General features: G+C 44.4%; 2 protein-coding genes across 6 annotated transcripts; one reads left to right on the top strand and one right to left on the bottom strand.

Moving 5' to 3' along the window:
• Positions 1-59,737: 59,737 nt before the first annotated feature.
• Positions 59,738-73,789, top strand: CHRNA9 (cholinergic receptor nicotinic alpha 9 subunit). Of its 2 annotated transcripts, none has more exons than XM_060246349.1 (5): positions 59,738-63,218; positions 63,677-63,822; positions 66,535-66,644; positions 69,040-69,572; positions 73,191-73,789. In XM_060246349.1, the coding sequence occupies exons 1-5, from the start codon at positions 63,086-63,088 to the stop codon at positions 73,757-73,759; spliced, it is 1,491 nt and encodes a 496-aa protein (XP_060102332.1). In that variant the 5' UTR covers positions 59,738-63,085; the 3' UTR covers positions 73,760-73,789. The 2 variants fall into 2 exon arrangements, with proteins under 2 accessions (XP_060102332.1, XP_060102330.1); XM_060246347.1 differs by having other exon boundaries at positions 66,490-66,644.
• Positions 73,790-127,368: 53,579 nt separating this feature from the next.
• Positions 127,369-241,531, bottom strand: RBM47 (RNA binding motif protein 47). Of its 4 annotated transcripts, XM_060246344.1 has the most exons (6): positions 241,260-241,531; positions 240,185-240,325; positions 139,892-141,045; positions 136,031-136,237; positions 132,665-132,861; positions 127,369-128,314 (listed from the first exon to the last, which is right to left on the bottom strand). In XM_060246344.1, the coding sequence occupies exons 2-6, from the start codon at positions 240,196-240,198 to the stop codon at positions 128,063-128,065; spliced, it is 1,824 nt and encodes a 607-aa protein (XP_060102327.1). In that variant the 5' UTR covers positions 240,199-240,325; positions 241,260-241,531; the 3' UTR covers positions 127,369-128,062. The 4 variants fall into 4 exon arrangements, with proteins under 4 accessions (XP_060102327.1, XP_060102326.1, XP_060102328.1 ...); XM_060246343.1 differs by lacking the exon at positions 241,260-241,531 and having other exon boundaries at positions 240,185-240,423; XM_060246345.1 differs by lacking the exons at positions 240,185-240,325; positions 241,260-241,531 and adding an exon at positions 180,829-180,915.
• Between the last annotated feature and the right edge of the window lie 24,239 nt (positions 241,532-265,770).

Genomic DNA, 265,770 nt, shown 5'->3' with positions numbered 1-265,770 from the left:
GTCAAGATGGTTAAAATGTGGATTGTTTTTTCCCCCCAATGTAGTTTGTTAATAAAATATGGATTCTGAGAGCCACAGTGCTATTGTGACACTACTAGCACTGGGAAGGCCCAAGTCCAAACCCACCTTTACTCTGAAATTTACTTGGTGACTCTGACCACTGTCTCAGCCAAGTCTACATCACAGGATTGTTGTGGTGACAATAAAATGAGGGGGAGAGAGAGAGAGACCAATGTCGTAAGCCACTCTGCGTACCTTGAGTAGAGAAGGGTATAAATAAATGAAAGAGGGGGAAGCACTGCCTTGAGCTTCCTGACAAGAGGTCAGGGTAAGAATACTCTAAATATGTATTCATTTTCTAGAGGAACACCAAGGACTAGAGTGTCGTTTTCCATGTCCAACGAACATGGCATCATCTGCAGCCATCTGAGTGGCTGAATTGGGTCTTTAGCAATACTTACCTGGTGGCTGGATTTTGCGGTTGGCTCTTGCAGAGCTTTCATGATGAAGAGTTTGTGATTTTTTTTAATGGCACCTTAATTCACTGGCCCAGCTCCTATTCCCTTCCCACTGGCTAGATGCAAAATTAGCAAGTGGTGAACCTTCTCCTATGCAGGTTGCCAGCAGCCCTGGAGAAATACCTCCTGTCCCTTAAACAGAGACTTAATGGGATGTTCGTGACCAGCAGATGCTGTTCACCTCCACGCCAGGAAAGCCTCATCACTGAACCAGAAACAGCATCCAGAATGATGTTACAGTCATGAATGGCACACTCCACAGTTTAAATCGTTCACACATATGTCCATTCTAGTGCAAAAGCAAACACCTGCCCCAAAAATTAACACGTTCACAACATTCCTTCTGCAAAATGAGCTGTAAAACAACTATACCAGGGGTTTCCAAACTTGCTTAACCCACAGAGAATAAACATCAAGTGGTTGAGAGCCACAAAACATGGACCTCAGATGTTCGGAGCCACGAGGGAGGTGGAAAGAAAACAACTTTAAATGCATCCTCCAAGCTGCCAACTGGCTTAGCTTGAAGAAGTGATTTAAAGAGATAAATACCTTCTCCAAGCCAGTTGACAGGGCAGTGGGGGCTTTGACAGCCACACAATATGTGTGGAAGAGCCCCATGTGGTTCCCGAGCCACAGTTTGGCCACCCCTGCTACAGCAGATGAACCCCTGACCGGGGTAGCCCACACTGCCCTGGAAGCTAAGCAGGGTCAGCTCTGGTATTTGGATGAGGCCCAGTCACTGTACAGGCACTCTGCGTGTCTCTTGCCTCTGAAAAACCCTGTGAGGTAGCCGGAAGTCAGCAGTGACTTAGCTGGGGGGAAACAAATAAATCAAAAAAGTGTGGACTGATATGGTAAACACTCTGATATTTAGTCTGAGGATTGCTGTGTTGGTCTGAAGTTGAAGAGCTAGGTTCGAGTCGAGTAGAACCTCAAAGACTCACCAGATTTTCAGGATATTCGCTTCCAAGAGTCAAGGCTCCATTTGTCAGACATCTGATGGAGTTTTGAGTATCAAAAGCATTAATCATAACTTAGGAGGATTTGCATTAGGTAAACAGTTGCCATCTCAATGCCTGGCTGTTAAACCAGCAATAATAGCACCTCTTGCCTTGTCATTTTTAATGTTCCAAGCAGTCTGTTGACCTGCACCATTGGCTGGGCATTCAACAGTCCACAAACCCTTTTTGATGAGTCTTCATTCTTGTGCATCAGAGGTCACCATCTTCATTCCTTTGGTTTCCCCTTCTTGTGCCTACAGCTTCTGGCAATCTTTCTACCTTTATTGTACTTAATCTGGGCTGCTATAACCCCTGTTGGCAATGTCATTAACACAGCAATGGTACACAATCTGATTCAAGAGCAGACAAAGGATTATTTAGGAACTAACATGATAAGAAAGAGGAGAGACAGGGATAGGTTTCTAAGTACATCTCTAGCTTGGAAAGAGAGGAGACTGAGTGAATGAGGAGGAAATTGTCCTAAGAGCAGCAATCTGGAGGCAAACAAGGAATTACACTTAGCAGGAGAGAGAAGGTGCTGTCGTCCTATCTAATTCCTGCTGCCCCCCTTCAGGGTTCTTTTCTTTGTACACTAGGCATTGCCTTTTCCAGCAAAATGAACAGATCTTAGGAGGTTCATTTTCTTTGCCTAACAGAAGTAAAACAGGTATAACTCATCTCCAACCAGGAGAGAAAGACGTTTGCCTCCTACATTTCTGCATATCAGGCTGCTGTGAAAGTGTAGGTACCCCAGTCAACCACTCTTTTGGGGTTGAGAATCTCCTTCTTTCCAGGTTTGGTTTGAGTTGACACCCAGAGGCATATTGCTAGGTATATATGTGATGCTATATCAGTAGGGGGGACTAGACAAAGGAGGGACGGTGGCTCAGTGGTAGAGCATCTGCTTGGGAAGCAGAAGGCCCCAGGTTCAATCCCCGGCATCTCCAAAAAACGGTCCAGGCAAATAGGTGTGAAAAACCTCAGCTTGAGACCCTGGAGAGCCGCTGCCAGTCTGAGAAGACAATACTGACTTTGATGGACTAAGGGTCTGATTCAGTAGAAGGCAGCTTCATATGTTCATATGTTCAAAGGACTCCCATTGAACTCCATTCTGAGTAAGAATGCCAAGATAGTTTCCTTTCACACACCCTGATGGGGCAGAACACTTAGCAGGATCTGGGAGTCCCTGGTCAAATCCGCACTCTGCCATGGAAGCTTGCTGGGTCACTTCTCATCAGTTACACACTTTCAGCCATAGCCTACCTCACAAGATTGTGAAGATAAAATGGAAAACTGGAGAGCAATGTAAGCCTCCTTTGGTCCCCATTCAAGAGAATAGGGGGGGTATCAATGACACACCCTTTTTTGCCAGCCAGTTGCAACTGACTTATGGTGACTGCATGGAGTTAGACCCAGGTGGGCAGCTGTGTTGGTCTGAAGCAACAGAACAATGTAGAAAGCTGCTACTGGATTTCTACTTCGCATGGAGTTTTCCAGGCAAGAGCTGTTCAGAGGTTCTCCATTGCCTGCTGCCTCTGTGTCATGGCCCTGGACTTCCTTGGTGGTCTCCCATCCGAGTATTAACCAGAGCTGACTGTGATCTGAGCTCAGAGCTTCTGAGATCTGATGAGTTGGGGCCAGGTCAGAGGTGATTAATAAATAGACATATGCAAAAAATATGGAAAGTAGAGTACATTTAAAACCAGAGTCCAGTGGCTTCTTAGAAACTAATATTCTCACATTGAGGGCCATCCCTCCACTGTATGCAGTCTGATTTTTATACCTGCTTCCCCAAGCAAGTGACTTCCATCTTTCTCTTTTCCAGCTGCTCTGTTAGTAAACCAACCATTTCAACCTGCCTTTTTTTGAACATATGTATTTTGAACTTACAGTATATCTGGCCAAATGGATTGTAGAGTATCTGCGATTTGCAACATTAACTGTCCAGAGACAGAGGGAAATGGAAGTCTGTTGTTGCTTCAGTGCGCTCTTCAAAAACATTTTGACAAACTTAAACCAACCCCCCACCCTAGTAGGAGACCAGTATTAGCAAAGAAACCCTGGGATTTGGAAATAGAAAGGTCTGTATCATTTTGACTCTAAGTGTCAGTTTAGAGTCCTTGCAATAAGGCATCTTAGAAGTGTGATCTAATCAGCACAAACAAATAGCTCTAAGTGGAATTACATTAAGGACATTCAGTTTAGTTGTCATCTCTCAATCTGCATGATAGTGATGCCCCTTAGGCTAGAAGGTGTAAACTCCATCAGCACTCCTGTTATCTTTTAATAGCTACATAATGTGTAATTACTGGATAGTGTGGAAAGAGTTAGGGGGTGGATTTCTGCATAATAGGCTTTCCAGAAAAATTACAGCAATTCTAGATAAGATTGCTGCACTTTCCACAAAAGCTTTGTGTCTTTAACTGCCCACATGAAGAGCCAGAGATCTATGGGTGGAGATGGGGGATGCTACCTGTTCTGTGGTTGGTTGAGCTTTTGTGGACCTAAGTAGCAAACTGAAATTTAGTAGAGGTATACTAACAAAATCTGTTTTCCAGAAGTTTAGAGTCCTGTGATGTGTGAATTAGCCCCAGTCAAGATGGCTAAAATGTGGATTAGTTTTTTCCCAGTGCAGTTTGTTAATCAAATGTGGATTCTAAGAGCCCTGTGCTATCATGAAGCTATAGTTACTCCCAAATAAATGTGTGTAGGATGCACACGGCCCTATGTGTACTTTGAAATGTCTCATAAACGTTGTGCAACTTCTGGAATAATCATAAGCAGGTCTAGTTGAAAGTAAGTCCCATTTTGTCCAAATGGTGCCAGTTTGGTGTAGTGGTTAAGTGCACGGACTCTTATCTGGGAGAACCGGGTTTGATTCCCCACTCCTCCATTTGCACCTGCTGAGATGGCCTTGGGTCAGCCATAGCTTTCATAGAAGCTGTCCTTTAAAAAGCAAAAGAACAATGGCAGCACAATATATAGAATACAAAAATATCAAAAATATTGTGCAAAACACACACTCTTGAATAGTTTATACAAAATTAAGTAAATTGTATTGTGCCATATAATTAACAGCCTACAAAAGTAGGCATACATTCATACAATCAGAAATTAAAGCCAAACAAGAGTCTCAAATACAGTATTTCAGGGAGGACCCCTCACAGTCTCTTAATTTTCCAAATAGAGTACTAAGACTCAATAATAAAGTTCCACAGGAGTCCCTCCGTTGCTTGTTGGCTTCTGAAGCCATCAATTAAGATACTGAAATGGGCGTTTGAGAACTTGGCTGGAATTTTCAGTTGGCTTACAAGGAAGCTGCAGGAGCAGCGGAACACAATCAAAGCCGGAGTTTGCGTGAAGGCAAGAATTTTTCCTTCAGAAGCCAACAAGCAACGGAGGGACTCCTGTGGAACTTTATTATTGAATCTTAGTACTCTATTTGGAAAATTAAGAGACTGTGAGGGGTCCTCCCTGAAATACTGTATTTGAGACTCTTGCTTGACTTTAATTTCTGATTGTATGAATGTATGTGTGCTTTGCACAATATTTTTGATATTTTTGTGTCCTTTAAAAAGCAGCTGCTGTAAAAGCAATCTCAGCCCCACCTACCACAGGAAGCTGCTATAAATTTGCTGTTTCATTCAGTTCTGACATTTACAGGCAGCAGTTAACATTGACACTTCACCCTACAGCACCTCCTGTATCATTACAGCTTCAAAACATTCTCCAAGTCAAAAACTTGTTATGACTCAACAAAGGGTGATTCAGAAGCCCCACTACATGAAACAGAAAGAATAACAGAGAAAGTAAGAGCTATGAACTTCAGACTGTAATGAAAATGTAGCCAATTCCATGGACTTGGAGCAAATCCCAATGCCTTCAATGGGTTTTACTATTACCCATTTGAAAGCCAGTAAGCGCTAGTGGTTAGAGCGCTAGGGTACGATTTTGGAAGACGCAGTTTCACATCCCTGCTCTGCCATGAGAGCTTGCTGGATGACCTTGAGAAAGACACACACTCAGCTTAACGTACTCAACTTTAAGGGCAAACCAGATTTTATCTCCACAGAATCTTTCATGGACTGAAGCAGCAGTCCCCAATATTTTTGGCACGGTGACCCATCCAAGCATTTTTGGTGCCCTAGGTAAATTAGGACCTTGGCACCCACCTAATTCAGCACTGCCTTTTCTACTCTGACTAAATAAGTGTTTTTGAGAAACCAACAAATATTGCTTAAATGATGCAGCTGCCCTAAAACCATGACTCCCAAGATGGGCTGTAGCTCAGTGGTAGAGCCTCTGCTTGGCATTCAGAAAGTTTCAGGATCAATTCCTGGTATTTCCAGTGAAAAAGGACCAGGCAGCTAAAACAACTCACTCTACTAACTATCTGGACCTAAGAACATAAGAGAAGCCATGTTGGATCAGGCAAATGGCCCATCCAGTCTCTTATGTGCTTATTCCAGCCTCTCATGCACTTATTCCTATATGTGGCATAAACATAAGACTAATATTTCACACCCAGTTACTTATTTGAGCTTGGACAGGACATTGGCTGTGGTCACACATACTAAATGATGCACGTTCATAAATAATAATACACAGTAAAATCCAGTTGGAAAGTGCACTGAGAATTGATTATTTCGTATGGGCAAAGTGGTAAGATAGGGTGTTCCTATGATGGGAAAAAAACGACCGTTTGCTAACTTTGCTCTGACTGACCTCTCCTTTGACTTCTGAGAGATCAATTTGTAAGAATCCCTCTTTTGCATAAAAGTTAATTAACTGCAGAGGTGGGGGAGAGGACTGGAATCTCCACGGACAATGCCCATGCAGGTGGGTCTCTTATCCGGTGCCCATCTACCCCCCGGGGCCACAAGCAGGATTTGCATGTCCATCAGAGGAGACAGGACCATCAAGGAGGCCATTCAGGTGCCACCCCCGCCCCCAAGGGCGCGCGGCTCCATTGGCCCACTGGGGCGCGAGCCTTCCATAAATGCCCCCCGCCCGTATCCCCTTCCAGGCGCTTCTTCTCTTGCACCCGCCGCGCTTTCGACCGGACCCGTCTTCGCTCTCTCTCTCGCCGCCGTCGAGGATGAACCGCACCAGCAGCAGCAGCGGCAGCAGCAACGAGGTGCCCAGGATGCCGCCGCCCCGGAACGACTCTCCCTTCTGGCTGCTGATGGCTCTGCTAGCCCGAGAGCCGGCCTTGGGGTGGCTGGGCTGGGTGCTTTGCCAGCGGGAAGCCGCCCCCGGACACGCCACGATGGCCGAAGCCGCCGCTTGGCCTGCTGAGGAGGAGGAGACGCCAGTGCGCAGCCGCAGCCGCCCTGAAGTTGGCGCCACTTTCCTCGAAGAGGAGCCAGCCGCCGAGGGGGTGGAAGAAGCAGCCAGCGCTGGAAGAGGACGCCGCTGCTGCCCCGAGGACTGTAAGTTTCGAGGTCCCGTTGGGGGGCGGGGGTGGGGTGCCTTGGCTGTGGTTGGGGACGGGAGCCCTTGACTCCCAAGAAGCGTTCAGACGCCCGGTGGAGGCTGCTGAGCACGCCCGGCAGAGAGCGGGGGTGTCTGTTCTTCCTCGACGGGGCTGCCTGCCGGGTGGCTTCTGCGGAGACAATCCCCGGGGGTGGGGGGTGCCTGCTTCGCAGCGGGATCGTCCTGTGCACGGTGCTTGCTGCGAGGCCGGCCGGGCGCCGCTCTCCCTCTGCCAGGGCTGCTGGCCCACGCGCTTCCCGGCGCTGCCTCCCTCCCTTGGCCCCCTTAGAGCCTCCGTGGCGCACGTGGCCCCGCGAACCTCTCTGGCCCCAGCAGAAAGAGGCTCGCTGAGCCCGAAGGGGTGGGGGGGGGGGAAAGGGATTTTTCTAACCGGACCCTGCAAGCCTTGGGTTTGGAGAATCCTTCCTAAAAAAACTCTTCAAATACAGTTCTGTGGACTTCTGGGAGGGGGCTGCCTTCGGTTTCCCCGCTGCCATCTTAGCCCTCTTCTGACTTTAAAAGGGAGGGGGGGGAATGGGTCAGAGTTCTACCTAGCAGTGTTCCCTCTAAGCTGAGTTAGTGTGAGCTAGCTCACAGATTTTTAGCCTTCAGCTCACCCATTTTTGTCTTAGCTCAGGAAGAATGACTCCAGAGCACAATAATTTAAACCGTAGCTCACAACTTTAATGCCAGTAGCTCACAAAGTAGAATTTTTGCTCACAAGACTCTGCAGCTTAGAGGGAACATTGCTGCTTAGCTTGGAGGCTGTAGCGAAGACCCGTGCCTGCTAGGCTTTGCGGCCACCCATACGAGCTTTTTTTGGCTGGATCGTTCTCTGCTTATTGGCCTCCAAAGAAAGCCTCATTCCCCACGCACACACACTGTTTAGCGCAGTTCTCTCCTGGTAATGTAATGTACTCATAAAAACCCCTGCTTTCACTCCTGTTTTATTATATTAGTATCTTTGCCAAAGGTTGACATTGTTTCTCTTGGGGGAAGGTTGTATTTTCTGTTAAATCTCTACCCATGTCCTGTGGTTCCAACTACTTCTTAGTTATTAAATTGCCTATGAGCTATTGCTAATCATTCATTAATTTCTCTCGTTCCAGATTGCCCAACTTGTAGAATGCAAGCCAGACAACATTTCGGCCCTCAGCCTTTGGAGGCACTGCGGCTCCTGGAGCATTCGGCCCACCCCAGGATGTGGGCCCTGTACAGGCGGGGCCTGAGTCGGTTTCTAGCATTCCGGCAGGAAGCAGGGTCACCGTCAGCCTGGCCTATACCCGTGGACCAGGTCAAAGGCTTCTTCGTCGCTCTGGATTCGCAGTACCTGTCTCCGCCCAAGATTCTCGGGTACTTATCGGGACTCTCCTATGTCTCCAGAATGTTTTCTTTCCCGGATCCTCTTCAGGACGCAGATGTCTCCCGCATGGCGATCGCCTTGGCCAGACGGAGAGACATTCTAAGGAGAGGATGGACTCCAGTCTCCATTGAAATGTTACGATGCCTGGTAGGAGTACTGGACAGCGTCTGTGTGAGTCTCTATGACCGGGTTCTGTTCAAGGCAGCTTTCATATTGTCCTGGTTTGCTGCCCTGAGGCCAGAGGAGATGGTGGCTGAAGACGGCAGTGCTCTGGGTCCAGCGCTGCTGCGTCTCAGCGACTTTCAGTTCACAGAGGACACTGTGGACATTCGGCTGCGCGTCCTCGGGGTTGGACCAGAGACAATTCCATTCCGTTTGGCTCGGATAGAGTCGCCGTGGCTGTGTCCAGTTGTCGCCCTTTCCAGTTATTTGCAAGCAAGGCCACGCAGAGAAGGACCTTTCTTCCTGAGTTGCAACGGGGAGCCCTTGACCAAGGCACAGTTCATGGCGGTCTTGGATCCTTCCTTGAGGTTGCTTGGTCTTTTCCCACAGAACTTTAGTCTGCATTCGTTTTGGCTGGGGGCTGTTCGAACTGCAGTGAGGCTGCGATTGCCTCAAGAACAGATTATGCGCCTGGCAAGGTGGACACAGCGTGACAATTTCCAGTTAATTCAGTGACTTTTGATTTATATGCATAACTTTTTTCATAAACTATCTTTCATCTCATCTGATAAACTCCTAATAAACTTGTTTTAATAATAGGAGCTTCTGTGGTTTCATTTCTACAGCACAAATTGTATTTTAATCCCACATCTTCCTTCTCCCTTAACACTGCGTTGAAGTTGGTTAGGCTGAGCAATTCTAAAGCAAGTAGCTAGCCCATATCCACCCTATGCCATGTTGCTGCTATACATTGCTAAAGTCTTGGGAGTTTGAAACTAGAACATCACTTACAAGATGTCACTGGGTGAGCAGTAAATACCAAAGGTAGCTCTCCCGTTGTTTCTAATTAACACTCTCTGCTTTATGCATAATAACCCCCCTCAAAGGATCATGGGAATGGTAGTTTAGAACAGTTCCCTATAACGCCCAGCCTAGAAACCTTACTAATATTAGAGAAGAAATGTCTTTAGCTATCTGAAAAGAGCCTTGATTCCACAAGCACCTCTTCCCTGGTTTGATTTCAGTAAAGTTTCACTGAATCAGAGGTTTCTAGCAGGAATTCATCCCTGAGGACTCCCTGAGTTCTAGTAGAGTACCTTCCTTGTGATAGGCCTTCCCCTTATCACTGTTTGGGTTTCTCAACAGCCAGCCCAGTGGAGGTGACCAAATCTCTTGGAAAGTGGAATCTCACTAAAATAAATAAAAGGAGCTTTACTATGAGAATTGTAGTGATGGGAGATAACACAGGACTGAGTAGAGACCCCTATCTTTGTAGGGATGCCAAGAGTTTGCAACATAGAACTGGGTGACATCAGATTCAGTGCTCAGTATTTGTAGATAATATACCTTCTCCAAGCGTATTTTGGGTTTGTTATATTGTGTTGCAAGGATTTTGATCAGCTCAATTGTCACAAAAGTTAGATTCATCATATATTCTAATTTTCAACCTGGAGCTCAAATAGCATTGTCAGGTCCTTCCTAGTCACCAGCAGGGGATGAGGAGGAGGGTTGTTACAAGATCTTGGGGAGATTTGGGCAGGACGAGGACCTCAGTGGGGCACAATGTCGCAGAGTCCACCCTCTAAAGCAGGAGTGGCCAAACCGTGGCCTGGGAGCCACCTGTGGCTCTTTCACACATATTGTGTGGCTCTTGATGCCCCCAGTAGGCCAGCTTGGAGAAGGCAATTCTCTCTTAAAGTCACTACTCCAGCCAGCAGCTGAGATAATGCATTTAAAGTTAAAACTTTCTTTCCACCTATCCCTCCCCTCCCATCTATTTGCCTCTCTCCCTCCTTTCCTCTGATGTTCATATCTTGCAGCTCTCAAATATTTGGCATTTATTCTATGTGGCTCTTATGTTAAACAGGTTTGGCCAACCTTGCTCTAAAGTATACATTTTCTCCAGGGGAACAGACCCCAGGAGGCTGGAGATGATCTGTAATTCCAGGGGAATCCCAGGTTGCACCTGGAGGACAGCTAATACATATAATAATCAAATATGCAAAACTACATTAAACAATTACAGAATTTCATAACAACAGATCTGAAGGACCACAACGGTTCGTTATATGTCTTCACCGTGCACACAAGCATTAACAAGTAATTTAACAAAGACAAAGTGCTGGTGCATTAGTTAAGTTCTCAATAATTCCAAATCATGTGTCTGTCTTGATGTTATACTCCACAGAGTGCCCAGCTTGCTTTGTCTTTGGTCCAAAAAAGTCTCTAATTTTCAACTGTTTGCTCTTTGGTGAAACGCCAAATTCATCGTCATCTCTAGGCCGCTTGCCTGCCATTTAATGGGCTGTTTAAGCTATTTAAGTTTCTTATCTTATGACTATCCACACTGAAGGAAAAAGACAACTATCCACACACAAGTATCTTCATAAGGTGTGGGGGAGGAAATGATTTTGCCTGCTGTAGACCAAGGCCATAAATCCTTCGCTACCACGCCACAGATAACAGCCGCAGTAAATAAGGCGAAAACAGCAGCTCCTAAGCTTTAGAGGCTCTTATTAGACCAAAGAGCAGGGAAACCATGTAACATTAAACAAGTCCACTTCCTGCCAGGACAGCCTTGAGGGAGTGTAGAAGAAAGAAAGACAAAAGGCAGAGTCTCACAGAGAGCAGAGATCAAGCAGCCGACTCCAGGATCCGCCGGCCATCTTCCCAAATCATGTGTAGATGACACTCTACGTGAATAGTTGACAGTAATTTTCACATTTCAATGGAGCCACATCTTCACTGAGGAGGGATTTTGGACCATCCACAAAAAGTTTCTATATATGACATGCCCACCAGCAGAATACATAATTTCATATAAATACTGCATCAAAAAAGTATAGTTTTCCATAAATAATTTATAACTCACCAGTAAATACAAATGTTTTACAGAGTGTCCAGCACACAGAAAAATTCTCACAATTTCTAACCAATTCTAAATTTAAATAACCATAGAACACCTTAATGAAGAATAGCTGTTACACATTTAAAGTGACAATACTGGAACCCACATAAAAATACTACCTGCTTGAAACAAAATTCACAAAAAACAGGAAAAATCTACATTATTATTTAAACCCCCAGGGGAGAGGGTGTTGGGTTTGAATATCCAATAAGACTCTTAGGAGACATTTCCGTAAACCTGCATGTGCGTCTCTGCTATTATGTTTATAGATGACTACAAATTTAATCTGATCAAAAGAATGTTGAGTCTCAGTGTAGCGAGACACAAGGGGTGTCTCTGGGACTTGATTGCGAACCCTTGCACAGTGTTCCAAGATCCTAACCTTAATGGGTCAGGTGGTACTTCCCACATACATCTTGGAACAATTTCCACATATAAGGACAAAGACCACGTTAGAACTGTTGCAGTTGCTGAAAAAGTTTCAGGGGACAGAAAAATCACATTCAGGAGGCTTAAACACTTTGGTCTCCAAAACTAGGTTGCAAATACTGCATCTCCCATAAGGGTGATGTCCACATATTGGTGATAAACCTGTAGTAATAGGTACAGCAACTTGAGTTCGAAGATCTGAATGAATAAAAAAATCTCCAATGTTTTTGTTCTATTAAGGCAAATAGAGGGAGCCAAATCACAACCGGGAACTTCTGACAATAAGTGCCAGTGCCTAAATAAGTGCCTAAAGTTGTTAGATAAAAATGTGTAGTCATACGCGAACTTTTAAATCACTTCTCCAAGCCAAGCCAGCTGCTGGCTGGAGAATGCATTTAAAGTTGCTTTCTTCCCACCTATACAATAATACAGTATACAACACTGTACAATGTTTCAAAGCATGCTTGGAAACAGGAAAGGTCCCCTGTGCAAGCACCAGTCGTTTCCGACTCTGGGGTGACGTTGCTTTCACAGCAGAATTTTTACGGGGCGGTTGTCCATTGCCTTCCCCAGTCATCTTCACTTCCCCCCCCCCCCCAGGCAAGCTGGGTACTCATTTTACCGACCTCGGAAGGATGGAAGGCTAAGTCAACCTCGAGCCGACTACCTGAAAACCCAGCTTCCACTGGGGATCGAACTCAGGTCATGAGTAGAGCTTAGGACTGCAGCTTTAACACTCTGCGCCACGGGGATGCTTATGGACAAATAAATTGTATTAAAATCAAAGAGTCCTGTGACAAGTATTTCAGGCAGGTTTTTTATGACATATTGCACAACCCACTCATAGGATAATACCACAGTCCAGTGGGATCCAATAATAAAGTTCCACAGGAGTCCCTCTGTTGCTTGTTGGCTTCTGAAGCCGTCAATTAAGATACTGAAATGGGCGTTTGAGAGAGAACTTGGCTGGAATTTTCAGTTGGCTTACGGGGAAGCTGCAGGAGCTTGACTATCAAAGAGTCCTGTGACAAGTATTTCAGGCAGGTTTTTTTATGACATATTGCACAACCCACTCATAGGATAATACCACAGTCCAGTGGGATTTACTTCCATCTAAGTATGGACAGTGCTAGACCCTTAATAGCAGAAACAAAGCATCCGATGCAATGTTAGAATTGCCAAACTTTAAACTGGTCCCTCTCTCTGTCCCTTTGATATCAGTTTGATGAGCCACACTGTCAGGTGATGCTGCTTATCTTCAGCTGGCCATTTCTGCATTTCAAATCTCTATTAAGTGGACAGAACACCTTTCCATTGCCCAGTTTGCAATCTTAGACCAAGATGGCCGATGATATAAAAGCAGTTTTGTCATGCCAAGCTGAAATAGCTGGAATTACCACTTATATAACGCCATTAAAGGACAGCAGCCCCATCAGCTCCTGCATCCAGTTGCCTTGTCAAATATTCTTCATGATCTCTCAGTGGTTCCAAGCCTTTCTGCAATGGTGACTCACAGGTCCAAGTTTACTTTTTTAAAAAGTGTGCACAAATCAACAAGCACAAAGTGTGCAACGGTCTGCAACCTACTTTCACAGACTGGGAAATACTGGTCTATATGCATTGCATATAAATTGCCATACCTGGGGCTTTTTAAAAAACAGGAACGCAGTTCCGGCTGGCTTGGGGTCAGGGGTGTGTGGCCCAGTATGCAAATGAGTTCCTGCTGGACTTTTTCTACAAAAAAGCTCTGAGGGAAACAATGAGGACATCATGGGATGTTATCTTGAGGAAATAGGCAAATGAGTTCCTGCTGGGCTTTTTCTACAAGTGATTGGCCCATGAACTATTACATCTGGGTGTCACCCATGATACAATAGAAGTCATGAGTACCCAAGAGCTGTCACAGCTCATTAGAGGACTGTGAGACTTTGAAGAAGAAAATATTGGGATTTATATCCCACCCTATACTCTGAATCTCAGAGCAGTCACAATCTCCTTTACCTTCCCTATAACAGACACCCTGTGAGGTAGGTGGGGCTGAGAGAGCTTACAGCAGCTGCCCTTTCAAGGACATCTCCTACGAGAGCTATGGCTGACCCAAGGCCATTCCAGTAGGTGCAAGTGGAGGAGTGGGGAATCAAACCCGGTTCTCCCAGATAAGAGTCCGCGCACATAACCACTACACCAAACTGACTATGAGAACATGTCTTTTAGAGCCCTAGAGTGTGTTCATCCTTTTCAACCCCTAGCAACAATGCCAAACTGTTTATCTGAGTCAATTCTTCCAGAATATAAAAGGGTGTTCACGCTAGTGTGTCTGAATGCCCTACCTTCAGCTGTGACGTCAGGAAGATTGACTGGGATCTCATACTCAGATTGACTCTGTAATTGCGGCAGCAGTAAAACTAACTCTGTGGATTATATTATGCTTGATTGCACCAGATTTTCAACTAAGAGATGAACTGATCTCCTCTTTATTTAATCAGAAGCAAAATCATTCTGGTTACTTAAATACTATTAATTTATTTCCCCCTTCCTCCAAGGATATATGAGTGGCATATATGAGTCTCCCCTCCCCCCATTCATGACCCTATGAGGCAGGTTAGGTTGAGAGAATGATTGGCCCCGTCACCTGGGAAGCAGGGATTTGAACTTGGGTATCCCCTGGCCTAGTCCCATGCTCTGACCACTAACCACAATAGGTTTTCTTGTGGGAGCCTACCACTGATGTAAACATATTTGGTTGCCTAGGCCGGGCACTAGAGATGCTTCAGGAGCATAATTTTGCACTCACATGTCAGTTCTATCACATCTAATCATGCCAAGGGCTGGGCCCCACACAGAGTAGAAAAATCTATACCATGGAACCAATCATCACCTTATAAATAATATCTGTACATGTATAGACACTACAAAAAGCAGGTACCTGAATTTTAGGCATTCTGTACTGCTCATCATGGAAGTAGCCACGACTTCCAGGAGACAAAGGTGACGGGGAAGGGGCACAGCATTGGGGTAGTGCGAGGGTAGGGAAAGTGGGAAATTAGAAGAAGATATTGGATTTATATCCCGCCCTCCACTCCGAAGAGTCTCAGAGCAGCTGACAATCTCCTTTCCCTTCCTCCCCCACAACAGACACCCCGTGAGGTGGGTGGGGCTGAGGGGACTCTCACAGCAGCTGCCCTTTCAAGGACAACCTTTGCCAGAGCTATGGCTGACCCAAGGCCATTCCAGCAGGTGCAAGTGGAGGAGTGGGGAATCAAAAACGGTTCTCCCAGATAAGAGTCCGCACACTTAACCACTACACCAAACTGGCTCTCCTGCAGAGGGGAGAACCTATACAACCTCTAGGTAGGGGCCAGCTTTCTCACAGAATTAAAGATGATATCAGTTCTCCTGATGAAGAACCTGGCAGCTTCTAGTTGAGCTCTTTCTCTAAATGTTCTCATCCACCCCCCCCCCAAAAACCCCTCCCTCATTCATTTCCAGGGTGCAGTTAGCAACTCTTAGGAAAGTGGAATTTGGCAGGGCTGCAGTTTCCCACCCCCTTGTGAGTCCTCATAGGTTCTCTTCTGAATTCCATATAAGTTTGAATGAGTGAGTATGGGGAGGCAGTGTTAACAAAGCGAAGCTAAAGGCCCAGCAGTGCAAGAGACCACATGGCATGCATCACATGACAGTACAGAACATAAAGGGATGCCATCCAGTTGCAGAATAATGAACCTTCAGATAGGCCCAGGAGTTCTCCCGAAATGACCGCAGTTCACCAGACTATAGTGATCAAATCTTGAGGAAATGGCAGGTTCAGAGGAAAGTCTATATAGCATCATATCCCTACTGAGCTCCATCCCCTCCTCTCTGCCCCCAAATTTCCTAAGCTAGTCTGCGCAAGCAAAAGCCATCATGTGACTGCAACCAAAGCAACACAATACACTGTGTGAGCTTTGGAGTTCTCCAGGTCTTTATCAGATTGGAAGCAGGTACATGATATAGAAATACTGAGAATTTAACCCGAAGGTACACAGTTTTATGTTGCAAATTCTTGACATCCCTATAAAGATCTTCTATATCTCCCATAACTACAGTTCCCATGGTTCTTTAGCCATTTTGGTAAAGCCCATTTTATTTATTCTTGTGGGATTTATACCTATTAATTTCTCAAAAGATTTGTTTGTCTTTGCAGGGCTGGCGATTGAGAAACCAAAAGAGAGACAGCAATATGTATATCCAAGCCATCTTTCATTGTAAGAAAGTGCTCTTCATGGTATAGAGAATTTTCAAGATTTATTAAGAAAAGAATCCATTTGGCCAGCCAAAGGAGAAAAGGAGGGGGGAACCACATACTGTGGTTAAATGGTCCTTTCCCTGTTTTTAGAATACAAGCTATGTACATTCCAGCCATTATAGAGTTAACTGTTTGTTTACCTGATAGAGGAAGTGATGTATTGTGACCTGAGCCCATTTGTGGGCTGGTTTTTGTTTTGCCCACAATAGATGTGATCACAACATTGGTCAGAAAGGATGTTAGGTGTGAAATGCTTTGATCTTGTATGCAAGCTGAATTGCTCTTCTTCCTGGCAAAATGCTTTTTGGGGAGAAGAACAGTCACGCAAAGGATTGTAGCCATGTAGCACTGATATAGTTAGACTAGCTGGTATGCTAAATTGTTTTTCTGTTTTATCCCAAGTACCCTATCTTGATGTTTTCTAGTAAACTTTATTTCTTTTGATAAGCTTAAGTCTCGACTCCAATTATTGCCATTCCAAGCCTCTGAATTTAACATGTATTTCCCAACACCTGTGCCCCAAATAGATTGTGCTCAGAAGCTTCAAGTGGAGAGCTACCTTTGGTATTTACTACTCACACCGTGACAACTTGTAAGAGATGTTCTAGTTTCAAACTCATAAGAACTTGAGCAATGTATAGCAGCAACATGGCATAGGGTGGATATGGGCTAGCTACTTGCTCTAGAATTGCTCAGCCCAACTAACTTCAAAGCAGTAATAAGGGGAAAAACCGTGTGGAAAGAATTGACTTGTGCTGCTGTGATGGAGATGTGGGATTAAAATACAATTTGTGCTGTAGAAATGAAACCACAGAAGCTTAGGTTACTTCAAATAAGTTTATTAGAAGTTTATCAGATGAGATGAAAGATAGTTTATGAAAAAAACTGTGCATATAAATAAAGCATACAAATGGGAAAACCCTGAAAGCAAACCGTATCCACCCCATAAATGCCTTAAAACTTTCAAATAGCAAAAGCCAGTAAAAATTAAACACTAGCACAAACCAAGTTTTTGTTGGGTTTTCTGTTGCAATTTCACTTCCTGTTGTCATGAGTTAACTAAATGAATGTATATGCATGCTGATGCTTAGCCAGTGAGAGGTAGAGCCAATGAGAATGTGTGCACGTATTTCCCGCTCAGGCTAGGTGTCAAAATGTAAAGTGACCATTGAAGCAATGCCCTAATTGGTTAATCCATATATTTGGGAGGTGGTCTGGGGAAAACCATTTGGTCAGTTTTACAGCCCTTTGTGTAAGTCCTCAGATCTCCTGGCAGTTAGAGTTTGGACATCTCAGTGTCGAGATGTAGCTTAGAGAGCTAGATAGGATATTGAGTCCTTCTTTGTTTTCTAGTAATCCCAGTAACCCTTTCCTCATAGTAAAAGTAAACTACTTTGTTCTTAAGCTAAACTGTGTGCCTGGCTGTTTATTATCGTGGTTCTTACCACACAACTCTGCTAAATTGTTTTTAAACCCCAACAGTTTTTGTGGCAAAGAATAAAAGGTTATCATCCAGCCAAACGCTTAGTGCCGTCTCTAGAATTCTTCACTGGGGACTGGCTCTGTTTGGCCACCTCGCCAGGCCCATAATCACTTCCTCTTGCAATCCATGCCTGACCGCAGTTGTTACAGCCCCCAGCCAAAAGGAGTGTATGCCGTACTGCTGGGGAAGAACACCAAGCAGCCTTAGGCAAGACTCCAACACTGCCATGAACAGTCCCTTGGTCAGGGGCTCCCCGTCGCAAAGAAGGAAGAATGGTCCGTCTCTGTGTGACCTAGCCGCCAAATAATTGGAAAGGGCCAAATGTGGACACAGCAACGGCTCCCTTGCCCGGAACAAACGGAATGGTAATCTCTGTGGGCCAACCCCCAGGACACGCAGCTGCAGGTCCACCGTGTCCTCTGAGAACTGAAAGTCACTGAGACGCAGCAGTGCTGGATCCAGAGCACTGCAGTCTTCAGTCACTATCTCCTCCGGTCTCAGAGCTGCAAACCAGGACAATATAAAAGCTGCCTTGAACAGAATGCGGTTATAAAAGGTGGTACAGACGCTGTCCAGGACTCCCACCAGGCATCGGAGCATCTCTATCGAGAGTGGGGTCCAGCCTCTTCTTTGGATGTCTCTTCGCCTGGCCGAGGCAACCGCCATGCGAGATACTACAAAGTCCTGGAGGGGATCCGGGAAACCAAACATCCTAGAGATGTAGGAGAGTCCAGATAAATATCCGAGGATCTTTGGTGAAGACAGGCGATGCAAGTCCAGATCCACCAAGAAGCCCCTGATCTGGTCTATGGGAATCGGCCAGGCTGACGGCAACCCTGCTTCATCCCGGAACAGAAGAAACCGACTCAGGCCCCGTCCGTACAAGGCCCAAATCTTGGGGTGGGCTGAATTCTCCAGCGACCACATTGCCTCCATAGGCCGAGGGCCGAAATGTTGGCTGGCTCGGAGTCTACAAACTGGGCAATCTGGAATGAGAAAAATTAATGAACGATTAGCAATATTATATAGGCAGCAATAATTAAAAAGTAGTTGGAATTGTTTTACAGAAAAGAGGGTAGGAATGACGTTGAAGAGTACGAATGAGGGATGAGAGTAGAAGTTAGAATACATCAGAGAACTTTTCCATGCAGCACAGAATCACAGAGTTGGATGGGACCTCCAGGGTCATCTAGCCCAACCCTTGCAAAATGCAGGAAATTTACAAATACACCCTCCACGTACATCCACAGTGACCCCTGCTCCATGCCCAGAAGATGGCAAAAACCCTCCAGGAACCCTGGACAAACTGGCCTGGAGAAAGCTTGCTGCCTAACCCCGGTATCTGAAGAGTGGTAAGCTTCCCAAACACTTAAAGGGAGAGGGGGCACAGGACATGGGTGGAGATTTAACAGAAAATACTACCCTCCCCAGGATAAGCAATATCAACTTTTGACAAAGGTACTAATATAATAATACAGCAGTGAAAACGTTAACTGATCAACAATAACTGTTAGGCTGGAATAAAGTTAAACATGTTTCAAATCAGAAGTTTAAAAATTCTTGGAATTACTCTGGGGGAGAGGGAAGCAAGAGCCTTGAGTGTATGACAGAGATGGTGGTGGAAATTGGAATAGATCAGAGAGCTTCCCCATGCAGCTATATTTGACCAGTAGCAGCACTGCCAGGCTATGCGAGGGAGTGTGGTCTAACAATCTAGAGCAGGGGTGGCCAAACTTGCTTAATGTTAAGAGTCATGTGGAATAAATGCTTGAGAGCCACAAAACATGAATGCAAGATGTCTGAGAGCCACAGGATGGAAGGGAGGAAGGTAAATAAATCAGGAAGGGATGGGTGGAAAGAAAGCAACTTAAATGTACTCTCCAAGCCGCCAGGCTAGCTTCCTTGGAGAAGTGATTTAAAAAGACAAATTCTTTCTCTGAGATGTCCAACAGAGCAGTGGGGGCTTTGAGAGCCGCACAATATGCGTGAAAGAGCCACATGTGGCTCCCAAGCAACCCCTGAGAGCCTAAAGCAGAACTTGGAGAACAGCACTAGGACATAGCGGGGCTACAATGAGGCTTTACGCAGCCGCGATTCAGCCCAAGAAAGCTTATTGAGGCGTCTGGGAGGCCTAGGGCGCACGGATCTTAAAGTCCAAGTGCAACAGCGGCGCCAGGCAGAGCTCTAAACCGGCCGTAAAACCCAAGACCGGGCTGGGGAGGGGAAGGACAGAAAGCGGCCTGCCCCATAGAAGTCCACAGAACAGAACTGCACTTGAAGAGCCGACGGCAAGCTGGGGGTTTCAGGAGCGATTCCCCAAACCCGAGGCTTGCACCATCCTACCTGGCCTCAGCCTCCCTCCACAAGGCTTTATTTCCACGCAATTTTTAAATAAAACTGCCGTGGCAGCTTGGAGAGTCGGGTTAGAAACCCTCCCCCGCCTCTTCCTGCCGGGGTCAGAGAAGTTCGCGGGGCCACGTGCGCCACAGCCAGCCCGGAGGATCTAACGGGGGCGAAGGAAGCAGCGCCGGGAAGCGCGTGGTCCGAGAGAGGGCCAGCAGCCCTTGCAGCGGGCGGGCCTTGCAGCAACCTCAAGCGGGGCGCTCCAGCGTTTAAACAGACGCACAGGAGGCTCCGCTGGGTTTGGCTGCGAGGCACCCCACCCCGGGGACTCTCACTCTCCGAGGCGCAGCGGAGGAAACTCCGCTCGTCCACACACCCCCTGGCACGTCTAAATGCTTCTTGGGAGTCAAGGGCTCCCTCTCCCAACAGGCAGCAGGGCACACCCCACCTCTCAAAGGGACCTCGCAACTTACGTCCTCCGACCGGTGATTCCTCCCGGGCGGCTGCCTCCTCTTCGAGGAAAGTGGCGCCAACCTCAGGGCAGCTGCGGCTGCGCACTGGCGTCTCCTCCTCAGCGGGCCAAGCGGCGGCTTCGGCCATCCCGGCCTGTCCGGCTTCCCGCTGGCAAAGCACCCAGCCCAGCCACCCCAAGGCCGGCTCTCGGGCTAGCAGAGCGATCAGCTGCCAGAACGGAGAGCCGCTCCAGGGCTGCGGCGGCGGTGACATCCTGGGGGCCTCGTTGTTGCCGCTGCTGCTGCTACTCATCCTCGACGGTGGCAAGAGAGAGAGGAAGGACAGGTCCGGTCCCAAGCGCGGCGGGTCCAAGAGAAGATGCGCCTGGGAAGAGGATGCCAGGCAGGGGCATTTATGGAAGACTTGCGCCCCAGTGGCCTATGGAGCTGCCCGCCCTTGGGGGTGGGGGTGGCACCTGATTGGCCCCCTGGATTGCCCTCCTTAATGGTCCTGTCTCCTCTGATGTCTCATTCAAATCCTGCTTGTGGCCCCGGGGGAGATGGGCACCGGATAAGAGACGCACCTGCATGGGCGTTGTCCAGTCTTCTATGGAGTCCAGTCATCTACCCCACCTCTGAGGCTCTTGAAGTAATTAACTTTTATGCAAAAGATGGATTCTTACAGATTGATCTCTCAGAATTCAAAGGAGAGGTCAGTCAAAGCAAAAAGGGTTTTTTTTGGGGGGGGGGGGGTCCATCATAGCAACACTCTTTCCTACCACATTGCCCATACTAAATAATCCACTCCCAGTGCTTTCCAACTGGATTATACTGTGTGAACTGGCAAAATTCAGTTGGAAAGTTCATTGGAAGTGGATTGAAAGTGCATCATTTAGTATGTGTGATCACAGCCAAAGTCCTATCCAAGCTCAAATAAGTAACTGGGTGTGAAATATTAGTCTTATGTCACATATAGGAATAAGCACATAAGAGGTACCTTGGTGGTTGAGACTGTTGTCCCAACTGCCCCAGGATCCTGTTGGTGGTCAACCAGTTATCCTAGAGAGCCAACAAACAGGGCATTCCCCTGATGTTGCCTCCTAGCTCTGATTTTCAGAGGTTTTCTGTCCCCATTCCTTTGCCTCAGATGAAGAATGCTCTGGTTCACTGTTTCCCAACCTGTGGGTCAGCACCCAAGAGTGGTTCATGGAGCTTTTGAAAGTGGGTTGCTGTCTTGCCCACCCCTAATAGCCTCCACTGCCTTTTCCATTGCTCTTTTGTACTTCGAAAACCCAGATCTCACCATGGAAACAGTTATCTTCCACCTCATACATTAGTTGTTGTTTTTCTTCACTGCACATACATGTTGATCAAGGAAAACATGTCCTGATAATTAGTAGAGTGAGTTTTTAAAGATTTTTTGGGGAGGTTAAAGGGAATAATGCAATTCCAATTGAAGACATGAAAGTGCTTCATACTGAATCAGACCCTTGACCTGTCAAAGTCAGTATTGTCTACCCATACTGGCAGCAGCTCTACAGGATCCCAGTCTTTCCCATCACCTACTGCCTGGTCCTTCACTGGAAATACCAGGGATTGAACCTCAGACCTTCTGCATGGCAAGCAGAGGCTCTACCAGCCCCGCTTAGGAGTCAATTTTATGGTAGGAGCATCCTTTGAGCAATATTTGTTGGTTTCTCAAGCATATCTGGTTAGTCAGTGTAAAAAAGGCAGTGCTGAATTAGGTGAGTGCCAAGCTCCTGGTTTGCCTAGGGTACCAAAAATGCTTGAGTGAGTCACCACCATACCAAAAATATTGGGAACTGCTGCTCCAGTTCACAAAAGCTTCTGCAGAGATACAGTCTGGTTTCCCTTAAGGTTGAGTACATTAGGCTGAGAGTGTGTGTCTGGCCCAAGGTTGCCCAGCAAGCTTCCATGGCAGAGCAGAGATTTGAAACTAGGTCTTCAAAATCATAGCCTAGCACTCTAACCACTAGCTCATATTGGCTTTCAAACAGGTAATAGTAATTTGCTATTTGAAAGCCAATATGAGCTAGTGGTTAGAGTACTAGGCTATAAGAACTGAGTGAAACAGCAAATTTGTAGTAGCTTCCATATAATCATAAACCATTGTGAAGTAGATGGGAAATATCCTGTTCTGAACTTAAGAACCCAGTCGTAAACATAACTAGGATGCAGAACTCAGGCTGCAATCTTAAGAAATCTTTCTTGAGCGTAAAGCACCATTTGGATAAAATGGGATTTAACTTTCAAGTTGATCTGCTTAGGATAATTCCTGAAGTTGCACAAAGTGCATGGGACTTTTTTCAAAGTACACATAGGGTTGTGTGCATCCTACACACATTTATTTGGGGGTAAGATTCTCTATAACAGACTTCTGTTAAATTAAGTGGAATATGAAAACTGCATGCTTGCTATAGGAAAAGATGGTTTCTTTCAGGCTGGTAATGTGTAATAGTTGTTTTACAGCTCATTTTGCAGGAGGAGGATTGTTGTGAACACACAAATTTTGGGGGGCAGGTGTTTGCTTTTACACTAGAAGATGGATGTATGATGTATGAAGACTTTAAAGTGTGGAGTGTGCCATTCATGACTGTAGCATCATTCTGGATACTGTTTCTGGTTCAGTGAGGAGGCTTTCCTGGCATGGAGGTGAACAGCATCTGCTGGTCGAGAACATCCCATTAAGTCTCTGTTTTAAGGGTACATTTCTCCAGGCTGTTGACAACCTACGTAGGAGAAGGCTAAATTTGCATCTAGCCAGTGGGAAGGGAATAGGAGCTGGGCCAGTAAATGAAGGTGCCATTTAAAAAAAAAATCACAAACCCTTCATCATGAAACTTCTATAAGATCCAACCCCAGAATCCAACTAGCAGGTAAGTATTGCTAAAGACCCAATTCAGCCACTCAGATAGCTGCCAGAGATGCCATGTTTGTTGCACATGGAAAACAACGCTCTAGTCTAGATCCAAGTGGGCAGCTAGTTGGTCTGAAGCAATAGAACAAAGCAGTAGACAAGTGCACCTTTAGGCTTACATTCTGAATAAAACGTAAAGGTGCCACTTGTCTACTGCTTTGTTCTAACACTCAGGCCTAGACCTTGGTGTTTATATAGAAAATGAATACATTTAGAGTATTCTTACCCTGCCCTCCTGTGAGAAATCTCAGTGCAGTGCTTCCCCCTCTTTCATTTCTTTATACCCTTCTCTTCTCAAGGAGTACCCAAAGTGGCTTAAAACATTGTTCTCTCTCTCTGCATTTAATTGTCACCACAACAATCCTGTGATGTAGACTAGGAGCTGAGACAGAGCGGCCAGGGTCACCAAGTAAGTTTCAGAGCAAAGGTGGGTTTGGACGTGGGCCTTCCCAGTCCTATTAGTGTCATGGTAGCACAGTGGCTCTTAGAATCCACATTTGATTAACAAACTGCACTGGAAAAAAACTAATCCACATTTTACCCATCTTGACTTGGAATGTAATTTTTGTGGGAGGGACTAATTCACACATCAGAGGACGCTAAGGTTTTGGAAAACAGATTTTGTTACTATACTTTTACTAAATTTCAGTTTGCTACTTAGGGAGGCATCATTAGGTCCACAAAAACTCAAGCAGCCGCAGAACAGGGAACATCCCCCATCTCCACCCATAGATTTCTGGCTCTTCATATGGGCAGTTAAAAACACAAAGCTTTTGTGAAAAGTGCAGCAATCTTATCTAGAATTGCTGTAATTTTTCTGGAACACCATGTATTCAGAAAGTCAGCTCCTAATTCTTTCCACACTATCCAGTGATTACACATTATGTAGCTATTAAAAGATAGCAGGAGTGCTGGCAGAATTTCCTCCTTCTAGCCCACTGGGCAGCATCACTGTCATGCAGATTGACACATAACAACTAAACTGAATGCAGCTGATGTTATCCCATTTAGAGCTATTTGTGCTGAGTAGATTACACTTCTAAGATGCCTTATTGCAAGGGTTCTAAACCGATAGAATAAGAATGATACAGATCTTTCAGTTTCCAAATCCCAGGGTTTCTTTGCTAATACTGGCCCTCTAATAGGGTGGGGGTTGGATTAAGTTTGTCACAATGTTTTTGAAGAGCGTGCCCCGAAGCAACAACAGACTTTCATATTCCTCTCTGGACAGTTAGTGTTTCAAATTGCAGATACTCTACAATCCATTTAGCCAGATATACTTGTGAATTCAAACTATTAAGTTCAAAGGAGAGTTGGAGTGGTTGGTTTACTAACAGTAGCACAGGCTGTTACAGAGTGCTCAGGAAAAGAGCCTTCAGCAATATGCTAGAAAAGGGAAAATGGAAGTCACTTAATTGGGGAAGCAGATATACATCAGACTTCATACAGGGAAGGGGTGGTCCTTTGCGTGAGAATATTTTTTTCCAAGATACCACAGGACTCTGATTTTAAATACACTCTATTTTCGCATATGTCTATTTATTAGTAACCTCTGACCTGGCCCTAGCTCATTAGATCTCAGAAGCTCTGAGCTCAGACCACAGTCAGCTCTGGTTATTATTTGGATGGGAGATCACCAAGGGAGTCCAGGGCCATGACACAGAGGCAGCAGGCGATGGAGAACCACCTCTGAACATCTCTTGCCTTGAAAACTCCATGCAGAGTAGAAATCCAGTAGCAGCTTTCTACTTTGTTCTATTGTTTCAGAGAGACCAACATGGCTGCCCACCTGGATCGAACTCTATGCAGTCACCATACGTCAGTTGCAACAGGAGGGCAAAAAAGTGCTTCATTGATATCCCCGTTCTTGACCAAATTGCTCTCCACTTTTCCATTTTATCCTCACAACAATCTTGTGAGGTAGGCTAGGGCTGAAAGTGTGTGACTGATGAAAGGTGACCCAGCAAGCTTCCATGGGAAAGTGGGGATTTGACAACAGACTCCGAGATCCTGCTTCAACTCTGTAACTGCTCTGCCACATCAGGGTTTGTGAAAAGAAACTATCTTGGCATTCTTACCCAGAATGTGCATCAGGTTCAATGGGAGTCCTTTCTAAGCCCCCCCCCCCCTCCTGATATAACATCACAGATATACTTCGCAATATACCTCTGGGTGTCAATTCAAACCAAACCTGGAAAGGAGATTCTCAAGCCCAAAAGAGTGGTCTGGGGTTCCTATATTTTCACAGCAGCCCGATATGCAGAAATGCAGGAGGCAAAGTCTTTGTCTCTTGGTTGGAGATCAGTTCTATTTTACTTCTGTCAGGCAAAGAAACTGAACCTCCTAAGATCTGTTCATTTTGCTGGAAAAGGCAATGTCTGGTGTAGAAAGAAAAGGATCCTGAAGAGGCCAGCAAGAATTAGATAGGACAGCACTTTCTCCTGTTAACTGTCATTCCTTATTTGTCTCCAGATTGCTACTTTTTGGGCAATTTCCTCCTCCACTCAGTCTCCTCTCTGTCCAAGCTAGAGATGTAGTTAGGAACTTATCTATGTCTCTCCTCATTCCTATTAAATATGTTAGTTCCTAAATAAACCTTTGTCTGCTCTTTAATCAGCGTGCACCATTGCCGTGTTAATTACATTGCCAACAGTTATAGTGACCCAGATTAAGTACATTAGAGGCAGAAAGATGGCCAGAGGATGTAGGCACAAGCAGGTGAGACCAAAGGAATAAAGATGGTGACCTCCACAGCATAGTCACTTGATAGAACTATCTGATTTGGGAAGAAAGAATGAAGACCCATCTTCGTGGGCTTTGTCCAGAGTCTTCTATGGAATGTTGAGATTCCAGTCCTCTTACCCCCACCTCTGTGGCTCTTGAATTAGTTAACTTTTATGCAAAAGATGGATTCTTAAAAATTGATCCTCTCTCAAAAATCAAAGGAGAGATCAGTCAAAGCAAGAGGGCTGGTTTTTTCCACCATAGGAACACTCCTCTTCATTTTGCCCATACAAAGTCTTGCCCTTCCCTCCTGTCAATACACTCAGGGCAGTGTTTTCCCCTCTTTCATTTACTTATACCCTGCTTCCCTTCCCAAGGGGTACCCAAAGCCGCTTACAATACGCTGAGACAGAGTGGCCAAGTTCACCCAGTACGTTTCAGAGCAAATGTGGGTTTGGACTTGGGCCTCCCCAGTCCTAGTAATGTCACGATAACACAGTGGCTCTTAGAAATCTACATTTTATTAAGAGGCAGCATTGAAAGAAACCAATCCACATTTTAACCATCTTGACTGGAATATAAATCATATGGGAAGGGCTAATTCAACACATCAACAAACTCTGCATTTTGGGGAAAGAGATCTTGTTAGTGTGCTTTTTCTGAGGTTCAGTTTACTACTTAGGGACACATAATTAGGTCCACAAAGGCTCCATCCTCAGCAGAACAGGGAGTATCCCCCATGCTCTCCATCATGCCCTTGTAAGTTTTACTCATGGATTTCTGTCTCTTCACATAGGCAGTTGTAAAGTGTGGCAATCTTACATAAAATTGCCTGGGAGGACTCTCATACAGAAATGCACCCCCATACTATCCAGTGATTCTACATTATGTAACTATTAAAAGATAACAGGAGTGCTGGCAGAATGCACTCCTTTTAGCCCAAGGGGCATTACTGTCATGCAGACTGGTAGATAACAACTCAGCTGAATGCAGTTAATGTCATCCCATTTAGAGCTATTGTTTTGCTGATTAAATCACATTTCAAAGATGCCTATCACCAAGGGTTCCAAACTGACATTTAGGGATAGATCCAGGTAGGCAACTGTATTGGTCTGAAGCAGTAGAACAAAGTTAGGAGTCAAGCAGTGCCTTTAAGACCAACAAATAAAACTGTGTTGGTCTCAAAGGTGCCACTTGAATCCTACTTAGTTCTGACATTTAGTGGGGAAATTATACCGATCTTTCCAAGGACCAGTGCTTCTTTGCTGATCCTGGCCCCCTAGCTTGGGGTGGTAGAAAAGAAAAGTTTCTTTTCTTTTTTTAATGTGTGCACTGAAGCGACAGCAGTTTGTCCATCTTTTGATAGTTAATGTTGTGAACTGCAGTTCCTCTACAATACATTTAGCCAGATATACTGTGAGATCAACATTCTTAAGTGGAAAGAAGAGGGTTGTGGTTGGTTTTTACTAATGAGCAGGGCAGGCTGTTACAGGGCAAATTCCTAATGAGTGCTCAGAATGATAGAGAGCCTTCAGCAATACGCAGGAAAAGAGAAAGCTAGAAGATGCTTGGGGAAGCAGGTACAAAAATCAGACTGCATATAGTGAAGGAATGGCCCTTCATGTGCAAATATTATTTCCAAGATACCACATGACTCTTGTTTCAGATACACTTTACTATGCATATTTGCATGTTTATTAATTGCCTCTAACCTGTATGGCTCAGGCTAACCCCAACTTATCAGCTCTTGAAGCTAAGCATAGTTGGCTATGCTAAGTACTTGGATGGGAGACCACCAAGGAAGTCCAGGGCCCTGACAGAGAGGCAGTAGGCAATGGAAAACCACCTCTGAACATCTCTTGCCTTGAAAACTCCATGCAGTCTCCCTAAGTCAGTTGTCACTGGGATTGGGGGGGGAGGGAGGGGAAGTGCTTCATTTGTAGAAGAATTGCAGATTTATACCCCGATCTTCTCTCTGAATCAGAGACTCACCGAGTGGCTTACAATTTCCTTTATCTTCTCCCCCCACAACAGACACCCTGTGAGGTGTGTGGGGCAGAGAGGGCTCTCACAGCAGCTGCCCTTTCAAGGACAACCTCTGTCAGAGCTATGGCTGACCCAAGGCCATCCCAGCAGGTGTAAGTGGAAGAGTGGGGAATCAAACCTGGTTCTCCCCGATAAGAGTCCACGCACTTAATCACTACATCAAACTGGCTCTCCTATGCTCCACTGATCTCTTGAATGGGGACCATAAGAGGCTTACATTGCTCTCTGCTTTTCCATTTTATCTGCACAACCATCTTGTGAGGTAGGCTACGGCTGAAAGTGTGCAACTCATGAAAGGTGACCCAGCAGGTTTGCATGGCAGAGTGGAGATTTGACCAAAGTCTCCCAGATCCTGCTTTAACTCTGTAACTGCTCTGCCAGGATACGTGAAATAAAATTATTACTCAGAATGTCCATCAAGTTCAGTGGGAGTCCTTTGTAAGGTCCACCCTCCTGATATGAACTCAGCTTGTTAGTTCTGTTTGCATCTGTTGAAACATTTCATTATACTGTATGCTTGTATGCTAATTTGCTGTTCAGCCTCTGCCTTGTATATATATGGACAGGCAAGTCTGATTCCATACTGATTGACAAAGGGTGCATGCACACGAAAGCTCACAGCCTGAATAAAACTCCGTTGTTCTTAAAGGTGCTATTGGACTCTTAATTTTGTCACACTGCTTCAGACCAACACAGCTACCCACTTGGATAACAGGCTCACATCGATGGTGTGTGGTGCTTTTGTAATGGCGACATGGAATGAATCGGCCTTGTGTGGAGTCTTTCCATGAACCATTGAGGTTGCAGACTGCTATCCCACCTTCTGGCTCTTGAAGTAAATTTTTATGCAAAAGATGGATTCTTACAGATTAAGCTTCTTTTAGAAGTGAGAGGTCAAACCAAATGAAACTGCTGGATTTTTTCTGTTATACAAACACCTTTTCTTCCATCTGCCTACACAAATCACTACCCAAGCTCATACAGGTAACAGGGTGTGAAATATTACTTGTATTCTTATACCACAAGGGAGAAATAAGCCCATAAGAGGTGCCCTAGTGGTTGAGACTGGTGGCCAAACTTGTCCAGGATCCTGTTAGTGGTCAACCAAGTTGCCCTGGAGGGCCAACAAACAGGTCCTTCCCCTGATGTTGCCTCCTCGCTCTGATTTTCAGACATTTGTTGCACCCACTTCATTGCTTAAGATGAAGAGTGCTCTGAGGCACTGCTTCCCAACCTGTGGGTCAGTACAAAAATGTGGCTCAGGAATCCTCTGAAAGTGGGTCATGGGCTAGCCCGCCCTAATAGCCACACTTGTCCTTTCCACTCCTTTCTCTCATATTTTGGCAATCTAGATCTGACTGTGGGAGCACTATCTTCCATGTCATACCTTACTTGGTATTTCTTCTTCATTGCATATATATGTTGATCAATAAACATGTCCTGATGTCCACTAGACTGAATTTCTTAGGATCTTAATGAAGGGAGTTGACAGAGAAGGAGAGAAGGGTATTGATGGAACTTTCTTTCTGGGGCAGTGATGCTCTGTTTTCTTGGTGCTTTGGGGGGGGGGGGGGCAACAGTGGGAGGGCTTCTAGTGTCCCGGCCCCACTGATGGACCTCCTGATGACACCTGGGTTTTTCTGGCCACTATGTGACAAAGAGTGTTGGACTGGATGGGCCATTGGCCTGATCCAACATGGCTTCTCTTATGTTCTTGTGTTCTTATGTTGAGAGAGTGGTGAAAGGCTGGAGTCTATGTCTGAAGTTTGTGTTTATCCAAATGCCATTTGCTCAGGATTCATCATGGCGGCAGCTACATCCTTTGTGTGGTATTTGTTGATTTCTCAAAAACACTTGGTTAGTCAGAGCAGAAAATGGAATGCAGAACTAGATGGGTGCCAAGGTCCTCATTTGCCTAGGGCACCAAAACCCTTGGTTTGTGCAGGGGTAAACTCCTGTTTGCCCTTAAGGTTAAGTACACTATACTGAGAATGTGTCTGGCCCAAGATCACACAGCAAGCTTCCATGACAGAGTGGGGATTCAGAACTGGGTCTCCCCAATTCTAGTCCAGCACTTTAACCCTAGCCCATACCACCTTTCACTTATGCAATAATAAAACCCATTGAAATAACTAGAATTTGCTCCAAGTGCATAGGAATGGCTACAGGAGAGCCAGTTTGGTGTAGTGGTTAAGTATGCGGACTCTTATCTGGGAGAACCGGGTTTGATTCCCCACTCCTCCATTTGCACCTGCTAACATGGCCTTGGGTCAGGCATAGCTCTGGCAGAGGTTGTCCTTGAAAGGGCAGCTGCTGTGAGAGCCCTCTCCAGCCCCACCCACCTCACAGGGTGTCTGTTGGGGAGGAAGGTAAAGGAGATTGTGAGCAGCTCTGAGACTCTTCGGAGTGGAGGGCAGGATATAAATCCAATATCTTCTTCAATACCTTCATCTTCTACATTCTTGTTTTATAGCTTGAAGTACTACTGGTTCATAAGTCTTACTTTCTCTAAGTTATTACTACTGTTTCACTTAGCAGGGTTTTAAAATCATCTGTCGTTACAAAGCTTTCAACTAGGAGAATGGTTGAAGCTATAATGATAGAGGAGCTATTGAAGGGTGAACTTTTTATTGTTTGGTGTTTAATTGTTGTTAGCCGCCCTGAGTCTGCTTCGGCGGGGTGGGCGGGATAGAAATGTGAAGAATAAATAAATAAATAACCTGTATATGTTCACTGCTGCCTGTAACCATCAGAACTGAAACAGCAAATTTATAGCAGCTTCCACATAATCATAAACCATCTTGAAGTCGATGGGAAACATCTTCTGAACTCAAGAGCCCAGTTCTAAATATAAGTATGCAGATCTAGGGCAGCAAACTTAAGAAATCTTTCTTGGGAATGAGTACCATTTGAACAATATGGGACTTACTTTCAAGTAGACCTGTTTAGGCTTATTCCCAAAGTTGCACGGAGTTCATGGGACTTGTTTCAACGTACATTGGGTTGTGGGCATCCTACATTTTTTTGGAGTAAGCCTCACTATAATGGAGACTTACTTCTGAGTAAATATGCATACAGTTAAGCAGTATATGAAACAAACTGCATGCCTGCTGTAGGAAAAGATGGTTTCCTCCAGGACTGTAATGAGTAATCAGTTAGGAGACACTGTTTGCAATAAAACGTGCAGTACTTTTTCAGCTCATTTTGCATGAGGATTATGGTGCACATTTTTGGGCAGGTGTTTCTGGTGCAGAAGGAAAAACAGCTGTGTGGTTAGGCTGTTTCCATTAGGGTATCTACAATCAAGTTCACCAGCCAGCGGCTTTTGTGCTAGAACCAGGCCAACCAAGTGCCATCTTCTCTGGACTGATTTCTGCGTCTCAGAAAGGCAGTAGCTGAACATCTCCTGGCATGGAAAGAATATAGGACTCAGGTTGCCAACAGTTCTGGAGAAAAAAATATGCTGTCCTTTTCATAGAAGTTTAATGTGGAAATGAGCAGCTGGAGGTTTTCATGATATGGAGAGAAGTAGCATCAGCTTGTCAATAACATACCATTAACCCCTTTTTTAAGGAATAGGACATATTTCTCCAGGCTGTTGGCAACCCCAGACAGGAGTTTTACCACTTGCTAAATCTGCATCTAACTAATGGGAAGAGAACAGGGCCAGTAACCTAAGGTGCTGTTTTAAACAAAAGACAAATAAAATATATCCTATTTATTTACACCCTGTTTCTCTCCCTAAGGAGAGCTTCCTGCATTTTATTGTCACAACAACAACCCTGTGATGCAGACCAGGCTGAGAGAGGGTGTCCAAGGTTCTCCATTAAGTTTCAGGGCAAGTGTAGATTTGGCCTTGGATATTCCCAGTCCTAGTAGCGTCATTATACCACAGCGCCTCTTAGAATTCATATTTTCTCAATAAATTGCATTGGAAAAAGCAAATTCGCATTTTAACTGTCTTGAGTGCGGAATGTAAGTCCTATGGGAAGGGATAATTCACTTATGAAAGTGAACCAGTCTACATTTCAGTTTGCTGCTTAGAGAGACATAATTAGGTCCACAAAGGCTCTAGCTGCAGTAGAACAATATAGCAGTCCTATTAAGAATTGCTGTATTTTTTCCCTGACAGGTCTCTTATGCAGAAATTCATCAGGTCCTCAACACCAGTGATGAGACACTGGCTTGATTGAGTGCTGACAGAATTTGCTGCTTCTAGCCCAAGAGGTCTTACTGTCATGCAGATTGGTAGATCTCTCTCTCTCTCTCTCTCTCGGCTTGGCTTCGCGAACGAAGATTTAAGAAGGGTGCAATAGTCCACGTTTGCTGCAGGCTCGCTGGTGGCTGACAAGACCAATGCGGGACAGGCAGGTCCGGCCACAGTGGCTGCAGGGAAAAGTCTGATTTGGGGTTGGTGCTGTAGCAGTGCGATTCTTCCTCAATCTCCTTTTGTCCTCAAGACCAGCTATGCGTGCGTTCTCAAAGGAAGAGACAGCCTGGTAGATAACTTGTGTTGAATGCAGTTAATATAATCCCACTTAGAGCTATTGTTTTGTGCTAATTAGATCACTCATCAAAGATGCCTTTTAGCAAGGGATCTAAACTGACATTTGAGGGGAGGGTAATGATACAGACCTTTCCTTTTCCAAGGACCAGGGCTTTGCTGATACTGGCCCCCAACTGGGGTGGGAGTGGGGGGGCGGGTTGGACTGAGTTTGTAAAAATGTTTTTGAAAAATGTGCACTGGAGCAACAATAGCCTTCCATCCCCCTCTCTGGATAGTTAATGCTGCAAATTGCAGTTACTCTAAAATATATATAGCCAGACACATTGAGATCAAAATCCTCATTTTTTTAAAAAAGGTGATTGGTTTATAGTATAGCAGGGCAAGCTGTTACAGAGCACATTCCTAAGGAGTGCCTGACAAGAAAGACGGGCCTTCAGCAAAATAGAGAAAAAGAGAATGATGGAATGGAAGTCATTTGTTTGGGGTAAGAAAAAAAGGTAGTCCCCTGTGCGAGCACCAGTCATTTCTGACTCTGGGGTGACATTGCTTTCACGTTTTCACGGCAGACTTTTTATGGGGTGGTTCGCCATTGCCTTCCCCAGTCATCCACACTTCCCCCCAACAAGCTGGGTACTCATTTTACCGACCTCGGAAGGATGGAAGGCTGAGCCAACCTCAAGCCAGCTACCTGAACCCAGCTTCCGCCGGGATTGAACTCAGGTCGTGAGCAGAGAGCTTGGACTGCAGTACTACAGCTTTACCATTCTGTGCCACGGGGCAGGTATAAATACCTGAATAAATACATGTCATAGTGGACAGACGGTTCTTAATATGAGAATACTCATTTCCAAGGTGCCACTGAACTCCTGTTAAATACATTCCACTATCCTTAATGGCATACATTTATTAATTAGCCTCACCTGGATGGCCCAGGCTAGCTAGATCTTGGAAAGTACACAAAGTAACCCTTGGTTAGTATTTGGATGGGAGACCACCAAGGAAGGTCAGGCCATTGCAGAGGCAGGTCACCTCTGAAGTCTTTTGCCCTGAAAACTCTATGGAGTTGTCATAAGTTGATTGCACACATGCAAATGCACAGATAATTTCCTTGTGATTCCTCACATGCTCTCCTCTAAATTCCATACAGTTAGGTCTGCATGTTGCAACCAAAACCAAAGAATCTTCTAGAACAAAGTTCGAGTATAGTGGCACCTTTAAGACCAACGGAGTTTAATTTTGGCCCTGGGAATAAGCTGTCATGTGCAGAATTAAACTTTGTTGGTCTTCAAAGGTGCTGCTGGACTCACTCTTTGATCCATTGCTTCAGACCAATACGACAACCCACCTGAATCTGTCTTCAGAGAATCTTATGGCACAGATGTGATGTTGTGCTGGCTTTTGTGGGCCAGAAATGGTTTGTATGTGTGAAAGGATCACCTTAGTGAGCAAATATTTATTTCCTGAGAATTGGGGGTGGAGCTTGTTAAAGTGAAGCTAAGCACCCAGCAGTGCAAGAGACCACAGTGCATTTATCATGTGGCAGTACAGAAGATAAAGGAATGTCATCCAGTTGCAGAATTATGAACCTCCAGATGGGTCTAGGAGGCCTTGTGGAATGACCGCTGGTCTCCAGACTATGGTGATCAATTGTCTGGAGGAAATGCCACCTTCAGAGGTAAGAGTCTGTATCAGGGGTGTCAAACGTGTGACCCAGGGGGCCACATCAGGCCCCTGAAGGGCTCCTATCAGCCCCGTAAGTAACTCACTGTTGTCTGCTTCCTTCTCCTCTTGCTTCCTTCTGCATCACAACTTGCTTTTCCAGGCTTGCTCAATTGCACCAGAACTACAGAACAAAGCTTCTCCCTTGGGGAGGAAGTGGGGGAAGGAGACCTAGCTTTGCTAGGCTCTTTCAATTGCACAGGAGAGGTACTGAGCGAAGCCTCTCTTCCTTCTTTTGGCTGAGGCTCAACAAGCCAGTGAGGTGGATTAGGCTGAGACCAATTTCGCACTAGACTTTTAATCCTGGTTTAGCCCTGTCCCCAAGGTGACATTCTACACTAAAATCATAGAGTGATTGGTCTCATGGAATTATAGCTCATCTCCTGACCACAGAGAGCAGTTCCCCTGGAGAAAATGGCAGCTAGCCATGGTTGACTCTGTGGCATTGTACCCCACTGTGGTCCCTGTCCTCCCCAGGCTCCGTTCTCAAATCTCTACAAGTTATCCAACCTGGATCTGCCAACTCTAACCCCCCATTCCCTGTTGTTGGCTGGGGGATTTGGCAATCCTAGCTTTTCCCCTTGGAATAACTCAACACAACCGCCATGGTCTTCTCTCCTTCTTGTCAGAGCAATATAAGACTGCATCCCCTATATATTTATAGTAGTTTTTTTGGGTAAAAAATGGAAGTACACAAATAACTAGTGTAATAATAACATAGCATTTAATTTCTGTGCTCCTCAGTTTTGTGTGCCCTAGTTAGAGCTCTGCCTCTTGTCTCTGTGGAGGATAAACAGTGCCAGCAGTGAGGTGATGCCACTGCACCCTGAGACTGCCTCTCCTTAAGAACATAAGAGAAGCCATGTTTGATCAGGCCAATGGCCCATCCAGTCCAACACTCTGGGTCACATAGTGGCCACAAAAAAAAACAACCCAAGTGCCATTAGGAGGTCCACAAGTGGGGCTAGAAGCCCTTCCACTGTAACCCCCCCCAAGCACCAAGAATACAGATCACTGCCCCAGACAGAGAGTTCCAACAATAAGCTGTGGCTAATAGTCACTGATGAACCTCTGCTGCATATGCTTATCCAATCCCCTCTTGAAGCTGGCTATGCTTGCAGCCGCCACCACCTCCTGTGGCAGTGAATTCCACATGTTAATCACCCTTTGGGTGAAGAAGTACTTAGTGGCAGCTCATGGCTCTGCTAGCCAAAGAACTGGACTTGAGGTAGCTGGGTTAGGTGAAAAAAAAACCAGCTAGAGAGCCACCCTTTAAGTGCAACTCTGTATATTTTTCACAGGGGGATTCATCCTCTCCCCTCCCCATTGACTAGCTCCTAAGCCTTTCCTGGGAACTCTGCCTTGGGTAGCAGGGGGAGGGGGAAGTCCACCTACCCTGTTCTTAAATAAGCTGTGTCCTACGCATGCTGGAATTTACAGCCAGCTAAATGAGCTTTGTTGGGTTTATTCCCAATAGAGTCTGCAGCCTGCTTTCAGCCTCCAAAGAAAGTCTTGCTTCAGATTTTTTTTGGGGGGGGAGAAGGTGGAGTGTATGCATGTAATGTGCCATGAAGTCACAACCGCTTTGCGGCAAACACTCATGGGGTTTTCAGTGATTCCAGTACTGAGGCTTTGTAGTAATGATGTCAGGGAAAGCCAGGCCACCCTTCAATGTAGGCCTACAGATAAGTGAAGGATGGGATCTAGGCCTTTTTGTATCTTCAGATTACGTGTGTAAGGCAGTGGTCCCCAACCTTTTTGGCACCAGGCACTGGTTTTGTAGAAGACAGTTTTTCCATGGACCAGTGGGGGGGGGGGGGGGGGGGGCGATGGTTTTGGGATGATACAGTTGTGCACTTTATTTTGGTGTGGTGGTTAAGTGCAGATTCTTATCTGGGAGAATCGGGTTTGATTCCCCACTCCTCCACTTGCAGCTGCTAGAATGGCCTTGGGTCAGCCATAGCTCTTGCAGAGCTGTCCTTGAAAGGGCAGCTTCTGGGAGAGCTCTCTCAACCCCACGCAGCTCACAGGTAGTCTGTTGTGTGGGGAAGATAAAGGAGATTGTGAGCTGTTCTGAGATTCAGAGTGGATGGCAGGACACAAATCCAATGTCGCCTTCTTCTAATTATTATTGCATTGTAATATATAATGAAATAACTATACAACTCATGACCCGGTTGCTAACAGGCCATGGACTGGGACCGGTCCACTGATTGGGGGTTGGGGACCCCTGGTGTAAGGTCTTTTTGCTATTGTTTAAGGCAGGAGGCATTCAGAGGTGGTTTGCCTCATTGCATTAGTTTGCATAGTGACCCTGGATTTCCTTTGTGGTCTCTCATCCAAATACTAACCAAGGCCAACCCTGATTAGCTTTCAAGATCTGACAAGATCAAGCTAGCCTGGGGCATACAGGCGAGGGCAATAACGGGATGGGGGCTGTGGCTCTTTTGGCCTTCTGTCTTGACTGTGTTTCTGATGCATCATTTTCAGTATGTGACAGAACATCCCATTTCTGTAAGAATTCCATGCCTAACAAGTAAATTATCCTTTGCTCTTTCCATGTAGAATGCATTTCCATTTTACTCAAATTATGTGCATTGATAACCATATTCCCTTAAAGCATCTACTTTCCAGAGTTTTCTGGGCCCCACAAGGTGAGGTGTCCAAGCCTTTCTACAGTCAGCCACAAAGCCAACCAACCGACAGGACCAATACTAATAGCACACTGCCAGCTTTTGTTCTGCAACACACTCCAGATTATTAAACCATGCTGTCTGTGCTACCAGTTCCTTGGCACTGGGGCGAGGGAGGGTTTGGTCCTTTTGTTTTAAATTAGTATACCTGCTTTACATTTGCTAGGCATTCAGTACACATTGTTTATTTGGGGGGAAATAGTATTTTCCATTAAACCTCTACCCCCAGCCTCTGCTCCTTTCTCTGAACACAGAACCTGCCGTTCTTCAAATACTGCTGCAAAAGAAGGTTATCTAATATATTTCAGTTTCCGCCACCATCCCTCATTCATACCCTTCAGGGTCATTCCTACCTCATAAAAAGAACACAATTCTAACTCTGGTAACTTGATTAACTGTATTTATTATTGCCTCAAAGTTACTGCTGATTGTTCAACTCTTCCTCTTGTTCCAGACTGTCATCTTTGCAGAAGCCAAGCCAGCCAACATTTCGGCCCTGGGCCTCTGAAAGCACTGCAGTTGCTGGAGAGTTCAGCCCAACCCAGGATTTGGACCATGTACACATGGGGCCTGAGTTGGTCTCTTGGGTTCCAAGAAGAAGCAGGGTTGCCATCAGCCTAGCCGATTCCAAGGGAGCAGATCAGAGACTTCTTGGTGGCTATGGATCCTGGGGTTCTTAGCAGGACTCTTGTACATCTCCCAGATGTTTCCTTTCCCAGCAGTTCATTGTCTCTCGCATGGGGATTGCCTTCTTCAGGCAGAGAGACATTCAAAGGAGAGACTGGACCCCACTTCTCCACAGAGATGCTACAATGCCTGGTGGGAACAGTGGACAACGTCTCTGTACAAGTTTCTATGACTGTGTCTCGTTCAGAGGGCACAACTGACATTCAGCCGCATGTACTAGAGGTTGGCTGGAGAGATTTGAGTTTCATGTAGTTTGGGGAAAAGAGTAGTCAACTTCAGGGCCATTCCTACCTCATATGACAAACACAATGTGCATGCTCTCCTCTTTCCTGTAAAAGAATTCCAGCTACTATTTATCACTGCCTATGAGCTATTGTTAATTGTTCATTAATTTCTCTCATTCCAGATCGCTGTGTTTGTAGCATCCGAGCCAGACAACATTTTGGCCCTCGGCCATTGGAGGCACTGCAGTTGCTGGAGAGTTCAGCCCACTCCATGATTTGGGCCCTGTACAGAAGGGGCCTGAGTTGGTTTGTCACGTTCCAGCAAGAAGCAGGGTTGCCGTCAGCCTGGCCGATTCCCATGGACCAGATCAGAGGCTTCTTGGTGGCTGTGGATTGTCGGTACGTATCTTCACCCAAGATCCTGGGGTATTTGGCAGGACTCTTGTACATCTCCCAGATGTTTCATTTCCCAGAACTTTATTGTATCTCACATGGCAGAGAGACATTCAAAGGAGAGACTGGACTCCACTTCTCCATAGAGCTGCTGCAATGCCTGATGGGAACAGTGGACCATGTCAGCACAAACTTCTATGACCGTGTCTCATTCAGAGCAGCGTTTATATTGACATTTTGGGCCGCACTGAATCTATAAGAGGCAACAGCTTAAGATGACATGTCTGGAGTTACTGCTGATCATTCTCTTGTTCCAGGTTCCCCTCTTTGTAGAAGCCAAGCCAGCCGCCATTTTGGTCCTTGGCCTCTGGAGGCACTGCAATTACTGGAGCGTTCAACCCATCCCAGGATTTGGAGAATATACAAAGCGGGCCTGAGTCAGTTTCTTGCTTTCTGAGAAGGGTGGCCCTCAGGCTGACCTATTCCAAGGGGCTTTCAGGTGGCTTTGAATTCCCAGTACCCGTCTTCACCCAAGATGTTTTATTTCCCGGACCCCTTTCAGGTCTTTGTTTTATCTCGCATGGCAGTCACCATGCATGGGCAGAAAGACATTCAAAGGAGTTAGTAGCTGAAGATGCACTTCTCTGGACCCAGCGCTGTTGCATGGGAGAAACTTTGAATGCTCAGAGGGCACTACTGACATTCAGCCACATGTACTAGGGGGTTGACTGGAGAGATTTGAGTTTCATGTGATTTGGGGAAAGGAGTAGTCAACTTCAGGGCCATCCCTACCTCATATAACACACACAAGGTACATGCTCTCTTTCCTGTAAAAGCATTCCAACAGCTTTTTATTAATTACTGCCTATGAGCTATTGCTACTCGTTCATTGATTTCTCTCATTCCAGATTACCGTATTTGTAGCATCCGAGCCAGACAACATTTTGGCCCTCGGTCTTTGGAGGCACTGCAGTTGCTGGAGAGTTCAGCCCACCCCAGGATTTGGGCCCTGTACAGAAGAGGCCTGAGTTGGTTTGTCACGTTCCAGCAAGAAGCAGGGTTGCCATCAGCCTGGCCGATTCCCACAGACCAGATCAGAGGATTCTTGGTGGCTCTGGATTCCTGGTACGTGTCTTCACCCAAGATCCTGGGGTACTTTGCAGGACTCCTGTACATCTCCCAGATGTTTCATTTCCCAGGACTTCATTGTATCTCGCATGGCGATTGCCTTCTTCAGACAGAGAGACATTCAAAGGAGAGACTGGACTCCACTTCTCCATAGAGCAATTCCTAGTGGGAACAGTGGACCATGTCAGCACAAATGTTTATGACCGTGTCTCATTCAGGGGAGTGTTCATATTGACATTTTGTGCAGCACTGATTCTAGATGAAACAACAGCTTAAGATGACATTTCTGGAGTTACTGCTGATCATTCTCTTGTTCCAGATTGCTCTCTTTTGTAGAAGCCAAGCCAGCCACTATTTTGGCACTTGACCTCTGGAGACACTGAAATTACTGGAACATTCAACCCATCGCAGATATTGGAGAATATACAAAGTGGACCTGAGTTGGTTTCTTGTTTTCCAAGAAGAAGCAGGGTGGCCATCAGGCTGGCCAATTCTAAGGGAGCTGATCAGAGGCTTCTTGGTGGCTATGGATTTCTGGTAACTGTCTTCACCCAAGATCCTGGGGGACTTGGCAGGACTCTCCTACATCTCCCGGATATTTCATTTCCCAGATCCCCTTCAGGTCTTTGTTGTATCTCGCATGGTGATCGCTTTGACCAGGTGGAGACACATTCAAAGGAGAGGGTGAGCCCCCCTCGCTGTGGAGATGCTATGATGCCTGGTGGGAGTCCTGGACAAGCGTGTGCACCACCTTTCACAACCATGTCTCATGCAGAGCAGTGTTTCTGTTGGCGTAGTTTGCAGCACTTAGGCTAGAGGACTTAGTAGCTGAAGATGGCACTTCTCTGGATCCAGTACTGCTGCATGTGAGTGACTTTGAGTTCTCAGAGAACAATACTGATATTCAACTGCATGTTGGCTGGAGATATTTGAGTTTCATTTAGTTTGAGGAAAGGAGCGGTTGATTGCATGTGCATCACTTTCTACAACCATGTTTTGTTCAGATCAGTGTTTATATTGTCATTTTGTGCAGCCTTGAGGCCAGAGGAGTTATTAGCTGTAGATGGCACTTCTCTGGATCCAGCGCTGCTGAATCTGAGTGACTTTCACTTCACAGAGGACACCGTGGACGTTCAGCTGCGTTTCCTAGGGGTTGGCCCAGAGAGATTTGCATTTTGTTTGAGTCGGGCAAAGGAGCCACGGCTGTGTCTGGTTCTGGTCCTTTCCAATTATTTAGCAGCGAGGCCACGCAGAGAAGTTTCATTTAGTTTGGGGAAAGGAGCAGTTGATTGCATGTGCACCACTTTCTACAACCATGTTTTGTTCAGATCAGTGTTTATATTGCCATTTTGTGCAGCCTTGAGGCCAGAGGAGTTAGTAGCTGTAGATGGCACTTCTCTGGATCCAGCGCTGCTGAATCTGAGTGACTTTCACTTCACAGAGGACACCGTGGACGTTCAGCTGCGTGTCCTAGGGGTTGGCCCGGAGAGATTTGCATTTCATTTGAGTCGGGCAAAGGAGCCACGGCTGTGTCTGGTTCTGGTCCTTTCCAATTATTTAGCAGCGAGGCCATGCAGAGAAGGACCTTTCTTCCTTCTTTGTGATGGGCAGCCCCTGACCAAGGGACTGTTCACAGCAGTATTGGATCCTTCCCTGAGGCTGCTTGGTTTTCTTCTGCAGCAGTTTGGCCTACATTCCTTTTGGTTGGGAGCTATAATAACTGCAGTAAGGCATCAATGGTCAGAGAAAATGATTATGGGCCTGGCAAGGTGACCAAACAGAGGCAGTCCACAGTGATGAATTTCAGAGACTTCTATATGAGTTTGCATGAATAATCCTGGAGCCCAGTCCTTGCACCAAAGGGCTCCCCGCCCCCCTTCTCTCCGTCCTATCCTTTCTCCATTTTCCCTGGGACTTCCTCTTCAGTACTGCATGTATAGTATATCCCTGCCTACATTTTGTGCTAATTTTTGGAGGGACCTTTTCAAGGATCCCAATTTTTTTTTTTAAAAAAAGAACAGTTTGCATGAATAATTTGTTTTTATTCTTTGCCACAAAAAGTTGTTTTGTTCTAGTGTCTTATTGAATTTTTACTCACTTTGCTTTTTTAAAGTTTTGAGTAAAGCATTTATAGGGGGTGGGAGAATACGTCTGCTTTCAAGGGTTTTCCCCATTGAGTTACATTTAAATGCTACATGCTGTACGGTATATGTAGCTTTATTAATCTGCTTGTTTACTGATTTATATGCACAGCTTTTTTTTGATAAACTGTATTTCATCTCATCAGCTCCTAATAACTTTAAAAAAATAATAGGAGCTTCTGTGGTTTCATTTCTACAGCACAGATTGTATTTTAATCCCACATCTTCCTCAGAGTAGCACGAGTCATTATTTCCATGCTACCCCCTCCCTTTTAAGACTGCTTTGAACTTGGTTAGGCTAAGTAATTCTAGAGCAAGTAGCTAAGCCCATACCCACCCTATGCCATGTTGCTATACATTGCTAAAGTCTTGGGAGTTTGAAACTAGAACATCACTTACAAGATGTCACTGGGTGAGCAATAAATACCAAAGGTGGCTCTCAGGTTGTTTGTTGCAATGGGGAGCCCTTGACCAAGAGTCAGTTTTTGGCAGTCTTTGATCCTATCCTGAGTTCAGCTCAGCCTACATTCTTTTTGTCTGGATGCTCTCATAACTGCACTGATGTGTCAATTATCAGAGGAACTGATTCTGTGTCTGGCAAGGTGGCCAAACAGAGACAATTCCCAAGGATATTTTCTAGAGACTTAAATGAGAGTTTGTTTTATTTGCTTTTGCTCTTTGCAAAAGAGGAACTCAGTAGCTGGAGATGGCATTTCTGTGGATCCAGCACTGCTGTATTTAATTAACCTTGAGTTCTTAGAGGGCACTATGGACATTCAGCTGCATGTTCTAGGGGTTGGTCCAGAGATTTGTATTACATTTGAATTTGGCAAAGGGGCCGTGACTTTGTCCTGTTCTGGCCCTTTTTATTATTATACTGGTATATTATACACAGAGAAGGACCGTCCTTCAGTGGGAGCCCTTGACCAAGGGACAATTCTTGGCAGTCTTTGATCCTATCCCGAGTTCAGTTTTCATTCTTTTTGGCTGGGTTCTCTCATAACTGCAGTGATGGACAAAATGGTGCCACCAAGAGACTAATGAGACCATTCAAGAAATGGCCTGCTCTATGCTAATATAATCTGGACTTTCTGATTTTTGCTGCATATTTATATAATGGCGTTCCTTCCAAAGTAACAGGCAAAACTCCGTTAAGAGATTTGGTATGACAAAAGGCAAGCCTTAAGACATTTAAGGCCTTTCTGTTCTAGAACATTTGCATTTATATCCAAGGAGAAGAGGGGAAAGCTGGATCCCTGAGCTGAACTTGCTATACTTGTAGGCTATGCTCTTGGAGGAAGATACAGAATAATGGATCTTAACACCCATACAGTTAAAGAAATGTGGTATATATAGACGGTGTGCTACAAGCTCCTAGACAAACTGAGTCCATAGTGCAAGCTGACCAGGACACTACAGAATATGTCTCTTTCAGTGACTGGCCATCTGGCCAGAGACCACCTGTGATCAGTCAGGTCTGCCTTCACAAGAAACTACTGAATCAGAAGTGGAAGCAAGAGACCCTAGGCCAAGGGAAGCAGAAACTGAGACAGCACCTACTGTGAGAAGGTCAGCAAGGAGAATTTTTTTGAATGGGTCAACAAACCTGGGAGATGGCTAGCCTACCGAATTAGAAAAGAGAAGGAGAAGAGGATGATACATGCATTAAAAGATGAAACGGGGCAAGAAAAATATTCAATGCAAGATATTAAACGAATCGTAGGTAACTTCTATAGACAGCTATATCAGAAAACAGAAATTAACAAAGATCAACAGAAAGATTATTTGAAAGCAAGAAACTGGCCTAAAATTAATGAACAAATGAAACTCTTGAATGGACCAATAAGAATTCAGGAAATCAATGAAGCGTTGGCATTTCAGAAGAAAGGGAAAACACCAGGCCCAGATGGTCTACTAATTGAATACTATGCAACTTTTGAAGAGTGCTTATTACTGCCATTTGAACAGTTAATGGAATATATCTGGACCAACGTGGAAATTCCAGAGTCGTGGAAAGAAGCTAAGATTGCATTGATTCCTAAAGAAAGCGGGAATCTCAAAAAAATAAAAAATTATACCTCAATTTCCTTGCTCAACATTGACTATAAAATCTTTGCTACAATTTTGTCAACAAGGCTGAAGAAGATTTTAGTTCAGATTATCCATCAAGATCAATATGGTTTACTACCAAAATGACAAATTAGAAATAATGTTAGAATAATACTCAACATACTTTAATATTATGAGGCCCACCCAGATAAACAATTGGTCCTAATTTTTTTTTTATGCTGAAAAAGCGTTTGATAATCTGAACTGGCAATTCTTAATAGAACAACTTAAAGCAATGACTTTTAGGGAAAACTTTACAAACATGATGCGAACAATCTATACTAAGCAAAAAGCAAAGATTATGGTAAATGGGGATACAACAGAAGAAATTGGAACTTTCAAAGGGGACAAGACAAGGCTGCCCTCTTTCACCACTATTCTTTATCATTGGAATCCTTAAATATACCAGTCAGAGACAATAAAAAAATGCAAGTCTTGAAAATAAAAGGGGAGGAGTTTAAGCTCCAAGAATTTGCGGACAATCTGGTTTTTATTCTGGAAGATCCAATTAACTCAATTGAAGCTCTGAAATTTTTTTAGAGGACTTTGGAAGAGTGACTGGAATGAAGGTTAAAAAAGGAAAAACTAAGATTTTAGTAAAAAAATATGATGCTTGATATGATTAGACAACTAGCGGATAAAGCGGGCTACCAAATTTTAAGAAAGTAAGATATTTAGGGCTTCAGCTTACAAACAGATGTGGTTCCCTTTTCAAAGACAGTTATTTAAATATGCTGAAGGAAATTGAAAAAGCAATAGATAATTGGAAAAATTTACACTTATCATTTATGGGCAGGATAGCGACAATAAAAATGACTATTCTGCCAAAACTACTCTTTCTGTTCCAAACGTTGCCTATAACACCAAGGAGAATGTTTTTTCAAACACTTAAAAGTAATCAGTAAATTTATATGGCAAGGTAAGAAACCGAGAGTAAAGTGAAAGGTACTACAACAAGTGAAGGATAAAGGAGGTTTGGCCTTGCCAGATTGGGAACTGTGTTACAAGGCATGTGCTTTAGTTTGGGGTCCAAGAATGGATAAAATTAGAGAATAAAAGATTGTTAACTCTAGAGGGCCATGATTTAAAGATAGGTTGACACGCTTTTGTGTGGTATGATGTTCAGGGCCATAGCTATTTCAAGAACCACTTGCTTAGAAAAGCATTAAAAACAATTTGGGATAGAATTAAAAAAGAGACCTATACATAGACCCCAAGATGGGTTGCCCCCATTGATGCTTCTACTCAGCCACATTTGCTAACGACCAATAAAATAATAAGATACTGGAACCTTTTATGGGATGATGATACTCTGAAGACAGATGCAGACTTGGCTAGACATACTGTTTTAGATTGGTGGCCACTTACTCAACTAAAATCTAGATTTAGTATAGATAAAATATTGGAGTTTTATTCTCAAAATTATTTGATAAGTTACTGTTGGAATCTGATAAGTTTATTTTAAAAATGTATAGTTATCTGCTGTAATTGAATACGAAGGATGAAATAGTAAAGGAGGTTATGATTAAATGGTCTCAAAACTTAGGTCGCAATATTGAATTAGAAAGGTGGCACCAGCTATGGAAATACTAAATCTATGTAATTCCATGTAACCATAACAAACATTCGCTTAGTGTTTTTCAAAAATTAAACTTTTAATTCTAATCAGTTTACAATGGCATTCTTTGTGGAAAGAGATTGATCGGATTCATACAAGCACTGAGGAGATAGAAACACTTGGTGACTATGTAATCTTATATACCTATGACAAACATCTACTTACTGACCTTCAAGGAAAATTTATTTAAAATGTTCCATCGTTGGTATATGACACTGAACAGATTCGTGAAAATATATCCGAATGTATCAAACGTTTGTTGGAAGTGTGAAAGTCAGAAGGTATTTTCTTCCATATTTGGTGGTTATGTAAACAGGCAAGAGCTTACTGGGCAAAGGTTCATGAAATGTTATAAAAAATTCTGTCAATTATGTTTCCTTTCAAACTAGAGTTATTTTTATTGAATCTTATGCATCAAATGATAAAGATAAACATGTGGCCATACATGTGATTATGTCAGTGGAGAGAGGGACCGCGAAGGCAAAGGGAACTGTGAAATAACGCTCACACTCAGCATAGAAAAAATGTTCAATATTATCCACAATTTGTTTCTTCCAAAAATTCTCAACAGTGTTACAGTCAATAAACCACCTACTGCACAACACAACTACTGTCCAGAAAAATCATATTATTAAAGTCCAATGCTATCATATGCTGCAGGATAAAGATTGGCAGTGGGATTCCAACAAGAGACCTCAGATGAGATGATTACTTGGAAAGTTGAGATATGAAAAATGGCACATCAACACCACTCAACCCATAAAAGTAAAAGACGGTTCCCTGAAGAAGGGTCTTTCAGAAACGAAATTGGACCAGTTCTTTCATGATTCGTTGGACTTTAATAATATATGATTTTTCTGGACAGTAGGTGTGTTACATAATAGATGGTTTATTGTCTGTAACACTGTTGAGAATTTTTGGAAGAAACAAATTGTGGATAATATTGAGCATTTTTTCTATGTCGAGTGTGAGTGTTGTTAATTCATACATGTGATTATCGCAGCAAGATACTGGAAGAAAAAAAAATACACTAGCTATGGAGGAGTTTTTGGAGAAAGTTATGGACAATGCAGAATTATACATATTAACGGCGCTACTGAAAGGAACATATAAGCAAGAAGCAAGCGATCGACAAATGGACTAAACTATATGATTTGGTACAGAAGAACTGTTCTATTTAGATGCTTATGCCAATGATGCGAATTAGGGTGGCTAAGGGAAACTTTTTTTTTTAGGTTTTAATAATAAGCATTTGTTGATGCTATTTCAAATGCTTTCTGCTTCCATATGAACTATATAATTTAAAATGTGTTATGAATTTTTTTGTTTTGTTTGTTTGGTTTTCTAATTAACAAATAATAAACTAAAAATATTATTGGCAAAAAAAGCCCCACATACAAAACAGCAAGTCTCTGTCAGAGGGGATATCCTAGAGATATTGTACTGAAGGCTAAGTCTAGAGCAGACCAAGTAAATAGACAGGAATTTGAAATAAAAGAACGAAAGGAAGAGAGCAGAATAAAATGGGGATTAGAATATACTGGGATGGCCACTGGAATTGCCAATATCATAAGAAAACATTGACATGTCATTAGCGACATACCAGGATGTGAACTATCTCCTATTATTGGAATGAGAAAAACAGTATAAAGGATAGAATAGTGAGATGTAGATTAGGGACAGATGGTCAATTGCAGGATGTAATGCAGGGACACTTTCCATGTAAAAGGTGTTTGGTGCGCTCTCAATCTTTAGCGATCCAACAATTCCAATTTGATGATGGGCATCCACCATTTATTTTAAAGCATGTGCCACAAAAAAGTAATATATTTAATTATCTGTGGGTGTGGCCTTTTCTGCGTGGGTAATATGACACGCTCCCTAAGGGTCTGTATCCTGGAACACCAGAGTCGAATTAAAAATAAGGTGACAGATGCGCTGCTCATGAATCACTTTCTAGAGAAAAAGCATGTGTCTGACTTCAGCTTTTTTGTATTGTATAAATATGCTCAGAAGAGAGGATGTACATAAGATTGTGTTATGTAAATAATGTTTTTGGGTCCACAAACTTAATAGTATAATTCCTAATGAATTGAATGCAGCGTTGGATTTATGTTATTATAAATGTATGGATGGAAATAAGCATTTGAAAAGCAGCTATGTAAAATATGGTCTAATATTATTCTCTCCGGTTATATGCTTATGAAGTTGTAAGGGGGAGAGAGCTTTAATTTAGCAACAGGTGTTACTTATTAGATGTTTAAATTGATGAGCGTGAGTTGGGCCGTTGCTGTAAGCCTGATGGAGCTTTTTTGCCGGCTATAGAATCATCGCAGAGACCTTTGGGTACCTTAGAAATGAAAGAGAATTGGGAGTTGTACGCATGCGCTGAAGAAAGCCGACAGCTGGCCCGTTCTCTCCTCAGCGTAATTTGCTAAAAGCTCAAATAAATTGAGATAAGTCCATCCTCAAGGCTAATAGTAAGAGAAAATTGCTATAGGCATTTTTGGTGACTGAAAGAAGTCTTATCTGAGTGTTCCAAGGGTAAGAAAACAACTATTTTTTACTCTTCTAAGGAGGCAACGCCCTGAGCGAATACAAGCTCTCATTAGGCCTAGTAAAGTGTGAAGAATGGCGAAGACAATTAGGGTGTTATCTGAGCAACTGTCTGCTTTTCAAAATATAGTAACAGCCTCACTGGGGCAGCTATCGGAAGAAATCAAAACAGTAAACAAAGCTGTTTCGAGTATTGCTGAAGAACTCAGAGATACAACTCAGACGGCCAATTTAGCCAAGGAACTTGCAAGTAAAAATAAACAAAAAATAGATCAGTTACCTAGCCAGCTGGCAATGATTTCAGACAGGAACAGGAGAGCCAACCTCATTTTTTCAGGAATTACTGAAGAGATAAATAATGCGCTTCTAGAGGGAACGCTGAGAGAATGGATTGAAGAAAAAGGAGTTAAGGTTCAGCCTCAAGAAATAGAAAGAGCCCATAGACTACAGAGGAGAAGAGAGGGAGGGGCTCCAAGGGATGTTATTACTAAATTTACAAGAGAGAAGCTACAGCAAGAAGTTTACAAAACTTTGAAAAAGAAGAAGGATTTGTCCTTCAGAGGCAATAAGGTCTGGGTGAGAGAAGTCTTCTGCCAAGAGACTATTAAGCAGAAAAACCTAATGAGAACTTATGGGAAAAAGCTATATGACAACAAAGTAAAATTTTCATGGGGGTACACATCTACAATAATAATACTTAAAGATGGGAAGAGGATGATAGCTAGAAACCCCAAGGAGGCAGAAGAACTTTTGAGACGATTGGGACTTGCCACAGACAACTTGGGTGTACACAGAGAAGAGGAAACTATGGAGACACTTGACGATCCAGGAGAAGGAGCATCAAGCAGGCTCGATAAAAGGTGAAGGACAGCATCTCTTGAGGATCTCATAAAGAGAAGTATACAAGAGTTTAATGAGCTAACTATATCTGGAATGATATGTAGGGGGAGAATTAGGGATGCATACACTCTGGAAGGTGGAAGACGGGATGATGTTTTTGTCCACATTTCTGTCTCAACCACAGGGTAGGGGGGGAAGGGAAGGCATTTCCTAACACCCACAGCCAGGGAGGCCAATGAGTAGAAAAAATAAAGAAAATGGCTGGATCATTAAGAATACTTTCACTGAATGTAAATGGGTTAACATCAAATCTTAAGAGATACAGGTTAACTAAATTTGCTAGAGAACAAAAGATAGATTTGATGTGTCTACAAGAGTCACATAAAAAAAAGATAGAACACCATTAATAAAAGATCCGTATTGGCAGGTCTTAGCAGAAGCTAGAGGGACTTCCAAGGCCATGGGGGTGGCAACCTTGATCCATAAGAACTTAACAGTAGAAGCTACTGAAACATTAACGGATAAGGAAGGTAGATACCTATTAGTCAAGTTTAAAATGTAAGGTAAAAGGGTTACCCTAGTGAATATTTATGCACCAAACAAGAAACAAAAGAATTTTCTAATTAAGGTCTTCAAGAAGATTCAACAATTCTCAGAGGGTGAATTAATAGTTGCAGGGGACTTTAACATGGACATAACAAAGAATAAAAATATTAAGTTGGGAGAATGGGGATTGAAAGAAGCACATGAGTTTACAAGTTTCTAGACCTAGACCCACACACATATCTAGTAGAGTACTAGATCGGGAACCCAAAATCTTCTCGCTATCCCTGGGCCAAAAGAAGCCCGCCTAAAATCTACTAGGAACAGGGCCTTCTCTGTTATGGCCCCTACATGGTGGAATCAGCTGCCAGAGGAGGTGAGGGCCCTGCGGGACCTTGTTCAGTTGCGCAGGGCCTGTAAGACAACCCTCTTCCGGCTAGCTTACACCTAACTGATATGAGAAACTAATGTAGCTTTACCAGACTCCTGTTATACATACTGTTGTAATGTTTAATGTTTTTAAGGTTTTAAATGTTTTAAATGCTTACATATTTAAATGCTAGTTTAATTTTATGTTTGACTATCTGTTGTGAGCCGCCCTGAGCCACTTCGTGGGAAGGGCGGGATATAAATCATAAATAAATAAATAGGCATAAAATGGTGTCATGCATAGATTATATAATCCTGGAAAAGAATAATAATATGTCTATAAAAAACATTATAACCTTCCCAATCTGGATATCTGACCATGCTCCTTTAAGTATTGAGTTGGAGTTAAATTTACCAATAACAAATAGACCCTGGAGATATAATAATTTAATAATGGCAAAAGAGGATAGAAACTTTATGAAAACACAAATAAATCTATATTTTAAGGAAAATAGAGGAACGGTTCCACTAATATATTATGGGATGCTGCCAAAGCAATAATAAGGGGACATTGTATAAAGAGCGAAAAGAGGATAAAAAGAGAATGGTACGAAAAAAGACAAGCCAAATTTCAGGAATTGGAGAAGTTACAAAAGGAACAAACGATTAAATATTGCCCTGCAAAACAGAACAAAATAAAAGAGATCCAAAAACAGCTGGAGGCACTAGACATAGCTACAATATGGAAAAAGGAAACTATGGTAAGGAATGATTTTCAGAGGAATAGTATTAATACGGCGAAAAGACTGGCGAATTATTTGAAGATTAAAAAAGCAAAACAGAAGTTTAGAAGTATAAAAATTAACAAAAACTCAACACAAAGCCCTAAGGAAATTAAGGCTTTTGAGAATTTTTATAAACATTTGTATAAGGAAAAGCCCATAAAGGTGTTCCAGGAGTCAATTAGTCTTTCTTTGGAGAAAGAGGATCGAAGCATTAGAAGGCGATATTTCAGTCCAGGAAATAAAGGATGTAATAAAAGGTTTAAAAAAAGGCAAATCACCAGGGCAAGATGGCTTTACAGGTGAATTCTATAAAGAAATTATTGAAATTATTGCATCTGAAATGCAAGCAGTTTTCAATGAAGTGTTGGGAGGAAAGAATGCCCCAGATATGTGGAGGGAATCAGAAATAATATTAATTCTAAAACCTCAAAAGGACCCGGAAGAGGTAGGTTCATATAGACCAATAAGCCTATTAAACCAAGACTATAAGATTTTTGCAAAAATATTAGCTAATAGACTTCAGAAGGTCATTTTGACAATCATTAAAGGGGACCAATATGGGTTTATTAAGGGTAGAAACTTCACACACCCCATTAGAAATATACTCAATGTCCTATATCATGGTCAGAAGGAAAAAATAGGGTTACTAAAACTGGACATTTATAAAGCTTTTGATACTCTATCTCACGAATTTTTATGGCAAATATTGAGGAAAATTGGGATAGGAAAAAGGTTCTTACAGGCATTTCAGGAGATCTATAAAGGAGAAAATGCGAAAGTACCTATACAAGGAGGAGTAAGACAGGGTTGTCCTCTATCTCTTCTCTTATTTATAATAGCAATGGAACAACTAGCAGAATGGATTAGAAATTCGGGTAGAATTGAGGGCTATAAGATCGGTAATGAAGAGATGAAGCTTAACCTTTTTGCAGATGTTATTATTGTAATTATGACTAACCCTAAAGAGGGTGTTAAAGAGATTAAGATTATCCTAGAAGACTTTGAAAAGCGTTCAGGGCTAGGGGTCAATTTGGCAAAATGAGAAATTATTTATTTTAATGTTAACAGAAAAGAAAGGCATGAGATAAATAGGTCTACGAAAATAGGATTGGGGGTTAAGAAATTTAAATATTTAGGTATAATTCTGCATAAAAATATTGATAAAATGATAAAGGAAAACTATGATAAACTATGGAAAAAAATTGAGACAGACATGAAAAGATGGAAAAATAAAGGTTGATAAAGACTGAGACAAAAAAAAAAACAGTGGAAATAGGAACGGAGGAGGGGAGCGTGAAGAAAGAATAGGGGAGGTTGAAAGAAAGGAGGGGGAAGTGGGAAAGGTGGATACGGTAAGAAGATGAAAAGAAGCGATTTGAAAGGTGAACTTTGAGAGTTGTGGAGAGTGGAGAACAGAGAGAGAGAGAGAGGGAAAGAGTTGGAGAGCTGGAGAACTGCGGAGGCAGGCTTGTAAGATGGCGGAGGTCGGCAGCGTGTGAAGAAGGGCGACAGAAGACGACGTGGGATAAAGGAGGCGGAGGTGGTTCTTAGCGGCTTTCCGCCGCGGCTGCCTCCCCCTTGAAGAGTGGGTGGTTGTTCTGTCTCATTTTGATACTTTTTGCCTTTTTGTTCCGGGCCCTCGTTCGGGAATTACTTTGACTCTGTGTGGCAATGTTGAAAGTTTAACTAGAACTTATTAAAGGCGCAGAGCCCTCTGGGAAGAAGAAGAAGGAAGAAGAGAGAGAAGAATTCTGGGACTTGTAGTTTGAGACTCTAAGCATGGGTGAAGTATTCATTTAGACTGAATTGATTCAATAATTTGCTTTTTCTGCTGTTTAATGCAATGTAATGAACTAATTTTTCTTTTTTTTTTCTATCCTGATATTTTGACTACTGTTATAATGAATTTTGCTATAACTTATTGAGTTATTTGGCTAAATGAGCGTTATAGTGATTTATATGTTGTAAAGATATAACTAAGTATTGAAGCTCTAGATTGATTACTGAACTTAAACTAGTATTGGCTAGCTATTTGAAGCTCAGCAAAACTTAGGGTGAAAGCACAGAAGGGGTATTTGATGATATCTGATGATATAAAGGGAGATAAGCCCAATATTTAGAAGGGGTAATATTAATAGTTGAAAATAAAAATACTGTCTGTTTCTGAGGAAGGGAGGAAGAGAAGAAAAGACCTCCTGCTTAAACTATAAAATGGACACCAAAGTTAAGAAGTCAGCCCAAGCCACCCCTCCTGGTCTGGGGAAATCTGCTACTTCAGTGCTGAATCAAGATGCTGTTGAAAAACTACACGCTACAATGTTGGCAGGTTTTAAACAGAACCAGGAGGCCTTGGAAGAGATCCAGGCAGGGCTAAAGGAAGATATTAGAAAAACAAATGAAAGGATGGATGAATTTCAAAGGCAAGTACTAGCAAATATACAGCAAGCACATAAGTTGACGGCTAAAGTTGAAGTGCTAGAGGAGCAGGGGAAAACTATGGCTGCTTCGATGAGAGAAGTTAAAAGTACTACATCAGATTTAGAGGATAGATTGGACAAAATGGAAATGGACCAAGCTATGTACAAACTGAGATTTCAAAACGTGCAAGAAGAAAAAGGCGAGGATTTACATAAAAAAATTGAAGAAATCTTGAACCTAGATGACGAACAGGAGATGAAGGACATAGGCTTTGAAATTGATTGGATAAAAAGAATAGCAACAGCATATAAAAAAAAAATGACCTTCCAAGGGAAATTCATGTGAGATTTATGAGAGTTTCCACATGCGAGAAGATTTTAAAAATCTCAAGAGGAAACGATCTAATGTGGAAAGGAAATAAGATTAAAATCATGAAAGATATTCCCTGGAGGGTAAGACAAAGAAGAGAAGGCTACAGGAAGTTAGTATCTTGGTTGGCTGAACAATCCATTTCTTTCAGATGGTTGATCCCAGAAGGAATTTTTTTCGTATATCAAGGTAGGAGATTTAACATAATATCCTTGGAAAAAGTTCAAGAGTTTTGGATGGAATATATTGACAATCAAGAGTCCGAAATGGAAGAAGGGCAAGAAGGAGAAGAAGCTTCAGGTAGTACTTACAGTCAAAATGCTAAGAAGAGGAAAAATGGAAAAATAATGACAAGATCGCAAGTGTTGAAAGAGAAAAGAGAGATACCGGATATTAATCCAATTAACTTTTCTTATGTTGTTTTAATAACATGCCTCGTCAATTAAATAATTTCTATAAATACAACTGTAATTACAACATAGTAATTTTGATCACAATAACCTATATAGGTCATTGGTTGCTCTTATAAACTACAGTATGCTGTCTGGCTCCTTGTCTGTGCACCTAGCCTCTGATTTTAAAGACAAAATCCCAATAGTTGATTGTTAGAGGAACTGATTTTGTGTCTGGCAAAGTAACCAAACAGAGACCATTCCCAAGGATAAATTCTTAGAGACTTAAATTAGAGCTTTGATTATTTGCTCTTGCTCTTTCCCAGGAAAAAAAATTGGGTGTTTTTTTTATGCAGGTGTTTCAGTTGCTACATCTTAAGAATGTGGACAAGGTGATCGGATGGGTTCGCGCAGCCACCATTCTTGTTCCTCCTGGCTTATAAAAGCCAGCGAAGGAGGGATAACTGTCTGGGCCAGAGAGGTTATCAATGTCTCTTTGTGAGAGGGAGTGGTCCCAGCCTGCCTTAAAGAGACAGTGGTGAGACCTTTTCTTAAGAAACTATCCCTTCATCTGGAAGATTTATCTAACTACAGGCCAGTAGAAAACATTCCTTTCCTAGGCAAGGATCTAGAGAGGGTGGTTGCCGATCAACTCCAGTCACTCTTGGATGAAACAGATTATCTGGATCCATTTCAGGCCTGGTTTTGGCATGGAAACGGCCCTGATCACCCTATAAGACGACCTATGCTGGGAGCAAGATGGAAAGTGTGACCCTGTTGACTCTGCTGGAACTCTTGGTGGGTTTTGATACCATCGACCAGGGTATCCTTCTGGAGCGGCTGGCAGAGATGGGAATAGGGAGCACTGCATTGCAGTAGTTCCACTTCTACTTGGAGGGCCACCTCCAGAAGGTAGTGCTTGGGGGATATCATTCAACCCCATGGACATGTTCCTCAAGGATATGTTCTGTCCTTGACTTCCGGTTCATGGCGTAGCGAAGCAGAGCGTTTTCACTGAGCTCCGGTGGGTGCTCTGATTATCTAGCTCTTGGGGGGGTTCTCTTCGTGAGGATACCCCCACAGAAGTGTCAGGGGACACTTCATAGACTGGGGAGCTGGTCTGGGAGACTTTAGGGGAGGCGGAGGCTTTCCCTGCAGATGCCTCACCTTTCTCCTGTCCGGAGCTAGCTAACGCCTCGGCGTCTTGCTAGGTCACCGGAGACGAGCTGTAGAGGGGGAAACTAACCCTCATTCCCGGAACTTTTGCAAACTTCCCAATTTACAGATTTATTAATTGGTGAGTAAGGGGCATGTAAATGGCAGCCTACCTTGCCCGACGAACGCGCTGTGGTTGAGAGAAGAGACGACAGAGGGGGAAAATGGAGACAGCGACGAGACCTTTAATGGCGCTCCTTTACCTGAGTTGAGACAAGCGGAGCGGAGTAAGGCATAGACCAGTGCCTAACTTCTTGGCGCCTGGCGGCTGAGAACCCCCCCAGAGTCGCGACTGGAGGAAGACGGACCCCCTTCCTTGAAAGAAGCGTGTGGTCGGCAGTGGACGACGCGGAGAGGCGAACGGGGTAAGACGGAAGATAGAAGAGAAGCCGAGACGCCTCCATTAAAGGACATTTAAAGACATAGTAAGTGACTGAACAGATTGAAGGATAGTGGCAAGTTGGTCGAGTTGGTAGCTGTAAGTAGAAGAAGGTTGGAGAAGAGAACTGAGGGATAGAACTGAGAGACACAACTAATAAAAGGCTAAAAGAAGGTGGCGAGTAAGTTGTAGGAAGGACATAGACTCTATAAAGAAAGTGAAGGAAAAACCGAGGGCTTAGCTAAGTGGAGAAGGTTATTTGTTGGTGCACGACGCCCTCTACTGCACAGAAACGTGTCGGGTCAGCTGTTCCACAATAAGAGAGAGAGGGAGAGAATCTGCTGAGCGAGCGACAAGAGGCACGGAGATCGCCAAAGAAGGAAGGGGTGGGTTCTTAGCAATTCTTTTGCGGCCCCCCCTCCCTTGAAGAGTGGCTTTTATTCTTACTTGGATGTATAATTACTTTCATTGAGAACAGAAGAATAGAAGAATAGAACAGAAGAAAGAAGATAGAAGACAGGAGCAAGTAGGCGAGAGGGCTACAAGACAGAAAGACAGAAAGATAGAAAGAGGACTATAGATCACAATACAATATAAAGTAATATAGTTGAAGCAATTAACTAATTGATTTAATTAACTTTGATTAACTCTCATTTAAAAAAAGAAGACTGCTGAGTCTGCAGATGAATTGAGGACTAATTGTGCAATTGATTAATTGACTAATTATTTGAGATTTATAAGTGATAATGAAATAACTGATTTAATTGATTGATGATTGATGAAATTACTAACTCAATTGATTGATGAATAGATGATTAACAATACAACTGATTAATTAATTATGCAAAACAAGTTATAATTGGTGTTGGGATCTGAGCTAGTAGACTGATCGTTAGTTGGTCAAAAATAATAGATTAATTGATAGTTGATGGATAACTGATAATAGATTGTTCAACGTGGTTGACTGATTGATGATAATAGCGTTATTACACCAATTAATGTAGAGCATAGCAATAAGCTAACTTCTAGATTTTTTTTCTTCTTTCTTCTTCTTCTTCTTCTTCTTCTTCTTCTTCTCTAAAGGAAGTGGTTAATACCCTTCCTCGGTAGGTGTAATTTAATCTCTTGAGTTCCTAGCAATGGACACTAAAATTAAGAAAGGTGTTCAATTTACCCCGCCAGGGGGGAACAAACCAAACCCCCCAGCTATTACCCAAGAGGCTTTAGATAAACTATAAACTTTAATGACTGCAGGCTTCCAGCAAAATCAAGCTGTATTACAAGAGGTGAAGACTGACCTAATGAGTGAGGTCAGGAAAACCAATCAACAATTGGGCGAATTTCAGAGGCAACTTCTGGCAAATACACAGCAGGTGCATGAACTTTCGGCAAAGTTTGACAAGCTTGAGGAACGGGAAGCCGCTACATCCATTAATACAAGAGAAAATCAGGCCAGGTTGGGTATGCTTGAAGATCGCCTAGCGAGGTTAGAGATGGACAAAGCAGCTTATCTCCTGAGATTCCAAGACATTCCAGAGGAGAGAGGAGAAGATCTAGAGAGCAAGATCCTCAAACTATTAACAATTGATGGAGATAACGTTTTAAGTAACGGCAAAGCAGATATCGAATGGGTCAGAAGGGTGGCCTCTCCTTATACTAAGCAATTTGGCCTCCCAGGTGAAATCCAGTTTAGATTCACACGAACTGCAATCTGCGAAAAAATATTGAAACTGGCGAGAACTAACGGCTTGAAATGGGACGATAAGAATATCAAAGTCCTCAAAGATATACCTTGGCCAATACGACAGAGGCGTCTTGGTTATAAGAAGCTAACTACCTGGTTAACACAACAGAATATACAATATAGATGGCTGATTCCGGAGGGAGTCTTCTTCACATACCAATCAAGAAGATACAATCTAACTTCCCTTGATAAGATGGAAGAATTCTGGGCTAAATTCGTGGAATCCGATAGCCAAGACTCTGGATCTGGAGAAGACCAGGCAGAGGGGTTGGATCACCCCCCCCAAAAAACCAATGGAAGAGTCAAGACGAGGGCACAGACACAAAAAGAGAAACGGAAAATATCTGATAGTAAAACCTCCCCAGAATGATGGCTAGAAGGGATATGCAGATCCTATCGATTAACGTTAATAGTCTAAACGAACCCAAGAAAAGGAAGAAGCTCTTTTTACAAATACAAAAGACAAGATCCCAAATCGTATGTCTACAGGAAACACATATCAAGAAAGACGACAAAAAATATTTACAAAATAAAAAGTTAGGCCACCTTTATTGCTCTTGCAATTCGAAGAAGAAACGAGGAGTTGCGATTTATGTGCAAGAAAATATTGCTTCTAAACTACTGTATAGTGACGAGTCAGGTAGAATTCTCTTAATTGAAACAGAAATTAATGGCGGCAAAATAATTCTGGGGAACATCTACGCCCCCAGAGAAGGCCAAGAGAGATTCTATATCTTACTTTATCAGAAATTGCTCGAATACAATGCAGATAACTACTGCATTGTAGGAGATTACAACGCGATCTTTGACCCTAGCATAGGTAAGAAGCATGACACCAGCAAATCGACCAAATGTCGGAATGTGTTACCAAAATCCTTCATTCAAATGGTGGAAGAACTCAATCTGATTGACGCGTGGAGAACCAAAAATCCTCAAACTAAAGACTATACTTTTTTTTCCCATGCCCATAAGGGATGGTCACGAATCGACATGTGCTGGTTATCAGCGGCCTTAGCTTTATCAATCTCACAAGCACACATATTGCCAAAATCTTACGCAGACCACAACCCCATACAAATCAACTTACAAGACTTTCGCCCTAAAACACGCTGGACCCTTAATCTACAAATATTAAAAGAAAAGGCCTTTATCGAAAAAGCCAAAAAAGAAATTCAAATGTTTTTCAAACATAATCAGAAGAAAGATACATCGATGTTAACTATATGGGACTCTTTCAAAGCCTTTTTTAGAGGGATAGCCATCTGTTATTTAGCTAAGAGAAAGAAGGAGAAGATGAAAACTTATCAGGATCTACAGGCGCAATTGAAAGACCAGGAAATGCAACAAAAGGTTAGAAATACTAAAGAAATAAAATTAAAAATTCAAACTATACAACATAAAATTAATTTAATTCTTACAGAGGAAACGGAGAAAAACTTGAAATGGGCGAAACAACACTATTTCGAATACGCTAACAAAACCAGCAGATGGCTTGCCTATAAGCTAAGGAAGGAGAGGGCGAAAAATTATATTTCTTCTCTCAAGAATAGTTGTGATGATGAGGTCTCGCAAACTACTCAAATAAAAGAAATAATACACAATTATTATCAAGACCTATACGCCAAACGAGACATCCCAGAACAATCCCAGAAAGAATACTTAGAGCAGGTTAGAATTCGGCGTTTAACACAAGTACAAAAAGATAGATTGGAGGAACCTATCTCAATGTTTGAAATTAGTGAAGCCCTTAAAAAACAGAAAATTAACAAATCCCCGGGCCCAGACGGTCTGCCTATCGAATTTTTCCGAGCCTTTGAAGAAGTTTTGTTAGCGCCTTATAAGGAAGTGATAGAAGATATCCAAGAAACTGCTAAAATTCCAACATCATGGAGTGAAGCAATAATCTCTCTAATTCATAAAAAAGGTACAGATCCTCAAGAGGTTAAAAACTTTCGACCCATATCAGTATTAAATGCTGATTATAAAATATATGCTACAATTCTATCCAACAGATTAAAAAGCGTGATTTCATCAGTAATTCATGCTGATCAAACGGGATTTATCCCTGGCAGGAAGATGGGCCAGAACATAAGATATCTACTCAACATATTGGAATACTATCGCCAGCATCCAGATAAACAGTTTGCAGGCATCATGTTAGATGCTGAAAAAGCTTTTGATAAAGTTAATTGGTCTTTTATATTTCAATCATTAAAGGCAATTGGATGTGGCGAGAAGTTTATCCAACTCATGCAAGCTATCTATCTTAAACAAAAGGCTAGCATAAAAATTAATGGACATCTTTCAGAAGAGATTGAAATCCAACAAGGTACGAGACAGGGGTGTCCATTATCACCGCTTCTCTTTATTTTGACTTTGGAACCCCTGATTAATAGCATTCGAGATGACCAGGAAATTAAAGGGCTCAAAATTAAGGATAACAGCTATAAGATTCAAGCTTTTGCTGATGACGTCCTGCTTGCAGTGGAAGACCCTATACAGTCCATAGCCCGGCTTAAAAAGAGACTTCAAGATTATAGTACAGTATCTGGCTTTAAAGTAAACGCCCTGAAAACGAAATTTATATCTCAAAACATGACAAGGGACCAAATAACCTACCTAGAAAAAGAATCTGGATTCCAACATGAGAAGTAAAATACCTCGGCATATATGTAACTAACGATTTGAGATCTCTACAAAAAGATAATTATGACAAAATACTAAAAGAAATCCAAGAAGACCTGACTAGATGGAAAGATCTACAAATTTCTTTGCTGGGTAGAGTGGCCTCCATTAAAATGAATGTTTTACCTAGACTACTCTTCCTATTTCAAATGATTCCAATTTCACTATCCCCAAGTTTTTTTCAGCAACTTAATAAGACCATCTCGACATTTATTTGGCAAAATAAAAAGCCAAGAATTAGGCTTAAAATCTTACAAGATAGCAAGTCGAGAGGCGGCTTAGCCCTACCGGACTGGCGATTGTATTACCGAGCTTGTTGCTTAGTATGGGCTAAGGAATGGTACCTGCTAGAGAACAAAAGACTTTTATTGTTGGAGGGCGATGGCCTAACCCGAGGATGGCACTCATATTTGTGGTACCAGGCCCCCACGGGAAATAATATATTTCTAAGGCACGTAATAAGGAAGCCTATCTTTAAAGTGTGGAGTGAAGTCAAAAAAACATACTATACACGTGTACCTTATTGGGTATCCCCAACCGAAGCCTCCGTACATCCTAATGTATACAACTGGGATCTTAACTATAATTATGGAGCATTATTAGATAACACTTACAAACTTAAATTAGAGGATGAGGATTTTAAACTAGACTGGTGGACCAAAATGCAAATTAATTCTAAATTTCAGGCTGATAAATTGGTGGGGTTTTATAACAAACCCAATGAATTAGATGCGATCTTACAAGATGACGGGAAACTCATTTCTAAGGTCTATAACTGGCTTCTGCAGCAAAAAATGCAGGACGAAGTGGTTAAAGAGTGTTGGATTAATTGGCTTAAAGATTTCGGTTTTAATATTGAATTGAAAGAATGGGAGGAAATTTGGCGGCAAAATGTCCAATTGACTAGATCAGCGACCTTTAAAGAGAATCTTTATAAGATGGCTTACCGTTGGTACTTGACTCCAGCTAGACTGGCAAAAATCTATACCAACTATTCTAACAAGTGCTGGAAATGTTGCAGAATAAAGGGTACTCTCTTTCACATTTGGTGGCAATGTAAATATGCGAAAAAATTTTGGGCTCAAATCCATGACTGGTGTCAGAAAATTCTTAAATTAAGATTCGTTCACACCCCTGAGCTCTACCTGTTGAGTATTGTGAAAGAGAAAATATCGAAACCATCCAAAAAATTGCTGCTACATGCTGTAACGGCGGCCAGGATGTTATACGCCAAGTATTGGAAATCCCCCAAAATACCTGACAAGAATGAATTTATATTTAAGCTTTTAGAAACTGCCGAATTGGATGTGTTAACAAGATTAAGAGAGGGAGATTTACAGATTTGTAAAAAAACATGGGACCCATTATACTCATGGTTAAATAGAATGGGATTGGATATGAGGAATATGAAGTGGAGCAATGAATAGGCCCCTCCAGCTCAGGGTGGTGGGTGATTGGGTTTATTGTTTTTCATGTATATATGTATTTATTTCGACTTTTTGACTATATGACGTTTGTTTATTGTATGTTTGTTATGTTTGTTTAATAAACCGATTTGTTTAAAAAAAAAAAAGTTTTGGAGTGGATTGCCATCAGTATGCAATTGACATGCCGCTCTATTTCTCCTGGCAGATGAGGCTGGGGATGTGCTAAACCAGTGTCATGCTATGATAATGGACTGGATGAGGGCTTAACAAACTGAAGCTCAATTCAGACGAGACTGAAATGTTGTTGATAAATTATTCCTCTATGACTGAACTTGGGGGGGGGGGTGTTCAACCTGTTCTGGATGGGTCAGCACTCCGCCGAAGGAGCAGGTTCATAACTTGGGGATGCTCCTTGATCTGTCTTTGTCACTTGAGGCTCAGGTAGCTTTGGTGGTTCAGAGTGCTTTCTAGTAGCTTCAGCTGGTGGTTCAGTTGCTCCTATCCTATCTGGACAGGAATAGTCTGGTTTCAGTAATCTATGGTCTGGTAATCTCCAGATTGGATTACTAGAATGCACTCTACATGGGGCTGCCCTTGAAGATGGTTTGAAAGCTGCACCTGATGCAGAATGCTCCAGCCAGATTAATAACTTGAACCAGGAGGTCTGAACGCATGAGACCAGTTATGGCCTGTCTGCATTAGCTGCCCGTATGTTTCCTGTCCCAATTCAAGGTGCTGGTTTTATTGGGACAATACCTGTTGGGTGCCTCCCCCAGCCTCAAACTACGCAGCCGCTGTGCTCAGCCTCCAGAGCTTTCCTCTGGGTGTCAACTCCTTGAGAGTGTCAAGTTGAGGGACAGGTTTTTGGGTGGTGGCCCCACATCTTTGGAACAATCTCCCTGCTGTGGCCTGCCTGGTGCCTAATCTACCATCTTTTCGGCACCAGGTTAGGACAGCCCTGTTCAAAGAGGTTTTAAATATCTCCTTGGTCATTCAGGGGCCTGTTATGATTAGCTTGGTGCCTCTGTCAACTGTTTTCTACTGTTTCTAAATGTTCTTATATTTTTCATATTTACTGTATTTTACTGTTTTATACTTGTAAACCACTCAGAGAGCTTCGGCTATGGTCAGTATAGAAACAAAATAATTATTTTTATCTTGTCCATTCCTCAGAGCAGCAGATGTGAGTTTTCTTGCTCCATTTTGTCCTAATGCCCTTGTCAGATCGGGTTAAGCAATTCCAGAGTGAGTAGCAAGCTTGTATTTACCCGCTGATATGTTACTGTTATAGCTTGCTGTCTTCTTTGATTGCACCCAGAACATCACAGTACAGTGGCTTAACAGAGGGAAATGGTCAGAACACTTGTCTTTTTTCTTCTCCCCCAGAGATCTTTCCTGTACTGTGATCAACTGCAAGTCACAGGATGCTACTGTGTGGAAATGCCCAGTGTTTGAGAAATAAGTACCAAAAGGTAGCTCTGGGGTATATCTAATACAAACCGCTGTGTGCTTTTATGCTTTACTCTCCTTCCTCAAAGGGTCATGGGAATGGTAGTTTAGAATGGTGCTGATAATTTTGTACATACTACCACAGCATCCCCCTTTAAATCTTTAGCTATCTGAGATAAGTGGAGTCATCGCCACGCCTTCCTCTTCCCTGATTCATTTTTCAGTAGCAGCTTCACTGAATCGGAGGCGTTCTACTAAAACTGGGTATTTTTAAAAGGTGGCAGCAGAGGGTTTAATGGCATTTGCCAGCGGCTTTCCTTATTCTTGCTTTACTGTTCTGGCCAAATAGCTTCCTTGAGGTAGTCCTTCACCTTGTCACTCAGTGACTCAGGTTACCCATTACGTCAGGGCTCTGCTTGACAGATCGAGAGGGTGCCTCACAGCCCTTGCAGCTTCTAAGCACAATCCAGTTGGAGCGCAGGAGAGGGACGCTTTAGCCACAGCACATCATCCTCCCCGCCCAACCCCAACTTCTTTTCTCCTGCTTCTGGAGTGGGGGGACAAATGGATGTTTTTCTTCAGAAAGGTGCTTGAAAATTCTCTCTACCCCCAAGAAGAACATTTTCTCACAATGGAAGCTGGCTCCGGCATCCACGTCTACTGCTGCCTCTACTTGGTTGTCTCGGCATGGCTGATTTGTGGTAAGGTCTTTTCAACAGCGTGCTGCGTGGAGGCGGCTGGATCTCTTGGCCCCTGCAGTCCCACTGAAATAAACAAAAGGGATTTAATCAAAATTTATTTAATTCAATTTATATCCCGGCCTCCCTGCCAAGGCAGGCTCAGGGCAGCTCACATGCTCATGACTATACATGAGTATAGACATATGATAAACATAAAACAACAAAAGCAATTTAAAACATAGAAATTAAAATGGTTGAAGAACCACGGGAGTTGTAATTTTGGGAGACAATAGCACTTGCTGCAAACCCTTGGTTGGGAGTCATTGAGATGAAAGGGGTTTGCAAAATAAATTTATTTAAATAATCAGTATTTAAGTATAATGTACTTCCTTCAAAAGTATTTTGTTTCTGTGCTATTCTGTTGCAATTATTTTAACATATCACACTGCTAACCAGTCAACACCCCGCCCCCAACACAGGTGCTGATGCAGCACATGGGAAATACGCTCAAATGCTCTTTAATGAACTTTTTGAAGACTACTCAAATGCTCTTAGACCTGTGGAAGATACAGACACAGTATTGAATGTCACCCTTCAGATCACACTTTCCCAAATTAAAGATATGGTAAGCATAAATACAGATTATATTGGTGGGCAAGCTCCAGATTTTATTCACCAGCTTTAAAAAAAAAAATGTTTCTGCTTTTGTTATTCACAGTTTATGTTTTACTTGAAGAGATCAAAAGGCATTCTTTCACCTCAGTTATGCAATTCTTTCCCTAGTCTTTTCCCTAGTATTTCTTTGTATCATTAAGAATGGTCTGTTATTTTGTAATGAAAATACTTTGCCATAATTTAACATTTGGATATAACAAAATGTAAATAGAGTTGAATGGATTTTCCCTTTCTTCTAACCACCTGTACCTCCCACTATTTCTGAAAGTTAGGGGGGCCTTGAGAAATTGGATGGAATTTGCCATGGAAAGATGCAATGGAATCGAGGAAATGAACAGAGAGCCACTGTGATGTAGTGGTTAAAATGTCAGACTAGGATCTGGGAGACCCTGATTTGAATCCACACTCTACTACCGAAACTCAGCTTGGTGTAGTGGTTAAGAGCAGTGGACTCTAATCTGGAGAACTGGGTTTGATTCTTCCCCACTTCTCCAAAGGCAGCTGCTGAATCAGCCACAGTTCTCTCAGAGCTGTTCTCTCATGAGTAGTTCTCTCAGAGCTCTCTCAGCTCCACCTACCTCACAGGGTGTCTGCTGTGGGAAGAGGAAAGGAAGGAAATTGTAAACCGCTCTCAGACTCTGAGTGAAGGGCAGGGTATAAATCCAATCTCTTCTTCTTACCAGGTGATCTCAGGCCAGCCACACATTCTCAGCCCTAATCTGTGTCACAGGGTGGCTGTGAGGGTAAAACTGAGGGGGGAAGAACCATGTTGTATGCCAACTGGGGAAAAAAGGCAGAGTATAAATAAAATACTCTTCCCCCCCCACCCATGCATTATAAGGTATGAAAACATCTTGTATTGGCTCAGACAGATAATTACCGTAGGTCTGAAGCACCTACGCTGGCTGCTGGCAGCTAATCAGTCTCAGTCTGACGACATTTAAAGCCCTGCCTCCCCCCAAATACTTTAAAACTGGGGATAGCAGACACTGAACTAGGGACCTTACATACTCAGAAGGAAGTGGCCTTGTTCTGAGATATGACACCTCCATTCATAAATTTTAGGAAGCCATGCAGATGCAATGTACATAGAAATATGTACATTTAAGCATGCGGCTTAAAGTACGTTTTATACAGTTACCTGTCCTAGGAAATGGGATTGCCACAACTCTCTCCATGGGGAGGTGGCTGTGGGTTCAGTGGCAGAGCATCTGCATGGCATGCAGAAGGTCCCCGGTTCAATCCTTGGCATCTCCAGTTAAAAGAACCTGGTAGTAGGTGATGTGAAAGACCTCTACTTAAGACCCTGGAGAGCCCCTGCCAGTCTGAGTAGACAGTACTGACACCTTGATGGGCCAAGGGTCTGATTCAGTACAAGAAGACGACGACATTGGATTTATATTCCACCCTCCACTCTGAATCTCAAAGTGGCTCACAATCTCCTTTCTCTCCCTCCCCCACAACACACACCCTGTGAGATAGGTGGGGCTGAGAAAGCTCTCACAGAAGCTGCCCTTTTAAGGACAACTCCGCAAGAGCTATGGTTGACCCAAGGCTATTCCAGCAGCTGCAAATGGAGGAGTGGGGAATCAAACTGGGTTCTCCCAGATAAGACTCTGCGCACTTAGCCACTACACCAAACAAGGTAGCTGTATGCATGTTCATATAGACACATGGTGGTAGTCTCCTGTTTTGACTCCCCATAATGTGGCAAACAGGTCTTATAATCAGGGCCGGACCGACACCCTGGGGTGCCCTAGGCATACTTGCTGCCTGGGACCCCCCCCAAAGCGCTCCCCCCCTTGTGGCTCCGCACCCCCTCCCTGCCGCGTTCCCTTCCTTCCCCACGTGTCAGTTGCAATGCCGGAACCGGCTCTCACACCATGTTCCAGCGATCTAAACACCCCCCCCCCCCGCCGACAACGACTTGCTCGGCAGGTAAAACCGTGCCGTGGGGCCTCGCTTACACTCTGTCCAGCAGACCGGCGTCCTGAAAGGGCAGCCTCGCTGTCACTGACTCCTGCCCTCCCCACTTTCTGAATGGGAGTGGAGTCAGCGACAGCAAGGCCACCCTTTCAAGACGCCAGTCCGGACAGAGTGCAAGCGAAGCCCCACGGTGCGGTTTTACCCGCCAAGGGAGACATCGCTGGCGGGGGGGGGGGGGGCTTTAGATCACCAGAACGCGGCATTACAGCCAGTTCTGGCATCGCAACTGACATGTGGGAAAGGGAGGGAGGGGGAGGAGGCAGGGAGGGGGAAGGCATGGCGGGGAGAGGGGAGGCATGCTGTGGAGGGGAAGGGAAGGGAGGGGCAGCAGTGGTGGCAGGGGAGGTGGCAGGCAAACTAGGTGCTTGCCTGGGCCACCAGGAGGGGATGGGGAGCCAAATTTTGTGCCCCCAACCTCCCGCGCCTTAGGCAACCACCTAGTTTGCCTAGTGGGAGAGCCGGCCCTGCTTATAATCCCATTGCTGCTGACCTAACCATGCCATGGAGTTTCTACAGAGAAGCTCCCCCTGTCTTTACTGAAGTGTAACCTGACTTTTAGGAGGACACCGAGTTTGGGGGTGGGGGGAAGTGTGTGTTACAGATGCATTTAGGTGTACTGTCAATTTTACAGGATGAAAGAAACCAAATTTTAACAGCCTACTTATGGATTCGACAGACTTGGTATGATGCCTACCTGAAGTGGGACAAGGATAAATACGATGGGCTAGATTCTATCCGAATTCCCAGCAACCTTGTATGGAGGCCAGACATTGTCCTATACAACAAGTGAGTGGAGATTTTAAAAAGTACCTTGGAATGTGCAAACAAGAAATTAGCATGATATTCATCTGTCTACTTCTTGCCCCCCACTCCTGAGTCTTGCCCCTTCTTAGAATTTCAAGTTTTCAATCTGATTAGCCTTTTTGGGATCACAGCCCCACAAATAGAGGACAGTGATGGGAATGGCATTACACCCTAAATTCTCACACTGATTGGTCAGCAGGGAGGCAGTCATGCCTGCAGAGAGCCACCACAGGCCCCAGTGGGTTTAAAAAAAAACAGTGGTTTTTTAAAAAAATTAAAGCTGGGAATTCAGAGAATATGGTGCATAATTTGGAATAATGGTGTGTCAGTATAATGCTATAAAATTGTTGGATAAAAAAGAAAATAAAACCCCTCTGCAGTGGAGAGGGAATGACTGCTGTGTGCACAGGACTAAGAAAAAGTCCAACGTTTTCACCCACACCGCAACCACCCAGACTTCGCTGCTATCTTTCTCATAACTTCAGAGCGAAGCGGGTCTGAGAAAGAGCAGAGAAGAGTCAGAGAAACTCTAGAAATTACAGGAATGCATCACCAGCCACAGGGAAGTGGGGGGGGGGGTGGAACTTGCTTTCCAACAGCACTGAACTTGGGGCAAAAAAGGCTGTACAGAAACACTACTTTCACAAAAAGCCACCCAGAAACTTCTGCATTACAGCAAACACTGTGAGAGCATTCTGACAGCAGACACTTAAATCAACTTTCCGCCTCTTTGGTACTCCCATATTAGGCTGGAAACATCCCTTGCTTCAACCAGACAAGAGAGTGTGAATGTAAAATGCAAACTGGCCAGCATACTCATTCACACTACAGAGTGATTGTCCAAGTGATGAAAGCTCATTCTGGAATTCATTTTATTAGTCTTTAAAGTGCCAGTGGACTTACATTTTGTTTTGCTACACCAGCATGGCCATCCCTCTAACACTGCAAATAAATCTCTGCTGCATGAACAAACAAATGTTAATTATTTCTGCAGGAGATTTGTATCCTATCTTCCAGCATAATCAGGGTCATCTAGGTGGGTGACAACTACCAAAAAGGTGGTCCCCTATGCAAGCACCAGTCGTTTCCAACTCTGGGGTGACATTGCTTTCACAATGTTTTTATGACAGACTTCTTTACCGGGTGGTTTGCCATTGCCTTCCCCAGTCTTTTACACTTTACCCCCAAGCAAACTGGGCACTAATTTTTACTGACGTTGGAAGGATGGAAGGCTGAGTCAACCTTGAGCCAGTTACCTGAACCCAGCTTCTGCCGGGATTCAACTCACATCATGAGCAAAGCTTGGACTGCAATACTGCAGCTTACCACTCTGCACCACAGGGCTCCCTCAACAACTACAAAGGGTGGCATAAAAACACATGAAACAAATTTGAAAGCAACTAAGTACATACATCAATTAAAAACAGACACCTATTAAAAACAAGGCAGAAAGGAACAACCACTGCCGGCCCATGGGCATGTGGTACCCCAGGCAGGCTCCCTGCCCGCTGCCCCCCCACCCTCCTTTCCTTCACAGCACTGCCATCACCCCCCCCACACACACACCGAGGCTGATCCTTCAACAGCGTTGCACTCCATCCCCCCCCAAGCTGATCCTTACCCCCCCCACACTGCTGCCGCCCTCCTTCCCTTCGCAGTGCTGCAAGCCAGCACCACACTCCGTCGCCCCCCCTCACTGCTGAGCCGAGGCTGGTCCTTACTGGCTTCGAAGCAGCTGGCACATTATCTTATCCTCTGAAGAGCCCGCAGGAGGAGAGCTCACTCCCTCTCCTTCCCGGAACTGGAAGTGAGGGGGAGCAAAGTCTCCTCTTGTGGGCTCTTCAAAGGATTAAAAACTGTGCCAGCTGCTTCGAAGCTGGTAAGGACAAGCCACTGGGGGAGGGGGGGGGCGCGGCAGCAACAGAGTACGGTGCTGGCTTGCAGCACTGCGAAGGGGGGAGGGAGGGAAGGGGTGGCAGGGGGAGGAGGCAGGCAAATTAGGCATTTGCCATGGGCACCGGGAGAGGGGAAAACCCAATTCGGCACACCCCACCTCCCAGTGCCCTAGGAAACCACCTAGATTGCCTACTGGGCGAGCCGGCCCTGGGAACTGAAGGAAAGCCAGGCAAAACAGAAAAACTTTTCACCTGCTAGCAGAAGCCAACAACAGATCGACCGAGCACCAAAAAATGATGGGTTTAGACTGAAGCAATGACATACGTATAATGTGTTCACATAGATGAGAATGCAGAGGCATTTGTACTCCAGCTAAGGTAGTTTTTACCTTTGCACTGCAATCACAATTGAAGTCAAAAAACTGTTTTAACATCTTATGAATAATTACACACCACCATCTTGCGTAATTCCTTTTTTTTAGGGCCGATGATGATTTTTCTGAGCCCGTGAACACCAACATTGTGTTGAGGTATGATGGAAAAATTACTTGGGATTCACCAGCTATAACAAAGAGCTCCTGTGTTGTAGATGTCTCTTACTTCCCCTTCGACAGCCAGGAGTGCAATCTTACCTTCGGTTCCTGGACCTATAATGGTAACCAAGTGGATATATTCAACATCTTAGATAGCGGGGACCTCTCGGACTTCATCGAAGATGTGGAGTGGGAGATTCACGGCATGCCGGCCGTTAGGAACGTGATCACATACGGCTGTTGCTCAGAGCCTTACCCAGATGTGACGTTCACCCTGATTTTGAAAAGGAAATCATCTTTCTACATATTTAATCTCCTCCTTCCTTGCCTTTTGATCTCCTTTCTGGCTCCACTGGGCTTCTACCTGCCAGCAGACTCTGGAGAAAAGGTTTCGCTTGGCGTTACTGTTCTGCTGGCTCTAACTGTGTTCCAGCTGATGGTTGCAGAGAGCATGCCTCCTTCTGAAAACGTGCCCTTGATTGGTAGGTACTTGCACGGTTTGGAAACGGTTTGCAAACAGTAAATGGTTTTACAATAGAGCCACCGAGCATGGTAAAGGGGATAGGTGGCGCCACCATCTGCTAAGAAACAAGCCAGCACACTGCAGTTACTTCTTGCTAAATTCATTAAATCTGCTAAAGATCCCCGGGTTAAAGGATGCCCGTCTGACCACTACAAGGGCAAGAGGCTTTTCCGTGGCTGAGCCTGCCCTCTGGAATGCCCTCCCTGAGGACATGAGGGCCCTGCGGGATTTGTCACAATTCTGCAGGGCCTATTTGTTCAGGCAGGCTTTTAAGACCTAAAAGGAGGCACTTTTAACACCTACAGGGGTGTATCATCTGCCCCATAGCATCATGACAAATTAAATTCGACACAGACAGAACGCCATCGGAGTTGAAATTGAGCTGTATTTAAATTGTTTTAATATTTTAATGTTTTATTACTACAATGTGAATTGTCACCGAATTGTGACTGTTGTTAGCCGCCCTGAGCCCGTTGGGGAGAGCGGGATATAAGTGCAGTAAATAAATAAAATACTGGGGATCTTTAATGCAGACGCTAAAAAGAGCCCCGTGGAGCAAAGTGGAAAAGCTGCAGTACTGCAGTCAGAGCCCTCTGCTCACGATCTGAGTTCGATTCCAGCGGAAGCTGGTTCAGGTATCCGGCTCCAGGTTGACTCAACCTTCCATCCTTCCGAGGTCTGTAAAATGAGTACCCAGCTTGCTGGGGGGAAAGTGCAGATGACTGGGGAAAGCAATGGCAAACTACCCCGTAAAAAAAAGTCTGCCGTGAAAATGTTGTGAAAGCAATGTCACCCCAGAGTCGGAAACAACTGGTGCTTGCATAGGGGACCACCTTTACCTTTAAAAAGCCACACTGCAAGCAAACCCAGTAGTAAGGGCCAGATTAAACCCTGTGGAGGCCCCTAGGCAGTCAAAATCTCGGAGGCCTCCTCGCAAAGTATCTCAGAGTCTGAGCGGCCACTCTGTCGCCTGCGGCCCCTAATGCAGCTTGCAGGCACCTTCTCAAAAGCCCCTTTGACAAAGCTGCGGGGGAGAGGCAGAGAGAGGCAAACGTGGCAATGACGCCAGCAGTAGCCACTCCAAGCAAGTTGGGCAATGAGCGGTTTAGTTGCTGGCTGGGAGGGCTGCAAGCAGGGGGGAAAACAAGGGGGGAAGCCAGCCCAGGGCTTCTAAAGGCATGGGGGCCCATAGGCCAATGCCTACTTGGCCTAATTGTTAATCCAGCCCTGCTCAGAAGTCAGCCATATGATGGATACTTAGGATTGCAATGCTCTTTTTAAAGCCGGCTGGGCAGTGGCAATGCCTCTTTCGAAACCAAGCAAATGACCATGGCCAGTCTACTCTTCTTCCTGGCCCCTCTGCCTCTTAGCTGCCCTAACCAAGCCCACTGCACAGCTAGTATTACTGCTGCCTATTGGACTGGAAACCTGAGGGGCTTCAAGCTTGAGCACCCCCATGCCACTGTGCCCTAAAGAGGGAACTACTCAGTACCCCCAATCACGCCAGCAAAGAATCCAAAGAATAATCATATGTCAGAGGGGATCATGACCCTTATAAAGTCTTCTGGGTCGTCTTGTTTGCCGAGTAACTAGGGCATGATGCTCTGGTAGCTCCCAGCTGGTTAGCACAAGGCCACCCACTATTTTGGTGTGGCACAAGTTGCTACCTGAAAGCCATAGACCTACCCTATAACTTAGTTTTTCCAAATTGTTATTTGCTCATTGATGGCTTTTGTCAAGCATCACAAGATGGCCGCTAGGCTGCAGAATGGGGTACATTCAAGGTGTCAATAGCTATCGACTATGAAAGCTGCCACCCATTGTCCATCATATTCAGAGGTAGGACAAATCTTGGGGACAAACAACAGGGATTGTTTCCTCCATCTCACTCTGTGGGGAGCATTTCCAGAGACAGAGAGAGCTGGAGATATCTTAGGTGTGATGTCCCAGGACAATTCTTACACTTTGCAAGAGACAATCCATATTTCCATTTCGTATTTGCATTTCAAAAGCAATCTTATTAATGTCAATAAAATGTTATTGATCAATGTGCAATGGATTTCTAACAGTGACCTTGTTTAATGCCATCCTTTGGAAACCTCTCTGATTTGCCTTTGCATTTGGATCAATGCCATTTATTCAGATATGTACACCACATTTGCCTCCACAAGGGGAACCAAAGATGCGTATAATGTCATTCACCCACCTCTTTTTTTCTTGTAACAGCCCCCACTCTGAGGTTAGGTTAGGTTGAGAAAGAGTGGATGACCCAAGCTTACTTCCATGGCAGAGTGAGGATCTGAAACCACATTATTTATGTATTTGATTTATATCCCACCTCTCTCCCCTAACGAGCACCCAAAGCGGCTTACATGCCTTTCCCAGATCCTAGTCTGACACTTTAACCATAGCACCTACTCTGGCCAATTGTTATAGCAGGAAAGGAAAGTGGTGTCTTTTCCTAGCTGGGAAACTCCCTTAGACCGAGGGTTCTCTGGAAATTACTCTCGTAACCAGTTGCTACCATTCAGTACCCCCCGAGAATATCTAGAATGACCTGCTGAGAAGGTACTCTTCCAGCACAGTATTACAGCAATAACTAAGTAGAAACCCTAGGAAATACCTTATAATCAACTACGAAGCACTTGTACCATCTAGCACAGGGGTGTTAAACATGCAGTTCAGGGGGGGCTGAATCAGGCCCCCGGAGGGCTCCTATCAGGCCCCCGAGCAACTGGCTGTCATCTGCTTCCTTCTCACTCTCTTGCTTCTTTCTGTATCACAGCTTGCTGTGCAAGGCTTGCTCAATTACACAGGGGCTACAGAGAAAAACCTCTATTGGCTGAGGCTCCTCCCTTGAGGAGGAAGCTGGGAGGACTAGCTTGCTTTGCCAGGCTCTCTCAATTGCACAGTAGAGCTACTGAGCCAAGCCTCTGTTCCTTTTATTGGCTGAGGGTCCTCCTGCCTCCAGTCCCTGGGGAAGGAAGGAAAGAGCCAGAGCTTCCTTTGCCCAGTTCCCTGGATCCCATGGAAGAAATACAAAGAAAGCACCTTTAAGACCAATGAGTGCTAACGTTTTAAGCAAGTTTTAAGTTTTTAAAAATATATATTTGTGTTTGTGTTCTTTATAAAATTTATTTCTCTGCTACCTAATCTTAAATAGGTACAACCAGACACGGCCTGGCCCAACAAGGTCTCTTTTATGTCAGATCCGGCCCTCATAACAAATGAGTTCAACATCCCTGATCTAGCACATAGATCTATACTTAAAAAGAAAACCCCAGACCTGACCTTTTCCTTGGAGTTACATAGCAATTGCAGAGAACATCAAAGTCTGTTGGCCCCAATTTGGACCAGGATTGCAGTACAGGGAGACTGAACACAACAATTCTGAACTGAATTACACCCCCCCAGACTTTTAAAACTAAGTTCCCCACAGTTGCACCATTACAAATAATGTATCTCACAGTTTTGCTTCTAAGCTGAGACTTCAATCACTATACCACACTGGCTCTCAAACAGCTTCATAAATTCAATTTCTCCTTACTAATCTTATGGGGTTTTTTTTACATCACAGGTAAATATTACATTGCTACTATGACAATGATCACAGCATCCACAGCGCTGACCATCATCATAATGAATATTCACTACTGTGGATCAGGGGCCAAACCTGTCCCCCAATGGGCAAGGGTGGTTATTTTGGACTACATGTCAAAGATCTTCTTTGTTTATGATGTGGGCGAAAACTGCACAAGTTTGCAACGAGCGGAAGGCCACGACTCAAAGCTGAAAAAAATCAATACGTGTCCAAGAGAGGAAGAAATATATGAAGGGGGAAAGAGTTCCCTTGCAAAGACCAAAAGCAACAGTGGTGACCTCAGAAAGAAACTGCCCGGGGATGTGAACGATGGATACAGAGTCCCATGTGAAAATGCAAGGGATATTGTTAGCTGCTGCTCATGTTACAAAGTACTGATTAAGAACATTGAATACATTGCAAATTGTGTAAGGCGCCACAAAGCCAACCATGCAAAAGGAGTGGAGTGGAAAAAAGTGGCAAAAGTGATGGACAGGTTCTTCATGTGGATTTTTTTCATTATGGTCTTTTTCATGAGCGTTCTGATTATTGGCAAAGCACTTTAAACTAAGCAGGGCTGCTGCTGGAGTACCTGTTCCTCAAATGCTTCCTCAAATACTGTTGCAGCAGGTCCCTATGCTTAGTGGAAAAAGTTAATTGCTTTCCTCCTCACTCTTCTCCACTAGATACACATATTTAGGATTAAATTGGTGATTTTCAGCAGGCTTGATTTTAGGCAGAAATCTCAGTGATACTTACTTCCAAGCAAGTGAGTACTGGACATATTGAGGTGCTGTACCTTGGTAGCACATGGTAAATGACTGAAGAGTCCTAAAAGAGAGAAAAAGAAATGGTAGAACTTGCAAACATCTAAGACAAACTAGTGGTTTAATTGACAGAAGGGGGCTTGGGTTCAAGTCCCCACTTTGTGGCCTTGTGCAAATAACTGTTTCTCAGTCTTGCCTACCCCACCCGGTTGTTGATGATAAAATAATTGGATCCATTTCAACCATGAACTCCTCAGAGGAGAGAAAATGTTATTTCTTTAAAGACTAATGAAAGGCCAGCAAACAGTGCTTAGCAGGGAACTGTGTACACAGCTTTTGCTGATATCTGGAAGTAACAGGTAAATCACAAAGCCCGTTTGACCGTTCTTACATAAAACCTGCAAGCAACAGCACTGAAAAAGGACTGTGTACATGGCTAGAATGCCACATACCTTCAGTCCTGGCAGTGGGGATTTCTATATCATGCCACTTCATTCTTCTGTACTTTTGCCCTGCCTATCCCAAATGCCATTCTTCCATCATCTTGATGTCTCATTGCCATAACAAAGAATCTCTTAGATCAAACCTGTCCTCCTTGATGCTTGTCTGCACAGCTACCTTTCTTGAAAAAAAAATATAATCAGAACAAGCACAATAAAAGATATCTGGGACAGAAGCCAGTAGCTTTGTCTCAAGACTCAGATTCAAACTAACTTTGCAAGGTTGGGCTCCTACTTAACTCATCCTGCCTGCCTACCTGCCTCTTAAAGTTCCTCAGCTCTATCTTCTGTCCTTTTATCTCTGTCCCTTTTTGCCCCTTCCAACACAGCAGTGCTGGTACACTCACAGGAGACAGGAGACCGACTAGCATTTTAAACACATGCATCGTGGAACAAGCTTATTAGCATATATTTCTTCTGTGTGCAACTGCAGGCATCTACACTCTGTACCGCATCTGTCCCTCCAAAGAACCCCAAGCAATACCTTTTATTAAGGTCAGCTAAAATAATAGGCCTTATAGTGCAAGCTTCTTAGTTGTTGAGCATGCTAAGGCACAAACTGGTATCAGCTAGCCATGCCCTGTGTTCACTGAAGTCAGCTAAGCATCCTACAGGGGCTGCAGAGAAAAAGGCCTAAACAATCTGTTTCCTAGCACTACCAAACCCCAGGTAGGGGCAGGGGATCCCCCAGTTTGGAGATCCTCCTCCTGCTTCAGGGTCATCAGAAAGCGGGGGCATGTCTGCTGGGCACTCCATTATTTCCTATGGAGACCAATTCCCATAGGGTATAATGAAGAATTGATTCATGGGTATCTGAGGCTCAGGAGGGGGGCTGTCTTTTGAGGTACAGGCACCAAATTTTTAGCATAGCATCTGGTACCTCTCCCCAAAATACCCTCCAAGTTCCAAAAAGATTGGACCAGGGGGTCCAAATCTATGAGCCGCCAAAAAAGGTGCCCCTGTCCTTCATTTTTTTCCAGTGGTGGGAAGGCATTTAAAAGGTGTTCAGTCCCATTAAACGTGATGGCAAGAACTCCCTTTGAAGTTCAATTATGCTTGTCACAAACTAACTCCTGGCTCCACCCCTATGTCTCCTGGCTCCACCCCCAAAGTCCCCAGATATTTCTTGAATTGGACTTGGCAACCCTACTGTTTCCCCATTTTCTTCTGCTTAACATCGTGCCTGATGGAGAGTTCTAGCGATCCTGAAAGTTTGCACAATGTATTACTTCGGCTGGGCCTAATAAACAATATTCCATGACGTTCGAGTCAAGCTGGGGCACCTTTAAGACCAACAAAGTTTTTTTCAAAGTATACTTTTGCTTACATGTACCTGACTGCTTATTTTCTGATTGCTTCTTTATTTTTTGTATTTTTGTATTTATATGTGCATGTGCGTGCACCTGGAAGTCATAGCAACCTCTGGTGACTGGCCCCTACTGAGGGCCTGGAGGATATTCAGAAAGATGGTTGAATAAAGCCTGCCTTTTCCACCTGGTTCTGGTATTTCAAGGTCCTCCTCCCATCCAACTGCTTGCCAGAGTCTGCCCTGCTTAGCTCCTGAGACATGGCAAGATCAGGCTTGCCTGGTTAGGGCATTTTCTGATCCATCTTGTTTATGTTACAGCACCTATCTCTCTCCTGTGTAATCTGCCTGGAAAAAATGTAGACCTTAATGCTAGCATATTCTAGCATGGCATCCGCTGGACCTTGCCTACAACAGTGAAAATATGAACCAAGCTAAAAGCTGATACCATTAGGTATATCTCGGACCTTCAGACATGCGTGAAAATGGTCAGAGTTACCTTTTGTCATTTTAGAAACCTTGTTATCATTAGACACCCAAATGCAATGCAGCCCTGCAAAGGGAGCCTGGTCAAGAGGTCACTCGAAAAAAAAACTCATTTTCATAATTGTTGCAGGTAATGGGGGTGGCTCAGGTGAAGCTGTAACGCGAGAGGCTGCGCAACTGAACTTCAAAGCAACCCCTTCGTAGTTCTCATTCCTCCCCACACCTTCACCCCCCTCAAAAAAACAAAAAGAGTCATTTGTGAAAGATGATCCGGATGCTCCTGTAAATGATGCATAGAATTCTTAATGACGGGTTTTACCTTTGGTGCGGAATAATTCAAGATGTAACCGTATCAGGATCCTCATTCATAATATATCACTCGAAAGACTGGGGTCTAACGCTAAAGGGACGGGCAGACAAAGCCCACATTTAATGCAAGCTTATCGTTTACAAGAGGTCAAAAAGGTCAACTTTCCTCACCCAGAGAGGAATCGGACCCTCCCAAGAAGAGTACCACAGCTGAACAGTATGACTTGCAGCGTGTGGAAGAGGACTAGTTTTCCTGATGCCATGCATAGAAGATTATACTGACACATTCCAAGTTAAATAAACTGGAAGAACTCTTGGTCACAACAATCACTACATTGGAGCAGAACATTTTCATTGCACATGAAACAAAGGGTGGAAAATAGCAATTCCTCAAAGTTTGTGAATACAGTTATACTTACATGTCTCCCTAATAATTTTTTTAGGATTTTCCTAGCCCACAAATATTGTTTACTAGCATGCCTGCCTGCCTGCCTCCCCACTCCCACAGTCTAGAAAGGATATAGCAGGGGTGGCCAAATTGTGGCTCAGGAACCACATGTGGCTCTTTCACACATATTGTGTGGCTCTTGAAGTCCCCACAGCCACATTGGCCAGCTTGGAGAAGGCATTTCTTTCTTTAAATCACTTCACCAAGTCAGCCGGCAGCTTGGAGACTGCATTTTAAGTTAAAAGTTGCTTACTTTTCATCTCTCCCCCCCTCATCTATTTGCCTTCCTTCCTTGCAGCTCTCAAACATCTGACCTTTATTCTAAGCAGCTCTTACATTAAGCAAGTTTGGCCACCCCTGGGAAAAAGCATTGTCAGCCTCCAAGCCGGGGGGGGGGGGGGGGGGCGGACACAACAACCTGGGATCACAGTTCATATCACAGAAAATACAGAAAAACAAACACCCTGAAATATTGGCTAGCAACATTTAGTAACACTTTTTAAAGAGTCACACAAATCTTTTGTACACATATTTGGCTTGCTCCTAATATAAATATAATGTAGAGACAGCATTCTGCCAGCAAAATTCAGAATGCTTTTGCATCTGGTAAGAGAAGAGGTTCAGGACTGGATTTCTCATATTATAAGCACTCCACAATATTAACACTGAATTGTAACAAGAGGCTGATAACTTGGAAGAAAAAAGGAATACTGAGCAGTGTTCCCTCTAAGCCGAGTTAGTGTGAGCTAGCTCACAGTTTTATAGCCTCTGGTTCACATTTTTTTGTCTCCACTCAGGAAAAATGATCCCAGAGCAAACCAATTTATGCAGTAGCTCACAACTTTAATGCCAGGAGCTCACAAAGTAGAATTTTTGTTCACAAGACTCCACAGCTTAGAGGGAGTATTGCTCCTGAGGAAGACTTGCCCCTGAGGAAGAGAGCCAGTTTGGTGTAGTGATTAAGTGCATGGACTCTTATCTGGGAGAACCGGGTCTGATTCCCCACTCCTCCACTTGCACCTGCTGGAATGGTCTTGGGTTAGCCATAGCTCTCACAGAGATGTCCTTGAAAGGGCAGCTTCTGTGAAAGCTCTCTCAGCCCCACCCACCTCACAGGGTGTCTGTTGTGGGGGGAGAAGATAAAGGAGATTGTAAACTGCTCTAAGTCTCTGATTCAGAGAGAAGGGCGGGGTATAAAGCTGCAATTCTTCAATTCTTCTTTTGAGAAAATGAACTTACATCTGGGTGCTCATTGGATGGACTTTTATTTGTAATACTGTAAAGCTTTATAATGTGTACAAAGGATTTATATGACTCTTTAAAGTTTTACTAAATGTTGTTAACCTCCAGCTTGGAGAAACGTCAACTCCGGGGTGACATGATAGAGATTTACAAGATTATGCATGGGATGGAGAAAGTAGAGAAAGAAGTACTTTTCTCCCTTTCTCACAATACAAGAACTCGTGGGCATTCCATGAAATTGCTGAGCAGTCGGGTTAAAACGGATAAAAGGAAGTACTTCTTCACCCAAAGGGTGATTAACATGTGGAATTCACTGCCACAGGAGATGGTGGCTGCTACAAGCATAGCCAGCTTCAAGAGGGGGTTAGATAAAAATATGGAGCAGAGGTCCATCAGTGGCTATTAGCCACAGTGTGTGTGTGTGTATATATTTTAGACACTGTATGACAGAGTGTTGGACTGGATGGGCCATTGGCCTGATCCAACATGGCTTCTCTTATGTTCTTATGTCCAGGTGGGGCCTGGAGATGTCCTGGAATTACAATGCATCTCCAGATTTCAGAGAGCAGCTTCCCTGGAGAAAATGGCTGCTTTAGAAGTTAGATCCTATGGCACTATGCCACACCAAGATGGCTCCCTTTCCCAAACTCCACCATCTCCAGGCTCCCCCCCAAACCTGCCATTTCTCAGCCCACAGCCAGCCACCCTAGGGGGGGAAAAGCGTTTGGGAGGTTTCCCTACCTGGTTTGCTGTAAGAACATAAGAACATATGAGAAGCCATGTTGAATCAGACCAATGGCCCATCCAGTCCAACAATCTGTGTCACACAGTAGCCAAAAAACCCCAAGTGCCATCAGGAGGTTCATCAGTGGGGCCAGGACACTAGAAACCCTACCACTGTTGCCCACTCCGCCCAAGCACCAAGAATACAGATAGGGTTGCCAAGTCCAATTCAAGAAATATCTGGGGACTTTAGGGGTGGAGCCAGGAGACTTTGGGGGTGGAGCCAGGAGCAAGGTTGTGACAAGCATAATTAATTCCAAAGGGAGTTCTGGCTATCAAATTTATAGGGACTGCACAACTTAATGCCTTCCCTCCATTAGAAATAATGAAGGATAGCGGCACCTTCTTTGGGGGCTCATAGAATTGGACCCCCTTATCCAATCATTTTTAAACTTGGGGTATTTTGAGGAGAGCCACTGGATGTTATGCTGAAAATTTGGTGCTTCTACCTCAAAAAACAGGCCTCCCCCAGATACCCATGGATCAATTATCCATTATACCCTATGGGAATCAGTCTCCATAGGGAATAATGAAATGCCCAGCAGACATCCCCCCCCCCCCGCTTTCTGATGACCCTGAAGCTGGGGGAGGGCCTCCAAACCAGGGGATCCCCTGCCCCCACCTGGGGATTGGCAACCCTAAATACAGAGCATCACTGCCCCAGTCTAGAGAGTTCCAACAATAAAAAGCCACTGATGGACCTCTGCTCCATATGATTATCCAGTAAGCAGTGGTTACTCAGTAAGGAGAACTATGTGAGTGATAATCTACAAATGTGGGTTAGGGATACTTTGGGAAACATATAAATGAAGCTCTCGAGTATGCACAGCACAGGCATTACCAAATGAAAACAATTAGCACAGCACTACCAGCAGAAATTAAACCATCTATAATAAAAGCATAAAGACAGAGTTCACCAACTGCTTAATTTAGAATTACAACATTTAAGAAAATATGGCTCAAACCTTCAAAGGACAGCCTCCTCTGGGCAACTGGGAACGGATCCTAGGCGTTGCAACATCTCCTGCAATGTGCTTTCTGGCAGATTTGCAGCACTTTTGCAGCATTGTGGGTCTATTAAGAGATAGGCTGCAAATTAGGCACAGGTGCTGGTAATTTGCCCTTGGCTGATCTCAGCAGCTGATTAAGACATTCTAATTAGCACACCCTGACTTCCTTCTAGATCACTTTTTGGCTCTTGCAGCGTCTTCACATCGTTTTGACTAGAGAGGCTGGCAGAGCCCCAGGTCTCTCGTAAAAGCCCATCACCTCCATAGCATTTTTGTCTGTCATCACTCTAACCAACCTAGAGTTGCCAAGTCCAATTTAAGAAATATCTGGGGACTTTGGGGGTGGAGCCAGTAGCAAGGTTGGGACAAGCATAATTGAACTGCAAAGGGAGTTCTGGCCATCACATTTAAAGGGATCGCACACCTTTTAAATGCCTTTCCTCTATTGGAAATAATGGATAGGGGCACCTTCTTTTGGGGTTCATAGAATTGGACCCCCTGGTCCAATCTTTCTGAAACGTTAAGGGCATTTTGGGGAGAGGCTCTGGATGCTATTCTAAAATGTGGCACATCTGCCTCAAAAAACACCCCCCCCCAAGAGCCCCAGATACCCATAGATCAATTTTCAATTATACCCTATGGGAATTGATCTCCATAGGGAATAATGGAGTGCCCAGCAGGCATTTCCCTCCCACCCCAAACCGGGGGATCTCCTGCCCTCACCTGGGGATGGAGAAAAACACTGTCTACACGGTAGTTCCGTTGTTTGCTTGGGTTAATCCCACCTGGGGATTGCCAATGCCAACCCTAAACCAACCCCTTGTCCACGAAGTTCAGGAAAGTGCAGCATTCCTTGCAGGCACGAAAGTGATGCCTCTCAAGCCAGTGTTTCCTCTAGCTGAGTTGGTGTGAGCTAGCTCAGTGTTTTAGCCTCCAGTTTACAGATTTATGTCTTAGCTCAGGAAAAATGCCCCCAGAGCTAACTGATCTCCGCAGGAGCTCGTAACTTTAATGCCAGTAGCTCACAGAGTAGAATTTTTGCTCACAAGACTCCACAGCTTAGCGGGAGCATAGAAACCTCAGAGAAGAAGAAAAATTGCATATTTATACCCTGCCCTTCTCTCTGAATCAGACTCAGAACAGCTTACAATCTCCCATATCTTCTCCCCCCCTCCCAACAGACACCCTGTGAGGTATATGGGCTGAGAAGGCTCTCACAGCAGCTGCCCTTTCAAGGACAAGTCCTGCGATAGCTATGGCTGACCCTAGGCCATTCCAGCAGCTGCAAGTGGAGGAGTGGGGAATCAAACCCGGTTCTCCCAGGTAAGAGTCCGCACACTTAACCACTACACCAAAGGAGCTGCTCGAAGCAAGCAAGTCCAAAGCATTAACTGAAAACAATTCAGAGCTGCTTCTTCCTCTGTGTGCTCTTTAGCAGCTCATCTGCCAGCTGCTGCTGTTGGTGCTTTACTTCTCATTCTTGGGCCTTCAAGGAGATTAGCAATTCCCTCAGTCAAGCTCCAGGCCTTCTATGTGCTGATGCAGGCCTGATTGAGTCACTCAGGGGAAACAGTTTTAAACAATATCTTAAACACAACTCTAAACTAAACTGCTTGACAAACTCTCTATGATATTTCCTAACAGGGGCAATTCTAAGATGCAACTTCTCCCTGGTTGGGCCTATCATGTACCTGCAAAGAAACCAGGAGCTCCCTCACATGAGGTCTAGAACAGGGGTGGCCGAACTATGGCTCAGGAGCCACATGCAGCTCTTTCATACATCTCGTGTGGCTCCCAGAGACTGAGGAGGAACTAAATGCAGGCTCACTCTCATGCAGGGGTGGCCAAACTTGCTCAATGGAAGTAGAAGACGACTGCAGATTTATGCCTCATTCTTCTCTCTGAATCAGAGACTCAGAGCAGCTTACAATCTCCTATAACTGTTCTCCCTCCCCCCCACAACAAACACTCTGTGAGGTGGGTGGGGCTGAGAGAACTCTCACAGAAGCTGCCCTTTCAAGGACAACTCCTGCGATAGCTATGGCTAACCTGAGGCCATTCCAGCAGCTGTAAGTGGAGGAGTGGGGAATCAAACCCAGTTCTCCCAGATAAGAGTCCACACACTTAACCGCTGCACCAAACTGGCTCTCAGGAAGTGGAGCCACAGAGAATAAACATCAGATGTTTGAGAGCCACAAGACATGAGTGTCAGATGTTTGAGAGCTGCAAGGAAGGAAGGAAGGCAAATAGAGGGAAAGGTAGGAAGAAAGCAATTTTAATTAATCTGCCTTGAGCCCGTTTACGGAAAAGGGCGGAATATAAGCCTACAAAATAACTTAATAAACTTTAAATGCATTGTTCAAGCCACTGGCCGGCTTGGCTTGGAGAAAAGAGAGAAATGCCTTTTCCAGGTTGGCCAACAGGGCAGTGGGGGCTTTGAGTGCCACACAGTATGTATGAAAGAGCCACATGTGGCTCCCGAGCCACAGTTTGGCCACCCCTGCTCTCAAGTAAACTTGCTCAGCATTTGAACCTCAGTCAGCCTCTGAGCACTGACTCACAGGTAGGCAAATATTTCTACCATGTGTGAAGTGGGGAGGGGAAAATAGGCAGGCTCGCAAGCTCTTCTCCTCCACCGCAGAGGTTGCACAGAGACCTAGAGCGGGGAAAGAGAGCACAAAAGAGGAGCCATTGGAAGGAGGGACGGAATTAAAAAGTGTGGTGCAGGGTCCCACCTTAGTTTCTTAGCTCTTTTAGGTGTATTTACTAAATCTTGGTGTCACGGAAAGAGAGACACATAATTATGCAAATGGTGGTCAGTGATTTATGTGGTACATGTGTGTTTTCCCTCTACTCCTGCCAAAAAAAACAAGTCCCGAACTTTTCCCTATGCTGTCCTTAAGGGGGCAGTTGTTCCCAGCTTTCTTTTTCTTTTAAAGTCTCCTTCTAGCATGGTTGTGTTGTAAAGTGCACACATATGTATTTTATCTTTCTGTGCAAAGAAAGTATTAAGTGTGTAGTATTTGTTCATATCTTGGGGCTCTCAGACATCTGATGTTTATTCTGTGTGCCTCTTACGTTAAGCAAGTTTGGCCACCCCTGGTCTAGAACTTCTCTTTCTCGCTACAGGCCAGACTAATGGAAGGGATGGAGCTCTTGCAATGGGCAACACAGGAACAACCTGACTGATTGTCCATGCTCTGTAACCCTTTGCTCTCTAGTCCCTAAATTTGAAGCCTTTTAAACAGGAGTAAAATAACACATAAAGAGAAAGCGACATGGGTTATAGTTGCATTTTAGCTAAAGAAAGCTTGACTCCAGGTTTAACACTTTATAGTGGGAGTCCCCAGCCTTTTTGGACCTCTGGACACCTTTGCAATTCTGACAGAGGGTAGTGGATACAATCACAAAATGGCTGCCACTGCCACAGGAAGTGGAGCCAATCACAAAATGGCTGCTACAGTTGATGGGACCAGCCACAAAATCAGGTATCAAGGTTATATACGACGCTCATAGCAACTCTTCAATATTTCAGTCAGCAACTCTATTTAACATGAGTCCTTTTTAATCTGCACATCTAAGCAGAAGCCCTGCAGGAAAGGTGTTGGTGAGCACCATAGGTTTTCTTGGGTTGCTTATGCCTGTTACAGAGCGGATTTCTTTCTATTTAAACTGAATTCCTAACTTCATGGAGTTGAATAATAAGCCCTAAAACTTTTGTTACAAACCCATTTTTTAGAATTCAGGGGTGCAAGGTACTTCTAATCCGTCAGAAAGGCAAAGAGAGCCTCAGCCAGCATTATGGTGTCAAGAAGAATGATTGCTCCCCCTGCTGGCACAAAGATAAAGTTACAATGGAAAGCTTGCTTCAGATAAAAGATATTACGTATTTAGGAGTGGCACTGTAGATGAAGCTTAAAACCAGAGGGGTTGTTGGAGACAAAGGGGGTGGGTGGGGTGGGTGGGGTGCCCACATATCTTTACACTTAATTACATTAGACAGCTCTTGCTGCAAAACTAATTTCAAGGTGCACCAGAATGGAGAAGCAAAAACAAAATAAAACAGTCCCTTTCCTTTAAAAAAATGTAAATGAGGATTGTTTTTTGCTTCATATTCTAGTAACCTCGGAACACCTTGAAATCAGCTTTGCGGTCACCCTATTTATAATGTCTCCTGGTTTCCATGCCAAAGCTATACACTGAAGATATTAGAGTTTTCCATAATATCCTGGTGCATTTGTTTTTCCACACCTTCACTGTACTTTTAAAATTTTATACATCCAGAAGAAGAGTAGATTTTTATACCCCGCCTGTCATGACCTTAAGGCATCTCAGAGTGGCTTACAACGGCCTTCTGCTCCCCCACAACAGGCACCTTGTGAGGTAAGAGTCCTTGGGGCTGAGAGTCCTGAGACTGGCCCAAGGTACCAAGTAGGGTACCTGATTAATCCACCCTGATTAAGAACTCAAAAGTTTGCCCACTATTTATTTATTTATGCCCTCAGCCCTTCTCCTGATGAGGACCCCGTGCAGCTTACAACATGGCTTTCCATTTTTATCCTCACAACAACCCTGTAAGGTAGGTCATGCTGGGATTGGGTGACTGGCCCAGTCACACAGTAGGCCTTCCATGGTAGAATGGTGATTTGAACTAGGGTCTTCCAGATCCTAGTCAGACACCCTACTTTAAACTGCTGCTGTTTCTATTTAGCTCTTGCGGGCACAGCTGGATCCATGAACCAAAAGGATATAATTTTTATTTCTTTCTAATTTTTATTCTTTCTCATTTCTTTCTATTTCTTCTGTACAACTCAATGCTCAATAGCATCTAAAATGGACAAGTAACTTTCAGGTGTTCTCTTCTGCTCCAGAATATTCTGTAGATGCACAGGATGTAGGGATGCCAGGCTCCAGGTAGCACCTGGGGATCTCCTGGAAGTATAGCTCACCTCCACTTAGAGATCAGCTCCCCTGGAGAAAATGGAGGCAGCAGTTTCTGAAGGCAGAAACGAAAGTGATAACCTTCTCTTCTGAGGTGCCTTCTGCTCTGACAAAGTGGAGGAAAGCCAGGATTTGCTATAAGGAAGAAAATGAATGCACCACTGTGGCTGGCACCACTGTGGTATAAGGCATCGTGCTGAGGACCATTCTTTGTATCCTTGGCTTCCTGGCCTGCCGTTCCCAGCCTTTCAAATCACCGTTGTGTGTCCAGTTCCTTCACAGCCCAACCAGCATCATGCCCTGGTCAAATTTCTTCCTTCAGTTCCATGTCTCTGTCACCATGATTTCTTCAGCTTCCTGTTGCTGGTGGTGCAAGTAAGGTTGCCACTTCTGGGTTGGGAAATACCTGGAGATTTTGAGGGTGGAGCTTGAGGAGGATGGGGTTTAGGGACAGGGGGGCTTCAATATAGGGTCGCCAGGTCCCTTGAAACTGCCAGTGGGGAATGGGGCATGTGCAGTTACTGGGAGCAAGGAGGAATACCAGAAATTAAAGCAAGTGACATAAGCACAAAAACCAGAGTGTCCCCCCCTCCGGTGTTCCTATATATCACTTTTGGGTCACTTAGGCTAATTTCTGGTGTTCTTCTCTGTTTGAGGGGGTGATTCTCTCCCTCCTGGCCAACTGGCCAGTGGTTGAGAGGTGAGGTCTAATTGGGACCGCCCCCCTCCACCAGGGGGGGGTCTGACATCCCTACTGCAATACCATAGAGTCAACCTTCCATAGCAGCCATTTTCTCCTGGTAAACTGATCTCTGTTGCCTGGAAATCAGTTGAAAAGACAAGAGTCCAGTAGCACCTTAAAGACTAACAGAATTTGTGGTAGAGTATGAGCTTTCACGGGAGATCTCCAGGTGTTCCCTCAAAAGAGCTGTTCTCTCAGAGTTCTCTCAGCCCCACCTACTTCACAGGGTGTCGGTTGTGGGGAGAGGAAGGGAAGGAGATTGTAAGCCCCTCAGAGCCTCCAAGTGAAGGCCGGGGTATAAATCCAATCCCAGGAGCCAGTCTGGTGTAGTAATTAAGAGTGTGGACTCCAATCTGGAGAACCAGGATTGATTCCCCATTCCTCCACAGGAAGCCTGCTGGGTGACCTTGGGTCCAATTCTATGAGCCCCCAAAGAAGGTGCCCCCATCTTTCATTATTTCCAATGAAGGGAAGGCATTTTAAAAGGACCATGGTCCCTTTAAATGTGATGGTCAGATCTCCCTTCAGAGTTCAATTGTGTTTGAAGAAGAGTACCGTAGATTTAAACCCCACCCTTCTCTCTGAATCAGAGTCTCAGAGTGGTTTACAATCTCTTTTACCTTCGTCCCTCACAGCAGACACTCTGTGAGGAAGGTGGGGCTGAGAAAGCTCTCACAGCAGCTGCCCTTTCAAGGACAGCTTCTGGAAGAGCTATGGCTGACCCAAGGCCATTCCAGCAGCTGCAAGTGGAGGAGTGGGGAATCGAACTCGGTTCTCCCAGATAAGAGTCCGCACACTTAACCACTACACCAAACTGTCACAACCTTGCTCCTGCCCCCCCCCCAAAGGCCCCAGATATTTCCTGAGTTGGACCTGGCAACCCTACTCTTATGATAGAAAAATACTATAAGACTACCAGATTCCGCTCACAAAGCTTGTTGGCAGAACACACAGGAAATTTGAACTGAGCAATAAAATATTTTTTTCTTTACATGCACCATAGCCCAGCCCTTGGCCTTATTTTTATCTCTAGTCTAGTGACTAGGTTGTTGCCATACTGAACCTGAAGAAGGCACAGGGTTGGATTAACAATTAGGCCAATTAGGCACTGGCCTATGGGCCCCCACGTCTTTAGGGGTCCTGGGCCAGCCCCCCCCCCCCCCCCCAGTTTTTCCCCTGCTTGCAGCCCTCCCAGTCTGTACACACAGCCAGCAACTGAGCTGCTCTATGCCTGATTTGCCTGGTGTGGCTGCTGCCAGCACCGCCAAGTCTGCCTCTCCCCCACAGCTCTGTCAAAGGGGCTTTTGAGAAGGTGCCTGCAGGCCGCAGCAGGGGCCACTGGTGGCAGGGTGGGTACTTCGACTCTGAGATAATTTGTGAGAGGTCCCCTGAAAATTTGACTGCCTAGGGGCCTTCACAGGGTTTAATCTGGCACTGGGAAGGCAGGGTTTGGGGAGGGATTTTGATGTGGAATAATATCATAGAGTCCGCCTTCCAAAGCAGTCATTTTCACCAGGTGAACTGGTCCCTGTCACCTGGAGAACAGTTGTAATCCCAGATCTCCAGCCACCATCTGGAAGTTGGCAACTCTTAAGTGTGGGCCTTTTATTTTCTCCTTCCTGTTGCTCTGGCCTAGGCATTCATAGGCTGTCTCTTCTGGCTAGTCGCTGCTGTCCTTCTCTCTCTCCATCCACAGAGATTGCAGAGATTCTGCAGAGAAGTGGTTAAGTGTGCGAACTCTTATCTGGGAGAACCGGGTTTGATTTCCCACTCCTCCACCTGCACCTGCTGGAATGACCTTGGGTCAGCCATAGCTCTGGCAGAGGTTGTCCTTGAAAGGGAAGCTTCTGAGAGAGCGTCTCAGCCCCACTCACCTCACAGGGTGTCTGTTGTGGGGGAGGAAGGTAAAGGAGATTGTGAGCCACTCTGAGATTCAGAGTGGAGGGCGGGATATAAATCCAATTTCTTCTTCTCTTAAATCTCTTTCCAGGGCGTCTTCCTGCCTCCATCTCCTGTCCATTCCTCAGGCAATTTTCCACTTAACTTTCCTTCAGGTTGCTCTTCCTTATTCCATTATCTACACCTTTCTGTCTGGAATGACATGGGCTCTTGTAAAGCTGTTGCATTTATGTCTTAAGGAAACAGATCAACTGCGAAGTGTCTGCAATTATTTACATGTATATTTTTAACTTGGCTGGGAGTTAAAGCCCTTAGTTAGTTTTCAAGGTATTGAAAATAGCTGTTTCTAGGGAGTTTTAAACTGTTTTATTTATTGTTTGTTATATTGTATGTTGGAACCCACCCTGAGCCCGTTTGTGGGGAGGGTGGGATAAAAATGGAAATAAATAAATGAACAACTATGTTGTAGTAATGCAAGCTTAATTTGTTTAAATGTTAGTGCTCAGGTAACAAGACAGGCCACATCCTTGTTTTGCAGTCAAGTATATGATGTTAACACAGCCCCATGGTGCAGAGTAGTAAATCTGCAGTACTGCAGTCTGAACTCTCTGCTCACGACCTGAGTTCGATCCCAGCGGAAGCAGGTTTCAGGTAGTCGGCTCGAGGTTGACTCAGCCTTCCATCCTTCCGAGGTCGGTAAAATGAGTACCCAGCTTGCTGGGGGAAAAGTGTAGATGACTGGGGAAGGCAATCGCAAACCACCCCACAAAAAGTCTGCTGTGAAAACGTGAAAGCAACGTCACCACAGAGTCAAAAACGACTGGTGCTTGCACAGGGGACTATCTTTACCTTTTTATATGATGTTAATATCTGGATGCAGCAGCACATGTTGTAGCATTCTCCACTAGGTGGAGAATGTGCATCAAGTTTTCTTCAAGGGTAACAAATGGGGAAAAAAACCATAACATCCATTGGAATAAATCTGGCCTATGCAGCAGCAATTCTTGCTAGATTGCACCATTAGTCAGGACTGCCTTATCTGCTTGTAGGAAAAATACTGGTGGTGTTGAGAGCTGGGACTAGGGTTGCCAATCCGTCTGGGGCATGGGATCCCAGTTTGGAGGGCTTCTCCCCCCCTTAAGGGTTAACAGAAAACTGGGGGGTGGGGGAATGTCTGCTAGGCACTCCATTATTCCCTATGAAGATTGATCTCCATAGGGTATAATGCAGAATCAATCTGTGGGTATCTGGAACTCCGAAGGGGCTGTTTTTAGAGGTAGAGACACCAAATTTTCAAAAAGATTGGACCAGGGGGTCCAAGTCTATGAGCCCCAAAAGAAGGTGCCCCTATCCTTCATTATTTCCAATGGAAAAAAGGCATTTAAAAGGAGCATGGTCCCTTTAAAATTTGATGGCCAGTTTGGGGAGGGAAGGGAGCTAATCAGGGATGTGGTGTCTTTGAGTCCACCTTCCAAAACTGCTATTTCCTCCAGGGGAACTGATCTCTGTAGTCTAAAGACCAGTTGCAATTCCAAGACTCCAGGTCCTACCTGGAGGTTGGCAACAGTACATGACAAAGTGGGGGATTTGAACCTGGGCCTCTCCCAGGGCTTAGTCTGCTTTTCTAGCTGCTACTTCATGCTGACTGAGCTGTACCTTCTTTCTGTCTTCTAATTTATAAGCATATTTCAAATTCAAAGATTTTTCCCAAATGAAATTAATATTTTATTGCATCTACTTGGTTAAATAAAAATATTTTAAGATAAAATTAATTATTAGTCCATTGAGTTTGCAGAGCTGGCCTTTTAGTTCTACTTCTTCTTTTTGTATCAGGGTTGCCAGATTCCCACACACACCCCACCCCCGTTGCCAGCTCCAGGTTGGGAAACTCCTGGAGATTTGGGGATGGAGCCTGGGGAGGGCAGAGACCTCAGTGGAGTGCAATGCCATAGAGCCCACCCTCCTAAGCACCCATTTTCTCCAGGGAAACTGATCTCTGTAGTCTGGAGATGAGCTGTGATTCTAGGGGAATTCCCAGGCCCCACCTGGAGGCTGGCATCCCTAATTTATGCTAGATATTTCTCCAGTACTGAAGGTTCCCAGTTAAATGGAGGCACACATTGATGTCTTAAGCAAAGATTAACTTTCTGATCAGCCATTTTCTCTCTTTTTAGAGTTAATGTTTTCTCCCCCAAGGAGATGGTGACCCTGGGTTCAACAGAACAGGGATCAAAAGGGGCTACAACCCTTATTCTTTAACCTTGAGAGTTGTTAGATTCATAGCCAACACTGGGTAGCTGCAGCTTTCAAAACTAAATGTATCTGATTTCCAGCCAGCTCCCAAGTACTTTATGTGATTTCTGTCCCTTACCAAGTATGTATAACTTTGCCACTTCACAGGTGCAAGTCGGGTTTGGCTCACTACCTCAGTTTGTTTTGCTATACACCAAATCGCTGACTGCGTTCTTTGCTGCTCTTCTTAAAAAAGAAAACAAAAATGTTCCATTCATGCCTCTTTTTGACGTCTTCTGATTTGTATTTTTGTCCTTCTGTTAGTCACAGGTGAGAGGACGCCTGTTCCAGATCGAAGAGGCAGGCTGACACTGGCTACCGTCCAATTGCTATTAACTGTTTGGTGCATCGGCCTGTTTTCCCCCCCTCACAGGAGCAGGTCCAGAGGTGTCAGTCGGACTTCATTTGGGGCCTTTGAATTTCAGCTGAGGTAAAAAAAAAAGCAGGAGCTTCACTGAGCAATTTTTCTTTCCCAGAAGGGGCAGTGAACATTGACCACAGCCTTTGGGGCGATGCCTCTCTGGTTGGTGAGATGACCGAGTTTCAGATTTCTGCTGCTAGACACAGGTAAGAAGCAGCCCCTCCTGGGCTGGGGAGAAGCCCAGAGAGTCACACTGCCTGCCTGGAAGCCAAGAAACCACGTCAGCAGAAAGGCGAACTTGGGCACAGGCCGATTGCAGTTGCTGGAATCAAGGCTCTGAGAAACCCTCCCAGGAATCAGCTCCGCATAGAGATGCCTGCCAAAACAAACAGAGTCTTGTGCAAGGTACAGCCAATTGCCCTTGCACTTGGGCCGGTTTCTCTCGCAAAAAAAATGTGCTTTTCTACCGCCTCCCTTGCAGAGTCCAAACTCGATCTCCTTCACCCTGGAACTGGCAGATACATCTTGCGTCAAAGGGGGGCCCCAGGAAGGGAACTCTCATCCTCGGAGAGATAGGATGAGCGGTTGTAATTTTTGTCTGCTTTTGACAAATCTCACATGACCCTATTTGTTGGATAACTGGCAAATAAAATGTGAAGGACCAAGGGAATTTAAAAAATAATGTTGATTTTTAATGGAGGAGGGGGTACACGATCTTGTTCCTAATGAGACTATCTGATAAATAAAATAATAGTGGCGAGCCAGTGTAGTGTAATGGCTAAGAGTGCTGGGCGAGTATCTCATTTGAGTCTCTGCTCTGCCATGGAAGCTCGGTGGATGACCCTGGGCCAGTAACACACCCTTAGCCAAACTTACCTCACAGGGTTGTTGTGAGAACAAGACAGTGAAAATGAAATGATGCAAGCCACACTGGGTCCCTATTAAGAGAGAAAGGCGGGGTTTAAATGAATGAATTAACTAAATAAAATAATATCAATGCCTCTCCATTAGGGCTCTCAGCTCCACATGGGGAAATACAGGGATGTTTTGGGGGTGGAGCCTGAGAATGGTGGGAGGGACTTCAATGAGGTAAAGTCCACCTTCCCAAGTAGCCATTTTCTCCAGGTGAACTGATATCTACCTCCTGGAGATCAGTTATAAATAACAGCCTGGAGGTTGGCAACCCTACTCTCTATTGTTACATAATTTGTGTTGATTAAGTTTCCCCTTTGAGGGAAACGGGAAGATTCTGTAATAAATAAAATGTGAAGTCCCCCTCCCTCGATGTTTTTTTTAAATCATATTGCTAAAGAGTCTAGTATCTGTTGTGTTTTTAATATACACATTAAACAACAGAGGGCTACACTGGGCTATCCTGCTTTTAGCAACATGGTTTGACACATGTGAGGGGAAATGCCATCTATTATTGTTGATAGGTAGCTCACTTCCCCCTAGATATTCCCAGATTCTATAAGGAGAAGGCGTTGCCACAATGAACCAAGTTTGTAGTGCAAATATTCTCTTCACTTTATAAATATGTAAAAATTGAGAAACAGAATACAGCAACACAATTCCCTCTGGCAAGGACCATAGCTCAGATATACAGTATGCAGAGCTTTTTTGTGTGTGTTTAAACAATTTTATTAATTAGCAATATATTGTTACAGAAATCTATAAAAAAAATTAAAATAATACAAAATAAAAACAACACATCACTTTTCCCCCCTTCTCCTCCCTCCCTTTTTCTTGACCCCCACCGGTGTTTTGAAATTAAAGAGAAAAAAAACAAGGTAACTCAACAAATCAAGAATCTCCATTTTAGAACCTTATATCATTACGGAAGAAATAAAAACCTAAAATAAGAAAGGTTAACTCTATAAGTTCATCTTCATTTTTCAGTAAAAAAAAATTCCCCTTTATAAATTCTAGTCCATTATTTCACCAGTTTTTATCAAAAATCACTAAGTGTCCCCTTATTTTCCAATGTTTTTCAACATAGTTTTGAAATTTCTCCCATTCCTTCCTAAACTTCTCCAAATTATAGTCTTTTAAGATTCTTGTAAGTTTATCCATTTCACTCCATGACAAAACTTTTAAACTCCAGTCCCATTTTTCTGGTATTTTGTCTTGCTTCCATAACTGCATGCAGAGCTTTTTTTGAGCAGCAATGCAGTTCCAGCCGGCTTGGTGGCAGGGGGTGTGGCTTAATATGCAAATTAGTTCCTGCTGGGCTTTCCCCACAAAACTGCACAAAACAATGGTGATGTCAAGGGGTGTGGCCTAATACGCAAATGAGTTCCCGCTGGGCATGACAGCATGTATTTTTGCAGGTTCAGTTGCTGGCATCTTCAGTTAACACTGGGTAGCAGGAAAATACTATTTTAAGCTAAGGAAATATTGGGCTAGGTGGACTAGTGGCTAGACTTGATGTAAACCAATTTTACACAATTCATTTCCAAGTCTATTACAAAAAAGAAACAAAATCAGACCTTTCTTCAAGTTAAAGTTAAGTAATTGTTCATGTCCTTAAAATATTATCCCATAATATGATTTCACACAGTTGATAATGCTTAACATCCAGTGGGTTTAAAGTGCTCAATTGTAGTCATGAGAGATTAGCAAAAACAGCCTTATCAGACTTTTATTATACACCAAAGCTTTCCTTTTTGGAGCTTTCATTACTTTTCTTTTAACCTGAGCAGTTATCTTCTTAAGAGCAATTTTATCACCAATGTGGCAAATTACTTAATTGTGTGTTATTAAAGGAACAGACTCTAGCTCTGAGACCAAGGAAAACGGTCTAAGGTTCACTGTAAAAATGGCTGAACATCTTATCTCTGATCTACAAGTTTCACCCAATTGTTAAAAAAAAAGTTCAGCTGGTTCTGTAGAGTAATGAAGGATCTGAGAGTCACAAACTGCTTTGCCCTGCTTAAAATCCAGGCAGGATGGAATCCCAAGAGATGAGTTCTGTAGGATTTTATTCCCCCACCCAAATCCCAAACTAATTTTAAATTTCTCCTTCTAAAAAACTGTCAATAAGCTTGAGAGACTGCTGTTTGAGAAAGGAGACGCCTCTCTTCAGCATCCACAGAACTCTCTTCTTAAATTGAAGCTTTCGCCACCTCTCCTTCACTCCAGTTTGAATGTTGGCCTAAGAAAGATGTATCCAAGTGGGCAGCAGCTGTGTTGGTCTGAAGCAGTGGAACAAAGTAGGAGTCAAGCTGCAACTTTAAAACCAACAAGCTTTGTTGGTCTTAAAGGTGCCACTTGACTCCTATTGTTCTAAGAAAGATGTGTTTGTTTTCTTCATCTAAATCTCACACTTGTCCCTTGAATTGCAAAATCCATGTTTATGCATTCTTCCCCCCCTAACCTTAAAGTTTTTACTGGGATGGACCCCTGCGGATTATATATGGAATTCTGCATGATTGAATGGTCCTCCGTATTTTTTCTACATTGCCCTACAAATAGAAAGCTAGACTCCTCCTTGACATGACATATAGTTTTCTGTAAGCAGGACACTGTATAGCGTAGGATTCAGTGAGTTCCCACCTGCAGCCTGAAGTGTTACATCACAGATGTTGTCACCAGTGAATACTAGAGAGCCAGTGTATTTATATAGGTTAGTGAATGCTGTACTGTAGGGAGTTCTGGGTTCCAATCTATACTTGGCCATGAAACTCATTGAGTTGCTTTGGGCCAGGGACTTTCAGACTAATTTATGTTAGAGAGGCAGTAGAGTAATGTAGAGGCATGGGAAGGGGGAAGGAAAGACGATTGTAAGCCACTCTTAGACTCCAAGTGAAGGGTGGGGTATAAATCTAACCTCTCCTCCTCAGGGTTGCTTAGGGACAAAATAGAGGAAGGGAGAGCCTTGCATTCCTTCTTTGGAGAACGGGAGGGCATAAAAAAAATGGACAGGCCTAATCTATCATGTCATGAGCAGCTTGTCCCTTCACACAATATCAGAGCCTCACTTGGCTACGATTAATTCACTGGACAGCCTTGGGAAGTCACTATCTGTCACAGTCACAGTTTTACTGGCAGCCAACTTGTGATTAAGCAGCTGATCACATGACCTGTCCATGTGCTTTAGCAGCATTATGGGGGAGCTGCAAATGCACCCGAGAGCCCTGTGCCAGGCGGCCTCATTGATGTGAATGGACATTGTACTGCATTAAATAAACAGGTCTTTTTAATGCAAGCCTGACTCTGGTACATCACTAGCACTGCAAATGTGTAGCTCTGGGGACAAAGCTGCAATTTTGTTTTCGGAAGAGGAGCTGGAGAGCTTCACTTTGCCCCCTGTGCTATACTTGTGGGTCCAGGAGCAAATTTTCAGAGGATCAGAATGCTGCAGCAGCAAGGGGGAGGAGCAGAAAAATCCTGCTCTGCAATGTCTGCTAATAGTTAGGTTTACCAATGTTGATTTCGCCACACCTCTGCATTGTGACAATAGCAGGTAGGGTTGCCAAGTCCAATGCAAGAAATATCTGGGGATTTTGGGAGTGCAGCCAGGAGACTTTGGGGGCAGAGCCAGAAGCAAGGTTATGACAAGCATAATTGAACTCCAAAGGGAGTTCTGGCCATCACATTTAAAGGGACCACACAACTTTTAAATGCCATCCCTCCATTAGAAATAATGAAGGATAGGAGCACTTTCTTTCGGGGCTCATAGAATTGGATCCCCTGGTCCAATCCTTTTGAAACTTGGAGGGTGCTTTGGAGAGAGGCATTGGATGCTATGCTGCAAATCTGTTTCCTCTCCTTCAAAAAACAGCCCTCCCAGAGCCCCAGATACCGATGGATCAATTCTCCATTATACCCTACGGGAATTGGTCTCCATAGGGAATAATGGAGTACCCAGCAGACATCCCCCCCCCTTTCTGATGACCCTGAAGCGGGGGGAGGGATCCCCTGCCCCCACCTGGGGATTGGCAACCCTAATAGCAGGCATGATTGGACTTTCCTAATCCAATCATGCCTGCTACATTATTGTCATTCACCTGCTACTGCCATTTGCCTGCTAATGTCATTCAGCATCTAAAATCACTCCACCTTACAGTATATATGACAGATGGACACATTCTAGCTCTATCTGAAGAAGTGAGCAGTGACTCATGAAAGCTCATACCCTACCCCAAATTCTGTTAGTCTTTAAGGTGCTACTGGACTCTTTTCTACTGCTACAGACAAACACAGCTAGCCATCTTGATCTACCCGCTGAGATAGTCTAGACCAGGAGTGGTCAAACTTGCTTAATGTAAGAGCCACAGGAAATAAACCTTAGATGTTTGAAAGTTGCAAGACATGAATGTCAGATGTTTGAGAGCTACTGGGAAGGAAGGAAGGAAGGAAGGAAGGAAGGAAGGAAGGAAGGAAGGAAGGAAGGAAGGAAGGAAGGAAGGAAGGAAGGAAGGAAGGAAGGAAGGAAGGAAGATGGGGAAGGTGGAGAGGTGGAAAGAAAGCAACTTTAACTTTAAATGCATACTGCAAGCTCAAGCTGCTGGCTTGGAGAAGTGATTTAAAGAGAGAAATGCCTTTTCCAAGTCAGCCAACGGGGCAGTGGGGGCTTCCATATGTGTGAAAGCACCACATGTGTCTCCCGAGCCACAGTTTAGTCACCCTGGTCTTGACAACCTGTCTATATTACCACACAGGGTTGTTGTGAGACAGATTTGAGTTCCTTGGAGGATAACAAGATTAGGTTAGCGAGGAATCATTTTTCCACTTAGGAATTTGGTTATTGGTCAGATTAAACCGAACTATTCTGCCAGGCTTTATTTGAGGCAGTGGACATCCAATTATATCAGCCTCTCCTGCTCAAACTGCCTACTTAAAACTGCACTGTTCAATCAGCGTAGGCAGGAGGCTATACAATTGGGAACTCATGGATCAGCCTATACTTATTAAAATCTGAAACAGAACCAGGATAATATTATTTTTAAGAATGCCATCCTGCCATTGTTCACTGTGATCTTTACGGACATTTTTAGAATTTTAGATGTGGTTTACCATATAGATCCTTATGCTGTAACCCGCTCTGAGCCTGCTTGCAGGGAAGGTGGAATAGAAATGAATTAATAATAAATAACCACTGTCACTTTCCAAATGTTCCACAATCAAACCTGGGTTTGTCACTCTGTTTATGAGCTCCCTGTACTGCAGCCAATCTTTGCTCCTTGACAAGTCTCAGGCCGATTTCGCACTCACTTTACGCCGCTCTCACATCCGTCTTCTCAGCGTGGCGTCCTCCTGATTTCCCACTATTACATTGCAGTTTTCGCACAGCAAACAGAAACTGATTTTTAGCGGTTTCCGATTGCTGTGCGAAAACCGGCATGTTTGCTGCAGCCCCAGCGCAAATAGTGGGAAATCGGGAGGACGCCGTGCTGAGAAGACGGACGTGAGAGCGGCGTAAGGTGAGTGCAAAATCGGTCTCCGTTACGAGCCATAATCAATGCTTTGGCCTAGGCACATAGTCTTTTTCCTGCTGCATTTTGAATTTGTGATTTTGACATTTCCTCGTTTTATAGCTTGAGGTTCTGTGAGTTGTTGTGACCCTTATATAGGAACTGGCTTTAAATCTTCCATCTAGGGCCAAACTAGGATCTCATTCATATGTTCTCTGAGTTAATATATAAAGCAAGGGGAGGGGGTGGGAGGCCTGACCTTAACAGTAAGAATACTGAACTCTTGAACCTTATTTGTCTCCTGCATCTGACTAGAGAATGAGGAGGGTTCAATACTCTTTTGCATGTTCCTTTTTTCCTTAAAGTAACACACATGCACACACAGAGTTCTGAATGATAGGAACCCTAGGGTTATACTCAAATTAGCTAAATTTGGCTGGCTTGCCACCAGAACTAGAAAGTCACTCATAGCTCTGAAGGGAAATAGCTAGGCATTTTCTTTCTTTCTCTGCGTTGGTAGTTTTTAAAATGTTTAATCCCATTATTAACTGTATGTATGTATAATTGATTGTAGCAATCTTACCTTTGTTCTCTCAAGCACAATTTATATGGGTTACTGTAACTGGAATTGGTTTTATCTGCATTGTTTTTGCTGACTTTTGCTGTGAATAAACAAAGGCACACATGGAGACAGCTAGATGTGAATGAGGCAGACTGCTGAAATGAACCACATGACTTTCTCCATCACTTCTAGTTTGGCCCTTGTTTTGGACAAAAAGGCAAATATGTCTCTTACCTCCTTAAAAAAAGGTAAAGGTAGTTCCCCGTGCAAGCACCAGTCGTTTCCGACTCTGGGGTGACGTTGCTTTTCACAACGTTTTCACGGCAGACTTTATACAGGGTGGTTTGCCATTGCCTTCCCCAGTCATCTACGCTTTCCCCCCAGCAAGTTGGGTACTCATTTTACTGACCTTGGAAGGATGGAAGCCTGAGTCTACCTGGAACCAGCTACCTGAACCCAGCTTCTGCCAAGATTGAACTCAGGTTGTGAGCAGAGAACTCAGACTGCAGTACTGCAGCTTTACCACTATGCGCCACTCTGCTTTACCTCCTTAGCCCCCTGCTTAATTATTATAGACGTTAGAGATTGCACACCTCTCTGCCCAACAAGCTGAAGACTCTTTAGACTTTGGACTCATTGGGGCCATTTATGTTTGTTTCCTCTATTAAAGTTCTGTTTTATAACCTGCCTCAAGACTTTGCTATCTTATATCTAGGAATGTAGGCGGGAATCCATGGGTTGCTGAGCTGTATATTACTTTCAAAGATCAACTCTTCAGGGACTCCAAACTTTCTTAGTTTACACTCTTAACCCACCAACTACATGTTTTTCAGCCCCCTGTACCCTATCCCCTTGTCTGAAGAAGTATGCATGCATACGAAAGCTTACATTCGAAATAAAACTTTTTTGGTCTTAAAGGTGCAACTTGACTCCTACTTTGTTCTACTTCTTAGACCTTGTCACACAGCAGGGGACCAGGAAGGGCCTTCTACTGGCTGCCACCACTCTGGTAAGGGCCTGTGTGGGAAGGTCCAGAGCACCCACTCAATCCTGCATCTTCCTTCTTAGCAAGTATCTTTTAACCATGACCGAAGTGACGTGAGGACCCAGGCAGAATAACAGTAATAAATTTATTGTAAGTGCTCAAAACAAGTGGTTTTAATCAGGGCTTTTTTTTGTAGCAGGAACTCCTTTGGATATTAGGCCACACTCCCCTGATGTAGCCAATCTTCCAAGAGCTTACAGGGCTCTTTTAACAGGGCCTACTGTAAGGTCTTGGAGGATTGGTTGCATCAGGGGAATGTGGCCTAATATGCAAATGAGTTCCTGCTGGGCCTTTTCTACAAAAAGCCCTGCGCTAAACAATGGTGACATCCGGAGGTGTGGCCTAATATGCAAATGAGTTCCTGCTGAAAAAGCCTTGGTTACTTATTAGTGCAAAGGTAAAAGCTAGAAACAGTACAGGTGATGCAAAGAAATAACAGCCCTGAGGTGACTAACTAAATGTTGCCTTTCTTTAATACCAAGAGACTCACCAACCTTGGGTGAAGGATTCCTCCTACTGCAGCCTCTATCCAGGTCAGCATTCCCAGAGACAACAACTTCCCTCTTTAGCTGGCCTTTTATTGTTTCCTTCTAAGTCCCACCCCTCTGGTCAAGTTTGCCCTTCAAAACTGCTTTCGTCCAATCAGACGGACAGATGGGATCATGGGAAATATAGGCCCTATCATTGCTACTCTGATACAGGCTTCCTTGGAGCCTGTAGGCCTCACTAGGCCTAGGATCATGACAAACCTCTTCTAGAGTGCTTTGGTTTAAATAAGGAGAACGCCTAAGTAGGTTTACTTAGAAGTCAGTCCTATTTATTCAATTGAACTTACTCCCAGGAAAGTGTTCTTAGGATTGCAGTCATAATGTCACATGGATAGTAGGTAGGGTTGCCAATCCCCAGGTGGGGGCAGGGGATCCCCCAGTTTGGAGGCCCTCCCCCCACTTCAGGGTCGTCAGAAAGCAGGGGGAGGGGAGGGAAATGTCTGCTGGGAACTCTGTTATTCCCTATGGAGATTTATTTCCATAGAAAATCATGGAGAATTGATCCGTGGGTATCTGGGGCTCTGGGGGGGCCTGTTTTTTGGGGTAGTGGCACCAAATTTTCAGTATAGCATCTAGTGCCTCTCCCCAAAATACCCCCCAAGTTTCAAAAAGATTGGATCAGGGGGTCCAATTATATGAGCCTCAAAAGAAGGTGCCCCTATCCATTATTTCCTATGGAAAGAAGGAATTGAAAAGGGGTGCCGTCCCTTTAAATGTGAGGGCCAGAACTCCCTTTGGAGTTCAATTATGCTTGTCACAGCCTTGATCTTGGCTCCACCCCTAATGTCTCCTTGCTCCACCCCCAAAGTCCCCAGATATTTCTTGACTTGGACTTGGCAACCCTAATAGTAGGGGATCTATTGATTCTAATTACAGGGCTCCTACATATTTCTCAATCTTAATGTGATATTTAGGCATTTTATTGATTTAAACAAACCAACCAACTGATGTTAACTTAAGTTACAAATCTTTCGTTCATTATTGTGCATTAAAGTGAATTAAATGAAGACGGGTAGCATCATTAGTCTGTCTGCAGCAGCAGAGAAGAGGCCAGTAATGCCTCAAAGACTGACAAAATTTGTGGTAGGGCATGAGCTTTCGTGAGTTACCACTCACTTCTTCAGATGCAGCTTTAATGAGAGTCTATCTGTGCTATATATTGGAAAATGGAGTGATTTCAGATGACAAATATTAGCAGCCAAGGGACAGTAGCAACTTATAAACCAACTTATAAAACTTATAAGTAGTAACTTATAAATCACTCCTGATACTAAATTATAAACCACTCCTGATACTTTCTGGAGAGCCAGAAATAGAAAGAGCAATTAACATGCGTTGATCCAAGTTGTTAAATGTTGTCCTGAGGCTCCAGGATAAAACACTGAGAGAAAAAGGCTGATGAAGGTCTGAAACCATGAGGAATCCCGGGCTGCGGTCCCTTACTCTCTCAGAGACCAGCTGTGCTGGAGATTTGAGGACTCCACCCAAGTTGCTGAACATAAGGAAGAACAGTAGGAAGGCAATTGCCCCTGAGGAACTGTACTTTATCTTCATACAGCAGACAGTGTGGGGGAGTGAAAAGAACTCTTTTTCCAGCTGCGTTTGTATTATGAGTGTTTGTGAATTTAGTATCAGGAGTGGTTTATAAGTTACTAAAGATGACTATTGCTATGCAAATATTTTGATAAATGTAGCTTGCATATACACTATATTGTGTAAAAGTGTTATTGTTATTGCAGTGTTTTTTTACTTTATTATTCACTCAAATTGGAACCTGTTGATATTTACCAAGGGACAGTAGCAGGCAGGGCTTTTTTTGTAGCAGGAACTCCTTTGGCCACACTCCCCTGATGTAGCCAGTCCTCCAAGGGCTTACAGTAGGCCAGGTAATAAGAGCCCTGTAAGCTCTTGGAGGATTGGCTACATCAGGGGTGTGTGGCCTAATATCCAAAGGAGTTCCTGCTAAAAAAAAAAAAAGCCCTGGTAGCAGGTAGGCTTGCCAATCCCCAAGTCCCAGCGGGAGTTCTTCCGCTTTCCCAGGCTCCTTCCCACCCCCAGTCAGCTAGCCGGTGGGGGGGGGGGAGCCCCTCCCACAGACAACCATGTACCTTTCCACCTCCGGAGGCTTCAGTCTCCGATTGAAAGGCTTCCTCTTGGGATGGTGCGTCTGTGTTACTTGGATGAAGTTGGCAGCAACTCGTGAGTAGAGAGACCACTCCCTTGCTTCAGAGTCACCAGAAATGGCGGGGGGTGGGTGGGAGGGAAACGTCTGCTGAGCACTTCATTATTCCCTATGTGGAGATCAATTCTCATAGGGTATAATGGGGAATTGATCTGGAGGTTTCGGGGGCTCTGGGGGAGCTGTTTTTTGAGGTAGAAGCACCAAATTTTCAGTATAGTATCTGGTGCCTCTCCTCAAAGTACCCACCAATTTTCAAAACGATTGGACCATGGGGTCCAATTCTATGAGCCCCAAAAGAAGGTGCCCCTATCCTTCATTATTTCCTATGGAAGGAAGACATTTAAAAAGGTGTGCTGTCCCTTTAAATGTGATGGCCAGAACTCCCTTGGAGTTCAATTATGCTTGTCACACCCTTGTTCCTGGCTCCGCCCCAATGTCTCCTGGCTCCACCCCCAAAGTCCCCAGATAGTTCTTGAATTGGACTTGGCAACCCTAGTAGCAGGTATGACTGGATTAGGTGCGATATGCAGAGACTGTTGGGATGTTCTGTTTCCTAAATTATTGAGTTGTAGCTGGGCTTTATGTTACATAGAATACACTAAACTTTTGATAATATTGCTATTGTTTCTTTAGTGTCTGAGGCTGGGAATCACGGAAGCTGTGTGCTTTATTTTCTTGCTACCTACCACCGTGGTTCTCTTGTTGTGTTACTTAAGCTCCCCCGGGAGCAGGGGTTCTCCTGGTTTGGGGGGCCCAACTTGCTGGCATAGAGCAGGCCACCAGGGGCATCCCCGCCTCCAAAGAGCTCCGTTGTCATGCGACATGCCCAGCACAGTGATGTCACCCAGAAGTGACATCATTGTGCCAGGCACGTCATGTGAGGGATTCTCTAGCATTCGGGTGAAAACTCTATGGTACCACTATCGCTTTTTTTACTAACTTAACTGTCATGGCTTTCCTCAAAGATTCCCAAGAACTGGAGTTTGTTGAATTTGCTGGGAGTTGTCTGTTGGACACCTTCAGCCTGTCTCCCTCCCTTGCAGAACTACAGTTCCCATGATTCTCTGGGACAAGGAATGACTAGAAACCAACTCATGTGCGCTCCTCCAAGGTCCTTGGTGTTCTGATAATGTGTGTGTCCTGTACTGTCTGTCCGTTGTGCTGTGTTGGTTTCTAGACTGAAGTAACTGGCTACACAAAGCTGCCCTTTGTTACTCTCATTTATTAAACAACTGACTGGCGAGTTTTTCTGGTTCCCTTTCATCATATTATTTCTTTCTGGTTTCATTAAAACAAATCCCTTTTAATACTCTTTTTTAAAACTTCCTTTGCTTAGCATCTTTTGTACTGCTCTATCATTTGCTAATGGAAAAAGGGGTTAGTTGGTTTAGGAACTGGGTTGAAGGAGGATTACAGCAAGTGTCTGAAGCGGATGGATATTGGGAACTGATAGGGGAGAACTGGATATAATGCTGAGGGTGGGTAACACCCTGCAAAATCTAAACTGGATGCAGATGTTGAGATGTGTCCCAAATTATTCTCTCCTCTAGCCTTGCAATATCTGTAATTGAATCCCTGGCACAGACAGGGTTGCCAGCCTCCAGGTGAGGTCTGGAGATCTCCCACTTTTACAACTTTTCTCCAGCTGGCAGAGATCAGCTCCCCTGGAGAAAATGGCTGCTTTGAAGGAGGAGAAAAATACATTTCTTTTCATTTATTTATATCCCACTTTTCTCCCCATAGGGATCCCAAATGGCTAACAGCACCCAGCCCTTTGATAAAGCCAGAAACAAACAGACAAACAAAAAAGACTCAGAGAGGCTTCAAACTGCAGAACAGGTCTTCATCCGTTGACAGAGTTTTACCTCTGCTCTAGGCTATGACCTTTGAGAGCCAGTTTGGTGTAGTGGTTAAGTGTGTGGACTCTTATCTGGGAGAACCAGGTTTGATTCCCCACTAGGTTTGCCAAGTCCAATTCAAGAAATATCTGGAGACTTTGGGGGTGGAGCCAGGAACAAGGGTGTGGCAAGTATAACTGAACTACAAGAGAGTTCTGGCCATCACATTTAAATGGATAGCACACCTTTTTAAATGTCTTCCTTCTATAGGAAATAATGAAGGATAGGGGCACTTCTTTTGGGGCTCATAGAATTGGACCCCCTGGTCCAATCGTTTTGAAACTTGGGGGGGTACTTTGGAGAGAGGCACTAGATGCTATACTGAAAATTTGGTGCCTCTACCTCAAAAAACTGCTCCCCCAGAGCCCCCGAAATCTCCAGATCAATTCCCCATTATACCCTATGAGAATCGATCTCCACATAGGGAATAATGAAGTGCTCAGCAGACGTTTCCCTCCCGCCCCCTCCCCGTTTTCTGGCGAGTCTGAAGCAGGGGATTGGCCTCTCTACTCACGAGTTGCTGCCAACTTCTTCACAGCAACACAGACACACCATCCCAATCGGAGACTGAAGCCTCCGGAGGTGCAAAGGCACATGGTCCTCTCGGGGCGGGGCTTCCCCCCTCCGGCCAGCTGACTGGGGGTGGGAAGGAGCCTGGGAAAGCAGAAGAACTCCCTGGGACCTGGGGATTGGCAAGCCTATTCCCCACTTCTCCACTTGCAGCTGCTGGAATGGCCTTGGGTAAGCCATAGCTCTCATAGGAGTTGTCCTTGAAAGGACAGTTGCTGTAAGAGCTCTCTCAGCCCCACCTACCTAACAGGGTGTCTGCTGTGGAAGGGGGGAGGTAAAAGGAGATTGTGACTGCTCTGAGATTCAGAGTATAGGGCGGTATAGCAATCCAATATCTTCTTCGAAGAGAAGAAGGACTGGCTCATGTCTCTGGGCAAACCCAGGCTTTAAGGGAGGCCAAGTCTTCTTACACACCCCACCAGCCCTTCTAGTTAATGCTTAGCTGTGCAATGGAGGAACATGGGGATGAACGGTAGCGTAATCCGTGTCGCTTCAGTGTGGTGACATCATTTCTGGTATGATCTGGAAGTGACACCAAGAATTCTAGAGCATTGCTGATGATATAATGACAATCTCAGGCTTGTGCCAGGAGTGACATCAGCACACCGCCTGCAACTAATGTTCCCTCTAAGCTGTGGAGTCTTGTGAGCAAAAATTCTACTTTGTGAGCTACTGGCATTAAAGTTGTGAGCTGCTGCATAAATTAGTTTGCTATAGGGCCATTTTTCCTGAGCTGAGACAAAAATGTGTGAGCTGGAGGCTAAAAAATTGTGAGCTAGCTCACACTAACTCAGCTTAGAGGGAACATTGCCGGCAACATCATGATGTTGCCAGTAAGCCCCCCTGCCTGAATAGTTAGGTCTCCTAACAGTTGCCTGCTGTGGGAAGAGACCTTCCGCTGCCTGCCTGCTGCCGCTCCGCAGGGTGGCAGGGGATAAATAACTGAGGAGGAAGAGTCATGGCCATGCCATAGGGTTGCCAGGTATGGGTTGGAAACTACCTGGAGACTTTGGGGGTGGATCTGGGAGAGAGTGGGGTTTGGGGAGGAGAGGGGCCGCAGCATGGCACAATGCCATAGAGTCCACCCTCCAAAGCAGCCATTTTCTCCAGGAAAGCTGATCTTTGCCAGCTGGAGATCTGTTGTAAAAAAGATCTGGAGACTGGCCATCCTATGTAATGCTATGTGCCATCCAATACTCCCTCTAAACTGAGGAGTCTTGTAAGCAAAAGTTCTACTTTGTGAGCTACTGCCATTAAAGTTGTGAGGTATCGCATAAATTGATTTGTTCTGGGACAATCTTTCCTGAGCTAAGACAAAAATGTGTGAGCCAGATGCTGAAAAACTGTGAGTTAGCTCACACTTACTCAGCTTAGATGGAACATCGGTGCCATCTACCCTAAATCTCAGTTGCTTCCCTTCCCTGGAGAAGTTTCTATTAGATGAGCCCAACACTATTGCAGATTTCCCTTGTCTGGATTGTACCTCTCATTGAGAACAATGGAGGGCAGAGAAGGACAGAGGTTTTGTTTGGTAACAAGAACAAAAAACAACATGCATTAGGACATAGACTTGGTTCTCTCATTTCTGTCCAGTTAGGCTGTCGGGTTTTTGTACAGTCTGAATCAAAGAGGACATGAAATTCCAAGCATCCTCAAGACTCATTGTGCATACACGCTCTTAAAGCTGGCTCACAATGACCCCACAATTACACGAATGCTTTGTACACCATGCTGTAGGAAGACAGCTAGACCTAGGGGTGTGGCTTATGAGGATCAGTAGGAAGGAGTAACTTCGCAGGAAGTCAGCGGAGTTGTGGATGCCTCTCTCCACCCGCCCCATCATTTGAACACTGGTATGGGCTTAATTTTGTTGTGTCAATAAATAGTTAAGGAAATTTAAGAGTAGAACTATCCATGTAGGGAGCATGGTCACGCAAGATACCCACAACACTTTGTGAAAGCCTGCCAAGAATTATTTGTGCTAGGCTCAATTGTTTCTTAAGTACAGTGTGATCCTTCTGGCTATTCCCAAATATTTCACTGAGATTTCGATTCTCTGAGAACATCTTACCATCTCAAACTGCTATGTCACCCATTTGCTCTAAATCACAACTTTAGACCCTCCTTCTTTCTCTATCTAATATGTGATAAAACAGTCAAACTCATTTGTTACAGGGGCAGGATTTGAAACAAACAGGTCTTTGTAAAGGATACGATAAACACAATCAAAGATATTATTTTAAACTTATAATACAAACATGCCTAAAACTCTTGTGATGTTTTGTTTAAAACGGAAAGGTAGGGGAATAGTGGGATTTGGCAATGCAATTTTTAAAATAAAACATCAAGAAAACTAAAAATATATAATGTTCTGAGTCTAGGAAATCATGAAATGGCTGGGCGCTGCAAGTTTTACCCCCTGCCCCCAGGTCTACTCAGATTGGCAATGGCTGTCCAGTGTAATGTCCCCCTTTGGCTGTGGGTTCCCAGGTATTCACTAGGCACCAGTTCTCAGGTCCATTCAGCAGAGACAGACTGGCTCAGAGCATCAAGCCTTTATTTGCAAGGAGCTTCAACTGGCCATAAACACTGCAAAAGTGAAACTGCTTGTATTTCAGTTTCTCTACTCCATTGAAATACGTTTAGGGTTGCCAAGTCCAATTCAAGAGATATCTGGGGACTTTGGGGGTGGAGCCAGGAGACATCAGGGCGGAGCCAGGAACAAGGGTGTGACAAGCATAATTGAACTCCAAGGGAGTTCTGGCCATCACATTTAAAGAGACCGCACACCTTTTTAAATGTCTTCCTTCCATAGGAAATAAAGAAGGATAGGGGCACCTTTTTTTGGGGCTCATAGAATCGGACCCCATGGTCCAATCGTTTTGAAACTTGGCAGATACTTTGGAGAGAGTCACTAGATACTATACTGAAAATTTGGTGCCTCTACCTCAAAAAACAGCGCCCCCAGAGCCCCCAAAACCTCCAGATCAATTCCCCATTATACCCTATGAGAATCAATCTCCACATAGAGAATGTGGAGCAGCAGACTTCCCCCCCCCATTTCTGGCAACACTGAAGGGGGATCGGCCTCTCTACTCACGAGTTGCTGCCAACTTCTTCAAAGTAACACAGACACCCCATCCCAAGAGGAATCCTTTCAATCAGCTACTGAAGCCTCCAGAGGTAGAAACGCACATGGTCCTCTGGGGGCGGAGCTCCCCCCCCTCCGCCGGCCAGACTCCCCGAGGAGACGCCTGTAGCAGCCGGAGAGGATGCAAGGACTACGAGTCCCAGCATGCACCTTGCGAAGGGAGGCCGCACTGTTCCCCCCACCCCACCCCTCCCGCTTCCACGTTTTTGGAGATCGGGGGAAAAGGCTGCTAATCCAGGGGTCCCCCGGCAGGGCGGGGGGGTTGGGAAGCCTAAATACATTGCAGCACAGACAAAGTTGCAAGGAAAACACAAAATGGATCTTCCATTAAGGTCTCTAGGCCCAGATAGACCAGTCTACCTGGGTGCAGAGATCTTAGTGCAAAATCCATCCCATATTTTCTTTGCAGCTTCGCAAGCCCAGGAGAGCTTCCAGCTGAAGCAGACAAAGACAAGACTGAAGGAGCTGGGAAGTTGGTGAGGACAGGAGGGAAAGGAAATTGCTGGGGGCCTGATTGAAACCCTGGGTGAGCCAGGTGTGGCCCATGGAGTGGGCATTTGACAGCCCTGCTTTATATAAATGCAGGGGGGCTGGAATTATCATATACCTTTGCATTTTAGCTACATGATGCTTCTAGTTTCAGTAAAACCCTGAAGTAGATAGCTTGCTTTCAGTTCCTCAGTGTGAAAAAGAAGAGTTATTCTTTCATTTTGAATGTTTTTTTTCTCCTGAGAATAGTTTGACATCTCTTTTGAATATCATCAGCGAGGGAGAGGTATGTGTTGACAGGCTGCTTTTCAATTATTTGTCATATGATGGAATAGGATTGCCAGCTCCAAACTGGGAAACACCTGCAGATATTGGAGGTGGAGCCTAGGGAGGGCGGGGTTTGGAGGGGGAGGGACCTCAGCAGGGAACGGTGCCACAAGGTCCACCCTCGCAGCAGCCATTTTCTCCAGGAGAACTGATCTTGATCATCTAGAGCAGGGGTGGCCAAACTTGCTTAATATAAGAGCCACATAGAATAAATGTCATATGTTTGAGAGCCACAAGACATGAACATCAGATGTTTGAGAGCCACAGGACAGGAAGGACAGAAAGAAGGCAAATAGATCGAGAGGAAAGAGAGGTAGAAGGAAAGCAACTTTAACTTTAAATGAATTCCCCAAGGTGCTGGCTGGGTTGGTTTAAAGAGAGAAATGCCTTCTCCAAGCTGGCCAATGGGGCAGTGTGGGCTCCGAGAGCCATACAATACGTGTTAAAGAGCCACATGTGGCTCCTGAGCCACAATTTGACCACCCCTGATCTAGAGAGCAATTGTAATAGTAGGTCTTCAGGTGCTGCCTGGAGGTTGGTAACCCTGTGCTGAAACACAGTGCTGCAAATAGAACAAACCTGCACATCAGGAAGGATATAGTGGTGGGCAGTTTGAAACTCAAATGCTGACCCTACCAGCCCTTTTCTGACCTTAGTTGAGCTTAAAGGATTACCAACCCCATCGGGTGACAGGCTGGCTTGGGAAACCCCCCCTCCTTATGTAACGCCAAGGGGCGGTAGTTCTGAGCTCAGCGTTGAGCCCAGTTGGTGGTTTGGTCTAGCTGCCACATTTCTTTCATCAACACCCAAAGAAGTCAGCACAGGAGTGGTTCGGCAAATGTCTTGGTGAAACAAAAAGCACTGCAGTTTTTCCCCCTGAGGGAAGGAGAGCCAACAATGCACCTGTGTTTGAAGTTCCTGTAATTTTGGCTTTAGGATTCTCTCTCGAGCAAAGCTGTGGCATTGCTGAAGCATTTCCACTCTGGAGTGTTGTGCAATTATGCAAACAAGGGAAGGACTTGAAGGAGGAAATGAATTAAAGGTAACCAAGGCTCTGAACGTAGGTGTTGGGTTCTGGCACCTTACACAAGTCCTTATTTTGACCTTTCCCATTGAAGAAGGTCTACAAGGAGATTACAAGACAGGCTGGGGGAGGGGAATAGAAGAAGAGGTGGGTTTTATCCCCAATTTGTCTCTACCTTTAGGAGTCTCAAAGTGACTAGCAATTGCCTTCCCTTCCTCTGCCCACAACAGGCACCTTGTGAGGTAGGTAGGTCTGAGAGAACTGTGAATGGCCCAAGGTCACCCAGCAGGCTTCCTGTGGAGGAGGAATGGAGAATTAAGCCCAGCTTTCCAGAGTAGAATCTACTGCTCTTAATGCCTACACCGTGCTGGCTCATGTATTTGATCTGTGATAATGAACCCCATGTCATGAACAAGTGACTCATATCATATGTTGGAGCTTAGCATGAATTGTATTTATTTATTATTTGTTAAAATGCATAGACTGAATGTGCAAATGGTAAGTAGTTCACAATAACATTCATAAAATTAAAAACCAAAACCACAGTCCTGTCTCAGGTGAAGCAATTCACACTGCATAATAAATAAATCCACAAAGTAGAGGAGACCAAACACGAAGGCATAAAGGGCCCCAAACATGGATAAAAGCTTTGGGCCTCTAAAAGTCTGCAAGGAATGGATATGCAGAGCTCTTTAGGGAACAGATTCAGTTTCCCTTTATTTCAATTTATATCCCGCCCTTCCCACCGAAGCGGCTCAGGGCGGCTCACAACATAAAATCTAACATTTTGGTTTTAAAAAATACATCGATTTACAACAATTAAAACAGTAAAATAATAAAACAAATAAAACAGCGATCTGTCAGAATACTACACTACAACCTTCTATAAAGTTTCCAATGCCAGTTAGTTATAGCCAGCCAGAAGAGGGCTGTCTTACAGGCCCTGTGGAACTGGCCAAGGTCCCTCTTCCGGCAGCTGGTTCCACCAGTAAGGAGCTGTTACCGAAAAGGCCCTGTCCCTGGTGGATTTCAGACGGGCCTCCTTTGGCCCGGGAATAACAAGCAGATTTTGAGAGCCCGATCTCAGTACTCTCTGGGGAACATGTGGGGAGAGACGGTCCCTAAGGTAGGCAGGTCCTAGGCCATATAGGGCTTTAAAGGTAATAACCAGCACCTTGTACCAGACTCGGTATATTATTGGCATTACATGTCGCAGGGCTGCCACCAAGCAGGCCCTGCTATGGATTCCTGCCAACCTAGTTTCTCATAAAACGTTGAATCCAGCATTGGATGAGAGAGGAATACATACAAGTGACAAGCAGGGTTGCCAGGTCTGTGTTGGAAAATTTCTGGAGACTTTGGGAGTGGATCCAAGAGAGGGTGGGTTTGGGGAGGGGTGGGGAGGTACAATGCCATAGCTTCACAGGGCAAAGCCCCATTAAACTCAGGGGGACTTTTGAGTAAATTTGCATGTGATCTGATTGAACATCACTGAAATCCCTCGAAGGCAACCTGCACACCTCAGGTGGTCAAGAAGGTGGCAGCCTGATTACTATAAGGAGGTTGCAGATGGAAACACATCTTGCTTACCTTAAAACACATCTTGCTTACCTTAAAACAGGTGCGTTGACCACCAGTTTGCTTTGGAGCAGGAGTGGCCAAACTGTGGCTCTTCCACATATACTTCTGTGGCTCTTAAAGCCCCCATCAGCCAGCTTGGAAAAGACACTTCAGTCAGTCAGTCAGTCAGTCAGTCACATTTTATTTGTATCCCGCCCTCCCCGACCAGGGCGGCTAACAGCAAAACTCAGTATATACATTATACAGTAAATAGCATTTAACTATAATTAATTAAAATCCATTAAAATTCTAAGAGCATTCTAAAAACATTAGTACATTTAGTGCTATTCCATTGGCAAGTTTATTTGGCAGTTTAGTAGTTTCAGCTGGTGAAGGCCGCTTGGAACAAGATGGTTTTGCAGGCCCTGCGGAACTGTTCAAAGTCCCGCAGGGCCCGCATTTCCTCTGGGAGCTGATTCCACAGCTGTGGGGCCATAGCTGAGAAAGCCCAAGTACGGGTGCTCTGGAATCTTACCTCCTTTGGCCCGGGGATAGTCAGCAGGTTCTTCCCTGCTGACCTCAGTGCTCTCTGGGGTTCATACGGGGAGAGGCAGTCCCTAAGGTAGGCAGGTCCTCGGCCATATAGGGCTTTAAAGGTAATAACCAGCACTTTGTAGCGAATCCGGTATATAACTGGCAGCCAGTGCAGTTCACGCAGCCCTGGCTTCTCTCTTGATATCACTTCACCAGACCAGGTGGCAACTTGGAGAATGCATTTAAAGTTAAAGTTGCTTTCTTTCCACTTCTCCCTCCCCTGATCTATTTGCTTTCCTGCCTGCCTTGCAGTTCTCAAACATCTGAAGCTCATGTCTTGCGGCTCTCAAACATCTGATGTTTATTAAATGTGGCCCCTACATTAAGCAAGTTTGGCCACCCCTGCTTTGGAGTTTGGTTCATTATGTCCTTTAAAGCCTTTCATGGCTTGGGGACCCACATAGTTGAAGGAACGCCTCCTCCTGTATGTTTTCATGTGCCAGCTGCAGACTCCAGCCCGCCACCTGCTGTTTTTTTCCCCAGGGCTTTTGTTCTGGGGGAACGTGGTGGAACACAGTTCTGAAACCTCTTTGTGGAAACAGAATTTCCCAAAAAATGTTTAAAAGTTTATGGGGGGGAGAGCACCCATGTGTTTCTCCTTCATTTCCCTTTTGAGAGTTCCGGCACCTCTATTTCCAGAAAAAAAGCCCTATCAAAATCTATAACTAAGTACTGTGAAAACCAACATATTGTAGCAAAACTCTGAGCCCAAGCAAACTAAGAAATCAAATTCTACAAGCTGGAGGCCACTGTTTGGCACAGGGTCATCCATTTTTATGTGACGCTTTATCATAGGACAAAATTTGAGTCTTAACAATTTCTTACATGCCCAAGGAAATGCTGATTTCCACATTGGGGTCAGGCAGTAAATTTTCTCCAGGCTTGTTTGGCCAGTATCGTGGAGGTTTTTGCCATTTTCTGGGCATGGAACAAGGGTTAGTGGGTGTTTGTGAATTTGTAAATATCCTACATTGTGTAGGGGGCTGGACTAGATAACCCTGGAAGTCCCTTCCAACTCTGTGATTATAAGTGTAATGCTGGGTAGATAATATACCCAGCTTATACCCAGAATTAAACTTGTCGGCCTTAAAGGTACCACTGGGCTCAAATTTTGTTCTATTGCTTGTTCGCTTCAGACCAACATGGATCTTTATTATCATAGGAATAGCTTCAGATTTGTTCCTCTAAAGAGCTAAACATAACACTGAATGTTTGGGGCTTGCTGCTGTTTGGGGACTTTTTTCTCTGTCCCATCTTACTTCAACACACTTTAAATTGGCTAAATTTTCATTAATATGGTAACAATTTAAAGTTCTGATATATGTTAAAGGAATCAAAAACACGGTTCATTAGCAGCTGGAAAACCCCTAGTAATGTTGCAAGGAAAATCCCTACAACTTCCTGCTTTTCATAGAGATCAGCTTTCCTTGTTACAGGTGGACCATTGAAGGGGCTGGATGGAGCCTACATTTCTCAGGGCTTTTTTTTTTTTTAAGCAGGAACGCACAGTAATGCAGTTCTAGCTGGCTTGGTGGCAGGGGGGTGTGGCCTAATATGCAAGTGAGTCCCTGCTGGGCTTTTTCTAGGAAAAAGGTTCTGACATAACTGTTCCACTTGTGGAGGTGCTTCCCTTTGCCCGAGGAATCGCCTTCCTAATGCTTTGTAGCAGGAACTCCTTTGCATATTAGGCCACACCCCTCGTATGTAGCCAATCCTCCAAGAGCTTACAGAGCTCTTAGTACAGGGCCTACTATAAGCTTTTGGAGGATTGGGGTGTGTGGCCTAATATGCAAAGGAGTTCCTACTACAGAAAAGGCTCTGCTTGTTCCTCTTTAGGGGGATAGAAAAGTGGCTCCACTAACCAACAGGTCCATTGATCCAACCCCAAAGTCTGTATTAGAGGGGCTTTATGTAAAATCTTCTTCAGTACACAATCACCTACACAGAATCTACCCCAAATCCTGTTTATCTTGTAGGCTTCCCAATCCCCAGGTCCCAGCTGGGGATCCCCGGTTTTACAGGCTCCCCCTCCCCCAAGCCAGCTGGCCGGCAGGAGAAGCCCGTCCCCCACAGCCACCACTTATCTCTAGATCTCTGGCAGGACCTGCAAACTGGTCCGGTTTTAAAATGGGTGTGTTCCTTTAAATTGGAGCAGCAAGCAGGAAGTACTTCATGGGCAAGAGTTAGCAACAGCAGACCTCCTCAGAGTGCAACCCCTCTGTTTGTTTTGGTTTGGTTTCAGACTAGTGAGTGTGTGTGTAAAAGAGAGCAGTGTAGCCTCTCTACTTTCCAGACCTCATTGTGGAGGCACCAGAGACAGTTAAGCCTGTGAGTGTGTGTGAGAGAGAGAAAGCTGGGGAGAGGAGGGAACTCTATTATTTCCTATGGAGACTTATTCTCATAGGAAATAATGGAGAATTGATCCGCGGGTATCTGGGGTTCTGGAGGGGCTGATTTTTGAGGTAGAGGCACTAAATTTGCAGCACAGCATCCAGTGCCTCTCCCCAAAATACCCACCAAGTTTCAAAAAGATTGGACCAGGGGGTCCAATTCTATGAGCCCCAAAAGAAGGTGCCCCAATCCTTCATTATTTCCTATGGAGGGAAGGGATTAAAAAGATGTGCGGTCCCTTTAAATACGTTGGCCGGAACTCCTTTGAAATTCAATTATGCTTGTCACACCCTTGCTCCTGGCTACACCCCCAAAGTCCCCAGATATTTCTTGAAATGGACTTGGCAACCCTATTATCTTGATTTGTTTGTTAATATTATCTGATAAAACATAGATGTGTTTTTTAGGCAGGCCTCGAATTCAGTGGGAGCTCACAGGAGCACAGCTCTTGGACCTTTCTGAGAGTTCCTCCTCCTCCTTCTGAGAGTTCCACCTCCTTGAATAGTAGGTGCAGCTGCATGAAAAGCCCTGGATGAGCTCCACCACCTATTTTTTCTACAAAACCACCCCTGTTTTTAGGGTTGCCTGGTTCTCCTTGGCCACCATCAGGGGTATGAGGGATGGGGTGGAGTTTCCACTTCTAGATTGGGAAACTCCTGGAGATTTCGGGGTGGAGCCTGGGGAGGACAGGGACCTCAGTGGAGTACAATGCTATATAAAAAAGGTAAAGGGTTTTTTTTATATAGCATTGTGCAAGCACCAGTCGTTTCCGACTGTGGGGTGACGTTGCTTTCACAATGTTTTCACAGCAGACTTTTTTATGGTGTGGTTTGCCATTGCCTTCCCCAGTCATCTACACTTTCCCCCCAGCAAGCTGGGTACTCATTTTACCAACCTTGGAAGGATGGAAGGCTGAGTCAACCTGGAGCTGGCTACCTGAACCCAGCTTCCGCCAGGATCAAAGGTTGTGAGCAAAGCTTAGTACTGCAGTACTGCAGCTGTACCACGCTGCGCCATGGGGCTCTTACATTTATTATTATTTTACTATTTAAATTTATATTCTGCCCTCCCTACAAGCAGGCTCAGGGCAGATCACAACATAAAAACAAACACATAGAATCAATATAAACAGCAATTTAACATCAATAAAAGAGTACACAATTTCTTTAAAACACAGCTGGAGTTTCCAACTGGAAGCACTGGTCTCTAACTTCATAGACTGGGCTATATAAGATGGTAGATGGTGTTTCAGCAATATCAACACTGGCCCCACCTATTAATATCCCAACCTTTAGGTTTGCAGGCAGTATAAACCCAGCGCCTGGAGTTCTTATTGGACTGCCATCATTAGATACTAACTTGTTCAGATATTATGGGAACTGTTTGATCATTTTACAGGTTCTGATTGTTTTATGATTCTGTTGTGACCCGTCCTGAGCCTGCTTGTGTGGGAGGGCGGGATGTAAGTCACATGAAATAAGTGAAATAAAATCCAGACCACTGTGAATGTATTGCTATTCTTCTACATGCAAAGAGGGTGGTGAGGAGGCTTCCTGAGTTTCTCTGCTCCTCCTGTTGACTCGGAAACCTCTTGTACATGGAGTTGCCAGCAGGTGTTGAATTCTAGCAGGAGCTCCTTTGCATATTAGGCCACATTCCCCTGATGTAGCCAATCCTCCAAGAGCTTACAAAAAAGAGCCTTGTAAGCTCTTGGAGGATTGGCTACATCAAGGGAGCGTGAACTAATATGCAAAGGAGCTCCTGCTAGAATTCCACCCCTGGTTGCCAGGTTCCCAACTCTGGCCACCAGCTGCGGATAGGGGGGTAGATTTGCCAGATCCACTTAATTTGGGAATAGAGCCTGGGAAGAATAGTGACCTCAGTGGAGCACAATACCACAGAGTTCAAAGCATCTGTTGTTTTTTTTTCCAGGGGAACTGATCTGGGTAGTCTGGGGATGAGCTGAAATTCCAGGGGATCTCCAGGTCCCAGCTGGAGGCTGGCATCCCTGCCTCATGCATAGGGTTGCCAGGTCCACTTCAAGAAATATCTGGGGGACTTTGGGGGTGGAGCCAGGAGCAAGGTTGTGATGAGCATAATTGAACTCCTAAGGGAGTTCTGGCCATCACATTTAAGGGACTGCACACCTTTTAAATGCCTTATTTCCATTTGAAATAACGAAGGATAGGGGCACCTTCTTTTGGGGCTCATAGAATTGAACCCCCTGGTCCAATCTTTCTGAAACTTGGAGGGTGTTTTGAGGAGAAGCATTGGGTGCTAAGCTGCAAATTTGGTGCCCCTACCTCAAAATACAGCACCCCCCCCCATGGATCAATTTTCTATTGTACCCTATGGGAACTGGACTCCATAGGGAATAATGGCATGCCCAGCAGACATTTCCCTCCCCCCCCCCTTTCTGATGACCCTGAGGCAGGGGGAGGGCCTCCAAACCGGGGGATCCCCTGCCCCCCACCTAGGGATTGGCAACCCTACTCATGCACCATGGGTCTGAAGGCCTGTGCCACGGGCTGTACCCAGAGGAGTAGTTGAGAAGCTAGTTGGGGTGTGGATTCTGTTGCTGAATATGGCTGCTGCCCTCGAAGTTGCAGAACAAGTGGTGAGAAAAGGCTACTTGCCCCTCTGTCTTCCTTGCAGGTTCTAGCTTGGGAGCCTCTATAAGTCGGAGAGCACATTTTGCCAGATATATTTCACTCATGTTGTAATTACACTTATTCACAGCAGAGGTTCTCAGAGCTGTGATCTATCTTCAGTGTACAACTTGTAAAACCATACAATCAAGTGAACTTTATAGCATTGGTAGTGCTCAAAATTTGAACGTCAGGGCAGAATTGAAATAACCATCCAATTAAGTGGATTTTAAAATCATATTGAAAGAAGAAATTTTGGGGAGAGGTGGGGCAAGCCACAAAATTTATAGTAGCTTAATAGCCCCAATTATTTTGAAACCACACCTTCCTTTGTGGAAGGAAAAAAAGACTATAATTCTTGGTTTTCCCCCTCACATATCACATGACCAGAGCAACCATTTAAAAAGTTGACAAACTAGTTTCAGATGGACTAAATGCCAACTACTGTATGTTTCTTTATTCTCAGTGGCCTGCGGACTGGCAATAAGGACACAACAGAGTAACAAGGAAGTTTGCTTTTCTTGGGAGGTGGATTTAATTGACAAGCAAAGTTTAAAGCAGCATTGATTACTGTTAAACAGAATCCTCTTTGCAAAGTTTCCAGTTTCTTCTCTAAATCCCAATCACAAAAGGAACAGCAAGAGAACAAACAAGGCACCTAGCAACAGGGCTTTTTGGGAGCAGGAACACACTGGGACGCAGTGCCAGGGGGTGTGGCCTAACATACAAATGAGTTCCTGCTGGGCTTTCTCTACAAAACAAGCCCTGCCTAGCATGATGAAAAGTGAGAAGCCGCATAAAGATACCACATTCAAACAGCTATTGTATGTTGATGTTTTTCTTGTTTAGATCGCCTATGCAATACAGAATGGCTTCCTGTCACTTATATCTAGGGTTGCAAGCTCTGGGCTGGGAAATACCTGGAGATTTTGGGGGTGGAGGGATTTAAATGGGGTATAATGCTATAAGAGTCTACCTTCCAAAAAGGCCATTTCCTCCAGGTGAATGGATCTATATTGACTGAAGATCAGTTGTCTATATCAGTGGTCCCCAGCCTTTTTGGCACCAGGGACTGGTTTTGTAGACAACCATTTTTCCATGGACTGGGAGGGGGCGGGGGGAAGGAAATGGTTTCAGGATGATACAATTGTGCATTTTATTTCTATTAGTTTGGTGTAGTGGTTAAGTGTGTGTACTCTTATCTGGGAGAACCGGGTTTGATTTCCCACTCCTCCACTTGCAGCCGCTGGAATGGCCTTGGGTCAGCCATAGCTCTCTCAAGAGTTGTCCTTGAAAAGCAGCTTCTGGGAGAGCTCTCTCAGCCCCACCCACCTCACAGGATGTCTGTTGTGGGAGAAGAAGGTAAAGGAGATTGTGAGCTGCTCTGAGACTCTGAAATTTGGAGTGGAGGGCAGGATATAAATCCAGTGTTGTTGTCTTATTAATATTACTAGTACATTGTAATATAATGAAATAATTATACAACTCACGGCCCAGTTGCTAACAGGCCACAGACCGGTACCAGTCCACGGACCGGGGGTTGGGGACCCCTGATCTATATCACCTGGAGGCTAGCAACCCATGTGAGATCTCTATTTAAATACACAGCATGATATATACAGGGCAATGGATCCAAAAGAGTTATGATACTAGTTCCAAGAGACCAAAGGGTCTCGAGCTTATCAAAGATTTCAGGTTTTCACGGCTGGTAACATCATTAGGGTTTGTAGAATCTTTCCGGCTCAAGTGCCGTGTTCTACTGGAGAAAGTTTTCCTTCCAGACGTTTCATTCTCAGCTGCGGAGAACATCCTCAGTGGCGTTGCAGCCGGAGCAGGCACTCTGACCTTCTTGGCTGCTGTGCATTGAGCAGCCAAGAAGGTCAGAGCGCCTGCTCCGGCTGCAACGCCACTGAGGATGTTCTCCGCAGCTGAGAACGAAACGTCTGGAAGGAAAACTTTCTCCAGTAGAACACGGCACTTGAGCCCGAAAGATTCTACAAACCCTAATGGTCTTGAGCTTCTTTTTTCTCAAAGTACAGACTCGTTTTGAAACTGAAGGTGGTACTACTCTTAAAAGAAACATAGGGCTTCTGTTAAAAATGGCAGCTCCACGTCCAGTTCTCCCCTGCCCAGCCACTTAGCCAATGTATCCTTGTTATTCTGTGAATATTTGCCTATCTTCATCAGTCACAGACAGAAAGGAGGAAATGCACATCAGCGGGTTTTTTTTTTGTAGTAGCAACTCCTTTGCATATTAGGCCACACACCCCTGATGTAGCCAATCCTCCTGGAGTTTACAGTAGGCCCTGTACTTTCAGCCCTGTAAGCTCTTGAAGGATTGGCTACATCAAGGGTGTGTGGCCTAATATGCAAAGGAGTTCCTGCTACAAAAAAAGCCCTGCACATTATTCCACCTGTTCCCTGGAATCTGCAGCCATTTTTGTCAACAACTTCATTTATTATAAATGGTGGTTCTTCCTTGAGTGGAGTTTCAACATGGTGGATTGGATCCAGAATACACTGACAGTTTCTATCAGCTCTTCCTGCTGCATATAGACCCCTTCATGACATTCCTGGGGGGACCCCCATCACTCAGAAGCAGCACACCTTTTAAATGCCTTCCCTCCATTTAAAAATAATGAAGGATAGGGACACCTTCTTTTGGGATTCATAGAACTAAACCCCCTGGTCCAAACTTTTTTAAACTTGGGGAGTGTTTTGAGGGGAGGCACCAAATGCTATGCTGAAAATCTGGTTTCTCTACCTCAAAAAAGCGCCCCCCCCCCGAGCCCTAGATACCCATGGATAAATTCTCCATTGAACCCTATGGGAATCAGTCTCCATAGGTATAATGAAGAACCCAGCAGACATTTCCCTCCCCCCCACACACTTTCTGCTAACCCTGAAGCAGGGGGTCTCCAAGCCGGGGGATTTCCTGCCCCCACCTGGGGATTGGCAACCCCAGGGCTGCAGTGGGAAGAGCGAAGCAGGAAAATTCCATTCTGCCATTGGAAAACTGAGTCTAGATTCAACCCACTGTGTGTTGTAGTATTGGGGATCAACTGTATAAGTAAGGGAGAGAGAGAAATATTCAACTGGGTATGGACACGGCCATTTGCATAAGCCAACACATCTGTTTAGATGCTGTCGTTACTGGATTTGTATTCATGTAAATCATTTAAATCAGGCTTCATAAAAAGGCATACTAATGAAATATATATTCTCACAGATTTAATGGTTAAGTCTGATAAATATGTACAACTTAACATGAAGCAGAAAAAGGACTTAAATTCTCCATTGTACCCTATGGGAATCAGTCTCCATAAGGCAGGGGTGGCCAACGATAGCTCTCCAGATGTTTTTTGCCTACAACTCCCATCAGCCCCAGCCATTGGCCATGCTGGCTGGGGCTGATGGAAGTTGTAGGCAAAAAACATCTGGAGAGCTACCATTGGCCACCCCAGCCATACGGTATAATGGAGAACCCAGCAGACACCCAGTTTGGTGTAGTGGTTAAGTGTGTGGACTCTTATCTGGGAGAACCGGGTTTGATTCCCCACTCCTCCACTTGCACCTGCTGGAATGGCCTTGGGTCAGCCATAGCTCTGGCAGAGGTTGTCCTTGAAAGGGCAGCTGCTGTGGGAGCCCTCTCCAGCCCCACCCACCTCACAGGGTGTCTGTTGTGGGGGAGGAAGATAAAGGAGATTGTGAGCCGCTCTGAGACTCTTCGGAGTGGAGGGCGGGATATAAATCCAATATCATCTTCTTCTCCCTCCCCAGCCCCCACTTTCTACTAACCCTGAAGTGGGGGGAGGGTAAATACATCAAGAGTGTATGGCCTAATATGTATCAAGGATGTGTGGCTTAATAAATAGCAGGTAAATACAACAGAATGAACTTTAATAGAGAGCCAGAAGAGGTCCTCTATCAAATACTGTTAAGTCTTGGCTGCTCCATTTGGATTCATCTCATGTATGGTTCATTGCAGGTTAATTGCAGGAGAACCACTGCCAGTCTGAGAAGACAATACTGACTTTGATGGACCAAGGTCTGATTCAGTAGAAGGCAGCTTTATATGTTCATATATAAAGCTTTCAAGGAAGACTATGAAGTTAAAACAAGCCCAACAACTGGCACTTTCTGTATGAGTGGGGAACCTGCAAGGACTTTGGGGGGGGGTCATTTTCCCTTGTATCCCCTTCCCTACACTCTTTCTTCTTTCTGTCTTCCAGACATGCCCCATATCCTCTCTTCTTTCCCTGCTTCCTCCTCTGTTTCCCAACCAATCTTTCTTTATCAGCAGGTTTATTTATGATTTATTTACTTCATTTATACCACATCTTCTGGTACCAGACATCATTCTCTTCTCTATTTCATACCCACAAGAACCCTATGAGGTAAGTGAGGTTGAGAGAGAATGACTGGCCCATTCATCCAGCAAGCTTCTGTGGTAGACTGTGGCCATTGCCTTCCCCGGTCATTACACTTTCCTCCCAGCAAGCTGGGTACTCATTTTACCGACCTCGGAAGGATGGAAGGCTGAGTCAACCTCGAGCTGGCTACCTGAACCAGCTTCCGCTGGAATCGAACTCAGGTCGTGAGCAGAGGGCTCCGACTGCAGTACTGCAGCTTTTCCATTCTGCGCCACAGGGCTCTTGTTGTTTTATTATAGAGTTTCCAACAATTCCTAAAGTTACCCTTTGTTACTTCTTGGTAGAGCTAGGAATTGCCAGGAACTCTATGGCAGGGGTGGCCAACAGTAGCTCTCCAGATGTCTTTTGCCTACAGCTCCCATCAGCCCCAGCCAGCATGGCCAATGGCTGGGGTTGATGGGAGTTGAAGGCAAAAAAACATCTGGAGAGGTACCGTTGGCCACCCCTGCTCTATGGTAAGAACTTCCTGTAAGTAGATGAGACCTTATCTTCCTTTTTAACTTTTCTCCCAGGTTACTGCCCCTCGCCACCCTCCTACCAGTTGCCAGGCACCAGTAGCCACAGCTGAACCTCAGAGACTTTAACAAATTGCATTGTAGCAAGATGTCCAGTGGTTACTGCTGGGCCTGGCCTCAGTGATTCCTTCTTCCACAGCAGGATAGAGGGGAGCAAAGGTGAACCAGGAGGACACAATAGCCTCGGAAACAGCCCCACCACCTGTCACTGACAGAAACCAAGGTGTAAAGGATGGCAATATTGTAGTTGCCTAGCAACCCCCATAACCACCACTGAGATACCAGAGGGTATTTGTTCGTTAAAGGTACAGGCACTGCTTCTATTATTTTGGGAGTCAGACCTCAGAAGCTAAGCAGGGTTGATCTTGATCAGTATTTGGAAGGGAGACCACCAAGGAATACCAGCGTCGTGATGTGGAGGCAGGCAGTGCCAAACAACATCTGAACATCTCTTGCCTTGAAAACCCTATAGGGTCACTATAAGTCAGCTGCAACTTGGCAGCAAAACAGAGCACCCCCAATTTGTATTTATCATTTTTTTACATTTCAGGTTTTTCTGTAACCCTAGGACCTTTCTGAAGGAAAAAAAGGAACAATATTGTCTGTTCATGGCCCCAATCTCTGGTTTTACGTATCCTCAGAAGGGGCCATGTTAAGTGTTACCCACTATATTATATTAAGTTAGAATAAAAGCAAGGACATGGTAGGCCCATTGCAGGGTCAGGAAAGTGAAATTGTAGCAGGTAATGAAGAGAGGGCAGAACTGCTCAATTCCCACTTTTCCTCAGTCTTCTCTTGTGAGGGAAAATGTGCTCAGCATGGCATAAACTGAACACACAATGAGGGAAAGGAGTTGCAGCCTCGGTCCTAATTTAATTAAATGAAATGAAGTCCTCAGGCCCAGATGAACTGTATCCAAGGGTACAAAAAGAACTTGCAGATGTAATTTTGAGCCTCCGCCCATTATTTCTAAGAATTCTTGGAGAACAGGTGAGATGCCAGAAGATTGGAGGCTGGCAAATGTTGTCCCCAATGCCAAGGGGGAAAAGGTAACTACCAACCTGTCAGCTTTATGTCTATACCTGGGAATTTTTTTTTTAACAAATCCTCAGTCAGTCAGTCCTTCAGCATTTAGAAAGGATGGCTTTGATTACTAAAGAGCCAGTGTGGGTTTCTTAAGAACAAGTCATGTCAGACTAACCTTATCTCTTTTTGGAGAAAGTTCCTACCTTGTTGAATCAGGGCAATGCTGTAGTCATTGTTTATCTTGATTTCAGTAAGGTTTTTGATAAGGTTCCACATACTATTCTTGACAAGTTGTAAAATGTGGTTTGGATCTGTAACTGGTTGACAGATCGCACAAAGAGAGCTTGTTAATGATCCCTCATTCTGTTGGAGAGGAGTGACAAGTGGAACACCTCAAGGATCTGTCGTGGGACCTATTTTGTTCAACATCTTTGTGTTCTGTTTTAGGCACCACAATTTACAGACAAACTGGAACATGTCCAGAGGAAAGCAATGAAGATGGTGAGGGGTCTGGAGACCAAGTCCTATGAGTACACGTTGAAGGAGCTGAGTATGTTTAACCTGGAGAGGAGATGACTGAGAGGTGATATGATCATCATTTTCAAGTCCAAACAGGTGAATCCAGAGTCAGCAAAAAGGGGGAAATAGTTCCAACCCCCCTAGCAAATTCTTGTTTGCCTAGGTTCAGCCTGAAAGATCACTTGGTCACTAAAGAGCTAGTTTGGTGTAGTGGTTAAGTGTGTGGACTCTTATCTGGGAGAACCAGGTTTGATTCCCCACTCCTCCACTTGCAGCTGCTGGAATGGTCTTGGGTCAGCCATAGCTCTCACAGAGCTGTCCTTGAAAGGGCAGCTTCCGTGAGAGCCCTCTCAGCCCTACCTACCTCACAGGGTGTCTGTTGCGGGGGGGCGGGAATGTAAAGGAAATTGTAAACCGCTCTGAGACTCTGAGATTCAGAGAGGAGGGCGGGATAGAAATCCAGTTTCTTCTTCTTCTTGATGGTTCAACAAGTAACTGAAAGATCCAACCTGTAAGCCAACAAAAGACATTTCTAAAAGTGAGGACAAGTTCAGACTAAGGCATGTTTTATTTACTATTTCCTAGGAAAGTACTTTTAAATGGAACAGCAACAATAAACAAGAACACAAAAGAACAAAATACAGCAAAAACGCTGAAAAACAACAGCACATCCGAAAACAAGGCAAACATAACATATCTTTTTATAGTTTGTTCTTAACCTACAAAAAAAAGAGTTCACATTTCAAGTCATAAACTTGCCTCAGTAGTGTATAAGTGAAATGGTTTAGAAACTGCCCCAAATTTGGCAATTTCACTGGTGCCTATACAGCTACTAGCCGCTGCAGCCTGAACTTTCTATGGGCAAGTACATTTCTATGAGTTTCTATGGGCAAGTACATTTTTTTCTAAAACACAAAAAATAGCCCAATATTTTGTTAAAGGTCAATGTTTTTTTGTTGCCAATACTATTGATCTTTTTAAGATCAATCTTTGTTGCAGTACTACACACGGATATGTAAAATACAGCAAAAAGCTTTACCTTTTCTTTTTGAAGGTTACCTGGTTATCTGTTGGTGCAGCCCACTTCTTTGAGTAAGATTTGGAACTAGAATTTTGCCCAGCTGAAATGAAAAATAAAGCCACCATAGAAAGAAGTTAGCAGCAATGCTCTTGTGCTCTTTTTTGCCCCCTTCTGCCTCTGTACTCGGTTTGGTACAGGATCGTGGAAGAAGACAGAACAGGAACAAGCAAATGTGTTTGGCCATGTGGGCTCATGAAGTACCCCCTCCCCTATATTTGCTGCTTTCTGCCACTGAGGAAAAGTAGTCTTCTAAGCCAGTGGCTGTTTCAAGGTAGGCACCTCTTGCCACTCCAAGCCCCTCAGGCAAGGGGATTACATGCACTGTCCTGAAACATGAGGCAGGTGCCACTTTGGGGAAATAAGTGTTCAGAAGAGCCGCAAGTGGCATGATGAAGAGCTACATGCAGCTCTCAAGCCACAGAGCAACTATTGTCGTAGCTCAAGATGGGCTTTTTTTGTAGCAGGAACTCCTTCGCATATTAGGCCACACACCCCTGATGTAGCCAATCCTCCTGGAGCTTACAGTAGGCCCTGTACTAAGAGCCCCGTAAGCTCTTGGAAGGTTGACTACATCAGGAGTGTGTGGCCTAATATGCAAAGGAGTTCCTGCTACAAAAAAAAAGCCCTAGGTAGCCGTGTTAGTCTGTAGCAGTAGAAAAGAGCAAGAGTCCACTAACAAAATTTGTGGCAGAGAATGAGCAAGATATCGATATTTTAAGATCGACTTTTGTTGCAGATATTACACATGGACATATAAAACACAGCAAAAGCTTTGCCTTACCTTACCTAAGTAAGGTACCCAAAGTTTTACCTCACCAGGCTTATTCCCTGCCACAAATTCTGTTAGTTTTTAAGGTGCTACTGGACTCTTGTGCTTTTCTGCTGCAATCATTGTTGTAACAACTACACTATACTGGCTGGACTAGTTCTCCCAAGTCTCTTGTTTTCCCTGCGGAGGGAATCGCTTCAGCTGGTGAAAGCATTCAGTCATGTATGTCTGATAGCACAACCCGGACTGACGGTTCCCACCTTACTGATAAGTAAGCCATACCTAGGATTTGACAGAAATATTTTCTCTCTGTTCAGAACTTTATATTCTAGGAGTGACATGGCTTTTTGGCCTGCCAGCCTCAAGCAATCTAGTTCCATATAAATATCGCAGTAGTTAACGGTGGCCCTTTGAGGTAGGGTACAGCAATAATTCCTGTAATACAGAGAGTTGCCAACTCCAGGTTAGGCAATTCCTGGAGATCTGGGGTGGGGTGGGGGAGTAATGCCATAGAGCTCGCACTCCTAATGTAGCCGTTTTCTCCAAGAGAACTGATCTGTGTAACCTGGAAATCAGCTGTAACTCTGGAAGATATCCAGGTCCCACTTGGAAGTTGGCAACCCTAGTTGATAGAACATCTTTCAAGGGCCATCCTGAAGTACAATCATTGCTACTTATTTCTAGAGCACTTTCAGTGTACAAAATACATTTTATCATGAAAAATATACTCTTGAAAAAAATATTAAATCCATGAAACGTTTCCTGTGCAGGAGGGCTGCCCAGTTTCTAAAATCTGAGAAACTGCACATAAAATCTGAGAAACTGCACATAAAATCTGAGAAACTGCAAATATTTAAATATAACCTAAGTTGCCAGGTCCTCCCTGGCAACTGTTGGGGTGGAGTTGCCGTATCCGGGGTGGTGGTGTGGAATCGTAGGGTTGCCAGCTCCAGGGAATCTCCGGGAAATTTGGGAAGACTGGGACTTCAGTGGAGTACAATGTCATACTACAGTCCACCCACCAGAGCATCCAGGGGAAGTAATCTCTGTAGTCTGGAGATGAACTACAATTTTTTTTGGCGGGGGGGATCCCAGGTCCCTCCAGGAGGCTGGCATCCCTACTCCTGGTGCAGGTCACAAAGCAAATGAACCACACACAATGCCAAATTTACTGTATTTTACATTCACTGCACTACTAAATAAAGCCTTTAAACAGGCCACAAAACACTGCAATATTACTTAACATGACCAACATTTTAAAACAGAAGCTCTTTAACAACGTTGAAATAAAATGCTGGTTTTGTGGCAGACCACGCAACCACGTTCAATAGCAAAATACAATGACTTTAAAAATATATATGTGAAGTTATTTACAAGCGGTTTCTTCAAAAATCAGTGGTTCAGTTTCTTCCTTTCCTGATGGGAATGCGTCAGCTCCCCTTAACAGAAAGTGTGTGTGTGGGAAGAAAAGTAAGGGAAGAGAAAACACCCCCCCCCCTCAGAACTGTATCTATTTAACCTCCTTACCACAGTAATTTTTGCTTGAAACATACGTAATGCTACTTTAAAAAAAAGTATTTCTGCCACCCACAGCATATTTGGTCCTGGACTACAGTAGCATACATTCGTTGTCTCTACAGCATACTTTTAAAAAAAGAATAAAATAGCATTTCAGACTAAGTTTATACTAGAACATGAAGCCTGTTCACATCATTAATATTCACATCTAAATTGTGAGGCAAAGGATGAGAGAATGCATCGATTGAAAGGGGCTATAAGAAACAAACTGCTTATCCCCCCCTCTTCTTGCATCTTTGCACAAGTAAGTGCTTGGAGCAGGTTGCGAGCTCCTATTCCCATCTCCCCATCTGCAGAGTTACCTATTGAAAGCCGCTTCCATTCGGTGACCTAATCAGGGCTGTGTCTATATGCCACAATTCCATGCATATGCCGAAAAAGCTTCACAGTTAGGAAGCTAAGTTCTGTAGCTCTCCTTTTTAAACCAAGGCCCTTACCATTAAAGGCAGGGCTTTTTCTGTAGCAGGAACTCCTTTGCATATTAGGCCACACACCCCTGATGTAGCCAATCCTCCTGGAGCTTATAGTAGGCCCTGTACAAAGAGTCCTGTAAGCTCTTGGAAGATTGGCTACATCAGGGTTGTGTGGCCTAATATGCACAGGAGTTCCTGCTACAGAAAAAAGCCCTGTTTGAAAGGATGTGTGTGCCATGAGCAAGGAAATCTCAAAAGTCAGAGGGACTGCAGAATAAGGTACAGGGTTTCAGAGGCTGTCTACTTCCGTGTTTCTCTCAAAGGTTATACACGGTACAGAATACAAGTGGAAAACTTATTTAACTATTCAGGTCTGGGCAATGTTTGAAAACCCACTAATAATCTAGAGACTTCTTGCTTAGTACTTGAAACAGAGAAAACTTTACAGTGACATTCATTACCTCACATAAATACAGGCTATTGTCAATTTTTGACAGGTATCATGAACTATAAAAGTGGTGCAGGAGGTAATGAAGACCACCATGGACAAACTTTAGGGCCGTGTTGCTCCTTTTCAGAGCTTGAACCCTTACTGGAAGTAGGGTCCTGACAAAAGTTCTGTAACTTCCACCTCAGTGACAACATTGCCAATTAAAGGGTTTAAGATATTTTAAGGGCTCATAACAGATTATATCCTGTCCACTCTACAGAATTAAATTTCTGTCTGGAGTACTTTCTGGGAACTTTTAAGGTGTTAATTGGAAACTTTGTTGTTCGAGTTCTGTTTTGTTTTGTAACGGCCAATGGCTATACATACACAATAAATTTTTGACTGACTGACTACCTGCATAAGGAGGGAACAGCCCTAACTGCTGTTTTGTGGACAAGAGCACACAGTTTTGGAATTTCAAGTTATTAACACAGAGAAGGAGTTTATTACTGCACACACACACACAAGTTTCACTAAGACTGTCATGGAAGTGTGTGGCTACAGTTCCTCACTTAGCAAGGTATTGTTGCTTCAGTTAACAAAATTGGGTTCTCCCCACCCCCACCCCCCGTCTACCAAAGGAAGAACACTAAAACATACTTCTGCAGATAGGTTTTTTGCACAATTGCCATAACCTTAGGTATTCACATGTGCAGAGATGACACAAAATTCCACAAACCTAAACTTTTACCCCAGGGCAACCACTTCTGTAATAAAACAAGAATGGTCTTTCCATGACATGTAAATGATTTGTTTCTCTGTGTCTTCAGAGTCTGAGAAGCTAATATGAAACTGGCTGTATGGAAGTACAAAAAAAGAGGAAAACCTTCTCTTAACATTAAGCACAGTTTAACATGAACTAATTTGTGGGAGCTTCTTTATTAATAAAAGGTGTTTATGTGGCTCTAGCTAACAAAGAAACCATACAAATGCTAGGACATAATGCAGAGGTCTGTCGCTTTCAAAATTGCACTTTCCAGTATAACTTTTTTTTTTTTAAATAAGACACACATTTGTGTATATATATATATATAAATTTTAAATCTATTGCATGTATTCTTTAAATATTGAATATATTCTTCAAAATATATTGTTTAAAAACTTTTCCCTAGCTGCTCAGGTGCACTTTTTAATATTTAGTTGATATATTATTAAAGGCACTACAAAATAGACATCTCTGGAGTGCAGAACTTACTAAAAATAACCTTCATACCACAAATATATTGAAAATAATTGCTAAAAAACCCCACTATTCTGTATAAACCTATATAGAGGAATGGGCCTAGAAAATAAGCCATTTCAGAAATGTAGGAACACAGGCAATATTAAAACATTTTTAAAACAGCCTAAAAAGTTAGTAAAAACTTCATACGTATAAAAGATTTCAAACATGATGATATATATTTGATATAAACTTCTCTTCCAGGTTCTGTTGTCAGTCGACTGACGTCCAAGCGTACTCTTCTGCAGTAGGTTCTTTCTTCTTCATAAATAGTAAAATGTTCCTTCAGCGTGACCCCACCCCACCCACCCACCCCCCACTGGCCAGTGGTCTCAATAAGTTGGGTAGACATCATGTATTGGAACCTGGATAGTTGCAGCTGGAAATGCTTGAGGGATATAGCCAGCATATCCACCGTATGCGGCGGCGGCAGCGGCAGCAGCAGCAGCGTTCTTCTGCAGAGTGGCTATTGTGGCTGTCGTGGCTGGAGCAGCAAATGGGACATAACTTGCACCATAAATCCCAGCCGCTGGAATTCTCTGCACGTTTGGAGCCATGGTGTACACGGGAGTAATGGGACGGCCCTGGAAACAACAGTTTTTGAGAAGTCAAAACCTAGGAGGGGTTTTCTTTTAACGCGCTGCTGAGGATTCTGCACAACAACTATATATTGATTAGAAACCATGCTTTCTTAAGCAACTGACAAATTAAGACTTATAAAACAGACAAGCCAGAGTTGAATATTTCCCCGCTCTTAACCGCCAGCTTTACAAAGCCATGCCACCATACGCATCTCACCCCCCCCATTTCTTTGTTATGCAATTTTTATTTATCTTTCAAATTTTCAAAAACAATAGAAAAAACTTTACAAAACATTCATATAATCTTAAATCAAGATTCATAATGAACAAATCTTAAGGGAAAAAAACACCTTTAAAACTATAACAAGCAGACAATGCTATGGACTAGTGTACATAAAAAATAAGGAAAGCTCTAGCCACAAATTATGGAACCAATGAAATTCGGAAAATAGAAAGAAAAGGATTAAAGCAATCAGCTAGTTTTTATAAAGTGAAAATACTGATGACGTTGAGAGGGTTATAAACATCTAGTACGTTTTTGCCAGCCCAACATAATGACACCTTTCATATTTGGAGGCAGGCATCCCCCCCCCCCCCAATTTCATAGCATGTATTTTCAAAGTGTAGATTGTCCTTGACTGAAATGGGAGCTTTAGAATGGACTTCTAAGAAGAAGAAGACCACAGATTTATACCCCACCCTTCTCTCTGAATCAGAGTCTCAGAGCAGTTTACAATCTCCTTTATCTTCTTCCCCCACAACAGGCACCCTATGAGGTAGGTGGGGTGGAGAGAGTTCTCACAGAAGCTGCCCTTTCAAGGACAGAGTCTCAGAGCAGCCTACAATCTCCTTTACTTTCCTTCCCCACAACAGACACCCTGTGAGATGGGTGGGGCTGAGAGGGCTCTCACAGCAGCTGCCTTTTCAAGGACAACTCTTGTGAGAGCTATGGCTGAGAGCCAAGGCCATTCCAGCAGTTGCAAATGGAAGATTGGGGAATCAAACCCGGTTCTTCCAGATAAGAGTCCACACACTTAACCACTACACCAAACATAGCACTTTGGGCTATGGAAAAATTACAGCAGAGAGAAGAAAGACTGTTTGAACTTTGGAAAGCATGTGATCTTACACTGTACTAGAGATGAGCAGTATATTAGTATGAGTCCACATTAACATGTGATAGGCTACAGCTTTGACTAAATCTTCACATAAGGTCTAAGACAAGGCTATACATATTGAACACTGCAAGGAATTTCTAATTTACAACAGTATCTAATTTTAATATATAATCAAAGTAGAGGGGCCCCAGCTCAACGCTAGAGCCTCTGTTTTGCATACAGAAGGTCCCAGGTTCAATCTCCAGCATCTCCAGGTAAATTAATCAGGTGGTAGACGATGTGAAAGACCTCTCATTAGACCCTGGAGAGCCACTGCCAGTCTGAGTAGACAATGCTGGCCTTGATAGACCAAGGCTCTGATTCAGTATTAGGCAGCTTCATGTGTTCAAGGTACAAGTTATCAAATTAAGAAAGAGCTAGCTTTGCCTGTATTTTTGGGGGGGCAGAAAGGTCAGATTTGGTCTCAGAACTGTTGGAACTGAAGATGACTGATATTTATGGATGGTGTTGAGCTCAGATCTTTTCCCTTTGTGGTGCAGGATAAAGCCTTTCTCCAGAGCACTACTTTTAGGCAGGAGGCTCTATCATGCCTCTCCTTGGGAGTATACAGGTGACAAACAGAGCAGCAGGAGACACTGTGCTCTTCACTGAGGTGTTAGGAGGCATTTCTTGTGGTCCTCTGTGTATGGGATTTTCTACCAACAGGACCCTTTTTTTTTGAAGAGCGCTTTTTGTGCCAACTTTCCAGGGACTAGGCTCTATGAAAACAGAAGCCTGAGGTAGAAGTTGTTAGTAGTTTGTGCTGGTTGAAAAAGAAACAGAACTTCTATTAAGACAGTGTGGTGTAGGGGTTAAGTGTGTGGACTCTAATCTGGGAGAGCCGGGTTTGATTCCCCACCTCCCACATACACTTGCTGGGTGGCCTTAGATCAGTCATAGTTCTCTCAGAGCTGCTCTCTCAAGAGCAGTTCTCTCAGAGCTCTCTCAGCCCCACCTACCTCACAGGGTGTCCGTTGTGGGGAGAGGAAGGGAAAGGAGATTGTAAGCCACTCCGACACCGATTTTGCACTAGGCTTGTTCCGGGTGGAAAGCCCTTTTGCTCCCGACGCTTCTGTCTGTTTTTGCACAAGCTGCCCTGGAGTTGCAAGTTGGCTTGCCATTTTTCCGCAGCAGTCGAGATCCTCTTACAAGCGGTTTCTGCTTGCTGCGGAAAAGTGGCGGGCCAACTTGCAGCTCCAGGGCAGCTTGTGCGAAAACAGACAGAAGCGCCAGGAGCAAAAGGGCTCTCCACCCGGAACAAGCCCTAGTGCGAAATCAGTCTGAGACTCCAAGCGAAGGGCGGGGTATAAATCAAGTCTCCTCTTCCTCCTCTCAGTGGCAGCAAAGAGCGAACTGAGGGAAGGGCACTGTGCCTCCTCATTATCATGCTGGGAAAAGTGGGAAACGGCATGGGGAGGGGGGAACAGAGCACCCTCAGGTGTTTTTTGAGCGTCAAAAATCTCTGTGGTAAACCTGCACGTGCACAGAACCCAGGTGTGACTGCATAAATGTCACAACAATGAACTGTGCTTTGCATTGCACTCTCAGAATCCTCAGAGCTCCCTGTCAAGAGAAGACCCACTGAAAGTCAAGCTGCTAGAGCCTGCTGTTTTTGAGAACCAAAGCATCAGTGCCTTCAACGTGTTGGCTCTGAGCGGTTGTGCAAACTGCAGACCCACGTTAGATTTGAAGTCACAATGATAGCGGCTGTTGCTCATGATATTCGTTAAGAATGCCTTTTGGCCTGCAGTTCCTAGAACCCTTCATAAAAATATTATCTTATATTCTGGGGAGGCACTAGAAGATTATATAGCTGCCTTCCAAACTGATAAATAGGTGAGTATTGTTCTCCAACAGAAGAAATCTATAGTGCTTAAGTATGGGACTGTCTCCTTAATATATTTTATGCTTTCATCCTGGGATACAAACAGAATAACTAAAGTAAAGGGGAGGGCAAACCCAGAAAACATGAGGGAAATTGATAATGCATCTCCCTCCCACCCCAAACCTCCAGAACAGGGGTGGCAAAACTTGCTCAGCATAAGAGCCACATAGAATAAATGTCAGATGTTTGAGCTCCACAAGACATGAACGTCAGATGTTTGAGAGGTGCAAGACGAAAAGGAAGGAGGGAGGGAGGGAGAGAGGGAAAGGTGGAATGAAAGCAACTTTAAATGCATTCTTCCACTGGATGGTTTGGCTTGGAGAAGTGATTTAAAGAGAGAAATGTCTTCTCCAAGCTGGCCAGCAGGGTGGTAGGGGCTTTGAGAGCCACACAATATGTGTGGAATAGTCATGTTTGACTCCTGAGCCACAGTTTGGCCACCCCCGCCCCAGAATATCCCAAAGCATTTGGCGAGGTGGTGATGGGAACAACCATCAAATTGCAGCCAATTTATGGTGACCCCAGAGGGTTTTCAAGGCAAGAGATGAACTGAGCTGGTTTCCCATTTCCTGGGTCTACTTAGTGAACTTGGGGTTCCTTGGTTGTCTCCCATACAATTACTAACAATAGCTGGCCCGCTTCAGCTTCCAAGATCTGAGAATATCAGGCTAGCCTGAGCCATCTAAATCAGGACAGAGATGCTTCACAGAAAGCGAAGCAGAGTTGATTTCCTTGGTGGTTTAGCCATCCAACTCCCAACCAGGGTTGATCCTGCTTCGCTTTCGAGACCTGTTAAGATGAGATCTAAGTGGGCAGCCATGTTGGTCTGAAACAATAGAACAAAGTAGGAGTCAAGTTTCACCTTTAAGACCAATAAAGTTTTATTCAGAATGTAAGCTTTTGTGTGCTGGAAGCACACTTCATCAGACAAAGCTTACGTTCTAAAAAAAAAACTTTGTTGGTCTTAAAGGTGCAACTTGACTCCTACTTTGTTAAGATCAGGTTAGCCTGGATCATCCAGCTCAGGGCAATTTGGTCGAGAGCACCACAGAAAACTGGTTGGGCTCAGTTGCTAACAAGCACAGAGAAACTCCCACTAGAGCCCAGCAAGTTAGTTGCGTAGTAAATAAACCCGCTTGCAGAGAAATAATTAGCACAGCTATGCTTAACAAGAAAGGCATTTCCTTTAACAGCAACCTGGCACGAGGTCAGGTGTTCTGTGTTAGAAGAGAGCAAATGAAGCTAACCAGCTCTGTCAGCATCCTGAACTCCAGGAAAAGCCAAACAGGAACCACACGATAAATATGTTACCTGAAAAGGAGGAGGGGTGGAAACAGCAGGTATTACAGCTGCAGCGGCAGCTGCTGCAGCGGCACTTGCTGGATCCTGCTGAACAGCAATGGGGCTGATGATGTGCTCCATGGCGTGGATTTTCCCATCTTCTATCATCTTAGCCGCTGGAGCTGCTTGAAACATGGAATATTGGGTGCCAATAGCCGGAATTGCCACTAGAATAAACCAGACCAAGATATTGTCAGACGGCAACGGAAATGACTAAGATGATGTTTTATCCAAGCACTCTTGCCCGGGAGCTCCTTCTAACAGCAAGCTGGCCTGTCCCCGTGCAGGCAGCACAGTCTAATGAGACTACCCACAGACAAAATATATACCAACTTGGGAGGCAACAAAGTACGTAATGCAGGAAAATTATAACATTGCAAATTGACTAACAGCTTTTAAAATCTGGACTGAAAAAGGACCTTAAACAAGTTTCCACCAAGATGCCAAAAAAAACACCCACTGTCTTCAAGGAAGAACAAGATCAGTTTTTTTGAAAACCAAAAACTGTCCACCATTGACTTCAGCTATCATTAGGAAAAACATGAGGATTCCTAAACTCAATAGGAGGGAACACTTTCATGGGTAACCACTTTGGAAGTGACCAGCAAAAGCAGATCTCAACTCTGACGCGATAGACCATGGAAGCTAGAGGCTATACTGTGAATGGGGTCCAGTCAGAAAGCAGACATCTGTAAGGCCATGCTGCTATGATTTATGGGAAATTCTGAGATGGAATGCTGGAATCCTTCAGGATCTAAGGGTACTACCTATAAATTCTGTAAAAAAATCAGAAGCCAAGTCTTTCAGTTAGAGCGGGGAAGACAACAGCCACACTCGCCTTTTCTATCCAGGATATTTCTGGGATATTACTTATAACTAGAATCCACAGCATACCTAAGTGGGAAATAGTGGGATAGAAAAAGCCCATGCATTGACTATAGCCAGAAAGAATTTTTTTAAAATCTTCCAAGCAGATCTAAATGCAAAAATTCTGTCTAGATTCATTTGTTAAGTAAAGCACATCGTGTATAAAAATTTCTGAGGTGTCTCAAAGCGTAACATTCCGTTTTCTAGCTTTTTTTTGCATGTGACCTCAGTCGCTAGCTCCTCAGATAACTTATTATTAAGCCAGCCCACCCATGGGAGGATCATGTTCTGTGTCAAAATATAATTCTGGTATTGTCCACTGGCCAGAGAATGAAATAGCCTCCAAGAACACAGAAAGAGAACATGAGACATTATCTTCTGATAGACTCTGAACTGGCAGTGACTGAGAGGCAGAGAGATCTCAGGGCCATAGTGAACTGCTCAACGAAAGCATCAACTTAGTGTAGGGCCATGACAGAAAAAAGCTCAACTCCACAATGGGAATTATTAGGAAAGGGGGTGAAAATAAAACAGCCAGTATTGTAATGCCTTTGTGTGGTCTATGGTCTGGCCTCATTTGCTGTATGAAGTTGGACCCAGCAACCCTTCAGCAGGTGCTGATAGGTATGGGTCTTCCCTGCTTCCCCTCCCACCATGCAGACATTTTGGGCCCAGGAAAAATCTATTCCTGGGCATCGTGTGGGTAGTAACAGCCGCCTGGGCCAGTGGTAGGGCTGACAACTCCAGGGTGAGGTATTGCTGGAGATTTGGGGGTGGAGCCTGGGGTGACAGGATTTGGGGAGGGACCTCAGCAGGTTATAATACCATAGAGTCCACTCTCCAAAGCAGCTCGATGCTTCAGGGAACACATCTCTGTAGCCTGGAGATTAGCTGGAATTCTGGAAGATCTCCAGGCCACACTTGGGAGGTCAGCAACCATAGTCAGTGGGCTGAAGTGAGGAGGCAAAAGGGGGGAAATTGCCCTGCTGCTGAAGGAACAGGCAGGAAAGCTTATCCCCCCGCCACTACCTTTCCCCTCCTCACTGTAGCCCACTGACCTGCACAGTGCCTATTCCACATAGATCCTTGCAGTCATGGGAATCAACCTTTCTGGGGTCAAAGTGACTGCCAAAGGAGAAGGAAGAAAACGGGAGATCAGTGATCCTTGCATGAAGATCTGCAGTCTTTGTACCAGTAGATTACTGGAGCCAAGCACAGTGTGCAGCCATGCAGGTCTGATTATTGTATTGCAAAAAAAGATATCACAGAGCTGGAAAGAGTGCAGAAGAGAATTAAAGGGCTGGAGCACCTTTTGCATGAGGGAGGCTGAAGAGTTTGGGGCTTTCCAGTTTAAGTGGGGGGGAAGGATAACTAAAGGGGGAATGAGGCAGAGGCACACAAAATTATGCACGGGGAAGAGAAAGTGGACAAGTTTCTTCCATACCAGAATTTAAGGTAGTCAATGAAGCTGAGGGGCAATAGGTTTAGGGCAAACAAAAGAGAAGAAATTGGATTTATACCTGGCCCTTCACTAGCCAAAGAAGTCTCAGAGTAGCTTACAAATCTCCTTTTCCTTCCCTTCCCCACAGCAGACACGCTGTGAGGTAGGTGGGGCTGAGAGAGCTCTCACAAAACTGCTCTTGAGCAGAACAGCCTCGAGAGAACTTGTGGCTGATCCAAGGTCACACAAACAGGTGTAGGTGGAGGAGTGAGAAATCAAACTCAGTATTCCCAGATAAGAGTCCACACACTTAACCACTACACCAAACCACTACATGTTCACTCAATTAAAGTCTGAAAAGATATCGTTTAGGAGAAAGGGGTGAAGCCATTGGTCTTTATATCATATTACATTTCAAAGTATACAGGTTTAAGTTATACCTGAGAGTAAAAAGACTCATGATTCCTACAGCTGTGTTTCACAATTCTCTTGTAAAGTGGTTGTTCCATTACTTGAGAGGGGCACAGTTCACTCACATTTTGCAAGAGAGCTCCAGATACCAAAATATTTTTGAGGGAAACCAACATATTGCCACGCCTTCATACTTGAAACCAAATGGCTTAAATTTGCAGACTTTCGTCTGGTCAAATAATTACGGAACAAACATCCTATTGAAGCAAAGATGGTGAGGTGGATTCCCGCTCCACCTTGCCTGACTGCCCGCCTTCAGACAGCCTCATCTCCCTTGGGTTTTGTCCATGCAAGTCCAATGATTCCCAGCATAACCTTCTTGTCTGGTCAAAGGGGGACCCTTCCTCTCTTTCTATCAGCAGAAAAGCTGCCTGGATCATTCCTACTAGCTCTAACCCCCTACGATAACCTGCATCTCTTCTATAAGATGTTTTCCATTTCATTTCTAGGTTTGTGGCTACTCCTGCTGAGGAAACAGGCGTTCTAAAGCACACATGAACCAATTATCATTTTCCTGCCTTGCCAGTATTTTCCCTCTCCCCGGTCATCATACTAACCTGTGCCGGGCTTAATGGCGACTGGGCTGACCGTAGACAACTCCAGATTAGGAACAAGCTCATATCCTTTTTCTTGCTGCTTGCCTTTCCCTTCGTGATATCTGCTATATATGCCACGGCCTGCAGAATATCCCCCCAGGTAAGAACCTCTCGGGCCAGGCGCTCTGTTGCCTGCTGCACCTCGTCCTCTGCCTCTAATGCTGCCGGCTTGTAAATAAAAGAATAAAGAAACCCGATAAAGCACACCGTTAACTATGGAACACACCAGAGCTAAATCTCTAGCAACCTTAGAAGGTGGCAGGGGCGGAGGGGGAGCATTAACCAGGCAAGGGTATGTCATCAGTATGAACAGGACTTTTTTTGTAGCAGGAATTCCTTTGCATATTAGGCCCACACCCCTGATTATAGCCAATCCTCCTGGAGCTCACAGCAGGCCCTGTACTAAGAGCCCTGTAAGCTCTTGGAGGATTGGCTACATCGGGGGGATGTGGCCTAGTATGCAAAGGAGTTCCTGCTACAAAAAAGCCCTGAGTACAAATCATAACATCGAGTAATTAAATACTTTTCTGTCGCATTTTAGACTCTGAATTTCTCTTATATTTGTTCCTGTTAACATTTGTGCATCAAATGGGAAACCAGCTGTGGCAACTGTGTTGTAGCTGTCCCAGATCACTATTTTGCTTCTCCAGAGGAATTTCAGCAACCAGTCAATGAAGGGAAAGGTTATTGTGGTAGCACTGAGAGATGGGGGCATACGGAAGCTTTGGGGCTAGGTGTGAGAAGGGGGGAAAGACCATAGATCAGGGATGGCCAAACTTGCTTAATGTAAGAGCCACACAGAATAAACGTCAGATGTTTGAGAGTTGCAAGACATGAATGTCAGATGTTTGAGGGGAGGGACGGTGGCTCAGTCGTAGAGCATCTGCTTGGGAAGCAGAAGGTCCCAGGTTCAATCCCCGGCATCTCCCAAAAAAGGGTCCCGGCGTGTGAAAATAGGTGTGAAAAACCTCAGCTTGAGACCCTGGAGAGCCACTGCCAGTCTGAGAAGACAATACTGACTTTGATGGACCAAGGGTCTGATTCAGTATAAGGCAGCTTCATATGTTCATATGAGAAAGGAAGGAAGGAAGGAAGGAAGGAAGGAAGGAAGGAAGGAAGGAAGGAAGGAAGGAAGGAAGGAAGGTAGGTAGGTAGGTAGGTGGGGGAGGGAGGAGAGGGGTGAGGTGGAAAGAAAGGAACTTTAAATGACTTCTCCAAGCTGGCTGACAGGGTGGCGGGGGCCTTGACAGCCACACAATATGTGGGAAAGAGCCACAGGTGGCTCCTGAGCTGCAGTTCGGCCACCTCTGCAATAGATAGTAGTGAGGAGCATGAATTGTGAGGACTGAAGGTCACAGCATCCTGATACCAGCCCTGACACTTCAATCCACTGTGTGGAAATCCCATTTCTGTATGAAAATATTGGAGGGAAGATGTATGTATTTGTTGAACTCAGTGGGGCTTAGCAGAATTTACTGTAGGACATTTGCAGAGTGTAACCTCAAGACTTTATCTATGAAGCATATATCTTTGCATTGAGAAATCACTGAACTTTTTGAGGTCCTTATAGCAGAGACTTTTAATCCACAACTGCATCAACCATATAAGCATTGAAAACCCATTTCAAGTATGGCAACACTGAGAACTTGTGAATCTGTTTAGATAGCTGTTAAGGTGCCTGAAAATTCTGACACACAACCACAGAGAAATGCAGAATTATTGGGGGGTTTTTTATCTTTTCTGGCCTGCATGGCAGTGAATAACAACTACTATGCTTGAAGCATGAGCAAAAACACTATAGATTGACATTTCTACCACATCAAAATTATTTGTCTAGCAAACATAGGAAATGCCTTGTATAAGCTCAAAAGCATGCAGTGAGCTGTTTTGGGGGAAGAAATATTAAAAGTAGTATATTTCTACTATTCATGTGTTATTAAGTAAGAATAAGTAGTTTTTAATGTGTCATGTGATTTTAATTGTATAATCTAATTTTAATTAATTGTAACCTCTGATGTTTTAACTTGACTGTAATCCACTCTGAGCCCATTTTGGGGAGGGTGGAATATAAATTCAACAAACAAACAAATCATCTAGAGATCTATTTTTTTCCTCCTCACAGAAAACCAGGACTGAAGTTTGTTTGTTTTTTGTCTTGTCAAGGACAGGAATTGCTCAATTTTCTCCATTTCCTTATATTTTAACATTTATGTTTTGAACATATGAACATATGAAGCTGCCTTCTACTGAATCAGACCCTTGGTCCATCAAAGTCAGTATTGTCTTCTCAGACTGGCAGCAGCTCTCCAGGGTCTCAAGCTGAGGTTTTTCACACCTATTTGCCTGGACCCTTTTTTGGAGATGCCAGGGATTGAACCTGGGGCCTTCTGCTTCCCAAGCAGATGCTCTACCACTGAGCCACCGTCCCTCCTTATGTTTTGCTTATGTTCAGGCAGGCATTGAGTCTGAGAGGAACGGTTTACCACAGAGTGCGCTACCACTTGTCAAAAAGATTATGAGCCATTTTTTATAAGATGCAGGCGGATAGTTTGTGTTGGTCTGAAGCAAAAGGACAAAGTTTGAGTCCAGTGGCACCTCTAAGACCAATGAAGTTTCATTCTGGGTATATAAGCTTTCAAAAGCTGATATCCAGAATTAAACTTTGTTGTTGTTAAAGGTGCCACTGGACTCAAATTTGATCTTTTTTTTTTTTTGTAAGCTTTGTTTCAGGTAAGTAAAGAAAGGTTTAAACATTCCACACATACACACCCCATGTTTGGATATGTTTTCTAAAATCTGTCCAGCCCTGTTACATCCCATTTTTAACAAATATACTCATCCACAGACTCTCCACGCTATAGTTCAAATCCAAACCACCAGTGCAATCCTATCCACAGTTACTTCAGTCTAAATCCAATTTCTTCTAAAGTGTTATGCATATATGAACCAAAAATACCATCTATTGCTAAGTGTGATACAACCATTACAGAGACAGTTGGCGTGAGATACCTTTCATGTAGTGCCATGAAAATGGGGGAGGGGGGGAGAATGTTATACCTGCTCTGACTTCTTCAAGAAGTCAGAGCAGGTATAACATTTAAGAATTTACCTGTATATATTTTTGATTCCCGTTACCATGGGTTTTCAGTTCTCATATTGCTAATGCCTGTTAAGAAGTTTCAACGGCTTTGTCCACTGGCCAGAGACCTACAATAATTGCTATTTATAGAGGCCTCAAAATTCATTTGTAGTAAGGGTATGGAAGGAAGTCATCTTTAATGCGAGGAACTCAAGGATGCATTTAACCTCAGCAGTCTGGGTGTACGCATGCATGCACGCATGCCCACACATACACACATAAATCCTGCCTCGGGATACATAAAAGACATTAGAAAGTGACAGAATTTTAGAGACTTGACAGAAAGCAATTGCCCTGTAATAGGTTATATAGCAAGTTATATCACTTATTTGAGTCTAAAAGGCTTCACACAATGAGTAAAATGTGGAATTTGCTGCCAGTGGATGGAGTTTTAAAAGAGGATTAGACAGATTCATGGAGGGCAACCATCGTAACTAAAGCAAATCTCCACATTCAGAGGCAGTAAACCTCTGACTACTGGTGCCAGGAGGCAATATCAGGGGAAGACCTGGCATCTATGTCTTCTTCTTGGGCCTCCAGAAGAGCTGGTTGGCCACTGTGTAAGACAGGATGCTGGACTAGACGGACCACTGGTCTGATCCAGCCAGACTCTTCTTATGTTCTTATTGTTCAGCCTAAAGCCCACTAGACAATAACAAACATGCCCAAAGCTGTAAACTAACCTTTCACAAAATATTCTCTATTAGGACCAATCAGAGCATTGTACGGATAGCCATAATATGCTAGCGTATAGGGATCACAAGAGTAAACATAGTTCGGCTGCTGAGTAACTTCAGTGGTTCCTCCACCTTTAGCCGCTTTCTGGTAACGGGTGTACTGCTCTTTATCCACCGGCTTGGCTAGGGTAACTTCCAGACAGGACCCTTCAAGTTCAGTGCCGTTGAGATTATTCATGGCGTGAACTGCGTCTTCCCGGCTTGTGAAGTGCACAAAAGCGTAATCTCGTATTTTTTTAACTCGTTCCACACAACCAGGGTTGAACTGACCAAAAACTTTTTTAATTGTATCCTCTGAGGTTTCAATCATCAGATTCCTCACATACAGGATTTTTACGGTCTCCATGACATCTTCATCAACATCTATCTCAGGCTCCGCCCAGTCAACGGCAATCTGGTGGCCCCACAGTTGGATCCTCCCAGGCATTAGTTTCCTCCTTGCCATGGCCGCCGCTCTGTGGCTTTCATACTCTACAAAGGCGAATCCCCGGTTCTTCATTTTGTCTGCTGCGCTGGCATACACGATGACATCTAGAACTCCTTCCGTCACTTTGGAGATCTCTTCTAAAATTTCTTCCCTTTTCTTCATCTTGGGGATTCCTCCAATGAACAGCCTGCAGTTATCGACGCTGCAACACACCCCTAGCAGCCTGCCAGGGCGGATTTCATAGTTGTTCAGCTCTCTGACGGCACGCTTGGCTTCATGTTTCTGAGTGTACATGACAAAGGCATACCCCCGGTTTTTCCCATCAAAATCCATCATCAGGCGCATTTCGTAGATTCGGCCTACGGATTCGAATACAGGGACTAGTTCGTCTTCATAGACATCACGGGGAATTTTACCAACAAAGACTTCGCACCCGCGAGGAGGATGCAACCCTTCCCAGCCTGGAGGTGGCCCGCCGTATTTGCGCTGCCCATTCTCTTGAACCATGGTGTATCCAGTGCGCTCTATGAGTGCCAGTAGTGCCGCCTCGTTAGGTGCACCAGCTACACCCTCTGGCACTTTGTTTGTTGGCATGTTGGAAGAATCGTTACTCATTCTAGCCGTGGAATCTTCAGCTGTCATTATGTACAAATCATCCAAAGTGTGGAGATACCTAAACAAAGACAACAGGAAAGGATTACGTTAATTTTGCAGTGTTAAGATAGCAATCTTTCTATCAAGGAAATTTGCCAGGTCCTGTCTCAATATTAGAATGTAACCGCTAAGAGGCAAATACATAAACAGCCATTTCATGAACTTAGGAACTAGCTTTATCCGTGTTTCCACAAAATCCCTCATGGTTCTGGAGTGGAAAGATGGAGAAAAAATTGTATCGTTTACATGTCCTCAGTTTATACTGCATTGTGAGCCCTGGCAAACAGTGTTTGCTAACTATATCTTTTATGTAACAATCCCCATAAAGTCAGGACTTTTTTTGTAGTAAGAACTCCTTTGCATATTAGGCCACACACCCCTGATGTAGCCAATCGTTCAAGAGATTTTGAGCCCTTAGTAAAGGGCCTACTGGATCTGACATAAATGAGATCTTGTCGGGCCAGATCATGTGTGTACCTATTTAAGATTAGGTAGCAGAGATATAAACTTTATAAAGGACGTAAACACAATTAAAGATTTTAAAAAACCCACCAAACTTAAAACATGCTTAAAACATTAGCACTTGTTGGTCTTAAAGGTGCTTTCTCTGTATTTCTCCCATGAGATCCAGGGAACTGGGCAAAGGAAGCTCTGGCTCTTTCCCTCCTTCTGTAGAGGACCAGGAGGAGGAGGAGCCTCAGCCAATAGAAGGAAGAGAGGCTTGGCTCAGTAGCTCTGCTGTGCGATTGAGAGAGCCTGGCAAAGCAAGCTATTCCTCCCCAAGCCTCATCCAATAGAGAAAATAGAGGCTTTGCTCTGTAGCTGCTGTGCAATTGAGCAATCCTGGCAAAGCAAGCTGTTATGCAGAAGGAAGCAAGAGAGAGGGAGAGGGAAGCAGATGACAGTCAGATGCTTGGGGGCCTGATAGAAGCCCTCTGGAGGCCTGATTTGGTTCCCGGGCCGCATGTTTGACACCCCTGCTCTAGGCTGATCCTGCATTGAGCAGGGGGATGGACAAGATGGTCTGTATGGCCCCTTCCAACTCTAAGATTCTCTGTGGTGAGCAACTGCACTGAAGAAAGCCATGGACAGAACAGGAAGTTTCACGTGTTCTTTTGCCACAGCATGCATATCATATAACAAAATATAATTCACCACTGAACAGCCTCTGTCAAATAATCACATCTTCCTTATGCTTTCCTCTCGACTGCCTGTTCACAATTTAATTTGGAGACCCTGGGTCAACCCTAACTCACCCACAGAGGCAATGTGTTCAGATTCTGCAGAGTAAAATTCTGGTTTTGAAAGAAACAAAAGCACCGTATTGTATTTTCAAGCAAGCTTATTGGAACACACGATTTGGGAATGAGACCGAGTGAATGTCTAATACTTCAACACAAAGACATTACGCAAACTCCCAGGGCCAATCTCATTCGACCGCCAGTTTTCTCAAGGTCATTTTGCTTAGAGCAATTTTGCTTTCAAAACATCGTTCATACTGCTAGATGTAGTGCATTAACACAGAAGGACGTTTAACATTCATGAACATCTCAACCTTGTGCTGCATGGGTACGGGGGGGAGGGATAAGAATACTCAAGTCTGCCCTGCAGGTTTTTTTTTCTTTTTCTTTTGGCATCTGCTTGTGAAGTTTTCCCATCTAACCGGAGTGCCAATAAAAAGGCAGTTGACAAAAGAGGGTATGTAATGTTGACACAGCAGAGCATTCGTGTATGACCTTCCCATTTTATTTGGTTAAGATTATTTCTGTACGGTAGTTATGATGCTGAAACATTGGTGGATCACTCAGAAATACAAGTAAAGTACTGTGGGGAGGAAGAAACTGGAGCATTTCCTAAGATATTGTTAAGAAACGACAAAGAGCTATGATACTGTCTTCAGAACTTTGTTCCATTTGATTGAAGGGCACTAGCCAGCTGCCATTTTCTCCAGAGGAACCAGTCTTTGTCATCTGGAGATCAATTAAAATTCTTGGAGATTTCCAGGTGCCATCTGGAGGCTGGCAACCCTAGGCCTTGGGATCCTCCATTTTTTTCAGTTCATTTCCAGACTACAGAGATCAGCAACCCCTGGAGAAAATTGGTGCTTTGGAGGGTGAACAGTATGGCATTGTACTCCACTGTCCTCCTCAAGCTCCAACCCCAAATCTCCATGAATTTCCCAACCTGTAGTTGGCAACCCTACCCCCTCTCACTGGTAGTGGTGGTGCGGGGGGTGGGGGGGGAGACCTGGCAACTCTAATTTGATCTCACCACTACCAGAGAAGTAAACATTAGGAGAAGGATAATGGTTTCAACCAGTACTATGCTAAGATCACAATACTGGGCCACAGCCAGATCAATCAGGAGTTATACCATATAAGCCATGCAAACAGGGCTATAGCAGGAGTCCCCCTGAGGCAGCCCCTTGCCTGACCCTCAGTGCTGCTCCACATGGTGGCAGCTGGGAGCACTCATGGCACAGATTTGCAATGGCATCCAAGAATGCTGCCCTGTTGCAATGCTGTCACTTCTGGGTTTGCACCAAAAGCGCTGCCATACCATTAGAACAACAGCAATTCACATTTCCCTTCCCGCCCTGTCTCTTTCCAGTAACTAGAGAGCCCATTTGGTGTAGTGGTTAAGTGTGCGGACTCTTATCTGGGAGAACCGGGTATGATTCCCCACTCCTCCACTTGCACCTGCTGAGATGGCCTCGGGTCAGCTATAGCTCTGGCAGAGGTTGTCCTTGAAAGGGCAGCTGCTGTGAGAGCCCTCTCAGCCCCACCCACCTCACAGGGTGTCTGTTGTGGGGGAGGAAGGTAAAGGAGATTGTGAGCCGCTCTGAGACTCTTCGGAGTGGAGGGCAGGATATAAATCCAATATCTAGTACTTAGCAGAAAACCCTACTGACACACAGTATGATGCATGTGTGAATGCTTCTCTAGACATACATGCTGAAGCAATGATCTCTCTCTCTCTCTCTCTCTCTGTGTGATTTGGAATAAAAGTTTTATAGTAAAACTACAGTATTTTTCTTTCCATGGCTGCCCCTCCCAACCTGTTTATTTCTGTATCATCTGGTCAAGTGTGAAGCAGATGGGATTTTAACACCAACTCTCTGGCATCCTTGCCAGGAGGGTGACTGGTTCCAACCTCCTGTCAAAGTGTAACCAAGAGCTGCTGGGAACAACAGTCACCTGTGAACATGCTTGCTTGGGTTAGGTGTACTTAAAGAGCAGAACAGAACATGTCAGTCAAGATGAGAGGTAGCATCAGGCCTCAGATTCAGTGGGAGCTCACAGGAGCACAGCTCCTGAACCTTTTTGGGAGTTCCACCTCCTCCTGAGAGTTCCACCTCCTTGTCGATTGAATAGTATGTGCAGCTGCATAACAATCCCTGGATGAGCTCCACCACCTATTTTTCTACAAAATGGCTACCTCCTTGATGAAGAAAAAGAGCCACAGAATATTTTCAATTAGGATTGGGCATCAGGACTCTCCTAAACTGCCATTTCCTTCAGAAATAAGTGATCTCTATACTGGAGTGGCAAAGCTGCAGTACTTCAGTCCAAACTCTCTGCTCACGACCTGAGTTCGATCCCGGCAGAAGCTGGTTTCAGGTAGTCAGCTTGAGGTCGACTCAGCCTTCCATCCTTCCAAGGTCAGTAAAATGAGTACCCAGCTTGCTGGGGAAAAAGTGTCAATGACTAGGGAAGGCAATGGCAAACCACCCCGTAAAAAGTCTGTCGTGAAAACGTTGTGATGCGATGTCACCCCAGAGTCGGAAACAACTGGTGCTTGCACAGGGGACTACCTTTACCTTTTTTTTTTAATAATCTGGAGACTGTCTGCCATTCCACAAGAACTCCAGACCCCATCTGGAGATTTTCGGCAACCATGCCGAGGCAACAACACCAAAGAGCAACCTTTCTGATCCTCCAGAATTCTTCATTATAGTCAGTTCATCAGACCAATACTTGTGTTTTCAACTGGATGTTTCCATTTTTTATTGTTTGCTTCTTCTTCCCAAAAAGTCTAGGAAGAAGCCTCACACCAGCACCATTCAAGTGTTCATGCCTGTTCACCAATTAAACACAGAATACTTACAGATTAGACAGTGTGAGGTCTCTCAATTCTACCTCCCCCCTTTTAAAATTTCATGCAGCCTGATAAAGCATTCTGGAGAACCTGCAAGCTTGCACACTGTTGTGTGTTATTTTGCTTGGTCCTGATAAAAGGAATTACATGGCTTTTGGTTCGGGGACTAGGGTTGCCAGCCTCCAGGTGGGGCCTGGAGATCTCCCTTTTACTGATCTCCAACTGGCAGAGATCAGCTGCCCTGGAGAAAATGGCTGCTATGAAGGATGGACTCCATGGCATTGGACCATGCTGAGGCCCCTCCCCTCCCCAAACCCCGCCCTCTCCTGGATCCAGTCCCAAAGTCTCCAGGTATTTTCCAGCACCCTACTGGGGACTAATACAGCTACTTGAACTCTCTTCCTTCATGAAAAGTATAGCATGTTAATGATAATGTAAACAATGTAAAAGTATTTATTATGAAGGTGAATTTATACTTGCAAGTGAAGGGATAAAACTCAGCCCTGTAAAGGCAGAAGGCCCCAGGTTCAATCACTGACCTTTTCAGGTAAAAAAAAAAATCTCAGGTGACGGGTGTTGGACAGATCTTGCTCTGCCTGAGACCGGAAGAACTGCTGACAGTCAGAATAAATATTGAGCTAGATCTGACTCACAGTCATATGTCTGAAGTCAAATTTCTTTACAGACCCATATGTGAGTTTGAAGGCACGCCATGAAAGAGTCTATATAAGAATGTGATATTATATGGAATGTGTATTTTAAGTAGTAATAAGAAACTATGGGGCAGTCCACCAACTCTAGTATGAGGTTAATGGACAGCGGAGCTTTTCTTGTAGCAGGAACTACTTTGTATATTAGGCCACACACCCCTGATGCAGCCAATCCTCTTGGAGCTTACAGTAGGCCCTGTACTAAGAGCCCTGTAAGCTCCTGAAGGAATGGCTACATCAGGGGTGTGTGGCCTAATACGCAAAGTAGTTCCTGCTACAAGAAAAGCCCTGATGGTGAGAGCTTATTCCAAAGTAGTTTACCTTTTACATGCAAGTAAACATGAGAACTCTGAAATCCTAAATCACATGAGTATTCAGATTTTCATTTTATATTGTTTCTAATCTGGACAATGTAATCTATTATATGCTTTAAGAATCAGAAGGCAAAGAAGAAAACTACAACTATATTTGGTACCTTTGAAATTTAGGGTAATCTTTTTCATTGTTGTATATTAAGAATCCAAAGTTTTCAGTAGTTAAAATTCTGTGCACATTAAATTCTATTCACAGAAACTAAAACATGCACAAACACAATGCAAGAACAGAAATTTAATGCAAGTCAGCATCTCAATATTTAGAATATTTTTAAACAAATCGATTTATCCACCTGTATCTTATGCAGAAACCAAAGGACAAATACTTTTTAAAAACCCAGAGGAACATTTTAGGTTTATTATCTTAGGATCACAAACTCTGGTCTAGGAAGTTCCTGGATAAATGCAGGCGGGGGTGAAAAATAGGTGGTGGATCTCATTAGCATAACTAATTAGCATATCCCCCCCCCGGCCAAAAGTAACCTGATGCAAGAAAAGAGAACCCCGGGTGAGCGAGGTCTGCCTGGGCTGGCTAGAGATCCAGCCAGTTCAAGCAGGCCTCGTTCACCTGGGGATCTCCTTGGCTGCCCCACCCCCCGCCACAGTCAAAAGTCCAGCAAGTCACCTGCCGCCCAAAATCACATAAAAAGTGGAGAAAGGGTAGGGTGGCCAGACCGTCCCGGTCTCCCGGGACATTCCCGGATCTGGCCACCCAATCCCGGATCCCGGGCTCCCTATACCGGGACCATTAAAGGTCCCGGTTTAGGCAGCCCAGGAGCTGGTGGGCCGCGGGCGCGGACGGGGAAGGCGGGGAGTGAGGGAGGGAGCGTCCCTGCGCACGCGCAGGGACGCTCCCTCCCTCACTCCCCGCCTTCCCCGCCCGCGCGCGGGGCCGGCAGCGGTGGGGGAGGCCTCTCCGCGGCCTCCGCTGGTCGCTGGGGGCCTTCCAGAGTGTCTGGAAGGCCCCCAGCGACCAGCGGAGGCCGCGGGGAGGCCGCGGAGCACCCGGCGCTGGTCCGGGAAGGCCTTCCAGAGCCTCTGGAAGGCCTTCCCGGGCCAGCGCCGGCCAGCGAAGGCCTCCCCGCGGCCTCCGCTGGTCGCTGGGGGCCTTCCAGAGTGTCTGGAAGGCCCCCAGCGACCAGCGGAGGCCGCGGGGAGGCCGCGGAGCACCCGGCGCTGGTCCGGGAAGGCCTTCCAGAGCCTCTGGAAGGCCTTCCCGGACCAGCGCCGGCCAGCGAAGGCCTCCCCACGGCCTCCGCTGGTCGCTGGGGGCCTTCCAGAGTGTCTGGAAGGCCCCCAGCGACCAGCGGAGGCCGCGGGGAGGCCGCGGAGCACCCGGCGCTGGTCCGGGAAGGCCTTCCAGAGCCTCTGGAAGGCCTTCCCGGGCCAGCGCCGGCCAAGGAAGGCCTCTCCGACGCCTCCCTGGCCTCGCCGCCGCCCCCGCCGCTGGACTCGCCGCCGCCGCCCGACCCGCCGCCGCCCGACTCGCCGCCGCCCGCCACCGCAGGTAAGGGGGCCGAAAGCGGGGGGGGCGGCCTTCCTTTCTTCCCTCCCTCTTCCCTTCTTTCCTTTCTTCCTCCCTTCCTTCCCTCCCTTCCTTCCCTCCCTCCCTTCCCTTCCTTCCTTCCCTCCCTCCCTCCTCCCTTCCTTCCTTTCTTCCCTCCCTCCCTCCCTTCCTTCCTTCCTTCCTTCCTTCCTTCCTTCCTTCCTCCCTTCCTCCCTTCCCTCCTCCCTTCCCTTCCCTTCCCTCCTCCCTTCCCTCCTCCCTTCCTTCCCTCCCTCCTCCCCTCCCTCCTCCCTCCCTCCCTTCCTTTCTTTCTTCCTTCCCTCCCTTCCCTTCCTTCCTTCCTTCCTTCCTTCCTTCCTTCCTTCCTTCCTTCCTTCCTTCCTTCCTTCCTTCCTCCCTCCCTCCCTCCCTCCCTTCCCTTCCCTTCCCTTCCATTCCCTCCTCCCTTCCCTCCTCCCTTCCTTCCCTCCTTATGTTCTTATGTGGCACAGAGTGTTGGACTGGAGGGGCCACTGGCCTGATGCAACAGGGCTTCTCTTATGTGACACAGAGTGTTGGACTGGATGGGCCACTGGCCTGATCCAACAGGGCTTCTGTTATGTTCTTATGTGACGCAGAGTGTTGGACTGGATGGGCCACTGGCCTGATCCAACAGGGCTTCTGTTATGTTCTTATGTGACGCAGAGTGTTGGACTGGATGGGCCACTGGCCTGATCCAACAGGGCTTCTGTTATGTTCTTATGTGACGCAGAGTGTTGGACTGGATGGGCCACTGGCCTGATCCAACAGGGCTTCTCTTATGTTCTTATGTGACGCAGAGTGTTGGACTGGATGGGCCACTGGCCTGATCCAACAGGGCTTCTCTTATGTTCTTATGTGACGCAGAGTGTTGGACTGGATGGGCCACTGGCCTGATCCAACAGGGCTTCTCTTATGTTCTTATGTGACGCAGAGTGTTGGACTGGATGGGCCACTGGCCTGATCCAACAGGGCTTCTCTTATGTTCTTATGTGACAATACTGACTTTGGTGGACCCAAGCACTGATTCAGTGTAAGGGAGCTTTGTGTTTGTGACTGGAGTGGACAATACTGACTTTGGTGGACCCAAGCACTGATTCAGTGTAAGGGAGCTTTGTGTTTGTGTCTTCTGGTGCAATTTTGTTCTCAGATCCTGTATTTACTTCATCAGTATATGGGATAAGGCACTTTCTCAACTGTGCTGCATAATGCAGCCTATTTATTTTGTCCTGTTGGCTCTGTTGGCTCTATCTGCGCCACCTTCATCACTTTCGGGGTGTGGATCCCCCAGTGGGGTGGGCTCCCGACTCCCTCTGCCGGCTGTTTCTGATAGCCCTGCGCCCCCTCTTTCATTTGATATGTGTCCCGTGCGGGTGCCACCCTCCTGCCGGGAGATGCCGCAAAATGAGCCCCCTTGAGGCTTATGGCGGCAGGGCTCAGGGGAAGCAAGCTAGACTGCTGTTCTTTTGAGGGGTTATAGAGTGTTTCGAGCCCCTCCCTGTGGCATCGGTCCCATCGTTGTGGGACCCAGGGGGCCGGCGCAGCGGCCCGCTGAAGCAGCCTGTCAGTCACTTCCGCATCTCGACCTGTGTTATTAGTGACAGGCTGCTTCGGCAGGCTGCTGCGCCGGCCCCCTGGGTCCCACGACGATGGGACCAATGCCACAGGGAGGGGCTCGAAACACTCTATAACCCCTCAAAAGAACAGCAGTCTAGCTTGCTTCCCCCGAGCCCTGCCGCCATAAGCCTCAAGGGGGCTCATTTTGCGGCATCTCCCGGCAGGAGGGTGGCACCCGCACGGGACACATATCAAATGAAAGAGGGGGCGCAGGGCTATCAGAAACAGCCGGCGGAGGGAGTCGGGAGCCCACCCCACTGGGGGATCCACACCCCGAAAGTGATGAAGGTGGCGCAGATAGAGCCAACAGAGCCAACAGGACAAAATAAATAGGCTGCATTATGCAGCACAGTTGAGAAAGTGCCTTATCCCATATACTGATGAAGTATATACAGGATTTGAGAACAAAATTGTTTCCGGCGGTGATATTTGGGGGATTTTTGGGGACGTCACAGGAAGTGCTGTGAAGTCACTTCCTGTTTCCGGCAGTGGCATTTGGGGGAAATGATGCCATTTGGGGGAAATGATGTCACAGGAAGTGATGTCACTTCCTGCTTCCGGCAGGTGGCGCGGGGGAAATGATGTCACAGGAAGTGATGTCACTTCCCGTTTCCGGCAGGTGGCGCGGGGGAAATGATGTCACAGGAAGTGATGTCACTTCCTGTTTCCGGCGGTGGTATGACGTCGCCGGAAGTGACGTCGCCGGAAGTGACGTCACTTCCTGTTTCCGGCGGCGCACGCGCTTCGCGCGCGCGCACTCCTGCCTTCCCCCCCCCAAGGTATCCCTGGCTGGCCTTCAGACATTATGGCCACCCTAAGAAAGGGTGGCATGGGCTTCTCCAAGGGTTAATGAGGGCTGCTGGGGGTGTGGCAAAACTCCTGGTGGCTGGCTGGCTGCCCACTCTCCTAATCCAGGGATTCTTATGCAGCTGCACCTACTATTCAATGGACAAGGTAGGTAGGTGGGGGAGGAGGAGGGGGAACCATCAGAAAGCTTCAGGAGCTGCGCTCCTGTGAGCTCCTGCTGAATTCAAGGCTTGAATGTGGGCAAGTACTTGTGGAAGAGGAAACCTGTGGAATGATTTCACTTAGAACCTGTCGTTTACCATAGAATCTAATCTCTGAAGGTACTATTTTCTCATGGGGAACTGATCTTTGTACTCTGGCAAACAGTTCTAATTCCAGAACTCCAGTCCTCACCTGGAGGCCAACAACCCTGCATCTACAAATTATCCAATGCTACAGAACTGACTTCTACAACAGGGTATTTTAAACCGTTATGTTTGGTCTTCTTAAGACAAAAAACAGGCACTCACAAGAACAACTGAAGGCTCACTTTGTGCTGCTTACTCTCCCTCCGGGCTTCTGTGTGTATTGATTAGTATTTTAAATATGTTTTGACCACAGTGCTCTGAGGAAGAGGTCAGTGTCTGCTTGAATAACTTTTTAAATTTTTCCATAATCTCCCATATAAACCTCCCCATCAAAGGCCCTGTTCCTCCATGTTTCCGGTGACCATGAGAAGTAGAGCATTCCCAATACTGCAGCCTAGATCAGTGGTCTTCAACCTTTCTGAACACAGAACCCACCCGTAGTCTCTAAGAGGAAGCATGAGACCCACTGAGATGCAAGTATATGACAATAATTACATAACAATTGGCAGGGGTGGAATTCTAGCAGGAGCTCCTTTGCATATCAGGCCACACCCCCTGATGTAGCCAATCCTCCAAGAGCTTATAAGAAAGAGCCTTGTAAGCTCTTGGAGGATTGGCTACATCAGGGGTGTGTGGCCTAATATGCAAAGGAGCTCCTGCTAGAATTCCACCCCTTACAATTGGAAAGGAGGAGAAGGAGCTTGAGTTATGACCATTCACCGATGCAGGGGCTGACACACAGCACAGGAGACCTAACTACTGGGTGGTGGAGGATAGAGTTTCCAGATTAATGTTGGAAACTTTCTGGATATTTGTAAGTGAAACCTAGGGACAGTGGGGTTTGAGCGAGGAAGAGACCAGAGTGGGATATAGTGCCATAGAGTCCTCCCTCCAAAGCAGGCATTTTCTCCAGAGGAACTGACCTCTGTAGCTTAGAGATCAGCTGTAATCCCATGAGACCTCCAGGCACCAGCTGGAGGCAAGCAACCCTAGGGTTGCCAATCCCCAGGTGGGTGCATGGCATCCCCCAGTTTGGAGGCCCTCTCTCTGCTTCAGGGTAATCAGAAAGCAGGGGGGAGGGAGAGAAATGCCTGCTGGGCATTCCATTATTCCCTATGGAGACTGATTCCCATAGGGTATAATGGAGAATTGATCTGTGGGTATCTGGGCTTCGGGGGGGGGGGACTGGTTTTTTAGGTAGAGGCACTAAATTTTCATCATAGCATCCAATGCTTCTCCCCAAAATGCCCCCCCCCCCAAGTTTCAAAAGGATTGGACCAGGGGGTCCGATTCTATGAGCCCCAAAAGAAGGTGCCCCTATCCTTCATTATTTCCCATGCAGGGAAGGTATTTAAAAGGTGTGAGGTCCCTTTAAATGTGAGGGCCAGAACTCTCTTTGGAGTTCAGTTATGCTTGCCACCAAGGGTCCCAACCCACAAGTTGAAGACTTTGACCTTGGGATTCTTGACTGAGAAAATTCATAAGATCCCTTTTTAGTGAGTTTTAGATAACAGGCCAAACCCTTTACTCTTTCATGAAGACTTTCAAGAGCATTGGGATTAGCCATACTACTACATACTAATTTTCCTTGCAAGATTTTATTCCTATTAGTTCTGTGTTTAATACTGGCTTTATAATTGCTTTTCTCTATTTTATTCTGGTATAAATGGCTTTGTGTTTCATGACAATGGTAAGTAGTGTACTTTTATTTATGCAATGATATAACGAACATCTGAATTTCAGACTTATTTAACATAGACAAAATTAAGTCCACTGATTGCCCCAAAATCCTTCATCATAGTTCTTTTTTAAACATTTATTTCTTTTAAAACAAACCAACAAATAAAAGAGCAAGAAGGGAGAAAAAACCCTCAAAATCCAGCAATTCATTAAAAAAGGAAAAATGTATATACCTATTTATATATAGTAGAAACAAAAATATAGCAACAGTAGTGACAGATCTACATGTAAGTTTCAATAGAAGGTTTCCAAACATCTAAAAGTCCATATTCAATTGTTATCAATCTGCCATGTGTTCAGGTACTGATGAAGTTGTAAGGTCCTCAGTATAGGAGATATGATAGATCCTCCATAATAGTCTCCTAATAGCATCAACTCAGATTTTGTCCAGTTAATCAGCCAGACAAGTCTCCAAAGGTTCTAAGAGATGAATAAACTTGCTAATTGGTTTTAGGTAACAAATTTAACAAACTGAGCGCTGCCACCACAACTCAGGACCCTTGAAACAGACCTCATCTGATGTCCCCAGTTACCCAGGAGAACAAATAAGGGGAAATCATCTCAACTTCAAACCATTTAGAGCTTCAAGCTTTTAAAACCAGCACTTTGAACTGGTCCTGGAAAAAGTTTAGAAGACAGGTCGGTTATTTCCAAATTAGCGTACTGTGTTCTCCATAGCTGATAATGGTTAATAGTTGAGCCACAACATTCAGGACCAAATTATATTTCAAAATATTCTTGGCATGCGTCTATAGAATGCATTTCATAGCCCAAACAGGAAGTGATTGGTACATGTATGAGATGGTCAAAACACTGGCCTTTCTTAAGATGACCTACCTCAGACTTTCTTAAGATGACTACCTCAGAACCACTGTTTTTGGAAAGAACATGGGGGAAAGAGTTGAATAGGATTCTACTATATAATTTTTGCATTATTTAATGTGTCCTATTTATGCTTTGCTTCAGTTCCATTTTTAGATTTCTGATTGGTTCAGCAACTGTTATCCTACTGTATTGTTTATTGACTACCTCATCTTGTCGCTTGCAAAGGAGTTCCTGCTAGAATTCTACCCCTGGTTGTGAGGCAGAGACAGGCAATGGCAAACCACCTCTGAAACATCCCTTGCCTTCAAAACAAATGTCGCTCACCACCTAATGTTGCGTAATGCTAAAAGAGAACTTCTGGTTGACAGACAATGTTAGGCTCTCCTGTCGATTATACACACAATGCCAGGCGACGATGATGATAGTGAAATGCAGTCTATCCACATGGTTAAAAGGCAAGTATTGTTGTATAGCTGCACTAAGGTTATGTCTTGTTGCCTCTTGAGAAGCTCATTTTAAATCACTCCTGCATGAACAGGCTGATACCCCTAACATTACAGCAATTTGCTGATGCAGGGGAGAATTTTCACACAGTGCAACACCTTTTGTTGCAGATCAGGTATCTCAGACCATCAGCTAACATTATATTGCTAATACCTAGAGGTGGAATTCTAGCAGGAGCTCCTTTGCATGTTAGGCCACACCCACCTGGGTGTAGCCAATCCTCCAAGAGTTTACAAAAAAAAAAAAAGAGCCTTGTAAGCTCTTGAAGCACTGGCTGTATCAGGGGTGTGTGGCCTAATATGCAAAGCAGCTCCTGCTAGAATTCCACCCCTGCTAATGCTAATAAAATTAACATGTCAGGTTGATTTGCACTTGGATCACAGTCTTGCTTGCTCACTCACAGGCACTGCAGATGGCAAATGGAACCTTCCTCCAAGTAAGCGTACTTAGAATGGCAATAGAATCAAATAGGTGTAGCCATGTTGGTCTGAAGCAACAGAACAAAGCTTGAATCCAGTAGCATCTTTGAGGCCAACAAAATTTAATTCTGGGTACACGCTTTTCTGTGCATGCATCCCTAAGACCAACAACATTTAATTCTAGGTATAAGCTTTTGTGTGCATGCACACCAAAGAAATGTGCATGCACACGATAGCGTATACCCAGAATTAGACTTTGGTGGTCCTCACGGTGCCACTGGACTCAGAGTTTGTTCATTCAAATGCTTTCCACCCTCTGGTCCCATCCCCCATTCACTTTTTGGCCTCTTTCATAATAGTCACCTTACAGCAACGAAACCTTAAACATCAGCTAGTTACTCATTAAACCCAGGTGCCAGTGGCCACCTTGTACATATCATGCTTTTCTAACTGCCCAGCATTGCCAATGTGCAAAAGGGGAGGGTACGGGAAAATAATCACCACAGCTGTGAATTTATCATATCTGCGGGACCGAACTGCAAAGTGCAGCAATTTGTGCCTGATCTGTGATCTGTGAAGTTAGTACAAACCTTTGAACTCCTGGCTGAAATTGAGAAATCCAGTTAGTAGCTCTGCTGAACAAGTACCATATTAGGTTACCTCTACCTGTGTTAATGCAAAATTTTAAAAAATGTTTAACTAGGAAAGGGGACCTTTGAAGGGTGCACTTGTGTTTCAGATAAACCCCCATGCCATTGACAGCACAAATATACACTCTGTTCCAAAAAGTGAAAATAACTCTGATTTTTGAAATTAGTATTTCAGCGATACCCTGAAGGGAGAGAGGCATATGGAGTAGTAACAGGGTTGTCTTAATTCACAATAAACTATGAAAACTCTTCCTTTAGTTAAATTCTACCAATATTTCTCTACCCAGTCACTCAATGATTTGGTAACAGACTCCAGTCTAGACTTAGGTTGTGGGAAGAAAACAAACAAACAAACGGGCATTAAATGTCTGGGGCAAATCTTTACAAGCCAATACCCTACCTGGTCCTTCCATAACAAGAATATGTTGATTCGAGCTCAACCTGTCATTTCTCTCTCCAATAAAATTTAATCACTTTACGTGTTTTTCGTGAAGATGTAATGGTTGCCCGCTACACAGCTTTACATCTATAGGACAACCTCAACAAATAAAGCAGCCATTTTGTAGATGCAGTTTGAAGTGACGCTAGCTCAACCAGAAGCAGAGCTAACTAGCTTTCTGTGTAACTAAGACATCCTTTAATATTAGTGTGAGGTTGTACCAGGCGACGATGGAGCATTAGAGTTTAGGAATACACGCCACCCCTATGTCACATTTTCAGTCATATACATGGCCAATATATACAGGCTAAATAGAGGGTGGAGCGGGAACAAGACTGAATTTGTTAAGTATTGAACAAAGGCTTCCCATAGATTTTAACAAAATGGGCCTGGATCATGCTTAAGTGGTGTTGTAACGAGTTTTTCATTACATGAAACTTCCTGTACAATACACCACTTTGGAGGATCTTTAAAAGCACTGTATAGATGCTTTTACAGCATTCAGGATGGCACGTAAATTATTTGAACTGTGACATCTCACTTTTCTAACAAAAAAAAATCACATTCTACTCAAACACAGTAATTTTTTTTTTAAAAACCCACCAATTTTTGTGCAGAACAGTCAAAACTTTTGTGCAGAAGAATAACCAGTAGTTCTTTTCATTGTACAAAGTACCAGGATCGAAGTATTCCCATTGTTTCAGAGCTCAATGCCAAATGCACTGTTATCTGCCTGAAGAATGACCTACTCTGCATGGCTGGCAGAATGAGATCCAAGAAAAACACAAAAGGTAAATTAATCTTGTTTTGCATGGCTGAATTAAAATAATGACAAAACTCCATCTGTACCCAATTTTTTTAATCTTCCCACTAGAACACATTTTCAATTCCAGGCTTAATTAATGTGCTTAAGCATGTCCAGTTTTATGAGAAAAAAACTACTATGAAATCTGCATGCATTGTTTAAAATCGAATTTTATCTAGGCATTCCTGTATTATAGCCAACATTCACGTTTAAAGCTATTGTTTCTATGCTTAATATGCTGAGGACATAGAGAAAGCTAAGGAGCAACTGTACATTCAGAATTATTTAATGGAAATCAAGCAAAACCCTCCAAAAAGGCAAAAAAAGTCCTCTTACCTTTCCAATCTCGCTATGACAATAGGTTAGTTCTGCACCTTTGCTTGAATAACCTTTCCTCCCAATCACGAGGTCTGTGTGACTCTGTTATACAGTACACACATATCTCTTTATTGGTCAAATGAGCTTTGACTATTTAAATTCCATGGAAGCAATTTGCTAAGGGCACCTCAAAGGAGTCTGAGGGGTGGGACAGAAGCGAAAAGAGATGTTGAGACAGCCCAAGTGCAGAAAGTTTGCCCTGGCAGTTTGGGGGAAAAAAAATTAATCGAACACCCCGACTGTAACGAATGGATTTTTTGTGGGGCCAGTTTGAGGCTTAAGAGAAATAATAGGAGACACACACTTTGACATTTTGTACAGAGAGTGGGAATTTAAAAGCAGAAAAGGTTTAATTCAGACTGAAATGGCCAGAAAGGGGAGTGAATCATATACAAACAACTTCTTCCCAGCATAAGGCGTTGTGCAAATAGTTTGGGCGACTCAAAACAGATAAGATAAGGAAGAAGGCGAATTTTGCTGGACAGCGGGATTTTTTTGTCTACGAACAAAGTTCTATTTTTATGCTTGTTTGTGGCTACTTGTCAGGATAATCTGAATTATAAATAACACAGCAGCAATGGCATATTTTAAAAAGCCAAGTCAAAAAGTCAGGCCAAAAAAACCAGCAGAGGAGAGTATGGTACAGGCAGCTAACAGGTGCTTGCTATTTCTGTGGCAAACAAGGAATCAGGTAAAAAGAAAAAAATGTATATATTGATACCACAGTAAAAACCAAAAGGAGGCACTGAAACATGATTCATGACATTAATATGATCTGTACATAAAACTAGGCCCTAGAAGCACTCAGGCAAAGTAAACACCACACCTTTTTGAGCAGTTAAAGGAAAAGAGAACCAAACAAAAAAACTCCTCTGTGATTTGACTTGTCAGTTCAGTGGGCTAAAAGCAGCTAGTGTGGGATAATGAAAAGGCTTGTTTTGGGATAAGATCTGAGATTCTGTGTCCTTCTACACTAACAAGGGTAAATGGGAACACAGTTGCAGGGCAGAGTCAGCAAGTAACTTTTCTTCCTATAAACAGACCCATTGCTTTTGGTGTTTACATCATTGCAGAAAGTATTGTTCAAAAGTTTGGAAGGCAGAATCATGTATGCTACCATAGTCCCTTAAAGGTCAAGTCGGGTTGCCAATTTCCAGGTGGTGGCTGGAGGTAACCTGGGATACAAGCGATCTCCAGGTGACAGAAATCAATTCTCCTGGAGAAAATGGCTGCTTTGGAAAGTGGACTTTATGGCATTACACCCCATTGAAGTCCCTCCGCTCAGGCTCCACCCCCAAAATGTCCACGTATTTACCAACCTGGAGATGGCAACCCTAAGAGGCAGGATTCAAATGCACTAGATAGAAATAAGGACTTTCCTCAGCCGCAAACTCATGAGATGGGCCACTGTTCTTTATATACAAGCTTCCTCTGATGTCTTGGGCTTGCCTTCCTAAGATAGCGTAAAAAGGTAAAGGTAGTCGCCTGTGCAAGCACCAGTCATTTCCGACTCTGGGGTGATGTTGCTTTCACAATGTTTTCGTGGCAGTCTTTTTACGGGGTGGTTTGCCATTGCCTTCCCCAGTCATCGACACTTCCCCGCCAGCAAGCTGGGTACTCATTTTACTGACCTCGGAAGGATGGAAGACTGAGTTACCTTGAGCCAGCTACCTGAACCCAGCTTCCACCGGGATCGAACTCAGGTCGTGAGCAGAGTTTAGGACTGCAGTACTGCAGCTTTACCACTCTGCACCACAGGGCTCTCAAGATAGTGTCCCCTGTGCAAGCACCAGTAGTTTTCGATTCTGGGGTGATGCTGCTTTCACAATGTTTTCACAGCAGACCTTTTTATGGGGTGGTTTGCCATTGCCTTCCCCTGTCATTACACTTTTTCCCCAGCAAGCTGGGTACTCATTTTACTGACCTCAGAATGATGCTAGGCTGAGTCAACCTCGAGCCGGAATCGAACTCAGGTCGTGAGCAGAGGACTGCAACTGCAGTGCTGCAGCTTTACCACTCTGCGCCACGGGGCACTTCCAGGATAGTGCAGGGTAGGCATTAGCTAAATGGCATCACTGGAGGGTGCAGTGTTTTTGAAACAAATTATAAAAAAGGCTAAATAAGATCATGGTTACTTTTGTTCCAAATGAAATTTAATAAAATGGGATTTCAACAATCAAGAGCAAACATGATACACAGGAAGATGTACTCTCCACAACTCGGGGAAATGTTTTATGTTCACATTTTATTGTTGCAAATGCCAGAGTACATAACAGCAAATGAACATGTGATGATGTTTTATACGAAACCATTGGTCCATCAAAGTCAGTATTGTCTATTCATGTTGGCATAGTGGCATATTACAGTACTAATCTCTAAGTTTGAGGTTGTGGTTTTAGATAGGACTGCAACAGGTTTTTTTTAAAATAGTGTTTTAAAATAGGATTTTTAAATAGTGTTTTTAATGGACTGCTCAGATGGGACTAGAGCATCTCCTTGTCCCAGAGCTCTTATAGATATCAGCAGCCCATCTAGGAAAAAAAAAATCAAAATCCATGATGTAACACTTTTAATTGCGACTTTCCTGAATGAGAGAAATAAAAGACATTGGGTTTTGTTTGTTGTTCTGGATTTTGTGTGGACCAATATGGCTGTTTCCAACTTTTTCCATGTAGCGCTAGCATAGGAGAGCAAATTGCATTCCCTTTGATTCTGTACCTCCGTGGTCTAAACAGGAAGCAGTGTATCTTCTAGTGCAATGCTATCTTTCCCTTTGGATTGTACTTTTATTTGTACAACAACACACTATTCTTTAAATCTTATTTTTTTTATCTGTTTCTACTCATTTCTACTCTGCCTTCTAACTCCTGGTTCTCCTTGTCTCTATTTTATCCTCTCAACCCCGCCCCCCCAGGTTAGACTGAGGGTGGGGGATGGGGGCAAAATCACCCAGCAACCATATTCTTATTAAAATTAAAGGCACAGGTCAGCCTGCTAGTGAAGCATTTCAAATTATATACTCCATTTACATCTGCTGGAATGGCCTTGGGTTAGCCATTAGCTCTGGCAGAGGTTTCCTTGAAAGGGCAGCTGCTGTGAGAGCCCTCTCAGCCCCACCCACCTCACAAGGTGTCTGTTGGTGGGGGAGAAGGTATAGGAGATTGTAAGCTGCTCTGAGTCTCTGATTTAGAGAGAAGGGTGGAGTATAAATCTGCAATTCTTCTTCTTCTTCATTGGCTAAATCATAAAGAGGAGCTAAAATAGGATTGGGGGGCCCTGCTCTGTGACTGTTGACTGAGAAGACAAATGAGGTATTTTGTCATCCTCTTCTTCTTCTTCAAAACTACTTAGCAGATCACTGAACCCTCCCGAGAAATCAAGGGGCAAAACAAGCAGCAGTCAATGTTTTTTTGACATGCCAAAGAGAATTGAGTATTGCGAGGTAGCAGGGATGGAATGCAATGCTTGTTTTGCAGGTAGCAGAGCCTAACACAAAGAGTTTAACTCTTTTCTAATCTGAAGCGAGAATTTTGCACAGCCTGTATCTAGTTCAGTGGAAAAGGGGGCTGTTTCCAGGACTTCCCATAAGAGCAGCAGTATTTGCGGTTGCTACGGTGAAGGCTTCTTGAGGTAACATACAATCCAAAGAGAAAGGGAGAGGCAGGCGCCACCCTTTTTTTTTTTTTTTTTTGCTGTTTGCTGGCAACGGCCCCAGTTCAGTCAGTGTTGCGCACACCTTACAGCTTGCATGTTGGCTGCTGTTGGGTTATTCCTTTGTGTCACAGCAGGCTCCCTCTTCTTTTCCCTAACCAACTCTCTAATTGCCCAAGGCCTGTTCCTTTGATTGAAGTTTTTCATCGATTTGCACACCATTTCATTTTGAAAGCTCAGGTCTGATCAAAATAAACCAAGTACCAAACACATTTAGATTTGGATCTGCTGGCAACATAAGCAAGGAGTACATATCTCCCTCTTCCCCGCTCAGTGCTGTTCCTGAGGAAGGGGGAGCCAGCATCAAGGGAGGGTCTGGGGTCTGCACAGGGCCGGTGCATGGGAGTCAGCGATCTAGGCAATTGGTGGGGTGCCAGCTCCCAGTATGTTGGGAGGCGGGTGCCCCCTCCCTGCTCGCACCATCCCTGAGCCTCCAACTGGATGCCGAAGGACTGGAGGAGCTCCCCTGCCCCTCAGCGCCCAGAAAGAACAGTGCTTCCAGTCCTCGGCACCCTCCAAACTCAAAGAGCAAAGAGGAGTGGAAGTGTGGCCTGTTCTTTCTGGGCACTGAGGGGTCGGAGTAGCTCCCCTGGCCCCTCAGCGCCCAGAAGCTAAGTGCCCAATGTGATGACATCACCTGTGGGTGACATCATCATGCTGTGAGTGGTAAAACTTCTTCCCAGGGGGTGGCCGCTTTGGGGTTCTGCCACCTGAGGTTCTGCAGGGCCTGGGTCTGTGGTGGGGAAAGGGAAATCAGTGACAAACTGCCCTCCCTACAGAAATTCTCCAGAGGAACCAAACCTTAATTTGGAAGGAAAAATCCTACACATCAATTAAACAACATTAACTGTGCAAGTCTTGAAGCTTTGAAAATGCTATTTCCTAGAAGTTGTGATACATTGATAAGAAAAGGGGGTTGCTGTCAGTAGACCAACTGGCAACTTGCAGAGTTATCATCTTAGAGGCGTTTGACAGAATAGAGACACACACTCTTCTAGGAAGATCTAATCCAAATCTAAATTTATTCCCATTTGCAAAAAAAAAAAAATTATAACAGGCATCACCCTATTACATATGATTATAAGTTTTTTTAATGGTGTGATCTACCTCCTTATCACATAAAAGTCCATCCATGGTTTTGCTGTCTTTCACATCACCTGCACAACAACCCTGTGAGGTAGGTTAAGCTATGAGACTGCAGCTGTCCTGAAGTGATTCATTAACTTGATGATCAAGTGAAGATTCTGAATTTGGGCTTCCTTTCAGGCCTACAATATCTACTACATCTAGCAGCTTCTCATCAGTAGGGTCTCAGTAGGGACTCATTTATATATTAGGCCACACCCCCTAATATCACCATTGTTTCACACAAGGCTTTTTTTTGTAGAAAAAACCCAGCAGGAAATCATTTGCATATTAGGTCCCACCCCCTGACACCAAGCCAGCCGGAACTGCATTCCTGTGTATTCCTGCTCAAAAAAAGCCATACTTGTATGGCAACTGCCTGAAATTGACTAAATTTCAGGAACAAGTCACTTTTATGTGTTTCAAGGAGACAAAAGTATGGCTAAACTGTGAAGATATGAACACACATGAAGCCACCTTATACTGTGTCAGACCCTTGGTCCATCGAAGTCAGAACTATCTACTCAGACTGGCAGCAGCTCTCCAGGGTTTCAGGCAGCGGTCTTTCTCATCACCTAATGCCTGGTCCTTTCAACCAAATTGAATCTCAGTCCTTCTGCATGCCAAGCAGATGCTCTACTATTGGGCCACAGCCTCTCCCTCAGATGGCTGGTATTATTATTATTATTATTATTATTCCTCCTCTCCCAAAGGGCTCAGGGCAGTGTACATCACCATCAGCAGATTTACAAATGTACAAGTAAAGAAAGTGGGTGGGGGCAGGTGAGGCTTTTGCCCTGCAAGATTTCTGATTGGCCAATGGAAAGTTGATTGGCTGTGCAGTTTTTTTCAAGATGTTGCTTTGCCAGCAGCTGCCACCAGAACACTAATATCTTCACTGTCTGGCTGAAGGTCAGCTGTGGCAGTCATTCTATGGTTGGCTGTACCTCATGCAGCAACTGATATGGAAGCTCCAACGGGTTCAGAATGCGGCAGCACGAGTCCTGACAAGAACGCCACGGATGGCACATATTCTACCTGTGCTGCGCCAGCTACACTGGTTGCCAGTTGAGTACCGGGTCAGATTCAAGGTTTTGGTTATGATCTTTAAGGCCTTAAGCGGTCTGGGACCAATGTATCTACGGGACTGCCTCCTCCACTATGTCCCTGGAAGGACGTTGCGCTCCAGAAGTCGAAATCTGCTGGTGATCCCTGGCCCAAAAGAGGTCCGACTGTCCTCAACAAGGGCCAGGGCTTTTTTAGTCCTGGCCCCGACCTGGTGGAACGCCCTGCCAGAAGACATCAGGGCCCTGCCGGATCTTTTACAGTTTTGCAGGGCCTGTAAGGCAGAGACATTCCACCAAGCCTTTGCGTGAGGACAGCGACGGTTGCCATCCTAGCATCTTTTCCTCTCGGCTCCCTCTTAGGGGGATCCCCACAGCCCTGATGCAATCCAATAACTGAATAAGAGCATTTTAAAGACACCATCAGGGTTTGTAATTTTTAATGTGATTAATTTTATATATGTATTTTTAATGTAACTGATTTTACTGTTGTACATCGCCCCGAGCCTGGCATAATAATAATAACTAGTCTGTGACAACCATTTTGTGCCTGCACCCATCACAGTGTTATGGAATGTCAGAGGTACCCACAGGTTCAAAAAGACTGAGGACCCCTGTACTAAATCATCAAGGACTCGGGGTGAGGGGGATGACACAGCTCTTGTTAATCTTCTCAAGACCTTTAAGGCCACTTTTTAAAATATAAAATATTTTTTAAAAAAAACTTTAGCCCACAATGATTTGAGAGAAAGGGAATGCATGGAAGGGAAGGTAGTATAATGTATGTTGGATATATTGCACAAAATCCAGGAGGTTTGGCTACCTTAGCCTAATAACCAAAGGAGTTCCTGCTACAAGAAAAGCCCTGCTGCTATGTGGAAAGTGCCATCGAGTTCCACCCAATTTATGGCAACCTTGAAGGGTTTTCAAGGCAAGAGACATTCAGAGGTGGTTTGCCATTCCCTGCTTCTATGCAGTGAATCTTGACTTCCCTGGGGGTCTCTCAGCCAAATACTAACCAGGGCTGACCCTGCTTAGTTACCAAGATCTGATGAGATTGGGCTAGCCTGGATTATCCAGGTCAGGACATATTGCTACATGACAACTACCAGCATAGTTAGTTCCTAATTTCATTTATCAATGAAACCCACTGACTACCTGCTGAATGTTCCACCATTTAATGCAGTCAATCAACTACCAATCAATCCCCAGCAACACTCACTGTACAGTAATCAATAAAGGGAAGGTGTAAAAAGCAGTCTATTTGCCACCTGACTGAAGTTCTGATAGGAAATAAAGGCGGGGAGATGGTGACCAATCAGTTACGGGGGGAAGACTCAATACTCCAGTCCTGTTCAACTTTAAAGGGACACACACACACATTTTGAAACAGACCTGTTTGCAGGTTTCTAAACCTGCCCAAAATCTAGAGCTGAATGGTGGCTGTGGGGCGGGGCTTCCCCTGCTGGCCAGCTGGCTGGGGGCGGGGGGAAGCCTGTAAAACCAGGGGATCCCCTGCTGGGACCTGGGGATTGGGAAGCCTAGTGGTTATTGCTAGGAAAGGCAGCAATATATCCAATCAACAGAGGACAAAAATGAATAAGCAACGTAACAAGAGAAAGAAACTGACCAGTCAGTTAATCCCTTAAAAAACTCCGTTTTGATATAATGCCAATGTGTTTTTAGAAAGGGTGCAAGGCGAACACTGTGGAAAAATGTGATGCCTTGTGAAATGAATGAAACATCCCATGAGCGTCATACAAATGGATTTATTTGCTGACTGAAAAAACGTGGTAGAAATGGGTAAGGTGACAATGGGAAACGGACCTGACTAAGACTCCATCATGTCACCACCAACACAGCAAAGAATGTGCATCAAAAAATCCAACGCAAATAGGGCTGCCAAGCCCCTGGTCTGGGTGGGGCTTCCCCCACCCAGGAGGTTCCCAACCTGCCAGCCCACATTGCGCCGGCAGGGGGAACCTCCACCTACGTCGCCGCCACAATGACATCACCCGGAAGTGATGTCATTGCTCCATTGATGTCTCCGCATGGCCACTCTAGGCATTTCCGGGAAAACTCTATGGTTTTTCCAGACACTCTAGTCATTTGAGAGGGAAAATTCTATGGTACATTAGGTCTCCTGCTGCAGAATGCTGCAGATCCTAAATACAGATCAGTAGAATAAAGTTTGGGTGTTTTTGCACTGACCTTACTCTGGAGCGACGTCCCTCTTCACCGCGCAGCGTCTGCGTGGATTTCGCACCAATTGCTCCGCAGAACCCGGAAGAGCCGCAAAGTCCCGTGGCTTTTGCGTCGCAAGTGTAAACCGCCAAAAACCAGTTTACATTTGCGACGCAAAAGCCGCGGGACTTTGCGGCTCTTCCGGGTTCTGCAGAGCAATTGGTGCGAAATCTGCGCAGACGCTGCGCGGTGAAGAGGGACGTCGCTCCAGAGTAAGGTCAGTGCGAAAACGCCCTTTCTTTGCTGATCCTTAAGTGAACTGAATCAGTTCTAGGCCACAATTAGACCGAAATAGAAGAGAAGTCCAAGAGTACAGCTGAGTACAGCTGATCCAGAAACTACAGAGCCAACTACAAGGAAGGCCAATCTGGGAGAGACTGTGGGCTGGTGGAATAAGATCAAACTAAAAAGTAAAATTTCTGGAGTAAATGGCAAATCAAGACTGTCCAGCCCTCATCTCTCCCCTGCCCAGCAATATACAGAGGTTGTCAATAGTATAGCCTCAATTCTTTGGGACAGCTTTCTCTGGCCAGAACATGGCTCCAACATCTAACTGGTTAGGCCACCTGTCTAAGGAGATTCTCTGTGTAAGTGGGAGACAGAAACAGATTTTGAGAACAGAGCTTCTCACACTTCAAACCAACTCCCATGTAAAGCCTAATAGCAGCAATTTTAACTGCTAACTAGGTGATAAAGTTGTAAGGGAGATGTGCCTGCTCAGCTTCTAATAAGTTACTTTGGATTCCACTGAGGGCTCTCTAATAATGGCTCTGTCACACAAACCCTATGAACAAACAGGGGGAAAAAGAGAACCACGAAGAAATACTGTACCATAGTATGATGTATAAATTAAGATTTGGCACTTATTAATTGATATCCTGCTCCCCCTCCCCTCCTGAAACTCAGATCAAAATATAAAGAAGGTTCTTAGGAGATTAGTGCCTAGATGAAAGAGCAGTCCCAAACCTGCCTAGTTCTGGAAAGTTCCTGTCTCACATTCCTTTTGGTCCATACCCTGGGAGTAATGGTATGGTGACAAGACTCTTGTGTTCTGCTCATAAAATCACTGTTAAGAGACACCAAAAATTTTAACAAGAGATTGTAATGTAGAGGTCAGTGGTGTTCTGACAAAGCTTGGAAATCTTACAGAATTGTTCTGAACCTTGTTCGCCTTCTGTAGATGTATTGTAAAGATTGGGTTCCAGTGATAAATAAGCCTCCAAACTGAAGAAAGACGGATGAAATGTCTTGATATCTAGAACAGACGTCTTTGGAAGGGCTTCCTTTAGTTCTATGAACTAAATACTGGAATATTGTTACTCCTTTGTGATTGGAAAGACTGTTTTTGAACTGTCTTCTGTGAATGTCTTTTTGCTACATGCTGATGTCTATTTGAAGTTCTATGTGCAAGCTTGGTCAGAACACCACTGACCTCTACATTACACTGTCTTGTTGCTTAAAAATTATGGTGTCTCTGAGTGTTTTTTTCATTTACACAGCTGTAAGCTAAGATCCTATAGTTTCGCCATAAAATCATCATGGCAAGCGGTCAAAAAAAAAGTGCTCATGCCTGTTTTCTGAGACTGGACCCTCTATCTACCTCTGGCGATGCCATCAGATCACTAACATACTTAAGATCCTTGATGTCCACAACAGGTTGCAGAAAGGTGGGGAGAGAGAAGAAAGATTTCCAGATGATTCAACACATACATAGCTAAGTGAAGGCAAATGTATCCAAATACACATACAGTCAGATTGATGGAGGAAGTCTTCAGTCGCAGAGCACATGCTTTGTATTTTTACTTATCTGCATCTCTAGTTGCAGGATCTCCGGTAGCAGGATTAGGAAAGGCCTCAGCCTGAGACCCTGGAGAACTGCTATCAATCAGGGACGATTATTACAGGTTATAGGGACCAACTCAGTCTAAAGGCAGTTATATTGGCACACATGGTCAAGGAAGTAATTCCTTTTCAGCTCCAAGTGAGGCAGTCAGATTAAAAGCCCTTCCACCAAAGTCTCCCAAGACAGATTTTCATTCTCCACAGATTTTCATTCTCACGTGCCAGTTCTATTAAGTTGGAATCTGGCACCCCCCTGCAGTTCTCCTATAGCCTCAAGAACTTCTCTCCCCCCAAAAGTGTGTCTCCTGGATACCCATGGATGGTTTGATTCACACATGTTTTTCTTAGGGTTGCCAGGTTTGTACTGGAAAATACCCAGAGTCTTGGGGGGGGGGGATGGATCTGAGAGAAGGTGGGGTTTGGGAAAGTGAGGGGCTTCCGCATGGTACACCCATTCAAAGAAGCCATTTTCTACAAGAGAGCTGATCTCTGCCAGCTGGAGATCAATTGGAAAAGTGGGCAATCTCCAGGCAACACCTGGAGGCTGGCAACCCTAGTTTTTCTACATGACTCTATACACAAGTTGGATCTTCTGGACTTGCATGAGTGAACTGGACCCAAGGAAAATTCCCAAGTAGCAAAAGCCAATTTGCTTACAAATAGGCCCATCCCCAGAAATCTATTCTGTTGTTTTTTCCTTTCCTGCATGACGTCAGCTCTCTGCTTGTTTGTTTTTAAATTATTTATGCTTTTCAGGATACTTAAGAGCCCCTTTAACACATACAGAGAGAGAGAGAGAACAGAATTTCCATGGCTAACGACAAGTGCTCTTCATTAAGCAGTATCTTTTTCTAAAGGGGATTTAATTTGGTCTGCCCACAGAAACTCATGAATCCTTTGGGTATCATTTGGGTAACTATAATTGGTGCAGAATACCATAGCTGGGCTATTATATGGAGCATATTACTCCCGTTCTACAATCACTCCACTGGCTGCCCGATCACTAGGCTCAGTTTTCGGTATTAGCCATTACATACAAAGCCCTTCATGGCCTTGAACCTTCATATCTATGAGATGACCTCTCTTCTTATGCACCACTATGATAGCTCCACTCATCTCAGCAATGTGTTGTGCTGGTGCCAACCTGCACATGGGCAAAATCAATAGCTGTCCATAGTGGAGCTGAAGACGGAAGGAGGAGCTAATGCAATCCTTCTGCCCAGCTTTCCCCATCACTGGAAGGAGAAGGGTCAACAACTTCTTCTTCCAGTTCAGGTGTTCTGAGTCTTACAATCTACCTGGGAGAGAATGGCAACCCCTTTGGGGGGCTGTGACCCACAGTTTGAGAACCTCTGTGCTATGGTGATCAGGACCAATAATGGCTGACTGCAAAATGCACACAGGGTTTTAAAAAAAGAGACTATGCAGTGGATTCTGTAGTTTATAATGAGGGAGGTGGCACTGTGTCAGTTAAGTGCAGAAGCACAAAAAAACACCTGAGGCTGTGTGGAGTGGCAGCCCTTCACAAAGTTTGTACAGTGCACCTGCGACCAACAAGACTTTTCCTGATGTATTTTTTTTAAACTTGACACAGTCAATCCTTTGTAGACTCCATAAAGGCCAACTGATGGAAGCACACATGCAAAGCAGCAAGCTGTGGAAAATGCAGACTGCCAAGAATTCATCTAAATATCTTGTGCTATGGAAATCATAAGAACATAAGAGAAGCCATGTTGGATCAGGCCAATGGCCCATCCAGTCCAACATTCTGTGTCACACAGTGGCCAAAAAAATTTATATATATATATATATATATATATATATATATATATATATATATATATATATACACACACACACACACATACACACACACACACTGTGGCTAATAGCCACTGATGGACCTGTGCTCCATATTTTTATCTAAATCCCTCTTGAAGGTGGCCATGCTTGTGGCTGCCACCACCTCCTGTGGCAGTGAATTCCACATGTTAATCACCCTTTGGGTGAAGAAGTACTTCCTTTTATCTGTTTTAACTTGTCTGCTCAGCAATTTCATCAAATGCCCACGAGTTCTTGTATTGTGAGAAAGGGAGAAAAGTACCTCTTTCTCTACTTTCTCCATCCCATGCATTATCTTGTAAACCTCTATCATGTCACCCCGCAGTTGACGTTTCTCCAAGCTAAAGAGTCCCAAGCGTTTCAACCTTTCTCCATAGGGAAAGTGTTCCAGCCCTTTAATCATTCTAGTTGCCCTTTTCTGGACTTTCTCCAATGCTATAATATTCTTTTTGAGGTGCGGCGACCAGAACTGCACACAGTACTCCAAATGAGACCGCACCATCGATTTATACAGGGGCATTATGATACTGGCTGATTTGTTTTCAGTTCCCTTCCTAATAATTCCCAGCATGCCGTTGGCCTTTTTTATTGCAAACGCACACTGACTTGACATTTTCAGTGAGTTATCTACCACGACCCCAAGATCTCTCTCTTGGTCAGTCTCTGCCAGTTCACTCCCCATCAACTTGTATTTGTAGCTGGGATTCTTGGCCCCAATGCAGTTAAGTGCAGAAGCACAAAAAAACCACCTGAGGCTGTGTGGAGTGGCAGCCCTTCACGCAGTTTGTACAGTGCACCTGCGACCGACAAGACTTTTCCTGATGTATTTTTTTGTAGACTCCATAATCCTTCAATGGGATACCAGTTAATTGCTAAAATGACCATCCTGAAGCAGGGCATACCCCCCTTTCCTTCACTTAATGACTTATCTATCCTTTTGAAGTGATAAATTCTGCAAGTCTTCTAGGCTTCCCAATCCCCAGGTTCCAGTGGGGGATTCCTCGGCCAGTCAGCTGGCCGCCGGGGGAAGCTCCTCCCCCACAGCCACCCTGTACCTCTAGGTCTTGGGCAGAACCTGCAAACGGGTCCAGTTTTAAAATGTGTGTGTGCCTTTAAATTGGAGCAGGAAGTACTTAATGGGGAAGGGTTAGCAACAGCAGACCTCGTGAGAGTGCAGCCCCTCTGTTTGTTTTGCTTTCCTTTCAGACAAGTGAGTGTGTGTGTAAAAGAGCAGCGTAGCCCCTGTACTTTCCAGACCTCGTGGAGGCACCAGAGACTCCTGCTTTGTTCTACTGCTTCAGACCAACACGGCTGCCCACTTGCACCAGAGACAGTTAAGCGTGTGTGTGAGTGAGAGAAAACGGGGGGAGGGGAGGGAACTCTATTATTCCCTATGGAGACTTATTCTCATAGGAAATAATGGTGAATTGATCTGCGGGTATCTGGGGCTCTGGGAGGGCTGTTTTTTGAGATTGAGGCACCAGATTTGCAGCATAGCATCCAGTACCTCTCCCCAAAATACCCAAGTTTCAAAAAGATTGGACCAGGGGGTCCAATTCTATGAGCCCCAAAAGAAGGTGCCCCTATCCTTCATTATTTCCTATGGAGAGAAGGGATTTAAAAGATGTGTGGTCCCTTTAAATGTGATGGCCAGAACTCCCTTGAAGTTCAATTATGCTTGTCACACCCTATCTCCTGGCTCCGCCCCCAATGTCTCCTGGCTCCACCCCCAAAGTCCCCAGATATTTCTTGAATTGGACTTGGCAACCCTACTTCACTCTGATCTTCTAAGGAATTGGGGAACCTAATCAAGGAACAAACTACACAGGGGAACTTTCCTTACCACCCTATAGCACAGAGATAAAATGTTGCCACAGAGGCTACAATCTGAAGCAAAAGATTCTCACAAGGGGAGAATCTTTGTGTGTAGAACATCCTAGGTTCAATCACCAGCATATCCAGCTAAAAGGGTCAGCTAAAAGGATTTCTGGGGCTGGGCCTTGATGGATCATACAGCTCAGCAAAGGGTTAGAAGCGACAGCCAGCTAAATGCCTCTGGGAACTTAACAACCAGAACGTAACAGCAGCAGCTCCTCCTGTTCTTTATCAACAATATACAGGGAGTAGGGTTGTCAACCAGGGCCAGCTCTGCCATTAGGCAAACTAGGCGATTGCCTAGGCCAGGGGTGGCCAAATTTTGGCTCAGGACCCACATGTCTGGGAGTCTTACTGGAGCCTTCTTTATCAATGGAGGCCCAGATTGCAGCCACTTCCAAGTCAGCCTTTTTTCACCTGAGGCGGGCAAGGCAGTTGGCTCCCTTCCTAGAGCGCCAAGACCTGGCAACGGTACTTCACGCAACGGTCACCTCGAGACTGGACTACTGTAATGCCCTCTACATGGGGCTGCCTCTGTACCGAACCCGGAAACTGCAGCTGGTGCAGAACGCAGCGGCCAGACTGTTGTTGGGGCTCCCTAAATGGGAGCACATACAGCCTGGGCTACGCGAGCTGCACTGGCTGCCAGTTACATACCGGATTCGTTACAAAGTGCTGGTCATCACCTTTAAAGCCCTATATGGTCGAGGACCTGTCTACCTTAGGGACCGTCTCTCCCCATACGAGCCCCAGAGAGCACTGAGGTCAGCTGGAAAAAACTTGTTGACCACCCCCGGACCGAAAGAGGTGAAGCTGCAATGCACCCGTAACCGGGCCTTCTCCTCTGTAGCCCCGAACCTATGGAACCAACTTCCAGAGGAAATGCGGGCCCTGCGGGACCTTGAACAATTCCGCAGGGCCTGCAAAACCTTCCTCTTCCGACTGGCTTCCGCTGACGAAGAAAGAAATTGCTAATGATTACCGCCATTATAAAAGCACAATTAGCATTAGCACTTTTATCAATTTAATTAAGTGATTTTAAACTTATCAGAATTTTTAATGTTTAATGTTAATGTAACCTTGTCTTTTGTATAAGGGAAATTGAATGATGTTGTTAGCCGCCCTGAGCCTGCTCCGGCGGGGAGGGCGGGATATAAATAAAATTATCTATCTATCTATCTATCTATCTATCTATCTATCTATCTATCTATCTATCTATCTATCTATCTATCTATCTATCTATCTATCTATGTGGCTCTTTCACACCTATTGTGTGGCACTCAAAGCCCCCACTGCCCCATTGGCCAGCTTGGAAAATGCATTTAAAGTTAAAGTTGCTTTCTTTCTACCTGTCCCTCACTCCATCTATTTTTCTTCCTTCCAGCTCTCAAACATCTGGCATTCATGTCTTGTGGCTCTTAAACATCTGATGTCTATTCTATGTGGCTCTTATATTAAGCAAGTTTGACCAACCCTGGCCTAGGCTGTCAGCCTTGTGGTAGCACTGGATTGGGTGCCCCCCATGTGACTTGGTGATCAGTGTGTGTGTGAGGGGGGGCACCAGAAGTTAGCCTTGTCTAGGGTGCCAGACAGCCTGGGGCCAAGCTCCAGCTTATACCTGTAGATTTTGGGGCTGGAACCTGATGAAAGGGGGGGGGCTGGGGAGGGACTTCAGTGGAGAATAATGCCATAGGGTCCACCTTCCAAAGTGGCCATTTTCTCCAGGTGAACTGATCTCTATCGACTAGAGATCAGTTGTAATCCCGGGAGATCTCCAGTCACTACCTGGAGGTTTGGCAAGTAAGGGAAAAGAACACGAGAGAGGTTGAAGACCTGGAGAGCACCATATCTATAAGTTGTTGTCACTACACAATAATCACTGATTTGCTGCTAAAGATTCTTGATATATATTTGAACATAGAGTCCACCAGGACTAAGCGAAATGAATTTCCTCCAATACAATGAATGTTCAAAAGGTGCTGGCATTTCTTTCCACAATAATTAAAGTGACACGCTTCCAGTAACAATGGGCTTGTTTCGGTTGCATCTGTATATTCATTATAGTAATGTTCCTCGTATATATATCTACATGTCTAGAGTGATATTGTAAAATAATTGTCGTTTCTTATTGTAGCATGACTGAATATTTGTAATTATATGTTCAAATATACATCAAGAATCTTTAGTAGCCAATCAGTGTATATTGTGTAGTGACAACAGCTTATAGATACGGTTATCTCCAGGTCTTCAACCACCTGGAGGTTGGCAACCCTAACTGGGAGGGGATAAAAAAGACTGTGAGCACATTCACTGAAATTTTGTGTCACATTTCTCCATCTGTAAAATGGGTAGATGGTTCCTAGGAAGTCCTTTGTATGCTAACTTCTTTGATCATACAAATACCACACTGCTGTAGTATGTGGTATAGTCCCCACACTTGAGGCATCTGTTTGACATGCAGGGTTACTTACTTCCTGCTTTCTGATAGTGGCAAAATCACAGCCTGTAGTACCCTGATCCAGGAAGGCCTGATGGTAGCTCTCTTCAGATATTATGTTCCTGGCACTGTGTGACCAGAATGCATGCAACACAGGAGCCTCCCAGTGTGGCTGCAGTTTCTTCAGAAATAGGCAAATAATTGTTGTTTTTTGCCTTGTCAGTTTGGTGTAGTGGTTAAGTGTGTGGACTCTTATGTGGGAGAACCGGGTTTGATTCCCCACTCTTCCACTTGCAGCTGCTGGAATGGCCTTGGGTCAGCCATAGCTCTTGCAGAGTTGTCCTTGAAAGGGCAGCTTCTGTGAGAGCTCTCTAAGCCCCACCTACCTCACAGGGTGTCTGTTGTGGGGGAAGAAGATAAAGGAGATTGTAAACCACTCTGAGACTCTGATTTAGAGAGAAGGGCGGGGAATAAATCTACGGTCATCTTCTTCTTCCTCTTCATCCACTGTCTCTTTCAGAAGAAAAGGCAATCACTTGTATTGTGCAACTGTCCCACAAACAATCAGACATTATGACTGAAAGGGGCTATTCTGTATGGATAATATTGTATGTGTTTGCCACTGAATAACAGGTATTCACCTGAGCCATTTTTGACGGGACCTTTAACTTGCAAAATCCAACTGCTGCGAATGGCTTGGTAGGGTCAAGCAGTCACTGGTTATGAGTGGTGGCTGCACAGCCTACTCAAGTTGGGGCAATCACTTCAATCCCTGGAAAAATTCAGCCCTTCTCTCAACAGTAGGTAGTCCGGGGGCTCTTATTATCCTCTGATAACAACTTTGTACAGCGAGAGCAGAAGGGGATGGCCTCTGCTGCAGCTTCCTGCTGCCCTCAGAATCTTGCAATCATGCTCTCTTCTCCAGCCCTAGAACTGAATATTGTATTCTACCCTGATAGCCTGAACCAATATTCCACCTCTCTCCATCATAAATCTTGATAAAACTCCAGCCCTGCCCAACAAGAACCTATCCCCTGATTCTAGAAACCTCACCCAGTTTGTAAACTGCTCTCTCTCTCTCTCTCTCTTTCTCTCACACACCACCCCCCTACCATCCTGCCTGCATCAGCCTTGGTGCTGGGTGGTGTGATTCAAGGCGGAACAACCAAGTGCATTTTTCAGGAATGGTACTGCTGTTCAATGCCCTCCAAGGCCTGAGAACTGCAAATACATTCCCCTTTCACTTCTCCAATTTACCTCTAACAGCCCCTATTGGGGAACATATGAACATATGAAGCTGCCTTATACTGAATCAGACCCTTGGTCCATCAAAGTCAGTATTGTCTTCTCAGACTGGCAGCGGCTCTCCAGGGTCTCAAGCTGAGGTTTTTCACACCTATTTGCCTGGACCCTTTTTTGGAGATGCCGGGGATTGAACCTGGACCTTTCTGCTTCCCAAGCAGATGCTCTACCACTGAGCCACCGTCCCTCACTAAAATTTTTGCATATATTTGAAATTTTTGCATATATTTGCAAAATAGATTTAAACTTTTTAGGAAGAGGTTACTTATGTTTTCCTCTGTGACACAGAGCACTGACTGGATGGGCCATTGGCTTGATCCAACATGGCTTCTCTTACATTCTTTCACTCTTACTTTGCAAGCCTCTGTATTACTTTTGCGTTACAGGGCAGACTCGCTGTAAACCCAACAGAAATCCACCCTAACCAAGACATGGAGATCACAGACACAGTGAAGATACTCACATAGATGTGTCACTGTTGACAGGCCTAGTTCAAAAACTTTTTCATGAATGGTAGCATCCCTTTGGCTTCTGCCACTCAAACTGCATACCAGACGCTGGCATGTGCATATACAGTTGGAGAAGAAAGAAACCTCTTTTTTTGATTGGCCTTGCCACAAAATACATGCAGACTAGGCACTTCACATGCCTATGGCCATTTTCTCAATTTAAATATGCACATTCCTTCTAATCTCTTCCCACCCCCCACTTCAGCCTAGTTCTACTCTTGGCTTGTTCTTCTACCGCATCTAAAGTCGATGTAGCAATTTTTGCTATCTGATGCAGCTTCGGCATTCGGATGTTCTCTCTTTAACCACCTGCATTGTCATTCCTACGTACAACAAATCGCATGGGTACACTGTATACAATAAACGAAAGACCTAATATAATAACTTTTGATCTTTGAAGAATTTTGAAACATGTTTGGTGTTAAGGCCAAGGCAACAAATGGAAAAACTGCCACATGGAAAATAGTCCAAAGGCTTGTTTTCCTTGTGGAAATCACAGTTGGGTGCCTCAGGTCTGCGGCTGTTATGATGACCAGGTGCTCTGCTTTCAAGGCTGAAATAAACCAGATCTGGAGGTTCTGAAGAGAGGTCAGGGAGTATCACATGACCTAGTCTGTCCTATTGCTGTAAAGAGGCTGGTCAGCTGCTCTCCCTGCAGTTCCATCTATTTTTACCAGAGCTCCATAGTGGAACACATGCTGGACATCCTGGCTGGAGATCCTTCAGATCGCCAATTTAAGGACCAATATGTGTTCTCATGGGGTGGAATTCTAGCAGAAGCTCATTTGCATATTAGGCCACACACCCTGATATAGCCATCCTCTAATAGCTTAGGAGGCTCTTTTTTGTAAGCTCTAGGAGGATTGGCTACATCAGGGGTGTGTGGCCTAATATGCAAAGGAGCTCCTGCTAGAATTCCACCCCTGTGGGTTCTGCCTCTAAATCACTCTCTGCCAAGGAAAGGATACCAACAATACCCCCCTCCCTGTGCACACATTCTTTATGATCACGCCCACCTTTAACCACAACTCTCTCACTCAGGACTTTTTTTGGTAGAAAAAGCCCAGCAGGAACATATATGCATATTAGGCCACACCCCCTAATGTCAAGCCAGCCGGAACTGCATTCCTGTTCATTCCCGCTCAAAAAAACAAGCCCGAGTCTCACTCCTGGTTCATTCTTCTACCACCTCTGATGTCCACCCTTCTGTCTTGACCCTAGTCCACAGCGTTGCATATCCCCAGTTGCTCTGGGTGCCATTTGGTTTGTTCCAAGTGTCACACTCACATATCTATATCCATCCGCTTGTAGTATGATGGATTAAAAATGTGGGAATCAGATCAGAAAAAAACCCACACTCTTTTAGTTCTTTTCATTCTTCACTGTAGTTAGAATAACAGTATGACAGAAAACAACTAAACAATTGTTCAGCTGTGAAAGTTCCATTTCAAAGTATTATTGCTTCATTTTCCTTTAGAAGGCCTTTTCATTTATTACTTAACAGGAAATCCAGATTTGCCAGTAAATTCAGACAGTGAACTGCTGCCTATTCTGTTTGACAGTGTACTTGTATGATACCGGTGTTTTGTTTTGTTTTTTAAATGTAATATCCATCTGTTTTTGAAGTGTCAACATAAAGTGTTCATTTACAACTGCCCATAGTTATGAAACTATGAAATGAGACACTGAATTATATGCTCTTGAGAAGGGAAGCTCTTGAGAAGCTGGTGATAGAACAGCTGTATTTATGAGCTTCTGTTCAGCATAGCTGAGTAAAGTCTGATGTGCAGAAACTCAGATAAACAGGAGGCTTCACCTGATACAGAAGATACTTTAAAATGAAACTGACCTTAGTGATCTATTAAGTAACTCAAATGCATTCTGCCATTTGACTGCACTACTGACTCTGCTTCAGCGGTAGCTGCATAACGCAATGACACAGCAGGGTCCCGTAAATATTTTTGAACTTCAGCTTGCCATCCTGATGACGATGACTGTGTGTATGCTTCTGAACCGGCAGGTGTGCAAAGCTGCTAGGAACTTAATATTAATTCCTAGGGCTATTTTAAAAATATAGAAGCAGAAGCCACTCTAACACTCCCATCCCTCGTATTTTAGCAAGGAAGAAACTCATATATCCCAATATTATTACTGTAATGCAACTAAAATTTACATTGCATTTAGGGTTGCCAGCCTCCAGGTGAGGTCTGGGGATCTCCCGCTTTTACAATTGATCTCCAGCTGGCAGAGATCAGCTCCCCTGGAGAAAATGCAACCTGTATTTACATTTAATATCTTCCGCATACTGCCAGTTATAAGTACAATATATGCACAGTGTAATTACTAAATATACATACACATGTATTTTGCAAAAGTTTTAATTGTACCTTTTTTCACTTAGCGTTTTTTGAAAAAATTATTTATTTCTTATAAAAATTAAATGATAGCCTTATAGTTGCAGGTGCGCCCTCCTGGGCCCCCTCTTGTCTTCAGGTAACCAATATTTTTAGACCTAGCCTCACTGGGTAGGGCTTGAGAGAGCTCTTACAGCAGCTGCCCTTTCAAGGACAACTCCTACAAGAGCTACCCAAGGCCATTCCAGCAGCTGCAAGTGGAGGAGTGGGGAATCAAATCTGGTTCTCCCGGATAAGAATCTGTGCACTTAACCACTACACCAAACTGGCTTTCAGAGGCCACTTCCCCTGGAGGAGAGGGCAGCTTTGGAGGGTGGGTTCTATGGCATCACAAACCTGGTGAGTCCCTCCCTCCCCAAGGAACTGTTCCCACCAGGAAGTCCTCAAGCCACCCTTGCAACCCAATAAGGGAGGAGGTTCTAAGGTTCTCGCCTACAAGTTCCGTTGCCAAACTAGTCAACATGTCAGACAGCAGACTCTCAAATCAAGCATATATACTGGGTTGCGTGCACATAAAAATGATGTTATAAATAAATATTCCCCCCACCCCGAACACACACTGGGTCATACTTTCCCCACACTGCCACCCTCCACTCCCAACAGAATATTTTACTGTCCAAATCATTTCGCTTTAACATGTATGCTACCTCAGTACTTCTAGTGTATTTGTACAGGTGTAACCGACTGGAACTCGGTAAACAAGGATACAGATGACGACTGACATGGCATAAAATCCACCTCACTGATATCTTTAACTATTTTGGGCTGTTGAAGCTTAACAGAAGCATATAGGCACGTATTTCCCAAAGAGTGCAAGAGAGAGTACAATCCATTTTCCCAATTCAGTTGCGCTTCCAAAACAGCATAACAAAGTTCGAATTCAGGGGCAGCTTTTAAGATCAACAACGTTTTATTCAAGGTATAAGCTTTCATGTGAGATCACACCTCTTCCAATACAGACTGTATCTGAGGAAGTGTGGTTGCACACAAAAGCTTATACTTTGTTCTATCGCTTCATGGCGGCCCACCTGGATCGATTTCCAAAACAGTGTTCTAATTCTGTAGATCTCGGCTTAAAATGGAAATATCCAAAGCTCATTCTAATGCTATTACATTAAAATATAGCAAGCATGTAGATGTTTTTGTAAATCAGCAATAAATACTGGTGCTGTTATTCTAAGCTTAAACAGCAATTCTGTCAATGCAAGTACTTTTTAAAAAGAGAGACATCCAGTTAATTTAAAAGCTCTTTCTTACAAGTTTTCAGAATACAGAAATGTTTTACATATATTTGAAAACAAGTACTATGGAAATTCATGAACAAGAAAGATCCCGCCATACCAAACGTTGTATAGCACCACAAAATGTTTTAAAAATGTTTTAAACTTTATTTTACTGGTTTTAAAAATTGTATTATACTATTGATTGTTAGCCGCCCTGAGTCCGCTTGCGGAGAGGACAGGATAGAAATTGAACATAATGAATAAATAAATAAATAAATAAATGATAATGCCTTCCAAGTTGAACATGCTCAAGATTAAGGAAATATCAAAATACTGTACTAACTATTTTCCACAAACCTTTAACATAAAATCAGGGAGTTCTACCAAGGAACTCGAAGAACAATTATAGATTTTCATTGTGCAATTATTATGAAAGTTCTGTGCACAATTGTACTAAAGCAGACTGCCATGGTACAACCAAGGTTGAAAGATTAGGGTTGCCAGGTGTAGCTCAGGAAACATCACATTTAAAATAACGCACTCTTTTTAAATGCCTTCCCTCCATTTGGAAATAATGGTGGATAGGGGCACCTTCTTCTAGGGCTCATGGAATTGGACCCCTGGTCTAATCTTCTTGAAACTTGGGGGGTGTTTTGAGGAGAGGCACCAGATGCTATGCTGAAAATCTGGTGCCTCTACCTCAATTTTGGTGCCTCAAATCTACCTCAAAAAACAGCTCTCCCAGAGCCTCAGATACTTATGGATAGATTCTCTATTATACTCTATGAGGATCTGCCTCCATAGGATATAATGGAGTGCCCAGTGGACATTTCCTCTCCCCCCACTTTCTGATAACCCTGAAGTGGGGAGAGGGCCTCCAAACCAGGGTGTCTCCTGCCCCCAACTTGGGATTGGCAACCCTATGAAAGATAAATAATGTGATCTCTGTTCAGTTGGAAGCAAATGCAATGGTAAGCATGAAAGAGACTGCAGCCTCAGTTTTCATTTGGAATGCTCTAATTTTCTGTTATGCTGACCAGCTTTAAAACAATGGCATCACATGGTATTGTTACCACTCTTGGGGTTTTAAACCAAGGCCCTTGTGAGCCAAGAGATAAGATCTATACACTTTAAAGACTACAAGAACCGGCTGTGTAGGTGAGCCAACCCCAGCATCGGTGTATCCAGTGTGGTACAGTGGACAGAGTGCTTCGTTTGGAACACGGAGATCCAGATTCAAATCTCAGGTCAGCAATAATGCTTCCTGCTTACTTTACACTATCCATAATCTTTTCGCCTAACTCATTTCATAGAATTATAAGAAGAAAATGGGGGGAGGGGAGTGTTTCCAGAAGTTGAGCTCTTATGAAGAGGGACAGAATTAAAATGCAAATAAAACCAGCATATTGTGAAATGCATATACAGCCATAAATTAAGGGAGACAGAAATAAGTATAGAATTGTTTGCTGTATCAAATGGCAAAAGTACCAACTAAGTACAAACATCGTCATTTTTTAATTGCTGCAGTTTGGGAGTCGTTGCTTTTCGGTAAAACTCTGCCTGAGAAGATTATCCGATTGCAGTTGTATTAATTCAGTTCTTAGGTTCCATAGATTGGGAGGACACATATCTTACTTCTCAAGCGAGATTCTTTTAAAAAACCCATACTACATTTCTGTGGTTTATGTCCAAACTACATCAATGTAAAGGCAGTTTCATTTGGGTGTTGTCTATTAGATTTACATAAAGGGCTCACTAATTAATCTGCTGTGTTATTCAAAACTACTCTTCAAAGAATTACTGCTTTCAAGAAACTGTCAGCCAGTTTTTCCCCCCAGGCATCACAAACTCTGAATCTTACAAATACAACAAAATCAAGTCTTGCTTGTACTGCTAAACTTTGAATGGATTACATGTTCGGCAGTACAGAGTAATAGTACAGCTGCCAAGAGTACAACCATGAGAGATTGTTACAAGCCGCTTCCTTTGCACACACTATAGTAAAAAGTTGTTATATGACATTCACATGTTCAGGCCTCGGATTCAGTGGGAGCTCACAGGAGCACAGCTCCTGAATCTTTCTGAGCGTTCCTCCTCCTCCTTCTGAGAGTTCCACCTCCTTGTCGATTGAATAGTATGTGCAGTTGCATAAAAATCCCTGGGTGAGCTCCACCCATCTATTTTTCTACAAAATGACCTCTGCACATGTTATATATGAAGGGAGATTAGGGGGTCATTTTGTAGAATAGGCAGTGGAGCTCATCCAGGGATTGTTATGCAGCTGCACCTACTATTCAATGAACAAGGTGGGAAGGAGGAAGTGAAACTCTCAGAAAGGTTCAGGAGCTGTGCTCCTGTGAGTTTCAGCTAAATCCAAGGCCTGGCGATCCCTATATAAAAGCCCATAGACTAACTCAGACTGCACATAGGACAATTCTTCCGCAGACTACTCTTAAAATGGTGAAACGCTCCATGGTTTAAAACCTACCCTCAAAATCAGGGGAGGGAAACCCCATAGACATGTTCATGCTTATTGTGGGAGTATAAATTAAGGCACAGAGGAAGCATACAGAAAGCTGTTTTTGTTTCAAATACTTGGTCTCAAGCAGAATGAACATTTCTGCAAAACTTTGTACAGATTAATTATTAACCCTGCCCCCCTTGAACAGACTCACCTATTTTTATACTGCAAGTTGAAGCTCAAGGGCTGATTTTGATGCATTACTTTAAAAAAAAACACCCTATCAGCGGTTCATTGGGAATGTTTTTACAGTGTAAAGAACCCAAATCCAGGTATGAATGGTAGAACGAATCGGTGCCCGAGTTATGTTTCGCAAATGGTTTGTAAGGGTGTTTTTCTTTCCTTACGAAGAGAAACGTTCGCAATCAGTTTCATTTTCTGGTCTGGCTGCCCCAACTGAACCCCCTTTCTCAACCCTCTTGATAAACATGAAAATCGAAATATTAAAACGGTACCTGGCGTTCACTTCTCTTTCCGTGCGCTTTCTTTCTTCTCCCTCTCTTTCCCCTCCCACAGGCAGCTTGGCAATGGAATGCCCTTCAAATCTATGGCTGACTGCTTTTGGTAAATGTTTTACAAGACACCAAACAACCTTTCGTCCCACCCTCCATACAAACACTATGGAGAGCAGAGCAGAATGCTAACAAAGAACCCATGTACAGCCTACAGGGAACACAACTGCTGCAATGGTACCAGATTCCAAATTTCCTCCCAGTACCTCTCATATTTCCCTAATCAGCCTTAATAAGGGCTGAGGGGGGGGGGGAGGAACCCTTCCAGTATCACACATTACTGTGACACATATATCTTGATAACTTCCCCCCTTTATTGTTTGTCAACTATCTACAAGCCTAGGCATGTTGAGTTGGGGAAAACTGACAAGGAGCGGCTAGTAGAGAACGGTATTTGCCTTTGAAATAAATCTTTAATACAGAGATGGAGACATTTCATTGACAGTTATGTCTTTTTAAAAGCAGGCAAAACACAGAGAACTGGGATGATGGAAAAAACCCAGATGTATGCTGGAGGAAATCACAAAATGTTCAACAAGGTGAACAACACACACACACACACATATACAAAACCTGCATCAATCACTTTCTGGTAAGGAAGTGCACCTCCTTCTATCCCCACTTTGTACGATCTACTGAAAGTTAAAGTTCTACCAGTGTCAAACCAGAGTTTTTGCATTCCATTTAAGTTAACAATTATAGAAGGATGAGAACAGAAACCAGAGAAGCATTGGTATGGACAAGGCACTTCCAGCGTATGTAGTGACCTGAGAGCAGATAATTCGACCCACACAGGAATCTTTATGAGGATCTCATTTATACCTCACCTTTCTCCTTAACGGAAACCCAAAACAACGTGTATCATTTTCCTTGCCTCCATTTTATCTTCGTATCAACCCTGCAACGTAGGTTAGTGTGTGATTGGCCCAAGTCACCCGGCAAGCTTCCATGGTAGGGCTGCTGCCAACCTGAGGGTTTTGAGGATTGCAGAGAGGTCTGTTCATGGCTCCAGTCTTTGTATTTATGTATCCACAGATTTGGCCATGTTCAGCATGAGATAGTATGAAGTCACAGGCTTGCATGTAGAATGATCGCGCTTTACAAAATATAAGCACATTTATCATGGTTAAATCCACAGCATGTGTAGAAAGAGAGCCAGCTTTCAACAACTCCTCCTTTGAAGGGAAGGGCCTCTCCACGGTGCCAAGTTTTGAGAATGCATTGATGACTGAGTTTCCATACCAAATTTTGAGTGACATACTGGGTTGCCCTAGCAGACCTCCTGGGCATTATCTCCATTGTCCACCAACACCTCAAAGGCCACCATTATTTTTGTTTTGCTGTAGTAAACCATGTTGAATCCCCTGGGTTGGATTCAACATGCTTTTTCATTCAGTCTAACCTCTTTACTACAGTTCCTCCCATTCCACAATTGCCATAATCCTCACCATTGCTTTAGCTCCCTTTCGGAACTATCTGGAGATTATGGGGGTGGAGCCTGAAGAGCGTCAGGATTGAGGAGGGGAGGGACTTCAATTAGGTATAAGGCCATAGAGCAGGGGTGTCAAACTGGAGAGCCAGTTTGGTGTAGTGGTTAAGTGTGCGGACTCTTATCTGGGAGAACCGGGTTTGATTCCTCACTCCTTCACTTGCACCTGCTGGAATGGCCTTGGGTCAGCCATAGCTCTGGCAGAGGTTGTCCTTGAAAGGGCAGCTTCTGAGAGAGCGTCTCAGCCCCACCCACCTCACAGGGTGTCTGTTGTGGGGGAGGAAGGTAAAGGAGATTGTGAGCCACTCTGAGACTCTTTGGAGTGGGGGGCGGGATATAAATCCAATATTTTCATCTTCATCATTTGTTATGAGGGCTGGATCTGACATAAACGAGACCTTGTTGGGCTGGGCCATGTCAGGTTGGGCCAAGCCATGTCAGGCTGAGCCATATGTGTACCTGTTTAAGATTAGGTAGTGGAGATAAATTTTGTAAACACCACAGACAAACACAAATATATTGTAAGGAAAAGCCCCTTACTTTTCATATACATGGACATCGTGATCACCAGTATGGTTGCCAGGGTGCCTGGAGTTTTAACTCGCACACATCTGCTCTAAGAAGTGGACTTTGCTCACGGTTGCTAAGGCTTATGTGGATACTATAAGCCTAAGCTTTGCAGCAGCATTCTACATCTCTGGATGGGTGTTAGCCAGAACTACAGGCGAGCTTCCAGCTGTTCCTTGTGTGCTCAGTCTTGGCCGCTGCAGTGGAAGAAGCCACGCCACCATGAACTGTACAGGCAAACAGTTTCCAGCCTGTTTCCATGAACCAAAGGCTAACACCACCAGAATCCATCTTGTTTTCCTGACACCATATCCAACAGCTGCTTCAACTTCTGCATAAGGCAATCAAGCTTATCCAGGCATGGATCCTGCCAGACCACTCAAGCCTTTGTCCAACGGAACTCAAGACAAAGATTGGTGCCAAGAAGAAGACTAAAGAAGAGGAAGACCATCTTCTGCCAGAGCCAAGTTCTTTTGTGTAAACCGGGTGTTACCTAGGCAATGATTTGGCTCTCTATTGTCACTCTTTTAGATAAGTCCATTTAGTCTCAAGTATTCCCCACCCAGTAATCATGTCTATTCTTCTTTCCAACTGTCACTTTGGAGCTTCCCCCTGGTCCGTTTCAACCTGAAAGTTTACTCAGGTACTCCTGGACCAAGCTTGTTCATTGGTCAGCCGTGGGCAACCAATTAGGTGCCACCAATTAACTTGCTATTGGCTACTGCACTAGTCCAGCCCTTATGGTCACTGCAGAGCCTCCCCTTTTCTGAGGTCATGTACCAGCTGACCACCTGTCATTCACCCCTGTACCTCCCATTCCCTAAGGGTTCAAGGTAGTCTATTTAACCTCTGACCCAACTCCACTCATGTGTGCATCTAGCAGTACCCCAGTTCCGCTGTCTAGATCCATCCCCGATTCTGGCCACAGTTTTGGATCCATTTCCCCCGTCCTCTTACGTCGCCATTGGAGCCTTCTTGAAGACTACGATAGGTAAATATCACCCTGTTTGTCTACCCATGTATTCCCCTATCTCTCTATCTATGTTTTCTAGCTCTGGCTCTTTCCTTCCTTCCCCAGGGGATGGGGAAGGGGGAGGAGCCTCAGCCAATAGAAGGAAGAGAGGCTTGGCTCAGTAGCTCTGCTATGTGATTGACAGAGCCTGGCAAAGAAAATTTTCCCTCCCTCCCACTTCCTCCCCAAGGGAGGCGCCTCAGTCAATGAGAAAAACAGAGGCATTGCTCTGTGGCTCCTGTGTGATTGAGCAAGCCTTGCAAAGCAAGCTGTGACACAATAAAGCAAGAAAGAGGGAGTAGAAAGCAGATGACAGCCAGCTGCTCGGGGGCCTGATAAGAGCCCTCCGGGGGCCTGATTTGGCTCCCCAACTGCATGTTCGACACCCCTGCCATAGAGTCTACTTCCCAAAGCCACCATGTTCTCCAGGTGAAGTAATCTCTGTCACCTAGCAATCAGGTGTTATAGTGTGAGATCTCCAGCTACCACCTGAAGGTTGGCAACCCTTTTCCTTTTTTCTTCACCAATGGGAAAGTTGGTTTTATAACAACCCTATGTTTTGGGATAAATTGCCTAGAAAATTCTTAAAACTAATAAAGGTCAGGAGGAGCAAAATATCTGTGAAAATTAGAACTTGCAAAAATGTTTCCTCTAGAAGTAGAAGTTCCACTTCTAGAAATTCTGGGAAGTTTCCACATGGAAGTGGGAGAAACATGAAATGCCAATGTGGGGGGAAAATGAGGAATATATTTATTTTTTAAAAAAATTAAAATGTGTATGCTACCTCTTCAGTCTGTCCGTCCAGTAAATTTTTGGCCTTGGACTGGCAGAGTTACAGCCTTGATCTTTGAACAAAATTACTATTATTACTTTTTTGTTAATATTATTACTTTTTTGTATATTATTATTTAATAGTTCATTTTTATTCCTTGATAATGTAGAGATATAACTATTGAATGCATTGTATTTGCTTTTATTACTTTCAATAAAAAAAGTTTTGAAACGAAAAAAAAATGGATTTCAGAGCCTTGTGCAGCTTACCAATATGAGAAATTGTAACTCCAGGCAAATCACAGTTAAAACAGTAAAGCAAAACAAAACAAAAACCCAGAAGCAATAAAATCAATTACCAATAAAACATTTCCAGTAAAAACAATCAATAAAAGCAAGCCAGAATATAAAAGTGCTTTAAAACAAAGCAGTACAAAATGACATTATTAAAATAGTATGTAGACTAGGAACAGCCCATAAAACAGCTGAAAAAGACAGAACTTCTTAGTTAAAGGCCTAGGTGAAGATAAATGTTTTGGCTCAGTGCCCAAAAGAGAGGTAGTTTCCGGGTGACTCTCAGGGTAGGGAAGGCATTCCAAAGGCAAGGCACCACCACTGAAAAGACCACCATAATACGGCAAAAGTTTGCTTTGTTCAAGACTTTCACTAACATAACTTCAGAGTCTGATTGTGAACATGATTTACGATGTGATCCTAAACATAGTTACACCCAGGGCTTTTTTTTGAGCAGGAATGCACAGGAACGTAGTTCCAGCTGGCTTGGAGTCAGGGGGTGTGAACTAAAATGCAAAATAGTTCCTACTGGCCCTTTGCTACAAAAAAGCCCTGTGTGGAACAGTGGTGATGTCAGAGGGTGTGGCCTAATATGCAAATGAGTTCCTGCTAGGCTTTTTCTGCCCAAAAAGCCCCGGTTACGCCCTTCTAAACCCACTGAATTTAAATTAGTATAACTATTTTTAGGACTGCATGGTTAAAGCCTGATGTTGGGGAGGGACGGTGGCTCAGTGGTAGAGCATCTGCTTGGTAAGCAGAAGGTCCCAGGTTCAATCCCCGGCATCTCCACCTAAAAAGGGTCCAGGCAAATAGGCGTGAAAAACCTCAGCTTGAGACCCTGGAGAGCCACTGCCAGTCTGAGTAGACAATACAGACTTTGATGGACCGAGGGTCTGATTCAGTATAAGGCAGCTTCATATGTTCATATGTTTGCCACGTATATAAATGTAATGATCAATTTCAATAATCACATTGAAGTTTACACTAGAAAATTCTAGATGGTGTATTTCAAAATCTTCCTCAGCTTCTCTTTTAAGCTATTACAAAAGCTCTTTTGCACCCCTCATTAGAGATCATTAGCCCATTTAAGACCAGAAGGCTTCCCAGACAAAAGAACACTTCTTGTTTGTTCCAAACTTCCCCTTTGTCAGGCTTTACACAAGTAACCCCACCCCCAAAAAAAGTAATTTTGTTATTAACATGCCAATGGCAGAGAGAAGTCTGACTCATTTTACCCTTGGCACTCTCAGAGTCAACCTCTGTCACAGGAAAAGGTTTTTCCAAGGTCAGTTTAGCACATTGTTTACTGACCACAAAGGGAGGAAGGCCTTACTCTGAAGTGCTTAGAATATCCCATCCCAGCATAATTTACCATTAAAACAGTAATCCCAGAATTCTTTTGGAAGAGGGAAAATTAATTCCCCCCCAGATAATTTGTAAATGTTCAAGCTCTGTAGCAGAGGCTTTTTAAAACAGATTACAGGTGTGTGACAAATATTAACCATTTCAGGGATTAAATCTTATAGCAGGACACATCTAAATCAGAGCAGTGAATCCAATTAGCTTTCATTATTGACCATCTTCCGTAAACCAAAATGATGGCAAACTGGAGCCAACTGGAGCAGTGGAATCCAGAAAGGATGCAAACAATTGTTCCACAACCAGGGTGTGGCAGCTTTTGGCAGAGGACCTTTAACTCTTACCCTTTCCAAATGTGGTTTAAAATATTGGCACCATTTTTCCTTTTTTTTTTTTTGTCTGGCTCAATCCACCCTCCCACCCCAAAGTTAGAAATATCTATAAAGTGTAAAAATGACTTTCTGTCGTTCTTGAATTTCAAACAGGGCAATACTCAAACCCCCATCCCAGCAGAAGACCTAAAACATTGAGCAGTTGCAGTTCATACTGTACTTCTTGTCTCACTGTTCTTCTGACTCCAAAGTCTTGAACAGATCAAGATCCAGCCCTCTTACAGGCAATCACGGCAGCTAAATATTTACCAACTGCTTCTTACTGTACAGCAGCAGTCCCCAACAATGTTCCCTCTAAGCTGCAGAGTCTTGTGAGCAAAAATTCTCCTTTGTGAGCCACTGGTATTAAAGGAGTGATCTACTGGCATTAAAGTCAGTGAGCTACTGCATAAATTATTGTGCTCTGGGGCCATTTTTCCTGAGCCAAGACAAAAATGTGTGAGCTGGAGGCTAAAAATCTGTGAGCTAGCTCATACTAACTCAGCTGTGAGGGAAGACTGGTCCCCAACCTTTTTGGGACCAGGGACCAGTTTTGTGGAAGACAATTTTTCCATGCACCGGGGGTGGGTGGGTGGGGGGAATGGTTTCGGGATGACATAATTGTGCACTTTGTTTCTATTAGTTTGGTGTGGTGGTTAAGTGCGCAGACTCTTATCTGGGAGAACTGGGTTTGATTCCCCACTCCTCCACTTGCAGCTGCTGGAATAGCCTTAGGTCAGCTATAGCTCTGGCAGAGTTGTTCTTGAAAGGGCAGCTTCTGGGGAGAGCTCTGTCAGCCCCTTCCACCTCACAGGGTGTCTATTGTGGGAGAGGAAGATAAAGGAGATTGTGAGCCACTCTGAGACTCTGAAATTTGGAGTGGAGGGCAGGATATGATGGCTCAGTGGTAGAGCATCTGCTTGGTAAGCAGAAGGTCCCAGGTTCAATCCCCGACATCTCCAACTAAAAAGGGTCCAGGCAAATAGCCATAGAAAACCTCAGCTTGAGACCCTGGAGAGCTGCTGCCAGTCTGAGTTGACAACACTGACTTAGACCAAGGGTCTGATTCAGCAGAAGGCAGATTCATATGTTCATATAAATCCAGTGTATTATTATTATTACTACTACTACATTGTGATATATAATGAAATAACTATACAGCTCACAGCCCAGTTGCTAACAGGCCACAGACTGGTACTGGTCCATGGCCCGGAGGCTGGGGACCCCTGCTGTACAGTGTATATTAACAGCAAGCGCTGGACTTTAATTCAGAACAATAATTCTGAACCACAAGCACTCTCTTGGAAGCCATTCAAAGTCCCGCAATTTCATCTTCAAGAACAAATAGAAACTGTACCTTTGACTTGCCTGCAATTTTGACAATTGTGCAACCTCTCCTTCCTAAGTTGCAACTGCCCAGTCTGCTCTCACGTGCTGTGGTATTACGCGGTATTTCCACATGGGGTCACATTGAGAGCAGCACCTCCGCGACTGTCTGGAAAAGCCCGACTTGCAGAAGGCTTGAGTGGCAGAGGTAAGGAGAATGCTTTCAGTTTCTCAGAGGAAGTTGCCAAGCGCAGTTGCATTTGAAAGTACAGTAGCTATGTGGAGGCTTGCTCTGACATGATTACAGCAGCCACCTCAAACAGATTTCCCAGGAAAAACATTGAATGAGATCAGATCTCCTAAGAATTTTCTAATCAATAAATCACTGGAGTGAAGGCAGCTTATGGTATATGCTGGGCTTTTTTTGTAGCAGGAACTCCTTTGCATATTAGGCTAACCCCCCCTGACACAGTCAATCCTCCAAGAGCGTACAGTACACCCTGTTAGAAGAGCCTGGTAAACTCTTGGAGGATTGGCTACATCAGGGGGGTGTAGCCTAATATGCAAAGGAGTTCCAGCTACAAAAAAAGCCCTGGGTATAGGGTAGATTTAAGTTTTCCCCTGTGCTATTTCCTCTGTATTATTTATCGTATGGCTGAGTTACACGCAAGAAGCATGTAAATATAAAATATGTAACCAAATCGATACAATGGGTATGCAGACCGATTGGGCAATTCTCCGACATAGTAATATCTTAGGTTTTCAATCCACTCAATCACAGCTGGAGAGAATTCAGAGTTTTGTCACATCTCCCTGGAAAGTAAAATGCTCACATTCCTGACAGATGGAAACTAGTTTGACAGCCTGAACCACAATTGCATTTGGTTCTGGTATTTTGCTCCATTTAAACATTTTCCCCAACTTCAAACTGACTCCCAGAACACAAGGAACTGCTTTATGCTGAGGTAGATAACTATCAAGGTCAGTATTGTTTACTCAGATTGGTAGTGACTCTCCAGGGTCTCAGGTCAAGATCTTTCACATCATCTCCCACATGATACGTTTAATTGCCAATGCTGGGGATTGAACCTGGAACCTTCTGCATTGCAAGCAGATGTTCTACCACTGAGTCATGGTCCCTCCCCAGAACTGTAATCAACTCTCTCCAACACTTCACAGATCCTCCCTAGTTATGTCTGTTCCAACCAGAAACTAATGGCCTTAAAAAAATTAGTGAATGCATATATGGACATCAACCCAGAACAAACATGCATATACTTGTGTGGAAGAAAGAGCACAGACACTTTCAAAATAAAACTAGGGACCAGTACCCAGACAAATGCAGAGTTTAAAGCACTTATGAGGCTGCACATATGTTGAATGCACCACAAGAATCACAGAATGCCTATAAAAAGAAAAATCAAGGGTATGCTGTACACAGATTGTACATACTGCTCTATGCATGATCCACCTGCACATTCAATCAACACATGAATAAGGAAGCTGCCTTATACTTTTTGAGCAGGAATGCACAGGAATGCAGTTCCAGCTGGCTTGGCATCAGGGGGTGTGGCCCGATATGCAAATGACTTCCTGCTAAGCCTTTTCTACAAAAAAGAGCTCTGCTTATACTGAATTCAACCACTGGTCCATGGAGATCAGTATTGTCTACTCAGACCGGCAGCAGCTCTCCAGGGTCTCAGGCGGAGATCTTTCAGTTCGCCTGCCGCCTGAGCTTTTAACTGAAGAGGCCAAGCAAAGGCTCTTCCACAAAACCAGAGCCCCACTGGGTGGGTGTAAGCACACTGGGACTGAAAGCCCACAAGCATTGTGCCTACATGTGTAGGTCCCTTCTCCAGGGCTACCAGCCAGGACTTACAACTGATCTCCAGGCTACAGACACCAGTTCCCATGGAGGAGATGGCAACTTCAGAAGTCTGATTCCATGGCCACCCCCTCTAAGTTCCCTCCCCTAGCTTCCAAGTCTCTGGGAATTTCCCATGCTGCAGTTGGCAATCTTATCCCTCCCTGTGACTGGGGATGTGCCAAAAGCAACATTCTGAATCACAAGAGATGGCAACTACACGCATGTACTTCCTTCTATAAGAAAATGTCATGTTCATAAATGTCATGTAAATAAATTTACTTACTTTCACCAGCCAGCAAACATTCGAAGGCAGGCCAGCATAGGCACTCTGACATACACCAGTCGACTGAATGCATAAACAACTCATGTGTAAAGGGGCTCACAGGTACACAGCGACTGTGACTTGGTTTCTGGCCAGATAATGTTTTCACAATACACATTTCTTTGGGGTGCAATGCACACACATGTGCATGTTTGTGTGGATGAATAACTATGAGATAATGTATACCAGGGGTAGCCAAACTTGCTGTAACATAACTGCCGCATAGAATAAACATCAGATGTTTGGGAGCCACAAGACAGGAAGGAAGGCAAATTGATGGGGAAGAGAGGAAAGGTGGAAAGAAAGCAACTTTAACTTTAAATGCATTCTCCAAGCCACTGGCTGGCTTGGCTTGGGGAAGTGATTTAAAGAGAGACATGCCTCCTGCAAGCTGGCTGACCAGATGGTGGGGGTATTGAGAGCCACACAATATGTTTGAAAGAGCCACATGTGGCTCCTGAGCCACAGTTTGGCCACCCCTGGTTTATACCCTGCTTTTCTCTACCTTAAGGAGTCTCAAAGTGGCTTACAATTGTCTTCCCTTCCTCTCTCCACAACAGGTGCCTGGTGAGATAGGACTGAGAGAGTTCAAGAGAACTGTGACTAGCACAAGGTCTCCCAGCACACTTCATGTGGAGGAGGAGTGGGGGATCAAACCCAGTTCTCCAGATTAGAGTCTGCAGCTCCTAACTACTACACCATTCCGGCTCTGCAGCATCTTTTATACCTCTAGAATTTTAATCTTATATCTTATTTTATGTTGTGAGTCATCTAGAGCAAAACTCTGCGGAGGCCACATATAAACATTTTAAATAAAATGAATATCAGAGAAAACACCACGAACCGGGAAGTGTGAACTTGCTGCATGACCACAGCCCAAGCAATTTGTCTGTTCTCGCTTCCTGTTGTCAACGAGGGGCTAGTACCAGTTTTTAAGTTACTTGGGAAAAGAACAATCAGCATGGAGCATCACTTTTTGTTGTTGTTCAGTCGCACAGTCGAATCAGACTCTTTGCGACCCCATGGGCCAAGTCATGCCAGGCCCTCCCGTCTTCCACCATCCTCTGAAGTCTGTTCAATTTCATGTTAGTTACATCAGTAATGCTCTCCAGCCATCTCATCATTTGACGTCCCCTTCTTCTTTTGTCTTCTGTCTTTCCCAGCATCAGGGGCTTCTCCAGTGAGTGTTCCCTTCTCATTTGGGCTTCAGCATCTGACCTTCCAGGTAACAATCAGGGTTGATTTCTCTTAGGACTGACAGATTTGATCTTCTTGCAGTCCAAGGGACTCTCAAGACTCTGCTCCAGCACCATAACTCGAAAGCATCTATTCTTCTGCGCTCGGTCTTCCTCATGGTCCAACTCTCACAGCCATACATTACTACTGGGAATACCGTCTAATAGGCAGTGGACACTGGGGTCTCATGTATTGTTATAGGGGTCCTACACTAAAAACCTGCAGAAAAACCAGCCACATATGGTCTCAGATCGCTCTTTTGCATACCAGGTTCATACTCTGCAGATGTGACTGATCTAACTTCAACAAACCAAATCAGTACTGAACTGCTACAAAGGCTGGCAGAACAGAATATCACCTGTAGCCCAGAAAGGCACTCATCCCCAAGAAATAACAAAGCAAAGTCCCCCAGGATTATTAATTATGTTTTAGTGCAGATGTGGCCATACTTGCTTAACATAAGAGCCACATAGAATGTTTCAGAGCCACAAGACATGGACAAATATTACACACGTCTTTGTTAAAACTCTTGACACTTTCTTTGCACAGGAAGATAAAATTCCTACTTATGCACTTTACAACATGACCATGTTCGAAGACTTTTTAAAAAACAAAAGCTGGGAATAATAGTCCCCTTAAGACCAGCATAGGGAAAGGTTAGGGAATTATTTTTTTGGCACCAATAGGAGAAGGAAAGACACATGTACCATATAAACCACTGACCACTATTTGCATCATTATGCATCCCTTTGCCTTGACACCAAGGTCAGTAAATACAAGAGTTATGAAATTGCCATCTTCACACATGCTGGAAATAACCTATGGGTCAGCACTCAGAGGCTAACTGAGGTCCCAATGCTAAACACACTTACCTGAGAGTAAGACTCTGCGAGCTGCACAATACGTGTGAAAGAACCACATGTGGCTCCCAAGCAACAGTTTGGCCACCCCTGCTTTAGTGTAACCACTGCATTAATATGTGTGCACATTTGCTAGAGGTTTTTAAGAAAGAATCAGTTTTATACAGAGATATCTGGCCATATGCTGTGAGAATTAATTCTACAATCCAAGGTGACTTGAAAATTTTGGAAATTGCATGCCGAATTTTAAATTGTGTTTATCTTGAGCTGTACATGTTGTTCTATGGATGTTATGCAGCTGTTTGTTGTTGTTATTCGGTGGGTCTTTGACCATATTAAGCATTGATGATGATGATGATGATGATGAAGAAGAAGAAGATGACTGCAGATTTATACCCCACCCTTCTCTCTGAATCAGAGACTCAGAGCGGCTTACAATCTCCTATAACTTCTCCCCCCCCCACAACAGACACCCTGTGAGGTGAGTGGGGCTGAGAGGGCTCTCACAGCAGCTGCTCTTTCAAGGGCAACTGTGTGAGAGCTATGGCTGACCCAAGTTCATTCCAGCAGCAGCACGTAGAGGAGTGGGGAATCGAACCCAGTTTTCCCAGATAAGAGTCAGCTCACTTAAACAGTACACCAAATTGATACTATCCAAGGCTATATTGACAGATCAGAGATACTTATAGCTGGGGCCCACAGATTCTTTAGAGATCCAAGAGTTAAACGTGGAAAGATATTTCCTGTAATTAAAAAAAAATATATTAAACCTTTCTCCCCCTGCTCAGCAAATTGCAGCTCGTTCTTAGAAGTTAACCACAGGAGAGGGGGGTAATAATTCTGTTTAAAGATTAACACTTTAGGGGGTAGCCTATGTGTGTCTGGAATGGATATTTTTGCAGGCATACAGGATCATTTCATGCATGACTCTTGCCAGCAGTACAACTCTTTAAGGAATTTTAAGTCAACCGGGAGGCAGAGAAACTGAGAGCTGCATGTATGAAAAGATGAGAAGCTATTGCAAGTGAACCACCAGACGGCAGTAGGGGAGAGTTAGGGGGCAGAGCATTTAGGGACCAGTCATGTCCCATGAAAGACAGAGATGGCTATCCACAGAACTAGAAGTAGGCTTAGTAAGAGAGCCATGACTGAGGAGATCCAGGCTTAAATCTCCACTGAGGGCGGGGTGGGGGGGGAGCAGAGCAAAACTTGCTTAACACAAGAGCCACATAGAATAAATGTCAGATGTTTGAGAGCTACAAGACATGAATGTCAAATGTTTGAGAGAAGGGAGGGAGGGAGGAAGATAGATTTTGGGGGAGGGAGAGATGGAAAGAAAGCAACTTTGTATTCTCCAAGCTCCCAACTGGCTTGCCTTGGAGAAGTGATTTAAAGACACAAATGCCTTCTCCAAGCCAGCCAATGGGGCCGTGGAGGTTTCGAGAGCCATACCGCTTGTGTGAAAGAGCTACATATGGCCCCTGACTTAGGGTGATGTATCACTAATCCTTCTATTGATGGCAAGAAAACAACTTCACTATGCTAAAAGCTGTACCTTCACAGCTCTGAAGATGATTCGGCAGTAGGAGTGCTGCAGGCCACACTGAAAGGAATCCCTAAAAATTGCTGGGGAAGACTGCTCAAGCCTTATATCAGATACTTTGGTACAGGTGAAGTTAAGCCACTGTTAAGAGGCAGAGAAGGGAGTTCTGCCCAAGCAACACAACCTTTTCTTACAATTTATGAAAGTTGCTTGGGCCAGATTCTCTCTCGTTAAAGCTATCTATGTGAAAAGGGAACTTGCAGATCCAATAAGAATGCCCCGTGAGAAGGGAGACCACGTGAGGCAATCAGGTATGCTACAAAACTGGTTCTTAATTCTAGACAAAGACGAAAAAGAACCTACAGGTATCATTTACTCTTCCACACAGAGTTGCTCCTTGGAGTCATATTTATTCTTCATGTTCCCATCTCCATGGGTGGAGCCTTATTTTGCCAGCTTTTGTTTCCAGAAGTTCAGCACCTCAGGTCAGGTTCACCCAAGAAGGCTTCCTCTCACAATAGGGTTACCAAATCCAGTTTGGGAAAGGCCTGGAGAGTTTGTGGATGTAGCCTAAGACAGGGGGGTTTGGGGAGGGGGGAGATAGAGTCCAACTTCCAAAGCAGCCATTTTCTCCAGGTGAACTCATCTCTGTTGCCCAGAGATCAGTTGTGATAGCAGGAGATCTTCAGCCACCACCTGGAGGGTTGGCAAGTCTATCTCACTAAAATACACATTTGAGTGAGACAGAACCACTTCACATGCATTTTAGAGCAGAGATTCAGAGGAGATAGATGTATTAGTCTGTTGCTGCAAAAAACAGCAAGGAGTCCAGTAGCACCTTTAAGACTAACACATTTTATTATCTGCATCTGATGAAGAGAGCTGTGTTTCTCGAAAGCTTATGCTTCAATAAAATTTGTTCGTCTTAAAGGTGCGACTGGACTCTTTGCTTAAAGGTGTGCGATTCCAGGAGATCTCCAGGTACCACCTGGATGTTGGCAGCATTGAGAGTTTATGATGCCCAACAGAGATACGCTGCATTTTCCAAAAGAGATACATTTCTTAAAGCAAGATTGTTGTATATCTGTTTTCCAAATACTTCGTAACTATTGTTATTATTTATGGTTATCTAACCAGAACATACTAGAACATACGCAAGTGCCAGAACATACACAAGTTAAGATAGATTCTAGTGGATAAGGCAGGTTGGTCTGCAGCAACAGTACAATGTTCGAGTCCAATGGCATCTTTACGACCAATAAAGTTTAATTCCGCGCATAGGCTTTTGTGCGCATGCACGCTTCTTCACCTACAGTGAAACAAGACTCTAATCTTGAAACTAATTAGCCCTTCCTGGCAACTAACTCCCCTGCACCTATATGCAGTGGTTGAGGAAGTCTTGTTTCAACGTATCTGAAGAAGTTGGCATGCACATGAAAGCGTATACCCAGAATTAAATGGCGTTAGTCTTAAATGTGCCACTGGACTCAAACTTTGTTCTACATATTAGGACAGTGATGATGCAGTTGGAAATGCAATGACTACAACCCCAGGACTAGCCAGTAAAAACCCTTCTATCGCTGCAATAAAGATCGTAATGTTTGTTTGTTTTTAAAGGTGGCTCAAGTTCAGATCAAAACCATACTTCCAGGTTTCAAAAACCCAAAGACCTTTCCTTTATTTGATTATTCAGAACAGCAAATGTTAATATTTACCATTAGTGCAGGAAAATCCTGTCCTTCAGTTGCAAGCAAACAACCCAGGTATATTGCTCACAAACACCTCTTAGGTCTAGGTCCATACAGAGAAAACCTGCATTTTTAAGCAGAAACTGAGAGGAAGTCTCAGATACCTGATCATTGATTCGTTGTTGACAACTGTAGTGAAGCAACAAGAATGGGTTGTACCAGAGCTAGTTCTTGCATTTTTCAGGTTCACGCGTTTTTCAGGGAACATGTATTTTTTTCAGGAAACATGTTCTGATATGCCGGTGCTGTACAGGTGTGGTAAATATGTGCATTGTCTCCATTCACCCAACATGACAACCATTTGTATTATAATGATTACAAGAAGCACTGACATGTGTTTGGAAGGTACATGTAACATATTGAAAGGGTTTAGTTCCACCCACATTATGCAATACTTAGTTTTTGCACACTGCTTTTCCCAGCATTTGGCATAAGGATCTAAAATTTTTCATATGTTGTGGTAATCTCTCTCCACCCCCCTCCCCCACCCCCAAATCTAAAGCTCAAATGTGTCTCATCAAACATGAGAATGAACTCCGGAACAACTCATTCTTATTGCTCCACTGCAGTTGTCAGCAATGAATCAATGATCATCAAAGTGTTTGTTTATGCAACAGAGGTAGCACTGTTGGTTCCCATCTACACTGTTTTGGGTCAGGTATTGTATATAACGGGTGGCCAAACTTGCTTAAATGTAAGAGCCACACAGAATGCTTGAGAGCCACAAGACATGAATGTCAGATATCTGAGGGGAGGAAGGAAGGGAGGGAAAACGGGGGAGGGAGAGGTGGAGAGAAAGCAACTTTAATTTTAAATGCATTCTCCAAGCTGCCAACTGATTTGGCTTGGAGAACTGATTTAAAGAGACAAATGCCTTCTCCAAACCATCCAACATGGCTGTGGAGGCTTCAAAAGTTACACAATAAGTGTGAAAGAGCCACATGTGGCTCCTGAGCCACAATTTGACCACCCCTGGTATATAAGAAAATTACTAATAAAGCTGTAGAAAGAAGGTTCTGCTTGCAGAGTGCATACTGAGGTGCAGGAATTTCTCAGAGCCAGCTCATGCATTACATTTTTAGTTGAACAATTTAAAAATGTATAAAATTATATGAACAGCTGTAAAAATGTGCACCTAGTTACTCATGCTAATACATGCTACTTCTCTTCATTGCAAGACTCAGTGAAAGAGCCTCTGCTTTGCATGCAGAAGGTCCCAGGTTCAATCCCCCCGTGCCCAGTTAAAAAGGACCAGCCAGTAGGTGATGGGAAAGACTTCTGCCTGGGACCCTGGAGAGCGGCTGCCAGTCTGAGCAGACAACGCTGACCTTGGTGGATTGATTGGTTCAGTATAAGGCAGCTTCACATGTTCTTTTGACAAGATAACGTCACCCTGATCCAGAAAATCACGTTCTCTTTAACGATTTAGTCCATTTTCAGTTACATACCACTGAATACAAGTGACATAAAATTACAAAAAAAATGTACTGTTTGATGGCTTAATGTTGTAATCCACCCAAAACCCACTTCTGGGGTAGGACAGGGTATTAAATAAAGCAATAAAGTAATAAAAAATGATACAAAAACAGATATGTACATTGCCAGCTTAGAACATAAGAGAAGCCACGTCGGATCAGGCCAGTGGCCCATCCAGTCCAACACTCCGTGTCACACAGTAGCCAACCCCCGCCCCCTCCCCCCAAAAATCTGCTCCATATGTTTATCCAACCCTCTCCTGAAGCTGGCTATGCTTGCAGTCATCACCACCTCTCGTGGCAGTGACTTCGATGCATTAATCACCCTTTGGGTGAAGAAGTACTTCCTTTCATCTGCTCTAACCCGACACTCAATTTCCTTGAGTGTCGATGAGCAGGCCTTTTTTTGAGCAGGAATGCCGTTTCAGCAGGCCTGGTGTCAGGGGTGTGGCCCAATATGCAAATAAGTTCCTGCTGGGCTTTTTCTACCAAAAAAGCCCTATCCACAAGTAATTTCTTTCTGTTTATTTGGGAGATACAAGGGTACATAGCAAAATAGTGATGAACAGCCCTGAAGCCAATTGGGTGATCTTTGTCAGTCTTTATACCATCTTCACCTGCTTTTATGATGATAAAACGGTAAGCTGAACTCCTTAGAAGAAGAACAAGGTAGATGTGTGGCAGACATTCGTCCACTTGTACGGACCTCACCACCAGGTATGTGCTACATAGGGTTGCCAAGTCCAATTCAAGAAATATCTGGGGACTTTGGGGACGGAGCCAAGAGACATTGGGGTGGAGCCAGGAGCAAGGTTGTGACAAGCATAACTGAACTCCAAAGGGAGTTCTGACCATCACATTTAAAGGGACCACGCTCCTTTTAAATGCCTTCCCTCCACTGGAAGTAATGAAGGATAGGGGCACCTTCTTCTGGGGCTCACAGAATTGGCCCCCCTGGTCCAATCTTTTTGAAACTTGGTGGGTGTTTTGGGGAGAGGCACTGGATGCTATACTGAAAATGTGCTGCCTCTATCTATCTCAAAAAACAACCCCCCAGAGCCCCAGATGCCCACAGATCAATTCTCCATTATACCCTATGGGAATTGGTCTCCATAGGGATTAATGGAGTCCCCAGCAGACATTTCCACCCCCCGTGCTTTCTGATGACCCTGAAACAGAGGGAGGGCCTCCAAACCGGGGAATCCCCTGCACCCACCTGGGGATTGGCAACCCTAGTGCCACAGCATACAGGAAGAGTGCTTATCATTGTACGCACAAATAACTATTTCTAGGAATATTGGTTGTCAACAAGATACAACCCAGGTGTATTGTTAACATTTCAATAGCGAATGCAGATGCACAAAACCTTGCCAGCTGCATCATATTGTCTTGGCACATGCTCTGAGGTACTCCTGCCACAGAAAGCTTTCCAGGTATCTATTTAGACTAGTTAGAAGTTAAAGTAAAAGAAGGGAGGAGGAGGTTCTCTCCCTGATACATTTAATTTCCCTTGTCCAAATGTCAAGACGTCATAATGTTTGAAAACGATAATTTAGCAGCACCATAGCAAAAATATCAGTATTCCTTTCCTAGCTATTAGAGTAACAAGAACTGATCCATGAAAACCAATTTGGAAAAAAAAATCTCTTCTAATGGCTGTTGAAAACTCATACAGGCACCTGTATTCCTTACTCTCCTGCCAGTTTGATGGTTATTGCATTAATGTCAACAGCAGTAGTTTAGTTTACCTTTGGGGCTTTGCTGTGTGATCTTTGATTAATTTTGGTATCAATCTTAGTATTATATCCTGGGCTGTTGCTATTTGTTTCAGTTTCCTGGTGACCGCTCTTCAAATAGGTTCTGTTGTATGCATGGTTTTAATGGATTATCTCCTAAAATTGCTTCCTTAATTGTTTTATCCATGCTTGTTTGTGAAACAGCAAGTCTCTTGTCCATTTTCATAGCTAGGAATGTAACATTTTATTAAACTGGGAATTAATGCAAATTTTCAGATACAGCAAAACATAGTCTAAAGAAGCAAGTGGAAAACAATAGACCTTTAAAATGACAAATGTGCTGATAATATTTCAGCTGCTGATGCAAACATTGTATAAAATTATGGTTTGAATGCAAGGAATACATAAAAAGAGCAGAATAAGGGACTAGATGCAATATTTAGCTTATTGAAGTTTTCAAGTTTCTAGCCCTTGTGACGTTTAGAAGTGCTGTTCCTTTTCTGGTATCTGTCACTTAGCATAGCTTTAAATTTTGTTAAGTGTTCGCGCTATGCACTAACATGCTTCATATTCCAACACCCCTCCCTGGGTATTTAGGAGTTATCCATCTAAGAGGGAAGTAGAGTTACCAGACTGCAGGTGAGGCCTGAAATTCTTTTGGAATGACACCTCCTCTTGGGGTTGCCAGCCTCCAGGTGGGGCCTGGAGATCTCCCTCTTTTACAACTGATCTCCAGCTGGCAGAGATCAGCTCCCCTGGAGAAAATGGCTGCTTTGAAGAGTGAACTCTATGGCATTGGACCATGCTGAGGCCCCTCCCCTTCCCAAACCCACCCTCTCCTGGATCCACCCCTAAAGTCTCCAGGTATTTTTCAACACAGACCTGGCAACCCTACCTTCTCTCCAGACTACAGAAATCAGTTTCCCTAGAGGAAATGAAAGCTTTGGAGGAAGGATTCTATGGTATACTACTGAAGCCTAGGATAAATGCTAGTTCTTGACAGATGTAAGTTCCCTCCTCAAATTCTGCTCTCCCTAGGCACACCTTCCAAATCTCCAGGAACTTCCCAAGATGAAGTTGGCACCCCTTGAGAAAGGAAGAAACTCATACTTGTAAAAATGTGCAGAATAATACTAGTGAACTGTATTTCCTTTCTGACATCGCTTGGACTGCCTAGATAAAGAGGACCAGATTAAGACATGCTGAGGTCCAACAGCATCACCCCAAAGTGGTATTTTAGTAATTTTTAAAAATCAGACACACTTTATAATCTGAGGTTCTAAAATTCAGCTTGCTTATCTTTAGTATAAATCCAGCCAGGGCTTTTTTTGTAGCAGGAACTCCTTTGCATATATGGCCACACTCCTCTTATGTAGCCAATCATCCAAGAGCTTATAAGGCTCTTATTACAGGGCCTACTGTAAACTCTTGGAGAACTGGCTACATCAGGGAGGTGTGGCCTAATATGTAAAGGAGTTCCTGCTAAAAAAGCAACCCTGAATCCATCTGTAGGTAAGTTTTGCTGAATGCATTCTGAGCAGCAGCTGTATAGCCCAAGGACAACCAAGGTCCAATCTGAGATGAAACAGTCCCATTAGCTTAGTTTAGTTTATTTGATTTATATCCCGCCCTCCCTGCCAAACCAGGCTCATGGCGGTTCACAAACATAATAGAATAACAAAGGTAAAAAGGTAGTCCCCTGTGCAAGCACCAGTCATTTCCGACACTGGGGTGACATCGCATCACGATGTTTTCATGGCATAGGGTGGTTTGCCATTGCCTTCCCCAGTCATCTACACTTTCCCCCCAGCAAGCTGGGTACTCATTTTACTGACCTCGGAAGGATGGAAGGCTGAGTCAACCCTGAGCCAGCTACCTGAACCCAGCTTCTGCCGAGATCGAACTTAGGTCGTGAGCAATACCAACAGTTAAATTAAACATTAAAATAAACAGTTTAAACAATTTGGTGCTAATTCCATATGATTTAGGATGGCATTCAATGTCCTTGGATCCTAATAACATCCTAATAAACATCCTAAATAATAACACTGGGAAAAAACATCTTATTCTACAGCAGACTGTATTTCACAGGCTGAAACAGAGGTGATTAGAAATAAAAAGCTCCACCAATGCATAGTGGCAGGAAGAGACTCCAGTAACAAACTCAGGAGAGAGCAAGTATGGTTCAGTGGCTACAGGATCAAATTGGGGATCTCAGAGACCCATGTCTAAACCTCAGTTGATAACCTTGGGTCAGCCTAACCAACCTCATGGTGTTGTTACTGTGAGATCAAAGCAGAATAAGAATCATGTTGTAAGCCGCTTTGCCCATTAAGTTAAAAAGCAGACCATAAATAAAAATAAATGACCAGTGCTTCCCATTTTCATCTGTGAAGTGTTAGAGCACTAGGGGTGCAAAAAGTATGTTGAGAACATGGGCAATGGCTTAAGAAACTTATTAGTGCTCAGAAGATAGGCATACGATGGCAGCCCACAATTCATTATCTCTCTGCATCGCACTGCAGGAAAAAAGTTATAACAACTAAGGTGATACACATTTGCAGAATGTATACAGGTTTTGGAGCTAGCTTTGTTGCATACAGAATGCAACATATACCTGCAGTCATAGGGGCCATGTGTAGAATCCTTCCCAAACTTGTATACGTGCCCATTTAGAGAGACAATTTCTAAAAAATATTTTAACTAAACAGTCACCTTAACAAGGGATATAACAAAATGAACACGAAGAGCAGAATATCCGTTAAACAAATGCTCATCAGTAGCATCTGGAGTACACATCTTCCACTATATTTTAATGTGTTCTCTTTTTCTAATGGCAAATTAGAATGATATAACCTCTTGAGAAACTAATGCCCTCTATTTAAACCCAGAACAAAGCCAGAATGATCCCCAGATTTATGGCATTTCACACCTATGACATCAATCTGCTTTTCTATCACCCTCCACTGTTGTTTCAGTCCAGTTAACAACGCTAACAAACAAACACAGACCTCAATTTGTGATTCTTTTAATCTGCTAAAAACATTTCCATGACTCTACATACCAACTCACTGCCCACTTTCTCTATATTTAGGATTGCTTGCCGTTCCATTTTTGCCTGATGAAGTCTGCTTAGAGCACACAAAAGCTTACATTCTGAATAAAACTTAGTTGGTCTTAAAGGTGAACTTGTCTACTGCTTTGTTCTATTGCTTCAGACCAACACGGCTGCCCACTTGGAAGAACAGCAGATCATGACTTTGAATCATCTGTGCCAAGTCACTGTTCTGTTAAATCCCACTTCCTCAGCCCCAAACAAGAGCAACTGCTTTGAAACAGTCAATGCACTAAGGCAGGGGTGGCCAACGGTAGCTCTCCAGATGTTTTTTGCCTACAACTCCCATCAGCCCCAGCCAGCATGACCAATGGCTGGGACTGATGGGAACTGTAGGCAAAAAACATCTGGAGAGCTACCATTGGCCACCCCTGCACTAAGGAAAAGGGCTATGCATCCAAAGTTTAACATCTATCCGCTTCTACACACCTTTTCCCTCTAGTGTGTCAAAAAACACTTCTATGACTCATATATTTTAGTAGCACTTTTGGCTTTTTTCAGTTGCATATCACAGCAGCCTGATGGCCCAATCTTGGCAGAACTTAGAAGCTCCTCAGGAACAGCAATGATAGTACCTGGATGAGAGACCACTAAGGAAGACTGGAGTTGTTATGTGGAGGCTGATCTCTGGCTTATCTCTTACCAAACCCCACAGTCTCAGTCCTGGGGTAGCCTCGAGTTGGTTGCAACTGGAGAGAACACAATGACTATTTATGGGTTGAAATTAAATGAAAGAGTTTTGGACTAAACATTAGAAGGAACTTCCTGGCAGTTAGAGCAGTTGCTCAGTGGAACAGGCTTCCTCCGGAGGTGATGGGCTCTCCTTCTTTGGAGGTTTTTGAACAGAGGCTAGATGGCCATCTGACAGCAATGCTGATTCTGAAAACTTAGGGGGAGGTATTTGTAAATTCCCTGCATTGTGCACGGGGTTGGACTAGATGACCCTGGAGGTCCCGTCCAACTCTATGATTCTATACTACCAGGGCTTTTTTTGCAGAAAAACCCTAGCAGGAACTCATTTGCATATTAGGCCAGGCCCCCTGACATCACCATTATTCCACACAGAGCTATTTGTAGAAAAGGCCCAGTAGGAGCTAATTTGTATATTAGGCCACACGCCCTGACACCAAGCCAGCCAGAACTGCATTCCTGTGCATTCCTGCTCAAAAAAAGCCCTGTATACTACTATTATATCACAGCAGGGTCTCAAGGAAACTGGTGCCTTGGCCTTATGGTGCTAGAAGCACCATCTAGTTGACCTGTCTGTCATAACTAAGTCAGAAAGGAAGCAAAATCTCAGAGCCCGTATTGAACTGCCACTTCCCATGAACATGACTGAAACCTCATGACTGACATTTCTGCAACTTAAAGCTCATCAGTTGCTATTGCAAAATAGTCACTACTGATGAATGCAGAGTTTTTGTCTCAGCAGCCAGCTTTTGATTCCTGTGGTCTGCGTGGACATTTGGACAGCAGTGTCTCCGATTACAAGCGACAAAACCCATCAAAGCAAAAGAGACGCCCTGAGTAAACAGAACTCAACAAAGATAAGCCAAAACTCGTATTCATACTGGAAAGAGCACCCACTCACCCATCCAGTCTCTGAAGAATGTTACCAGCTTATCAAGAAAAGCTGGGTTAGCATTTTTTTTTCTTCCCCAGCTCTTCCGGTTTTACAGCTTCTGACTTGAGGGTCCAAAGTGTAAATGCCGCAAGATGGATAAAAGCACTAAAGATGTCTAACAGGTTTCGCTCGCAAGGTTCTAAAGAACATGCCTGGCTACTAAAAAAATTTGGGTTATTTTAAAAGAACTTTGTTTATTTTGGGAAGGTGTTAAAAGAAATGGGGAAGAGGAGTATACATTAATTAAAGTAGCTATAGCTAGAACACATTTGCTACTGTCCAGTTGTTTCCAAACAGCAACGCCTAGCCAGTAGTGGTGTTGGAAGCTAATCCATCGCTTAAACTGCAACAGTGTTAAAACAGTGGTCTTCAATCTTCGGGTCATGCCAGTTCCTAGGGCTTTTTATGTAGCATGAACTCCTTTTCATATTAGGCCACACCCCTCTGATGTAGCCAGTCTTCCTGGAGCTTACAGTAGGCCCTGTACTAAGAGCCATGTAAACTCTTAGAGGACTGGCTACCTAACAGGGGTGTGGCCTAATATGCAAAGGAGTTCCTGTTACAAAAAAGCCTTGCCAATCCCTATAGAGCAGCCACTCTGCCACCTTTTGGAAGGACCTGTTGTGCAGTAGTTAAGGGTACCTCTCTTCCACCTCTCTTTGCATCTTGTGAAGAGGTGAGGTCACGCAGTTTTGAAGAGAATTCCTCCATGGCTCTCGGCTTGTTCCTTATTGTGGCAGACCTTCTAAAGCTTGGCTTTTTCATTCCCCAGCTCTTTTGTCTGCTTCCCATCTGTCTTGGCGCTTCTGGGGTCCTAACCTTGCTTCCCTTCTTCCTGTCACATGACTCTGATATCACATGCTTGCAGCTCGGCAGGACCCAAGTTGAACGGCTGAAGACCCCCCCTTGTTGAAGAGCCCTGCACTAGAGAACCCCCTCGGGCTACTATCTAAATCAGCTACTATCTAAATCAGGGGTGGCCAAACTTGCTTATCATAAGAGCCACAAAGAATAAATGTCAGATGTCTGAGAGCTGCAAGACATGAACATCAGATGTTTGAGAGCTACAAGACGGAAGGAAGGAAAAGCTGACCTGGCTTGGAGAAGTGGTTTAAAGAAACAAATGCCTTCACCAAGCAGGCTGATAGGGTGATGGGGGCTTCAAGAGCCACACAATATGTGTGAAAGATCCGCATATGGCTCCCGAGAGGCAATCTAAATCAATCTAAATCAAGAGACATGTTCCTCTTTCCTCAAGAAAAGGGGGGACATTTTACCTAAAATGTAATCCTTCCATTTCTTCCACACCTAGTAGCATTCCACCAGCGTTACTCAAACAATTTTGGATTAGCCCACATTCCAGGATAATCCCCTTTAAATTGCTCTGTGATTAAAGTGTTTTGTGGACTCCAGGCAGTTTTACAATCTCTCTTTCTTCCCCATCTGTGCAACCAGAAGTAACGGGCATCCATCTTGAAGGAATGTTCTGTGCACAGCTACTAAGAAACTTTAGTCTTCATAATGTCCAGCAGTCCCAAATACTTATCATTATGACATGCAGGATATGGAGAGAGAAGGAAGGTACTAGTGCAGGGGAGGCCAAATGTAAGAGTTACATAGAATAAATGTCAGATGTTTGAGAGTCACAAGACATGAACGTCAGATGCACGAGCCCCAAACAAAGTGCCCCTATCCTTCATTATTTCCAAAGCAGAGAAGGCATTTAAAAGCTGCGCGGCATGCACACGAAAGCTTATACCCAGAATTAAACTTTGTTGGACTTAAAGGTGCCACTGGACTCTAACTTTGTTCTATTGCTCCAGACTGACATGGCCGCCCACCTGACTCTACTGTATCACTGTTTAGCATGTATGTGGGAAGGCTGCAGACCCCTGCACTAAAGACTACCACAGCTGACAAACTGATATTTAGGCATATGTGATCAATTGTTTAAAAAAGGAAAACTACTCAGATATTGTGAGCATACGGTTGCCAACCCCAGGTTCAAAAATACCTGGAGACTGGAGGATGGAGCCTTAGAAAGTGGGGTTTAGGGAGGAGAGAGACCTCGGAGAAGTGGCCAAACTGTGGCTCGGGAGCCACATGTGGCTTTTTTCACACATATTGTGTGGCTCTCAAAGCCCCACCCCCACCCTGCTGGCTGGCTTGGAGAAGGCATTTGTCTCTTTAAATCACTTTTTCAAGACAAGTCAGCTGGTGGCTTGGAGAATGCATTTAAAGTTGCTTTCTTTCTACCTCTCCCTCCTTGCTCTCAAACATCTGATATTTATTCTATGTGGCCCTCATGTTAAGCAAGTTTGACATCCTTGATATAATGCCACGCAGTCCACCTTCCAAAGCAGTAATTTTCTCTGGAAGAAGTGGAATAAATGTTTTAAATTAGTAAGTAATAAATAAATGAATGATCTATATAATCTGTAGATCAGCTGTAATTCCAGGAGATCTCCAATAACCACATTATGAGCTTCCCAAATATAGCTGAAAGGTATTTCCATACTAATTAAATCTCAGACGCAGGAGGTGAATTTCTTTTTTTGCAGTCTTTTATTTATTTATATTATTGTTGAATTTTTATCCCATCCCTGCATAGCAGGGCTCTGGGTGGGTTACATAAAAAATATACAATACGATTAACAATAACTTAACAGTTAAACATAATTACAATATAAAACCAAGGCTAATCCAGATGGTGATCAACACAGTTTATAAATTCTCAACTAACAAAACTTTGACTGACAAACTAAAACATCACACATTTATCATCTAACATTAGGAAGAACTTCCTGACCGTTAGAGCGGTTCTTCAGTGGAATAGGCTTCCTCGGGAGGTGGTGGGCTCTCCTTCCTTGGAGGTTTTTAAAGAGAGGCTAGATGGCCATCTGACAGCAATGAAGATCCTGTGAATTTAGGGGGAGGTATTTGTGAGTTTCTGCATTGTCCAGGGGGTTGGACTAGATGACCCTGGAGGTACCTTCCAACTCTATGATTCTATCTTGCTGCAGTGGCAGCTTCTACTCAGTTATTTCCTATTTCCTTCTAGAAGATGAACAATGTGGGGGATCAGAGGCAGAGAACAGCTGAAAAACCACAAGGATTCGAAACTAAGCTATGAATGAGTCAGGAGAACGCGTCTCTTCCTCCAACCAGACTTGCCCTTTCAAAAGAACCACGTAGTGAACCCCTCCTCAATTCTAAGCAGAGTTACAGGGCTACTCTAAACAGAGGTGGACACGTCAGAGTACTTAGGAGGTATTTTAGGGTTGCCAACCTCCATACAAAAAGGGAGAAGGTTGTGCACAAGTAAGTTAAAGAAATACACACAAGGAGTGTCATAAACAAAAACTACTAGTTTGCCCTTTACACCGGCACAGTCCATATAGAGTTTGGGAGTGGCATCCCTCTCTATGGAGGCCTAGGTCACACATATTGCCAAGGTGGCATTCTATGACCTTTGCTAAGCTTGGAAACTGGCTCCCTTCCTGTCTCGCTCATACCTTGCCACAGCAATCCATGTGATGGTCACCTCCAGGCTAGACTACTGTAACTTGCTTTACGCTGGCCTGCCCCTGAATCTGACCCGGAAGTTCCAACGGGTCCAGAATTTGGCAGTGCGAGTCCTGATAGGTACACCATGGACAGCACATATTCAACCTGTGCTGCACCAGCTACACTGGTTTCCAGTTGAGTAGTGAGTCAGATTCAAGGTTTTGGTTATGACTTTCAAGGCTTTGAGCGGTCTGGGACCGACGTATCTGCAGGACCACCTCCTCAGCTGTCTCCCTGGAAGAGTGTTGTGTCCATAACAGTATCAATCTGTTCAAAATTCCATGCAATTTCATTAAAAGAAGCACCAACTTCTTTCATAGTAAATTCCAAAATGTGTTCTCAATGCAACCAAAAGAAGTATCCAAATTTTACAAGAATGTACCCAAAATCTTGGCATTCATGAAGTTGCATGGACTTTCCAGGTTATTCCAGGAGATCTCCAGGTTATTCCTGGCGGTTGGCAACACTAGTCCCATTCCTGCCTATCTGCCTGTTAAAAGAGGGGGCTTGTCATTGCTTGTCTCTGTGCAGCAACCCTGGACTTTCTCAGTACTTATCTTCTCAGTACTAACCTTCTCAGTACTACCCTGGGCTGACCAGGGCTTTTTTTGGTAGAGAAAGCCCAGCAAGAACTCATTTGCCTATTAGACCACACTCCCTGACACTAAGCCAGCCGTAACTGCGTTCCTGTGTTTCTGCTCAAAAAAAGCCCTGGGACTGATAATGCTTAGCTTCTGAGAACACAGGCTACACTAAACTTTATATCAGGGCTTCTTTGGTAGAAAAAGCCCAGCAGGAACTCATTTGCCTATTAAGCCACACCCCCTAACATCATCGTTTTTTCACAGGGCTTTTTTTGTAGAAAAAGCCCAGCAGGAACTTATTTGTGCATTAGGCCACACCCCCTGGCAATAAGCCTGTCGGGACTGCGTTCCTGTGCATACCTGCTAAAAAAAAAAAAAGCGCCCTACTTTGTATGGATTCAGCATGACCCTCTTTGCAAGCAGGGGCTGACCTTCTTAATGCTTATTAGCAAATTACAGAATAAAATCTATTTTGAGATGTGGGTTTTTATACTCCAAGAAGGGCTTTTTTTGAGCAGGAACGCACGGAAACGCAGTTCCGACTGGCTTGGTGTCAGGAGGTGTGGCCTAATATGCAAATGAATTCCTGCTGGGCTTCTTCAACAGAAAAGCTCTATGTAAAACAATGGTGGCATTGGAGGTGTGGCCTAATATGCAAATGAGTTCCTGCTGGGCCTTTTCTACCCCAAAAGCCCTGACTCCAAGTATGGGTTAGATAAGAGAATGGATCACAAGTGTATTCAAGGGTGGGGAGCAGGGCTGCCAGGTCCTCTTTGGCCACTGGTGGGGGCAGGGTTGCCAACTTCAAGTGGGGAAACTCTTAGAGATTTGGGAATGGAAACTGAGGAGGACAGGAACCTCAGTAGGGTAAAATAAAGTCCACCCTCCAAAGCATCCATTTTCTCCAGTGGACCTGATCTCTGTCATCTGGAGATGAGAAGAAATTCCAGGGGATCCCTAAATCCCATCTGGGAGTTCTCCAGGTTATTCCTGGGGGTTGGCAACACTAGTCTCATTCCTGCCTATCTGCCTGTTAAAAGAGGAGGCTTGGCATTGCCTGCCTCTGTGCAGCAACCCTGGACTTTCTTTGTCTCCCTTCTCAGTGCTAACCAGGGCTGACCAGGGCTTTTGGGGTAGAAAAAGCCCAGCAGGAACTCATTTGCATATTAGGTCATTTGGAGGCTGGTATTTCTAGTGGGGTGGAGAAATAGATCCAGATTAATTTTACTGTATAAAATATCAAGTGCCATGAATTTAACAGGCTCTAAACAACTCTAATGAATAAAAGTCCTAGGTCTAGTAATTTCCATACCATGCTTGGAATAAGAGATTGGCTGATTTCCATGAGAAAATAGATTCAATTTAAGTTTCACAGTCTCCAGTAAATCAGAAGGCACACAAGCACACACACTGAAATGGCTGCCTGCTATATCTCTGTATGAGTTCTGCTCTGGGCATGTCTCTTCTTAATCAGCATGTGCTGTATTTCTGACATGCATGGGACTGGATTATGGTCAGTCCAGGAGTCAACTGAAATTACTTGCTTTCACATAGAATCTAAGCAAAAAACAGACATTTACATAAAGAAACCAGGAGATAATGGGACCTGTTTAACAGAAGAAACAATCTATAACAGGGGTGGCCAATGGTAGCTCTCCAGATGTTTTTTTTTTGCCTACAACTCCCATCAGCCCCAGCCAGCATGGCCAATGGCTGGGGATGATGGGAGTTGTAGGCAAAAAACATCTGGAGAGCTGCCGTTGGCCACCCCGATCTATAATATAGATGAGGGGCATCAAACATGTGGCCTGGGGATCAGATCAGGCCTCCAGAGGGCTCCTATCAGGCCCGCAAGCAATTCAGAGTTGTCTGCTTCCTTCTCCTTCTCTTGCTTCCTTCTGCATCACAGCTTGCTTTGCCGGGTTTGCTCAATTAAACTACAGAGCAAAGCCTCTATTTCCTCCATTGTCTTACCAGCACATAAAGCAATTTATGTACAAAAGCTCGCAATGCCCAGCCATTTAATGTTCTTCTCTGGGTCCTAGGCTCAAAGCACTGACCATGAGGTTTCTGTAATGAATGTCAGCAAATCAAAAGTAGGTTTGCAACTTACAGATACACACCTGAACAGCATACTCAAGATTGCTACAGCACAGACAGTGTCTCCAGATTTTGATGCAATAATTCAGAGCAAGAGGTGTCAATTATCAAAGACTGTTAAATAAACAAAATATTGCAAGACTGCTAATGTTTTAAGAATGTTTCATTTAAAGTTTTTTTTTACATCTTTAATTGTGTTTTATAAATTTTTATCTCTGCTACCTGGCATTGCATTTTATGATCCATATAGCCTGGCCCGAGAAGGTCTCATTTATCTCTAATCCTTCCCTCATAACAAATGAGTTCAACAACCCTGAGATAGATGAACAAAGCCTGAATTCAGAGGCAAGTGTGGAGGAGAAAAAAAGAAATCAGAAGATAGCATGCCTCAGCAACCAGAAGCCTGAAAGACACCACTTGAGGCTAAAGCAGGAGGTGTGGAAAGAGAGTGCACCAGAACGCCCTTTTAAGCAGGCCAGCAAGGAATAGAGACCAGAAGAATTAAACCATTTCCTCATCCCTGAGAATAATGCTAAAGCTGAGAAGACTGAGAAATCTTAGTCATCCATCATAAGAGGAACAATAAAGGGAGACTTTTTTTAAAAAAAATCTGGAAACATTATCACAAGCTCTTGTTTCACCACTTTAAGTAAACACACATTTCCCTATAGAAACAGGATTAGAATTAAATGCGTGGTACGGTTTCATAGCAAGCGTTGTTTTGATTGACTCAATTTACTGTGGAGCTGCAGGAAGGATTTCTTTCAGCTACCTCAGGTAGCACTCCAAAAGCGCAAGTAGCCACCAGACAGCCAAGCCGTATTGCCCCTGCAAGCCCATGCTGGGAATTAAGTCGTCTCTGTATATTGCACTTTACAGTGGAAGAGAAATGCCAAAATGAACCAATCTCAACCACCAAAGACAGTGTAACATAAGATGCCCAGGAAAGCCACCAGCAGCAGCCTGAGTTTGCAAAAATTGATCCTTTGAAGCTTGAGTCCAGTGCCACCTTTAAGACCAACCAAGTTTTATTCAAGGAAGCTTGGGTGCACATGAAAGCTCATACTTTGAATAAAACTCTGTTGGCCTGTAGCCATGAGGGGGGCTTGTGGGGCCACTGCCCCCTGACTTCCTTAGAGCCATCTAGGGGGCACAGCCTGCTTTTTCTTTTTTCCATTGCTGAGCAGCAGTCAGAGCTGGGAGAGCTGAGCAGGGCACAATGCACTGCAGCAGCAAAAGCAGCAGGCGGAGAGGAGGGAGGCGAAGGAGCAGGAGGTGGAGGAAGCCACATGGGATGGACCAGATGGAGCTGCAGGCTGCAAAGCATCAGAGTGGGGGAGAGGGAGCAGTGCCCGATTAAACCCAAAGGAGGCCCGCAGGCAGTCAAAATCTTGGGAGGGGGGCCTTGCCTCTGAGTTGGAGCACCTGCTGCCCACGGCCCCCACTGCACCTGCAGGCACCTTCTCAAAAGCCCCTTTGACAAAGCTGTGAGGGAGAGGCAGAGAGAGGCAAACTTGGCAACAGCACCAGCAGCAGCTGCATCAGGCAAGTTGGGCAAAGAGCAGCTCAGTTGCAGGCTGGGAGGGCTGCAAGCAGGGGGGAAAACTGGGGGGAGGGGGGAAGCCAGCCCACGGGCCCTAAAGGTGTGGGGGCCCATAGGCCAGTGCCTAGTTGGCCTAATGGTTACTCAGGCTCTGAGACAGCGGTGGAAGGAAACCCACCCTGCTTGCATGCAAGGCGGAATCCCTTCCTGACTCCAAAATTTTCAGGTTGTCTGCCTCGACTTGGCCACTTTCAGAGCCTCCAGCTTTTCCTGCCTCTGTTCAAATCCAGGAAGTTTCTGAGAAGTGGCAAGCCTTGCAGTGGATAGGAAAGGGTGCCCCCACCCGACTATTTAACCCCCCCCCCCGACTTTTAAAATCCTGGCTATGCCCCTGCCCATTCTACTGCTTCAGACCAACATGGGTCTAGCCCAGCTGGGTCTAGTTTGAGGGGTGTATAGTATAAAGACACTCATGCTGAGGGGAAAACATTAATGCTTTTCTATCGCACTTAGTTTTAGGACAGAAAACCTAATCTGTTCCAAGGACCCCAGGGAATTTACAGCCCCCTGCATAAGTTCCACTTCCAGCTAAGAGCTCTGTGAGTGTCTTACTGGAGGCACCAAACAAAAACCCAGAAGGAAACCCAGTTCGGAGTCCAATTACTGCACCCTGCCCTACTTTGGGTCTTGCTCCCTACAGCTCCTTACAACAACAACAACAACAGCTGAAAAATCATGACTTCTACAGCAACCCCCCCCCCCAAATTTCTTAACCCAAAATAAATTTGTGCAGGTTTTTTTGTATTTGTTTATAAAAAGGTGCCAGTACTTGTATATATAAGGTTGCACCAATTTCCACAAATTTCCAACCACCTCCCAAGACTTGGGAGAGCCCCTGAAAACAGTGCCGATATTCAGTAACAGTGAATGCCATCCCTAACCCCCCCCCAGGATTTGTGCCCTTTGCAGAAATGCACTGTGAACAGAGGCAGATTTTAAAAATACAGAACACAGAGTCTAAAGTAAAAAACAAAAGGAGTCTTGTGTGGCACCTTAGAGCTTTATTGAAAGCATAAAGCTTTTTTGGCAAGTTCCACTGAGTTCAGAGTGAAATGGATTCTAGAAGAGGAATGGCAAAGTTCTGCATTCTTCAGGAGCAGCACAAGCAGGGATCAAAGTGGCCAGAAATATTATTTTGCTACACAAAGGGGCTCTGCTGCAAATGGGCTCGCATCATAATGAAGTCACTGAGAGTTAAAGCACACACACATTCACAGAAAAATGATACATTAAAGCGGGAGTGGCCAAACTTGCTTAATTGAAGAGGCAAGGAGGGCAAATAGGTGGGGGGAAGGAGAGGCGACAAGAAAGCAACTTTAACTTTAAATGCATTCTTCAAGCCACCAGCAGGCTTGCCTTGGAAAAGTGATTTTAAAAGACAAATGCTTTCTCCAAGCTGGCTGACAGGGTGTTGGGGGCTTCAAGAGCCACACAATATGTGTGAAAGAGCCACAGTTTGTCCACCCCAGCATTACAGTCTCTCCCTTGGTTATGTACTCCTTAAAAGTGAAACTGTTGGCATTTTTTTAAAAAAACCATCAGAGCGCCATTAAAAATTGGTTTGGGCATGACATCTGCCCCCAGGGCTGCCCGATAACCTATTCCTCTACTGAAACAGAGCATTGGTTAGGATTTAGTTAAGCTATCATTAAAAAAAAAAGACTGTGCTGCCGTAGAATTCGTTACGGGAACAGGAACCTGCCTGTATCAAGAGCACAATTTGTATGCTACGTGTCATTGCGTGTGCACAGGTATTGCGTAAGGAAGAAACAAAGCCTACCCAATGCATTACTTCGGCAAGGACATGCTTCCTGTGTTTGTACAGGTTTACTACTCTGCCAAAGGTTAGCAAGAAGGAAAAGAAAACAGGAGGCAAGAGCCAGAAGTTCTGCTAAAGAGAACTCTTCTAGCTTTCTTTTCACAAACTTAGTAGGTACAGCGGTCATTCTCAATTCAATCACTGATATTTTCCAAAAGCCAATATGCTCCTCTGCTTCACCTTGTAAGATTAACACATTTTACAGCACAGTACTGTGAGCTCAGAGGTGAATTTACTCCGTCTCTCTTTTTCTTTGCTTATGCAGAGACCAGTGTTCTATGTCCCCAACCTTTGCTTTCTGGAAATTCTTTGGTGTATTACTGCATAGCAGAGTGGTGTGACAAGGATAAAGAGATTAGAAGTATTTTCATTTAACTCCTTCGGCCTCAGAGCTGGCAAGAGACAACTGATTTACCGACGGGCATAAGAAATTCTATACTAAAATGAAAAGGGTACGCAATTCAGACAAAGGAAGTGCGGTAAAGCAATGAGACAGCAAATAAATTCTGCACCCCCCCCCCCCAAAAAAAAAGACAACAGGCACAACAATCTCAATAAACAAAGTCGGGGACACAAACTGAAAGTCCTCCATAGTTCGTGCTAAGTTATTGGGAAGGGAACCTTCAAAGCTGGAGTGGGAACAGTGTTCCCTCTAAGCTGAGTTAGTGTGAACTTGCTCACCGTTTTTAAGATTCCAGCTCACACATTTTTGTCTTAGCTCAGGAAAAATGACCCCAGGGCAAACTAATTTATGCAGTAGCCAAATCGCTTGCTTACAACTTTAATGCCAGTAGCTTACAAAATAGAATTCTTGCTCACAACACCCCACAGCTTAGAGCAAGGGTGGCCAAACTTGCTTAACCTAAGAGCCACACAGAATAAATATCAGACATTTAAGAACCACAAGGCATGAACAAATATTACACACACGTCTTTATGAAAACTCTTTAATACTTTCTTTGCACAGAAAGATAAAATACATATGTATGCACTATGTAACACGACCATGTTAGAAGGAGACTTTTTAAAGAACAAAAGCTGGGAATAACAGTCCCCATAAGACCAGCATAGGGAAGACTTGAGAGTAAGTCTGCATTAAGTTCCTCCTTGACCTCTGGGAGCCACATAGTATGTGTGAAAGAGCTGCATGTGGCTCCCGAGCCACAGTTTGGCCACCCCTGGCTTTGAGGGAGTATTGGGTGGGAACAGAAAGGCTATGCACATTTCCAGCAATTGTTCATATATAGGCCTTTATACCAGCTTGCACTGTTGTGGTAACTGTATTTGGACCACAACGCATCACAGAAATGTAAAGGGGAGGGAGTTGTAACAGCACCATATACATGTTTGTCACATTCACCCTTTATGGGTTACACTTAAAATCAGAGCCTTTTTTTGTAGAAAAAGCCCAGCAGGAACATTTGCAAATTAGGCCACACCCCCTGAAGTCACCAGCAGAACTGTGTTCCTGTGTGTTGCTGCTCCAAAAAAGCCCTGCTTAAAATGCAACATTCATCTGTTCCCCAAACTGTAATGTCAAAAAATTAGGATTGCCAGGTCAAGAAATATCTGTGGACTTTTGGGGTGGAGCCAGGGACAAGCATGACCAAACTCCAAAGGGAGTTCTGGCAACCACATTTAAAGGGACTGCACACGTTTTAAATGCCTTCCTTCCATTTGGAAATAATGGATAGAGGCACCTTATTTGGGGGCTCATAGAATTGGACCCCCTGGTCCAATCTTTTTGAAACTTGGGGGGTGCTTTGAGGAGAGGCATTGAATGCTATGCTGAAAATTTGGTGCCTCTATCTAAAACAAACAGCCCGCTGCCCCAGATTCCCACAAATCAATCTCTATAGAGTATAATGGAGTGCCCTGCAGACATTTCCCTCCCCTCCCCACTTTCTGATATCCCTGAAGTAGGGGGCAGGGCCTCCCAACTGGGGACTAGCAACCCTACAGAATATTCTTATATAAATTTTAATTATAAAAAAAATGCTTGATAAAATAAATCTGGGATTGCCATGGCATTTATAAATGCAGCTATAACAGAAGTGCAATTATTAGCATTTGTGATGCAGAAAGGTAAAGAAAAACCCAATTCAGAGCGTTGCGCTCTGCTATTTCCTGGCTTCTGTTTCCATTTCTCCTGCATATGATTCCAAAACCGATGTCACCTTTTCTTAAAAGTGTACATGCAACTGACCCTGGAGAAGGCCCCTCCTCCTTGCTTGACATGCCCCACCCTTCCCATTGGCTACCACTGTGCTAGTTTCCACCTGAAAATGTATGAAGGCCAAGGAGCACTCTCATTTCTTGCTTTTTTCCACTGGCTTTCGGCCATTGCATTCCATTCTCGCATCATATCTTCCTGCACTTGCCAACTTCGTCTTATTCACTTGCACCTGTGAACTACTACTGTGCAGCCTTCTGGATCCTCAATGTCTACAAACACAGATAAGAGGTTCCACTAGGGCTGCCAACCTCCAGGGGGTGGTTGGAGACCTCCTGGGATCCAGGCAATAAGAGATCAGTTCACCTGGAGAAAATGGCTGCTTTGGAAGGCGGACTCTATGGCATTATACCCCATTAAAAGTTCCTCCCCCCCCCGCCCCAAACTCTGGCCTCCTCAAGCTCCACTCCCAAAATCTCCAGGTATTCCGAACCCAGAACTGGCAACCCTAGGCTTCACTCAGTTTTTAGAAGAACAGAAAGATACAGGCTTTAAAAATGTACACACAGGTACACACACGTGTATTTTCCAAGATACATTAGGGGTTCCCTCAACTGAAAGAACCTACCACAGCCTTCTTTACAGGGCTTTTTTTTAGCAGGCATGCACAGGAACGCAGTTCTGGCTGGCATCCCAGCAGGGGGTGTGGCCTAATATGCAAATAAGTTCCTGCTGGGCTTTTCCTACAAAATAAAGCCCTGCTTCTATATATATCCATTTGGATCCCAAGGTGCCCACATGCAACATGCCTACTTGGCTAATAGAGGGAACTAAACATAAGTCACTCTAAACGTGCCTTATTCTCCCCCCCCCCTTGTCATAAACCATTATGAGCTCTATCGCTAATGTCAATAATAGCAGTAAATGTAGTCAGTATAAAGAGAGCCAGTTTGGTGTAGTGGTTAAGTGCGCAGACTCTTATCTGGGAGAACCGGGTTTGATTCTCCACTCCTCCACTTGCACCTGCTGAAATGGCCTTGGGTCAGCCATAGCTCTGGCAGAGGTTGTCCTTGAAAGGGCAGCTGCTGTGAGAGCCCTCTCCAGCCCCACCCACCTCACAGGGTGTCTGTTGCGGGGGAGGGAGATAAAGGAGATTGTGAGCTGCTCTGAAACTCTTCGGAGTGGAGGGCAGGGTATAAATCCAAAAAAGATCTAGACGAATGATCATGTTTTCCTATCTGGGATAGGAGTAAAAGCCATCCTGATTGTGAGTCACGAAGCAAGACAGAGTATTTTAAGGCCTCAGAGTCTGAGTCGCCAATTACTTCCCAGGAGGCTGAGAATATTGTATGCTTCCTGTGTTGCCAAGGCTCTTAATATTCTTAATGACCTATGGTCGGGGGAGGGGGAGGTTTCTTTTTCTATTTTGATTTCCTTTCCCTTCCCCCGCCCCCCATAACTAGGCATATTTACGCTAGGGGAAAAAATGCAAATTCCATACAGGAAGGGCAGTTATGAGTACTATCCATTCTGACTAAAGTACTTCCCTGCAGTGTTCCCTCTAAGCTGAGTTAGCGTGAGCTAGCTCCTACATTTTTGTATCAGTTCAGGAAGGATGGCCCCGGAGCACAATAATGTATTCAGTAGCTCACACCTTTAATTCCAGTAGCTCACAAAGTAGAATTTTTGCTCACAAGCCTCTGCAGCTTAGAGGGAACATTGCTTCACTGGCAAGACTGTCACTAAATAAATGCTAAGCATAATGTTTAATAATTAAATATTTAATACTTAAAAAAAAAACTGCTCTTGCTCCAGTTCAGACAGGTTAGTTTTCTGAGAATATCAGCACTGTATAGACTTAAGAAAAAGGACAAAACAGAGTTTCACCATCTTGTACCCTGCAACCCTAGAAACAGGAAAAACAAAGGTTTGTTTCGGGTAAAAGCATACCATACGTCAAGCTTGAGGATTAACAGCCCATCAGGGATTTTTGTTTTGTCTTAGGTTTTGTATATTCTAAGAGCCCCATGGTGCAGAGTGGTAAAGCTACAGTTCTGCAGTCAAACTCTGCTCACGACCTGCGTTCGATTCCAGCGGGAGCTGGGTTCAGGTAGCCGGCTCAAGGTTGACTCAGCCTTCCATTCTTCCAAGGTTGGTAAAATGAGTACCCAGCTTGCTGGGGGGAAAGTGTCAATGAGTGGGGAAGGAAATGGCAAACCATTCCATTAAAAAAAAGTCTGCCGTGAAAATGTTGTGATGCAACATCACCCCAGCGTCAGAAACAACTGGTGCTACACAGGGGACTATTCTTTTTTTTATCTTTGTACATTATTAATAATGTGTTGGGTTTCTACTCTTGTGCATGGTGCAGATAAATCATAAACACGTCTCTACAACTGAAAGGCAAAGTCCAGTTCCTCCTCTGTGCCCCCTCCATTTGGTAACTGTGGCTGTAGAAGTATTGTGAGCAGACAGCTCCTGAACCCTTGACTAAAAGAGGCATTGGGAATTGGCATGGTCTACTTCAGCAAGCAGGGGGGAAAGCTGACAGCATGATGCTGCCTTAAGAACATAAGAAGAGCCTCGCTGGATCAGACCAATGGTCCATCTTGTCTAGCATCCTACCTCACACAGTGGCCAACCAGTTTCTCTGGATGGCCAACAACAGGGCAGAGGGGCCAAGGCCTTCCCCTGGTGTTGCCTCCTGGCTCTGGGATTCAGAGGATTCATGCTTCTGAATGTGGAGGCTCCCCTGAGTCAACACGGCTGGTAGCCATTGATAGACTTCTCCTCCAGGAATCTATCCAGTCCTCTCTTAAAGCTGCTTATTTAAATGGCCATCACTACATCCTCTAGCATTTCACCTTTTTCATCTCTGCAGCCCACTGTATTGGCACTTCCACTGAGCTACCCACTAGAGCCCTGAGATCTTTTCCTCTCTCAGACCAATTTTGCGCTAGACCTTTAATCCTGGTTTAGCCTTGTCCCCAAACTGACATTCTACACTAAAATCATAGAATCATAGGCTGATTCCTCACTAACCTTGCTCCGTGTCAGGCTTCCCGTTTCTCTCTGGAGCTGCCATTTTGCTTGGGGAAAACCCGTGATTTGCACAGCAAATATGGACTCTTTGCGACCCCATGGACAAAGTCACGTCAGGCCCTCCTGTCTTGGCGCGGAGCAACGTTAGTGTGGAATCAGCCACAGAGTCATAGAGTTGGTTTCTATGATTCTAACGTAGAATGTCAGTTTGGGAACAGGGCTAAACCAGGATTAAAGGTCTAGTGTGAAACTGGTCTCAATACCATTAGCCAATACTTCGTTGGGATTTTTTTTTTTTTTTGTATCAATGTGCCTTCTTTGTGAAGGTGGGATGATGGCATTATGAGGGACAAGGCAAGCTGATATCCTAAAACTTTTGTTCGTCTCTGAGGTGCTGAATGCAGACCAACATGCCTACCTTTTGAAACTGTTGTTCTTAATTGTTTTATTTTTTTAACTGGTGCTGCTAGTCAGGCTTTTGTAAGCCACCATGGCAAGCAAGGGCAAAGAATAATTATCTTCATGAATTTAAATCAGGAATTCATCAGTATGTGCCCACCTGAAAGGGAAAGAGGAAGGGAGGAAATGAGTCAAGGGCTTCTACCATTAAGGAGTTACATACATCAATGTATTATTTGTGATGTCCCAAAGCAGTCTGAGCATTCTACACTTTGCTGGACTGGTTATGAACACACACACACATGAAGCTGCCTTATATTGAATCAGACCCTCGGTTCATCAAAGTCAATATTGTCTACTCAGACTGGCAGCGGCTCTCCAGGGTCTCAAGCTGAGGTTTTTCACACCTATTTGCCTGGACCCTTTTTAGTTGGAGATGCCAGGGATTGAACCTGGGACCTTCTGCTTATCAAAAAGATGCTCTACCACTGAGCTACCTTCTCTTCCCTACCATACTGATGATATCCCACTTCCTCACAAGGCAGCTTACAACGGGGGGGGGGGGGGAGCGGGGAGAGACACTACATAAATATACCCGTGCACAGCAAATAAACCATTTATCTGAGGCTGCTCCTGAACTCCAGCAGCCTGCACTGAAGACGCAGGTTGCGATTGCTTTTTGCATCACAATTCATTCCAGTGTAAAATCATGTTTCTGTGCTTTGATATGAGTGATCGGTTGTTGTTCAGTCGCACAGTCGAGTCCGACTCTTTGCGACCCCATGGACAAAGTCACATCAGGCCCTCCTGTCTTCCACCATCCTCCGAAGTCTGCTCAAATTTGTGTTAGTTATATCAATAATGCTGTCCAGCCATCTCATCTTTTGCCGTCCCCTTCTTCTTTTGCCTTCTGTCTTTCCCAGCATCAGGATCTTCTCCGGGAGTGCTCCCTTCTCATTTGGTGTCCTAAGTATTTGAGCTTCAGCATCTGGCCTTCCAGGGAACAGTCTGGGTTGATTTCCCTTAGGACTGACTGATTTGATATTCTTGCATGAATTATACCCCCCTCATTTATTTTATCATGAACATCTTGTTGCTCAGGCAGTGACTTTACACTTTGTTTCATCAGGCAAAGTGGATTGTGGGTCCCCATGAGGCACCAGATGATTTCTATACTGGTGAAACCAAGCATGCACCTCATCAGCTCTTCAATGGGACATCACTGGGAGCCATACATAAGAACAGGACACAAATTTGTAGACATGCACACATTATACATATACACAAAGAGGGTGCCAGTTCTCATGGCTGATGTCAGCATGTACTGAGGTAGGATAGCTGCTAAAGCCTGAAGTTTCTGGCAGGACCCACATACTGCCAGGGAAGGGAGTGCAGGTGGCACTGGTGGCACAATGACAGTGTTATCACCTGCCCAGCATTTAGGGTTGCTGGGCACCTCCTGGCAACTGGCAGGGGATTGGAGGGCGGGGGGGAGAGAACTTACCAGGAGAAAGAAAAAGGCACCAAAAGTTATGTCATCACACCAGCAACTTCTGGGAGACTCTGATGTTTGAGCAAAAATTCTATGGTAAAACTGGCTTCTACCATAAAGTTTTTGCCCAGATACTAGAGTGTCACTTGGAAGTCGCTGGCATGATGACATCACTTCCAGTGTGATGCCAGCAACATGTCCTAGGCCTCCCTCTTTTTACTAGCAAGTCCTCCCATTGGCCAGTTGATCGGTGGCTGGGGGGGCAGGGGTGACCCATTGGAGGTGTGGCAGGTGGTCAGTGGGAGGGCTCACAAACAGGCAGGGGAAGGAAGGACACGGCTGGTGGGGATGTATTTGGGCTCAAAGATGTTCAGAGGAGGAGGAAGGGAGCCCTTGGGCACTCTCTGCCTGGGATACTCCAAAGTCTTGAACTGGCCCTGCCAGTCCTTATAGTTAAGGTTGCACCAATTCCCACCTATACCCCTTTAGGCTGTTCCTGAGGGTCCACTCTCTCTTTCTCTGGCTAAATGGAGTGGGTTGACACATGAAAAGTGGGATTGGGGAGGACCCCCCCCCCCCAAAAAAAAAGGATTGAACTCAGTACTGGTGAGCACTACGAAAAAGCCCTGTGTGTGTATGCAAAATGCCATTAATTTGAAAATATCAACTGTATTCTGGAACATTCACTTATGAATGGGGAAGAATATTGAGAATGGGGAGGGGAAGGAGATTGTAGCAATGTAAGATTATTGTTCAGGTGGGTGTTTCACTGACATCGTTTTAATGATGTCTAACTTTGTCAATGTAATATGTCAGAGTTCTGGCTGGTTTCAATTTGCTTATTTAATCGTAAACTGCTTTGAGCGATGAGCAAAAACAGTATAGCAACCTAGTCAATAACAAAGTATATATAAACTCGCCTTCCTTTTCTCGGGTCACGTTGTACAGCCTTCAGAGGGAAGTGCCAATTTCTAGAAATGTTGTTTTGAAATGCATTTCCCCACCCTTCAGGGCAGGCTGTCAGGGTCAACTAGGAAACCCCCAAACTCTCTGCAATGGTACAGAGAAAGCTTTTGGCAAAGATACAAAACCAGAACTCCCGTTCATGGAGGGGTCAGTCAATTCCTACTTTGTTCAGGCAATGGTTCATCAACCCCATTGTCTAATGGTGGGAAAAGGAACAGAGACCTCAATGGGGTACAGTGCCATAGAGTTCAAAGCATCCATTTTCTCCAGGGCAACAGATCTCTGTGACCTGGAGATGAGCTGTAATTCCAGCGGACCCCCAGGTAGGGTTGCCAGATCATTACCTCTCACCAGTGGGGGAGGGAGGGAACTTTCTGGGAGGGGGTGCGGCTCTGTTCCCAAACAGTGATGTCACTATGACGTCATATGGATGTGACATCATGTTGGGGATGTCACATGGGGACACTCTGGTTTGAGGGCAAAACTCTATGGTAAAATGGTCCTCAAACTATAGAGTTTTACCCTCAAACCAGAGCATCCCCCTGCAATGTCCATAGCATGACGAGATCACTTCCATGTGACATTATCACATTGGGAATATCGCATGGGGATGTCACTGTTTGGGGACTGGGTTTCCTCCACCAAAAGCCCCCAAAAGTTGGGGATCCCCTGCACCTGGGGGCTTTCAACCCTATCTCAGGGTGTTTTTTTTAAAGATCACTATCTTGAAACAGGAAGAGGGGGAAGTCTTTAGCTACTTTGAATGCAGCGGTTACTTGAAAGCAGTAAGAGGTAAATCCAAGAGTGAATTATTTTCCAAGATGAGGTAATCTCCAATCCCATTAAAGTACCTTGCCATATTCAAGGCTTTGTTTACACATGCAAAAAAATAGAACAGAAAGGATAATACTCGTTCAAAAGGTATCCCATTTGTAGGCCAAATGTCTCCCAATGTACCCCTGTACAATAACAACAACAAAGACTAGACCATAGAGACACCAGCCTAGCTGATGTACTAATTCTTTAATATTCCCCTATGTGATCTGCCGTCTGCTGTCTATTTCACCACCTTATTCTGCTACCTGTGTAAACAAGGCCCAAATGAGCAACTACAAAGGAGATTTCTTCCTCCCGATATTATATAAGGGCTGCTAAAAAGGAGAAGAAGGTTGCGGTCACACTCACCATTAAATCCATCTGCAACGCGCCTCTATTATAATCCGCACAACCAATTTCCTGTTCAGACAACAGCCAGGCTCCCGTTCTATCCCACATGGGTCCCGTCGCTGGTCAATCAGAGTGCTCTACCGGACCTCGTTTCATGAGACGTCAATCTGCATTAGCGCAGGTGCAGTGATGCCTGCTATCTGCATTATTGAGCAGATCCAGCATCTCCTCCCTTCTCCATGAGAGACCTCGCACCATGACCTCGTTCTTGAGGGCGGGGATGTGCGTCGCTTTTAAATGGGTCGGATCACTAACAGTTTTGCTAGTCAGTTGGCACTACTTTTCCAGCACGAGCACTACGCATGCAGAAAAGAACCCAGGAATTCAAATCAGTTCACATCTAGTTCACATCTACTTTCAAAAGTGAGTTTTGTTTCCAGACATAGGGGCGGGTAAATGATTTATCGAGCCAACATTCGCTCGCTCATTCACTGGAGCAGTGATATCACTTGCAGAAGGCTTTGGGCAGGAAGCGGTGGTGCGCTTCCGACGAGTCGCCAACGATGGAGCGTTCAAACAGAGAAATTCCACTCAGGAACCGTCAGAAGAATTTTGTTCCAGATTTAAAGCAGTATCAAATTAGTCCGCACCCCAGTCATCTCAATGCGGGACTCGAACAAGCTAACCACCATTCGCAGATGCTGACATTTGGACAACCACTTAAAATCCAACATGCTTCCGGACTCCACTCATGCCCATAGTGGGATTTTCTGAACATCTGACCTCACCCGAAGAGTTGGTTTTATATCCCACTTTTCTCTACCCCAAGAGCCCCGTGGCGCAGAGATTTAAAGCTGCAGTACTGCAGTTCTAAGCTCTGCTCACGACAACCTGAGTTCGATCCCTGGTGGAAGCTGGGTTTTCAGGTAGCCTGCTCGAGGCTGTCTCAGCCTTTCATCCTTCCGAGGTCAGTAAAATGAGTACCCAGCTTGCTAGGGGGAAAGCGTAGATGACTGGGGAAGGCAATGGCAAACCACCCCGTAAAAAGTCTGCCATAAAAACATTGTGAAAGCAACGTCACCCCAGAGTCGGAAATGACTGGTGCTTGCACAGGGGCCTTTCCTTTCCTTTCTCTACCTCACAGAGTCTTTAAGTGGACTACCATCTCCTTCCCTTCCCCCCTCTTCCACAGCAAGCACCAACAATTAATGGGCCTGAAGCTGTAATGGAAGTGTCTAGGTGGGTGGGTTGATGGTTTCTTGTGATATGTAAGATAAATATGTAACTGGTCAATCAATCAATCAATCCTCTTTCACTTCACAGTTTGTCCTAGAGCATTGATCTTATAGTGTTATATCATATTCATGGGTTAAATAGGTTAATGCCCGATTAGACAAAATAAGTCCTCATATCACTAATATAATGTACTATATAATATTCATGGGGTAAGCAGATTAATATCTAATTATACATAATATGTCAGGCTGAGAGAGTTCTGAGAAAACTTTGACTGACCCAGCAGGCTTCCTGTGGTGGTGGAGTGGTGAATCAAACCACATCTCTAAATTAGAGTCCACCACTCATAACCACTATACCATGATGGCTCTTAAAAATCCTATGCCACAGTGGTCATGACCCCAAACACACACAGTGCCACGCCAAGGGCACTCTTCACATCCTTCAAACAGTGCCACGCCAAGGCTTCTCTTCACATCCTTCAAACAGGAACCTTGGAGGAGGCCATATGTATGTCACATACTGTCCATGATGTTGATTTTGGCCTATTCCCAACAGTGGCTTTCTGGGGGGAATATCAAACATCCACTGTAAGCCTCATCAGCTCTGGGGATGAGGATGGGAGAATGATGCTTCTTGGATTCAAAGACAAACGACGCCAATTTTTCTAACCTGGAGCAGTCCACCAGCTAAGCAACACAGCTCACTTTCAACCTAGATTCACTTAGTGTGTGACTGGCTGGGAAAGTTGAAAGCCTTGTTTGTTATTACCATGAACTTAATGAAGAAGAGAAAGAGGTAGCAGCGACAGAGTAGCAAGACACCTTATAGGGTGGTGAATCAGTGCTGTTTTGTTTTTTAACGAAGAAGAAAATACACACATCAATAATAGAAGTAAAAGCAAAGTCACAGAGATAGGAATGCAGAGGGGGGAAATTCAGGAGGTTTTTTTTTTTAGCAGGAACACACAGGAACGCAGTTCTGGGTGGCTTGGTGTCAGGGGGTGTGGCCTAATATGCAAATGAGTTCATGCTGAGCTTTTTCTACAAAAAAAAGCCCTGGGAAAATTAGTCAATAGAGGTGGGTATGTAGAGAGGGCTAGGGAGCAGGTCAGTCATGGTTAGTTCTTGCAAGGTGGACCACCAAGGAAGTCCAGGGTTGCAACACAAAGGCAGGCAATGACAAACCATCTGTCTCTTGCTCTGAAAACCCTACAAGGTTGCCATAACTTGGCTGCAGGTTGACAGACCTTTCCACCATTGGGCAGTAGGATCAGATGCAGAAAAGGGAGACTTGGGGTGAGGTGCAGAGAAGAGAAGCAGGTACAGCAACACAGAAACATGGTGAAAAAGATCTGGAGTGGTACCCAGAAAGAAGGAACTGTGCACCATACAGATCCATAAAGAAAGGGTGGGACAGGTGGGCATCATTGAGTAAAGAAAGGAAAAACTGGGCTCAAACATGGGGAAATTCATTTTTTTTTTAAATCACTGCAAGCAGGCTCACTTAAGTTAATGTGGACCTCAAAATGCATCCCTGTTATAGACAAGACCAGCTGCAGCTCCTTCTTTTCCTTCACAAGACTAGAACCTCTGGCTTCTCTCCCTCTCCGATCCCCTACTTAAAGGAAAGGGGAACTAAAGCATCAAGAAGAGAGACTGTACATAATCCAAGTGAGGCGGCTGAGAGGTGCCATGATCACCATCTTCAAGTACCTGAAGGGCTGTCATATTGAGGATGGTGTAGAATTGTTTTCTGTGGCCACAGAAGGTAGGACCAGAACCAATTAAATCAAAAGGGTTTCTGGCTCAACATTAGGAAGAACTTCCTGACAGTTAGAGTGGTTCCTCAGTGGAACAGGCTTCCTCGGGAGGTGGTGGGCGCTCCTTCCTTGGAGGTTTTGAAACAAAGGCTAGATGGCCATCTGACAGCAATGCGGATCCTGTGAATTTAGAGGGAGGTATCTGTGAACTTCCTTAACTGCGCAGGGGGTTGGACTAGATGACCTTGGAGATCCCTTCCAACTCTATTATTCTAAGTGGGCACTACACCACTGCCTGACTTCAAGGTGGGCTGCAAGCACTTGCACTACTGTCTCATGCCCACAGAAAAATCTGCCCATAAAAACTCTTAAAAATTACTAATACACAGTGCTTATAAATATAAGGATGTCACCCACACTGAAACCAACTCAACCTGGAGGCACTTAACTTTAGTTGTACCCTTAGACTATTTAAAAAAAAAAATACTGGTGAGAGTTATAAAATTTAAACTTCTGAAGAAATTAACCATAGGTATTATTTTCACTACCTGGTAAACTTTATTTTATGCCTTATTCATCATGCATCATTAAAATCCTGGATTCTTAGCAATAAAATACACCAGTCATTTAGCTGAAGGCATTTGCAATTAATTTTTATACACTGTTTTTCATATAAGCTGCATTAATTCACTGCAAATCTTTTTACATGGGAAAGTTGGTTGAGGAAGGTGTTCATGCAAGCAGGTGAAAGCTTGTGAAACTGAAAATAACTTATTAGTTGGCTTATATATTTCTCAATATTTTTTATTATTATAAATTGAGATGAGGGTACAGAATAGAACAGAAGGAAGGGGGGAATTATAAGTATATTTATCTGTTATTTGTTCATCATAAGGACAAATGGCATCAGAGTAAGCATGAAACATAAGCATTTAAAATACCTAGTATTCAGTAATTTCTACATACCAAGCTTGTTACTAAAATTTAACATTTGTCATCATAACAATTATCACCGTTATCATGGTCAAATTTAAATCCAAGAGTATTTTTAAAAACATTTCTAAAAAAATAAAGATAATAAAGTTTATATGTACATCAAAGGCAACTTTTATAATCTTAAGTGTGTAATTATTTCATAAAGTATAACGTTTCAAACAATACCTATATTTATGCTATTATTATAATATTATCGGTAACAACCAAATTGGTATTAATAAAGGTAAAGGTAGTCTCCTGTGCAAGCACCAAGTCATCACCAACCCATGGGTGACATCACATTGCAACATTTTCTTGGCAGACTTTTGTTATTGAGTTACAGGGTGGTTTGCCATTGCCTTCTCCAGCCATCTACACTTTCCCCCCAGCAAGCTGAGTACTCAATTTACTGACCTCAGAAGAATGGAAGGCTAAATCAGCCTTGAGCCGGCTACCTGAACCCAGCTTCTGCTGGGATCAAACTCAGGTCATGAGCAGAGCTTGGACTGCAGTACAGTCAGGGCTTTTTTTGTAGCAGGAACTCCTTTGCATATTAGGCCACACACCCCTGATGCAGCAAATCCTCCAAGAGCTTACAGGGCTCTTAATACAGGGCCTACTGTAAGCTCCAGGAGGGCTGGCTACATCAGGGGTGTGTGGCCTAATATGCAAAGGAGTTCCTGCTACAAAAAAGCTCTGGAGACCACCCTCCAAAGCATAATTTTCCCCAGAAGAATTGATCTTTGTAATCTGGAGATGAGCTGTAATTCTGGGGGATCCCCAGGTCCCACCTGGAGGCTGGTATCCCTTCTCCATACCAGTTCAGTATACCAGCAGACAGCTTTCACACTGATTCAAGGAAACTAATGTAACAAAAGAAGCCATGGCCTTCAGTTTACAAGACCTGAGCAAGACTGTGAATGACCAGATGTTTTGGAGGTCATTAATTCATAGGGCTGCCAGAAATCAGCAGTGATTTGACCCCGCGTAACACACACAGCACAACAAAACAAAGACAAATGCAATATACTTGGTCTCATTTGCAATGACTTTGCATTCGATCCTGTACAGGAGCCACCAAGGTTTTTTTTTTTAAGCAGGAACCCACAGGAACACAGCTCCGGCTGGCTTGGTGTCAGGAGGTGTGGCCTAATATGCAAATGAGTTCCTGCCGGGCTTTTTCTACAGAAAAGCCCTGTGCAGAACAATAGTGACACCAGGGGTGTGTGGCCTAATATGCAAATGAGTTCCTGCTGGGTGTTTTCTACCAAAAATGCCCTGGGAGCCACTAATGGCCCATAGTAAAATTAACTCTAAATGAACCCCCTCCTTGCTTGGAGGGAAGGATGTGCCAGGTAGGTTCTTAAACTCAACATTTGGTGAAAGGAAATACCAAAAGACTAGGATTATCATTTAAAGCAAGCATGCTGATTTGGCAAAGCAAAGGGTTGGCACACAGAAGCCAGATTTCCTACTTCCACTCCCTCCCCTCAAATAGAAAACCAAAGAGTTGTTATTGGATGGTTGTATGGTGATAAAAGAACACAGTGGCCTGGAGAATTTTTTGTGTGCTTTCAGCAAAAGTGGAGTAATCCACTTGACCAGGAATCCAGTAAATAACCACCCCCGAATGCTACACAATGCTAACTCTTCTGTTCAGATTGCCAAGAGAATGTGAGGAAGGGAGGTGGGGGGGAGAGTTGGGGAGAGACACTTGGAATGTTAGAAAACTGGCTAAACAGGAGTGCTATTTAAAAACGGGGGTTCCAACTTAAGCCACTCGCAATTCCATCATAAACATTACAAAGGAGATGTAAACCCAAGAAGAAGAATACTGATAATAATGTTTACAGAAACATGGTAGACTCTATCCAATCCACCTCAGACAAAATGAATGTGGAAAACCAACATTCGCAGATAAGATTAGGCCGACACAAGGAGGACATTGTTCTGTTATCTTGATTATTCTCATTGACCATGGGGGGAGGACTAACTAAATCTTCTCTCCCTTTTTTTTTTTTTTTTTTAAAAGGAGTAATTCTTTTCTTTTCTTTTTTTGGTCAAGAAAGAAATATATACAACAGAACTTCCCGTAAATGCTCCCTCTATTGTCTTGAGAAAGAAGAATTCATGTTTGACTGAACACTGTATCACCAAAAGCTTTCGCGTTTTCACTGAAGACTTTGGCTTGATAAAGACGGCAGGAGCTTGGTGTACCCGTAATAAGAATCCTAAAATCGCCAGTTTCCAGGTGATGGCTGGAGATTTGCCATAATTACAACTGATCTCCAAGTTATGGAGATCAGTTTCCCCAGAGAAAATGGCTGCTTTGGAAGGGTGGATTCTAAGGCATTACACCCCCCCCCCCAGAAGTCTTTTCACTCCACAAGCCCTGACCTCCCCAGGCTGCCCTCCCAAATCTCCAGGATTTCTCCAAAACAGAGCTGGCAACCTAGGGTTGCCAACCCCCATGTGGGGGCAGGGGATCCCTCGGTTTGGAGGCCCTTCCCCTGCTTTAGAGTAAAAAAAGTGGGGGGCGGGGGAGGGAAATGTCTACTGGACAGTTCATTATTCCCTATAGACACCGATTTCCATAAAGTATAATGGAAAATTGATTCGTGGGTATCTAGGGCTCTGCTTTGGGGGGCTGGTTTTTGAGGTAGAGGAACCAAATTTGCAGCATGGCACCCGGTACCTCTCCTCAAAACACTCACCCTGTTTCAAAAAGATTGGACCAGAGGGTCCAATTCTATGAGCTCCAAAAGAAGGTGCCCCTTTCATTAATTCAAACGGAGGGAAGACATCTTAAAAAGTGTGCAGTCCCTTTAAATGTGATGGTCAGCACTCCCTTTGGAGTTCAATTCCGTTTGTCACAACCTTGCTCCCGGCTCCACCCCCAAAGTCCCCAGATATTTCTTGACCTGGCAACCCTAATTTTTTGACTTATTACAATGTGGGGGACAGATTAATGTTGTGGCAACCCTACGGCAACCCTAAATTGCATGGGAGGGGGGGGAATAAGATGATTGTGTACACATCCTATCCATGTGACAGATGTCACAATATGAAGTGCAGTAAAAGCAGATTTCACATAAAAACTCTCTTAACTTAAGATATACATATACTTAGTACAAATCCAGGTCTGTGGTTGGTCAGAAGCAACAAAGCAAAGCTTGAGTTTGGTGGCATCTGCAAGACCAACAAAGTGCTATATAGGGCTGGCAAGCATACAGCCTGAGCCAAGTATGTTTACTCAGAAGTAAATCCAACCACGTTTAAAAGGTTTTACTTTCTGGTAGATGGGCTTTACCTCCTAGTAGATGTGCTCAGGAATGCAACCTTCTTTTCTTATCCACCTATCTTGGTTATTTACTACTTTGTTCACACTCTGCCTTTCTCCCCAGTGGTTTACTTTGTTCTATTCTTCTCCACTTTATCCTCACAACTACCCTTTGAGGTAGGTTAGGCTAAGAATCTGTGACTGACCCAAGTTCAACGGGCAATATATGAATATATGAAGCTGCCTTCTACTGAATCAGACCCTGGGTCCATCGAAGTCAGTCTTGTCTACTCAGACTGGAAGTGGCTCTCCAGGGTCAAGCTGAGGTTTCCCACGCCTATTTGCCTGGACCCTTTTTAGTTGGAGATGCCGTAGGATTGAACCTGGGACCTTCTGCTTACCGAGCAGATGATCTACCACTGAGCCACCATCCCTCACCTTTGGGGAGATTAGAGATTTGGAACCTCTGTCTCCCTGATCCAGGGTTGCCAGCCCCCAGGTCCCAGCTGGAGTTTGCCCACTTTGGGGGGCTTCAATTCGCTGCTGGCCAGCTTACCGACATAAGAAAACCCACCCCCAACACAGGGATGTTGCATAGGGATGTTCTAGTATTTGGGCAAACTCTATGGTTTTGAGGGCAAAAAACCCATAGAATTTCACCAACATCCCTGACACAATGGCATTGCTTCCAGGTAATGTCATTACATTAGGGAGATTGTGCAACATCCCCACCCATCCTGGGAATGCCCTCACTGGATTGGCAAGAGGATCTCGCAACCCTTCCCCAGTCCTAGTCTGACAATGTAGCTGCTACACTGCCTTTAAATACTGGAGTACCGCAGAGGTTTCCAATCTTGTTGAAATTGTACACTCTTCTGGAATTTTGAGAACCAGTGGTAGTTGCTATAACCAAATGGCTGCCAGGACCAATTGCAAAACATTAGAAGGTTCTAAGCCAGGGGTGGCCAAACTGTGGCTTGGGAGCCACATGTGGCTCTTTCACACATATTGTATGCCTCTCGAAATCCCGCTACCGAGTCAGCAGGCTTGGAGAAGGCGTTTCTCTCTTTAAATCACTTCTCCAAGCCAAGCCAGCTGGCAGCTTGCAGAATGCATTTAAAGTTAGTTGCTTTTTTCCCTACCACTTCTTTCCCCATCTATTTCCTTCCTTCCTTCTTGTCTTGTGGCTCTCAAACATCTGACATTTATTCTATGTGGCTCTTACATTTAAGCAAATTTGGCCATCCCTGTTAAAAGCCAAGCATCCTCCTATGATGGCAGCAGCTGTTTCAAAATGGGTACTTCCTGAAGGCAAAAGTAACGCTTCCTCAGCTCCTCTGAATCACTTCCTGCTCTAGAGAAAGGAGAGACAGCCAGGACTGGCTGTTTGCTTTGGAGAAGAGAAACTTTTGGGAAGAAGCAAATGGGTACCCATTTTGGGGATGGCTGTATAACAGAGGGAGCTTTTTACTCAAGTCCCACTAGTTCATTCTAATCAAGTATTACTAGATTACAGTTTTGGAGTGAGGAATCGTAAAGAGCTGAAGTACAAAGGACTTTGGGAATACATGATCAGATCCCTAGATTGTATTTTAGCTGCAAAAATATTGACCAGGGCCATAATACTGAGGATGGAGGGTTAACATACAACACACAGGAAATGAAAAAAGACGTGCCTATAGGGTTGCCGAGTCCAATTCAAGAAATATCTGGGGATGTTGGGGGTGGAACCAGTATACTTTGCGGGGTGGAAACAGGAGACATTGAGAGTAGAGCCAAGAGCAAGGGAGTGCCAAGCATAATTGAACTCCAATGGGAGTTCTGGACATCACATTTAAAGGGACTGCACACCTTTTAAATGCCTTCCCTCCATTGGAAATAACGAAAGATAGGAACACTTTCTTTTGGGGCTCATAGAATTGAACCCCCTAGTCCAACCTTTTGAAACTTGGAGGGTGTTTTGAGGAGAGGCTCTGGATCCTATGCTGCAAATTTGGTACCTCTACCTCAAAAAACAGCCCCGCCCCAGAGCCCCAGATACCCATGGATCAATTCTCCATTATACCCTATGGGAATCGGTCTCCATGAGGAATAATGGAGTGCCCAGCAGACATTTCTCTCCCCCACCAGGGCTGGATTAACAATTAGGCCAAGTAGGCACTGGCCAATGGGCCCCCATGCCTTTAGGGCATTGGGCTGGCTCCTCCCCACCCCCATTTTCCCCCTGCTTGCAGCCCTCCCAACCTGCACGCACAGCCAGCAACTGAACAATTCATTGCCTGACTTGCCTGGTGCAGCTGCTGCTGGCATCATCACCAAGTTTGCCTCTCTGCCTCTCCCCCGTAGCTTTGTCAAAGGGGCTTTTGAGAAGGCTGCAGCAGGGGCAGCAGGCAACAGGGCGGACTCTCCAACTCCAAGACAATTTGCGAGGGGGTCCCCAAGAGTTTGACTGCCTAGGGGCCTCCACGGGGTTTAATCTGGCCCTGCTCCCCCCCCCCCTTTTCTGATGACCTTGAAGTGGAGGGAGGGCCTCCAAAGTGGGGGATCTTCTGCCCCCACCTGGGGATTGGTAATCCTAGGTACCCATCTCGTATCTGTTCTTTCCCCATCTTTCCATGGCTAAGGGCATTCTGGGAGGAAGGCATCTCCAGTCTCAAAGAGAGAGCATTCTCAGCATCAATCTATATTTTTCCATTGCCATTTCTGCAGCTAAAATACATGCACAGAGGTTGCAGATGCACCTAAAGTTATGTTCAGCAATACTGCAGTCAGAGCCCTCTGCTCACGACCTGAGTTTGATCCCGACAGAAGCTGGTTCAGGTAGCCGGCTCCAGGTTGACTCAACCTTCCAGCCTTCTGAGCTTGCTGGGGGGAAAAGTGTCAATGACTGGGAAAGGCAATGGTAAAACACCTCGTTAAAAGTCTGCCATGAGAACGTTGTGAAAGCAACATCACCCCAGAGTAGAAAACGACTGGTGCTTGCACAGGGGACTACTTTTACCTTTTTTTTTTTAATCAGCAGTATAGATCTTGTAATAAGAGCCAATGAAACCTAACCCAATTAATCCAAATCACTGAAGTCACAAAAGTCGCCGACTATAATGTCATTTCATATAGATCCAGAGGAAATTTATTTAAAATCTCTTAAGAAAAGCTTAAGAAAAGGTCATAGCGGAACTAAGAATGTAAACTAGTGTTTTCCAAAGTGGACGATATTGCCCCCTGGGTGGCGCTGGAATGGTCCAGGGGGGCAGTGGTAGCCTTGGGTGCAATTGGGGGGTGGTGAATAAAAATAAGGGGGCTGTGGAAGCAAAAAGGAAGGAGGCAAGGCAAGGCAAGAGAAGAGAAGAGAGGAGAAGAAGAGAAGAAAGGAGAAGAGAGGAGAAGAAGAGACGAGAAGAGAAGAGAAGAGACGAGACGAGAAGAGAAGAGGGGTCAGAGTAAAAGAATTGAGCCAGAATTTCTAATTTTGAGAAAAATTCCAGTTCACAAAAATAGAGGGTTCCTTTTTGTCTGCTACTTAGTGCAAATTCACTCAGTTAGACTAGTCATGAGGACCAGAACTCCTTCCAATTAAAATATAAGAAGGATGCAGTTTATTTACAAGACGGAATAAAAAAAATAGAGGTGTAAAGATAAACAAGAAACACAGAAACAAAAAACAATAGTCTATAACTAGCAACTTCTCAAGGTTGCTTGCAGTTTCTCTCTCAGCAATACAGTTCAAGTCAGGACAGTGGAAGCACTGAGTTAATTGCACAAACTTCTTTTTAGAATTCCAACCTGTAGCTTTCTCCTCACCAGGTGGTTGCTTCTGTTGATTTCAACCAACTACAATGTCCCAGACACAGAGTGTCTTCTGCAGGACCAGTGAATGAGAGTAAGTGGGATAGGCAACTGTCTAGGGTGCCACCCTGCCAGAGGATTATGCTGGGTGCCCCCTTACTCCCCCTTCCCATATGACATGATCGCGCCAGCCAGCAGGCAAGCCAAGAGCTCCAGGCGGTGCTACCATGCCACCTCTTTTCTTTGCAGGGCAAAGTTGCCTGTGCTTGTGGGAGGCTTCCAAGGAAGCCTCCAAAGAGCACCCCATTTTACCACTGCCTGCTGCTTTTGGGTTGAAAGCAGCTGGGTGGTGGCACCTTCCTATTGCACTAGTCAGAGGTGAAGATTTCCAGGGGGGCGCTGAGTATTTTTTTTTCTGAAAAGGGGGCGTTAGGCCAAATAAGTTTGGGAACCTCTGATGTAAACCAATCTAAGGTTGAAGTTATTCCATGGATAAATAAAAGGATAAAAGGGCATTAATGTTCACAGACTGGTGGCTTGTGGGATACATCTAACATCTGAATTAAGGGGAACACAGATACACAATTTGCTGGTTGCTGGTTCAAAGTAACACCTTTTTAAAACAAATCAAAAGTATTTTTAATATGATGATTGCTATATTTTTTACCAGCACTTAGCAGAACAAATGGTCAAAAAATCCTGAAGAGAGGGGTTTGTCAGTTTTTTTGGGAAGCATGCAACTCAGGAATCTAGACATCTCAGCTTTCACTCTCATGCCAACTCGACATTTGAAAAATGACATCCCTTCGGGTGTCACTGGGTTCATTTCCAAGAACCAAGTTTCTCCGTCAGATGGTCACAGTAATCTGCATGGAACCTGTCCCCCTCCCCCCCTGCAGGAAGTTTACTACACACCCAGACATTATTTTTGAACTTTCCCAGGTACACAGTGAACCCTTTAAGAAGGCTGACTTTCTGGTCAGAGTAAAAGAATTGAGCCATGTGAATACACCTTCACAAACAGAGATGTGTGTTAAATTATTTCTTTGATTCCCAAGTTTTAAATTTATTGGCTCAGGGTCTCATTATTGGATATGTACAGCTGACTGCATGTGTTTTAAATGTGCATGCCCATCCAAACATTCTATGGAGCAATGTTTAAAGCCTTACTCTGATGTAGAAGAAGTCCATAGATTTATACCCCACCCTTCTCTCTGAATCAGAGTCGCAGAGCGGCTTACGATTTCCTTTACCTTCCTCCCCTGCAACAGACTCCCTGTGAGGTGGGTGGGGCTGAGAAAACTCTGACAGAAGCTGCCCTTTCAAGGGCAACTGCTGCAAGACTTATGGCTGACCCAAGGCCATTCATTCCAGCAGCTGCAAGTGGAGGAGTGGGGAATCAAACCCAGTTCTCCCAGATAAGAGTTTGCACACTTAACCACTACACCAAAGCGGCTCTCCCATTGGAGGAAGGACAACTTAAATGGAAGGAAAGTTCCTTGGAGGACGTCTGCATCTACACCATCATTAATTGCTACTGTTCCATATAAGCTGAATTAGTGTGTGCTAGCTCAGTTTTTTAGCCTCCAGCTCCAGCTCACATATTTTTGTCTTAGCTCAGGAAGGATGGCAAAAACTAATTTATGCAGTAACCAAATCGCTCACTCACAACTTTAATGCCAGTAGCTCACAAAGTAGAATTTTTGCTCACAAGACTCCACAGCTTAGAGGAAGCATTGCCTATGACCCCACTAAACCAGGGCAAACAGGTGTGGATGGGGAGAAATCAATAACGGGGGCCTCCTAACATGCAGTGAGATGTTATTTCTTTGCTTCATACATCACTTGTCTCCGTCTGTTGAGGCTGAAGGTGGGTTGCATAAGAATATAGCCCATTGATGGCCAAACTTTGGCTCAGGGGCTACATTTCTCTCTTTAAAACACATCCAAGCCAAGCCAGCTAGCAGTTTAGAGAATTCATTTAAAGTTAAAGTTGCTTTCTTTCCACTTCTCCCTCCCAACTCTCAAACATCTGACATTTATTCTATGTGGCTCTTACATTAAGCAAGTTTGGCCACCCCTGTATTTCAGGCAGCAGCTCAGTGTGTCTCTTTCTGTGTGTTCTTGCATGCACTGAGCTGTTGCCTGAAATACAAAAATCTATTATATATATATATATATACAAAATTGCACCAGCATGCAATGTTTTGAATAGAGATTTCACCCAAGTGAAGGATCAAGCATCTACACTTTAAATCCAAGTTCTCCAGACGGCTTGGGCCGCTGCAGCTGAACTTCTGCTAACTTATGCAAATATGAGGGGGAAATATGAGAAATTTGGAAGCCATGTTTTTCTCTCCCAATTATCTGAAGAAAGCAACTTCACTTGAAACGTAATGCTTGCTAGACGTTCAACAAGAATCCAGTAAGATTTTTTTTTATCCCCATAACCAACATATTTCTGTTCTTATCTTATTTTCCTTTTTTCACAGCATACATTGTACTCGGTTTTAAACCAGGCTCTGCTTCATACCACAAACGACCTTTCACCCTTGCAATCCGGCACCTGCAGCCTTTGCATGTATACTTGGGAGGGGGGGCAGGGAGGGAGAGAAGGCTGCAGATTCTCTGGGAAATACTCAGAACCCTAGCTAACTTGCTACATGTTTGTTGCAGGAGCGCAAACGGTTTTGTTTCCCCTTAAAAATCATGTGCGCTCAAACTGAACTTTGAAGCACATACTGTGTGACTGTCCAAGATAACTCAAAGGGAGAGAAGAAAAAAAGGAGAAGGTTTAAAAAAGACACTACTGTTAGATTCAAAACACCTCGACAGCCAAGTTCTGCACAGAGATCCACCCATTATGACTGCGGGAAATCTAACAAAGCAGGGTAAAATAAAAGATAAACTAACACACAAAAACGTACTTTACTTCTCCCAATCATGTTTTCAGTTTGGAAATGAGAAACAAATTGCAGTTTTCCAAGGACAAACAAAGAGAAAGCTCCCCCCCCACAGGACAAAGTAACAGCCCCCCCCTCCGCCCATAGGGGCCAAAATCTGCACAATGGCTGTTTCAATCCCACTGCTGTCAATGGAGTTTCACAATGACGTTGTATGCATATGCTCTTGGCTGCAAATACCAATGTGGTTTGCTCTTGAGTAACCATAATATTGCCACCTAACTGCATATATAGGATTGTGGGAAGTCATTGCCGTTTACACCAACCAGCACAGGTGTGCAGGGTAATCCTGCCATGTTTAAATCTTAAACGATGACAGAGGACTTCGGCTAAATCTTGTTCATACTTACCACTACACGTAACAGGGTTAACTTTCCAGTAAAAATGTGCAGAATCATAATATTAGAAAGGTAGTTACAGTAGCACATTAAAGATGAACTCCTAGCATCTGAGGAAGTGGCTCTAGTCTGCACAAAATTTTGTCCTGGAATAATGTATATATTTTTTGTTTTTAAAAAGTACCACTAGGCTCCTATTTATGCGTAAGATCCAACTCTGAACCTGGAATCAGGTTTGCTCATTTCCAGTTACAGCCCTGAACTGCACTGAGGATGTTCCATATGGTGTGTGTGTGTATATACATAGATATACACTTGCAAAAGTATTTTCCACAACCAATGCAGTTACTGATTCCTGGTGAAATTAGAGTTGCCGTTGCGCCCATATGCCTTCCCAAGGAGAAAAGACAATAATGGATTTATTCACTTGTAAATTATTAAGGCTTAAATCAAACAAGTCAGCCTAATATGTCAGGTTTCTTTCTTTGAAAAATCACAAACACTTGCAAAACTCATTTGTGCTCTCCAGAAGGTACAGTTTAAGAAGGCAGAACCAAAAACAGAAAGATGGCACGGGCAAAATTTACCTACCTGGATAGCACGTCTGAAGTCAGTCCCTAGATACAGCAGCGTTCAAAGAAGACGGAAGAATTTCTGGTCTGCAACCTAATGCATCTTCATACTCTTTTTTTTTTTTGTAGCGGCCTGCTCAAATGAGAAGTGTTGAGCAACTCCCTCCAATACCACTCGCTGCAAGAAATCTCTTTCAGCCTTAACCCTCTCGGCTCAGTCTTGGCCTTTGGGAATTTTCTGAAGACTGAAAATGTGCCCAGAGATAAACTTACAATTAGTGGAACCAGCTGAGCAAAAATCCGGCCTTCTTATTGGCCCAAAGCACACATTCCAAAAGTGCTAAAATGGTGCTAATCAGAGGCAATCTCTTAGACTAAATTCCTGACTAGACATATTGCATTAAAGTTAAGCTATTCCGCTTCCAGAAGTGAAGTTTTCCTGCCTACTGACTGAAGGAGGGCTGGAGGAGACCTCAGGCTAAAACTTGTGTGACTCTCAGGGAAAATGTTATGTGCCTGTCCCTGTTCTCCCTCCCCCCCCCCTCCCCATCAGTTCTTTTCCCTCGCAGTAGCAAGGCTGTCTCTTGTCTACTCCCAGCCCACAAACTCACCAAACCAGATTTTTTACTCACAACAAAAAAACAACTTCCCGTAAATCAGAACTGAAATATTACCCTCTTCACTGAGCCCTTGCTGGCTAAAGACCAATTGAGCATTCTTCTCATTTTGGCACAGTAAATATACCTTAATTCTTTTAAAAAGGGGGCGGGGGGGGGGACCAACAAAAATCCTGAATCTGCAGTGATGTACAACATTGGCAGACAAGAGGAAAAAGTACTATGTATTAAGCTTCCCCCTTGCCCCCCCCTTCTGTTCTGTCCTGTCCTGTCATGGTGTACCAGAATTTGGTGGTTTGGGTTTTTGTTTTGTTTGCTATGCAGGTTTGCTGACTCACCCTCTTAAATCCCTCAGGTTGTCAGAGAAACCAATTATTAACTAGTTTTAAACCTTATTTGCTCCCCTCCCCCAAGTGTCTCCAGCTTTGTTAGGGGGAGTTACTAGCCCTCCTGTCTCTAATGGCAGTCTGAAAGATGCACATTTTCACACAAAGAGAGAACAATTTTACTTGCTACATTTCTGAATGTCCAGCTACTGAGGGCACGAGAGCTGAACCAAGCTGAACCGGTGTGGTGTAGTCGTTAGGGTCAGAGTAGAAGCTCAACCTGCCAGTTGGCTTTCAGACAATCATTCTTTTCCTAGACTAACTGACCTCACAGGCAGTGTTCCCTCTAAGCTGGCTTAGTGTGAGCTAGCTCACAGATGTTTAGCTTCCAGCTCACACATTTTTGTCTTAGCTCAGGAAGGATGACCCCTAAGTACAGCAATTTATGCAGTAGCTCACAACTTTAATGCCAGTAGCTCACAAAGTAGATTGTTTGCTCACAAGACTCTGCAGCTTAGAGGGAACACTGCTCACAGGTAAAATTGAGTCCAGAACTACCTTAGAGACCAACCAAAGTTGACTTCTGGAAGTCAAGGCAGACTCTCGAAAGCTTGTACCCTTAAAATCTTGTTGTTCTCTGTCTAAGGTGCCAGTCTGCTGAAGGGAGTTTTGACTCTAAGGTTGCCAGGTCTTACTCAGGAAATATCTGGGGACTTTGGGGGCAGACCCAAGAGACTTTGAGGGTGGGGCCAGGAGCAAGGTTGGGGCAATCATGATTGAACTCCAAAGAGAGTTCTGGCCATCACATTTAAAGGAATCACACTCCTTTTAAATCCCCTCCTTCCACTGGAAATAATGAAGGATAGGGGCACCTTCTTTTGGGACTCATAGTACTGAACCCACTGGCCCAATCTTTTTAAAACTTGGGGGCTCCTTTGAGGAGAGGCACCAGATGCTATGCTGAAAATCTGGTGCCTCTACCTCAAAAACAGCCCCTCCAGAGCCCCAGATACCCACTGTTTGATTCTCCATTACACCCTATGAAGACCAATCTCCATATGGAATAATGGAGTCCCCAGAGGACTCCCCCTCACACTTGACCCTGAACAGAGAGGGGGCTCCAAACCAGGGGATCCCCTGCCCCCAGTTTAGGATTGGCAATCCTATTTAATTGACTCTCAAAGCCTATAAGAACATAAGAGAAGCCATGTTGGATCAGCCCAATGGCCCATCCAGTCCAACACTCTATGTTACACAGTGGCCCAAAAAAATTTGTATATATACACACTGTGGCTAATAGCCATTGATGGACCTCTGCTCCATATTTTTATCCAATCCCCTCTTGAAGCTGGCTATGCTTGTAGCCGTTGCCACCTCCTGTGGCAGTGAATACTCTGAAGATTTTTTGTTGGTCTCCAAAACGCTACTGGATTCAAATCTTGCTGCTTCTACTGCAGACCGACACAGCACCCTTCTGCAACTACCTCACATAGGTAAGGTAGGAGGGGTGAATGACATTGTAAACCAATGTCTCTTCGCCTTCAGGAGAAGAGAAGAAGCATAAATATCTCAATAAATAAATGAAAGAATTTAGTGACCACCTGTACAAATCCATACCATTTGACTTGGGAACAATTAATCCAGAATAACTACCACTGTCCATTTTGACAATCTCACTTTCTCCACTCCTTGCCATTCCCAAAACAACTTTTTGCAGTTCCTAACCTATTTTTATTGTTAAAATAGGAAGGAAGGATGTATTTTACTTGGAAAACTATAAATCCCAAATGTAAGATAAAGGATTAAAATGTACTCACCTAGACCACACCATAGCTGGAATTAATAGGAAAGGACGTGCTTCTGTGGAGAAACCAACACTATTTCTATCCTGTTTTCACCAGCATGCTTGGTAAAAGAAATGTATGATCATATTGACTTGACACCACTTCTTTATTTTTCTTTAAGGAACAAAAAGAGAAACTAGATGAGAACCAATAAGGAAAGCCTTTTTTTAAAATCCTCTCTGCCTGATAATTACCATGAGCCCCCAAATAAAGTAGGCAAGGCGAGTTATCAAGTCGCCCCACCCATTTTACGTTATTCCCCCACCCATCCCCTACTTTGAAGCCTCAAAGCAATCCTATCACTTTAAGCAAAACACAACTGTTTGCACAATAGGCAATCAGACTTTGGTAATCGTATTCAGAACTTGCGACTAAATGAAAAACCTAAAAGAGGAAGCACCCACCCTCCAAGATTTTTTTTAATTATTCTAATTCCTCCTTGCATTATTATGCAACTGGGGAGGGGGAAATGTTATGGCCTCTTCTCTTTTGAATGGCTATATTGGCCAGGATCCAAAAAGTTATTAGGGTTGCCAATCCTCAAGTAGAGGCAGGGGATTGCCTGGTTTGGAGGCCCTTCCCCCCACTTCAGGATCATCAGAAAGCAGGAAGGGGGAGTGAAATGTCTGATGGGCACTCCATTATTCCCTATGGAGACCAATTCCCATAAGGGATAATGGAGAATTGATCTGTGGGTATCTGGGGCTGTTTTTTGGGATAGAGGTACCAGTGTAACATCCAGTGCCTCTCCTCAAAACATCCTCCAAGTTTCAAAAGGTTTGGACCAGGGGGTCCAGTTCTATGAGCCCCAAAGGAAGGTGCCCCTCTCCATTATTTCCAATGGAGGGAAGGCATTTAAAAGGTATGTTGTCCCTTTAAGTGTGATGGCCAGAACTCTCTTTGGAGTTCACTTATGCTTGTCACACCCTTGGTCCTGGTTCCACCCCAATATCTCCTGGCTCCACCCCCAATGTCCCCAGATATTTCTTGCATTGGACTTGGCAACCCTAAGAGTTACTTTAAACAAGCCCAAGGACTTAAAACATACCTCCTTGGATTTCTTCTTCAAACAGCACTTCTCACTCCCCACCAGGCCTCCGATTCAGTGGGAGTTCACAGAAGCACAGCTCCTGAACCTTTCTGAGAGTTCCACCTCCTTGTCCATTGAATAGTAGGTGCAGCTGCATAACAATCCCTGGATGAGCACCACCACCACCTATTTTTCTACCATATGATCCCTGCTCTCCACCATCATTTCACTGTAGAGTTGCCAGCCTCCAGGCAGGGCCTGGAAATCTTCCACTTTTACAACTGATCATCAGCTCACCTGTTTTGAAGAGTGGCCTCTATGATATTGGACCATGCTGAGGCCCCTCCCCTCCCCAAACCCCACCCTTTCCTAGATCCACCCCCCGAAGTGTCCAGGTATTTTCCAACACAGACCTGGTGGCAACCCTATTTCACAGTCTTTTCCAAGTCTAAAATTGTAACAATAACACTACTAAGCATCTATATAGCACTTTAAAACAGGGGTGTCAAACTCATTTGTTTTGAGGGCTTGATCTGACATTTGTCGGCGGGGCCATGTGTGTTTCTATTTAACAGATAGCAGAGATATTAACTTTATAAAGGGCACAAACACAAGTAAAGACTTAAAAAAAAACTAAAACAAAACATGATTAAGACATTAGCACTTGTTGGTCTTAAAGGTGCTTACTTTGTAACTCTCCCATGGGATCCAGGGAACTGGGCAAAGGAACCTCTGGCTCTTTCCTTCCTTCCCCAGGGGACCAGGAGGGGGAAGAGCCTCAGCCAATACATGGAATAGAGGCTTGATTCAGTAGCTCTGCTGTGTGATTGAGAGAGCCTGATAAAGCAAGCTATTCCTCCAAAAGAAAGGAGCCTCATTCACTCCAGGTTTTGCTCTGTCGCTGCTGTGCAATTTAGCAAGCCTTGCAAAGCAAGCTGTAATTGCAGGAGGAAGAAAGAGAGGAAGAAAGAAGCAGATGAAGTCAGTTGCTTGGGGGCCTGATTCGTCCCCTGGGCCACATGTTTGATACCCCTGCTTTAAAGTGTATCACCGACATTATTCTCCAACACATGAGGATGCTCAGTTGGCATTCTGTACCTACCTACATGGGAGTAAAGTTAACCTTTTGAACTCCAAGTAGATCTGTTTAGAATTGTTCCTTTATTATCTTCACGTTGCAGATGAAGGCCTCAGGGTCAGTTTAAGCAGAGTTACACCCTTCTAAACTGGAGTTGCCAACACCAGGATACAAAGTCATAGAGTCAACCCTCCAAAGCAGCCATTTTGTCCAGGGAAACTGATTTGTATTGCCTGGAGATCAATTGTAATAGCGGGAGATCTCCAGGCCCCAATGGGAGGTTGGCAACAGTATTTAATAGCACCTCTCTACCCTTCCTGTTGTGCTGCATCACCACTTGCTTTTCCATCCCTTGAAGTGACTGTAGCAGCTTCTCTCCAAAGAGGCACACACCTTTGCTCCAGGTGGGCAAACGACAGCAACCTTTCTCATCTGATGCTGCTACCATGGCTTCTCCTCCTCCTCCTCCTGCATTCACATGTCCCTTTGTTCTGAATAAGAAACATTAGAGTTGCCAATCCCCAGGTGGGGACAGGGGATCCCTCAGTTTGGAGCTCTCCCCCCGCTTCAGAGTCATCAGAAAGCAGGGCCGGGAAAAGGGAAATGTCTGCTGGCCACTTCTTTATTTCCTATGGAGACCGATTTCCATAGGGTATAATGGAGAATTGATCTGGTGGTATCTGGGGCTCTAGGGGGGCTGTTTTTTGAAGTAGAGGCACCAAACCTTCAGCATAGCATCCGGTGCCTCTCCTCAAAATACCCTCCAAGATTCAAAAACAGCGGACCAGGGGGTCCAATTCTAAGAGTCACCAAAGAAGGGGCCCCTATCCTTCATTATTTGTAATGGAGAGAAGGTATTTAAATGTGATGGCCAGAACTCTCTTTGGAGTTCAATTACGTTTGTCACAACCTTGCTCCTGGCTCCACCCCTAGCGTCTCCTGGCTCCACCCCAGAGCCTCCTGGCTCCACCCCCAAAGTCCCCAGATATTTCTTGAATTGGACTTGGCAACCCTAGGAAACATGTTAATTTCTTCCTTCTGCATCAAAGCTCCTTCAGGGAAAACACTGAGGTAACTGTATGTTTTCCCCCTTGCAAGGAAAGTTACAGGAGGGGGGGCACGGAGATTTGTTTTGGAAAAACAGCGAAGGTTTTCCCCTCAAACAGGGCTCTGAGATCCTGTAACTTTGTATACACTAACAAGATAAAGGAAAAGGCAGTTCCTCAAAACAACCTGCAAAAAAGTGTAGCAGCACAAAAGGGGAAACTACCTACTGCCTATGAAAAATATAAATGGTGATGGGAAAATATGCGAATAGTGAGTATCACTGCGTTAAGCTGTGGCAATTATTTTGTGACTGGCTTTGCCTTCTGTGGCAGCTATTTTGTGGCAGCCATTTTGTTGCTGTTCCCACAATGATGTGTCAGAATTCCAAAAGTGCCCACAGGCTCATAAAGGCTGGGGACCCCTGTGTGATGTTATGCCTGGCCATTTGGTGTAGTGGTTAAGAGTGGTGGACTCTAATCTGGAGAACTGGCTTTGATTTCCTACTGCTGCTTGGGTCAGTCATTGTTCTCTCAAGAGAGTCAGTTTGGTGTAGTGGTTAAGTGTGCTGGAGGACCAGGTTTGATTCTCCACCTTTCCACTTGCAGCTGCTGATGTGACCTTGGGTCAGCCACAAGTTCTCTCAAAGCTGTTCTGCTCAAGAGCAGTTCTGGAAGAGCTCTCTCAGCCCCACCTACCTCACAGGATGCCTGTTGCGGGGGTGGGGAAGGGAAAGGAGATTTGTAGGCCACTCTGAGACCCGTTTGGGTAGTGAAGGGCAGGGTATAAATCCAATATCTTCTCTTCTTCTCTCAGAGCTCTCTCAGCCTCACCTGTCTCACAGGGTATCTGTTGTGTGGAAAGGAAGGGAAGGCGATCGTAAGCCACCCGAAGTGAAGGGTGGGATAAAAATCCAATCTCTTCCTCCTCTTCCTCTTCTCTCTTGAGAAAGATAGCCTGAGAAAACAGGGATTCTTGCACAAATCACAGTGAGGCGTTTCCCCCATCTGTGAAAGACTGATAGTGCCAAATAGGTCTGCCATCCCTGGAGCGGAGTGGCAACAGTTGGGGTTAAAAAGTGCCAGATTTGTTATGCAGGGCTTTTTTTTGTAGCAGGAACTGCTTTGCATATTAGGCCACAGACCCCTGATGTAGCCAATCCTCCAAGAGCTTACAGGGCTCTTAGTTCAGGGCCTACTGTAAGCTCCAGGAGGATTGGCTACATCAGAGGTGTGTGGCCTAATATGCAAAGGAGTTCCTGCTACAAAAAAAGCCCTGGTTATGAGGATAAAACTAAGAGCCCCATGGTGCAGAGTAGTAAATCTGCAGTACTGCAGTCAAACTCTCTGCTCACGACCTGAGTTCGATCCCAGTGGAAGCTGGGTTCAGGTAGCCGGCTCCAGGTTGACTCAGCCTTCCATCCTTCTGAGGTCAGTAAAATGAGTACCCAGCTTGCTGGGGGGAAAGTGTAGATGACTGGGGAAGGCAATGGCAAACCACCCCGTAAAAAGTCTGCTATGAAAACATCATGATGCAACATCACCCCAGAGTCAGAAACGACTGGTGCTTGCACAGGGAACTACCTTTACCTTTTTTATGAGGATAAAATGAAGGAGAGGGGAGCACTGTTATGAGCCACTTTGGGTCTTCATAGGTCCCGATTTGAACAGGGTAAAGCTATCTAAATGAACAAACATAAACAGAAGCAGTAAGTTTGTGCTGGCTTCTGAAGAATCCCAGACTGTAATTTGCTGAGATGAGATTTAATGATTGTGGTGTAGTTAGTTTAGGCTGCGATTTGGAAAATCTGGGTTCAAACGCTCCCCCAACCTTGAAGCCCGCTGAGTAACCTTGGGTCAGTCGCCCTTTCTCAGAATAACATACCTCACAGGACTGAGGAGGAGATGAGAACCATATTAATCTCCCTGAGCTCCTCAGAGAAAAGATGGGATAAAACCATGACAGGGAGAAATTATTGAGATGAATCCTCAGCGTCCCTCACAGAACTACAAATCCCTGGGTAGAGACAAGGGCTGTCAGACTTGTTTAAGTCTGTAGTGTAGATTAGTTCCTTGGTCAGATGCAAGTTACAGTCTTCATCTTGGTAGAGACTTGAAATCACATAAGTCTTCCAGAAGGGCAAAGTACCTCAAACAGGTCTGAGGCAAACCTGGCCTGGTTTGTGCTCTTCTGTTTTGACTAGGAGTATAATTTGGAAAGCTTGGGCTTTTAATAATGTTTCAGCAAAGACAAAGGTTAGTGAAGTGAAACAAGCATTCCAGCACAAATTGTCCCCGGAACCTGGCAAGCAATTTATTATTGAGTTATAAAAATAGAAAATAGTAGTTTTCAGTCAGATTTAAAACCATCATTAAAGTTTCTTCAAGGGTTTTTCTTAAAGCAGTTTTCCTGAATTGGACTAGTATTTCAGTACAAGCGAACATGTGTGTAACTTCGGTGTAGCTTGCTCCTTTGTGTTTTGTGAATGTGTTAATTGCAAATTGAGAATTAAGTTTCTGCAATCAGTTTAGAGATATGTTTAAAATATTCATAATTTTTCCCTGGGCTGGGGCTGGGGGAATCCAGTTTTCTCCATCTGATCAATCTTCTCTGGGTGTGATTCCGATAGATCTTTATACAGCTTCCTCTGCCACTGAAATGAATAGAGGAGTGCACACAGAAACTTCAGCAGCTAAAGAGGAAAATATGGACTGAAACAAAAATCGCTGTCAAAGGTCTCTGTATAGAAACAACTGCCCCAAAGTTGCTTTTTCCAACAAGGAAGTGAAACTGACCGAAAGTGCCACACAGGCATTTCTGCAGGAAGCTGTTGGTTCAAGGCTAAATCTGGCAGCAGTTGTGTATTTCCACATAAGTTACCAGTTTTTCTGCACCCTTAAATGCTACTTCTAACCAGGACTTTTTGTAAAAAGCCAAGCAGGAATTCATTTGCATATTAGGCCACACCCTCTGATGCCAAGCCAGCCGGAACTGTGTTCCTGCTTTAGAAAAAGAAAAGCTTTGCTTCTAACAAATTCAATACCGCAAGTGTGTCAGATACTATGGGCCATTCTGATGCTGCCTGTGCCCAAAGGATTTGCAGAAATTTTCCTTGGTACAAATGTGTATGTGCTATAAATCAACACAACTGTCTTGGCTTTTCTTAAGACTCCAAGGATCTGCCAAATGGTCAGGCGGTTGACAGCACTATAAGAGATTCCTAGACCTTTCCATAGAACTATCATTTCAGATTCTTTGGGGAAAGTGAGTAAGACACCAGTTTACTTGCAGTGTACAGATGATCACCATCTTTGTTGGAGAAATTAAGGAGGCCATGGTTAGTTGTTGCTGGCCACTCATCCTGCAACTCAAATAAGGATGCCAATCCCCAAGTGGGGGCAGGGGATCCCCCGGGCTGGAGGCCCTCCACCTGCTTCAGGGTAATCAGAGAGCCGGGGAAGGGAGGGGAAACGTCTGCCGGGCACGCCATTATTCCCTATGGAGACCAATTCCCATAGGGTATAATAGAGAATTGTTCCATGGGTATCTGGGGCTCTGGTGGTGGGGGGGCTATTTTTTGAGATAGAGGCACCAAATTTTGCTTCAAAACACCCTCCAAGTTTTAAAAAGATTGGACTATGGGGTCCAATTCTATGAGCCCAAAAGAAGGTGCCCCTATCCTTCATTATTTCCAATGGAGGGAAGGCTTTTAAAAGGTGTGCGGTTTCTTTAAATGTGATGGCTAGAACTCCTTTTGGAGTTCAATTATGCTGGGCACATGCTTGCTCCTGGCTCCACCCCTCCAAAGTCCCCAGATATTTCTTGAATTGGATTTGGCAACCCTAACCTCAAATCCCTTTCCCACCATAATTTCTCTTCCTTGAATCTACCAATTTCTGCTTCTTAGCACTTCTCAGTTCTGCTACTCTGCTTTCCCCCCCTACACCATCACACAGTGCAACTGTCTCGTACAGAGAGCTGCTCTGTCAGAGAAATGCGGTAGTTGACCTACACATAACCCCTGCAATGTATATTGAGAATTATATTAAAATTCCTTTCCCTGATGCCCTGATTTGTTCTCCAGCCTTTTTAACACCTAAAATTTCATGCCCATGTTTTACAGAAAAAGAAGGATCTGCCTTGGGAAAAGGCACGAGGAGGAATATCCTAATCCCATACCAACCCCCCACCCCCTGCTTCCATGGCTGCTCTTAATAAAAAGGGAAAGAGATAGTGGACCCAGTTACAGGTCTCCAAAGAGTCTTCCAATTTGACGATGAGAAGAACAAATAAAGACTTTTCTCCTTACCACCATTTTTGTTCGGTAAAAGATAAAGCTTACATCTGCCTGTCAAGGAGAGGCAAAAGTGCCAAAGGTAGGAAAGCTGACGTTATGTGCTTGCTGCCTCAAAGGTCTGGAGGGGAAAAAAATGTGCTGACCCTTTAATAGAGGCTGATAATATGTTATTTGCCAGGTGGTATAATTTACCTTCATGCCATGAAGAGCTTCAGCTGCCTGTTTCCACGCATTAAGCCTCTATTAAAAGGAAAGTACATTTTTCTCCTGGCCCGTTGGCAACTCTAACTGGTCAATTCACACAGCTATATATGAGTGACAACAGTATTAATTAGTGAGTCATCACTTACTGTCTCTCTCCTCCTTTCATTCATGGCTTATGTACAAGTGAACACTTCTTCCCAGATCTAGCACTATAATTTATTTATTTATTTGACTTGTATCCCATCCTCCCTGCTGAAGCAGGCTCAGGGTGACTCACATTAAAAGGTCATAAAAACATATTAGTAAATCATAACAAAAAAATATAAAATACATCATAAATAAAAAACATATAAAACAATATCACAAAACAATATCACAAAACAATGTCAGATGCTATTATGACCTAAATAGAGCTTTCACAAGTGACAACCCACAAGGATTACCGGGGGAGAAGGGAATCTCATTTCCCCCTCTCGCACTATTTCCTCTTTCCCTTCCCTGAAAGCCTCCATAGCCCCTCCCTTTTTCCTGCTTCCTTCTCTCCTTCCCACCAAACCTACCTTTATCTGCCCCTCTGTCTTCAGCTTTTGCTCCCCACCAGCAGCCTCTACCTAGGAAAACTATGGCACAGTTATGTGGGGCCAGCCACTGGGCCAGGCTCACTGGCATGGTAGGGAACCCTCAAGAACTTGGGGAAGGCACAACATAATTTCCCCCTGTATCCTGCTCTTCACATCATTTCCTCTTTCTCTCCTTCTGGCAAGTCTCATATCCTCTCCTCTTTCCCTGCCTTATTCTCTCCTTCTCAGCCATTCACCAACCTGTCTTTTACCTGCCTCCCATCTTTAGCTATGTTTAATATTTATTTGCTTCATGTATACCATTCCTTTCTCCACAATGGGGACCAAAGCCGCTTACATCAATCTCCTCCTTTTTATCCTCACGACAAGGTAGGTTAGTCTGAAAGCATGTGGTAGGCACATCATCACCTAGTGAGCTTCCATGGCAAACTGGTAATTTGAACCTGGGTCTCCCAGATCTTAGCAGGAAGTTACACCACACTGGTTTTACTAGGGTATCTGTTGCCGAGGAGTATCAAGAAGCCAGGCCTAGGTGAGTCACACAGTCAGTTGATATCTAGTCACTCAGTGGTTACTGCCATGCCTGATGAGTCCTCCCTCAAAAACCAAAACAGCTCTAGGAATTGCTGTGAAAAACCAAGCCTAGAATACTGTGGTTGCCTAGCAACTGCCTCTGAGGGCTTCCATTTTTTAAAATGCTACAAGTGTCCCTTTTATCATTTTGGGTTTTTAATCCCCCCCCCCCCAATGTATTCTTTTTTAGATTTTAGATCTGGGGTGTCAAATGTGTGGTTCCCATCAGGCCCATGAGCAAGTCTGCTTTCTTCTCCCTCTCTCTTGCTTCCTTCTGTGTCACAGCTTGCTTTGCCAGGCTTACTCAATCACACAGAAGCTACAGAGCAAAGTCTCTATTTTTCCATTGGCTGAGGCTCCACTCTTGGTGAGGAAGGAGAGCTTGTTTTGCCAGGCTCTCTCAGTTGCACAGCAGAGCTACTGAGACAAGCCTCTTTTCCTTCTATTGGCTGAGGCTCCACCCCCTCCTCATCCCCTGGGGAGGGAGGGAAAGAGCCATAGCTTCCTTTGCCCAGTTCCCTTGATCACACGGGAGAGATCCAAAATCTTTAATTGTGTTTGTTTGTGTCTCCGCTACCTGGCATTACATTTTATGACACACATGGCCTGGCCCGACAAGGTCTCATTTATGTCAGATCCAGCCCTCATAACAAATGAGTTTGACACCCCTGTTTTAGATTCTGCTGCAAACCTGGGGCATTTTTCAGGTTTATAGAAGGATCTGTCTTATCTGTTCACACCTCCAGTGACTGGATTTAAGTATTCTCAGGTTTGGCAGACTTCATTGTTCAAGTATATGATAACATCTGATGTCACCTCAAACATAGCATTTTTTTTCAAAGGAATCAATTTGCACATCCAGCTGACAGCTATCAAGTAATGACAGAGAGAGACGGTTTTGTGAGTGGGCCCTGAGGCCTCACTCCTCAGGACAGAGACATGTTATGGAACGTCTGTTGCAACAAACGCTGATTTGTGCCACTAAAAAATCTCTCTCCAAGGACAGTTTTAGCCTGGCTGTTGTTCCTCTCAAGGATCTATTGCTGGTGAGTAGGCTCTGAGGATGTTTCTCTGTTAGGGTTATGTTGTGTCTGGCGTTCGTCCCGGAAAGTACAGCACAGTGCACCTGTGGGCGGTGCCTGGAAGGGACGAATGCAGCCTGCCTGTGACGATCAGTGGTGGGAAGTTTAACTGGCCAGGACTGGACCTGACCAGGGAGAAGGTTGTTCTGGGAAATGTATATAACAGGGGACCCGGACCCGCCATGTTGTCTTTGTGATGTACTCGCTAATAAAGCATGTTGCCATCTGAACGTCTCCGACTTCAGTACATTACAGGTTAAGAACACAAGGACATAAGAAAAGCCATGTTGGACCAAGCCAGTGGCCCATCTAGTCCAGCACTCTGTGTCACACAGTGGCCAAAAACCAGGTGCCACCAAGAAGTACACCAGTGGGGCCACTGGCAGGGGATGGTGGTGGGGGGTAGAGTTGCCAAATTCAGATTGGAAACTCCTGGAGATTTGGAGATGGAGCCTGGGGAGGACAGAAACCTCAGTGGTGTACAATGCCATAAAGCCCACCCTCCAAAGTATTCATTTTTCTCCAGGGGAACTGATCTCTATAGTCTGGAGATGTGCTGTAATTCCAGGGGATCCCCAGGTCCCACCTGGAGGCTGGCATCTTACAATTTTAATTCATGTGCCAAGCAGAAAACCCTGCAGAACTTTCAGCTGGTGGTTCAGGTACTACTGGGAATATATGGGAAGACGTGAGGGAGATTTGTGGGAGAAGGAGAAATTCTGTTTCCCCTACATTTGTCTACTTCGATTCCCCCGCAAAAGGATCCATTTCCTCCCCTGCCAGTCTTTGCTTCTTCCTCAGTTCAATTCCCTACCCCCCACCCCAGCCGTGTTGACTCTTCTCTCACAGTAGCTCCTTCCATTCTTCCTGGCCTGATTCCTGATTGGATTCCCTCACCTTCTCCACCTAAGAGATGCCAGTCTCCGAGTGGGGCCTGGATTCCTCCCAGAATTATAACTAATCTGGAAATGAAAGAAATATGTTCTCCTAAGGGAAATGGTAGCTTTGGAGGGTGGACTCTAAGGCATCATGTCCTCGCTGCTATGGCAACCCAAAATACTGCCCAAACTTTGTTTCCCCAACACACACCCATTGTCCACATATCCACAAACATTGCAGGCTTGCAGCACTGTTTCAATTCCTGGTATTTTGTTTAAATGAGATTTTTCTGCCAGGTTTGCAGAACCCTAAATTCATTGGTCCTATTGCGCAGATTTTTCATCCACACTGGAACTAGTTCATGACAATAAGAGAAAGGACATACAATTTAAGGCTGTAATATGAACCACACTTCCTTTGTAGTAAATTCCACTAAAATCCATGAGAAACAAAGGTATTTGGTACTGGGAATTGAGAGTTAAAATTGGTTAGTTTTTTTTTAAAGGAAAATTAATTCCATATTCACTATAATCCTGCACCCATTAGGCTGTTTAAATCCACTGAAGCTGTGATTTCTAGCTCTTCACCAGGGGTCGTTTTGTAGAAAAATAGGTGGTGGAGCTCATCCAGGGATTGTTATGCAGCTGCACCTACTATTCAATGGACAAGGTGGGAAGGATGAGGTGGAACTCTCAGAAAGGTTCAGGAGCTCCCCCTGAATCCGAGGCCTGCTCTTCACACATTGCTAATGACATATTGCTAAATGAAAAGAGGTTTAGAATCTTTTTTCTGTTACTCCATTCTTTATTTCAGGGGCTGCCAACGGTAGCTCTCCAGATGTTTTTGCCTACAACTCCCATCAGCCCCAGCCAGCATCGCCAATGATTGAGGCTGATGGGAGTTGTAGGCAAAAAACATCTGGAGAGGTACTGTTGGCCACCCCTGCTTTATTTTATTAGAGTTAAAAGAAAGTGGATCATTTGACATAAAGTAAGAACTGATCTAAGATTTGGTCAAGCTGCGAGTAATTCCAAAAATGACAGTAGTAAAGCAAAATATTGGAAATAAATGAGTCAGCAAGATTTCAGATTCCCTAGAATTCTTTAAGAGGGTGGGTGAGAAGAAGCAGGGGGATATTGCAAAAAACCATGGAGGAGCCCAAGTCTGCACAGTTTTGGAGTACAGTGATAATGTTGTATATTCTGTATTCTTATGTTTTAGCTGGTTGAAATAGATGGAGGGGCTGAGTTTTGCTTTTTATTGTGTAGCATAATGACAACAATGTAATTAGTGTTTTGTTAGCAGGGTTGCCAAGGTCATGTTGAATAGTTCCTGTCAGAATTGTACCTAATGTAAGAACTGGTTTTCTCTGACATTCCTGAACAACAGGTCACCTGCAAAAAGAGTTGCCTACAGACACATTCCCTCCAATGGCACCCGTTTACATGTGTGTCAGACATGCAGTTCTGGGGTTGAATTAGGTCCCCAGAGGGCTCCTATCAGGCCCCCGAGCAACTGGCTGTCATCTGCTTCCTTCTCCCTCTCTCTTGCTTTCTTCTACATAACAGCTTGCTTTGCCAGGCTTGCTCAATTGCACAAGAGCTACAGAGCAAAACCTCTATTTTCTCCATTGGCTGAGGTTCCTCACTTAGGGAGGGAAGAATAGCTTGCTTTGCCAGGCTCACTCAATTGCACAGCAGAGCTACACAGCAGAGCTACTCTCTTCCTTCTACTGGCTGAGGCTCCTCTGCCTCCTGGTCCCCTGGGGAAAGAAGGAAAAAGCCAGAGCTTCCTTTGCCCAGTTCCCTGGATCCATGGGAGAAATACAAATAAAGCATCTTTAAGACCAATGAGTGCTAATGTTTTAAGCAGGTTTTACTTTAAAAAAATATATATTTGTGTTTGTCCGTGTTCTTTATAAAATTTATATCTCTGCTACCTAAACTTAAAATAGGTAGACAAATAACCTGGCCCAACAAGGTCTGATTTATGTCAGATCTGGCCCTCATAACAAATGAGTTCGACACCCCTGGTTTAGAAGGTACAGCCATTATTATGCCCACCTTGCATAAAGGTTAGTAGCTCTGTATTCTCTCTTAGGAACTGGATAACATTGAGAGGTGGTATGGTACAGTGGTTAGAGCAGGACCTCAGAGACCTGGGTTCAAATAATCTCTTTGCCAGGAAGCTCACTCGGTGACCTCTGCAAGTTGCCCCTCTCTCAGGTGTGTCGGGAGCATCAAATAGATAATGGGATGACATTGCCTTGCTGCTCTGAGCTCCTCAGAGTAATGTTGGTTGGGATTAGGGCAGGGGTTGCCAAACTTGCTTAACATAAGAGCTACATAGAATAAATGTCAGATGTTTGAGAGCCACAAGACATGAATGTCAGATGTTTGAGAGCTGCAAGGCAGGAAGGGAGGAAGGAAGGAAGGGAGGAAGGAAGGAAGGAAGGAAGGAAGGAAGGAAGGAAGGAAGGAAGGAAGGAAGGAAGGAAGGAAGGAAGGAAGGAAGGAAGGAAGGAAGGAAGGGAGGAAGGAAGGGAGGGAGGGAGGGAGGTATGGGATTAAGGGGTGGCCAAACTTGCTTAATATAAGAGCCACATAGAATAAATGTCAGATGTTTGAGAACCACAAGACATGAACATCAGATGTTTCAGAGCCGAAAGTAATGGGTTTTAAAAAATTCAATGGCAAGTTTTCCCTATGAGGGCAAACAACTCAGTGATAATTGTTAATTGTTCCATATGTGTCAAGCTCTGTGAGGTGTCTCATGATAAGGCAACCAGGACTGTTCACATCAGTCCATGCCAACACCATGAATGCATGTGATAGAGATTAAGGGGCAAAACTCAGAACCTCTGTTAAGGTTGCCAGCCTCCAGGTGGTATGTCAAGATAGAGAGCTCAAAGGTATGAATAGGCAAGTAAATATAGAACACTCTGTGAGGGTTTTTACTAATGCATGTAATACCAAAGCAATTTTTATACTAAACAATATTCAATAGTATTCCAAAAATCCACTTTTACAAAAAATTGTACAATGTTCTCTCTTTGTTTGCAGAGCTACACGAAGTCCAAGAAGTTCCAAAATAGATATGACTGCTTCCCAAAACAGATGTTGCTGCAAATGGACTGCACTTCTGTCCTCTTTTCACACAGAAAAGAGAAGCCCAGGACAAATAGGAGCATTGAGCCAGATCCATTGGAGATGGGTAGCCAATTGAAATAATTTACTTTTTTTGTGAGCTGCCTGAAGAAGGGAACTCCAAAAAGAGGACAGAAGCGCAGTCCCATTTGCAGCCACACCAGTTTTGGGAAGCAGTCATATCTATTTATGAATTTCTTGGATTTTGTGTAGCTCCGCAAACAATGAGAGAACATTGCACAATTTTTTGTAAAAGAGGATTTTTGGAATACTATTGAATATTGTTTAGTATAAAAATTGTTTTGGTATTACATGCATTAGTAAAACCCCTCACAGAGTGTTCTATATTTATTAGCCTCCAGCTGGTGGCTGGAGATCTATAGGCATTACAACTGATCTCCAGGCAACAGAGATCAGTTCTCCTAAAGAAAATGGCCATTTGGGGAGGTGGAATCTATGACACGAAAGCCCACTGAAATCCCTTCCCTCCTCAAACCCCAACCTCCTCAGGCTCCACCCCCAAAATATCTAGGGATTTCTCCATGCAGAGCCAGCCATCCTACTCTGGAGTACCTTGGAGCTAGGCTTCCCAACCCTCCCGCCCTGGCGAGGGGACCTCAGGATTTCCAGCCTCTTCCCCCGCTCCCCAAAAAAACGGAAGCGGGGGGAGGGGGGAAACGGTGCCAAGGAGCGTGGCGAGCCGCCCCATCTCGGAGCGGGCGATGCCGCTGCACAGCTGCCGCCTCTTCTCCGCTCAGGCTGGGCCCATCTTGGAGGAGCAGCTGGGATGGGGCGGGGAGGGGGGGGGACGGCGGCGCGGCGGCATTGCCCGCTCCGCCTCTGAGGTGGAGTCAGAGGGGGGGGCGGGCCAGGAGTGTGGCGGGCCGCGAGTCTGTGTCCCTCTAGGACCCGGACTCGTGGCTCGCTGCGCTCCTGGCCTGCCTCCACCCTCCCCTTCTCTGGTTTCGCCTCGGGGCGGGGGATGCCACTGCTCTGCCGCCTTTTCTCCGCTTCACCGTGGCTGCTCCTCCGAGATGGGCTCAGGCTGGGCCCATCTCAGAGGAGTGGCTGCGGTGGGGTGGGGAAGAGGTGGCAGCAGCGCAGCGGCGTCGCCCGCTCCGCCTCTGGGGTGGAATCAGAGAAGAGGAGGGTGGAGGGAAGGAAGGCATTTAAAAAGTTGTGAGGTCCCTTTAATTTTGATGGACAGAACTCCCTTTGGAGTTCAGTTGTGCTTGTCACACCCTTGCTCCTAGCTCCACCCCAGTGTCTCCTGGCTCCACCCCCAAAGTCCCCAGATATTTCTGGAATTGGACTTGGCAACCCTACTTGGAGCTCCAAAACATAGGAATAGGAAACTGGTGGTGGTATTTGCACTCCACATAGACATGTGTTGTTGTTTTTGCCAACTGTAGAAGAAAAATGAATCAGGCCATTTTCAAGGCTCAGAAGAGGAATGGCTTTCGGCACAGAGTGCTTACTTGCTTATCTTTCTGTCTCTCTATGGGAATAAGATGGAAGAGTGTCTATATGGGGTTGCCAATCCCCAGGTGGGTTGAGCCTTGGATGAATCGTCATGAGTTTTTAAGAAGCTGCAAATTGATGTTATTAAAAGGACTTGAATAAAGGAATTAATATAATTTTGATAGAATTGTTAATTATCACTGTATTGTAATTAGGTTTGAATTTTTGATATTTCACTTCTTGTGTTGTATATCTTTAAGCTATTGTTATTTAGTTTATAAGTTTTTGTCTTTAAAATTTTGCAATTAGATTATCAAGTTGTGTTCTGAAATTTTTTTCCGTTAATTATTTCACAGTCTATGCTTGGTTTCAAAAACCCCAGGTGGGGGCAGGGGATTTCCCAGTTTGGAGACCCACCCCCCTGCTTCAGGGTCATCAGAAAGCGGGGGGGGGGAGGGGGGAAATGTCTGCTGGGAACTCTATTATTCCCTATGGAGACTTATTCCCATAGAAAATAATGGAGAATTGATCTGCGGGTATCTGGGGCTCTGGGAGGGGCTGTTTTTTTAGATAGAGGCTCCAAAGTTTCGGTATAGCATCCAGTGCCTCTCCCCAAAATACCCCCCAACTTTCAAAAAGGTTGGACCAGGGGATCCAATTCTATGAGCCTCAAAAGAAGGTGCCCCTATCTTTCATTATTTCCTATGGAAGGAAGGCATTTAAAAGGTGTGTAGTCCCTTTAAATGTGATGGCCAGAACTCCCTTTGGAGTTCAATTATGCTTGTCACACCCTTGCTCCTGGCTCCACCCCCATGTCTCCTGGCTCCAATCCCAAAGTCTCCTGGCTCCACCCCCAAAGTCCCCAGATATTTCTTGAATTGGACTTGGCAACCCTATGTGACTATACCTGGTATTATTCAGAACGCTTGAGATAATTACCTTGGGATGAATGTGAAAGAGCTTGGGGACTTTGAATGGGCAAGACAGCCAGCCTGCTTGAGATAGCAGCCCCAGATAGCCACCCATTACGAGGGGGAGAAGAGGCATTGTATGGGAAACCGGATAGAAGATGGCAATGTTGCCCTTTGATCATCACCCTTTTTTGGGTGGGGGGTGGAAGGGCAGTGTGAACCAATTTATGGAAGACTGCTGGAATCAGGACCTCATTCTGAGACACATTTACTGAAAGAAAAAGTTCGTTTTGCTTGAACTTGGAAAGCTGCAGAAGTTTGGGGGGTTTTGGATGTTTAATCTCCTACATAAACAAGATGTTAAACATCTGTCTGAAGTAGGAATGACAACCACCAATTGGTGGCTTGAGATCTCCTGGTATTATGGTTGATCTCTGAGTGAAAGAGATCAGTTCACCTGGAGAAAATGGCCATTTTGGAAGGCAAATTCTATGGCATTATACTAGGGTTGCCAGGTCTGTGTTGGAAAATACCTGGAGACTTTGGGGGTGGATCCTGGAGAGGGTGGGGTTTGGGGAGGGGCCTCAGCATGGTCCCATGCCATAGAGTCCACCCTTCAAAGCAGCCATTTTCTCCAGGGGGGAAACCGTGAAAAATAACTAATACAAATTATAATTAAATCTCAATCACAATTCATATGAAAGCTCAATCATTTATGACAACAGGTCTAAAAGACCACAGGGATTTTCCTTATATATCTTCACAGTACGTTTAAGCAGTTACAGGTAAGTTTTACAAGGACAAGGTGCTGGTGCAATACAATACTTAAAGTCCTCAACATTTCCAAGTTGTATGTAGACGTCCTGAAGAGACCCTCCCAAAGCTCCCCCTTCCCAGGCTTCACCCCCAAAATCCCCAGGTATTTCCCCAACCTAGAGCTGGGAACCCTTCCCTGAAGGCCTCACAGGGTATAGCATGGAGAATAGTAATAGTGAATGTTGTCATAAATTATAACCCTTAGGAAGTTCTCTTTCCACTGCAACATTTACAGCAGAAAATAACCTTGGGTTGAACCTGATCTCCCTGTGACTTCCTACAGCCTTCATATTTCTAGTCAGTGTTACATGTAACATGCTGACCTGTGAGAGTCCCTTGGAGTTGCTGTTTTGCAAACCTGAACCCCAATTAAAAGTGCAAGTAAAGAATGTTGGTCCCCTTCAAAGGCTCCTTTATGCACCGATTCCTTTTTATCCATTTTCCTGTGATTTTTTTTTTCCTGCCGTTGCCTGCTAGCTAATGAGCCTTTCAGGATTTGATTTAGTTTCTTGGAATGACTGCCTCTTGCTGGTAGAATGTTAAGCTGTCTGAACCCATTCAGCGTCTCTTGTGTGGAAGACCTGGAGTCAGCATTTCAAAGAGATGCCAGTTAATGTCATCGCAACAGAAGGGATGTTTTGGAGACCAGTCTTGCAATATAATCTCAGAAGAGCTCAAGGTATTTTGGTTTATGATTCCTTCCACAATTAGCAAAAACAAGAGAATAGAACTTGGGTGCAAACACCACTCAGACAGGACAACTAACCAGCTTTTAATGTTCAGCTGTAAATCTGGAATCCAGTAGCACTTTTAAGACCAACGAAGTTTTATTCAGAATGTATACGAAAGCTTACATTCTGAATAAATCTTTGTTGATCTTAAAGGTCCTACTGGACTCCTACTTTGTTCTGTTGCTTCAGACCAAAATGGATGCCCACCTGGATCTATCAAATATAAATTTGTAGGTTGCTTTTATGCAATGGCAAACCACCCCGTAAAAAGTCTGCCATGAAAACATTGTGAAAGCAACGTCACCCCAGAGTTGGAAATGACTGGTGCTCGCACAGGGGACCTTTCCTTTGCTTTATGCTGGCTGCAAGCCGTGACCATAATGTATACAGCTCCATCATGCTGCCATGATTGGGCTGTAGATTGCTTCAGTTATAAAGTTAGGTAAACAGTTGGAAGAAACAAAGTGTGGCATTGAAAACGGTGTTTTTTTTTAAAAAAAGGAACTGGATAATGCAACTGAAAAGAAATGTACCTTCTGTTTTAGGATACCCAGAAAAACAGTTGAGGTTATTGCCTAAAATGACAAAGAAATATCCCATAAAAGGGTAGTATAGTATTACATTCTGGGACAAATAAGGGAAAATTATTGTCTTTCAATACCATTTAGATAATCGCTGTTAGAAGCCAAACGCTGCATTAGGTAGACCTTTTGGTCTGATTGAATTGCATAATTCTAGTTTTCACAAATATCTCTGGCAGACAGAAATTGCCTCCAGAGGATATATAGCGTAAACTTGGTTTGGAGAGAATGTCAATTTTATTACATTAATAGTCAAATTAGGTAGTTATCTTTTATAAATAGGAATGCTGGGCTGGATCCAAAGGACCGGCAGCAGAGTGATGCTACTGGGGGGGGGGCAGGAATCCCCTAATCTGCCACCCTACTCCTGCTCACAGAACCCCTGGGAGGAGGAAATAAGGGACTCTCAGGAATAGCAAGAGGGTAAAATGGGGATCTGTAGCAGGGGTGGGGAACTGGTGAAAATTGTCCCTTTCATCCTCTACCAAGGGAAGTGACATTATGCTGGCAGAACAATCCATTTAGATCCAACCTGAATAGTTAGGCATATTCAGGGCTTTTTTTAGCAGGAGTGCACAGGAATGCAGTTCCGGCTGGCTTGGCGTAAGGGAGTGTGGTCTAATATGCAAACGAGTTCCTGCTGGGATTTTTCTACCAAAAAAGGCCTGTGTGAAACAATGGTGATGTCAGGGGTGTATGGCCTAATATGCAAACGAGTTCCTGCTGGGATTTTTCTACAAAAAGGCCTGTGTGAAACAATGGTGATGTCAGGGGTGTATGGCCTAATATGCAAATGAGTTCCTGCTGGGCTTTTTCTACAAAAAAAAAGCCCTGGGCATATTTTTCATTCCTCTCCCATTTGAACACTGTTGTACATTTCAGTCTCCAAAATTGCAACCCTGTGGACATTATTTGGGGACAGAGCACCATGGAATTGAGTGGGATTCTTTCTGCTAGAAGTACACCTAGGATTAGGCTACATATGTTTAATATTTTTTTGCTCAGTAGATGCAAAACTATTATTTTTGTTTGTTGTTGCAGGGGTGATATGATATGTTGCAGTGTTGATGTGAGCCGTTAGAGGAGGGTGGGATATAAATATGAATACCTTAGAGCAACTATTATAGGTTTCTGCATTGCTTAAAAAAATGCACAACCAAAGTTCTTTCCAAAAGCATGGTGTTAGGGAGTCTATATTTAAAATAGAAATGCCACTCCTTGCTTTCTGCAGAATTTGCACATCCCACGCAATGTCTTTTTACTTCGCCTTTAGGCTAAGAAGGCCTCCTTAGCCCTACAGACAGATTTCCCAGTTAATATACATAACACTGGCTTCAAGCCACAAGGAACTCTAAACTATCCAGCCACACCTTCTTTTTGCATCAGGCATCTAGCCTGCAAAAGGTGCCTCCCAAACGGGCATTCCTGGTTTCCGAGGAAGTGCATTTTCTAGAAATTAAAATAACGGGGGGGGGGGGAGAGAGAAGTTCTCAATTTTTTTTTATTTTTTTCTTTTCTTTTTTGAAAGACACCCAATTCCTTCGTTCCTGATCTGATCAGTCAATGGTCTTTCAGTCAACTATGATACTTAACTGTAATTTTATTCGAATAATTTTTGTCTTTTCTTTTCTTTTTTTGTTTGCATTTCATCTAACACTTTACTTTGGGGGGAGCAAGTAAAACAGACCATGAATTATGATTTGTCATTGTAAGGAAAATCTTCTGTGAGTCAACAGGGCCAAATCTACATATCTTTTGAGGGGGGGGGGGACAAAATTAAAAAATGACGCCCCTTCATGAGCCCATTCTATCTTGTGGAACCCAGTTTGGCACACACCCTCCAGTGGCGCTTGGGGCAAGCACCCCCTCTGCCCCCCCTAGATCCGGCTCTGCAAGTGAAGAATGGTGCAGATCTAGATATGACAGGAGGGGGGAGGTATTGACGAGTGTGTGCAGTAGCACCAACTTTGCCTCGCTTGACCTCACCAAACTTTAATAGTGACACAGTGCACTGGAAGCTGAACCTGCATTGAAGAAATTTCATGACTCTTGTCTCTACCAAGTCAGTACTTTTCTCAGTAGTCCATGCTAAAATGTCTGTGCCCTCAGTTTCACATTTCAGCATTTTCACATTCTGGTCCTACACATGTACCGGTAAGTCTTCCACAGTTTCTCTGTGTCCCTGACACATTGAAACTGTGGAAAACTTACGTGGTAGGAATGCTAAAATGTGAACCTGGAATTGTCCAGCAATGAAACAGAAAAAGGACAGAGAGAGAAGCTCGTCAAAGCTGGAGTGAAACGAGGATACAAGTACAGCCTCGTCGCTGGATATTATTGCCAAGCTGCATTGAATTCAAGAAACCTGCAGCTGGAGCACTGGACTCTTTTAAGAATACTTATTTGAGAAGCTTCCTCTCCATCCTCTTGAAGAAATTCCTATGGTGGCATCATAAAAGACTGTGGAATTTTGTGAGGGGAGCAGATGTTCTTGTTTGTATGCACTAATATTCATGTGTCAGATATGAAAGTATTTATTATTGATGGAGAAATTATTCATTTTGTGGAATTGTTTTAAGGCTGGTTAATGTGGAGGCTTTTGCCTTTTTTTTCTGTGCTCCAATTATCCACATTGCTCTTTTTTGCTTTACATGATCTCCAAGTGGTGGCTGGAGATCTCCTGGGATAACTACTGATTTCCAGGCGAAAGAGATCAGTTCATTTGGAAAAAATGTCCACTATGAAAGGTGGACTCTATGGAATTATACTCCACTGAAGTCCTTCCCCTCCCCAAACCCTCAGGCTCCACCCCCAAGACTCCAGTTATTTCCAAACCAGGAGCCAATGACCCTATCTACAGATCACATTCAGTGCTTCAAAGAGCTTACCTGGAGTCCAGGGCAAAATTTAGTATTGAGGCCTTGCTCCTGCATCCAGCAGATTTTTGGTAAGGACGTAGACTCCAACAAATGTATAGAGGGATTAAGGGAAGAGTCTGGGGAAGACTCTGTATGAAGGGTAAAGATAAGTGGAAAGTGATCGCTAATAATGAGATCACCTATACAGAAATCTTTTATGTAAAATTCTAGTGAGAAAGGGACAGTAATATAATCAATTATACTGCAACCTTTCTTAGAAATGAATGTAAAATCCCCCGAATGAGAAAATCTTTCCGAACCATTTAACCAGACCCTATTGTGTTGGATACAAAATTTGGCAAAGCAAATGCCTGCCAAATTTGAATAGCTATCTTTAGATTGCCTCCTATAGGAAAAAAAAGGTGGTAAGGTATCATCTAGACTGAAGTTAAGGGCCTTAGAAAAGATTTTATCATCATTGCCCACTCTTGCATTAAAATCTCCTGCTATTATTATTTCAAACTGGATGTGAGGGTGATCTGGCTGCGACATCTGTCACCCCATTGATCACCAGGGTTGATTCGGCTGATCTGGCTGGCTAGGCGGGTGTCCCCTACCTCCCTCACCACTCCATGTGTGTCCCTCCTGAAGCTGTGCGCTCGGTGGAAGAGGACGACCATCCCAGATAGAAGGAGTGTACTATTCTTCGGACAAGGGTATACGATAGCTGCGCTCCCCTGCTAGAACCTCCAAACAAGCTCCCGCATCCCACCACCAAATGCTGCCAGGACAAGGGTGGCCAAACGTGCTTAACAAAAGAGCCACATAGAATATGCATCAGATGTCTGAGAGCCAAAAGACATGAACATCAGATTTTTGAGAGTCACAGGCAGGCAGGCAGGAAGGAAGGAAGGAGAGCAAATAGATGGGGAGGGAGAAGGGAGGGAGAGTTGGAAAGAAAGCAACTCTAAATTCATTCTGCAAAATGCTGGTTGGCTTGGCTTGGATAAGTGTTTTAAAGAGAGAAATGTTTTCTCCAAGCCAGCTGATGGGGTGGGGTGGGGTGGGGGGCTTCAAGAGCCACACAATATGTGTGAAAGACCCACATGTGGCTCCTGAGCCACAGTTTGGCCACCCCTGAGCCAGTAGATAAAAGTATGTACATAATTATGGAATATCAACATAATAAATGTAGTCTCTGTATATGGTGATAAATGTGTTAACAGTCATGAATGCTAATTCCCTTGATAGGCAATTAGGCTTCCTGCTTGAGTCTGTAAGGCACACCCTGAAGGTCAAAGGCCACCCAGAGCCCATTAGGGGAGGGCGGGATATAAATATGATAAAATAAATAAACAAACATAGGCACAACATTTTCTGTCCACTAGTCAACATTATTCAACGTTAGCTAATTAAAGAAGAAAGAGTGGAGCTAAAGGGGAGGGTTATGGTTAGGGAGGAACGGGGCTGTACCAAAAGAGAAAGGGGATCCAGTTATATGGTGCTTCCCAGTACTAGGGCTGCCAGTTCTAGGTGGGGAAATTCCTGGAGATTCGGGGGTGGAGTTTGGGGGTGGGTTTGGGTATGGTACCGTATGGTGTGCCCTTTAGAGCAGCCATTTTCTTCAGGGCAACTCATCTTTGGAGATGAGCTGTAATCCTGGAGACTTCCAGACTGCACCCGGAGGTTGGCAACCCTACCAGGGCACAGGAAACCATGATCACTTTGTCCCTGCAATAAAGTAACATTGAAATAACATTTTTAAGGGGCCACTTAAGCATGGGAGCGTTTCTTGTGTAGCTTATACATTAAAATACATAAAAACGGTGACCATTGGTAAAATTATAATGTCTTTATTTCCTTGTTCTTTAATTGTGCAGCGCAGGGTTTTTTGTACTGTTTACTGTATTATAACAGTTTTTATTGCATCGTTTTTATTATCCTGCCGTCTTCCTTCTGTCTCAATGAGAAAGATAGACAATAAATGACGTAAATAAATTGTGCTTTTCTGCAGCCGTAGAAAAGAGCAAGTCTGTAGCACATTAAAGACTAACAAAAAACATTCATATTATGCAAAATCGCTTATAATTCATACAACATATCTTATGACCAATATGAAAGGCATGTAGTGTCTGTTTGGTACCCCTTACTCACTTTTCTTTCTGAAAATGACATCATTCCACGAAATCAATATTATAGAAAGTTAATTTATTTTTGATAGTCTTGTTGCTTATGTATATTATGCAACCAATTTTTAAACATCAGTTAGTTTTATGTAACACGCAATGAAGGTCAGACTTTGAAGGATTGTATTAGGCTAGATATAGCAATGTATCTATGTTTCCATTGGTTTTCTGTTTGATTTTCAAATGTTGGAATTAAAATAAAGAAAATTTTAAATTTAAAAAAAATTGTGACAGGTATAAGCTTTTGTGAGTCACTACTCTCTTCTTCAGTTAATTCAGTGACTCGTGAAAGTTCATGCTCTGCCACAATTTTTTAGAACAAAGTAGGAGTCCAGGGATGCCTTTAAGACCAACAAACTTTTATTCAACTTTTGTGTGCATGCACACGTCCTCAGACAAAGTGAAATGACACTTATCATTTCACACTTTGAATAAAAGTTTGTTGGTCTTAAAGGTGCCACTGGACTCCACTTTACTCTGTTGCTTCAGACCAACACAGCTGCCCACTTGGATCTAACTTTTTTTTAGTCCTTAAAGTGCCACTGAACTCGTGCTCTTTTCTGTGGCTCGCAGGGCTTTTTTGGTAGAAAAAGCTCAGCAGGAACTCATTTGCATCTTAGGCCACACCCCGTGATGTCACTACTGTTTCACATAGGGCTTTTTTGTAGAAAAGGCCCAGCAGGAATTCCTTTGCATATTAGGCCACACCCCCTGGTGCCTAGCCAGCCAGAACTGTGTTCCTGTGCGTTCCCACTCAAAAAAAGCCCTGGTGGCTTGGGAGCCACATGTGGCTCTTTCACATATATTGTGCAGCCTTCATATATATTGCAGCCTTTCACATATATTGTGCAGCCTTCACCACACTGTCAGTTGGCTTGGAGAAGGCATTTCTCTTTTAAATCACTTCTCCAAGCTAAGCCAGCCAGCAGCTTGGAGAAAGTATTTAAAGTTAAAGTAGCTTTCTTTCCACATCTCTCTCTTTCCTCTTTCCCCACCTATTTTCCTCCCTCCCTCCCTCCACCATCTGATGTTCATGTCTTGTGGCTCTCAAACATCTGACATTTATTCTATGTGGCTCTTACATTAAGCAAGTTTGGCCACCTCTGTCAGCTAGACACACACACTAATATCCATCTTGATCTATTTCCTGCAGTGGTAACGCTTTTGTTACTTAATGGACATCTCCTTTTTCTTCTTTCTGGATTTTGTTATGCTTTGAAGGCCATGCGTTTCTCCTTTGCAGTCCTGAATTGCCTTGTTTGCTCAAAAAGCTGGTGGGGGGGGGAGTCAGTCCTTCAGATTTGATGGTATATTTGCGGTAGTAAAGGTTCCTCTGAGCACACCCTGAAGCACAGCTCTGCTCAAAAGAAGGCTTTGTAACACAGCATAGACTCAGAGAATATAACACTCCTGCGTTTCACAAGAATTATACCAAGAGAGGTGGCTGGGCTACGCTTGCAGAGCTGTTTCCATTTTCAGTGTGACTGAAGTGGGCAATGCCAGATCCCACCACACGAGGGAGCATTAAGAAGAAAGAATACCCATGATGAAATGATTGCTTGCATGTTCTGCTATCCTATAAAAAACGAATGCAAAAGCAGAGAGCTGCCTTCTTTCTAATACATCCTGGGCTGCTCTCTCTGCAGCAATGATGCACACAGGATCAGGTAAAAAGAGAATCCCTTGTCCCTTTGCCCAGGGATCAGCACCTTCACGTGAAGGGGGTGGTAGGATTGCAACTATGACAGAAGAAGAAAGCAAAAGACAACAGAGCAAGAAAGGATTGTGAAAAGGGAGGGTAAGAGAAAGTAAGAAGATGAGAAAGCCAAGACTGGATTATGACAATGAAGCCCTAAACAATGACAATTTAAGAGGCCCTGTCATTTAAGAGAACCAGTTTGGTGTAGAGTGTAGGGTTTGATTCCCTACTCCTACACTTGCAGCTGCTGGAATGGCCATAGCTCTGGCAGAGGTTGTTCTTGAAAGGGCAGCTGCTGTGAGAGCTCTCTCAGCCCCAACCACCTCACAGGGTGTTTGTTGTGGGGGAAGAAGATAAAGGAGATTGTAAACCACTCTGAGATTCAGAGTGTAGGGCAAGATA

Source organism: Heteronotia binoei, chromosome 9 (genome assembly GCF_032191835.1).
Source record: "Heteronotia binoei isolate CCM8104 ecotype False Entrance Well chromosome 9, APGP_CSIRO_Hbin_v1, whole genome shotgun sequence".
In the NCBI taxonomy this organism is placed as follows: Eukaryota; Metazoa; Chordata; class Lepidosauria; order Squamata; family Gekkonidae; genus Heteronotia; species Heteronotia binoei.
This window is presented reverse-complemented; position numbering and strand designations above follow the sequence as displayed.

Coding starts and splice junctions, on each gene's coding strand:
- CHRNA9 (XM_060246347.1), top strand. CDS start 63,086: ATGTTTTTCTTCAGAAAGGTGCTTGAAAATTCTCTCTACCCCCAAGAA. Junction 63,219..63,676: donor CTCGGCATGGCTGATTTGTG/GTAAGGTCTTTT, acceptor CCCCCAACACAG/GTGCTGATGCAGCACATGGG. Junction 63,823..66,489: donor TTTCCCAAATTAAAGATATG/GTAAGCATAAAT, acceptor TCAATTTTACAG/GATGAAAGAAACCAAATTTT.
- RBM47 (XM_060246344.1), bottom strand. Junction 132,862..136,030: donor CGCCATTAAGCCCGGCACAG/GTTAGTATGATG, acceptor GGTTTATTCTAG/TGGCAATTCCGGCTATTGGC. Junction 128,315..132,664: donor CCACCCCTCCTCCTTTTCAG/GTAACATATTTA, acceptor TGTTGTTTCCAG/GGCCGTCCCATTACTCCCGT.